Here is a 237500-nt window from a genome sequence, read left to right as displayed (position 1 = left end):
AATTACATGCATTTACTAAAACAATGGATTTTACTTCTTTTTTAATAATGCAGATTTGAAAACCTTCAGAATGAGAACAAAAGGCTTATGTTTGATTGTATATTGTTTAACGTTCCTCGAGAGAATATTTCATTCTGATGGAGACGTTCCAAAGGGCTTTATATTCATATGAATATAAAAGGCTTTATATTTATATAAATATGTAGAAAAGTTATATTGCATATATGGTATTCATTACTTTTAACTTTAAAAATTCAATGTGGCAGGTATGTGCAGATTTAAGGTATATATATATACATGCAATTAATCTAATAAGTTTGTAGGATTTATCTGCAATCTCCTTCAAAAGGGGAACCTGCAAATTCACATGATCCATACAAATCTGAAATATTTTTTCAGATCAATATCTAAACTATGATAGAATATGGCTAAGGAATTTTTAAAAAATATTATTCTCTCATTTTCCCATCCAACATGGATTCTGCATCTGGAAATTTTATAGCAAAGTTGTGCATCCTCTTTTGAGAAGTGGGATTTATTTGTAAGAAAGAATGGGATATTAAGTGTCTTGTCATTTGGAAGTTTGTCAAATATACAAAATCCTTTGTCCGCCAGGAATATATCACCAACTTGCAACTTCTCTAAAATGCCACAATGGTTCACAATTGCCAAATTAGATTTGTATCCAGCATATACAGATTGGAAATAAGCTGCATTAGGTGTAATACACATTAAGGTTTTTTCTTTGTGGCGACTCTTGTCATTACTGCAAGCGAAAAACTGGCTATTCATATCAATTTGGTCATATTAGGTCACTTCTGTTGCATCCATTGCAATCTTCAATTCTTCTGACTTTTATATTTCAGCTGAATGGACACTCCCAACAGTGTTCATGATCCCTTCAAACAAAATTTCATGAATATATGAAAAATATCCACAGAAAATGGTGTATACAGCAACATTTATACCCCCTAAAATTACTAGGTAATTGAATATTGTGAAATCTGCACTGACCTGTGAAATTGATAACTAGTCAGTGTATAGAAAGTGCATTGTTCATTTTTCCTTAACGAACCGCTAAAACATACCTTTCCAGGGTCTTTCAATTATGATGTTCCCAATTGTCAAGGATGGTTTCCTTTAATTAAGCAGGTATATTTCTCACTGCAAGTTTACAACATCATAGTCTTCAAGGGAAGCTGTAAGAACAAAAGCAATACCATTATAGTATTTCGTGTGCATATAAATTTAGATAACACTGAAATGAGAATGAAGAAAATATAGAAAAACCACCTGACACTAAACTTAACAACCGTTGTAACTTCCTGGTTTGATGTACTAGAATACTTGTATCGTACACTGTACCTTTTTAAATGTTGAGAGTTTGGTGCTGTATACTCGTGATCATGTAGATGCACTTCATTGTTGTCTGGTACAGATATATTGGTAGCAGTATCAACTTCGGTTCCTACATGTACGTTTGAAGCAGATGCTTCTGCTTCAGCAGGTTTCGTAACTTTGTGTCTATGAAAAAAAAGTAATATACCATAAGTTGCTGTTTTTATTGACTTAAAGTGGCTCACTACACAACGAAGTTGTAGTTTCTGAAATAAGCACAGAATATGAGTGTTACAATCATTCTTTTCAAGGCCATGTGTCACTTTTACATAATTATACAATAAAGATATATGCCAGTTCTCTTGAAACACAATACAAAATTTAATCATGCAGGAGCCTATATACAGGCAGGTAGTATCAAGGTGTCCTGTCAACCCTTTCCCCTTTTCCTAGCAAGGTTATTTTTTCTATATTGATACAATAAATAAGTGTTCCTTCCCCTTTTCAGACAGAAGGGAATTATGTAGTAAAAGATGTTAATAAATGTTGAAATCAATAACGAAGAAAAACTTACCCCCCCCCCCCCATTTATGAAATTGTAGTACATGTAATTTTTTGCTCTTATTATTTTATTTTTATCAGTTCGTCTGTCAAAATCTTTTGTAGGACTACCCCCTCTGAAATATCTAAACAACACGTCCAGTATATTCTGTCAGTTTATACACACGTGTGTTAATTTGACATGATTATTCGTTGAATTGTGATAATATTACGTACCTAAATCTTTGTATCCACCGCTTCCTTACTGTAGCATCGACTAATAGCTTACCAAATTTTTTATTTTATGCAGTGAATAAAATTCCTCTGAAAGATATATTTCTATTATGCGCAAAGTTTAATTTAATAAAGATTTTTGCAAAAACCTATGACATCACACGAGGATCAATTAACCTTAAATCGTTCATTACTGTTAGATAAATGTCATTTAATCGACTGAATCCTAACATGAACAGAACATGTATTTGTCCAGGCAAAGAAACATAACTCTCGCATTCGATAGAATTGCGCGGTTTTGACACTATCCCCCCAAATACCTATCGTGACACTTTCCCTTTTCTAACCCGCGTATATATAGTGCGCAAGCGCGAATTGCTAGTCCTTTTTTAGTTCCATGTCGACGAAAATATAAATTGTCTCGATCACGAAATCCAATTCAACACCATCGCCCGTCCTCGACTGACTTCCAACATATTTGGGTAAAGTAAACACATATATAAATTGCGGTACGTATTTATGTTCTATTATTTTTGCTTAATTTGGTAGCTCAATGCTTTTCTTCATGGGTACGGGTTTTTCAAGGCGACTTGCTTCATCTACACCGCCATTGTACACGAAGGGTCGGCATCATGATCGGTTCTTAACTAAAGGATAATTTGTTATTATTCAATTAACTCTAAGTCATTTAAGCCTTGCTATTCTATTTCCAAACATCCACTGTAATATCTAGCATTAATTTTGGTTTTTTCAAACTTGTCTGTAATATCGCAACTTTCATTTAGGTCTACTTAGCTAACCACAATACGTGCTGATTCTTATATTCCTCTTATAATATTGTTCAACTTCGTAGAAAATGTTGCGACGTACGAAACGCCCTTCCAAATCACCTTAAGCCAGACCGGCACAACACCCAACACTTCGTTCATTGCCCACACGGACTTCGACCCCTGCAATTCTTGCCCAGACTCAACCCCGTTCGACAACTCAACCCCAAGTGGAGAACCAGATAGAGGACACGCCTCTCGCTCAACCACTAAGGCAGCATCACAGCCTCATCACGGAAACAACTGTATCCACACAGCCACCAACAGCACCTGAGACACCCTACATAACAGGTGAAAATCCTCTTATAAGCATCACTGATGAGCTTGGGGTTCACGTCCCTCAAGCCATCAAAGATAAAATTTGGGCAAAGCAATATGTTGATTTGTCAACTTCTCGATTCAGAATCAGAAAACGGCCATGATGCGCACAAATGTTCAATCATAGAGGGTCAATTAGTTGCAGAACCCAAGGTCAAACATATTAAAATTGCCACGATCGATAACTGGATCGATGCATTTTTAATATTCGCAAGTATATATCTCGCTAGGCACCCTTCCGACATCCAGGCCATCTTGAAATATATCCATACCATTCGCATGGCACATGGCCGCCAACCAAATTGTAACTGGCTCGAGTACGATAGGCAGTTCAGGCTAAAAATCTCAAAAAATCCCACTATCTCCTTTGGTTCCATTGATGCTGAGTTATGGCTCATGTATATGCAATCACAGGTCTCCTACTCATCAAATCACTCAAAAACTGCATTCAAGTGTTTCAATTATAATTCTAAAGGTTCATGCCTTAAACCACACTGCACATTCCAACATGTTTGTATGCACTGCAACAAGTCTCATCCCCGCATACACTGCTGGTCATTCAACTCTCCTCAATCCAAGTCTACTAGCCCAACTCCCCCTCGTCCAAACACGGCTCAAAACTATCCCCCACAAAGTAACGATTTTCGAACTTACAAACCAAAACATTCTTTTCAACCACACCGGACGAGATTTAATCAACGTAGGTTCTACTCCAATTAAGCGCCCAGTACTTGCGAAATATTTAGCACTATATCCAAATACCGAAGATGCCCAATTTTTGCTTAACGGTTTCTCTTTCGGATTTTATTTGAACTACTCGGGTCCTAGAGTTTACCTACATCCGAAAAACATGAAATCAGCAAGCGAGCATGTAAATCATTTATTGACTATTATTGAAAAAGAAATCGCATTAGGACGTATAGCTGGACCTTTTTCCACCCCCCCCCCCTTTCCCCAATTTCCGTTGTAACCCTATAGGCGTTTTGCCTAAGAAAGACGGGGGTTGGAGGTTAATTTCAAATCTATCGGCACCTGTAGGTATTAGCGTTAATGAGCATATTGACCCCATTTTGTGTTCAGTTCACTATGCTTCATTCGACCAGGCAATTTCCTTAATACAAACCTCGGGTAAAGGGGCGTTACTTTGCAAGATGGACTTGTCTAGTGCATTCAGACTTTTGCCAATTCATCTATCAGATTTTGCTTTATTAGGCATGTGTATTTGAGACCAATATTACTTTGATATGTGTATGCCGTTTGGGTGTGCCATCGCTTGTTCAACATTCGAAATATTTTCATCATTCCTCCATTGGCTAGTAGGCCGAAAGGCACTCAAACAAAATCTAATCCATTACCTTGATGATTTCTTGTTCGTTGGTAAACAAAATACTTCACAATGTTTAGATATTGACAATAATTTTCAGGCAACTTGTGAGGAATTAGGCGTTCCAATAAACCATAAAAAAAACACAAGGCCCGACCACACGATTATGTTTTTTAGGTCTGGGAATCGATACGGTAGCACAGACCATTTTTATACCAGACAATAAGATTCAAGAACTTCAGTCCAAACTTCATGCGTTAGTCGCTTTAAAAAAAGGTTACCCTTAAAGAAATGCAATCATTATGCGGCTCCCTCAATTTCTTTGCTAAAGCCATTCCAGGCAGCAGGGCATTTAACCGCAGATTCTATAACTCCACCATTGGCATACGGAAATTTTACTTTCTAATCAAAGTTACATAAGCAATCAGAGACGACGCAAACGTTTGGCTCAATTTTCTCGAGCATTACAATGGGTATTCCCCCTTTCCAGAATTACATTGGTCTACTAACCAGGCCCTTAACCTCTTTACCGATAGTTGCGGATCCTACGGCGGAGGTGCAATTTTTCAGAATCATTGAGCAGTAATTTCCTGGCCATCTTCATGGGGTAACGAGGTACGACGGGATATTACTTTTTTAGAGCTAGTTCCCATCTTATTAGCTATTTGGGTCTGGGCTGATCATTTTAAAGCAAAGAAATTGCTTATAAACACCGACAACATAGCTTTGGTCCACATACTCAATTCTCAGTCTAGTAAGTCTCGGCGCGTCATGTCTCTCTTAAGGCCACTAATATTGTTATGTCTGAAATACAACATCCAGATTAAATCCACTCATATATCGGGCTATAAAAATTCCATTGCAGACTCTATTTCTCGATTTCAGTGGGAAAAATTCAGGGCCCTCGCTCCACATGCAGACAAGAATCCAGCCCTCATACCTCCGGCATTATTGACTCTTTTAGACCTCAAGTAGATTGTTTGCTTGACGCCGCCATAGCAAAAAACACAGCATCAACTTATCAAAAAGCCCTAAACTCTTTTCTGAACTTTCGTATCAAATATAAATTGCAGTTATGTTGGCCCCCACCAGTTGACCAGTTTATTAACTATATTGCTTTCTTGAGTGCCAACAAAGTATCGTTTTCAACCGCTAGGTGTTACCTAAGTGGCATTAGTTACAAAATTCAGTTAGAGGGCGGTATTGACAATACTAGGGCATTCATAGTAAGGAAAATGCTAGAGGGATTCCATAGGCTGAACCCAGCAAAGGATACCCGTTCCCCTATCACTCTTCGTATACTGAACCAGTTAATACCTATCCTGCCTGTAGTTTGTTCAAGCTCATACGAAGCCACTATGTTTTCCACCGCTTTTCAGTTGGCATTTTTTGCATTGTTACGGGTTGGCGAAATTACCTTCACTAGTCATGCCACTCCTACACTGTTGTACAATGACGTATCAATAGGCGATGAACAGATTTCGTTGTTTATAACTGGTTCAAAAACGGATCAATACAATAAGGGTTCTACTTTGCACATTCCACTGAACTCCCAAACAGATTCATTGTTCAAGCACTTGCACAACTTTTTGTCCATTAGACCCCAATCACGTGGCCCATTTTTCTGCCACCTTAACGCCAAACCGCTCACTAGATATCAATTTACATCATTATTGCACAGGTCTATTGAATTTATCGGTTTAGATACCTCTATTTTTAAGTCTCATTCATTCAGAATAGGTGGAACTACCCATTTGTTTTTACAAGGAATCCCCGAAGATGAAATTAAGGCTAGAGGCAGATGGAAATCTGACGCATTTAATTCCTATATCAGAGCCTAAAGTTTAAACTTTTTAGTATACCTGCAACATTTCGTGTTCTAATTGAATACCCAAGTTTGTAGGTTCCCGTACTACTGTCTGGATCATTGGCTCTTCCATTATTAATTATGCTGCCCGCCACGCAGAAAAGCATTTCGGAAACCAGCATATGGATCTACTACAGCACAATATCTCAATTTTTTGGTCCGGTAAGAGCGGTATGGTGTGGGAGGAGGTGGAGCCAATAGTTAAAAGTATTGTTCAAAAAAGGGGCAAACCTGACGTTATATTAATTCATGGCGGGGGTAACAGTATTGGTACAATGCCCATTGGCTAGATTGCAAAAGTTCATGAAATTAACTTTTGCAAATTTACAAACTTTTCTTCCACAAACTCGATTCATATGGTCCCAGAATCTCCCCAGGCGTTACTATAGACATATGTTCTCAAATATTGCAGCCGATAAAGCACGTAAGCGAATCAACAAATCTTTAGCGCCATTTGTAATAGCACGCAATGGCGCATACATAAAATACCCAGGACTTCAACAATGTTCTTCAACGTTTTATAGAGACGGTACGCATTTGTCGGATATTGCTCAGGTTATGTTTTTAAACACCATCCGGGATGGATTGCTTAGCATCATCCAAAGAAACGCTCGAATATTTCCTTAACCACACGGCAATTTGATAAGCAGTCTCCCTGTCATGGCTCGAGCAAAATTTTGCCCGCTCGTGGCGGATGTCTTCATGTACGTAAACATTTCTCATACATACATGAAGACATTTGGCCGAATTTTGCTAAGCCTGCCACAGATTTTGTTTCATTCCAGGTCCGTGGCTAATAATTAGGCTTATTGACATTGCATGATTGATATTGATTGATTGACAAATTGAAATGATTGATTGATATATTGATTGATTCACACATTGGTGGATTGAAATATTGATTGATTGATTGAAAATATTGATTGATTGACACATTGGTGGATTGAAATATTGATTGATTGAAAATATTGAGTGAATTACTGATTGATTGACCGAAACATGGATGGACTATTGATGCTACAACATAACTATCCAAACGTCGTTGTAAATTTAGATCATGGATTTATACATACTGATGTTTTGTATTAATATGAACATTGTCGTTGAATTGAAAATACGTTTTTATTAAGTAAAGCAATGACAAAGACTGCCAATACGTGTTATCGTTCTGTTCTATTGAAATAATCTCATTTGAATCGGTACATAAGATTTGTTATGATTTGACATTAGAATTTTTTTTCTAATTGATATTTCAGCAAACGAAAGTACTACCTATGCTGCTGCAAAATCATCAGAGATTATGTTTCAAATCTGTAACGCGTTCAAGAAATTCAGCCAAAAATTTTCTGAAAATATCCTGACCTCTGCTGGGTTAGATTTTCGTTTTGTAACTTTTTTACATACCATTCTTTGTTGTTAAATTAACTACTTTCACCTTGGATGTTGGCTTTCTTTCCGTGTTGTTAACTTAACTACCTTTAACTTGTATGGTGCCTTATATATATGGTAAAACTTGTACGGTACCAATTTTGACGCGCCAGATGCGCATTTCGACAAATAATGTCTCTTCAGTGATGCTCAAGCTGAAATTATGGAAATCCGAAATAACAATAAACTTGTAAGAACTAAAAGGAAAAAAAGAGTGCCAAAGACTGGAATTCGTCTAAGGATCAGAGCTATGCATGATATAATATATTTAGACCTATGCTAGGCGCTTATGGCCATTGAGCAGGGAGGGGTCTTTATCGTGCCACACCTGCTGCGACACGGGACCTCGGTTCTGCGGTCTCATCCGAAGGACCGCCCCATTTGGTCGGCTCTTACGACAAACAAGGGGGTACTGAGGACCTATTCAACCCGGATCTTTAAAACTCAAATTTTCGACGCAACCCGCGTCTTTATCAAGAGACATACATTACATAAACAAATATCACACACCACGAAAAAAACGACAAGTGTCAATAATTTACAATCAAACGCGTTGAAGTGGTAATTTTTTTCGTTTGTACGGAATGTTACGAGTGTAGTGTTATACACGAATTATTCTAGGAACGACTCCATTTTTGTGTAAGAGTTATGTTCCAGTTTCTACTCTTTGTTTTTTACAAAGTTATGCACTGAGCCCGTGCACACCGAACAGTTTCTACCTTGTAAAGCGTACACCTTTTCCAGTGATGTAGTCCCACAGTGCAAGTAATTTTTGTGTTTTCTTGTGTTTAAATTCTTTTTATGTACACAAGTTACATTTGCAGTCAATATTTATACAAAAGTTCATGCAAGTTATTTAGACCTTTGGCGGGAAAAATGTTCGTGCAATGTTTCACCCATGCATAAACTAATCTTTCAAACTTTCAAAGTAAGATTTATTAGGTAGTCACTTTCAGTTCTATATTTATGTCATACATTTTTATTATCTTGCGTAATTTCTCGTTGTAAATCATAGATAATTTAGGTGTATTTTTTGTCAACCGTGTTTTACTAAGCAAGTGATATTTAGTCATAATTCAGTCAGTCATATTTATTATATTGAATCATTCATTGTTACACCACTATGTCATGTGTAATGTCTACATTTTCTGAATTGTAGTAGAGTGTAATATTTTTGTTACAACTTTTTACTAATAGTGTACACAATAAAGAATTAACTGAACCACAACGGCTAGTGATCAGTACAACGAGCGTTCTATTGGACGTTTGGTGTTAAGCATTTTCACAGAACTATAGGTAAACAATATTCGGATACACCCCTTATATCACCAAAGACCACGTGAAATTTTATGAAGATTCAGGTCAATGAGGAAATAAGTACACATACATGTATCTCACTGGCGTAATGCCAGTAATTGTAGCAGCCCTGGTCAGTTTATCAATGAAGTTCAAAGACTGATGATGAAGGGTTGTCGTTTATTCATCAACGTAAGAACTGAAACATACAAATGATGCATAATATACACATTGTTATGCGACAAAATAAAGTGACAAAGCATGACACTTGACTAGTAAAGTTATATACACTTAGAATAATATTGACTAGAAAAATGACATTCACATTCAATTAATTGACATGACTTAGAGAAAACTACATATTTTCATACTAAATTCTTCAAGTACATTTAGGCTTCAAATCATGTATAAACTGGACAAAGGGAGATAACTCTAATTTGTAAACAATCAGAATTCTCTGCATAGGCTTGATGCTCAATACTGTAGTATTTGTGTATTGTAATATGTTCATTAATTAGTTCGATCATAGTAAAACGTTTGCAAAATAGATATACAAAGCTACAGAACTAAGTACAGCAAATATCATGGACGATTAAACATACACGTCACACAATGCACGCCATGTGTAAACTACACGATACTACAGAACATGTAGGCCTAATATCAAATCTGGGGCAGAAAATCATACATTAACAATAAACTCATATAATAAGACATCAAATTACCTTGTTCTCTCTCTGACCAAACTGCTAGAAAGTTATGACTAATGTAAACAAAAGAAAAAACCCAAAAGTGGATATCGCACGTTGTGCGTTACGTTATCTGTACATTATTTCAATGCACATGCTCGACAATGCGTAAATAAACACTAAACACGGAACCGATTAAAATGAACAGTTCCGGAATGCACAATTCTACTGCGTGCTAATACAAGTAGTAAATATAATTATTCGAACATTAAACAAAATGACAAAACAAAAACATTAAGCAAAAATTGTTGACATTTACACTCCCACCAAATCCCTTGGATTTCCAAAAGAAATGTCACATTTAAAGGTATATAGGTTGAAATTCATAAGCTCAATGATTGGCATGTACACGTTTCAAGTTAAACAACATTACTTAGTATTCAGACATTACTTTTCTATGAGTAACACCAACTTATGAATTGTTCTCTCTAATACTGATGACTGTGTCTTGACCTTGACTCTTCTCACCAGGCCGTCTTCATCTGGATTGGCTTCAATGACCCTGCCAAGAGGCCATTGGTTGCGCGGCAAATCTACGTCCTTCACTAGAACAATGTCATCTTCCTGTATGTTCCGACGAATTCCATGCCACTTCTGACGCAAGGTGGTCTGTGCTAGGTATTCTCGTTTCCACCTTGACCAAAACTGTTCCAGAAGGTACTGCACTCTTCTCCAGCGTTTGCGAAGATAGAGGTCTTCCTTCACAAACTCTCCAGGAGGGGGGGGGGTGGTGGTGGGGGGTGGGGGGTGGGATGGTGAAGTGATCTTCCCCGTTAAGATGTGGTTTGGAGTAAGTGGCTCTAAAGAATCTGGGTTGTCGATCTCACTGACTGATAGTGATCGGCAGTTTACTATCGACATAACCTCATAGAACAAGGTCCTTAGTGATGCGTCATCAAGTCTTCCTGGTGCGAGTGACAATACAGAGTCGAGTATATTCCGCACAGTTCTGATCTGTCTTTTCCAAACTCTACCAGTATGACTAGAGCTAGGGGCATTCAATACAAAGTCGCACTGTCGTTCAGCTAGAAAGGTTACAACTTTCCCTTTGTCAAGTTCTCTTTCAAATTCGTTCCTAGCACCAATGAAATTAGATCCCTGATCAGAGCAAATATGTCTAACTGCTCCCCGAATGGCTGTGAAGCAACGCAGTCCATTTATAAACGAATCTGTACTCATATCATCCAACATTTCTATGTGTATGGCTCTCGAACACAAGCAAGTAAAGAGTAGGCCATACCTCTTTGCTTCCCTGAGTCCATTTTTCAGCAGAAACGGCCCAAAACAGTCCATACCACAGTAAGTGAATGGCGGTGTTGGTTCCACACGGTCCTTAGGTAAATCTGCCATTTTCTGAATTTCTGTGGGTCTTCTTAATTTTCTGCATAAGACACACTGACGTATGAAATCTGTCACTGCTTTGCTTCCTCCAATAATCCAATATCCTAAAGAACGCAACTTATTATGAGTGATTCCTCTGCCTTGATGATGCACTAGTGTATATGCGTGTTGAAGTATGAGTCTTGTAAAATGATTGCATTTTGGCAAGATGATAGGATGCTTCTGTGCTGATGAGATATTTGCATTCCTCAATCTTCCTCCAACCCTGAGGACTCCATCTTGTAGAACTGGGTCTAAAGGGTGAATAGGGTTACTGCTTGGTAGTGATTCTGATGACCTCATTGCACTAACAGCATCAAGAAATGCACTGTTTTGAATCAGTTTCACCAATGTTAATTCTGTCCTTTGTCGTTCTTCCACTGTTGGTGGATGGGTTCCCTTGATGTCATTAGATAGCCTCTGCAGTCTGGCAGTAACAGAAACCATTCTGGTCCAAGAAGAGATCCTAGATTTCAAAAGCAGGTCCAGAATGCTAGGAGAAGAAGTCACTTTGGTGCACAAGGTTCTTGCAGATCTAACTTCAGGGTCCCCAAGTTGTAGCTCAGTATCTACACTTACAGTCTCAAGCTGATGTTGCCACAAAAAGGCAGGTCCAGTTAACCATGATGACTTCTGAATTTCGGTTGCACGCAGACCTCGAGATGCGTGGTCAGCTCGATTGTTGCTGGTGTCGACATAGTATCATTGGCATGGGTCCGTTACATCTCGTATCATCTGGACACGGTTTACTACAAATACATGGAAACGACGAGCCTCGTTGTTAATGTAGCCAAGGACAACTCGTGAATCAGTCCAGAAGCATTCCTTGTGAATTGGTAAGGTCAACTCCCTTCTGAGAAAAGTGCTCACTCTCACAGACAGGACTGCTGCTGTCAATTCCAGTCGTGAAATTGTGATAACCTTTGAAGGGACTACTCTGGCTTTACTGAACAGCAACGCACAATGAACGTTTTCTTCGTTTATGGTCCTTATATAGGAGCACTGTCCATGTCCATTAGTGCTGACATCTGAGAAGTGATGCAGCTCAATGCATTTGGGAATGCCAAAGTCAGGAGGCATGATGCATCTGGGAATAGCTATATTGCCTTGGTTCAAGAGGTCCTTCCTCCAAGCTTCCCATTGAGGTTCCTTGTCTGACGGTAGCATGTCATTCCATCCAACACCACTACGACACATTTCCTGAAGCAGCCGTTTGCCTGTTAAGGTAACAGGGAAAAGGAATCCTAGAGGATCAAATATGGATGCAATAATAGACAACATGTTGCGACGCGTAAGTGTGAAGTACTGGTGGTTTATTTTGAAACAAAGCATATCATTTTGTAAGTTCCATTTCACACCAAGTGCTTGTTCAATGGGAAGATGCTCACCAGAAAGCTTCAGGTCCTTAACATATGTTGCTCTCTCAGACGCAGGTACAGAGTCTATAACGTTTTTGTTATTGGATATGAACTTGTGTAGTCGAAGCCCTCCTTTGGCGCAGAGTTTTCTTGAATCATGTATCGGATGAATAGCTTCTTCTTCAGAATCTACACTCGTTAAGCCATCATCCACGTAAAAATTGTTTTCAACAAATTCTGAAGCTTGTGGAAACATTTCTTGCTGTGTTTTTGCTAGGTACTTAAGTCCATAGTTGGCGCATCCTGGGGATGATGCTGCTCCAAATAAATGGACCCGCATACGATACTCTAAAGGCTCCTGGCTCAGTTCTCCGTTCTCCCAGCAAAGAAAGCACAAAAAATCACGGTCTGCTTTCTTCACAATGAACTGGTGAAACATCTTCTCTACGTCACACATGATGGCAATAAGGGTGTTGTATAAATCTACACAAAACGCCAGATAAACCGTTAGTGAGATCTGGACCAGTTAACAAATGTTCATTAAGGGAATGATCCTTGAATCTGACTGAACAGTCAAATACAACACGAAGTTTGTCTGGTTTTCTAGGGTGATAGACTCCGTGATGAGGAATATACCACACGTTGGTTGTTTCGTTCGATGTTACCAGTTCAGCGTCCTCTCTGTCTATGACATCATTCATGAATTTCTTGTAGTGTTTATAATACTTCGAGTCCTTACTAAGGCAGCCTTTTAAGTGTTTGAAGCGTATCAATGCGAGTACTTTGTTGTTTGGTAATGTAGGTCGTTTCTTAAAGGGAAGAGGCATTTCCAAGTGCGTGTCCTCTCGTTCCTTGATTGCATTTTCTATAAAATTTAGAAACTGGATGTCCTCTTGTGAGAATTTTGCATCTTCTCCTTTATCATGTGCAAAGTCTGATTCTAAGACCTTAATCACATCCTTTGGTGAGCAAATGTGTATTTCCCTCACGGAAGTACGATGACTGTAGCCTATATGTAATCCATTGTCGGTTGCTTCTGTTGAATAGCCCACCACACAAGAACACGATTAAACAACATCAACAAAGTCAATTTATAGACACATAAATCTCGCATTAAAATCAACAATCCAAAAGGTGAGTGGGAGAGACGTTTAAGTAAAAGATACTGTATTATTTATCAAGCTAATATATTTTTCAAGGTCAAACAAATTAAAGCCGCAATCTAGAAATTTTGATATCGCAACATAAAGAGCTACGCGAATCCGAACATATTGTTATTTAGAATAATGTTTTATCATACATGTAGTTTAGAAGTCTAAAGATGATATGTTAATGATATACCAATCTTTAAGGTCAATACATTTTTTTTCTTATTATCACCCCCCCCCCTTTTTTTTAAAAAAAGAATTAAAGCCGCAATGTCGAAACCAAAATGTGTGAGAGAGAGAGAGAGAGAGAGAGAGAGAGAGAGAGAGAGAGAGCTATATAAATTCATAATTGTAATGATTTCTTATAATGTTCTAACATAATTAGGAAGTATTGAAGGTCAAACAATAGTCACAATTTTGAGAATCCTCATTATGACTAAATTAAGGAATTCAATGTCAGAGCCTTGCAATGAGGGAAACAAATTGCATTTCTATTATCATACAAAAGAAGATATCTTATCGGGTGAGTTTTGGCGATTGGGCTGTGGAAATTGATTTTAACTAAGGATTTATCCTGGATTCATGCGCATGAAATCATTCAAGTTATTCATTCCACCTGGACGGAATGATTTCAAACGATGCATCCAGGATTTTTCTGTGCTATATGAATTACATTGGTAGCGATATAATACGTGTGTACACAATATCAGACAACACTTGGAAATCAAGTATAGAGTTCGGTTAAATGTAGTTATTTTCTATTAAGTTTTAGATTAAACAATTTTATAAAGTAGTCCTCCTTTGTAACTCTGGAAATTTCGCAGTCATTATACATTTTATAAAATGGAAATATGTTGAAATTTCCATTACCACAATTGGCAAATGTTCGGAACATGGCGAATTTCTGATACTTGGGTCGCAAATTTGCTGCTTGTGGACGCGCACACGGGCGTTTAGTTTGCTGGTTTGTCCGATGTAGTTTTCATTACAGGTGGGGCAGGTCATGCAATATATCACGTTTTCAGATTTGCATGTTATGTTGGAATTTGGTGTTAATTTTTTGCCGCATTTAAGAATTTTATCTCTGCCTTCCTCCAGATGATTACATGTACCGCAACGTGAATCCCCACATTTTTGCAGGGATTTTCTGTAGTAAATCGGGCGCGCGTTAGAATTCTCTTCAGATTAGGAGCCTGTCTTCTGCTGTTTTTTTTATTTGAGATTCTTTTATCAGGTTTTTGAGATTTTGGGACTGTTCTAATATTGGAAAAAAGTCTTTTAGCTGTTCTACAAATATAATACATTTGAGCATTTTATTACAAAAATGTGGTAATCTTAAGCAAAATCTTGTATTTCATTATGTTTGGAGCAGTAGATCTCAGATACACCAGTGCAAAATTCCAATATATTTATCACTCTGATAAACTATCATACATAGTTCGTTATCTTCACCTTTCCTAGGCTATCTTAATTTATGCAGAAAATGAATTGTTGGAACTTCACTTTAATTTTCGTTTCACGTTTCACAGGGCCGACTTTGACACTTCATGGGCCTGCTCCTTTTGAACATTATCAAATATTGATTTTCATAGGTACATGTAGTCTCCCAGTTTCAAAACACACCGAGGCAGAATTTATGTTTCTTCGCACACCTAAAACAGATTTTATAAACTTAGTATCTTTTCTACATCTCGAACATTATGACTACCTCATACTTTACAATCATAATTCAAAATACTTGTTACATACAATATGTATAAAAGTGGCAATGATGTGTCTGTGTTTAAAAGTTACATAATATCTTTAACTTTTGATTTTGATTAGAACACCTTGCCATGCAAATTGTTTTGTTTTGCGTACAATTGTAGTTACCATCGAAGTTGAATAAAACACCAAGGTATACAAATTTGTCAAGAACTTCAGCTGGCTGACCATTCAGGTAAAATGTATCTGAACAATATAGTGATGATTTAGTATTTCAGACGTCGACACACATGATGGGGAAACACAAACTCTCACACACACACACACACACACACACACACACACACACACAGAGAGAGAGAGAGAGAGAGAGAGAGAGAGAGAGAAAGAGAGAGCACATACTGAATATAACGCGTATTCTCTGTAAAACAGATATCATGTATATGTATTGTAAATTTCAAAATACTGTCATACGTAAGCAATTTGCCGCTTCTCTAACTTTATAGCGGTGAATTATTAACTATGTAGGTGGAATACACTCAGACAGATGAATCTGCCACCAGTTTCATAATCAGATACAAACCTACAAAACCCCGTATGTCAGGTATTATTACTGTATAATCAATGTTTTGTACATAACAATAGTGATCAGACTCCTAAAAAGATCTCATAACTCCCATAAGGAATACAAAATAGATAGTTGGGCAAACACGGACCCCTGGACACACCAGAGGTGGGAACAGGTGCCAAGGAAGAGTAAGCATCCCCTGTCAACCGGGTACACCCGCCGTGAGTCCTACATCTTGATCAGTTAAACGGAGTAGATCGGTCTACCAATCGGTATGAAACACGTCAGACAGCACTTGACCCAATGATAGGTTATGATATTGGCATACATATAGTCTCTTAAGATTATTCATTTATCTTAGCATGTGGAACAGCATCCCATAAACAAGACAATCAACTTTAATACAAGACATCCGGTGTAACGACGAAAAGTGGGTCATTTTTTTACGTAGAAATTTTTACCCACCTGGTCAGTATTCTACGTAGAAAAATGACCCACGTTTTGTAGAAATTATGGCCTTGGGGTCATTTTTCTCCGTGTGGATTGTAGAAAAATGGCCCTGTATAATAATGACCCCGTGTAATTTTTTGATATATATAAAAAAAAAAGTTTTGGTAGCAATATTCTTGTTAGGTAAATACATAGGGGTAAACTCACGCAGCCTTATGATATGAAGTGTTCATTTCTAAAAGCTTTAAAGTTTGAATAAAAAAATTGAAAGGTTATACTATACCTTACATCAATAATACAAGATGTTTTATCCCCATTAAAGGAAAACAAATAACAAGGCTATAATGATGTTCTATGACTATCACAGCAAGAATCCGCGCACTCTTAGATTTGTTTTAGCACATTCTGTGAAATAAGTTTCCACAGTTGTCATTATTTAGAAATCAAGATCATTTTCTTAGCTGGTGTCAGAAAGAGAAACTTATATAAATAAAAAAAAATGTATAGTTTTCATAATTGTAATCGTCTTTGATTTTACTCTGGGTAAATGATGTGACAATATCTTCGTGGTCTTTGGTGATAAAGTTTTCCAACAGTCTGTTGGAATCTCCATGGCCACGAATTGTGCTCCTTTGTTAACTTACCTGTTTCTATATTCAAATGAAGCTGAATTTATTCAAAAACTTCTACACAAGAAGAAAAAATATCTTGCTGTGGCATTCAATTCGACATTTAGATATATGTACGACGTTTTGTCTATTAACAATACTAATTTTCATTCATATGTCGATTCGATATATCCCGGTGAGCTCGAAATAAAGGACACCACAGTCATCCACTTCTGCTTCATACTTAGATATTTTATTGAAAGTAGAGATTAAAGGACATATCTCATGTTTTCAAAGTATACAATATTACATGCATTTTGTCTTCTTTATGCTTATAGTAATTAATTCTAATAGTTCGTTTGCCGAAATTGTTGCGATAATTAACCACAATACAGACTTAAATCTAAGCCCCGATTTCAAAAAGTCAAGTTAATTAGGTAGGTAGTCACGTGGTACAGTGACGTCACATGCGCCCTTCGGATTGTGAAAGTACTGCGAGATATTATTAAAAACTCAACTTTTAGGGGCCTAATTAATTTACCATGGGCAACATTTAAATCGATGTTGATAAATTGTCCGAGTTTTATATGTGTTCGCCACCAGTGCACACATATAACGATGTAAATACCCAAATATAGCGAGTAAAGCGTGTATGAAATCGGCAAAATTGTGAGTAAATAATGTTTATATGGGTCGCTGTCTACAAACTGTTTGGGGATGTTATTCCTTTATACATCTGTAATTGGCGCTGTTTTTCTAAAATAAACAGTGCAATCATTATTTATTTTTGGATTAGACAAATTATGATACGTTAAATTGTTGACGACTAGGCCCTATGCCAAGCTATTGTCAAACGTGCATTTCGGAAAGAAAGAAAAAGACAACACACACACAAATCAATAAAAATATTCAAATTTAAAGTGGTAATCACATTATTTTATTTTGATAAAGCAATCTTATTACTATTTTTGAATTGTGATCTGTACGTCTTTAGGAAGGACGAAGTGGGAGCACGGCGTTATAGCCTACTGACGCACTCAAGATGCTACGAGTTCAATAAAGAAATAATTTTATAATTCAATTTAAAGTTAGGAAATACAATATTCTATTATTTGTATAATTAAAAGTTCAATTATTTTGTATCTTTATTTTTTGTTGTTGTAAATCTACCAGTTGGTAGAAGTTACATTGTATCGTCGATATATGTTGTTACAAGGTGAAAGTCAGTTGATCCGAGTGTGTATTGAATTTGAAGAGCAAAACAGAATGTATGCTATAGGCCTACCAGTGCTTATAGCTTCGATATATCCATTTTCTCGCAGTTTATCAGGGTCTCTGTCCAAGCGATGTTTGAAAAGATGACTGGGTGTGTTTTTTTAAAGGTAAAGTTCTTGCTCCAACAAAAAAATTATCCACGTCTTTTTTCTCGTACCTTCCTTCGAAAAATTGAAAAATACTCAGTCTAAATCCTTTCTACCGACAACTAGTACACCCGAGCACGGCACAAAACATCTTAATGCATTATTATTTACAAGCCGTTAACGTGACAATTGGTTTTTTGTCGATTAAATCTAATCTGTTTATGAAATGGCTAATAGATGTTTTCAAACCCGAGGGCGCATATGACATCACACAAAATGGCGCGTAAACTAGCGAAAGAAAATATGCATATCGCAAGATTTGAATTTCATCGCTTTCAAACTCGAAAACTACGCAAAATATTTCATTTAAAACACATTTAAAGTAGTTTTAGGCATAAAAAGAGTTAATTTTGCTGAAAAAATAAAAAAGTTTAGAAACATGCGTTGTGTCCTTTAACGGCAAGCTGACAACTCAACTGTATGACCAACGGGATGATTCCAGCTTCTCCATCGTCAACTTCCCATATTTATGTAGCAATATTCGATTATCACCTGCACATGGTGTTTATCTCTCTCAACTGATTCGATACACAAGAACTTGTTCTGCGTATAGTCAGTTTTTAAATCGAGGCAACCTACTGACAAACGAGTTGATGGTACAGGGGTTACAACAGTCTCGATTGAAGTCAGCATTTCGCAAATTCTATGGTCGTTATAACGATCTAGTTCGTCAATACAATCTATCATTGGGTTTGCGAAATGCTGACTTCAATCGAGACTGTTGAAATCCCTGTACCATCAACTTGTTTGTCAGTAGCTTACCTCCATTTAAAAACTGACTATACCCAGAACAAGCTCTTGCATATCGAATCAGTTGAGATATATAAACACCATATGCAGGTGATAATGGAATATTGCTGCATAAATGTGGGAAGTTGACGATGGAGAAGCTGAAATCATCCCGTTTGTCATACAGTTGAGTTGTCAGTTTGCCGTTAATGTCTACTTTCAATAAAATATCTAAGTATGAAGCAGAAGTGGACGACTCTTTGGTGTCCTTTATTTCGAGCTCACAGGGATATATCAAATCGACATATGAATGAAAGCTATCATTGTTAATAGACAAAACGTCATCGATATATCTAAAAGTCGAATTGAAGGTCATAGCGAAAGATTTTTTCTTCTCACGTAGAAGTTTTTGAATAAATTCTGCTTCATGTGAATATAAAAACAGGTCAGCTAACAAAGGAGCACAATTCGTGCCCATGGGAATTCCAACAGACTGTTGGATGTTGATATATACTTTTGTTTTTGTATGTCTGACATCTTTAAAAAGGTGGCGACATATCCATTTTCTTTGGTTATTGATTAAATTAAACTATATTGAGTGGAAATTAATACAGTTTTTCCACTTTTAACCATTAATATTGATAAATCACATAAAGATCGATCCACCTTAATGAAATGTTTTTTTTAAAAAGGATCCATTTTGTCTTAATTTAGGGGCCTCTGTGGTCGAGTGGTTATAGCATCGCGCTCAACATCACACGGCCTCTCACCTCTGGTCGGCGTGGGTTCGAACCCCGCTGTATCTCGGTTCTCTCTTCCACCAATAAAAAAAAAACTGGGCACCACCAGATAACTGAAAAATTGTTGAGTGTGGCGGAAAATATTAAACAATCAACCAATCAAGAGACACTACATGCAGACTGAGGGGACCGCGATTTGATCAAAACTTGGGCGAAACTACATGAACGGTTGTGTTTACATGGGCGGGGGGGGGGGGGGGGGGGGGCAAGTTCTTTTTGAAAAATCAAAACAACTACCATTATATTATGTACGAAATATTGATGATATTTTTGGCATCTGAATGGGGACAGAAGAAGAGCTTAAACAAATCCATAAAACCGCGAATGAAATACATCCAAACATTCAGCTTGACTTACTTCTATCAAACACCAAAACCGATTTTCTTCATGTAACAATCTCAATAACAGAGGGAATCCATATAAAGATATGTACCTTAATAAGCTTTAATTAACATTTTTGAAATGGCGTCTTGGAATACATGTACTTAACAATGAAAACAACAAAATGACTTTGCGATCCGTCAGGTAGATTTATTTTGCAGAATTGAATGGTTTAGACGCGAAATTAAAGGTGCAATGATTAAAAGCTGAGTTAGATATAAAGGAAGAGAACAAGCGGTGACTGGGTGTTCCCATATCACAAGTGGAATCACATTTCAACCTCGGTTCCTTTATGAAGTTTTGGGTGTAAAAGTCTTGATCTAGGAACCAAAGTTAAGATGTGGTCCACAGGAGTGGGTGGGTGGGTGGGGAATCATCATACTCTAACCCTACCTTCCTGTTCTTCTATCTCATACTGTCCATCATCACCCTCCGATCAAACAACGAAAAGGGATGACGTCACTTCAATAACACGTGATTTCACTTGTGATATTCCCGTATCACAAGCGGAATCACATTTCAAACTCAGTTCCTTTATGAAGTTATGGGTGTAAAAGTCTTGATCTAGGAATCCAATATCCAGTTCTAGTCTCAATATCATTGGTCCCCTTCCCAACACTTACTACACAAAAACTAACCTCCTTAAACCTGTATGTACTGAATATAGGCTGTACTATGAACAAACTCCATCTAGTTATTTCCAATTTATTTGAAAACTCAGTTCAACCCATTAGAGCACACATACAATTGTATAATAAAGCACAGTATAGCACTTTATATCACATAGTCATGTCCCTGTGTAATGTCATAAACACACCCCACCCCCACCCCCGATCCATCAAACCTCCTGTCGCTACAACTTATTCCCTGAAAATGCTGATTGAGACTATCGTACTGTACACATTCCTGAAACTTCTCCTGTATCATTCCTGCATCCTTCACACTTACTGCTAATCTCCCTGCTACAAAATCTGACTCTACTAAAGCTGGCAGCCTACTGTAATACTCAGCACTTCCTTCCCCAAACCATCCAATATGTCTCATTATCTGCCCTATATCATTCACTGAACATAGCCAAAGTCATTGCACAACCTGCCCGGAAACTGTGTGGAGTCTCCCCCTCATCCATACCCATATTTCTTAATTATACCCATAACCTATCATACACCACTGAATATGTTACAGGCTGATCCAAGACCCGAGCGTCCTCCCCAACAATCCTAAAGAGATAGCCATAAGAGAGATCAACACCCAGATCCCTACACCCCGACACAAACTGTTGTAACCCTAGTACAGGACAGATATCCTCCTCAGCACACCTCTGAACAACAAACATGTTACTCATTCTTATAGCTCCTCTAAGTGTCTTCCCAAATTCCCAAAAGTGTGATTAAACACAAAACCTGAATATTCTCTGAGCCACTTAACCTCGTGGGTAACCAAATTTGCAAGATATCTGCTCTATCCCAAGCAAAAAACTGTAACTTAAACCAAGCCTGGTCTCGTAACAAGATATATGTTTTCTTAACTGATATAAAACCCAAACTTAGTCGATTCCTACTATAACCCGCGATGGCCCTAACCTTAGTTATAAAAATAGGTCTAGTCTGCTTAGGTAACAAGTGAGCCTTTGCCTGTTCGTCTTGTACTAGTTTAAAGTATGCCTTCACCATAGGTGATGCGGCTGGATTCCCTGAGCAAAGAGCCCCATTCCAAGATCTTCCAAATCGCATATTATCAAATATATTCAACAATCTATTGATTATCAACGATACAGTGCCCGAGGCCAGACGGACTGGACAACTACACTCAAATACTCCTTTGTTTCCGAGAAAATGACATTCTATCCTATAAACCTGACTCTTACTACTCTGATCCTTCCATACCAAAAATCTTCTGATGTCATCAGGAGTACAACTTCCAATCCCCTAACCCGACACCCTTGCTATAAACTCAGTGATATCCCTTCGTAAACACTCTTTTCTTTCAGAATCCAGTAATGACGACCTCCTAGCATCTAACTCCTTCAGCCTGTCATCCAAGACTTGAACATCAACAGATATATCTTGTCCCTGAAAAAGATCAAACACGTTTCTTCCTTTAAAAATGTAAGTATGTAAGCAACCAATGTCCATTTCAACCCCCTGTTATCAAGGGCGTACTCTTTCTTTGTAGGAACCCGAATAATTCCTTTCTACCCCTGGCAACCCAACACAACACTAGCTATCTTGCACCTCTCAATCAGAGGCCACCATACGGGCACCGGCTGTATACGCGGAAGAACACGGGTAAAAACAGGAACTTGTTCCTTCAACAATGACAACACCGGAAATATCATACCGAATGGAGGAAACACATAAGAATTAGTCTCCTGTGCAAGATCCTAAGCAAACACATCAACACCTGCAATAAAAGGCATCGGACAAGGTGTAAAGTGCCACAACAACTCACCCTCCTGGCCCTTCATTACATTAGAATCAGATGTCATCAAATCAATTGTATGGGGACCAATTGCGTTTTCAACCAAGTCTCAATCCTACCTATCCAACATAGAGTCCGCATAATTAATACCTCTTGAAGGTGCATCAACCACATTCAACTTTGAGGGAACATACTGCAAACTCAACTCAAAATTTAGTTGTAAAGTCAAAGAAAAAATACTCTTTGTAATACAATTTAACGCACTATCTTTACCCCCTTGATTCTGCCAAACCCCAAGTACAACCATATTATCTGTTTACACATGCACTCTCAGCTATACTCTGGCCAAGAGCCAACAATACTTTATAAACAGCATCAGCCTCTTTCAAATGAATATATCTTTAATCATTCCCTTCCCAAAAATCACTAACCTCAAATCTATTCCCATTCTGTTCTACAACTGCTCCATAATTGTCTAAGGATGCATCAGAGGATAAGACAACCTGCCTATGACTCTCCCTCCTCCACCGACAACGTCCCTCCCAGGAATCCAGAAAACGCCAATACTCTAATTCCTTCCGCAGCTCATCAGTCAAACACACAAGATTACTACCCTTCACAGTCCTAGAGATGACCAAGTTAATCTCCCTACAAAACAATTTACAGCCCGGATCTGCCAAGCTCATAGATATACACTTGCTAGCAAATCGCTGAAGTGTCCTTACAGTGACTTCCCTTGAACTCACAATATTCTTTCTGGCAAAATATAAGCCTGCCTGCAAGAATCTACTGAAAAACCTAGAAACTTGGCACATGTTGATGGGACAAAAGAACACTTCTTTAGCGACAAAGTATAACATAACCTTGTCAACACCTCTAAAACATATGAAACCCTATAACCCTCTACCAATGGGTCGACTGCTCCCGAAACATTTGTAATTCCTAAGCAATCATCGATGTACTGAACTGTTACTAATGACAGGCTCCGAAGATAAGACGTCACTACCATGCCAATGGTCTGATAAATATAAGGTGATGCCTTAAACTCAAAAGGGATCACTGTATAAACCCTAACATAACCACCATATTGCAGCCCAAAATATTCCTGAGAATGATGCGATAATCGTATATGATCATATCCAGATTTCTCATCAGTTGTTACCAACAACGCTTTATCTCCAACCAGTCTATGAACATCCCTTAAAGTCTCAAGCTGAAAAGGGAGATCCCTCACCCAGAGATTTAGATATCTATCATCATGACACAGTCTCGGTTTGGTTGGTTCAATTGTTAAAGGCATAATAATATGGGGCATCTCACCTACCCAGAACTCTTATTGCACCCGATTCAACTTTCTCATACAAAACCTTAGATATAAAAAAATCATACATTTTACATATAGGAGAGTTGGGGAAGGCAGCACTCAGGGACATTTAGAATCATATGGCTTTCCACGAAAATTTCCTTTAAAGTGAGTGAAAAACTCTCTTACATCTACTCTCTCTGTAAGCCACTTCCTCACACTCAACAATTTGTGTTAATTCACTCCACTCCTCTCCAACACATACTCCCAGGCAGAAACATTTTCAACCAACTGTCCTGCAAAGAATGCATCTAGACTATACACTGGCAACTGGTCCAAATCAAAAGTAGACCCTGCGATCACAGATCACAGACTCTGCACTAACATGGTGGGTTACAAGAGAATGAGTCCCACCACTGATTGTCACCCATTTTCCGTCTTCACGAGGAATTATCCCCATAGGATTAAATCCTGTTGTTTTCCCAAGCTCAACTTTATCACCGCTAGTCAACAATTAAGCTCTGTTGTTTTCCTGTAAACCAAATGTACATTCCGTTTTAACCTTCTATAGAGTGACAATATATAACAACCCTCAACTATCATTACATCATTTAATGTAAAGAAAAGACATCCAACGTTTAGATCTTGTTACAGTAATAGTACCAGCACATACAAACCAAAACAATAGCAATTTATTAAGGCATTTCTATTGAACACCAGTACACATGTTCAATGTACTTCACATAGCCCCTATCATATGTATCCAAAACCAGATATTTCCTCCTATCAGCCTTCATCAGCTTTTACCAAATGTTGTGTCGAGTCACAAAAATGACAAGCTAACCTACCGGCATATCGCTTTCCCATACCTCCTGAAGCTTTGTATGCCCGTGGCTTTCCATAAACACCAAAATTATGAAATGGCTGAAATGAATATTGTTGAAACCCTGGTGCAATGAAAAAAGGTGTTGAATACATGAGATACAATCCTGCCAAAGGGGAATTTGAATACCTAGACTCTTGGTCTGGTTCTCCCTCACTCTTACCCTTCACACTCTCACCCTTGGACCCCAAATTACAGCCTTCCTTGATACACTTATTCACTGCCTTCGAATCAAGATCAGCTCCCTGCACCCCCCCCCCCACGAACAGTAAGACATAAATTTGCAATGTTCATTTTTCCCTGCAAGCGGCCACATTGCCTATACAACACCTCAAATATTTCGATATACTTATCCCCCAACTTTCTAGACAGGCGAGCTAATTCATCGAGAGTAATCAAAATTAACGACTCGCTTGGGTCTTGCTGGGCAGCTAAAGCTTTAACTCTCTCCTTCAAAACGTCTTCCTACTCAAGTTTGTCCAAAACCAACAGCCTTCTCTCCATATCATCCATCTTCTTCCTTTTAACTTGGATATAGTCACCCTGAAAGTGTGTGTATAATACTACACATATATAATATTTACAATTCTTATTTCCCCTTCAAAAAGCAAAGTTTATAACAAAAGGACTTTCATTCCATTTGAATCCACATAAACAGAGTAACGTATCAAATACATAATAGTGCTATACCCCAATAGTATCGCCTCCAATATCAGCAGTTGCTGATTTCACACGTACTAGAGCCTGTAACTGCCTGTGTGCCTTCATCCTGCAAGATCTGCTCTTTACACTGCCCCTTCTCATTTGCTGCCAGTATGCAGTAGTGCAACAGCAACTTTGCAGCATCCAGATCTTGAATATCTTTCCCTGTAACACAACCTCATACAATACACGTACAGTAACAATAGTGTAGTCGAGTTAGGTGTCCGTAAATGGATGGGTCGTGCGTTACAGTAGTGAATTATGACTTTGCGCACGAGCGGGTTTCCCAAACTGAGACACTCACTCGAAGTCAAACCATGTAACCATTCAGACGTGTTGTATTTGTTTAAGTTTTGTCCAACATGCCTGTGTTGAACATCTGCTATATATATGTATGTATGCTTTGTTTAATAATCAAATGTCATGCTACTATTTACTGAATAGTAGTTACATTTTATATACCCTCGCTTTTGTAATTGCTTGACATTAACACAGCAAGAATGTCAACGATACAAATAAACCATGATCAACCCATTTCCACCATTAAGTTCTCAGCTTTAGGCCATTAGTTGCTTTTCTCATTAACATCTTGCTCATATATCCTTTTCTCATTGTTAAAGCAGTTAATTGATATCAGCAAAGTTCCCTGTATTTCATCATAATTACGTTTTAATAGATATATGTATCTATTAGCAGTGATCAGCCAATAACATACTGTCGTGACCAAACGTGCTTGCATTTACATGTTTAACACATATGAAAAACAATTATCTAAGCAACAAAATGGACAATCACCATAAGATGCACATGGTATAGACAAAATACGTAATAATTACTGATAAAACCAACCTGCTAACTCCAATAGTTCATCCATAGGATCCCCTGTTAGATCCGCCACCGCTTTCGATATGTCTTTCAATTGTATCGTCTCCATGCGCCTTCCCACAGCAACACTTGCTAGCTCCTTCACATTTTCCAGAAGTCCGTCTTTTACTTTCCTTTATACCGGCAGCAAAGAAAGCCCCTTTAAGCTGTGTCTCTTTTTCAACGTGACTGGCTGAACCATCTAAAATGTAAACCAAACTGTGTGTATAATGACGTATACTCGACATGAATCTACTCTTTCGGACATTTAGGGAATTTCGCAAAATTATTATCTAGTTTAAAAACCAATACCAACAAACTTCAAATTACTCTTCACATATAGTAATTATCACTTGCAATTCCCATCAAAATTCTTCAAGAAATACGTTTACCGAAAATCACATTATCTACATGTAGTCATACATTCGTATAAATGCCGCTCCACGGCATCTCATGTCGGCATGATGTCGGCCCATGCCCACTTCCTCGACATAAAACCATCTATATCACTTTCTATTTTGTATTGCTTGTAAGCGTTATGAGATTGATCACTGTTCGTTATCTTCACTTTGCATTTAACCATCGAGTTTGTATCTCTGCTGGTGGACGGTCTGTCCCCGAGGATACTTGTCGCTCGATATATGTTCCTTCATGAATATACACAATAACGAAACAATACTGGCTGACACGTCGCCCAGTATAAAAAGGTGTCACTCTGTGGAGTCTGTAAGGGACACAGGCTCCTACAGATCGGTTGGTGTCCCTCGGATTATCCTTCGAGATATCAAATATTTGTCGTATGTACAATCGTCAGATTGTCAGCTTTGGTACAGAAACCAAAATTCTTATACCCAAATTAAAGACTGTTATGTTCCTTTAAGAGATATATTTGATAATTCCTTTTCAGACCTCATGTGGTCAACCTCAAAATGTTCTGCAAAAAATTGCAAAACTTGTGATATACTGATCACAAAAAATTCATTTAGTAGTAATTCAACTGGACGTAGTTTCTGTACCAAAACGTTTGATAATCTGACTTGTAAATCTTCTAACGTTGTCTACGCCATTGAGTGTAACCTGTTTGGCTTAATTTATGTGGGAGAAACCAAGGGTTCACTTAATAAAAGAATATCGGGGCACAGATTTCAAATTAATAATGGTGGTAACCAACTTCTTTACAAGCATTTTAATGCACCGGACCACTCCATCTTGTCCATGAGGGTAAGGATTTTAGTAAAAAAATTACCATCACACAAACAATCCTACATTAAGCACCCCCTTTCGTAGACAACGAGAAGATCACTGGATCAGGACCCTAGGCACTGCATTTCCATATGGATGCAATGATAATGTATATGATGTGGGAAATTTGACTAGTCCACAAGGAAATAACGTTAATGTAATGGGACTCTTTCCCAATACCCAAAGACGAAAACGCAGTCACGGACATCATTCATATAAAAGACCAAGTATAAATGATGTCACGTTTGATTCACTTTTGCCTCACGTCGACAGACAATTGGGTCCACATCATATTCGTACAAAACTTTACTCTATTCCATTGAGGGTTTTACATACGTTATTTGAAGAAGCTATGCTAGTCTATACTTGGATTTTTCAACACCTGAATATAGACTGAACTCTATGATTATGGATGTTGCCTACCACAGGCTCTATAAACCAGCACGGACCATGGATGATATTCCTTCCAAATCATGCCGTCAGTTCCTTAAGCTTAAATTTACAAACAAAGGAATAGATGCCGTCAACATAAGCAACATTCTTCGTCATAAAAGGGTTCAGTCGTGTATTCCTACTTATTTCAAGTTCAAGTCTACACCCTGTATTTCCTACAGCTATACTTCTACTATTGCATTCAAACTTTTTAATTATAAACAAACTTTGCAGTGCTTAGATATAGACCATCTTATACGTAATCCACCAACATGTTCTTGTTCTTCATCTTCTTTCAACTACACTCCAGATGGACATGTCATTACTTGTGATGTTGATATAGTTGAAAATGAGGACCTCAAATCACTTATTCTTAAAGGTCCTAAATACAGAGAACCTCGGTCTTTTAATTGGCGACAGAACTTCATCTCTATTATGAGTTCTGTCGAAGATTATGCCAGACGATGGGCTAAATATGAAAAACAAGAACTTGATACACTGTCAGAATTGGTTAAACGCATAAGAGGGATATTAAAATCCCGCATTAGACACATGAAAACCAAAGTACGTACCATCTATCCTTCTGTGTTTAGTAAACCAGAAGTGATAAAAGAATTAGATAGGTTACATGAGGAATATGTTTTGGTTCCAGCTGACAAAGCTAGTAACAACATTGTCTTTGTTTGTAAGGCTAATTATTACAACTGTATTTTAAACGAACTTGGCATTAATTCCACTTTTGGTAATCATACTTATACTCCAACTGCCCTTTCAAAAGACGAAATTCTTCAAAACCATGCTTCAGTTTTAGACACATTTAATATTCCAATCAATGGGTCGAATGAATATGAGTTACCGTACCTATACTGGATTCCTAAACTACATAAAAACCCTTACAAACAAAGATACATTGCTGGATCTAGTAAGTGCTCTACCAAGCCCCTATCTTTGCTCCTCACGAAAATGTTAACAGCTGTGAAGGAGATACTTCAAACTTACTGTGCGACTACATATGCCAGAAGTGGTGTTAATCAAATATGGATTCTAAAAAATTCTAAAGAACTTTTAGTAAACTTGAAATCACAGAATTTCCCCCAAATCAATAACATTAAAACCTATGACTTTTCAACACTATACACGACCATTCCTCACGATAAATTAAAGACTAGACTTTTTGACATCATAGACAGTTGCTTCTTCAACAAAAACGGAAAACGGAAATATTCATATCTAGTGATCAGTCATTCAAAAACTTACTTTGTTAAACACCACTTTGATTCCACGCACAAGTACTCTGATGTTGAAATAAAAAATATGCTAGAGTTCCTCATTGACAATATCTTCGTGGTCTTTGGTGATCAGGTCTTCCAACAGTCTGTTGGAATTCCCATGGGCATGAATTGTGCTCCTTTGTTAGCTGACCTGTTTTTATATTCATATGAAGCAGAATTTATTCAAAAACTTCTACGTGAGAAGAAAAAATCTCTCGCAGTGACCTTCAATTCGACTTTTAGATATATCGATGACGTTTTGTCTATTAACAATGATAGCTTTCATTCATATGTCGATTTGATATATCCCTGTGAGCTCGAAATAAAGGACACCACAGAGTCGTCCACTTCTGCTCATACTTAGATATTTTATTGAAAGTAGACATTAACGGCAAACTGACAACTCAACTGTATGACAAACGGGATGATTTCAGCTTCTCCATCGTCAACTTCCCACATTTATGTAGCAATATTCCATTATCACCTGCATATGGTGTTTATATATCTCAACTGATTCGATATGCAAGAGCTTGTTCTGGGTATAGTCAGTTTTTAAATGGAGGTAAGCTACTGACAAACAAGTTGATGGTACAGGGATTTCAACAGTCTCGATTGAAGTCAGCATTTCGCAAATTCTATGGTCGTTATAACGATCTAGTTCGTCAATACAACCTCGCATTGGGTCAAATGCTGTTTGACGTGTTTCATACCGATTGTTAAGCCGTTCTTGGCACACTGATTAGACTGCGGATAACTCCGTTTACCTGATCAGGATATGCACACGGCGGGTGTGACCGGTCAACAGGGGATGCTTACTCCTCCTAGGCACCTGATCCCACCTCTGGTGTGTCCAGGGTTCCGTGTTTGCCCAACTATCTGTTTTGTATTGCTTGTAAGAGTTATGAGATTGACCACTGTTCGTTATCTTCACTTTGCATCCAACAGTCACAATTACTAAAATAACCCTTCAAGATATCCAACAATCTTGAGAACCATAAATGTATTCAATACAAGCCTCCACCAGCTCAAAATATAAATTAAATTACCTTCCACTCGATATGACGTCTGCACAGATTTCGATCAAACAACGAAAAGGGATGACGTCACTTCGGTAACACGTGATTTCACTTGTGATACAAGCATGCTGCATTGTGTTGGAGGAGACGTTGAAGACTAGTTGTGTCGTGGGAACGGTGGAATGCGACTCGGCTCCATTTCACTATCAAGTAAAACGCTTAACACCTCTTCATCTAAATCGCCTTCGTTGTGGTCCATATCACGCAGTTCAATTTCATTAATATCTCCGAGATCAAAAGTCGCGGTTTTCTCCGTCATGTTATAGAACTCATAAAGCAGACGATACATTCTGTGAACTGGTGTATATCTGTATCATGAAAGGTGAAGATAACGAACAGTTATCACTCTCATACATGTAACTCCTATAAGCAATGCAAAATAGATAGTTGGGCAAACACGGACTCCTGGACACACCAGAGGTCTATCTATGTTGTTTCTTTGTATTAATGTTCTATTTCATTCATTTGTTTGGTTGTAATTATATTTGGTAGCAATGATAAAAAAATCAAATGAATTAATTTCGTTTTCAATGATTTTGTGGAAATTCACGTTCTATAAATAGAGTTAAAATTAGAACGGGAAGACACATTCCCGAGAAAAGTAATCCCACGTACTTAGTGTAGATGGAAACTCCCAGACGATTTTTTATTATTAGAAAATCAAACGAATTGTTCCTCCAATTAGCATTGTGTTTAAGTCATCACTTTAATCATATGATTATTGCCAAAATTAAGAATTATATTGGGGAGAAAAGACACACAGTTGTTATTTTTTAATTGCGATTGGGGCCTTTGAACTACCCCAAATATACACAACTGAAAAGCACCAATTAAACAAGAAGCCCACATGCCTTATAGGTCACCTGAGTATTTGTTAAAAGTATCACTAGTTGTAAAGGTTACACAATCTATAAAAAAGAATTCCTGTAGTGAATATATAAGTTAAATTCTAGTATTCATTAAGAGTATAAACACAAGATGTGTTCTTAAAAACTTAAATGTCCTCGATAGTGACTATACTGAAGAAAGGCTTTACATGATGTAATATATGTTACACCATACCTTGAAATGACTAATTTGGATCTATCCTAGAGTTAAAACCCCGGAGTTATGAAATTAACAATTTTGGTAAATCCTTTTTTTGCTTTCCCTAATAAAATACTAGTATTCGTTTCATTTTCATACTGTGTCAGCAAACTTAAGAGACTTCTTTCAAATGGTGAAGACAATAATCCGTATAATGAGTTTTGCTCCGCCTTGGAATCACGTATAATTTGTCTATAGAGAATCTGACCAAGTCGGTGTATTGCCTTTTGATCCATATTTTGGGTCAAATGATGTCTGACTGTTTCATACCGATTTTTAGGCCGTTCTTGGCACGCAATTTTTTTTACTAAGGTTAATTTCATTTACCTGATCAGGAAATAGGGCTCACTGTGGGTGTGACCGGTCGACAGGGGATGCTTACTCCTCCTAGGCACCTCATCCCACCTCTGGTGTGTCCAGGGGTCCGTGTTTGCCCAACTATCTATAATGTAGTGCTAATAGGAGTTATGAGATTTATCACTGTTCGTTATTTTCACCTTTCATCGAGATGTATATCGGTCCATTGTTCATTTCACACACTGCATATTTTTATTTGCATACATAGTTTGATTTCTTAGTCACCCCATTTTAAAGTAATAGTAAAAAACTGTTAATGTTCGAAGTCCTGAATTGAAGAATACATACGTGTAGTGAACCAGTCTTTGCTACGATTAAGGATTTTGAGATTTGGCCAAAAGTACCCCAAATCCATTTTTCTGGCTTTTCAAGAATTTTAATGCAAGTGTCAAGTGAACTCCGGATTGATTATTGTGCATGCAATACTTATTTATTCATATCTTTCTGAAATCATTTACATATTTTGAAATGTGCATACAATATACATCCAAACAGATGTACAGTGTTTATGTAAGAAAGGTGAAAATAGCTAACAACCATCAATCTCACAACTCCTATAAGTAATACAAAATAGAGCGTGGGTCTGCAAAAGGCCTAGTTGACTACGGATTACTCCGTTTACCTAATGAATATACAGGGCTCACGGCGGGTGTGACCGGTTGACTGGGAATACTTACTCCTCCTAGGCACCTAGTCCCACCTCTGGTATATCCATGGGTCCGTGTTTGCCCAACTCCCTGTATTGGATTGCTTATTGGAGTTATGAGATTGATCACTGTTCGTTATTTTCGCCTTAATTTTGTGGCAGTAGGCATAGATATGTTTGGTCCTCGCCAAGTGTCTCATACAATATCTGATCTGTAGATTCAAGTGTGCTCACCATACCTTCACAAACATTTGCATGAGTTTCACTGACATTCCCGATCGATCCTTTCCTTCTCTTTTTTTGACACTCCTTTTCTCCCATGCCTTGAAAAAATTATATCAAATTATATCAAATCCAACCATCCACAAGCTATTTGTACCTAGATTAAAGGTGAAGATAAGACAATGATCAATCTCATAACTCCTATAACTAATACAAAATAAAGAGTAGGCAAACACGGACCCTTGAACATACCAGAGATGGGAGCAGGTGCCTGGGAAGAGTAAGCATCCCCTATCGATAGGTCACACCCGCCGTGAGCCCTATATATATGTGCGTGTGTGTCTTGATCAGATAAACTGAACAATCCGTAGTCAAAATCGGTGTGCTAATCACGGCATAGAGATAATACGGAAAAGAACAAAACTAGACCAAGACGATGCTTTAGTCCGTGGTGAAAATGAGAATAAATCGTAAATACTGAGGAAAATCAAAACGCGTTTACACAGTTTTAATGTCCTATTCCAGTTCCGGTTCGAAACAGTGACATTAGGGAAATAAAATCAGTCTGAATCAATATTGCAGAAATACATTTTAGCATATTCTTGTAGAAAAAGGGGGGGGGATAAAATTATGTTAAAAAATGAAACATTTAGTGTAATATTTTTCAGTTGTATCTTCCTGACAACGATATTGTTAGAGGTGCGTTACATACTTCACGACAGTTGGTTATTTCTTGATAGAATATTTACTGGATCCTTCAATACGTCTCTGCTTGTAAGGATTGGTTTGTGTAGTGTCACAATATTACTGTAGGCTTCACATTCAGCCCATTGAAAGATCAAGGCTCTTATGAAGTTCAAACTTTTTAAAATAAATGACTTCAGGTCATCATTTTCAGCTATATTGACATCACCAGTAGTGGTTGTATAGCTGGATTTATAGTTGAAAGAAGAATAACTTGTAGTGTAAAGTGACAAACATTACTGGATTCATGACATTATGAACAGTATATCTGCATTGATTTATGTATCCTACATGCTAATGTGTTAAAATATCGTTTGTAGAATGCAAAATAATAGATGCATTAGGATTGTCCTTAGTACAAGTACATGTATTTTCATAATGAAGTCGATAGTTGATATGTTACGTAGTCAACAAATTCATACAGTCACCAATCATTTCCTTATTATGTTATTCCAAATAAAGTGTTGATCTTGTTTACATGTATATTCTAATACAAGCATCAAATTTTTCCTGGTTTGAGTGATGAAAATGTACACACCGATATAAAAGAGAGAAAATTAGCATATGAAAAAGCTGAATGGAAGGTACTTGTTACATAACAATGGATATGCTGATTGTCGTGTTAGTCTGTTTGGCTCTGACAGAAGGTTTGTACAGATTACATAGTGAAATCTGAAATATATTTTCCTAGAATAAAATTTTTGCACAGAATATTAACAAACTTTAAAATTCAAACGTTTAGGTGTTCGTTCGTTTGTGGGGTATAATGTTTCACAAAGCTCTGAATATACCCTCCAAAACGGAGCCCACAATGCTATAGACGACGACATGACATTTTGTGCAATAACGAAGAAAGGTGTAGGAGAATATTGGAAAATTCAGTTTAACCAATCCGTAACCGTAGCTGGTGTCAGTCTTAGGCTAAACGGAGGTTAGTAATAACTACAATTAATGTGTTTGTTTCAGTGACTAATCAACTGATTCAATTATTGATTTCAATTATCAAACATTTATTTATTTATTTTGTAGGCAATTATGCAATACAAGTACAGAATCACTCAAGTGAATATTCTTCTCAACACGTCTGTTCAGATGTACGACTACCTTTTACGTTTGTAATTTTCAACCAAACTATCAATTGTGATCGACCCTTGTATGGAGATGTCATCATTATCAATAGGACAACTTATGGAGCTTTGGAATTATGTGAATGCAAACTCAAAGGTATAGTTGTGGGAGATAATTAACTTTCTATTGAATTGAATTGTATATTAGTCATACATAGTTCGACAAATATATGTTAGCTTGTATGAAAGTACAAATCGGGAATTGGAATGCTTTCTGTCGTTATTCGAATTCCTTCAATGAGATTGTTATTTGGGGTCTTGAATACTTTCAGCGAATGTTTAGCTTGGGTATTTTAAAACCTTAAAACAGTTTAATGCAGTACATACAGTACTGGACAGAAAACGTACTGAGAACGTCATTCTTTGCTGATAATTACTGTTAATGTGCTGTTGGTTTTGATGATTACTGATGGGCTTGGTGCTGATAACATCTGTTGGTACTGGGAATATCTGGTATTCAATTTGTTTGTACTTCGATGTGTTTCAAAACAAATATTTTTAAAACAATTTTTCGTGATGTACATATTGTTTGTCATCTAATCGAGAGAAATACAACATCAAACACAAAAATGTACATGGAAGAATCCAGCTTTTTAATTTGTTTACTTGATTATACTTCTTGAATTTCTGTGTATAAGAATTATTACAACTTTCTTTTTATTTGAGGAAAACAATTGAGAGATTCGTGTTTAATTTTTGATTGTTATTAGTTTACCAAATACATACGTTAGATCATCCAGACTGGTGTCATTGAATATGTAACAAATATAAGGCACACTTATGAATGTTGTATCAAGATTTATATATGTAGATAGAGATTGACATCCTATAACAAAATAAACACCAATCTGCAGTTTGGCCATGTCTCATTCTTCTATAGTGTTTTTCATCAAAAATTGTTTTAACACCACTTTTATCATGTCAATTTTGGTCCCCGTCCGCGGCCCATCTTCACATGTTGCATGAGATCAACGGCCACAGACTGTATCGTCACTTTTTACTGCAGAATGTACCGACAGTAATTTCCTGAGCTCTAATCGGTGAATATCACAACTCACAGTACAAACTATGTTAAATATCAAAGTTTCTCAATATCCACAGAAATTATTAGTACCATCAACACAGTAACACATTATCAGCATTTATCAGTGAAAAATGCCTGTCCATCAGTTAGTGAGTGAATGATAGATTGTATATGAATATCTTAAATATGTGTATAATGCAATGTATTTCACTGTCTTTAATGTGTCTGTAATTCAGGTTATCTGAATGATTTTAGTTTGTGAATTAAACACTCTGGGGATTCCTTGTACAAAGTGTACTCCAGAGAGCACCTGTCAATCTTGTGACGGGTCACACTATGGTGTCTGGTGTGAACATGAATGCTCTCCTCGATGTGTACCTGGGTCATGTGATGAGTTGGACGGTACATGTGAATGCCAGGATGGATATAGAGGCAGTAAATGTCAAATTACAGGTCAGTTACACATACATTATAGATACAGTATATCACAGGTCAGTTATACATACATTATAGATACAGTATATCAATGATCAGTTACACATACATTATAAATACAGTATATCACATATATTATATATACAGTATAGCACAGGTCAGTTACACATACATTATAGATACAGTATATCACAGGTCAGTTACATATACGTTATAGATACAGTATATCACAGGTCAGTTACACATACATTATATATACAGTATATCACAGGTCAGTTACATATACATTATACATACAGTATATCATAGATCAGTTACATATATATTATTATAGATAGAGTATATCACAGGTCAATTACACATATGTTATAGATACAGTATATCACAGGTCAGTTACACACATTATAAATACAGTATATCACAGGTCAGTTATACATACATTATAGATACAGTATATCACAGGTCAATTACACATACATTATAGATACAGTATATCACAGGTCAGTAACACATACATTATAGATACAGTATACCACATGTCAGTTACACATACATTATAGATACAGTATATCACAGGTCAGTTACATATACGTTATAGATACAGTATATCACAGGTCAGTTACACATACATTATATATACAGTATATCACAGGTCAGTTATACATACATTATAGATACAGTATATCACAGGTCAGTTACACACATTATAAATACAGTATATCACAGGTCAGTTACACACATATTATAGATACAGTATATCACAGGTCAGTTACACATATATTATAGATACAGTATATCACAGGTCAGTTACACATACATTATATATACAGTATATCACAGGTCAGTTACATATACAATATAGATACAGTATATCACAGGTCAGTTACATATACATTATACATACAGCATATCATAGATCAGTTACATATATATTATTATAGATAGAGTATATCACAGGTCAATTACACATATGTTATAGATACAGTATATCACAGGTCAGTTACACACATTATAAATACAGTATATCACAGGTCAGTTACATATATATTATAGATACAGTATATCACAGGTCAGTTACACATACATTATATATACAGTATATCACAGGTCAGTTATACATACATTATAGATACAGTATATCACAGGTCAGTTACACATACATTATAGATACAGTATATCACAGGTCAGTTACACATACATTATAGATACAGTATACCACATGTCAGTTACACATACATTATAGATACAGTATATCACAGGTCAGTTACATATACGTTATAGATACAGTATATCACAGGTCAGTTACACATACATTATATATACAGTATATCACAGGTCAGTTATACATACATTATAGATACAGTATATCACAGGTCAGTTACACACATTATAAATACAGTATATCACAGGTCAGTTACATATATATTATAGATACAGTATATCACAGGTCAGTTACACATATATTATAGATACAGTATATCACAGGTCAGTTACACATACATTATATATACAGTATATCACAGGTCAGTTCTACATACATTATAGATACAGTATATCACAGGTCAGTTATACATACATTATAGATACAGTATATCATAGGTCAGTTACACATACATTATAGATACAGTATACCATAGGTCAGTTACACATACATTATAGATACATTATATCATAGGTCAGTTACAAATACATTATAGATACAGTATATCATAGGTCAGATATACATACATTATAGATACAGTATATCATAGGTCAGTTACACATACATTATAGATACAGTATATCATAGGTCAGTTACACATACATTATAGATACAGTATATCATAGGTCAGTTACACATACATTATAGATACAGTATATCATAGGTCAGTTACACATACATTATAGATACAGTATATCATAGGTCAGTTACACATACATTATAGATACAGTATATCATAAGTCAGTAATACATACGTTATAGATACAGAATATCACAGGTCAGTTACACATACATTATAGATACAGTATATCACAGGTCAGTTACACATACATTATAGATACAGTATATCACAGGTCAGTTACACATACATTATAGATACAGTATACCACATGTCAGTTACACATACATTATAGATACAGTATATCACAGGTCAGTTACATATACGTTATAGATACAGTATATCACAGGTCAGTTACACATACATTATAGATACAGTATATCACAGGTCAGTTATACATACATTATAGATACAGTATATCACAGGTCAGTTACACACATTATAAATACAGTATATCACAGGTCAGTTACATATATATTATAGATACAGTATATCACAGGTCAGTTACACATATATTATAGATACAGTATATCACAGGTCAGTTACACATACATTATATATACAGTATATCACAGGTCAGTTATACATACATTATAGATACAGTATATCACAGGTCAGTTACACATACATTATAGATACAGTATATCATAGGTCAGTTACACATACATTATAGATACAGTATATCATAGGTCAGTTACACATACATTATAGATACAGTATATCATAGGTCAGTTACACATACATTATAGATACAGTATATCATAGGTCAGTTACACATACATTATAGATACAGTATATCATAAGTCAGTTACACATACATTATAGATACAGTATATCATAAGTCAGTAATACATACGTTATAGATACAGAATATCACAGGTCAGTTACACATACATTATAGATACAGTATATCACAGGTCAGTTACACATACATTATAGATACAGTATATCATAGGTCAGTTACACATACATTATAGATACAGTATATCATAGGTCAGTTACACATACATTATAGATACAGTATATCATAGGTCAGTTACACATACATTATATATACAGTATATCATAGGTGAGTTACACATACATTATAGGTACAGTAAATCATAAGTCAGTTATACATACGTTATAGATACAGAATATCACAGGTCAGTTACACATACATTATACATACAGTATATCACAGGTCAGTTACACATATATTATAGATACAGTATATCACAGGTCAGTTACACATACATTATAGATACAGTATATCACAGGTCAGTTACACATACAATATGGATACAGTATATCACATGTCAGTTATACATATATTATAGATACAGTATATCACAGGTCAGTTATACATACATTATAGATACAGAATATCACAGGTCAGTTACACATACATTATAGATACAGTATATCACAGGTCAGTTACACATACATTATAGATACAGTATATCACAGGTCAGTTACACATACATTATAGATACAGAATATCACAGGTCAGTTACACATACATTATAGATACAGTATATCACAGGTCAGTTACACATACATTATAGATACAGTATATAACATGTCAGTTACACATATATTATAGACACAGTATATCACAGGTCAGTTACACATATATTATAGATACAGTATATCACAGGTCAGTTACACATACATTGTAGATACAGTATATCACAGGTCAGATACACATACATTATAGATACAGTATATCACAGGTCAGTTACACATACATTATAGATACAGAATATCACAGGTCAGATACACATACATTATAGATACAGTATATCACAGGTCAGTTACACATACATTATAGATACAGTATATCACAGGTCAGTTATACATACATTATAGATACAGTATATCACAGGTCAGTTATATAGACATTATAGATACAGTATATTAATGGTAAAGTTTGAACAAGAGTGTTATTGCAGCTGTATAACATGTGATTATTGGTTGTGGGTATTTACCACGGTACATCCATTATAGGGGACTGTTCATCTGTATGTAAAACCTGTTCGTCTTCGTGCACGGAGTGTGACGTTCTGAATCAGAAATGCACTGTGTGTCGAGAATGGAGATTTGGAGAAATGTGTCAACTTAATTGTCCTCGTCACTGTAACATGTGTGACATTAACAACGGTACATGTCTGCAATGTGAAACCGGTCATACAGGCGAAAACTGCACAGGTAAGTAAAAAGGATATATAATTATTTAATTTCCGCACATTCGAGGAATACGCTTTGAAGTGAGAGTTAAAAGGTGTTGAAAGCAAATAACAATTTCAAATCTTATTAAATTATTTCTTGCTATTTAATTTACCGTATCTACGTAGTGTACAATATGCTTTCGAATTTCCGGTAAAAATACAGGTATGCTGATGACGTTTGTTTTATGTATGAAGTATGACACGCCGTCAACTTTTTACAGCAAGATCAACCTTCACAGAATTTACTGATATAGAACAGTCACCCGGATTCTTTAAAGTTCTAAAAATATGTCTTTGAACAATTTTGCACTTATAAAAACATTTTCTTTTTGTTATTTTCCATGCATATTATGAACGATTTCAATGTCATGGTGTAGTATCAAATTTCCACCGCAAATATTAGAGATGAAAATGGTGTTATACACAACACCAAGAAAGCAATTTCAATCGATGTTTGACGAGCAAATTTACAACAGCTTTTAACTCCATATGTAGCGGTAATGAATAGCGCTGAACAGTTATGATGTATTTCTCGTGACACAACTAAAGACATGTATATGTTGACGTCACAAGCGTGAAGTACTCTGAAGTTCTTTTCCTGGAAAACTGTGAATCTTCCCGGGGAATGTGATATTTAAGGACGACAGACCTAATTTGTTTCTACAACACAGAATTTTGATACCAGGTAAAGTATGCATTAATGAGGAAAAACAAAGAAAGAAAAAACATATGGTCAGCCACTTTGACTTTCTGGGAGGAAGGGAAAGGTTGTAAAGATAGATAAGTGCTTTACTTGTGATTTTATGCTTTTCTGTTAGGCTAAATAATCATATGAATTTGGAAAAAAGTTTATCAATTATATATAAGTCTTGAATCATTGTATAATATTCCAGGGGTGGTGTCAATATTGAACTGCACCAAATTTAATCATCCCGATATAGACCTCATTGCACCATGAGATGACGGATGTCATATGCACATTTTGTCATATTTCTTAACCCTTCTAAAAAAAATCAATATCTGATTAAAAGCATGTATCCAAATGCATGTACTTATTGAACTGTTTGAAGATGCCATATAACATGTACTTTGTCATCCTTAATTTATAACATCTTTCAGATGAACCTCTTAAAAAGAAATGAAATTTGTAAGCGTTACAGTGGATTTACAATAACTGGACTAAAATAATACAGGGTTATTGAACTTATATTGGTGAATATTGGCATGAGTTGGCTGTTAAAGTGCACGAACTTGCGAATGCATTTTGACAGCCAACGAGTGCCAATATTCACCAATATAAGTTAAATAACCCTTTTATTATATAGCTAAAGTATTTAGTTGATAAACTATATCCCTTTTCACTCAAAATACTCCAAAATAGACGGGAATTCATCAATGTTGTCATATAAGGTGAGTGTGCAATATCAGCATGCATTTCTTAACTGTTCAATATTAAACCCGTCATTGATGCATGAAGCAGACTGATTTTGTGAATGGGGACAACATCATTTATGTACAGTAAAACATTTTGCTTAAAGCTGACATGAATTAATAAATACGTACACCTTTCTCATCTTATCCGCCATATTTCTCTCAGGTAGCCTAATTTACTCTACCCGTATATACCCCAAATGTGATTGTCACACCTGAGTGATTTTTCTAGGTGGACTCGACCAGTGCACATCTCCGATAGTAATATATAGGGAATGAGAAACAAATAAAATAACATTTTAAAATGTTATGCTTTGCTCAAAATTACAAAATATTGATTGTATACTAATGCAACATTCTGGAAGTTTAGATAAGTTAGACAAAAATACAACAACAAAATTTTTTTCTTGCATACTTGCAAGTGCATGCAAGTATTTGCATTTTCTAATAAAATAAATGCGGATAAATCATTTCTCAATTACATACTGATAGAATGGAATAAACAAAGAGCATAAAATATATTATTTATATCAATTCTTGCAAAATAAAGGTGCATGCCATATGCATAATATGCAATGCACAAGGTATAATCGCGAAACAAAGTATCAAATACGGGCGTCTATTCAACAGGTATCGGAGATGTGCACTTACCGAAAATATTAGATTCTCTTTACTCTGATAAATCCACGAAACAAAATGATAAACTCCATTTGTATCTCGTTAGAACTTTACAACACGTTGTCATTCCATTATACAGATTGCGACACACTTCACCCGTGCCAAACAGGGTGTCTTCAATCAGGGGAGATGTCAGAGTCGAAAAATTTTCCTGTATTGAATGTTTGTCTGGTCGAGGTTTTGCAGTTTATAGAAATGGGGAATCTAATATCTGGTTGGATATATTGCGTGCACAATTCAAAATTTCTCGATGATCATATACAAATAAGGGAATAATGATCGAAAATATACATCTGTGTGCAAATGCGTGTATTACATTTGCAATCCATAATAAACAGTTCATTACACAAAGACACATATGAAAGGAAATTTATAAACGAAAATATAGTTTTGTTGTCTCTTTTGGAACCACATAATTATTTACGGTCCCTGTATGTTCATATTCAGAGAGAGAGAGAGAGAGAGAGAGAGAGAGAGAGAGAGCGTCCTACTTCGATTTATAATATATCATTTCACAGAAGGAAAGAAAATTGATCACTTATATAAATGTAAGCTTACAAGCATTAAAAATTTCCAGCTATTTAAAAATTGTGATTGACAATATATTGGAAACTTACAGGAGTTGATGCTTATAATTGAATTCATTACACATTTTTAAAAAAAGAATATTAGTTTGAACTGTGCATGTAGAAAATACTGACTTTGTATGTTAGAATAACGGGAAAAAAGTAAATTGTCCAAAAAAGTGGGGAAAAGCAGACCAGCCTTCCTGCCCACCCCAACCCCCTGTTTTCGTGCCCGAAACAACATATCAATTCGTGTTGAAAGAAAGGTGCATATCTACATTTCATTAAATTCCAAAGGAGCTCGAATTTATGTGTTCCCCTATTAATTATTTTGTATGCAAGATTCGTTCCCGAATTTAGAATCATGCTTTCAGTCAGAGCAGACATGAATTCATTTTGAAGTACATCTAGTTTGAATACAAATGTTGGGTTCCTTCTTTTAATTTCATCAGACTCATTAGAAACCCCTCTCCCAAACTATGCAGCTTTGTTTTTATTGATATCTAAATCGGTATAAATGAATCCGGATATAAATTATATAATGTTTTTTCGTGATCATATAGATATTGATACTGATAATGAAAAAAGAAAATGTTTATACTCTTGCCTTTTGTATATCCTACTAATACATTACAGTATATTGACATTGTATCATATCAAATAAAACCTCAACACGAATTTTACTGATTTATGCATACTAACATCTTATCGAATACATTTGAATTTGAAATTTCTACGTACAGCGGTATGGCCATTGCGCCAGATCTACGAAATGAAAATATTTATGAATAAATTACACGCAAGCCTCAGAGTAATCATTATGGCATGTTACAGAAACGTTAAAACACACAAATGCTATAGTCCTGCAATGCATGCATGCGATTTTTTTAAATACATGTATTTATGTATTCATGAATGAAGTTCCTACGCTTGAAAATATCTTGGTCTTTATGCATTTTGTTTTGTGATTTTGGTTTACCATTCCTTACACTGTGTAAATGAAGGAAAACTTGGTAAAGGGTGCAATTCTACATGCACCATACAATTAGTATACATGCATGTGTTTCAAAGTAAAATGTACATGTAATAACCAGACATGTATCGTCATTTTTCATGGGGGAGGGGGTACAACAGGGAAAAAAATGGAAAATTAGATTCTTCAAAATCTCTTGCCATTCAAAATAATAATTAAAAAAGATGAACGAAAACAGCAATAAAATAAAACAAAACACCCAAACAAACCAAGATGTTTTGTCCGATGTTCAAAGTCCTAATGTGGGGTGAAGGGTTAAAGAGTCTTTTACTTTGACTATCTCAATAATTTCCCCCTACACTTCATTTTCTTCCATCGTTGGGGGTCGGATGGGGTGGTTAGAGTCCTCTACTATGAGTGCCTCATATCTTCATTTTCTTAATTGGTGGTGGTGTGTGTCTTCTACTATTTTATCAGAACTTTCTAGCTGGGGTAAGTGGGGGAGGGGTTGTCACTCAATGTATCTTTTATTTGCATTACAAACTAACAAAAAATGGATATTGTTATTAAAGGTGGATAACAGACACTCTTGTCCTCTCCCCTTGATGTTTATTAACGACGCATAATACGATAAACTCGATTATTACATTTTGCATTAGTACAATTTGCGTCGAGTTCGACGCAGAATGTAATAACGCAAAATGGCATAGATATATAATATCTATTGAGCGCCAAATTAACATAAAATAAAGTAATTGAAAATAACATTATTTAAAAATATGTTTACTTTTTAATTATTGCGTGCTTTAAATGAATCAAATAAATCTGTATTATCAATTAATGAGAGCAATATTGAGTTACTAGTACTGTTTCTCTTTTTATTGAATTACGATATCATTTGTCTTAATAAGAGCACGATTATTACAAGATCATCGGTTCTCTCTCTCTCTCTCTCTCTCTCTCTCTCTCTCTCTCTCTCTCATCCCATACATTCGTACAGTGTTGTATATGCAAATTTATGTACCTAAATGATTTCCTGATTTATAAATCTGCAATACTCTGACCAGTAAATCATATGGTATAAGGATTCATGTACAATACAGGGTAAATATTATACTCTGATACTTCCCCTGATTGAAGATAGCTGATCGGCACGGGCTAAGTGTGTCGCAGTCTGTACAATGGACAATGTTGTTTACTGTTGGAATGCAAATGGGGTTTATCGTTTTGTTTCATGGATTATGCAAATAAAGGGAGTTTTACTACTACCTAGAGTATTTTCGACAAGTGTACACGTACATCTGCGGTCCTTTACAGATATTACGAGTAGGCCCAGGTAAATAGTCGTCCACATTCGATGCGTTTTCATGGCGAGCATACATGCCATTTTTATAAGTACAATAGTATTTCTGTCTTTGCCTTTTACTTGAAGTAATTGTGAATGGTATAGATTGTAAACTCTTTGCTTATTCCATTTTATCAATAGATAAAAGATGAAATATTTCTCCGCATTTTTGTATAGTTTTGACATATTTACTGCAAATGTATGCACGTTCACGAAAAGAAAAGGCATTCTATATATATTTATCCAAATATATATAATATTTAGAATGATTTACTACTGTACGATATGTTTATTATAATTTTGAGCACTGCGTGGTGTTCCAAAACGTGATGTAATTTCTTCTTGATGTCCTCTAAATTAGTATCGGAGATGTACGTGTTACCTGTCGAAGCTATCCGCACAGGTAAATCGAAGACACTGATGTGAAGTGAAGCGTAGCAATAGTATTGTTTTCCTTTATTTTGTTGTACATGCACAGTATACATCAGTTTGATTCACGTCATATGTACGTCTTTGGGTCTGTCGTCCTTAAGCTACGGAGGTCTGCATCGCGTGTTTCATCACTTTGAAGCGGGAGATGTGCTAGAAATAGAAATAGCTGAGGTAAGATTCTTTTCTATTATTTGTAAAATTCCAAATAGATGGAGTAATAGAAATTTGAAAGCTAGTAACACTATACATATATATTGTAAGATTTTGTTGAAAGGTAATCATTCGCGACGAATGTACATGCAATAGTGTCGACATTGATTATATAGTTGAAAACAACATGATGTTTAACTCTCTGGGGATTTTAAAGATTTTTCTTGACCTTTTACAGTTTTATTAGGACGATTTCTACGTTTATATTTCCACCAATAAAAATACGATCCTGAAAATGAGTAAAACACATTTTTTCCTCAGGATGTTATAGTTATTTTCTCTAAAGTATTTATTCCTCGATCAAATTGCACAATGTATATTTATAATCTCTTTATTGCTTAACGAATACATCTTATCATATTCTAATGTTACATCTATAAATAAATGCATCGAAATAGCACTGTATGTCGGTGTACAAATTTAAACATACATATACTATATCTAAGTATTTCTATGGAGAATAGTTCATAAACAAGAATGTTTTCTGGAAAATTAAGTGCAAGACATATTTACCTGAATTACAAAGTTCGTGAACACTTAACGATTGCACAAATTTAAAAACACGTGCTTTTGGTCAATAATATAATTTAATATTTCTATGACGAAGTTCCTCGTAATGAGGACAAATTAATACAAAGTGGTATTCATCCTCCAAGTCATTTGTTTGTTGTTTTTTTTTTGTTGTTGTTGTTTTTTTTTTGTTTTTTGGTTTTTTTTTTACAGAATTTACATATTATATATTCTAGTATATCATTATGGCGGCTTGTTTGATTTTCAAGATTGTGAGAAAATGATGAATCTAATTTGACTAATATGCCTTTCGTACATATTAGGTATAGCTTTACAAAGGTAATATTGATATTGTAAAGAAAAGTGACCAATAACATGTTTGTAAAATCTACACTTTGTAAAACAATTTTCTGAATTAAACATTTAAAAAAATATAGTGGTCAACTTCTGTTTTATAAATAGCATCACATTTTAGTCCCCGGGGGTCTTCACAGCCCAGTACCTAAGTACTTCGTTACTAGCTTGAAAATACGGATGTATATTTAATTGCTGTGATGAAATTTAGAAATTCATTTCATAATTAAGGATTATCTCCTTCATTCATAGCTCTATCCTTGGACGAATTTGGCTCCAGTTTTTGGCACTCTAATTTTTCTTTTAGCTCTAACAAGTTTACTGTTATTTCGAATTTCCAGAATTTCGGCTTGAGCATCACTGAAGAGACATCGTTTGTCGAAATGCAAATTGTATCGTATAAGTTTTACATTTTTAAATGTAGCATGCCTAGTTTTCCTTCAATTTTTCATTCTATCACAATTGTAATTTAACACATGATAACATTTTCTAATATTACAATTTTCACTATGTAAAACTTTAAACCAAAATGTGAACATTCTAAAATATCGAATGATTTTCATAGGTAGTCTCCCAATTTTAAAATACACGGAGGCAGAATTTATATTTCTTCACACACCTAAAACATATTGTGTCGTTTCTACATCTCAAACACTATGACTACCCCATGTTTCATAATCATAATTCAAAATATTTGCTACATATGTATAATAAGTGTCAATATTGTTTCTGTTTAAGGCATATATTTTTAACTTTTTATTTTAATGAGAACACCTTGGCATGCTAATTGTTTTGCGTACAAATTCTAGTTACCATTGAAGTTGAATAAAACACCAAGGTAATAAATTTGTCAACAACATCAATTGGCTGACCATTCAGGTCAAATGTAATTAAACAGTATAGTGAGGATTTAGTATTTCAGACGCCGAAACACAAACCCAGACACACAAACAGAGGGAGCACCCGTCAGAAATTGACCATTTCTCTACTTTTTTAGCGGTGAATCATTAACAATGTAGGTGGAATACACTCAGACAGATGAATCTGCCACCAGTTCCATAATCAGATACAATCCTGCAAAACCCCGTATGACAGGTATTATATCTTTTATATATTTTTGTACATTCTATAGTCATTATAACGATCTAGTTTGCCAATACAACCTCTCATTGGGTCAAATGCTGTTTGATATGTTTTATACCGATTGTTAGACTGTTCTCGGCACAGTGATTTTTATTACGGATAACTCCACATACCTGATCAAGATATAGGGCTCACGCGGGTGTGACCAGATGCAACTGATCCCACTTCTGGTGTCCTGGGGTCCGTGTTTCTCCAACTGCATGTATCTATTTTGTATTTCTTATAGGAGTTATGAGATTGATCACTGTTCGTTATCTTCAGCTTCATCAAATATATATTACTGTAAAATGAATGTTTTTTGTACATATAGTCTCATAAGATTATTGTTTTTATTTTAACACGTGGAACAGCATGAACACGACAATCAACTTTAATACAATAAATCACGCAGCTGTTTGAATACCCTTGTCAGCTGATTTTATATATTCATATGTACTTTAACTTTTAAGCATTAAATATGTTCGAATATTTTATTTTCAAAACATATCAGTTTATAATAATGTAAACCAAGTCATATGAACGATCTATAACATTAATGTTTTGTGGATTTTATTCTTTCATCACTTCACTTTTTCAGCACTGCTGCCTGGAGTTGTTTTATGCAGCGTTGATGCAGATGGCGACAACAAGGTCCCAGTGATCCTCAGCAATCACGACCAAAGCAGTGTGAATCTACCTCCAGAGATAACACCAGGCGGACTCAGTAGAGAACGACATGAATATTTATACAGACATATCAGACCACATGTCCGGGAACGTTTCAGGGACATAACATGTCCAGATTCTCACGGAGAATAAGTGAAATTTACAGTTGTTTCAGAGAACGATTAACGTCATTTAAACGTCATTTTTGTAACGTCATTGAAATATTATCTTAACATTTGACAGCCTATATCTCAGTAAATATGCTGAATATTTGAACTAAACATCACACGTGTCTTTTTAATGTTGTTGGCTATCATATGTCATTAAAAAGTTAATTTTGATAATTTTTACCATAATGGCTCTTTGTGTATGGGACAGCTCATGTATTATATTTTGTTGCGTAAAAGGAACTCCTAAGATCTGCCTATGTCACAGTCGTATTGTGACGTACGTCAAAACATAGACATGACGTCACACTTCGTCTTACTCTGCCTTTTATGTACATTGCACGGTGCACTGTATATTGGAGCTAGGAGACTACAAGATTGGCATGATAATCCTTGTGAAATCCTTGTAACACATGTTGTATTTTTTCAAATCATTACGCTCTTTCAGTCGCGTGCTTTAAAGATAGATATGCACATGCGCTGAAAATGGATGGTCGAGATTTTTGAAAGGCTACAAGTTTTATATTTTGTTCTATTTGGAAAGTGTTTTGTGTAATTTTGGTGACTTGTGAACACGCATGGACATATCAGACATGTCGGACGACAATAAGAGACGTTTGTCCTCAGATGGATCTACTCCCAAGCTAAACAATAAGTCAGCAAAGTCGATGAACACTTGAAATGGTGATACCGCCGAACGAAACAAATTCAACAATGTACCACCGCTAACCCATTCGAACACGGCACAGCCTGCTTGGGTGGAGCAATTGATGATCCGTATAAATGATCTCAACGTGAAAATCTCTTAAATTGACAAAGTAAGTAAAGATTTGAGTTCTTTATGTGACAAGATCGAAACTGTTCAGAATAGGAGAAATTCACAGGAAATATGGGGAAGACGATGGGGGAAATTAGAAAAGCACAAGATCACCTAAAAGTTGATATGAAAGATACAATGAAAGAGGTTAATTGAGACTTGTTAACGAACAGTTACACATTAAAATTACAGATCTCCAGGCACGTAGCATGAGGGACAACTTGCTCTTGTTTGGACTCGCAGAGTATAGAGGTCATGGAAGAGAAACTGTGTCAACATTATTAATGACTATTGTGAAACAGAGTTGCAGGCCAATAGTCGTTAAATTCTCTTGTTTTCGAGTCAGGGAGAACATAAGAAGCAATGCATTCAAGGCCAAAAATAGTAATTTCAGTGTGTGTGAGCAGTTCCCAAAACAAATTGTTCAGAAGCGAAAATCACTCATCCCAGTCATGGAGAGAGCATTGAGGAATAATAGGAGGGCCGTGCTTAAAGTCGATAAGCTCTTCATTGACGGCAAGTTGTACGTGGTACCAAACGAGGTCGATTTGGACGAGGATCAGCAGACCGTGGAGACACAAATCGAGGTGACTGGAGGCGATGATGAGACCTAGGAGCGCGCGGAGAGTGATTTCGTTAAAATAATTAGCTGGAACATTAATGGAGGGTTTGTCTCTAAATTTAATGACTCTAAATTCAGATGTTAAATTCTTTCGTATGATATTACTTTACTTACAGAATGTTGGATCGAAAAAGATTTCTGTATTGATGTTGAAGGATTCCATAGTTATGTTTTTCCACGAAAATTAACAAAATCAGTACAAGGTGGGGTTGTGTTATTTTAATACGCAATGAATTAAAACAATATCTTTCTTTCCTAGAGAATATGCACGACACTGTCATATGGCTTAAACTTGACAAGTTTTTAATGCCAAGTCTTGGAGATGTCTATTTAGCTTGTGTTTATATACCCCCTAGTAGTTCCACTTTTTATCAAACCTATGACTGTGATGTATTTAGCGACTTAGAAAACCACATTGTTGAATATATGAGCCTGGGTAAAGTCATGCTAATCGGTGATACTAATGCTAGAACTTCCAACTCAAGTGATTTCATTCTACACGATGTACTACATAATGATGTATTACGTGATTTGAGAGAATTGTTATTCTATGGTTCAGATACACAACTCCAAGTTAGATCGAACCCAGACAAGGTTGTTAATGACTTGGGTAACAAGTTACTGTCTTTATGTAAAAGTAATGGGCTAAGAATTCAAAACGGTCAGCACCATTTAGGAATGGACAATGATTATACATTTGTTGGACCAAGGGGTATGAGCGTTGTAGATTATGTTATAACTTCCCCTAATGTATTTCCTTCTATTGATCAGTTTATTGTGTCAAATTTTACTATGTACTCCGACAACACACCGCTCCATATCAGAATCAAATCAGGAAAACATATTATCCAAAACATTAATTCTAATGTTGAGGTAAATCAAGAGTCATCATACTTCGTCTGGAACCAGGAATTTCATTCACAGGCAAGGTCGACACTATTAGAAAATTTTGAGGAACTTATGGAATGCATTGAAAAATACCCGTGTGAGTCCCGAACCAGTATCAATGAATCGGTCAATTCGTTCACTACACGCTTGACTGATTTAATGCGTTCTAGTTTTGAAGTCCATAGAAAGTCTAATAAAGGGGGCCAGCGCCCTGATAGAGTACATGATAAACCCTGGTTTAACGGAGAGCTTAAAAGTAAATATAACATATATCGCGCAACCTTAAAGCAGTTCAATCATTACAAAAACAAAGAAAATAACTTGAATTTAATTGAAGCAAAAAAGAATTATAAACATTTAGAAGCTAAACTCAAGCGTCAGTATTTACGAAAGGAGGGTGATTTACTTGAACATCTCCGTAAACAAAACCCAAAAGTATTCAAGAAACATTTTCGAAAAAGAAAGCCAAAAAATACTCTGATAGACTTAGAATCGTTCCACACTCATTTGAAAGATTTAGCTACATTTGTTCCCACAGAAGATTATTCGAATGTGGAAGACACAGGACCTACAGTGTTTAATGAACTAGATATGGAAATTACCGAGAAAGAAATATCCGAAGCTATTGATCAATTAAAACGGGGGAAATCTCATGGTTTAGACTATATTTTGAATGAGTATTTCATGGAATTTGGAGAATTTTTTGTACCATATTTGCATATTATTTTTAATCGTATCTTATAAGCAGGATTTTTTCCAACACAATGGTCTGACGCTGTTATTGTGCCTGTTTTCAAAAAAGGTGATCCTTCTGATCCAAATAATTACAGAGAAATAAGTCTTGTTAGTTGTTTCTGCAAATTGTTTACTTCCATACTAAACAGAAGACTCGTTTCATGGGCAGCCTCGTATATTATTTCAGATGCACAATTTGGTTTTCAACCCATGATAGGTACTACGTAGGCAATTTTTGTGCTTCATTGTCTTATAACACAATCACTCCAATCCAAAAAACGATTATATTGTGGCTTCGTGGATTATAAGAAGGCATTCGATTCAGTTAAGAGGGAAAAATTGTATAGAAAATTAAAACACTACGGTATACAAGGGAAGCTGCTTACTATTGTTCGCTCCATGTATGGTAGGATTAGAATCTGTGTAAAATCCTCTGGTCACATTTCACAATTTTTTGAAAATCACATTGGTCTATTACAAGGAGAAGTGTTGGGTCCCCTGTTTTTTTGTATTGTATGTGAATGACCTTGAAATTGAATTTATCAAAAAAAGTAATCATCCGACTGATTTACAGTTATTAAGTCTTTATATTTTGATGTATGCTGATGGTATGGTGTTGCTTGCAGAATCGGTTATTGAACTACAAAATATGTTAAATACACTGCAAAGTTATACAGATGAATGGGATTTACTTGTTAATGTAGCAAAAACTAAAATTGTTGTATTTAGAAATGATGGGAAGATTCCCAAAGATGAGAAATGGGTGTATAAAGATGAAAGTATAGAAGTATTAGATCAATTTGTTTACTTGGGTGTTTTATTTAATTTTAATGGTAAATTTTTGGTAACGCAGAAACAGTTAGCATCACAAGGTCGCAAAGCATTATTTGCCCTTAAATCAACCATAAAACAATTGTATTTAAATCATTGTGCCTTATTCTCCCTTTTCAATACCCATGTCTGTAGTATTTTGAATTACGGATGTGAAGTGTGGGGAGTACATAAAGGACCTGACATTGAAAAGGTTCACCTGGATTTTTTAAGATTTGCACTTGGTGTTCGTAAAAAAAACTAATACAACCATGGTATATTTTTAAACAGGGCGTTTACCATAGTATCATGTTCGTATTTTGATAATGTTCAAGTTGTGGTTTAAACTATTGCAGTCTGAAAATTGTATACTTAATGCTGCATATGAATATTTATACAATATCTGTGAAAATACAAAGCATACAAGTCGTAACTGGGCTACTTTTATCAAGGAACAACTTGATTGTTTGGGACTTAGTTATACGTGGCATGATCAAAATAACTTAAATAGCCATGTTCGTTTGCCAATAATACAACAAAGATTGAAGGGTCATTTTATTCAAAATTGACATAGCAACATGCAGTATGAATCAAAATGCACTATTTACAAACATTTGGTTGATAATTTTTGCTTGCAATATTACCTAGAAAAATCTATTCCTAAATTGTACAAAAAGGGTATCTCCAAAATAAGGTTATCATCACATAATTTATCCATAGAAACTGGCAGACATAAAAATGTACCACGTGAAAAAAGGTTTTATAAAACATGTATCACTGAAATTGAGGATGAATACCACTTTTTGTTAGTCAGTCCTGTATATTGTCAGATTAGAGTTAAGTTAGTGAAAAAGTATTACTGGAGTAAACCCTCCATGTTCAAATTTATACAACTATTAAGTGTGAACAATGTTAAAGAACTCTGTAACTTGGGACTATTTATTTGTAAAGCTCTTGAACTAAGAACAGTTTATAATATGTAATTTGTATCGTCATTCTCCTTTTTTTACTATCATTATACTATTGTATTTACATCTGCTAGATGTCTTTGTAAGAATTGGCCGTTTATTTTCAGCTTTTAGTTATTATCCATGCTCAATTTTGTTATAATGCTATAAGATGTATGTCTTTCGCAATAAAGAATTAATCAAAGTAGTTCAACATCCGTTCATAGTCAAAATGAACGAATTGTGTCGCGTACTGAAATATATTGGTTCATAGAAAAAATGCGATTTGTAATATAAATATAATACTGTAAATCAAGTTATATATATATATGATCTATAACATTACTGTGTTGCGGATTTTATTCTTTTAAATTATATATATATATATATATATATATATATATATATATATATATATATATATATATAAAGCACTGAAGAACCAACAACATTCAGTATCCAAAACTGTCGGATCTATATTGAATAGATACAATGGTCAGGGAAAATAATTATATAAAGCACTAGAATGACCAACGACATGAACAATTGGAATTGTCAAATTTTCGGGACAACCTGTCCCTTCGTCAGGACGTGAAAGGATTACATTATGGAGAAAACACAAATATAATTAACAATAAGCACTAAAGCTACACTACAAAACTAGCTAAACACTTTTCCAGCGGATTACATGTTGCAGGCTTTGTTATTAACTCAAAAAAGAATAACAATCAGGGTGTCCGGTCACCGTGGTACCAGTCGGTAAAGTGTGAAATTAATTAATGGAAGAACTAACTTGGCCGATCAAAAGGTGAAACAGTTAATTCGTACATCGTGGTATTCTCCCCTAGATCAAACTATTGAAAATCTAAATTTTAGATAATAGTAAATGAAATTAAATATATATATATCGAAGGGAATGCTCATAATATATATATGTAAATATATATATATATATATCTCGAAGTCCGAGGGACCTCGAAAAAACTTCGAGATATCCGGGGGTTCGAGATATCCAAAATCGATCTTGAATTTTTTTTTGAAGGAGGATATTTGATGCATAGTATGGGATTTGCATTATAAACAACAACCCCGTTGCCGTTTCTTATAGTTTAATGAAAGTTGATAAATTAATATTGTGGAATGTCAAAGACAAACATTTCGTTTTTGTAAATATATATAAACATCCAATTGAATTCACAATGTGTTTCAAAATGAAGATGATCGTGCCTGTATACTTTAAGTTTACTGATGTCCAGGCTCGACTGCGATGTAGCGATTGCGTTGTAGTGAATGAACCTATCACGTAAGAACAAAAAAGACGGATTAAAAAAAAAACAACTTTTGAATGTTTATTAAATAAATTTTCGTGTTTTCTCTGTTCTAGTTTTAATGATGAAGCATGTATTATTAAATGCATTAATTATCGTTATTGTGAGCATTCCTTTCAAGCGTACTTTGACAATTTTGTGCGTTTATCTAACCCTCGTGTTAATGATATAGCATGTATCATTCAAAACACCATCCCCGGAATCGGGCGTGTTAGTTCTGGGTCTACTCGGAAAAGGCGAGCGTGAATTAGTGGTCATTAATTATAATCGATGTAGCCGCGGGTGTTTTCAATTTTTCAATTCGGGTGTGAATGTGCGACTTAACGACGCCAGGTATGGTAAGCAGAGCGGAAAATTGACTGCACTTCGAGATAAACCAGGTGAATTTAGGGCATGGGACCTTGAAAGTACTTCGACATAAGCGGAGTATTCGAGATTACCGTGTTCGAAATATCAGAATTTTTTAAAATCATTTATATAGGGAAAACGGCCGGGACCGGCGGTCGACTTCGACTCAAGCGGGGTATTCGAGAGAAACCATATTCAAGATACAGATATTTTACTGTATATATACCGGGCATATATGAAATTGTGAAGCAGAAGATTATGTATCAAATACACATTTGATGTGGTAATTTTGAAACTATTTATACCCAGACAGAACTTGCTTTGTTTACTCATCAACACTCGTTATGAAGATGTACACCCAAGCAGTCTTAATGACCCTTTAAAACGTTATGTTTAAAATCTGTGAAAAGAGGGCATTTCCTGTAATTAATTACTTTTTTTCCGTTTTAGCGATTTTACTGATCTCTAATGCGATCGTATATACTTAACCGCCTTCGGCGGCACACAGTTTAGCGCCATATTTTGGGGACCGGTATACTAGAAGTGTTCCCAATCCAACTAGAACACTGCATTGGAATCTCCATTCAATATCATGGACAAAGTACATTAGCATCATGTAAAAAAGGATATGTGCTTCTCAGGGGATAAACAGATAAATGCATGAAGAAATTTGACAATAAATGCCAACTTTTTGAAAAAGTATATTAAGCTATCAATACAGTAACTCCTTAGGTAAAAAGATTTTTAAAAAATCAAAGTCAATAAAAATGAAATTTAAAAGACGGCACAAAACCAAACAAAAGATGTCGGTAACTGCAAATAAAGATGATTAACAGAGCAAAATGTTTATATATTTACGTATCCTTGCTTTTACACAACAATATTGCAAATCCTTTGTGAGGTCATTTAAGACCTGAATACAGCCTGCATAAAACCTTGGGTCTTGACGTGTGATCTGAAATATTTAATTCACAAAGTATGTATTCATAGGTAATATGTTACAGATCAAACATAGAAAATATCACACTCAAGGATAATTTCTTTTCCTCAAAGTAGTTTTGTAATTTTTCAGTCATTCAAATTATCTTATAATTAAATCAATTCTAATTTGGGTGAAAATTATAGTTGTGTTTTCATAGAGATCAAAGGCAAGCCTGTACGAAATTCAAGTCGTGAAACAACAATAAAAAACTGCAGAGTTCTCACACTAGTTTTTAGGACAAGGGCTAAAGGTGTTGAAAATGGGGAAATGAAGAACGATTTGCGGGATTTCGAAAAATTCATTCTGTTGGAATTCCCATGGGCACAAATTGTGCTCCTTTGTTAGCTGACCTGTTTTTATATTCATATGAAGCAGAATTTATTCAAAAACTTCTACGTGAGAAGAAAAAATCTCTCGCTGTGACCTTCAATTCGACTTTTAGATATATCGATGACGTTTTGTCTATTAACAATGATAGCTTTCATTCATATGTCGATTTGATATATCCCTGTGAACTGGAAATAAAGGACACCACAGAGTCGTCCACTTCTGCTTCATACTTAGATATTTTATTGAAAGTAGACATTAACGGCAAACTAACAACTCAACTGTATGACAAACGGGATGATTTCAGCTTCTCCATCGTCAACTTCCCACATTTATGTAGCAATATTCCATTATCACCTGCATATGGTGTTTACATATCTCAACTGATTCGATATGCAAGAGCTTGTTCTGGGTATAGTCAGTTTTTAAATTGAGGTAAGCTACTGACAAACAAGTTGATGGTACAGGGATTTCAACAGTCTCGATTGAAGTCAGCATTTCGCAAATTCTATGGTCGTTATAACGATCTAGTTCGTCAATACAATCTCGCATTGGGTCAAATGCTGTCTGACGTGTTTCATACCGATTGTTAAGCCGTTCTTGGCACACTGATTTTGACTGCGGATAACTCCGTTTACCTGATCAGGATATGGGGCTCACGGCGGGTGTGACCGGTCAACAGGAGATGCTTACTCCTCCTAGGCACCTGATCCCACCTCTGGTGTGTCCAGGGGTCCGTGTTTGCCCAACTATCTATTTTGTATTGCTTGTAGGAGTTATGAGATTGATCACTGTTCGTTATCTTCACCTTGCATCATACAGTTGAACATATCAAATTTTGGTTTCCGGTGTCTGTTCTCAACTAAATATTTGTTTTTTTGATAAAAGTATCATAAGTTGCAAGATTATTTGGTATTGGGGGGGTGAGGTGGTAATGACTACTGGAAAATTAAACATTAAACTTGGGAAAATAGACATTCTTTTTGGAATTTGGAATGGGTCCTTCAACTGCCCAATTATACACAACTGAGAGCCCTGAAAAGCAATGTCTTTATAAACTAGTTAAACAAGAGGCCCACAGGCCTTATAGCTCACCTGAGTATTAGTTAAAAGTGTCACTAGTTCCAAAGGCTACAAAATCTAGAAAAACTCCTATTCTGAAAACATGTATCTAAGTTAAATTCTAGTTTTCAGTAAGAGTATAAAACAAGACATGATCTTAAACCTTAAATGCCCTCGAAAGTGACAATACTGATAACAATCTTTACATAATATGATGTATGTAACATTACCACGAAATGACTAATTTGGATCTATCCTAACGTCAAAACCCTTGAGTTGTGAAATTCATAATTTTGGTAGATCCTTTTTTGCTTTTTCAGAATAGGTATTTCATTTTAATTGCTGGGTACTCAAAACAATGTCCAAAGTCTTCAGAACAAATAGTGTAAGGAACATTGGCCTACCTTTTTGCAGTTACTCCTCTTACGTCGGCAGCTGGGCGCTTACGATTGCGGTCCTACATGTAAGCTGCACATAAATAGTATTAACAAATAGTGTGTAGTAAAGCTTACGTTACCAAATTCTTTATGATGCCGAGTTTTAACAGGTTGTAATATGTCAATGACACAAATAAGGTTTAATTTCTTCGATTTTATGGAGTAAACTTTCTGAAATATGCACTTCGTCAAATTTTAGAGTTGGGGGAGGGGGAGGGGATGTTATAGGGGTATTAGATGTTATTTCTGTCCAAGTTATAATGCAATTAATACAGAGAATTTCAGTAGTAATCTGTTTTAAAAACAACAGACACCTAGAATCAAAGGATAATGAAAGCGTGTGATATTATAATCAGGGACGTTGCATCGTTTAACAGGAGACCCAAGGGCCACATCGCTCACCTGAGTCACCTTGGCTCATATTTAAAGATTTTCCCTATATATTTGTATGCAAAACTTTGATCCCCCCGCCCGCCTTGTGACCCCATCCTAACCCTGGGGACATCATTTTAAAAAAAATGAAATCTGAAATATGTTAGAAACTTTAATGTAAATCTCAGCTTTTCTGGCTCAGTGGTTCTTAAGAAGATTTTTAAAGATGTACCAATATGTTTGTATGTAAAACTTTGATCCCCTATTGTGGCCCCATTCAATCCCCGGGGGCCATGATTTGAACAAACTTGAACCTGCATTATATCAGCAAGCTTTCATGTAAATCTCAGCTTTTCTGGCTCAGTGGTTCTTGAGAAGAAGATTTTTAAAGATTTTTCCTATATATTAGTATGTAAAACTTTGATCCCCTATTGTGGCCCCATCCAACCCCTGGGGGCCATAATTTGAACAAAATTGAATCTGCATTATATCAGGAAGCTTTCAAGTAAATCTCAGCTTTTCTGGCTCAGTGGTTCTTGAGAAGAAGATTTTTAAAGATTTTTCCTATATATTAGTATGTAAAACTTTGATCCCCTATTGTGGCCCCATCCAACCCCTGGGGGCCATAATTTGAACAAAATTGAATCTGCATTATATCAGGAAGCTTTCAAGTAAATCTCAGCTTTTCTGGCTCAGTGGTTCTTGAGAAGAAGATTTTTAAAGATTTTTCCTATATATTTGTATGTAAAACTTTGATCCCCTATTGTGGCCCCATCCAACCCCTGGGGGCCATAATTTGAACAAACTTGAATCTGCATTATGTCAGGAAGCTTTCAAGTAAATCTCAGCTTTTCTGGCTCAGTGGTTCTTGAGAAGATTTTTAAAGATTTTTCCTATATATTTGTATGTAAAACTTTGATCCCCTATTGTGGCCCCATCCAACTCCAGGGGGCTATGATTTTAACAATTTAGAATCTGCACTACCTAATAAAGCTTATCTATAAATTTCATCTTTTCTGGTCCAGTGGTTCTTGAGAAGATTTTTTAATGACCCTACTCTATTTTTACCTTTTCTTGATTATCTCCCCTTGGAAGGTAGCCTGGCTCTTTTTTTGTTTTAACAATTTAGAATTCCCTTCACCTAAGGATGCTTTGTGCCAACTTTGGTTGAAATTGACCCAGTGGTTTTTGAGAAGAAGGCAATAATGTTAAAAGTTTACAGACGGACAGACGCCGGACTACGGGTGATCAGAAAAGCTCACTTGACCTTTCAGCTCAGGTGAGCTAAAAAAAAAAAAAGGAGGGTGACTTCATGATATTGCCCTACAATTCTTGACAAGTAATTTTTTTTAAAGAAAACCATGTTCTGTTTATTGCCACCTGGTGAACATCTAGCAACAAGTAGTTTTATTCAATGTGAAATGTAAATTGATAATGTTCATGTATGTGATCGTTGCACATGTGTTTTAGGCATATCTTATTGCATGTGTTTTGGTTGTCGAAAATATTGATAAAAATTAAAAATGAAGAATTGCTGATACACTGAAGTCGAGGACTAGTTAATATTTACATACTTTCTTACATCATTACCATACACTGCTTGCGAGAAAACCACACAGGAGACACATACTAGTAAAATATTAATGTAATCAGTAACTAAACTATTATTGTTCAGTTATACTATTTTTAAGTCATTACACTTTTAAAATACTTAGAAAAATTCCTTAACTGGCAATTGATTGCAATCAAAAATTGTAAAGTTTCCATTTATTCCTTACATGACACCGTCAACCGAGGACCGCAATATGCTGCGCGCCATCTGTAATCATGGGAAAATAGCTTGCTTAACATTGTGAAAAATGTAGGCCATTGCGCTTCTGTCAAAATACCGACGCAGTATCACATATTTCTTTAAAGTACTTAGAATAATCTTCTGCTGCAATAGCAAACAAATGTTTTGTGACACGTTTTGAAACGCGTAGCATAGGATATGAAATCCGCGGGGGTTGGAAAATGGCTGTTTGTAAACAATCATCGGATGTTCCTAAAACGTGGAATGGACAATGAAACGGAACGTAAAATGCCTAGTCGATATTATGGGGGTGATCTGCATTTTGTAAAATCAAAACGAGGGCAGCAGAAATGTCATTGAAAACGGGATGTCATCCTTATTTTCCATCGTCTCATATACTTTATAAGTTATACATATATACTGTACATGATGTATACATGTACGTATTTTAAAATCGTAATAACGTACTATTTAGCAAATACCCCTTTTCCCAGAGTTGCCATGCATTCTCTGACACCCGCTCTCGATTGTGGCAGTATGTTGTTTCACAAATATAAAGAAAATTAAAAATGCAAAAATAAGATACGGAAAAGAAATGGCCTTTCAAATCTTATTTCATCTCTGGTATTCACCTTTAGAAATGATTTTAGAAGCCTTTCCAATTAATAATAGGTTTTAATTCCCCTGAAAACAACATTTAAAAAAGATAAAGTTACAATGGCAACCTCTTTCTTTTTCTGTTCTTCAGCTGTTTTTTTTTTTTTGTTTTTTTTTTTTTGCTGTTTTTTTTTGTTTTTTTTGTGTGTGTGGGTTTTTTTGGTTTTTTTTTTTGGTTGTTGTTGTTGCTCTCTCTCTCTTTTCTTGTGAAAATGTGATCGCCATTTGATATCTTATTCTTTCCATTTTCTCTGCCCATAGATATTGCTGTCATAGTGCCACAATTGCAATATTCTTGTAAAACACTTTTTATTCTTGTAAAACACTTTTTAACTTTTATACAAACATTTACCTAATGCCTCGTTCACACGAAGAATATAATTTGCATTGAACGTAAGTTAATGGGAACTAAATCTGAACCGCGTTCACACGGAAATTTTAATGCACATCCGTGTGAACGCGGCATAAACTTAATCAATTTATGGTGCCGAATATTTTAAGAGAAAATGCTTTTACCGCTTGTAAAGAAATTCCTGAAATTTGATTTTGATGAAATAAATGTATTTGCCTGATTTAAAAAAACTTAACTGTATATATTATTTTAAATCCCCATCAATCTTGTGAAAAAAAATCATTGGTTGCCTTTTTAAGGATTTAATTAACGGTGTTAAAATAGTCCTGCAACCCAACGTTGACAGAGGTCTTAGCGAGTAGCTACATACATAATGAGTTTTTCACTCCACCCACCCTCCTCGTAAAACAAAAGAACAGAAGAAACGAAAAAAAATTGATCCGATCCATTAACGGACTAGTGACATTTAATACTAGTAGTTGGGTGCTGTGAGTAATTTGGAAATTTTGTTCAAATGAATACCGACTGGTCACTGCGTCATATATCGTTATATTTCTTTCAAAAATTAGAATGTTAGATATCAAATCGGGAAAACTTTCTTTAAAAATATATAATCATGTAGAACACAACGCAATGTTTCAAGTTTGTCTTTTAAAAAATCATATGACTTCGCTGCATTCGTCATTTTTATTCATCCATTTTGACTAGATTAATATCAGCTTTGTCTGATCTTGAAATTTTATGAAGACAGAAAAGATAAGCATTCTTTTGCCCTTGACGGCAGTGTCCTTTTAAAACGTGTCGGTTGTCCTTTGAAACGATGACAGATCAAGGTTTAGCTACCCAGACCTCCATTCTTCACTGAAGACAGATTGAAGCAAAATGTGGAGAATAGCTGTATCTTACATGCGTGCTAGATCTTCCTCATTAAAACGTAAAAGACTTACAGGTTAGTGTATTTTCACCGTATGTGTTTAATTTGTAATTTTATTATTGTACAGTGATATTTGATGCTCACAATGCGTTTTTTAAAGTTTCGAATTATATAGAATGCGCTAATTGCTGAATTATGCACTCTGAATTATTAGTATTGTGGCACAGGCAATTTTAATACATTGTGTAAAATACTTCAATAACATATCATATTTTCATTGATATAAATTCATGTGCATTGGTATTCATTAATACATATATAAAGACAAAATCTACCTGCTATCTTATATTTAAACTATATGATTTATATATTTTGAATATCCAGGTCCGTTTTTGTTCTGTTTCGTTTTCCGTTCCATGATTTGTTTTTGCTTTTTTTCCCCATCGGACCGAGTATCCTACCTGTGATTTGTGTGAAAAAAGCCACTGAAGACAGATTAACAATATCAACTGTTCACTGTGCATGAAATGAATCTACCTCTGTTGATATGCCACATTATCATACATCATACAGGTATTCATGGTATTGATAAGAAAATGAAAACAGTGATGAGACCTGTGGACGTTGTTGTGTATTACACTTTCGTTCAAAGTGTGTTCTGCAACTATAGCAATTTTACCGGTATTATACATGTACTATAATACTAAACAAACATATTTAGACCCTAACTTTTAATTTAGAGATAACTATATGTGATTTTCAATTTAATACAATAATCCCACAAAACCAATATTAAATTAATATATTTTTTCTTTGTTCTAGTAAATTGAGAAGAATAAAGTTTTATTTGAAAATTAAAGAAAATTACAATATTGTTTTGGAATCATTTGAAAAGCATTCAAAATTAAATAGATCTAAGCCTAATTTTCTTTCTTTTATTATCAATTACCCCATTTTAATCCTCGCCTAGAGTGCCAGGAGCCCCTGGATTGGACATATCTATAGCACAGTAATTACAAAATCATCTATATGTGACAATTATTACTTGTATTAAAGAAAATAATGTAATATAGTACATTATTGTGTATAATTAGTAACAGGGTAAAGTATTTACTGCGATAATATTGTTAAATTTGATTTCAATGTTTTATATAAGAAAAAATACAATAATTAAAAAAAAAACATAGCTCAAGGTATTTTAATTCTACACAGGAAAATTCATCGTTTACCCTGCGCTATACTACTAGAGGCAGGACACCTCAAAGAATGGGTTTCTAGATCATAGAAAGGAGTTATTTTTACATAATTATTATATTACATAACATATTTATATGAATATTCATAATGCACGGTGGATGCAAAAAGGGGCTTAATCCTTATCTAGGGCACCATGGATTGGATACATTTATATAATACAAGTTCTAGTCATGATTAAGAAATTGTTTGAGAAAAGGAAATTTACTTTCCATGTTTTAAGAAGTGTGATACTAACAAATCAAAAATTATATACAGTTTTAAAAACTGCAAGATACAATATGTAAAAATCTAAGTGGGGTTAATTTGATTAAACATTTCTTTAGAATGTGAGATATATTGAGATTATACACTTACATTTGATTTAGATAATGAGATATACTTTTGAGATTTCATCAGGCGAATGAAAATACCTTCGGAATCATTTGAGAACATTGGAATGCTATTAGGCAAATATGTAAGAATTTGTCAGATGATTTAGAATTCTTTTCGAATTATTTGAGAACATTCTTGAGATTGTCGAGAAATACAATCACATTTGATCGAGATGAAATGATGAAATATATTTCTAACATTTTATCAGAGGAATAAAAATTCTGTTGGGTTAATGGTTTTTAATGTTTCTCTGAGTGGTATTGTGTGGTAACATTGTGTTGAGGAAAAACCAAATACTCTTCTTCTTAGATGTCATTTAATAAAAAGGTGCATATATCACTGCAAAATGCGTTCATTTCATCAATTTAACAGTTCCATTATGTTATAAATCATTATTATAATAAGAATCGACCTCAATCGAACAAGAATATGGATTACTATAAAACATTTTCATTTTTCCATTTTATGAAAAAATATTTCATAAGAAAATCCCTATCTTAAATACTAGTATATTATGCATCTATAATTGTTTAGAAAAGTGTTCCAAACTTCCAATATATTATTCTTTCCTTATTTAGCAATTGCAACAAATTATTAAACATTTTGTTTTGATATGTTAATAGTACTATCATAACTTGTATATCCATACAACATCATTACAAGCCTGAAAGCCTAGCGATTTCAGTACTTTCAGTATTTTGATTAAAGCGCTTAGCTGCTTTATTGGTATCAGTTGGCGTTTGCTTTCGTTATCGTGTTTCCGGTTTATCGCCATCTATAGGGAAATTCATGCATCGCTGTGGTAAAGAAGTCGTGTTTAAATTAATCGTAATTTTGCAACAGATCTAGTACGGGGTTTACATTCATATCCGCAGGGGCAATTTGGAAATATAGTTCGTTAAACAATGGATAAATTATGTATAAAAATGAGACATTTTTGCCTTCATTCTTGGGATCAGTGGGACACAAGAAGCAGGTCATTCTTCAGTTAAAATTTCCGTTTGAATCTGCGTCTGAAATTAAGAAATTTATTCGTGCAAACCTTTTTTTAAAAATCAATAATAATCTGTACACGCAACCGTGTTGGGCTAGGGTGTCTTTGCATTGTAACTATCGCATTGCGGTTAGAGGTCAATCAAATCAATTCTTTTGCATAATGCAATCTATAATTAGAAGCCACGTCATTAAGCTATACACGAGGGGTTTTCCATTTGTGTTTTGACTGCAGTTCCGACACAGTAAAATTTTCGCCCGACACAGCAAAAATGTGTACAATACAGTAAAACAATTAACTACCTAGAATGATTCGCGTTGATTGGGGAACGAGAAAGAACTTGTTTACTATTATGTTCAGAGATCGGGGTCTCAGAGGGGCGATATTGCGTAACTGATTACACCTCCCCCGATACAACACACGATAAATACATGTAAGTAGGTCAGGAATATAGAATGCAACGGTGTTAGGCTAACCTTACCATTTCTAAACGACTGAGATATCGTCAACACAATCAAATTTGATTTCATTTTTAGTTTCAAAAATGAGAATGACATTAATGATCATACTGGAGGGAAAAAATATAGGTCTGCATTTACGGAAGACAATGCCGTGAATTCAAGTTTTCAAAACACCGCCTGTGATTGTACGAGGATTGTTTACTGAAATACATATGATTAGAACAAGTGTTAGACAAAGGTTGCCATTTCATGTCAAACATGAATGTAAAATGGTTTGCGGTCCACAGTATGTAACACACAATGAAAAGTAATCGTGTTTTCAATTTATTTCTACTTCAAATAAGCAATTAAGAATGACAGGTATATGCGATGGAAAGGGGTATGGTTTTACTGTCGGTGTTCATCGTCCCCATATTTTTTTGTGAGATAACAGTTGAACACTTTTAACCGAAAACTACCATTACAATTGCTTTCAAATTTTCAACTAAAACTTGACCAATTTCCAAAACTATTCTTCTCTACAACATCAAATTTGTAAGAAACAAGTATTGCATAGTCATGTAGAGCTTTGTAACTTTCATGATCCAGAGTGGGGCTAGAATGAGTATATAGTGTGTATGTGTAAAATAACATTGCCTTTAATGCTATTGATTGTATTGATTCATTGCATCTTGTTTAACGTCCCTCTCGAGATTTTTTCACTTATATGTAGACGTCATCAAGACCGGTGAAGGGCTTCAAATTTAGGCCTATGCACGGCACTTCCGGCCATTGAGCAGTGAGGGTTCTTTAGCGTGCCACATATACACCTACTGTGACACGGAACATCCGTTTTAACGTCATATTCGAGGAGCCGTGACATTCACACCTGATGCCGAGCGATTGGCGATGGAACAGTCCAAGGACAAAGTTTTAGTTACGAGTGTGACAAAAATTATCATAATGACCATTGTTTTTAACAACATCATACAAAATTTATATTTCAACATGGTGAAAATTTTCAGGTCATTGTTTCCCATCCATATTTGTTACTTCTTTACAGAAAATGTTTTATTTAGTTGTGCGAAAGTAAAGAATAATTCATGAACTTCTTCTCCTGTTGTTCCTGCTCATCAACATTCCAGACAGAATTCATGAAGTCAGCTCAGCGCTTTTCAGTACTTTCAGTACTTTGATTATTCTGTAGCAGCAAACTTAAAGACGTTTTTCAAATGATAAAGACAATAATTTGGTTCAAACTTGGAATCACGTAACTTGTCTATAGAAAATCTGACCAAGTCGGTCTACCGGCGTTTTGATTACTATCCATAGACCGACAATATGTCTATCGGTACACCGTTAATTTCGAACACTGTATACTTTTTACTTACAGAATTCGATTTGTTCCTCTCCCATTTTTAAAGCAATAGTGAAAGGATGTGGATGTTTGAGATGCTGAATTGAAGAATACGTGCAATGGACTAACCTTTCCCCTCCTACGATTTGAGATTTGGGCAAAAGTACCCCAAATCCATTCTTTCTTGGTTGTCAAGAATTTTAATACAAGTCCGAAATGAACTCCGGATTGTGCATATAAAACCCGTATTTTCACCCAGGTATGTATTTTCAATTACTATTCATGACTGTATCTACACAGTTTGAATTGTGCATACAATATACATCCAAACAGGTGTACAGTCTATATGCAAATGATATGCATTGTAATATATTGTATAAGTACAGTCATATCTCAAATTTAGAGCTTATATTTTCTAACTATGTATCTATCAAACAAAAGCAATTGTATTCCTACACAATAAATAGTTCTGTATTACACGTACACTACGTGTCTGTTATCACATGCAGCCATCAGTACAGTGCTTGGTGTCAGAAGTGATGTCAGGAAGTTTTAGAACCTTATTTGAAAATTTACTTCAAGAGACATTACATAACATACGTCACATAGGTCTGTCGGTAATATCAATCTGAAAAACATAGATGCTATTATTGCTAGCCTCAAACACATGAAATTACAAGATAGACTATTAGACTAAGGTAATGTTTTATCGTTAACAAAAGCTCTTAACATCGGTAGACAGTATGAAAACTCACAAAAACAATTAAAACTCATCCATAGCTCAGAATCACAAGTCATTTTCACGAATAATGATCTGTCACCGAAACCACTTTTGTACGAGAGCAGCAACAAATAGTGATCATAAAAGGGCCAAACCGAAAATATGAATAAATCAGTGTGCAGTAGATGTGGACTCGACCCGAAAGTAGGTCACAATTCAGGTAAATGTCCCGCCATAGGAAACGAGTGCAAATAATGTCATAACATAGATCACGGGATTGCAGCGTATAGGAAAAGGTTAAGATGAGAAGGTGAAGATAACGAAGAGTGGTCAATCTCATAACTCTTTTAAGAAATCCAAAAATATATGTGTTGGACAAGAATGGACCCTTGGATTACATGCTTAGAAGGAATAAGCATCTACTATCAACCGGTGGCATCCGCCTTGAGCCTTGAACCATATTTCTTGATCAGATAAATGGAATAATCCGTTATCAAGATCTGTGTGTAAAGAACGGTCTAACAATTGTAATGAAACATGTCAAACAGCGTTTATCCCAAAGACAGATTGTATTGCCAAATAGATCGTTATAACGATCATATAATTTGCGAAATGCTGACTTTAAATGAGACTATTGAAACTCCTGTAATTCAAATTGTTTGTCAGTGTAGCCTGCCTCAATTTAAAAATACTGATTATATGCAGAATAAGCTCTTGTGTATTGAATCAGTTGAGAGATATAAACACCATATGCAGATCATAATTGTATAGTGCTACATAAAAATGGGAAGATAACGATGGAGAAACTGAAATCATCCTGTTTATCGTAAGGATGAAGCAGAAGTGGACAACTCCGTGTTGTCTTTTATCTCGAGTTGACATGGATAGATCGAATCGACATATGAATGAAAATTATTATTGTTTATAGATAAAACGTCGTCGATAAATCTAAATGTCGAGTGGAAGGACACAGCAAAACATTTTTTCTTCTCACGTAGAAGTTTTTGAATAGATTTTGCTTCATAAGAATATAAAAACAAGTCAGCTAACAAAGGAGCACAACTCGTGCTAATGGGAATTGTAATCGACTGTTGGAAGACCTGATCAACAAAGACTACGAAGATATTGTCAAAAAGGAACTCCAACGCATTTTAAAGTTCATTCAGAGTACTTGCATGTGGAATCAGATTGGCGTTTAACAATGTAATTTTTGGATGACTGATCACTAGATATGAATGTTTCCGTTTTCCATTTTTATTGAAGAAGCAACTGCCTATGATGTCAAAAAGTCTAGTCTTTAATTTATCCTGAGGAATGGTCATTGAAAATGTTAAAAGTCATACGTTTCCATACTGTTGATTTCAGACTAGCTTAGAGAGTTCTTTAGATTGTTTTTAGAATCCATATTTGATTTACACCACTTCTGGCATATTTAGTGGCACAGTACGTTTGAAGTTTCTCTAGCTGTTAATATTTTCGTGAGAAGCAAATATAGAGGCTTGGTAGAGCACTTACTGGATCCAGCAATGTATCTTTGTTTGTAAGGGTATTTGTGAAGTTTTTGGAATTCAGTAGAGGTACGGTAACTCATATTCATCCGACCTTTTGACTGGGATATTAAATGTGTCTAAAATTGAAGAATAGTTTTGAAGAATTGCATTTTTTGAAAGGGCAGTTGGAGTAAAAGTACGATTACCAAAAGTGGAATTAATGCCAAGTTCGTTTCAAATACAGTTGTAATAATGAGCCTTACAAACAAAGATTATGTTATTACAAGCTTTGTCAGCCGGAACCAAAACATATTCCTCATATGTAACCTATCTAATTCTTTTTTCACTTCTGGTTTACTAAACACGGATGGATAAATGATACGTACTTTTGTTTTGATGTGCCTAATGCGGGATTTTAATATTCCTCTTATACTTTTAATCTATTCTGACAATATATCAAGTTCTTTTTCATATTTAGCCCATCGTCTAGCATAATCTTCAACAGAATTCATAATAGAGATAACGTTCTGTCGCCAATTGAAATATTGAGGTTCTCTGTATTTAGGACCTTTTAGAATAAGTTATTTGAGTTCCTCGTTTTCAACTATATAAATATCAACAGTAATGACATGTCCAGCTGGACTATATTGAAAGAAGATGAAGAACAAGTACACGTAGGTGGATTAAGCATAATATGGTCTATATCTAGGCACTGCAAAGTTTGTAGATAATTAAAGTTTGAATGCAATAGTAGAAGTTTTGTAGGAAATACAGGGTGTGCACTTTATCGTGAAATAAATTGGAATACAAGACTGGACCCTTTTAAGACGATGAATGTTGCTGATGTTGACAGCATCTATTGCTTTGTTTGCAAATTTAAGCTTAAGGAAATGAATACACAAATATTTTTCATATCAATATTTTGTTTATATTCTAAAAGGAAGTCAGTCATTATGACTATGTAGATTACCTCCTTAATGCTCATTACGTCATTATCTATCCATAGGACCTACACTTAAATTTCATGTAAAATATCAAGCTTCTTCAGAACATGTTGTTATTGTTTTTCACTTTTGTCGCCTCATATCATCGGTATCTTCACCGTCTAATTCTGTGCTAATAGCCGTTGATGTGTTTTGGTCTTTGTCAGGTGTTCCATATAATATCGGATTTGCCGATCCCAGTGCGCTCTTGAGTGACGAGTTGTCCCCTTCACTACATGTAACACTTGCATGCGTTTCACTTACATTTCCTGTTAATTCTTCCGTCTCTTTTTACAACGCCTTTTTCTCCCATGTTTTGAAAAAAAGTATTTCAAATTCAACCATCATCAAGATATCCGTACCTGGATATCCTACAGAACAAAATTAGACCAAGACAATTTAATATTTTAGTCCTTAAGAAATAAATGATTAAATCGTAAATACAGAGGAAAACGGAAACACGTCCGCAGAATGTCTTATTCCAGTTCCAGTTAGAAGTGAAGTCACTTTAATATAGAAAAGAACAAAACACAGCCCAATTACAATATATGAGCTTTATCTGCACTGTTGTGCCAGTACATTGACATGAAAGAATTAAAATATAATTAGTCTTAATCATTATTATTTCGGTATATCCTTGTAACAGCTTAAATGTACAGAGATAACATTACGTAAAGACAATAATGAATTGTTGAATGTAATAGTTTTCAGTTGCATCTTCCTGACAACGACACAATACATGAACATACTTGACGGCAGTTGATATTTTCGTGAGGATGGAAGATATAGGCTTCAGAGAACAAACCTGCAATCTGTCTCTGTAAAAGATTTACAGGATCCTGTCATGTATCTCTGGTTGTTTTGTAAAGTGTTAGAGTATTACTGAAAACTTCAAATTTAGCCCATCTGTCATAATCTTCAGCAGATTTTGTGATAGAAATGACGATATGACACTAAGTGAAAGATCAAGGCTCTCTGAATATCAAACCTTTCAAAATAAAGGTATTCAGGACATTATTTTCAGCAATTCAGATATCACTAGTAATGACTGCCCACCTAGACTATATAGTTGAAAGAGGAATAAATTGTGATGTGATGTGATCAATATTACTGGAATCATGAAATTCTCCAAAAGTGTACCTATATTCTTAATGTATAGTACATGCTAAAATGTTAGAATATCGATTGTAGAATGCAAAATAATGGATACATTAGGATTGTCATTAGTACAAGTATATTCATAATGTAGCTGATGGTTGATATGTTACGTAGTCAACACTTTAATATAGACAACAATCATTTCCTTATTCTGTTATTTCAAATAAAGTGTTGATCTTGTTTGCGTGTATATTCTAATACAAATACAAGCATCACTTCTTCCTGGTTTGAGTGATGAAATATAAACTCGGATATGATAGACAGAAATTCATCATGTGATATAGCTGAATGGGAGGTTGAATAACAAAGATGAAGCTGCTGATTGCCATCTTAGTGTTTTGTTCTCCAGAAGGTCTGTACATATTTATATACTGAAATTTAAAAACATATTTTCCGATCATATTTGTGTACAATGTATTAACGAATTTGATAATTCAAACGTTTAGGTGTTCTTTCGTTTGTGGGGTACAGTGTTTCACAAAGCTCTCATCCAGTACCCCTAAACGGACCCCACAGTGCTGTAGACGAAGATATCACATCTTGTGCTACGACAAATAAAGGTGTAGGAGAATACTGGAAAATTCAGTTTAACCAATCCCTAACCGTAGCTGGTGTCCAACTTAGGCTAAAAGGAGGTTAGTAATGCTACAATGTTTTTGTTTTAGTGGTTAATCAGCTGTTCAATTATTGATTTCAATTATCAAACATTCATTTATTTATTTTGTAGGCAATTATGAAATACAAGTACAGGATCACTCGAGTGAATATTCTTCTCAACACGTCTGTTCAGATGAAAGACAACCTTTTACATTTGTAATTTACGAACAAACTGTCAATTGTGATCGACCCTTGTATGGAGATGTCATCATTATCAATAGGACAAGTTTTGGAGCTTTGGGATTATGTGAATTCAAACTCAAAGGTATAGTTGTGGTAGATAATTAATTTTCTATTGAATTGAATTGTATATTAGTCATACATAGTTCGACAAATATATGTTAGCTTGTATGAAAGAAAAAAATCGGGAATTTGAATGCAAGGTGAAGATAACGAACAGTGATCAATCTCATAACTCCTACAAGCAATACAAAATAGATAGTTGGGCAAACACGGACCCCTGGACACACCAGAGGTGGGGTCAGGTGCCTAGGAGGAGTAAGCATCCCCTGTTGACCGGTCACACCCGCCGTGAGCCCCATATCCTGATCAGGTAAACGGAGTTATCCGCAGTCAAAATCAGTGCGCCAAGAACGGCTTAACAATCGGTATGAAACACGTCAGACAGCATTTGACCCAATGCGAGGTTGTATTGACGAACTAGATCGTTATAACGACCATAGAATTTGCGAAATGCTGACTTTAATCGAGACTGTTGAAATCCCTGTACCATCAACTTGTTTGTCAGTAGCTTACCTCGATTTAAAAACTGACTATACCCAGAACAAGCTCTTGCATATCGAATCAGTTGAGATATATAAACACCATATGCAGGTGATATTGTCGTTGTTCGAATGCCTTCAATGTGATTGTTATTTGGGATCTTGAATACTTTCAGTGATTGTTTAACTTGGGTATTTGAATACCTTAAAACAGTTTAATGCAGCAAACGTACTGAGAGTGTCATTCTTTGGTTATAATTACTGTTGGTCTTGATGATCATTAATGCGCTTGGTGCTGATAACATCTGTTGGTACTGGGAAATACTGGTATTCAATTTGTTTGTACTTTGGAGTGTTTCAAAACAAACAATTTTAAAACACTTTTTCGTGATGTACATATTGTTTGTCATCTAATCGAGAGAAATACAACACCAAACACAAAAATGTACATGGAAGAATCCATCCTTTTGATTTGTTTACTTGATGATACTTCTTGTTTAATTTATTTGTTATTAGTTTACCAAATACACACATTAGATCACCCAGACTGGTGTCATTGAATATGCAACAAATATAAGGCACACTTATGAATGTTGTATCAAGATTTATGTACTTAGAGATTGACATCCTATAACAAAAATAAACGTCAATCTGCAGTTTGGCCATGTCTCATTATTCTATGGTGTTTTTCATCAAAAATTGTTTTATAACACCCCTTTTATCATGTAAATTTTGGTCCCCGTCCACGGCCCATCTTCACATTTGCATGAGATCAACGGCCACAGACTGTATCGTCATTGTTTACTGCAGAATGTACCGACAGTAATTTCCTGAGCTCTAGTCGGTGAATATCACAACTCACAGTACAAACTACGTTAAATATCAAAGTTTATCAATATCCACAGAAATTATTGATACCATCAACACAGTAACACATTATTAGCATTTATCAGTGAAAAATGGTTGTCCATCAGCTAGTGAGAGAATGATAGGTTGTTATAAATGTTTTAGATATGTGTATAATACAATGTATTTCACTGTCTTTAATGTGTCTGTAATTCAGGGTATCTGAATGATTTAGTTTGTGAAGTAAACACTCTGGGGATTCCTTGTACAAAGTCTACTCCAGAGAGCACCTGTCAATCTTGTGACGGGTCACACTATGGTGTCTGGTGTGAACATGAATGCTCTCCTGGATGTGTACCTGGGTCATGTGATGAGTTGGACGGTACATGTGAATGTCAGGATGGGTATAGAGGCAGTAAATGTCAAATTACAGGTCAGTTACACATACATTATAGATACAGTATATCACAGGTCAGTCACACAGACATTATAGATACAGTATATCACAGGTCAGTTACACATACCTTATAGATACAGTATATCACAGGTCAGTTATATAGACATTATAGATACAGTATATCACAGGTCAGTTACACATACATTATAGATACAGTATATCACAGGTCAGTTGTACATACATTATATATACAGTATATCACAGGTCAGTTACACATACATTATAGATACAGTATATCACAGGTCAGTTACACATACATAATATATACAGTATATCACAGGTCAGTTACACATACATTATAGATACAGTATACCACAGGTCAGTTATACAGACATTATAGATACAGTAAATCACAGGTCAGTTACACATGCATTATAGATACAGTATACCACAGGTCAGTTACACATACATTATAGATACAGTATATCACAGGTCAGTTACACAGACATTATAGATACAGTATATCACAGGTCAGTTACACAGACATTATAGATACAGTATATCACAGGTCAGTTATACATACATTATAGATACAGTATACCACAGGTCAGTTATACATACATAATAGATACCGTATATCACAGGTCAGTTATATAGACATTATAGATACAGTATATCACAGGTCAGTTATATAGACATTATAGATACAGTATATCACAGGTCAGTTACACATACATTATAGATACAGTATAACACAGGTCAATTACACATACATTATATATACAGTAAATCACAGGTCAGTTACAAATACATTATAGATACAGTATACCACAGGTCAGTTACACATACATTATAGATACAGTATACCACAGGTCAGTTACACATACATTATAGATACAGTATATCACAGGTCAGTTATACATACATTATAGATACAGTATATCACAGGTCAGTTACACATACATTATAGATACAGTATATCACAGGTCAGTTATATAGACATTATAGATACAGTATATCACAGGTCAGTTACACAGACATTATAGATACAGTATATCACAGGTCAGTTATATAGACATTATAGATACAGTATATCACAGCTCAGTTATATAGACATTATAGATACAGTATATCACAGGTCAGTTATACATACATTATAGATACAGTATATCACAGGTCAATTAAACATACATTATAGATACAGTATATCACAGGTCAGTTATACATACATTATAGATACAGTATATCACATGTCAGTTACACATACATTATAGATACAGTATATCACAGGTCAGTTATATAGACATTATAGATACCGTATATCACAGGTCAGTTATATAGACATTATAGATACAGTATATCACAGGTCAGTTATATAGACATTATAGATATAGTATATCACAGGTCAGTTATATAGACATTATAGATACAGTATATGACAGGTCAGTTATACATACATTATAGATACAGTATATCACAGGTCAGTTACACAGACATTATAGATACAGTATACCACAGGTCAGTTATACATACATAATAGATACCATATATCATAAGTCAGTTACACAGACATTATAGATACAGTATATCACAGGTCAGTTATATAGACATTATAGATACAGTATATCACAGGTCTGTTACACAGACATTATAGGTACAGTATATCACAGGTCAGTTATATAGACATTATAGATACCGTATATCACAGGTCAGTTACACAGACATTATAGATACAGTATATCACAGGTCAATAAACATACATTATAGATACAGTATATCACAGGTCAATTAAACATACATTATAGATACAGTATATCACAGGTAAGTTACACAGACATTATAGATACAGTATATCACAGGTCAGTTACACATACATTATAGATACAGTATATCACAGGTCAATTAAACATACATTATAGATACAGTATATCACAGGTCAGTTACACAGACATTATAGATACAGTATATCACAGGTCAGTTACACATACATTATAGATACAGTATATCACAGGTCAGTTACACAGACATTATAGATACAGTATATCACAGGTCAGTTATATAGACATTATAGATACCGTATATCACAGGTCAGTTACACAGACATTATAGATACAGTATATCACAGGTCAATTAAACATACATTATAGATACAGTATATCACAGGTCAATTAAACATACATTATAGATACAGTATATCACAGGTAAGTTACACAGACATTATAGATACAGTATATCACAGGTCAGTTACACATACATTATAGATACAGTATATCACAGGTCAATTAAACATACATTATAGATACAGTATATCACAGGTAAGTTACACAGACATTATAGATACAGTATATCACAGGTCAGTTACACATACATTATAGATACAGTATATCACAGGTCAGTTACACATACATTATAGATACAGTATATCACACGTCAGTTACACAGACATTATACCTCGATAGTAAACGTGTAGATGAACGGTGCATTCGTTTTATTCTTCGAATACGTACTTACAGACATCAGATATTCAACAGAATAGGTATTTCAACACTTTGTAGCACCAGTTTAGTGTGTACATTTTCAAGTTAAGAAAATAAGTGCAACTTTTGCTACTTTAAGGCACTTCCGGTCAAACATTTTTGTTTACCTTTATATGATCATTCAAGTGTGACAAAAACGTGTCTTGGAAAAGGCGTCACGCTCGATGGTTTGACAAATACAGGGTGTTTCCATAGTTGATGTCAGCATGTGTTTCATCCTTTGTTCATAAATATGACTTCTTCCAAAGACTGTGAGAACGAATGTGATGAAGATAACATCTATTGTACACAAGATGTAGATGAGGTTGACAATGAAATCTTTGAAGAAATAAAAACACAATTCGGTCAATATGATAAGGAGGCTTTCATTCTTAACATAGTGGGGAAATATTGTGAAGAACCCGAACAACTAAATGATATAAGACAAAGTTTGTATGACTATGCGAAATCCAAAATAGAAGATTTTCCTCAAGGTTTTCTAACAGAAAGGCGCCAACGAGGCACTGGAAAATCAGTGACCGAAAAATACGCAAGTGATGTATACTATATATTTGCTTTTGTGGAGGGCATTGTGTCGACCTCTGAGTTCCTGAGGGAAGTCATCAGCAAGCACAAATTGAAACACGCCATGTCACAAGACTTGTCGCAGAGTATTGTTGGTAACACAAACGAAGAAGGTATGGATACATATAGTCTACCCCTACATATCATGGAAGACCTTATGCGCAAAGAACTCCTCCCTATCAGGGAATCTCTAACAGAACTGAAAGCGACCTTTGCTTGTGAACTACGGTCAAAAACTAACGACATTCGTCAATTACGTGCAGATAACAATCGTCTACAAACAGAAATTTCAACTTGTGCGGAAGAAAAAAACAGACTGGCAGATAGTACAGCACAACTAAAATCCGAAATCAAATTCCTACGGCAAAGGCTAAAGTCCTGCGAGGACGCCAATGAATCCAACGAAGAAATATTGAGGGAATTAAGGAAAATCCAAAGGGGTCATCAGAATACAAAGGGATCTCCCAAAATGCCTTCTGCTGATAAACAAACTCAAATTGTGCAGCAACAAAAGACTACACGACACAGTGAAAATGAGAACACTAACAGCACGAAAAGCGATGGAGAAGTGACGCGGATTCACAAACAAACTGATGAAAGAATATTAATGGATCGAGGTGTTCTAACTACTTTTCCGGAAGTAAATGCCTCTACGTTACGTGACAGAAAAGAATCAGAGAAAGTAGAAAACCACAATATGACAAAAACCTACGCAAATGCTCTAGCATCTTTGGAGGGGAATAGTGATAACCTTGCTGGAACCAAAACATCTTTTACAGGCTATACGTTTGTTAGAAACAAGCGCCGAACCAAACGCATTGTTTTAGCAAACATTAAGGCAAGGGGCACAACATACGAGGACGTCAAGGCAGACATTGAAGAATGGTGCGAAAATAAAGATGTCAACGTATCGAGCATATTTCTCCTCGCTCATCATTCAGCAAGAAGGTTCCCTACATTTGTAATTCGTGCAAACATCGCTGAAGATGACTACGAGAAAACCCAAGATCCAGATTTCTGGCCAGATACCATCTCTATTAGGGATTGGATTATCCGGAATGACAGAAACACTGAACCGGACCGCTCAGAAAAACTGTAATGTCAGTATCGCCTCTTTTCATAACCTTTATGATCCTCTCATGTTGGAACGTACATGGAGTGTTCAGCTGCCTTTCAGAGTTATCTGATGTGCTTGAATTTTCAGATGTCGTTTTCATATCTGAACACTGGCTTCCGAAAAACTGCTTATCAGTATTACGTACGTCATTCCCAGAAAATATAACATGTTTTGCTACTCCAGGAATATCGAAACATAACATCACAAGAGGAGGAATAGCATTCCTTGTTCGAAATTCTAGTGATTTTAATGTTCGAGAGGTACATATAAAGACAAATGAAAGAATCATGGCAATAGAAATCGAATATCATTCACAGAAAATGTTCATTATAGGATGTCTTCTTCCTTCAACAAACCTTAACTATGAAGAATACAAAGTCGTGATGCAAGATGTATTCGATTTGTTTGATGAATTAACTGAAATTGGTCCTGTAGTACTGTGTGGTGATTTTAACACAGACGTTCAAAATAAGTACGAAAGTCCGAAATCAAAACTTCTCATTCAAAATATACAGGATAGAAATATGTGTAGTCTATTTACATCTGGGAATCAATTTAGTTTCCAAACTAAAGATAAACAATTCAAGTCTCTACTTGACTACATCTTTGTCCCTGAATATATTTCACAAGAAGTTAAATATAAAGAAATATTTCAAGACTTTGAATATAAAGTCTCTGACCATTGTCCACTACTATGTGAAATCGATGTTCCTAATGTTTTCTCCAACCTCCCTCCAGACTTTTCAAGAAACGTTATCAAATGGAAATCTGCCGACAGTACCGACTTAACAGCATTCCAGAATACATGTACTAACGTTCTGAACTCAGTAGAAACAGAACTGTTATCGAAGGAAAACATTGATATGTTCCTTGTCAACATTACCGCATCACTTCTATCAGCTGCTGATGAACATATACCGTATGGAAAATTCAATCCACATCTTAAACCATACTGGAAAAAATCAGAACTGCAGAATGCCCATTACGAAATGCGGAACTCAAGAAGGATTTGGAAATCTGACGGATCACCAAGAGATAAACACAGGGGATCATACATAAACTACAAAAATACAAAACGTAAATTTAGAAAGCTGCATCGGCTCGCACAAACAGATTGGAATCGTACAATATTTGATGAAATTGAAAAAGCCGCCGAAATTGATATAGGAACTTTTTATAAAACTGCGTGGAAAAACAAAAAGCGTTCTAGTACAAGATTACCTACTAAATTGAAATATAAAGATTTCATCGCAGAAAACATCGCGGATATGTGCAATCTATGGCAGACATACTATTCTGATCTTGCCAACGAAGAGTATCATCCTAAAAAGTTTGATGAGGAATTCAAAACCCACATAGACAAAACCGTAGAGAACATCAATAGGAATTTGAACCACCACGATACTGTTTTCGAACAACGAGACGCCATAACCGTTCAGGAGATCAAACACCAAATTGAACTACTCTCTAAAGGAAAAGCTCCTGGTCCGGATTTCCTCACAAATGAACATCTTATACACAGTGGAAAAATACTTGCTGAAAAATTGTGTCTACTATTTAACGCTATAATTAAAGAAAAATACGTACCTGAAATCTTCAAAGTTGGAAAAATCATATCTATATACAAAGGTAAAAATAAGGATAAGTGTAACCCTACGAACTATAGAGGGATTACGTTGACATCTGTTGTGAGCAAATTGTTTGAAAAAATAATACTATCAAGAATTGAAGATGGTTTCATAAATAGTGGTATATCATTTCCTCATGAATTACAATTTGGATTTAGGAATGATCATGGTGCCGTTCCAGCATGTTATGTTTTAAGAGAAATCATTAGTTACTATGTAGACAAAGGTTCTCCAGTGTTTTGTGCATTTTTAGATAACGAAAAAGCCTTTGATAGAATTTGGCATAATGGTCTTTTATATAAATTGTATCACCTTAATATTGACACAAGACTATGGCAACTTATAAAAAACTGGTATGATGACAGTAAATGTTTTGTATCATTCGGTGGTATAAACTCCAAACTTTTCAAAATATCACAAGGTGTAGGACAAGGTAGAGTTCTCAGTGCATTTATGTTTCTTGTGTATATAAATGATTTGTTACACGAAATATGCAAAACTAACGATGGTCTTATATTAGGTGATATACATATCCCAGGTATTTTATTAGCAGATGACACTGCTTTATTAAGCAATTCACCAAGGTCCTTACAATGTTTACTAAACCAGGTAGAAAAGTATGCATTTACTTGGAGACTTCATTATAATCCATGTAAGAGTGTATCAATTGTATTTAACAAAACGTACAAATGTTCTGTATTTTATAGCATTACTCTTTTTGGTAATGAAATCCCTCGGTCTGATAGTACTGTTTATGTTGGTTGCCTTCTACAAGGAAATATGAAAAGTGATAAACTAGCGGAACGAGTGTGTAAAGCAGCAAGATCAAAAATTCACTCATTATATTCTATTGGTGTTAATAACTCTGACATCCATCCAGCTGTTTCATCAAAAATATGGAAACGTGTCGTGTTACCCTCTGTCCTCTACTCTTGTGAGATCTGGCCTTCATTAACACTTACGGACACACAACATCTTGAATATATACAAAGGCATTTTTCAAGAATCATTCAAGGATTTTCTAAATTTTCCCCATCACTTTCCAGCATCTCAAATATTGGACTGTGGACCATACAGGGTTATATAGACAAGTGTCGCCTATTGTTTCTAGGCAGACTTCACAGATCAGACAAAACGTCTGTACATTATAAAGTTTATAAATATCTAGTCGATGCTCAGATATCTGAAAAATATTTTTCAACCAAAATTATGTTACAAACAGCAGAAAAATATCAAGTTATTGACTTATTCAAAAACAACAGTGCCACAGTTTTTAACAAATGTGATTTTTCCAAACTTGTTATTAAAGCAATATGGGCAACAGAAGAAAGGCAATGGCTTGCTTCTCTTTCTGTGGACACTGATATGTACTTTTTCAGCAAAATACACACAAAGCTGAGGCCTAATAGATTATGGCAAATTGTTAAGGACGACCCGTCCAAAAGATTGTTGATTAACTTTTTAGTACAAGTGTCTTCAATGAAAATTGTTTGTAAATTGTGTCCATTATGTAATAGGAATACGCATAATCTTAATATGCATCTTATGCTAAGTTGTTTTAACCTCTTGGAAGACAGAGACACTATGCTTGAAAATATTCTACAAATACTCAGTGTAGAAGAGTATGCTTTGTTTGAATATCAAGATCATGAATGGCAATTTTTATCTTTAATCGGTTGTGTTCAAGGTACAAGCTTTGAAAATATTTCTTATGCAAAATGGAAGCAAATCATGCTAACTGTTGCAAATACATTGTATAAAAATAGAGGTTTTTTTGTCATAGACTGCCGTAATCTGTAGATTATAATCATTAGTTTCAAATATGTACATACTATAAATATGGTTTTTTTTCTGTTCTGTTCAAATAAGTTTATAATTTGATTATGATATACTCTCCATTAATTTGGAGGAAATAAAGAATATCTTATCTTATCTTATCTTATCTTACATTATAGATACAGTATATCACAGGTCAGTTACACATATATTATAGATACAGTATACCACAGGTCAGTTATACATACATAATAGACACCATATATCACAGGTCAGTTACACAGACATTATAGATACAGTATATCACAGGTCAATTAAACATACATTATAGATACAGTATTTCACAGGTCAATTACACATACATTATAGATACAGTATTTCACAGGTCAATTACACATACATTATAGATACAGTATATCACAGGTCAGTTATAGATACATTATAGATACAGTATATCACAGGTCAGATACACATACATTATAGATACAGTATATCACAGGTCAGATACACATACATTATAGATACAGTATATCACAGGTCAGTTATACATACATTATATATACAGTATATCACAGGTCAGTTATACATACATTATATATACAGTATATCACAGGTCAGTTACACAGACATTATAGATACAGTATATCACAGGTCAGTTGCACGTACATTATAGATACAGTATATCACAGGTCAGTTATACATACATAATATATACAGTATATCACAGGTCAGTTACATATACATTATAAATACAGTATATCACAGGTCAGTTACAGATACAGTATAAATACAGTATATCACAGGTCAGTTACACATACATTATAGATACAGTATATCACAGGTAAGATACACATACATTATAGATACAGTATATCACATGTCAGATACACATACATTAATAATACAGTATATGACAGGTCAGTTACACATACATTATAGATTCAGTATATCACAGGTCAGATACACATACATTATAGATACAGTATATCACAGGTCAGTTATATAGACATTATAGATACAGTATATCACAGGTCAGTTATATAGACATTATAGATACAGTATATCACAGGTCAGTTACACATACATTATAGATGCAGTATATCACAGGTCAGTTACACATACATTATAGATGCAGTATATCACAGGTCAGTTACACAGACATTATAGATACAGTATACCAGAGGTCAGTTATACATACATAATAGATACCGTATATCATAAGTCAGTTACACAGACATTATAGATACAGTATATCACAGGTCAGTTACATATACATTATAAATACAGTATATCACAGGTCAGTTACAGATACAGTATAAATACAGTATATCACAGGTCAGATACACATACATTATATATACATTTAATCAATGGTAAAGTTTGAACGAGATTGTTATTGTGGCTGTATATGTTATGATTATTGGTTGTGGGTATTTATCACGGTGCATTCATTATAGGGGACTGTTCATCATTATGTAAAACATGTTCGTCTTTGTGTACGGAGTGTGACGTTATAAATCAGAATTGCACTGTGTGTCGAGAATTCAGATTTGGAAAAGTCTGTCAGCGTGATTGTCCTAAGCACTGTGAGATGTGTGACATTAACAATGGTACATGTCTGCAGTGTGAAACCGGTCATACAGGCGAAAACTGCACAGGTAAGTAAAAAAGATATGATTATCTAACTTCCGCACATTCGAAGAATACGCTTTGAAGTGAGAGTCAAAGGGTGTTTAAAGTAAATAACAATTTCAAATCTTATGAAATTTTTTCCTGCTATTTATTTTACCGTATCTACGTAGTGTACAATGTGTTTTCGAATTTCCGGTAAAAATATGCTGATGACGTTTGTTTTATGTATGAAGTATGATACACCGTCAACTTTTTCCAGCAAGATACCAAATCGACCATCAGAGAATGCACTGATATAGAACAGTGACCCAAATTCTTTAAAGTTCTAAAAATATGTCTTTGAACAATTTTGCACTTATAAAAACATTTTCTTTTTGTTATTTTCCATGCTTATTGTGAACGATTTCAATGTTATGGTGTAGTATCAAATTTCCACCGCAAATATTAGAGATGAAAATGGTGTTATACACAACACCAAGAAAGGAATTTCAATCGATGTTTGACGAGCAAATTTACAACAGCTTTTAACTCCATATGTAGCGGTAATGAATACCGCTGAACAGTTATGATGTATTTCTCGTGACACAACTAAAGACATGTATATGTTGACGTCACAAGCGTGAAGTACTCTGAAGTTCTTTTCCTGCAAAACTGTGAATTTTACCAGGGAATGTGATATTTAAGGACGACAGACCTAATTTGTTTCTACAACACAGAATTTTGATATCAGGTAAAGTATACATTAATGAGGAAAATCAAAGAAAGAAAAAAGATATGGTCAGCCACTTTGACTTTCTGGGAGGAAGGGAAAGGTTGTAAAGATAGATAAGTGCTTTACTTGTGGTTTTATGCTTTTATATTATGCTAAATAATCATATGGATTTGGAAAAAAGTTTATCAATTATAGATAAGTCTTGAATCATTGTATAATATTCCAGGGGTGGTGTCCATATATTTGATATATGAACTGCACCAAATTTAATCATCCCGATATAGACCTCATTGCACCATGAGATGACGGATGTCATATGCACATTTTTTCATAATTCTTAAAATCAATATCTGATTAAAAGCATGTATCCAAATGCATATACTTATCGAACAGTTTCAAGATGCCATATAACATGTACTTTGTCATCCTTAATTTGTAACATCTTTCAGATGAACCTCTTAGAAAGAAATGGAATTTTTAAGAGTTACAGTAGATTTACAATAACTGGGCTAAAATAATATAGGGTTATTGAACTTATATTGGTGAATATTGGCATGAGTTGGCTGTGAAAATGCACGAACTTGCGAGTGCATTTTGACAGCCAACGAGTGCCAATATTCACCAATATAAGTTCAATAACCCTTTTATTATATAGCTAAAGTATTTCGTTGTTAAATTATATCCCTTTTCACTCAAACTACTCCAAAATAGACGAGAATTCATCAATATTGACAGTGTGCAATAACAGCATGCATTTCTTAACTGTTCGATATTTAACCCGTCATTGATGCATGAAGCAAACTGATTTTGTGAATGGGGACATCATAATTTATGTACAGTAAAACATTTTGCTTAAGTAAATATCAAATACCGATTCTGTCAGATTCGGAGGACCATCGTCTGCTATTTTGGCTTGTTTATGTCGTTACAGTTAGGTCAATATTGAACGCTCATACTCGGAATGTTTCGGGCGCACACAATTTACGCAATGCAAAGTTAGGGTTCAATACATTCTCAGGATATTGAACGCTAACATTCTCTATATTTTACGCAGATTTTATAATAGACTATTTATTAGCTATATAATAAATCAATGTTATTCGGTGGTTGTTCATTAATAATTTGATACGTGTTTTAAGGATATTCTCTTGTCGTTTTATCGAATGGTGTACAAGAACAATCTAAACTGTATTTTGAAGAAAAGTTTTAATAGCATAACAGTATTTTTTTCTTTTATTTTGTTATACATACATAGCATACATCAGTTTGATTCACGTCATATGTGCGTCTTTGGGTCTGCATCGCGTGTTTCATCACTTTGAAGCGGGAGATTAGCTAGAAATAGAAATAGCTGAGGTAAGATTCTTTTCAATTATTTGTAAAAGTCCAAATAGATGGAGTAATAGACATTTGAAAGCTAGTAACAATATACATATATATTGTAAGATTTTGTTGAAAGGTAATCATTCGTGACAAATGTACATGCAATAGTGTCGACATTGATTATATCGCTTAAAACAACTGGATGTTCAACTCTCTGGGGATTTTAAAGATCTTTGTTGACCTTTTACAGTTTTATTAGGACTATTTCTACGTTTATATTTCCACCAATAAAAATACGATCCTGAAAATGAAGTGAAATACATTTTTTTCCACAAGATGTTATAGTTATTTTCTCTAAAGTATTTATTACTCGATCAAATTGCACAATGTATATTTATAATCTCTTTATTGCTTAACGCATACATCTTATCATATTCTAATGTTACATCTATAAATAAATACATCGAAATAGCACTGTTTGTCGCCGTACAAATTTAAATATACATATACTATATCTAAGTATTTCTATGGAGAATAGTTCATAAACAAGAATGTTTTCTCGAAAATTAAGTGCAAGACATATTTACCTGAATTACAAAGTTCATGAACACTTAAAGATTGCACAAATTTAAAAACACATGATTTTTGCCAATAATGTTTTTGGATATATCTATGACGAAGTTCCTCATAATGAGGGCAAATTAATGCAAAGTGGTATTCATCCTGTAAGTCATTTTGTTTACAGAATGTACATACTATATATTCTAGTATATTATTATAGCGGCTTGTTTCATTTTCAAGATTGTGAGAAAATGATAAATCTAATTTGACTAATACGCCTTTTGTACATATTAGGTATAGCTTTACAAAGGTAATATTGATACTGTAAAGAAAAGTGATCAATAATTAACATGTTTGTAAAAACTACACCCTGAAAAACAATTTTCTCAATTAAACTTTTAACAAATATATTGGTCAACCTCTGTTTTATAATTAGCATCACTTTTTAGTCCCCGAAGGTCTCTACAGCCCAGTAGCTAAGTACTTCGTTACTAGCTTGAAAATACGGATGTATATTTAATTGCTGCGATAGAATTTAGAAATTCGTTTCAAAATTAAGGATGATCTCTCTCATGCATAGCTCTATCCTTGGACGAATTTGGCTCCAGTTTTTGGCATTCTAGTTTTCCGTTTAGCTCTTACAAGTTTATTGTTATTTCGAATTTCCAGAATTTCGGCTTGACCATCACTCAAGAGACATTATTTGTCGAAATGTGCGGCATCTGGTGCATCAAAATCGGTACCGTATAAGTTTTACATTTTTAAAAGTAGTGTTCTCTTCATCACACTAAATGTATCACATTTTCCTGCAAGTTTTCATTTTATCACAGTTGTAATTTAACGCATGATAACATTTTCTAATATTACAATTTTCACTATGTAAAACTTTAAACCAAAATGTGAACATTCTAAAATATTGAATGATTTTCATAGGTAGTCTCCCAATTTTAGAATACACCGAGGCAGAATGTATAAACTCAGTATATTCTCTACATCTCTGATATTATGACTACCCCATGCTTCACAATCATAATTCATATGTATAATAAGTGTCAATATTGCTTTTGTTTACGGCATATATTTTAAACCTTTTATTTTAATGAGAACACCTTGGCATGCTAATTGTTTTGCATACAATTGTAGTTACCATTAAAGTTGAATAAAACACCAAGGTATACGAATTTGGCTGACCATTCAGGTGAAATGTATTTAAACAATATAATGATGATTTAGTATTTCAGACGCCGAAACACAAACCCAGACATACAAACAGAGGGAGCACGTATTTAATATAACAAACGCATTCTCTATAAAACAGATATTTGTATGTATTGTATATTTCAAAATACTATCATAGGTAAGAAATTGGCCGTTTCTCTAATTCTATAGCGGTGAATCATTAACAATGTAGGTGTAATACACTCAGATAGATGAATCTGCCACCAGTTCCATAGTCAGATACAAACCTGTAAAACGTATGACAGGTATTACATCTTTTATTTATTTTCGCAAATTCTATGGTCATTATAACGATCTAGTTTGCCAATACAACCTCTCATTGGGTCAAATGCTGTTTGATATGTTTTATACCGATTGTTAGACTGTTCTTGGCACACTGATTTTGACTATGGGTAACTCCGTTTACTTGATCAAGATATAGGGCTCACGCGGGTGTGACCGGTCGACATGGGATGCTTACTCCTTTTAGGCAACTGATTCCACCTCTGATGTGTCCTGGGGTCCGTGTTTCTCCAACTGCATGTATATATTTTGTATTTCTTATAGGAGTAATGTGATTGATCACTCTTCGTTATCTTCAGTTTCATCAAATATATATTACTGTAAAATGAATGTTTTGTACATATAGTCTCATAAGATTATTATTTTTATTTTAGCACGTGGAACAGCATTTCATAAACACGACAATCAGCTTTAATACAATAAATCACGCAGATGTTTAAATACCCTTGTCAGCTGATTTTATATATTCATAAGTACTTTTAACTTTTAAGCATTAAATATGTTCGAATATTTCATTTTCAAAGCACACCATGTTATAATAACGTAAACCAAGTCATATGAACGATCTATAACGTTAATGTTTTATGGATTTTATTCTTTCATCACTTCACTTTTTCAGCACTGCTGCCTGGAGTTGTTTTATGCAGATGGTGACAACAAGGTCCCAGTGATCCTCAGCAATCACGACCAAATCAGTGTGAATCTACCTCCAGAGATAACACCAGGCGGACTCAGTAGAGAAAGACATGAATATTTAAACAGACATATCAGACCACATGTCCGGGAACGTTTCAGGGACACAACATGTCCAGATTCTCACGGAGAATAAGTGAAATTTTCAATTGTTTCAGAGAACGATTAACGTCATTTAAACGTCATTTTTAACTACCAGAAATTTTCGAGTTTTCCTTGAAAGCTGATACAAATATTTCAAATTGAAATTAAAGCATTTTCTAGTCATATTTTCGTAATATAACCCGTGCATATTCTGAAAGGAAAAATCTTGAAGATTTTAATTATGCACTAAAATATGGTGTAACGATTGCCATGACAACAAAAATACCCCATAAATCCCCAAAATGTATTTTTTCACCATTTTCGTCACTTAAAACGCACAAATTGAATGTTTATCAGCCTTCATTTAAATAAATTTTAGGAATAGTTGTATTCATATGAATGTATAACATGCATTCATAAAATTTAGTGTCATTTATTGTAGATATAATCATGCATGTACATTAACATTGAAGTACAATATGCGCATAAGTTACAGTAGACTTATAGTACCTGTAATTATTGTAAAGTGTTCCTTAAAACTTGATAAAGAAAATTTTTAATGAAAGTTAAAACTCTCTCTACGCATATTTTTAGAATATAAATTTCAAAATGAAATAAAAATAAGTTTCCAATTATGCAGTGTAACGAATTTTTACAGTTACCATGGCAACTAAATGAGTCCATGAATCACAAAAATATGTTGTTGAGTTTTTTTTCCGGTACATTTTCGTTGTTGATTTTCATCCCTTCCTTCACATGAAAATACAAATTGACCGGTAAACTGCTACACCAAGTTTTGAATTATGTAGTATGACCTGATGTTATGGTTGCCATGGCAACACAATAATCCATAAATCGCTAAAATGAGTTTTTGATCCTTTTCTTCCCTTGAAATAGAAAAATTGTTCAATAAACTATCACAGTATTTACATCATGTACGTAATGATATCATGAAAACTAGCAGTACAAGTTCAAATATGCATGCAAGGTTTATAAACCTACAATACATACAACCATGTGTCTATAGAAATTAAATACCTTTACTCTCCAAATTCTAATAAAATATTGTTCAGTAGATCATAAATGCGTCAATAGCTTGGTTCGTTTATAATACAATAAGCCAACTACATGTATATTGCATCCGCGCTAGTCACCCTTACTAAGTCCGGGAGTACCGTATGTATGTACATTAGGCGTGGTTTGCGACGGTGAATATATTGATAAAACAGTGTACCATATATTTTGAGCGTTATATGATCTAAATTGTTACTGAATTTTTTCTATTTATATTATAAAAATAATGCATACACTGTCTCGCCTCGATCACGCATAGAGAACTACACCATCGGCACCGACGCTTTTTTCGCTGGTGTGTCTCACATGCAAGCCGTTTTCTCATCGGACTGAAGAAGTTTCCGATCAGACACTGGGCAACGTCTAGTGAGAAATCAATTAAAGAGTAATGCCTGTAAGGTTTAACGGTACCTGGGGTGTTCAACCATAGAATATAAAACGTGTTTCCTGCAGGCACGTATAATAGGGGAGGGGGTGTTGCCATCCCCCAACTTTTCTCAACATCTTTTAATGTTAAAAGATATATTTGGTGACCGCCTCCCATATTTCATAATAGTATTGAAATATAAAAATGTAAAGTCGAAGTTATGAATTGAACTTGTTTACATGTATTGAAAGGTGCGAAACCCCCTCCCCCTATTTAAGAAGTCGAAGTTTGGGATTATTTATGAGTCGGCGCTAATACATGTAACACTCCTCAATTTAAAATTTTCGGAATTTTTTAAAGGTTGCACGTTACTCCCGCATCCCCACCTCGAGTTTGGAGAATTTAAGTGCTGATTGTCCTAAAGAAGAACTTTTTAAAAATGTTTTTTTTTTGGTTTATCTATTCATTTATCCATTTATTTATTTTTATTTGCACGTTAAGAAATTTAGACAATGGTGTAGGGATTTTTTTCCTGCTTCCCCTCCCCCTGTTGAAAAATTATGCTACATACATGTACGTACCTGTCCTGTATAAAATACCTGCATGTAATGCGGTTATCCTGCAGGTCCCTGTGTACTGAGTGTGTACCGTACATAATAGAATCCCTTTTTACAAAGTAGTTTCCATATGAGTGAAAAATTCTCGAGAGGGACATTAAATAATATTCAATCAATAGAGTAGTTTCTCGCATGATTTTACATGTAGTGATAATTGATTACTAATATTTTAAGCGTACTTTTAAAAGCATCACTATTTAGTATTATATGTAGATCAGAGAGTCTTCGTCGGCACTGTACACAATCGTACTCTTTATCTGACATAATTAAAAAAGTTCGCAATATTTTGTATTTACATATCTGTATACTTTATGCTGTGTGTGTGTGTGTGTGTGTGTGTGTGTGTGTGTTTTGTGGGTTTTTTTTTTAATAACGGAAATTTGATCAAAATTGTTGTCATTGTCATCAAATATTTAAAGAAATTTACCGATGCATTGTCATCTGACCAGTACATATCAGAGAAATACCTATACGTATTTATATATATGTCTCTGTACATTTGGATATTGGGTAATTGTTTAATTCCCATCAAAGATACGCATGTGGTTTGTTGAGGTCACGTCGTCCTGTACTCGATCTGCTTTCTGTTCCGTACATATCTGTATCCTTTGCTGTTTCCCCAAAACTGATAAGAGGTAATATCAGCAGAAAGTAACAGTATACATGATATAAGAGGATGAAAGGAAGGAGGTGGGAGGGGGAGAAAAGAGGTTTAGTGGGGAGGTTCTTATACTTCTTTTCTTAAAACCCTTTCGTTTTTCCTTTTTCACCACTGCATCAATGGATCATATACGTATTCGATGCCGTACCCATTGTGTTTTGACAGATAAAAGAAACAATTAACAAATACAGAATATAAAAACATTTGCAATATCGCGTTATCCTGTTATATTTATATATAAATATTATAACCGTTGCAGTGCATATGGGTGGTAAACTGGCATGTAATACGCTTTAGTTCCCAAATGAAATATGCAATTTATCACTATTCGGGGGAAGAGATGGGGAGACGGCTACCCCCTGTCCGCCCCCTTATATAAGGAGTGAAGTTCATGAGAAGGACCAGCATCTTCATGGAACTTTACAATATTTACGCTATGGAGTTGATGCGACTAGTATAGAAGTAGAAGTCCTCGCCGGTATGTCACTCAAATGACTGTCCAGTGTACACTGGTGACTTTGTTTCTATATATTCTGATTCATTGTCCTTAATATTGAAACTTCTTCATAACTGTAGTCATCTACACCAATATCTGACAGTGACCCAACGGACAACAAAACTGAGCCTTGTATCGCTTTCAGCGCTATACTCCATGATTAAATTATGCTCTGTTTATGTTACAGTCATGACAACGTAACAAGAAATGGAAATATTTAGTTAAAACAACTCATTTGACATACTTGTACTGAAGTTATTTTTAAAAAAAATTCTAACAGATTATTATTGCAAATAAAGGGAAAAATCCTAATCTAAACGCTAACACTTTTAAATGAGTATACATACTTGTAAACATCCAACACACACTGACAACGTGCTCGTAATGATAACTTATAAAAAATGTCCATTTTAGTCCTTTCCATAGCCTACATCATATTTATTGCCTATTCATCTAATGGAAATATAAATCTATACCTTTTTTAATCCATGCATGTGAGACACTCAAATGTGAACAAACCTTTATTCTTCTAGATTATATAATACATGTATGTGAAAAAGATAGAGAGAGAAAAAACACACAAATCCCGTGCGCTTTAGCCATTTTTCACACACATATACAAAAAATGTACTTATGCTGAATGCGGACATGTACGTGAAAAAGATAGAGAGAGAAAAAAAAAACCACAAATCCCGTGCGCATTATACCACCTTCAAAATCACGGATTTTTCTTACGAGTCCTTACGGATTTCCGACTCGTAGTCAATCACAAGCATTCGTAAATCACTCGTTAGTATCCATGTCTAAATCGTAACAATCCGTGTACTTTTATGGATTTGTGAAATATGTAAGGGTCCGTAAGAAAATCCGTGAATGTGAAGATACCATTAGCCATTGTTCACACACGTATACCTAGGCTAAAGGCGGACACGCTTACATAGGGAAAATAAATGTACATTGTATTTAGGTTGTAAAACAGTAGTTCTAATTCATAAAACAAAAACAAAAACCCAACCACAAATTTATTTACTTTTCCCACGTAAATATAGTTTTGTATCGTTATATAATTTATTTGCGCAATACACACGCACGCTAATGTCAAATGACGTCAAAGTGCACTTTTTTCACGTTTAACTTGTAAATTGCATTACTTTCATGAAGAAATAGGTCTATGACACTTGCCCGTACCTAAATATGATCATAAGAAAAAATGAAGCAAATATTTCAACCTTTTTGAATATGATATACGTTTTTAAATATTGTGTTTTTCAGAAAAGATTTTACTAACAGAATATAACACAATTTTTGTCATTTCGGCTTAATTTTCCTACTTTCCGGTAACGATGTGCGATTTTAAATGCGTGTTTTCAACTAGTTCCCAACATCGCACAGAAAAACTTTGAGTAGAAAAATTGTTTAGTTTTTACTCTACTTTTAGAAAATATGATTTGTTTCATTATATTCCAATTATTAACAAAACGCCCCCAATTTAATCCCGTCGTCACATAAAAGGCGTCAAAAGGCGTCACTGGGCGTTAAAGGGTTAAACGTGATTTTTGTATTGTCATTGAAATATATTCTTAACATTTGACAGCCTATATCTCAGTAAGTATGCTGAATATTTGAACCAAACATCACACGTGTCTTTTTAATATTGTTGGCCATCAGATTCCAATAAAATGTTAATTTTGATAATTTTTACCATAATGGCTCTTTGTGTATTGCACAGCTCATGTATTATATTTTGTTGCATAAAAGGAATACCTATGATCCGCCTATGTCACAGTCATATTGTAACGTACGTCAAAACATAGACATGGCGTCTTACTTCGTCTTACTCTGCCTTTTATGTACATTGCACGGTGCACTGTATTTGGGAGCTAGGAGACTACAAGATTGGGATGATAATCCTCGTAAGTTAACAATCTTAATCCGAGGTGTGACTTTGCGAAATCTTTATTACACATGTTGTATTTTCTTCAAATCATTACCCTCTTTCAGTCGTGTGATTTAAAGTAGTTCAAAATCCTTTCATAGTCAATATGAACGAATTGTGTCGCGTGCTGAAACAGGTTGGTTCATAGAACAAATGCGATTTGTAATATAAATATAATACCGTAAATCAAGTTATATCTATGATCTATCACATTATTGTGTTGAGGATTTTATTCTTTTAAATTATATATATATATATATATATATATATATATATATAGAGAGAGAGAGAGAGAGAGAGAGAGAGAGAGAGAGAGAGAGATAATTCAATAAAAAGCAGGAAAATATGCAGTTCCAAAATATATTCAAATTACTAGGGTTTTCTGGACTATTTTGACTGTGTGGTAAACATATTTTGGAACTGCATATTTCATATTTTCCTGCTTTTTTATTGAATTATTTTGACTGTAAGGTGAAGATAACTGTGTGATAAATATATTTTGGAACTGCATATTTTCCTGCTTTTTTATTGAATTATTTTGACTGTGTGATAAATATATTTTGGAACTGCATATTTTCCTGCCTTTTTATTGAATTATTTTGACTGTGTGATATCAACTCTTTCTATTTGGATTATATATATATATATATATATATATATATATATATATATATATATATATATTCATGACCCCTGGGTCGAGACCTCTGCTGGTGGACTGTTAGTCCCCGAGGGTCTCTACAACCCATTAGTTAAGTACTTCGTTACTTGCTTGAAAATACAAATGAATATTTAATTGCTGGGATAAAATTTAGAAATTCATTTCAAAATTAAGGATGATATCTCCCTCATGCATAGCTCTGATCCTTGGACGAATTTTGCTTCAGGTTTTTGACACTCTAGTTTTCCTTTTAGCTCTTACAAGATTGGTATTATTTCGGATTTCCAAAATTTCTGCTTGAGCATCACTGAAGAGACATTATTTGTCGAAATGCGCATCTGGTGCATCAAAATTGGTACCGTATAAGTTTTACATTATGACCCCTGGATTGAGGCCTCTGCTGGTGGACTGTTAGTCCCCGAGGGTCTCTACAGCCCAGTAGCTAAGTACTTCGTTACTAGCTTGAAAATACGGATGTATATTTAATTGCTGTTATAAAATTTAGAAATTCATTTCAAAATTAAGGATTATCTCCCTCATGCATAGCTCTTATCCTTGGACGAATTTGGCTCCACTTTTTTGGCACGCTGTTTTTGGCTATATTTAGCTCTAAAACTTCATAGTTATTTCGGATTTCAAACATTTCGGTTGAGCATCACCGAAGAGACATTATTTGTCGAAATGCGCATCTGGTGCATCAAAATTGGTACCGTATAAGTTTTACATTTAATTATCAACGTTTCGATTAACCTGCACACAAAAAAACGACTACTATGAATTTTTCAATTTTACAAAAACATACAGTAATACAGTTAACACAGATAACATCCTGTTTATTTGGGACGGAAAGTACAGCTAGCAAGGTTACTTCGGACTCGGGGCTTCACACATAGAATTTGCCTCAAATCAAAATCTGTTCATATTGACCATGAACAGCTCAAAAGTTGTATTCATTTCTTAAATAAACCATTAAACTTTAAATGTTATTCATGATACAGCTATTGTGACGTCACAATTAAGTCTCAAATAGTTTCTCTCTTACCTTTGTAAAGTATGTTTTCTTTTTAATAGAATATAGATTGAAAATTAAATGTAGCTTTAGAGTTTATTTACTGACTGTGCTAAAATTTTGATAAAATGTGTTACATTCAGAATTTACTTTTGATGCTTTAAACTAAAGTAAGTATTTCCCTTTTCTATCAAATTAAGTGTAAAATGTATTATGTCAGAAATGGTTTACTAATATACTATTTATGGTTTATTCAAAGCATTTGAATGTTATTTCTAATTATGTAATGAATATAACAAAAGACATACCCGTTTCCAAATCACACCCCGTATCTCTCCTCGACCTGGTGTCAAGGACTGATAAGGGGTGTGGTATGGAAAAGGTTATGTTTTATTCTCAGAAATAAGAATTATATTCATCATGGAAATGAGGGTGATGATGTTGATGACAATAATCTAGATGATGTTTGACTACTTGATGTCTCCATTAAAGCTGTGACCCATGGGCAGTATCAACTTAAATATGCTCATCCTGAAGTTTTCTTGTTATCAAAGCCAGTTCTTTTCAGGAACTCGTATACAGTATATGCATTGATGAAGATCATATGATTCATGAATGGTAAAACATTTAATACAATTCATTCGTATATAGCGTTAATTCATAAATACTACCGACTTTTACAATTCCTATACCTACAAACTAAACATTTTCTCAATGATTTCTTTAGAGATAAAAGAGCATCAAGCATAAATGTATAAAAAATAAATAAATATAGATGTTGATTTCATTGTCTTCATTTTTCCTGGTTTTGATTCAATACACTGATAAATTGAATGTCGAAAGGATTTTGCGAGGATCCAGGAAATACTGTGGTAGTTCCTAGTGTACAGCATCTCCATCCACTCCGGACAAACTGGTAGAGGACTAAGCTCTGCCCAACCCTCTTCAAATCACAAAATATCCAGACTGTCCTAACAATTAGTACATCCGCCATGAAAGGTTTCCAAGTGTTAGACAAGAAGATGACTAGGATAAAATGTTGGTGGAATTCCAGATAGACCCTCGAGCATAAGAGAAATATTCCTGTAACAATCATTCATAGCGATTTAGAAACCATAAGCTATGGCTACATATTCTTGGAATCCAGAATTGAAGAAGTTGACAATCGAAAAAACCGCTGCTGTGCAAAACTTCATACATTTGTAGGGGTTATGAGATTGATCACTGTTCGTTATCTTCACTTTGCATACAGAGCGAATTTGAAAACTAAATTATCTCAGACCTTGGTAAGCAGGAACCAGCAACAAGAGTCGTGCTTGCTACTATAGCTCTTGGGATTGGACTCCGTGTGCCATCATTTCAAGTCCCCAACTAACATCGAAAAATACGTTCAGGAAACAAGAAGAGCTAGATGGGACAGAAATCCGACAAGTGCGAATCTCTACTGGAACAAAACAGATGGAAGGAGCAACCGTACCGGCTTACAGAATGCCATGAAACAGTTTTGTACAAGCAAGGATATTTGTTTAAAAGCTCAGTTATTACCACATTTAGATTTTACACCTGGATTGGAAATTAGTAAATGCAAGTGTTGCAGTGCATATGAACACGTTTGCAAATGTTCAGAATGTGATAAATGTTTGGAGTGTATTATAGGAACGGTAAAGGTCCTGTTGGAATTTTTATGGGTATAAATTGTGCTCCTTTGTAAGGTGACCTGATTTCATATTATCATGAAGTAAATATCATTCCAAAACTTCTACATGAGAAGAAAAATATCTTAATGTGACCTTCAATGCAACATTTAGATATATGGACGACATTTTCCTATTAACAGTAATATTTGTCATTCCTATGTCGATTTGATATATCCCTGTGAACTCAAAATAAAAGACACCTTAGAGTTGTTCATTTTTTTCTTCATACTTAGATGTTTTTATTGAAAAGAGATATTAACGGCAAACTAACAACTCAACTTTATGACAAAAGGGATGATTCCAGATTCTCCATCGTCAACTTCCCATACTTATTAAGCAATATTCCATTATCACCTGCAAATGTTGTGTATATATCTCAACTCATTCGAAACACTAGAACTTGTTCGGTATATAATTAGTTTTAAATCGAGGCAGGCTTCTGATAAACAAGTTGAAGGTGCAGGGATTTCAACAGACTCGTTTAGAGTCGGCATTTCGCAAATTCTATGGTCGTTATAACGAATGATCTAGTTTCCCAATACAACTTATCAGTGGATCAAATACTGTCTGACTTGTTTCATACCGATTGTTAGGCCGTTCTCGGCACACTAATTGTGACTACGGCTAACTCCGTTTACCTGATCAGGATATAGGGCTCACGGCGAGTGTGACCGGTCGACAGGGGATGCTTACTCCCTCTAAGCACCTGATCCCACCTCTGATATATCCAGAGGTCCGCGTTTGCCCAACCCTCTATTTAGTATTGCTTTTAGGAGTCATGCGATTGATCACTGTTCCTTATTTTCACCTTTCATGTATCTTTTGATTGTGTTACTTGTTGATAGATAGACGTGCTTTACTAGAGGTGGTATCAGTTAACTCCAAAAGATCTGTTTATTTTGACTTTGGTATATGTACATTGATGGGAATGTTGTATCGGGCCTGTTAATTATATATGTACAGGTTGAAGATATTTTAGCTAGCACAAATTATGTGTAAATAATTTTTTACTTGTATTTTGATTACATTTTTTTGTTGGAGACAAGGGTTCATTCAAATAGTTCTTCTACATTGTCATTACTTGTATCTTTAGTGCCTACATCCTTATTAAATACCTTTGAAATGTCATAGGATATATAGGTATGTGATAGACCAGTCAGATTGATTCCCATAGCTTCACTGGGAATAGTTCAGACATTGTTCCATTTAATCTGAAATCCTAACGCTGCATAAGATTTGCAATATTTCAACTCTCAAAATCTGCATCATTCAAAAGATGTATATAATTCTGCTGATAATTGCATACATATTAAGCTATGAATAATGGTATATTAGGTAAGTTTGGCATCATGAATTTTATAATTTCATTGAGGCCACCTTAAAGACCCAATTTTAAGTTAACATCCCCAAATGGTAAGCCGCCTGTCATTCAAACATTTAGCAACATATCTCAGGTGGAGTGACATCTGCAGAGACTGTGGTCTGGAGGGCCCCAGAGAGGTGTTTTGATAGCAATAACAGTCAATTAGTGCAGGCTTTCTGTAGATCTTGAGGAAGCCCAGTATACCAGAGATTTGATAGCATGGACATGTCCACAACTCGCAATTATTAACAATGTAATTTTAACATAATTGTATTCTTTTCTCATCTATATACATGTACATGTATTATGAATTACACAATCAGAAATCAAACAATACCTTGCACATTAATTTCTAAAACTTGTAACTTACTGAAATAATACATATTATCAATTTATGACAGCTCTACATTTATAAAAGAAATTATTCATTCAGCCAATGAATGAGAGTAAGAGAAAGAGAGAGATAAAAGGGGTGGTGGGTGTAGACTGTGTGTCAGCAACTGTTAGAGATACAACCATTATACAAACACCATCACCACTGAAACTCTGCAGACGCCCCTGAGATATGTCCTGTGTATATCAAAACTATACATAACACCCTGATCTTTTGACCTGATCAATTCCAGGTAAATAACAATGACCATAGATGAGCTCCGCCCACATCCAGTGATCCGTAAAGAAATCGTACGGTATTATTTTTGGGTCTTTAAAGTATTTGTATTCTATATTTTGCTGGAATTCACCTGTGCATGTCCATTTCATTGTCTAGCAATAAAGCCAACAATTTCAACAAATCAAAGCAATGCAAGGTGAAGATAACGAACGGTGATCAATCTCATAACTCCTACATGCAATACAAAATAGATAGTTGGGCAAACACGGACCCTTGGACACACCAGAGGTGGGATCAGGTGCCTAGGAGGAGTAAGCATCCCCTGTTGACCGGTCACACCCGCCGTGAGCCCCATATCCTGATCAGGTAAACGGAGTTATATGCAGTCAAAATCAGTGTGCCAAGAACGGCTTAACAATCGGTATGAAACACGTCAGACAGCATTTGACCCAATGCGAGGTTGTATTGACGAACTAGATCGTTATAACGACCATAGAATTTGCGAAATGCTGACTTCAATCGAAACTGTTGAAATCCCTGTACCATCAACTTGTTTGTCAGTAGCTTACCTCGATTTAAAAACTGACCATATCCAGAACAAGCTCTTGCATATCGAATCAGTTGAGATATATAAACACCCTATGCAGGTGATAATGGAATATTGCTACATAAATGTGGGAAGTTGACGATGGAGAAGCTGAAATCATCCCGTTTGTCATACAGTTGAGTTGTTAGTTTGCCGTTAATGTCTACTTTCAATAAAATATCTAAGTATGAAGCAGAAATGGACGACTCTGTGGTGTCCTTTATTTCGAGCTCACAGGGATATAACAAATCGACATATGAATGAAAGCTATCATTGTTAATAGACAAAACGTCATCGATATATCTAAAAGTCGAATTGAAGGTCACAGCGAGATATTTTTTCTTCTCACGTAGAAGTTTTTGAATAAATTCTGCTTCATATGAATATAAAAACAGGTCAGCTAACAAAGGAGCACAATTCGTGCCCATGGGAATTCCAACAGACTGTTGGAAGACCTGATCACCAAAGACCACGAAGATATTGTCAATGAGGAACTCTAGCATATTTTTTATTTCAACTTCAGAGTACTTGTGCGTGGAATCAGAGCAATCTTATACTAGTAATTTTCGATACCCTGAATAAAACATATCTCAAAAATAAATTCACAGTACATGTATCATGTTTATTAAAATTCATTTGCAATATGCCAGAAAATCATCAACTTTAAATTCCGGTTCACACTAAACTTCTGATAAGTATGTGTCAATATTCCACTATCACCAGTATATGGTGTTTATATTTTAACTGATAGATACGCAAGAGCTTGTTCTGCGTATGATCAGTTTTTAAACGAGGCAGGCTACTGACAAACAAGTTGATAATACAGAGTTTTCAACATTTATGTAGCAATATTCTACTATCACCAGCATATGGTTTTTATATTTGAACTGAAATATACGAAAAAGAATGTTCTGTGTATCATCAGTTTTTAAACGAGGCAGGCTACTGAAAAACAAGTTGATGTTAGGGAGGTTTCAACATTCTCGTTTAAACTCAGCATGTTGCAAATTCTATGGTCGTTATAATGATCAAGTTTGCCCATTTAACCTATCATTGGGTCAAATTCTGTCTGGCATGTTTCATACCGATTGTTAGGCCGTTTGTGGCACACTGGTTTTGACTGCGGGTAACTCGGTTACCTGGTCTCACGGTGGGCGTGACCGGTCGACAGAAGATGTTTACGCCTCCTAGACACCTGATTCTACCTCTGGTATATCCAGGTGTCCATGTTTGCCCAACATTCTATTTTGTATTCCTAAAAGGAGTTATGAGGTTGATCATTGTTCGTTATCTTCAACTGTCATAGAAAAAATAGATATTATCATACAGTAACTTAATCCGAAGAGTCGAATCACGTAGAGTTTACAGGCGCGGATCATCAGATCACACGAAACACAAAGCTTCGAGTTTGATCTGATGATCGTCGCCTCTTAACTAGACGTGTTCTAACTCTTCGGATCAAGTTACTGTAGTAATGATACTATTGTAAATTTATTATATACCCACTTATTATTGTATTTTTAAATCCCCATTTATAAGATAATATTGATTGATTGTGTATTGTTTTACGTCCCGCTTTGAGAATTTTTCATTCATATGGAGACGTCACCATGGCCGGTGAAGGGCTGCAAAATTTAGACCTATGGTCGGTGCTTACGACATTTGAGCAAGGGGGATCTTTATCGAGCCACACCTTCTGTGACACGGGCGTCGGTTTTTGCTGGTTCATTCGAAGGACCACCCTTTTAAGTCGCCTCTTACGACAAGTAAGGGGTACTGAGGACCTATTCTAACCCATGCCAGATTCTCACGGGTATATAAAATAATAAATGCAATGCAAATTACCAAAACACAGACATACCGTGAAATTATATTTTGTGTAAGCAGTTTTGTTTGTGACGCGGTTGATATTTTCCACAAAAACGTTGCGTTGATGTATTGTTACGTCATTAGATTCAAATGATACTGATACGCAAACTCCCCGTCAAAGCCTTACGTCACCTACGAATAGACACTTCCTATGTGACGCAGTACAATAGACAGATTTGTATATTGTGAGTCCGCGATTATCACGCAGGCAAATAACACTAAAGAAGTAGTTCGTAATTAAAAGTTAGAAGATATTGACATTAAGAGCATTGATATAAAAGTATGGCATTTATTTTATACATAAAATGATCAAAAGGTATGGGAAAGCTTGTTTCGAATTTAAAATCATTGATACTTTCCAAACTATTTATTTGTTTTATCTACGGGGTTGTCTATGAAGTATACCGCAGTGACGGCGACATTTTTCCAGAAGCATTATGGGTAATATTCATCTTTTTTTCAGCTGATGAAGAGCAAATCATGTTACTCATATGTGTAATCATTGAAGCGAGATCGTCGCTTTGCGACACGAGCTTCACTCGCTATGAGACCATTATTTGAGAAGTTAGTTCTGAATAAATATATTCCTAAACTACATACAAACCCTTACAAACAAAGATACATTGCTGGATCCAGTAAGTGCTCTACCAAGTCCTCACGAAAATGTTAACAGCTGTGAAGGAGAAACTTCAAACTTACTGTACGACTACATATGCCAGAAGTGGTGTTAATCAAATGTGGATTCTAAAATATTCTTAAGAACTTTTAGTAAACTTGAAATCACAGAATTTTTCCCAAATCAATAGCATTAAAACCTATGACTTTTCAACACTATACACGACCATTCCTCACGATAAATTAAAGACTAGACTTTTTGACATCATAGACAGTTGCTTCTTCAACAAAAACGGAAAACGGAAACATCCATATCTAGTGATCAGTCATTCAAAAACTTACTTTGTTAAACACCACTCTCACTCCACACACAAGTACTCTGAAGTTGAAATAAAAAATATGCTAGAGTTCCTCATTGACAATATCTTCGTGGTCTTTGGTGATCAGGTCTTCCAACAGTCTGTTGGAATTCCCATGGGGATGAATTGTGCTCCTTTGTTAGCTGACCTGTTTTTATATTCATATGAAGCAAAGTTTGTTCAGAGACTGCTACGTGAAAGGAAAGGGTCTCTCGCTGTGACCTTCAATTCGACTTTTAGATATATCGATGACGTTTTGTCTATTAACAATGATAGCTTTCATTCATATGTCGATTTGATATATCCCTGTGAGCTCGAAATAAAGGACACCACAGAGTCGTCCATTTCTGCTTCATACTTAGATATTTTATTGAAAGTAGACATTAACGGCAAACTAACAACTCAACTGTATGACAAACGGGATGATTTCAGCTTCTCCATCGTCAACTTCCCACATTTATGTAGCAATATTCCATTATTACCTGCATAGGGTGTTTATATATCTCAACTGATTCGATATGCAAGAGCTTGTTCTGGGTATGGTCAGTTTTTAAATCGAGGTAAGCTACTGACAAACAAGTTGATGGTACAGGGATTTCAACAGTTTCGATTGAAGTCAGCATTTCGCAAATTCTATGGTCGTTATAACGATCTAGTTCGTCAATACAACCTCGCATTGGGTCAAATGCTGTCTGACGTGTTTTATACCGATTGTTAAGCCGTTCTTGGCACACTGATTTTGACTGCAGATAACTCCGTTTACCTGATCAGGATATGGGGCTCACGGCGGGTGTGACCGATCAACAGGGGATGCTTACTCCTCCTAGGCACCTGATCCCACCTCTGGTGTGTCCAGGGGTCCGTGTTTGCCCAACTATCTATTTTGTATTGCTTGTAGGAGTTATGAGATTGATCACTGTTCGTTATCTTCACCTTGCATTCATGACTAATATCACTTATCATAGTAATCAATATCGACATTTTGGCCCTTTCTTAATCTAGCTATTATTGCCAATAAATGAAACTCATAAGAAATTGTGGAGAAAGGATTTCTTCTAAAGAAAGAAAATTATACCCTTTTCGATTTTCTACTCATTCAAATGGTTTAACAGTACCAAGAATGTCAACAAGGTTGTTCATATCTTCTGACCTAGCTTTTGTGCAATGTAATCCTCCCCTGATATGACATGATATGGTTGTTAATGGTCTCTGCTATGACAAGAGCTGCACTTGATGCACGCCTCATTGCATTATTGGTTTTGTGTCTGTGAGACCGAGATTGGGTGGCTTTGTAAATCCACAATATTAAAGGCGGAAACAAACAAGCTACAGGAAAACAACAAATTGGGTCATATCTCAAAGATAGAGTTATAGCTCTTTGATTCATTAATTGATTATCACTCTTTGAATGTGTGTCTATGAAATAAATTCAGTTATATTTCTACACAATCAACAGTTCAGTATTAGCGACTATATATGCCGGAAGTGGTGTAAATCAAACGTAGATTTTAAAAAAAACTCTAAAGAACCTTTAGTGAACTTGAAATCGCAAAGCATTTGTCAAATCAACAATATCAAAACACCATACACGGCCATTCCGCTCGATAAGTTAAAGACTACACGTTTTAATATCGTAGACAGTTACTTCAATAAAAAATGGACAACGGAAATATTCATGTATAGTGATCGATCATGCAAAAAAACCACTGTGTTAAACACCACTCTGATTTCATGCACAAGTACTCTGAAGTTGAATTAAAAATATGCTGCAGTTCCTCCTTGACAATATGTCCGTATTCTTTGGTGATCAGGTCTTCCAACCGTATTTTGGAATCCCCATGGACACGAATTATGCTCCTTTGTTAGCTGACTTCCTTTTATATTCTTATGAAGCAGAATTTATTTAAAAACTTCTACGTGAGAAGAAAACAATCTTTTGCTGTGGCCTTTAATGTGATATTTAGATATATCGACGACGTATTATCTATTAACAATAATAATTTTCACTCATATGTCAATTCGATATATCCCTGTGAGCTCGAAATCAGCGACACCACAGAGTTGCCCACTTCAGCTTCATACTTAGATATTTATAGAAAATATCAACGGCGAACTAACAACTCAACTTTATGATAAACGGGATGATTTCAGCTTCTCACTCGTAAATGTCCCATATTTATGTAGCGATATTCCATTATAAATTGCAGATGGTGTTTATATCTCTCAACTGATTCGATACACAAGAACTGGTTATGCATATGATCCGTTTTTAAATCTTATGGTGCAGGGATTTCGTATTGTTCAAAGTCAGCATTTTGCAAATTCCATGGTCGTTATAACGATATAATAATAATAATAATTGGTTTTATATAGCGCCTTTTCCAGCGTATGCTGCTCAAAGCGCATTACAATAATCAATGTACATTATTACCCCGGCAGACCTTATATCAATCTACAACTTTTTCAGCCTCCTAGTAAGCATACAGTGCAAGCTGCCATTACAAGCGCTAGAGCACTAACACTCTAACAATATCTTTCACTGTCTATAGCCAGGTACCCCTTTTACACTTGGGTGGAGTTTGCCAATACAACCTATTATTTGGTCAAATGCTGCTGACTTGCTTTATTTCTATTGTTAATCCGTTCTTTGGCACACTGATTTCGACTGCGGATTGCTCCGTTTACCTGATCAAGTCATAGGGCTCAAGCCCGAGGTGACCGGTCGACGGTGAATATTTACTCCTCCTAAGCACCTGGTCCCACCTCTGGTATATCTAGAGTTCCGTGTTTGCCCAACTCTCTATTTTGTATCGCATATAGGAGGTATGAGATGTTCGTTATCTTCGACTTTCATGCCTTTGTGTACCTACTAGGAATAAGCCTACACAAATAGAAAATTACGCAAAAGAAAGATATACTAATACAATAAGAAAGCTAATTAAGAGGACATTTACGATCTACATCACTGAAGGGGGGGGGGGGGTGTTACATGTGAAATTTCATCTAAGTTTATTCAGAATCGTTCAACATATTTTAAAAAACAGGTTAAAGCTTAAAATAAATTTCAATTCAAAATTTCACCTCATGCCACCTCTATGTTCATGGATCCGTATTTGCCCACCTCTTTCTTTTGTATTCTTTGTGGGAGTTATGAGATTGATCACTGTTAATCATTTTCACATTTCATAACATTACTCTATCTCATGGAGAGAAATCGGTCATGCTAAATTTATTTCTAGTAATTGAGAACAAATCAGTGTTTGGTATGGTTGGGACTGTCTCATTAGGCTATTATAAACTATTTCTACATATTCGTAGTTTGTCTACATGTGTATATTGTGTTGACTCAAAGTTACACATTCTGCTAGAAGTCAACCATTTGTGTTCATGAATGGTGAAGATAACGAACAGTGATCAATCTCATAACTCCTATAAGCAATACAATATAGATAGTTGAGCAAAAACGGACCCCTGGACACACCACAGTGGGATCAGGTGGGATCAGGTGGCTAGGAGGAGTAAGCATCCCCTGTCGACCGGTCGCACCCGCCATGAACCCTATATCTTAATTAGGTAAACGGAATTATCCGTAGTTAAAATCAGTGTGCGAAGAACGGCCTAAGAATCGGTATGAAACACGCCAGACAGTATTTAATCCAATGATAGATTGTATTGACGAACTAGATCGTTATAACGACCATAGAATTTGCGAAATGTTTACTTCATTCGAGACTATCGAAACCCCTGTACCATCAACTTCTTTGTCAGTAACTGGCCTCGATTTGAAAACTGACCATACGCAGAACAAGTTCTTGCGTATCAAATCAGTTGAGAAATATTAACACCATATGCAGGTGATAATGGTATTTTGCTACATAAATAAGAGAAATTGACGATGGAGAAGTTGAAATCATCTCGTTTGTCATAAAATAGAGTTGTCAGTTTGCCGTTAATGTGTACTTTTAATAAAATATCAAAGTAGGAAGCAGATTTGGACGACTCTGTGGTGTCTTTTATTTCGAGCTCACAGGGATATATCGAATTGACATATAAATGAAAGTTATTATTGTTAATAGACAAAACGCCGTCGATAGATCTAAATGTCGAATTGAAGGCCACAGCAAGATATTTTTTTCTTCTCATGTAGAGGTTTTTGAATAAATTCTTCTTCATATGAGTATAGAAACAGATCAGCTAACAAAGGATTTTATTACCTGACCCTTATCAATTTCATTATTGTAAAATACGTTTGGAATTTGCATAGAATATACAAGGTATTTATTGGTCATTGAATTTTACAGACAGTTCCACTATACATTTTTGGATGAAAAAATGAGACATGACTAAACTTATTGTCTTAATTTCTGCATAACGCCGAACTCGTATGTAAAACTCTCATTGGAACAGAGTAAAGTTTTGTGCGAATATGATGTGGACCTAATTGTCTATTGACTTAAGGTAAAAGTGAATCAAACGTGATACCATTCATATTTGGTCTTTTATAGGAACGATATCCATGACTGCGTTTACGTCTTTGAGTATTGGGACATAGTCCCATCATATTAGCAATATTAAAATCCCGCATTATACATATTACAACAAAAGTACATACCGTCTATACTTCTGTGTTTAGTAAACCAGAAGTGATAAAAGAATTAGATATGTTACATGATGAATATCTTTTGGTTCCAGCTGACAAAGCTTGTAACAATATTGTCTTTGTTTGTAAGACTCATTAACACATCTGTATTTTAAACGAACTTTTGGTAATCGTCCTTATACTCCAACTGCCCTTTCAAAAGATGAAGTTCTTCAAAACCATGCTTCAGTTTTAGACACAGTTAATAACCCACTCAATGAGTCGATTGAATATAAGTTACCGTACCTATACTGCATTTCTAAACTACATAAAAACCCTTACAAAGATGCATTGCTGGATCCAGTAAGTCCTCTACCAAGCCTCTATTTTTGCTCCTCACGAAAATATAAACAGCTGTGAAGGAGAAACTTCAAACTTACTGTGTGACTACATATGCTAGAAGAAACAATTTTAAAGAACTTTTAGTAAACTTGAAATCCCAAAACTTTTCTCAAATCACCAACATAAAAACGTATGACTTTTCAACACTTTACCAACCATTACTCACAATAAATTAAAGACTATACTTTTTTTATATGTAGTTGCTTCTTAAATAAACGGAAATATTCATATCTAGTGATTAGTCATCCAAAACATTACTTTTTAAACACCACTCTGATTCCAGGCACAAGTACTCTGAAGTTGAAATAAAAAATATGCTAGAGTTCCTCATTGACAATATCTTCGCGGTCTTTCGTGTTCAGGTCTTCCAAAAGTTTGTTGGAATTCCCTTTGGCACGAATTGTGTTCCTTTGTTAGTTGACCTTTTTTTTATATTCATGTGAAGCAAAATTTATTCAAAAACTTCTACGTGAGAAGAAAAATATCTTGCTGTGGCCTTGAATTTAACGTTTCGATATATCGACGATGTTTTATTTATCAACAATAATAACATTCATTCATATGTCGATTCGATATATCCCTATGAACTCAAAATAAAAGACACCACAGAGTCGTTCACTTCTGCTTCATACTTAGATATTTTATTGAAAGTAGACATTAACAGCAAACTGACACCTCAATTGTATGATAAAAGGGATGATTTTAGCTCTCCGTTGTTAACTTCCGTGATTTATGTAGCAATATTCTGTTGTCACCTACAGATGGTGTTTATATCTCTAAAATGATTCAATACACAAGAGCTTGTTCTGTGTATGGTCAGTTTCTAAATCGCGACAAGCTACTGACGAACACATTGATGGGACAATTTATGAGATATCACGTTTTTCATAAACTCGAGTGTTAGATTGCGTGTGTTTCCGGTCGACAGGGGATGCTTACTCCTCCTAGGCACCTGATCCGATCTCTGAGTTTAGGGGTCCGTGTTTGCCCAAATCTCTATTTTGTATTGCTTATGGGACTTATGAGATTGATCACTGTTCCTTAGCTTCACCTTTCATCTATGTTCAATAGAATATCTAAGTAGGAAGCGGATGTGCTTCCCTGACTTGTTGTTTAATGCTCATTACGTCACTATCTATTCAGAAGACCTTCACACTAATTTCATGTTAAAAAAACAAAAGACATTAAGCTTCTTCAATACTTGTTCTTATTGTTTTTCACTATTTTGTCGCCCTATTCCATCGTTACCATCAACGTTTACTTTCGTATATATAGGCGTAGATATTTTTGGTCCTCGTCAGGTATCTTATACAATATCCGATCTGCCGATTCCGGTGTGCTCATGAGTGATGAGATTTTACTCTCGCTAACATTTGTATGAGTTTCACTCACATTTCCGATCGATCCTTTTCTTCTCATTTTTTGACATCCCTTTTCTCCCATGTCTTGAAAAAAATTCAAATTGAACCATCAACAAGATATTCGTACCTAAATGAAAGCTGAAGAGAAGGAACAGTGATCAATCTCTTAACTCATATAAGGAATACAAAATAAAGAGTACTGATACTGATTTTGTCTACAAATAACTCCGTTTACCTGATCAGGATATTGGGCTCACGGCGGGTGTGACCGGTCGACAGGAGATGTTTACTCCTTCTAGGCATCTGACCCCACCTCTGGTGTATCCATGGATCCGTGTTTGCCCAACTATCTATTGTTATGAGATTGGTCACTGTTCGTTATCTTCACCTTTCAGTTGTATATTCCTGACAACGATAGTGATCGAGGCACAATACATGTACATACTTCACGGCAGTTTATATTTTCTCAATAGAATATTTACTGGATCCTGCAATGCGCCTCTGCTTGTAAGGGCTGTTTTATGTAGAGTCACAATATCACTCTGGGCTTCATTTAAAGATCAAGGCTCTTTTGAATTTCGAACCTTTTAGAATAAATGACTTCAGGTCACCATTTTCAGCTATATTGACATCATCAGTAATGACTATCCAGATGGACTATGTAATTGAAAGAAGAAAAGCTTGCAGTATGAAGTGAAAAACATTACTGAAATCATGAAGTTCTAAACAGTATACCTGCATTTATGTATCGTACATGCTAGTATCTTAGAATATCGTTTGTAGAAAATGCAATACAATGAATACATTACGATTGTCATTAGTACAAGTATATTCATAATGTAGTCGATGGTTGATATGTTACGTAGTCAACAAATTGATACAGTCACCAATCATTTCCTTATTTTGTTATTCCAAATAAAGTGTTGATCTTGTTTACATACATGTATATTCTAATACAAACATCACTCTTTTCCTGGTTTAAGTGGTGAAAATGTACACACTTATATACAAGAGAGAAATTTATTATCTGATATAGCTGAATGGAATGTACTTGTTAAATAACAAAGATGGATATGCTGATTGTCGTGTTAGTCTGTTGTGCTCCAGAAGGTTTGTGCAGATTATATATTGAAATTTGAAATTAATTTTTTAGCATATGTTTTTGCACAAAATATTAACGAACTTCAAAATTCAAACGTTTAGGTGTTCGTTCGTTTGTGGGATATATTGCCTCACAAAGCTCCGGTTTTACCCCCCAAAACGAAGCCAACAAGGCTGTAGACAGCGACATGACATCTTGTGCTGTAACGGAGAAAGGTGAAGGAGAATATTGGAAAATTCAATTCAACCAATCCCTAACTGTAGTTGGTGTTAGCTTTAAGCTATATGGAGGTCAGTAATATGTCAGTAATGTGTTTGTTTCAGTGATTAATCAACTGATTCAATTAGTGGTTTCAATCATAAACATTTTTTTTTAGGCAATTATACAATACAAGTACAGAATAAGTCCAGTGTATATTCCTCTCAACACGTCTGTTCAGATGAACGACTACCTTTTACGTCTCTAATTTACGAACAAACTGACAATTGTAATCGACACTTGTATGGAGATGTGATCATTATCAATCAGACAAGTTATGGATCGTTGAAAGTATGCGATTTCAAACTCAAAGGTATAGTTGTAGGAGATAATTTATTTTCTATTGAATCAAATTGTATTTTAGCAATACATTTACATCATTCGACATTTATATGTTGGCTTGTATGAAAGTACAAATTGGGGATTTTAATTATTCTGTGGTTGTACGAATTCCTTCAATGGGATCGTTATTTGGGGTCTTTAATATTTTCAGTGAGTGTTTAGTTTGGGTATTTGAACACCTTAAAACAGTTTAATGCAGTGCATACACTACTCGATTGAAAACGTACTGAGACTGTCATTCTTTGTTGATATTTACTATTAATGTGCTGTTAGTCCTGATAGGTTCTGATGATCACTGATACTGTTGGTACTGACAACATCTGTTTTGGAAATGCTGGTATTTAATTTTGTCTGTAGTTTGGAGTTTTAAAACAAACAGTTTTTCAAACATTTTTTCTTTATGTGCATATTGTTTGTCATCCTATCGAGACAACTACAACAATATCAATCACAAAAATGTGCATGAGATAATCCAGCTTTGAATTTGGTTACTTGATTATGCTTCTTGAATTTCTTTATATAGAAATTCTTCAAATTTTATTTTTATTTTAGGAAAACAATTGAGAGACGTACTGGATTTATTTCTTGATTTTTGATTGTTATTTATTTTTACCGAATACTTACGTTAGATCATTCCGACTGGTGTAATTGAATATACAACAAATACAAGGCACACTTATGAATGTTGTAATAGGAACTCTAAATAATTACTAGACTCTCTCTCTCTCTCTCTCTCTCTCTCTCTCTCTCTCTCTCTCTTTTCTCTCTCTTTCTCTCTCTTTCCAGTAGTTGTGGTGTTTGAGGACTGCTTTCGTAAATAGAACGTTTCCCATGAAAATTGACAAAATGGAATTGATCGATAAGATATAGTAATATAAGTAAATACAATACAAACTATTAAACTGTTTTATAAATGTATTAACTATTAATTGAACACTTTCACATTATTAATATTAATTAAGTAATAATTAAGATTTATGTACTTAGAGATTGACATTATATAACAAAAATAAATGCCAATCTGCAATTTGGCCATGCCTCATTATCCTATAGTTTTTCATCAAAATTTATTTATTGGCATAACCTGGATACAATGTTCTAAATACATAATGTAAAACATGTATATTCCAAATCAATTCCGAGTGTCTTTTGTCACAATGGAAATAGATAGGGTCAGCTATTTAGGGTATTAAAAGTTAACAAAGCTGTGAAATTGGATCGGTGGTATATATATGCATGTAGATATAACACAAGGAGTATGAGAAAATAAATTTTCCTGAATAACAACAATATGATATGAATATAATTTTCAAAAATACTTCAAGCATATTTAGAAATTTCTCCCTGACATTGGACTATAATTAAACTTATCGATATTTCATTTTTGCATCTGATATCAGGTAATTTGTTCTTCACGTTTCTGTAAACTAAAGACGTCTCCATATGAGTGAAATATTCTCCAGAGGGATGTTAAACAATACTAAATCAACCAATCAATAATCTGTAAATTAAATGTAGTTACTATGAGTAGATCTGTGTCAATTCTTCATCTATCAGTAGGATCTGTAAAATATTGTAATGTTTTGGGGTTTTTTTTTTTTCTCTTTTACACACACATTTCCAGTTCTTTAATACATGCACAATTGCAACCATGTACACTTTGCGCATTATGTAGGTGATGAGAATAACGGTCCAATATCGTTCAATATGTATGCGTGATCAAAAATAAAGTATCATATAATATATTATTCAAACGTGTTATACCATAGATATCGATAGAAGATATCTATATTACAATATACATGTACATAAATATGCTTTTTATTTGCTTAATACTAATTCAATTTCAATGAATTAAGAACATGAATCTCTTAATATTTTAAAGAAGTGAATTCACGAATATTTTGATCAAGAAATTAAGGACGTATGATAAAATGAAAATATGTATTACAAAATCCGGGGCCCCATATGATCCTATTAGCGTTTGGTATTGTAATTTTCTCAAAAAGCTGTTAAACAATATGCATATCATGAAAAAAGTGTAACGACAGTAATTTCCTCAGCTCTTATCGGTGACTATCAGAACAAACAGTACAATCCACAGTAAGTATCAGCGTTTCTCATATCCACAGAAATTATAAGTACCATCAACACAACAACACAGTAAAAATGTCATTTACAGGGTTTGTTTGTCCATCAGTTGATGAATGTATGATAAATTATATATGAATACCTTCAATACTTGTACAATACAATACAATGTATTTCACTGTCTTTAAAGCTGACATGAATTAATAAATATAGTATAATTCTATATGTCCGCCATATTTCTCTGCTAATCCGCCATATTAGTTGGAATTTCTATTGTTATATGTATCGGGGTTCGCATGGTATATAAGGGGACGAGCTTTGCTACGCTTCACTTCACATCAGTGTCTTCGATTTACCTGTGCGGGTAGCTTCGACAGGTAACACGTACATCTCCGATACTAATTTATAGGACATCAAGAAATGAAATCACGTTTTGGAACACCACGCAGTGCTCAAAATTATAATAAACATATCATACAGTAGTAAATCATTCTAAATATATATATTTGGATAAATATATATAGAATGCCTTTACTTTACGTGAACGTGCGTGCATTTGCAGTAAATATGTCAAAACTATACAAAAATGCGGAGAAATATTTCATCTTTTATCTATTGATAAAATGGAATAAGCAAAGAGTATACAATCTATACCATTTACAATTACTTCAAGTAAAAGGCAAAGACATAAATACTACTGTACTTATAAAAATGGCATGTATGCTCGCCATGAAAACGCATCGAATGCGGACGACTATTTACCTGGGCCTACTCGTAATATCTGTAAAGGACCGCAGATGTACGTGTAAACTTGTCGAAAATACTCTAAGTAGTAGTAAAACTCCCTTTATTTGCATAATCCATGAAACAAAACGATAAACTCCATTTGCATTCCAACAGTAAACAACATTGTCCATTGTACAGACTGCGACACACATAGCCCGTGCTGATCAGCTATCTTCAATCAGGGGAAGTATCAGAGTATAATATTTACCCTGTATTGTGCATGAATCTCCTTATACCATATGATTTACTGGTCAGAGTATTGCAGACTTATAAATCAGGAGATCATTTAGGTACATAAATTTGCATATACAACACTGTACGAGTGTATGGGATGAGATATATATATATATATATATATATATATATATATATATATAACGACGAGAGAGAGAGAGAGAGAGAGAGAGAGAGAGAGAGAGAGAGAGAGAACCGATGATCTTGTAATAATCGTGCTCTTATTAAGACAAATGATATCGTTAATTCAATAAAAAGAGAACAGTACTAGTAACTCAATATTGCTCTCATTAATTGATAATACAGATTTATTTGATTCATTTAATTAAAGCACGCATTAATTAAAAATTAAACATATTTTTAAATAATGTTATTTTCAATTACTTCATTTTATGCTAATTTGGCGCTCAATAGATCTTATATATCTATCCCATTTTGCGTTATTACATTCTGCGTCGAACTCGACGCAAATCGTACTAATGCAAAATGTAATAATCGAGTTTATCACATTATGTGTCGTTATCAAACATCAAGGGGGGAGGACAAGAGTGTCTGTCACCCACCTTTAATAACAATATCCATTTTTTGTTAGTTTGTAATGCAAATAAAAGATACATTGAGTGACAACCCTTCCCCCACTTACCCCAGCTTGAAAGTTCTGATATAATAGTAGAAGACACACACCACCACCAATTAAGAAAATGAAGATATGAGGCACTCATAGTAGAGGACTCTAACCACCCCATCCGACCCCCAACGACTGAAGAAAATGAAGTGTAGGGGGGAAATTATTGAGATAGTCAAAGTAAAAAACTCTTTAACCCTTCACCCAACATTAGGACTTTAAACATCGGACAAAACATCTTGGTTTGTTTGGGTGAATTGTTTTATTTTATTGCTGTTTTCGTTCATTTTTTTTAAATTATTATTTTAAATGGCAAGAAATTTTGAAGAATCCAATTTTCCATTTTCCCCCCTGTTGTACCCCCCCCCCCCTCATGAAAAATGACGATACATGTCTGGTTATTACATGTACATTTTGTTTTGCAACACATGCATGTATACTAATTGTATGGTGCATGTAGAATTGCACCCTTTACCAAGTTTTCCTTCATTTACACAGTGTAAGGAATGGTAAACCAAAATCACAAAACAAAATGCATAAAGACCAAGATATTTTCAAGCGTAGGAACTTCATTCATAAATACATGTATTCAGAAAAATCGCATGCATGCATTGCAGGACTATAGCATTTGTGTGTTTTAACGTTTCTGTAACATGCCATAATGATTACTTTGAGGCTTGAGTGTAATTTATTCATAAATATTTTCATTTCGTAGATCTGGCGCAATGGCCATACCGCTGTACGTAGAAATTTAAAATTCAAATGTATTCGATAAGATGTTAGTATGCATAAATCAGTAGAATTCGTGTTGAGCTTTTATTTGATATGATACAATGTCAATATACTGTAATGCATTAGTAGGATATGCAGAAGGCAAGAGTATAAACATTTTCTTTTTTCACTATCAGTATCAATATCTATATGATCACGAAAAAACGTTATATAATTTATATCCGGATTCATTTATACCGATTTAGATATCAATAAAAACAAAGCTGCATAGTTTGGGAGAGGGGTTTCTAATGAGTCTGATGAAATTAAAAGAAGGAACCCAACATTTGCATTCAAACTAGATATACTTCAACATGAATTCATTTCTGCTCTGACTGAAAGCATGATTCTAAATTTGGAAACGAATCTTGCATACAAAATAATTAATAGGGGAACACATAAATTCGAGCTCCTTTGGAATTTAATGAAATGTAGATATGCGCCTTTCTTTCAACACGAATTGATATGTTGTTTCAGGCACAAAAACAGGGGGTTGGGGTGGGCAGGAAGGCTGGTCTGCTTTCCCCACTTTTTTTGACAATTTACTTTTCCCCCGTTATTCTAACATACAGTTCAAACTAATTTTTTTTTTAATTTGTAATGAATTCAATTATAAGCATCAACTCCTGTAAGTTTCCAATATATTGTCAATCACAAAGTTTTAAATAGGTGGAAATTTTTAATGCTTGAAAGCTTACATTTATATAAGTGATCAATTTTCTTTCCTTCTGTGAAATGATATATTATAAATCGAAGTAGGACGGTCTCTCTCTCTCTCTCTCTCTCTCTCTCTTTCTCTCTCTCTCTCTCTCTCTCTCTCTCTCTCTCTCAATGAATATGGACATACAGAGACCGTAAATAATTATGTGGTTCCAAAAGAGACAACAAAACTATATTTTCGTTTATAAATTTCCTTTCATATGTGTCTTTGTGTAATGAACTGTTTATTATGGATTGCAATGTAAATGTAATACACGCATTTGCACACAGATGTATATTTTCGATCATTATTCCCTTATTTGTATATCCAAGTTTGTATATGATCATCGAGAAATTTTGAATTGTGCACGCAATATATCCAACCAGATATTAGATTCCTGATTTCTATAAACTGCAAAACCTCGACCAGACAAGCATTCAATACAGGACAAATTTTCGACTCTGACATCTCCCCTGATTGAAGACGCACTGTTTGGCACGGGTGGAGTGTGTCGCAGTCTGTATAATGGAATGAGAACGTGTTATAAAGTTCTAACGAGATACAAATGGAGTTTATCATTTTGCTTCGTGGATTTATCAGAATAAAGAGAATCTAATATTTTCGGTAAGTGCACATCTCCGATACCTGTTGAATAGACGCCCGTATTTGATACTTTTTTTGGCGATTATACCTTGTGCATTGCATACTATGCATATGGCATGCACCTTTATTTTGCAAGAATTGATATAAATAACATATTTTATGCTCTTTGTCTATTCCATTCTGTCAGTATGTAATTGACAAATGATTTATCCGCATTTATTTTATTAGAAAATGCAAATACTTGCATGCACTTACAAGTATGGAAGAAAGGCTTTTTTCCCCTTTTTTTTTTTTTTTGCATTTTTGTCTAACTTATCTAAACTTCCAGAATGTTGCATTAGTATACAATCAATATTTCAATATTTTGTAATTTTGAGCAAAGCATAATGTTTTAAAATGTTATTTTATTTGTTTCTCATTCCCTATATATTACTATCGGAAATGTGCACTGGTCGAGTCCACCTAGAAAAATCACTCAGGTGTGACAATCACATTTGGGGTATATACGGGTAGAGTAAATTAGGCTACCTGAAAGAAATATGGCGGATAAGATGAGAAAGGTGTACGTATTTATTAATTCATGTCAGCTTTAATGTGTCCGTAATTCAGGTTATCTGAATGATTTTAGTTTGTGAAGTAAACACTCTGGGGATTCCTTGTACAAAGTGTACTCCAGAGAGCACCTGTCAATCTTGTGACGGGTCACACTATGGTGTCTGGTGTGAACATGAATGCTCTCCTGGATGTGTACCTGGGTCATGTGATGAGTTGGGTGGTACATGTCAATGTCAGGATGGGTATAGAGGCAGTAAATGTCAAATTACAGGTCAGTTACACATACATTATAGATACAGTATATCAATCGTAAAGTGTTAATTTAGCTGTATATGTTATGATTTTTGGTTCTAGGTATTTCTCATTGTACATCTATTACAGAGAAGTGTTCATCTCTATGTGAAATCTGTTCGTCTTCGTGCACGGAGTGTGACGTTATAAATCAGAATTGCACTGTGTGTCGAAAATCCAGATTTGGGGAAATATGTCAACTTCATTGTCCTCAGCACTGTGATATATGTGAAATCAACAACGGTATATGTCTGCAATGTGAAACCGGTCATACAGGCAAAAACTGCACAGGTAAATACAATGGATATATAATTATCTAATTTCCGCACATTCGAAGAATACGCTTTGAAGCGAGAATCAAAAGATGTTAAAAGCAAATTAGAATTTCAAAATCTTATGAAATTATTTCTTGCTATTTATTTGACCGTATCTACGTAGTGTACAATATGCTTTCGAATTTCGGGTAAAAATACAGGTATGCTGATGACGTTTGTTTTATGTATGAAGTATGACACGCAGTCAACTTTTTCCAGCAAGATCAACCTTCACAGAATCTACTGATATATAACAGTCACCCGGATTCTTTAAAGTTCTAAAAATATGTCTTTGAACAATTTTGCACTTATAAAAACATTTTCTTCTTGTTATTTTCCATGCATATTCTGAACGATTCCATTGTCATGGTGTAGTATCATATTACCGTCGCAAATATTGAAGATAAAAATGGAGTTATACACAACATCAAGAAAGCAATTTCAAGCGATGTTTGACGAGCAAATTTACAACAGCTTTTAACTCCATATGTAGCGGTGATGAATAGCAGTTATGATGTATTTCTCGTGACACAACTAAAGAGATGTTTATGTTGACGTCACAAGCGTGAAGTACTCTGAAGTTCTTTTTCTGCAAAACTGTGAATTTTCCCGGGGAATGTAATATTTAAGGGCGACGGACTTAATTTGTTTCTACAACAGAAAATTTTGATATCAGGTAAAGTATGCATTAATGAGTAAAACCAAAGAAAGAAAAAACATATGGTCATCAACTTTGAATTTCTGGGAGGAGGGAAGGGTTGTAAGTAGGCTATGAAAGATTCGTAATGCAAAGGAAATAATGGAGAAATTCCCCTGTACAATATATATAAGTTAGAGTTAAAAATAGAAAAACATTCTAAAATATATTTTTAATCAAAATTGAAGCATAAATTAAGAATTATAAGAAAATATAAATTGGTCATAATATATATAGGTCATCAGGCTAGAGTTTTCGTAGAGGGGGATGTTAAAGAACAATATGACCAATTTTCAAACAAAATCATTATTGAAAATACAGATAAGTGCTTTACTTGTGGTTTTATGCTTTTCTGTTACGCTAAATAATCATATGGATTTGGAAAAAGTTTATCAATTATATATAAGTATTAAATCATTGTATACTATCCCAGGGGTGGTGTCAATATATTTGATATATGAACTGCAACAAATTTAATAATCCCGATAAAGACCTCATTGCACCATGAGATGACGGATCTGTGAGATGTCATATGCACGTTTTATCGAACAGTTTCAAGATAGCATATAACATGTACTTTGTCATCCTTCATTTATAACATCTTTCAGATGAATCTCTTAGAAACAAAATGGAATTTGTAAGAGTTACGGTGGATTTACAATAACTGTGCTAAAATAAATCAATGTTATTCGAAGTTGTTCATTAATAATTTGATACGTGTTTTAGGGATATTCTCTTGTCGTTTTATTGAATGGTGTACAACAACAATATAAACTGTATTTTGAAGTAAAGTTTTGATAACATTTTTTTCTTTTATTTTCTTGTACATACATATCATAGATCAGTTTGATTCACGTCATATGTGCGTCTTTGGGTCTGTCGTCCTTAAGCTACGGAGGTCTGCATCGCATGTTTCATCACTTTGAAGCGGGAGATGTGCGAGAAATAGAAATAGCTGAGGTAAGATGGTTTTTTACTATTTGTAAAATTCCAAATAAATGGAGTACAGACATTTGAAAGCTAGTCAGAATAAGCGTATATATTTTAAGATTTTGTCGAAAGGTAATCATTCGCGGCAAATGTACATGCAGCAGTGTCGACATTGATTATATCGTTTAAAACAACAGGATGTCCAACTCTCTGGGGATTTTAAAGATCTTTGTTGACCTTTTACAGTTTTATTAGGCCGATTTCTACGTTTATATTTCCACCAATAAAAATACGATCCTGAAAATGGAGTAGAATACAATTTTTTCTTCAAGATGTTATAGCTATTTTCTCTAAAGTATCTATTCCTCGATCAAATTGCACAATGTGTATTTATAATCTCTTTATGGCTTAACGAATACATCTTATCACATTCTAATGTTACATCTATATATAATTACATCGAAATAGCACTGTATGTCGGTGTACAAAGAGCTAAAGCCACGAAGGGTCAAAATCGGCCTGTACTTTTATGAAAAATTATCTGAAACTTAACAAACAAATATTGCACTAAATATTGTCAATATACATCGTAGTAAATGTATTCATATCAAAATGTTAATTCTGTGACGTCATAACTGTGCCGTACATGTCATAACACGTGACGTTTGCACATTTTTCTCTAAAAATGACAAATTTAGGAACTTTAATTCAAAATTTCAGTTTGGCCACATTAAACGAACAAATTAAAAATTCTGACATGGGTAAAGAAATGAAAACTGCACAAAGAAATGTTGGATTTATTTGTTCGATGAAAGTGGCCATACGTAAATTTCTTGTTTTAGGTCTTTCACAAACATAATTTATGCATCGAATAATGATAGTTTCTCATATTAAAAATAGACGTGTTCTTATAAAACATTATAAAATGATAAATTCTTACATAGGATTTCAAAGCACATATCCCAATTATTTTGAAAAGTTTTATGTACATCTATGATCGAGGAATGAAATATAGATTTCGGATGATCATCGTCGAAAACATGTTATGATAATAATCAACAACATTGTATACCTTTGGTTTAAAGATACATGTAGGTCCAATTTATCTCAAATGTTGAATATGTAAATAAAATAATTGAAAGACTTGACACCAATTATCGTCTCATATCATTTTTATTTCGCCGATGAATTGATGTTTAACTGTCACATAAATTCCGTAAATATGGAGGCGCAATACAATCAAAGGGAGATAAGTCGATTAATATAACCGATAAAGGACTAGATATCACAAGCTACAAAAACTGGCCCCCATTTTTCTTGAAAATTACACATGTGTAAAAATTACAATTAATGGATCAAATCTTCTATTTTTATCCTATCTTGCTGTAACAAGATTTTTTTGGTCCATTTTTTCAAGCATTTGTATTGAGTTTTTTTTACTATGAGCGAGAATGTAAACCATGAGGATATCTGGACAATGAGTTGTCTAAATACATAATATTTTTCTGTATTAAAATTTTCGTGGTTTGTAATCTTCCTCAAGGCGAGTGTGACCGGTCGACAGGAGATGCTTACTCCTCCTATGCACCTAATCCCACCTATGTTGTGTACAGGGGACCGTGTTTGCCCAACTACCTATTTGTATTTCTAACTGTAGGAGTCATGAGATTGATCACTGTTCGCTATCTTCGTCTTTCATATAGAAAATTAAGTAATGTTGTTATGTAAACAATTTATGAAATCAAAATTGTATACGGGCCGGATTCAGTGGCACGAATTTTTCCAAACAACCCACGAGAAACGTTTTTCTTCCAGAATTTCAGTTATTAGGTAGATCTAAGTGATTACATTTTGTTTCCTAAAAACATGCATAATCATGTTATTCGATCTGCGGACTTTACGGTGGCATTTATTCCGTAAATGTGACTTTTAAAAACGGAATAAATAGCATGATTAGTTAACATGAGTAAAATATAAAAGTATGTGCAGATCTGCCACTGTTTTGACAGATCGCCGCGCCGATCCATGTAAACATATGGCCGGGACTGGGTGTCAACATGCCGTGTACAGTACATGGGCTAGTTTTATGACCATCGAATAATTTATATTTTGATGTCATGAGGAAAGTACAGTATCGTGTTTTTCCCATGTTGAATACCCATCCCCAAATATAGAACATAACGAGTTAGTGTACATAAAGATATGCTGCATATATAGTACTTCGCAGACGATTGAAGTTACAAGACGATCCTATTTATAACTCAGCCGTGCTGATAAATATACACGTAGATATGAAATTAATGTATGTTCGTATACAATGTCAAAATACTTGCTTACAGCTCTGTACAATGTAATGTCTATGATACAAAAATGTCTTGTTGAATGTTGCACACATATTATATATAATATATACCTAGCAGCTTCACGAGCAATGACATATAATTTATCCACAACAGACAACAAGTCACGGTGGTGCAGTGGAATAACATACTTTTTCTGTAAGCATAGGGTCCTATGTTGAAATCCTATAATGAGCGTATTTTTTTTTCAACATATAAGAGTAACTGTAAATGTATATCACTTGAATTGAAGTTATTTAAAAATAAGATATCATTTTTTAATGTTATTGGGATATGATATGAGGTTGGTCAAGTGATCAAATCTTACACTCGAAATGTATCTTTGAGTTACTGACTTTGAATATGAGAAAACAATTAAAACAAATCTTCAGACACCCTAATAATTATATTAGATTTTATTTTTCAAACTTTGTTTGATTTTCTTTGGTTTTATTTTACTCAGGCGTATGAAAAAATATCATTCTTGATTACCATGCCAAATAATCTTGCAGTATGTATATTACGAAAAATAAAATAATGTTTGTGTGTGTGTATAAAATTGGTTAGTTGGTTTTGATTGATGAATTCAAAAGCAATGGTAGATTTACAGGGGTTCCACCCCACCTCCATTTAGATAAACATTTTAAAGAAAAATTCACCCCCCCCTCCTTTTACCCGTGACATCTCCTTTGTACCCGCCCCTTGTTAATACACAGTATAAGTAAATTAAGCTGTACATTTCAATATGTATATCCAATATAGTGTTAAACGGTGAGCTTAATTATAAGTAATTACAAAGATGTGTAGAAATGCGTGCAATGTAAAGACAGCTGCTGAACGATATTATAAACCGCGTAAACCATAAACTATTGATAAATTAAGTTGAAAGAAGTGCTTTCTACAAAAACACTTTTTTGTCTTTGTCAAACATGAACATGACACGTTGTACAATGCATTTTCGATACAAATACTATGCTTCGGACAGAAAATCTACAAACTCTTAATCGGAAGAAGGAGCTGACGACAACTACTGTCCAACACTGAAACGTCGTAGATCGCACGATATATCATAATTCATTTAAATATTCCGTCATAATGATAAAAAAATTCATGGTATATAAATGAATATCTAAACAAAATTCCTCTATGAAAATATACTGTCAGAAATAAAATGAACAAAAGTTTTTTTTTTTTTTTTAATTTTTAATTTTTTTTTCTTCTTCAGCGATTGTAATTTCGTTTCGATTATATTAAATCGATTTTTTTTACACTGCGCCGCTTTATGGTTTCCTATATTGAAAAAACCCGAATTTTTCCTATTCAATGTCAATTAATATTAAAACTTTTTACATATTTTTATGTTTTAATGGCGTTATATCTTGTCTGCCGACACAAGGTTATACAAAGGCAACTTTCCAAGTAACCCTTGCCATCAAAGGAAGCAATATCATGCTATATTTTATTTTTTCATGAAGTACGTTGTCATAAGATTAAATTTTAACAATTTCATTAAATTCAAAGAATGGGCCGATTTTGACCCTTCGTGGCTTTAGCTCTTTAACATAATATTGTATATACTATATCTAAGTATTTCTATGGAGAATAGTTCATAACAAGAATGTTTTCTCGAAAATTAAGTGCAAGACATATTTACCTAAATAACAAAGTTCATGATCACTTAACAATTGTACACATTTGAAAACACATTCCTTTTGCCAATAATACTTTTTGATATATCTATGACGAAGTTCCTCGTAATGAGGACAAATTAATACAAAGTGGTATTCATCCTCTAAGTCATTTTGTTTACAGAATGTACATACTATATATTCTAGTATATTATCATGGCGGCTTGTTTCATTTTCAAGATTGTGAGAAAATGATAAATCTAATTTGACTAATATGCCTTTTGTAGATATTAGGTATAGTTTTGCAAAGGTAATATTGATATTGTAAAGAAAAGTGATCAATAAGGCAACCAGGTTAAGGGCTTCCATAGTAAAATGCACAATAATCATGGGGCGAAATTGCACCTCAGATTCACAGGTATCATTACACTTGTTACGGTTAAACACCGAAACGACACTACCGATATGTTGACTGTGACTGAGCTACCGTAAATTCACCTCATGGTAATTTCCCGTGACACAGTTGAATATCACATAACACTTTATATTTGGAAAACAGCAAGAGGTCCTACTTGTGAACAAAAGTTCAGGTTCATGCGGGTAACCAGCTGAACATTTATTGATATACTCAGAAAGAAATAAAAATCCTTAACATGAAAAGTGTTTGGAACAAATACATACCCAAACTAAACATGCTATAATTTAACAACATATCAACAGTCATCAGCGAATTACCAGAGTTGTCCACATTCCTATACATATCACACCGTCAATATACAAGGCAGAAATTTTTCCCTGCACTTTTCAAACGCATAAACATATCCAGATTAAATTTTAGAAAAATTCATATTTGTTTCTTTATAGTAGATGAACCTGAACTTTGTCACTGTTTCTGTGGTATAAGAATATTAATGTACATGAGGGAATTTTTAAACGCATCAGTCATTTAGATTAGGGGCGATTTCAAGGTCACAATATAATATGAATATCACCGTCGTGCATACTAAAAATGGAGAATTATTTGATATCATAAAGGAATGATATAATCATTTGACAAGAAATGTTTTTACGTATACAGCTTATCACTTAATGACGGTAGTAAATAACGACAAAATATTATGACACTTTTCCCGCGATACAACTATCAGAACATGTACGCTGTGACGTACTTTTTCATTGTGACGTCATATGGTGCGAAGTGCACATAGGTACATTTATAACAGCACTGTGATTTTTCTCGGATAGCCTTAAATATGTTCGCACCTGACATTTGGAGTAATGTCAATTTTTTTGGAAGTGTATTTTTGATTTCTACATTGAAGGAGAATTAGGAAATTAAAAAGAAAAACTGGGGTTGCAATGCTTGTTATTGAGCTTTAATGTTCTAAATATGACCATTTTGCACTTAGAATTTATTCAATTAACTTGATTTTTCTGTAAGTGTCAACACAACATATGCAACACAAATCAATCATTACATCGATGACGTTTTGTCTATTAACAATGATAGCTTTCATTCATATGTCGATTTGATATATCCCTGTGAGCTCGAAATAAAGGACACCACAGAGTCGTCCACTTCTGCTTCATACTTAGATATTTTATTGAAAGTAGACATTAACGGCATACTAACAACTCAACTGTATGACAAACGGGATGATTTCAGCTTCTCCATCGTCAACTTCCCACATTTATGTAGCAATATTCCATTATCACCTGCATTTGGTGTTTATATATCTCAACTGATTCGATATGCAAGAGCTTGTTCTGGGTATAGTCTGTTTTTAAATCGAGGTAAGCTACTGACAAACAAGTTGATGGTACAGGGATTTCAACAGTCTCGATTGAAGTCAGCTTTTCGCAAATTCTATGGTCGTTATAACGATCTAGTTCGTCAATACAACCTCGCATTGGGTCAAATGCTGTCTGACGTGTTTCATACCGATTGTTAAGCCGTTCTTGACACACTGATTTTGACTGCGGATAACTCCGTTTACCTGATCAGGATATGGGGCTCACGGCGGGTGTGACCGGTCAACAGGGGATGCTTACTCCTCCTAGGCACCTGATCCCGCCTCTGGTGTGTCCAGGGGTCCGTGTTTGCCCAATTATCTATTTTGTATTGCTTGTAGGAGTTATGAGATTGATCACTGTTCGTTATCTTCACCTTACATAAAATAGATACATAATCATGTCCTCTAACACTACAGATGAAAAAAGAAATTAATACTAGTAAAGAAAATAAATAATGACCTTTTTGCACTTGATATACGAAAAACTTCATGATATCAAAATTGAGAGTTTAAAAGGACATATTAGGAATAATGTAAATTTCTAAGATTTAACATAATTTTCAAGGTCTGGTTATCCAATTTAAAATGCAACTTTAAAAAGTGGGGGTTGGAGATCAAATTTTCGAATTATTGGCGAAAATACTGAATTTTTATACAAATTTTCGAGTAAATTAATTAAAACTCTTTGAAGAATCGGCATTCTGTTTGGAAAAATATATCAACCAAGTTAATGAATTACAACATTTGAACTAGGTCCAAGTCTCAACTACCTGTATCATGAATTATAAAACTGAAATACACGTATAGGAGTTTAAAAATAGACAAAACATTTGATGAAACAGAAACTGTAATATGCAGAATTAGAACTTTGTGATTAGTGAATCCTTCCGCCACAAAATATAGTCCCTATCAAACCCTTTCAAACTTTGAATTGACACACAAGTTTTCAATTGGATAGGGTTCAGCAATAAATATGTAATATGTTTGCACCAATAGGATCAGTATTGAACCAGTAAATACTTAGTTCTAGCATCCTGCGCATTTGTACACGAAATTTCAGGAGCTAATTTCCTTAACTGATGTGCGAACATGTTTGTAAAACTACACTCTGAAAAACAATTTTCTCAATTAAACGTTTAACAAATATGTTGGTCAACCTCTGTTTTATAATTAGCATCACGTTTTAGTCCCCGAGGGTCTCTACAGCCCAGTAGCTAAGTACTTCGTTACTAGCTTGAAAATCCGGATGTATATTTAATTGCTGCGATAGAATTTAGAAATTCATTTCAAAATTAAGGATTATCTCCCTCATGCATAGCTCTATCCTTGAACGAATTTGGCTCCAGTTTTTGGTACTCTAGTTTTCCTTTTAGCTCTTAGAAGTTTATTGTTATTTCGAATTTCCAGAATTTTGGCTTGACCATCACTCAAGAGACATTATTTGTCGAAATGCGCATCTGGTGCATCAAAATCGATCCCGTACAAGTTTTACATTTTTAAAAGTAGTATTCTCGTCATCACACTAAATGTATCACATTTTCCTGCAAGTTTTCATTTTATCACAGTTGTAATTTAACGCATGATAACATTTTCTAATATTACAATTTTCACTATGTAAAACCAAAATGTGAACATTCTAAAATATCGAATGATTTTCATAGGTAGTCTCCCAATTTTAAATTACACCGAGGCAGAATTTATCAACTCAGTATATATTTTACATCTCTGACATTATGACTGCCCCATGCTTCACAATCATAATTCAAAACATTTGCTACATATGTATAATAAGTGTCAATATTGCTTTTATTTATGGCATATATTTTTAACGTTTTATTTTAATGAGAATACCTTGGCATTCTAATTGTTTTGCGTACAATTGTAGTTACCATTGAAGTTGAATAAAACACCAAGGTATACAAATTTGGTTGACCATTCAGGTGAAATGTATGCAAGAACTTGTTCTGGGTATAGTCAGTTTTTAAATCGAGGTAAGCTACTGACAAACAAGTTGATGGTACAGGGATTTCAACAGTCTCGATTGAAGTCAGCTTTTCGCAAATTCTATTATCGTTATAACGATCTAGTTCGTCAATACAACCTCGCATTGGGTCAAATGCTGTCTGACGTGTTTCATACCGATTGTTAAGCCGTTCTTGGCACACTGGATTTGACTGCGGATAACTCCGTTTACCTGATCAGGATATGGGGCTCACGGCGGGTGTGACTGGTCAAAAGGGGATGCTTACTCCTCCTAGGCACCTGATCCCACCTCTGGTGTGTCCAGGGGTCCGTGTTTGCCCAACTATCTATTTTGTATTGCCTGTATGAGTTATGAGATTGATCACTGTTCGTTATCTTCACCTTGCATTTAAACAATATAGTGATGATTTAGTATTTCAGACGCCGAAACACAAACCCGGACATACAAACAGAGGGAGCACGTATTTAATTAAAAAACGTATTCTCTATAAAACAGATATTTGTATGAATTGTCAATTTCAAAATTCTATAGCGGTGAATCATTAACAATGTAGATGGAATACACTCAGATAGATGAATCTGCCACCAGTTCCATAGTCAGATACAAACCGGCAAAACGTATGACAGGTATTACATCTTTTATATATTTTCGCAAATTCTATGGTCCTTATAACGATCTAGTTTGCCAATACAACCTCTCATTGGGTCAAGTTTTATACCGATTGTTAGACTGTTCTTGACATACTGATTTTGACTACGGATAACTCCATTAACCTGATCAAGATATAGGGCTCACGGCGGGTGTGACCGGTCGACATGGGATGCTTACTCCTTCTAGGCAACTGATTCCACCTCTGGTGTGTCCTGGGGTCCGTGTTTCTCCAACTGCATGTATATAGTTTGTATTTCTTATAGGAGTAATGTGATTGATCACTGTTCGTTATCTTCAGCTTCATCAAATATGAAATACTGTAAAATGAATGTTTTGTACATATACTCTCATAAGATTATTCTTTTATTTTAGCACGTGGAGCAGCATTTCATAAACACGAGAATCAGCTTTAATACAATAGATCACCCAGATATTTGAATACCCTTGTCAGCTGATTTTATATATTCATATGTACTTTTAACTTTTAACCTTTAAATATGTTTGAATATTTCATTTTCAAAACACACCATGTTATAATACCATAAACTAAGTCATATGAACAATCTATAACATTATTGTTTTGTGGATTTTTTTCTTTCATCACTTGACTTTTTCAGCACTGCTGCCTGGAGTTGTTGTATGCAGTGTTGATGCAAATGGCGACAACAAGGTCCCAGTGATCCTCAGCAATCACGACCAAATCAGTGTGAATCTACCTCCATAGATAACACCAGGCGGACTCAGTAGAGAACGACATGAATATTTAAATAGACATATCAGACCTCATGTCCGCGAACGTTTGAGGGACACAGCATACTCTGATTTTCACGGAAAATAAGTGAAATTTTCAATTGTTTCAGATCATGATTAACGTCATTTAAACGTCATTTTTGTAAAGTCATTGAAATATTTTCTTAACATTTGACAGCGTATATCTCAGTAAATATGCTGATTATTTGAACCAAACATCACATGTGTCTTTTTGATGTTGTTGGCTATCAGATTCCATTAAAAAGTTAATTTTGATAATTTTTACCATAATGGCTCCTTTTGTATGGGACAGCTCATGTATTATATTTTGTTGCATCAAAGGAAATAAACGGTACTCCTAAGATCCACCTCTTTCACTGTCTTATTGTGACGTACGTCAAAACATAGACATGACGTCATTCTTCGTCTTCCTCTGCCTTTTATGTACATTACACGGTGCACTGTATTTTGGAGCTAGGATACTACAAGATTGGGATGATAATCCTCGTAAGCTAAAAATCCTAATCCGAGGTGTGACATAACGAAATCTTTGTAAACTATCTATTTTGTATTGCTTGTAGGAGTTATGAGATTGATCACTGTTCGTTATCTTCACCTTGCATGTTGTATTTTTTCAAATCATTACACTGTTTCAGTCGCGTACTTTAAAGTAGTTAACATCCGTTCATAGTCAATATGAACGAATTGTGTTACGTACTGAAATAGGTTGGTTCATAGAAAAAATGCGATTTGTAATATAAATATATTATAACATATACATATAATATACATACATACATACATACCACAGGCAATTGCATCGCTTGGGGTCGAATTTACTCTATAAAGTATATAGTAAATTCGACCCCAAGCGATGCAATTGCCTGTGATTCACACACACACACACACACACACACATATATATATATATATATATACAGTAAAATATCTCTATCTCGAAGTTCAAGGGACTTCGAAAAAAACTTCGAGATATCCGGGGGTTCGAGATATCCAAAATCGATCTTGAATTTTTTTTGAAGAGGGATATATGATGCATAGTATGGGATTTGCATTATAAACAACAACCCCGTTGCCGTTTCTTATAATGCAAGTTGATTGATAGAGGGCGAAGCCCTCTCACGGCCCGAAGGGCCGTGAGAGCGGAGCTCTCCCTATAGGTAACACATATATACATGTTTAAAAGGAAAATATAGGAAAACAATGAAAAATTAAACCATACCTATGGAACTTGAAAATTTTGGTACTAATGGCGTCGATTCGAATACTATCGCGTGGACATGTATTTCTCCATTTTGAATCTCGTCTACCCTAGTTCTCGTAGTTCTGAGATGTTACACATAAAATCCGTAAAAGCATGTAAATCTTATTTTCTTAATCATATATAATCACTCCACGATTAACGCCATGTTTTTTGTTGTGGTTCAAACGCTTTGTTTGTAAATTTGCTAAATAACGACGCTGAATATGACGTCACAACGTACTGTTTACATCAATTGCGTTATATTTCCCGCGTTCAATAGATAGGCGGATCAAATGTCGAAAATTAGGATGCTTTGGTACAGCTCCGTCCGCGTGCTAACTTCGGGTTGTTTTTGTCCTGTTTTGGATATAGATAATAATGCCAAAACTTTTTTGCTTCGCCCTCAAACACGGTCACGCCGTAAAACATATTATTGTGGGATTTCACAGGCAAATATTTCGGTGGGTTTTTTTTCTCCATATCTATAAACATCACATTCACAATGTGTTTCAAAATTAAGATGATCGTACAATTTGTATGCTTACTTTACTGATGTATAGGCCCGACTACGCGTGCTATTTTATTCAGCATTTTTTATCCATGTTGATAATGTGTTTGGAGGGATTTCGTATTTTTGAGCGATGGCCGCCTTACTGTCAATTCCTTTCTCTACATCTGCAATAGCTTGAATCTTAGTTTCTATGGTATGCGATTTTAACTTTCTTTTAATGCCAGGGTTTAGCAGCTTGTCTTTACTGTCTTGAGACATGTTGTCGAATGATGAAAATTTCACGGGTCTCTATTTATATGTTGTTGTGATCCAAAGTGTTTAATTTCTGTTCACTTTGAAGATTTTTGTGTTTTCTATGTTCTAGTTTTAATGATGAGGCGTGTATTATTAAATGCATTATCGTTATTATGAGCATTAACTTCAAGCTCACTTCGACAATTCTGTGCGTTTATCTAACCCACATGTTAATGATACAGCGTGTATCAATCAAAACACCATCCCTGGAATCGGGCGTGTCGGTTCATAATTGGCGGTGGACTTAATCCGTAATGTTGGAAGGCTTCACTGATCACCTGAGCTGTTGAAACAATTATGGCCACCCGTGACTACTCGGACAAGGCGAGCGTGGATTAGCGGTCATTAATTATAATTGATGTAGCCGCGGGCGGAGACGTGTGTTTTAATGACGCCAGGTATGGTAAGCAGACCGGAAAATTGACTGCACTTCGAGATAAGCCAGGTGAAATTAGGGCATGGGACCTTGAAAATACTTCGACATAAGCGGAGTATTCGAGATTACCGTGTTCGAGATATCAGAAGTTTTTTAAATCATTTATATAGGGAAAACGGCCGGGACCGGCGGTCGACTTCGACTCAAGCGGGGTATTCGAGACAAACCATATTCGAGATACAGATATTTTACTGTATATATATATATATATATATATATATATATATATATATATATATATATACATACCGGGCATATATGAAATTGTGAATCAGAAGATTGTGTATCAAATACACATTTGATGTGGTAATTTTGAAACTATTTATACCCAGACAGAACTTGCTTTGTTTACTCATCAAGACTCGTTAAAGAGGATGTACAGTCAAGCAGTGTTAATGACCCTTATAAAGGTTATTTTGGAACTTTCTAAGGAGAGGTTATTTCCTCTAATTACACACATCTAAAAACAACAATATACGAAAAATAGTTGGAGTGGTTGGTTATTGTTTGAATAGTACCAAGCAGGAAAAACAGACTCAAAATATCAAAGGGATTTTCTTATTTTGCTCACAATTTCAAAACAAATGTTTTACATTTGTGAAACGAGATATATACTTTGAAGTACCGGGCGTCAAATGAGACGTGATGGTTTCTTCGAAATCCATTCTGTGTGAAGAAATGTGGGTTTTGTTTAGCAAAAATGAGTTCAAATTAACAAAATTTATAACAAGTCGCAAATATAAATTTTGCTATACACAATTATCTTTCAGTGGACAAAAGTCAATTTTATCATAAGATTCATTCTTGTAGACAGAATTCATTTTTGAGGACAAATTCATTTTTGAAGACCAAATTCTTTGTTTATTAAAAATTCATTTTCTTAGACAAAATTCATTTTTGTAAACAAAATTCTTTATTGTAGACATTTTTTTCAACAGTTAATTTTGGATGCAAATTAGTTTGATTTATATTCTGTAAACTAATTTGCAAACAAAACTGAGAAATATTCTGACAAAAGTCAATTTTGTGAGACAACGTTCAATTCTGTCTCACAAAATTGAATTTACTGAGACAAAATTTAATTATGTCATAACGAAATCACCTTTGTCCTATAAAAATGCAAGGTGAAGATAATAATAATAATGATTGGTTTTATATAGCGCCTTATCCAGCGTATGCTGCTCAAAGCACTTTACAATAATCAATGTACATTATTACCCCGGCAGACCTTGTATCAATCTAGACCTTTCTTAGCCTCCTAGGAAGCATACAGTGCAAGCTGCCATTACAAGCGCTAGAGCACTAACACTCTAACAATATCTTTCACTGTCTATAGCCAGGTACCCCTTTTACACTTGGGTGGAGTTTGCCAATACAACCTATTATTTGGTCAAATGCTGCTGACTTGCTTTATTCCTATTGTTAATCCGCTCTTTGGCACACTGATTTCGACTGCGGATTGCTCCGTTTACCTGATCAAGTCATAGGGCTCAAGCCCGAGGTGACCGGTCGACGGTGAATATTTACTCCTCCTAAGCACCTGGTCCCACCTCTGGTATATCTAGAGTTCCGTGTTTGCCCAACTCTCTATTTTGTATCGCATATAGGAGGTATGAGATGTTCGTTATCTTCGACTTTCATGCCTTTGTGTACCTACTAGGAATAAGCCTACACAAATAGAAAATTACGCAAAAGAAAGATATACTAATACAATAAGAAAGCTAATTAAGCAGACATTTACGATCTACATCACTGAAGGGGGGGGGGGGTTACATGTGAAATTTCATCAAAGTTTATTCAGAATCGTTCAACATATTTTAAAAAACAGGTTAAAGCTTAAAATAAATTTCAATTCAAAATTTCACCTCATGCCACCTCTATGTTCATGGATCCGTATTTGCCCACCTCTTTCTTTTGTATTCTTTGTGGGAGTTATGAGATTGATCACTGTTAATCATTTTCACATTTCATAACATTACTCTATCTCATGGAGAGAAATCGGTCATGCTAAATTTATTTCTAGTAATTGAGAACAAATCAGTGTTTGGTATGGTTGGGACTGTCTCATTAGGCTATTATAAACTATTTCTACATATTCGTAGTTTGTCTACATCTGTATATTGTGTTGACTCAAAGTTACACATTCTGCTAGAAGTCAACCATTTGTGTTCATGAATGGTGAAGATAACGAACAGTGATCAATCTCATAACTCCTATAAGCAATACAATATAGATAGTTGAGCAAAAACGGACCCCTGAACACACCACAGTGGGATCAGGTGGCTAGGAGGAGTAAGCATCCCCTGTCGACCGTTCACACCAGCCATGAACCCTATATCTTAATTAGGTAAACGGAATTATCCGTAGTTAAAATCAGTGTGCGAAGAACGGCCTAACAATCGGTATGAAACACGCCAGACAGTATTTGATCCAATGATAGATTGTATTGACGAACTAGATCGTTATAACGACCATAGAATTTGCGAAAGGTTTACTTCAATCGAGACTATCGAAACCCCTGTACCATCAACTTGTTTGTCAGTAACTGGCCTCGATTTGAAAACTGACCATACGCAGAACAAGCTCTTGCGTATCAAATCAGTTGAGAAATATTAACACCATATGCAGGTGATAATGTTATTTTGCTACATAAATAAGAGAAATTGACGATGGAGAAGTTGAAATCATCTCGTTTGTCATAAAATAGAGTTGTTAGATTGCCGTTAATGTCTACTTTTAATAAAATATCAAAGTAGGAAGCAGATGTGGACGACTCTGTGGTGTCTTTTATTTCGAGCTCACAGGGATATATCGAATTGACATATAAATGAAAGTTATTATTGTTAATAGACAAAACGCCATCGATAGATCTAAATGTCGAATTGAAGGCCACAGCAAGAGATTTTTTTCTTCTCACGTAGAGGTTTTTGAATAAATTCTGCTTCATATGAGTATAGAAACAGCTAACAAAGGATTTTATTACCTGACCCTTATCAATTTCATTATTGTAAAATACATTTGGAATTTGCATAGAATACACAAGGTATTTATTGGTCATTGAATTTTACAGATAGTTCCACTATACATTTTTGGATGAAAAAATGAGACATGACTAAACTGATTGTCTTAATTTCTGCATAACGCCGAACTCGTATGTAAAACTCTCATTGGAACAGAGTAAAGTTTTGTGCGAATATGATGTGGACCTAATTGTCTATTGACTTAAGGTAAAAGTGAATCAAACATGATATCATTCATATTTGGTCTTTTATAGGAACGATATCCATGACTGCGTTTACGTCTTTGAGTATTGGGACATAGTCCCATCACATTAGCAATATTAAAATCCCGCATTATACATATTACAACAAAAGTACATACCGTCTATACTTCTGTGTTTAGTTAACCAGAAGTGATAAAAGAATTAGATATGTTACATGATGAATATCTTTTGGTTCCAGCTGACAAAGCTTGTAACAATATTGTCTTTGTTTGTAAGACTCATTAACACATCTGTATTTTAAACGAACTTTTGGTAATCGTCCTTATACTCCAACTGCCCTTTCAAAAGATTAAGTTCTTCAAAACCATGCTTCAGTTTTAGACACAGTTAATAACCCACTCAATGAGTCGATTGAATATAAGTTACCGTACCTATACTGCATTTCTAAACTACATAAAAACCCTTACAAACAAAGATGCATTGCTGGATCCAGTAAGTCCTCTACCAAGCCTCTATTTTTGCTCCTCACGAAAATATAAACAGCTGTGAAGGAGAAACTTCAAACTTACTGTGTGACTACATATGCTAGAAGAAACAATTTTAAAGAAATTTTAGTAAACTTGAAATCCCAAAACTTTTCTCAAATCACCAACATAAAAACGTATGACTTTTCAACACTTTACCAACCATTACTCACAATAAATTAAAGACTATACTTTTTATATGTAGTTGCTTCTTAAATAAACGGAAATATTACTATCTAGGGATTAGTCATCCAAAACATTACTTTTTAAACACCACTCTGATTCCAGGCACAAGTACTCTGAAGTTGAAATAAAAAATATGCTAGAGTTCCTCATTGACAATATCTTCGCGGTCTTTCGTGTTCAGGTCTTCCAAAAGTTTGTTGGAATTCCCTTTGGCACGAATTGTGTTCCTTTGTTAGCTGACCTTTTTTTATATTCATGTGAAGCAGAATTTATTCAAAAACTTCTACGTGAGAAGAAAAATATCTTGCTGTGGCCTTGAATTCAACGTTTCGATATATCGACGATGTTTTATTTATCAACAATAATAACATTCATTCATATGTCGATTCGATATATCCCTATGAGCTCAAGATAAAAGACACCACAGAGTTGTCCACTTCTGCTTCATACTTAGATATTTTATTGAAAGTAGACATTAACGGCAAACTGACAACTGAATTGTATGACAAAAGGGATGATTTTAGCTCTCCGTTGTTAACTTCCGTGATTTATGTAGCAATATTCTGTTGTCACCTACAGATGGTGTTTATATCTCTAAAATGATTCAATACACAAGAGCTTGTTCTGTGTATGGTCAGTTTCTAAATCGCGACAAGCTACTGACGAACACATTGATGGGACAATTTATGAGATATCACGTTTTTCATAAACTCGAGTGTTAGATTGCGTGTGTTTCCGGTCGACAGGGGATGCTCACTCCTCCTAGGCACCTGATCCGATCTCTGAAGTTTAGGGGTCCGTGTTTGCCCAAATATCTATTTTGTATTGCTTATGGGACTTATGAGATTGATCACTGTTCCTTAGCTTCACCTTTCATCTATGTTCAATAGAATATATAAGTAGGAAGCGGATGTGCTTCCCTGACTTGTTGTTTAATGCTCATTACGTCACTATCTATTCAGAAGACCTTCACACTAATTTCATGTTAAAAAAAAAAGACATTAAGCTTCTTCAATACTTGTTCTTATTGTTTTTCACTCTTTTGTCGCCCTATTCCATCGTTACCATCAACGTTTACTTTCGTATATATATAGGCGTAGATATTTTTGGTCCTCGTCAGGTATCTTATACAATATCCGATCTGCCGATTCCGGTGTGCTCATGAGTGATGAGATTTTACTCTCGCTAACATTTGTATGAGTTTCACTCACATTTCCGATCGATCCTTTTCTTCTCATTTTTTGACATCCCTTTTCTCCCATGTCTTGAAAAGAATTCAAATTGAACCATCAACAAGATATTCGTACCTAAATGAAAGCTGAAGAGAAGGAACAGTGATCAATCTCTTAACTCATATAAGGAATACAAAATAAAGAGTACTGATACTGATTTTGTCTACAAATAACTCCGTTTACCTGATCAGGATATTGGGCTCACGGTGGGTGTGACCGGTCGACAGGAGATGTTTACTCCTTCTAGGCATCTGACCCCACCTCTGGTGTGTCCATGGATCTGTGTTTGCCCAACTATCTATTGTTATGAGATTGGTCACTGTTCGTTATCTTCACCTTTCAGTTGTATATTCCTGACAACGATAGTGATCGAGGCACAATACATGAACATACTTCACGGCAGTTTATATTTTCTCAATAGAATATTTACTGGATCCTGCAATGCGCCTCTGCTTGTAAGGGCTGTTTTATGTAGAGTCACAATATCACTCTGGGCTTCATTTAAAGATCAAGGCTCTTTTGAATTTCGAACCTTTTAGAATAAATGACTTCAGGTCACCATTTTCAGCTATATTGACATCATCAGTAATGACTATCCAGATGGACTATGTAATTGAAAGAAGAAAAGCTTGCAGTATGAAGTGAAAAACATTACTGAAATCATGAAGTTCTAAACAGTATACCTGCATTTATGTATCGTACATGCTAGTATCTTAGAATATCGTTTGTAGAAAATGCAATACAATGAATACATTACGATTGTCATTAGTACAAGTATATTCATAATGTAGTCGATGGTTGATATGTTACGTAGTCAACAAATTGATACAGTCACCAATCATTTCCTTATTTTGTTATTCCAAATAAAGTGTTGATCTTGTTTACATACATGTATATTCTAATACAAACATCACTCTTTTCCTGGTTTAAGTGGTGAAAATGTACACACTTATATACAAGAGAGAAATTTATTATCTGATATAGCTGAATGGAATGTACTTGTTAAATAACAAAGATGGATATGCTGATTGTCGTGTTAGTCTGTTGTGCTCCAGAAGGTTTGTGCAGATTATATATTGAAATTTGAAATTAATTTTTTAGCATATGTTTTTGCACAAAATATTAACGAACTTCAAAATTCAAACGTTTAGGTGTTCGTTCGTTTGTGGGATATATTGCCTCACAAAGCTCCGGTTTTACCCCCCAAAACGAAGCCAACAATGCTGTAGACAGCGACATGACATCTTGTGCTGTAACGGAGAAAGGTGAAGGAGAATATTGGAAAATTCAATTCAACCAATCCCTAACTGTAGTTGGTGTTAGCTTTAGGCTATATGGAGGTCAGTAATATGTCAGTAATGTGTTTGTTTCAGTGATTAATTAACTGATTCAATTAGTGGTTTCAATCATAAACATTTTTTTTAGGCAATTATACAATACAAGTACAGAATAAGTCCAGTGTATATTCCTCTCAACACGTCTGTTCAGATGAACGACTACCTTTTACGTCTCTAATTTACGAACAAACTGCCAATTGTAATCGACACTTGTATGGAGATGTGATCATTATCAATCAGACAAGTTATGGATCGTTGGAAGTATGCGATTTCAAACTCAAAGGTATAGTTGTTGGAGATAATTTATTTTCTATTGAATCAAATTGTATTTTAGCAATACATTTACATCATTCGACATTTATATGTTGGCTTGTATGAAAGTACTGATTGGGGATTTGAATGTCTTCTGTGGTTGTACGAATTCCTTCAATGGGATCTTTATTTCGGGTCTTTAATACTTTCAGTGAGTGTTTAGTTTGGGTATTTGAACACCTTAAAACAGTTTAATGCAGTACTTACACTACTCAACAGAAAACGGACTGAGACTGTCATTCTTTGCTGATATACAAATTGGAATTAATTGATAAGATATCTAAGAAATGAGGTATCATTTTAAAATATTTATCGGGATATAGATATGGGTTGGTCACGTGATCAAATTCTATAAAGCCCGAAGAAGTCAATCTGCAATTTGGCCATGTCTCATTATTCTAGAAGTTTCATCAAAATTTGTTTATTGGCATTACTTGGATACAATGTTTTAAATACATAATGTAAAACTTGTATATTACAAATCAATTCGGAGTGTCTTTTGTCACAATGGAAATAGATAGGGTCAGTTATTTCGGGTATTCAAAGTTAACCAAGCTGTGAAATTGGATCGGATGTACCATCTCACAATCAATCCAACATTAAGCACCCCTTTTCGTAGACAACGAGAAGATCACTGGATCAGGACCCTTGGCACTGCGCAGTTACATATGGATGCAATGATAATGTATATGATGTGGGAAATTTGACTAGTCCACAAGGAAATAACGTGAATTTGATGGGACTCAATCCCAATAATCAAAGACGGAAACGCAGTCATGGACATCGTTCATATAAAAGACCAAGTATAAATGATACCATGTTTGATTTACTTTTGCCTTATGTCAACAACTTAGGTCCACATCATATTCGTACAAAATTTTACTCTGTTCCATTGAGAGTTTTATGCACGTTATTTGAAAAAGCTATGGCTAGTCTATACTTGGATTTTTCAACACCTGAATATAGACTGAACTCTATGATTATGGATGTTGCCCATCACAGGCTTTTAAACAAACATCGGTCATGAATGATATTCATTCCAAATCATGCCGCCAATTCCTTAAGCTCCAATTTACAAACAAAGGAATAGATAACATAAGCAACATTCTTCGTCATAAAAGGATTCAGTCGTGTATTCCAACTTATTTCAAGTTCAAGTCTACACCCTGTATTTCCTACAGCTAAATTTCTACTATTGCATCCAAACTTTTTAATTATAAACAAACTTTGCAGTGCCTAGATATAGACCATTTTATACGTAATCCACCAACGTGTTCTTGTTCTTCATCTTCTTTCAACTATAGTCCAGCTGGACATGTCATTACTGGTAATGTTGATAAAGATGAAAACGAGGACCTCAAATCACTTATTCTAAAAGGTCCTAAATACAGAGAACTCCTGTCTTTTAATTGGCGACAGAACTTCATCTCTATTATGAATTCTGTCGAAGATTATGCCAGACGATGGGCTAAATATGAAAAAGAAGAACTTGATATATTGTCAGAATGGGTTAAAAGCATAAGAGGAATATCAAAATCCCGCATTAGACATATGAAAACAAAAGTACGTACCATCTATCCTTCTGTGTTTAGTAAACCAAAAGTGATAAAAGAATTAAATAGGTTACATGAGGAATATGTTTTGGTTCCAGCTGACAAACCTAGTAACAACATTGTCTTTGTTTGTAAGCCTCATTATTACAACTGTATTTTCAACGAACTTGGCATTAATTCCAATTTTGGTCATCGTACTTCAACTGCCCTTTCAAAAGATGAAGTTCTTCAAAACGATGCTTCAGTTTTAGACACATTTAATATCCCAGTCAATGGGTCGAATGAATAGGAGTTACCGTACCTATACTGGATTCCTAAACTACATAAAAACCCTTACAAACAAAGATACATTGCTGGATCAGGTAAGTGCTCTACCAAACCCCTATCTTTGCTCAGCTGTGAAGGATAAACTTCAAACGTACTGTGCGATTACATATGCCAGAAGTGGTGTTATTAAAATATGGATTCTAAAAAATTCTAAACAACTTTTAGTAAACTTGAAATCGCAGAATTTTTCCCAAATCAATAACATTAAAACCTATGACTTTTCAACACTATACACGACAATTCATCACGATAAATTAAAGACTAGACTTTTTGACATCATAGACAGTTGCTTCTTCAACAAAAATGGAAAAACGGAAATATTCATATCTAGTGATTAGTCATTCGAAAACTTACTTTGTTAAACACCACTCTGATTCCACGCACAAGTACTCTGAAGTTGAAATAAAAAATATGCTAGAGTTCCTCATTGACAACATCGTCGTGGTCTTTGATGATTTCAGCTTCTCCATCGTCAACTTCCCATATTTATGTAGCAATATTCCATTATCACTTGCATATGGTGTTTATATATCTCAACTGATTAGATATGCAAGAGCTTGTTCTACGTATAGTCAGTTTTTAAATCGAGGTAAGCTACTGACAAACAAGTTGATGGTACAGGGGTTTCAACAGTCTCGATTGAAGTAAGCATTTCGCAAATTCTATGGTTGTTATAACGATCTACTTCGTCAATACAACCTATCATTGGGTCAAATGCTGTCTGACGTGTTTCATACCGATTGTTAAGCCATTCTTGGCACACTGATTTTGACTACGGATAACTCCGTTTACCTGAACAGGATATAGGGCTTACGTCGGGTGTGACCGGTCGACAGGGGATACTTACTCCTCCTAGGCACCTGATCCCACCTCTGGTGTGTCCAGGTGTCCGTTTTTGTCCAACTATCTATTTTGTATTGCTTGTAGGAGTTATGAGATTGATCACTGTTCGTTATTTTCAGCTCTCATGCATGTAGATGTAACAAAAGGAGTATGGGAAAATAAAATTTTCCTGAATAACAACAATATAATATGAATATAATTTTCAAAAATACTTCAAAGATATTTAGAAATTTCTAACTGACATTGGACTATGATTAAACTTACAGATATTTCATTTTTGCATCTGATATCAGGTAATTTGTTCTTCACCTTTCTGTAAACTAAAGACGTATCCATATGATTGAAATATTCTCGAGAGGGACGTTAAACAATATTAAATCAACCAATCAATAATATGTAAACTAAATGTAGTTACTATGAGTAATTCTGTGTCAATTCTTCATCTATCAGTAGGATCTGTAAAATATTGTAATGTTTTGGTTTTGTGTTCTCTTTTACACACACATTTTCAGTTCTTTAATACATGTACAATTGCAACCATGTACACTTTGCGCATTATGTAGGTGATGAGAATAACGGTTCAATATCGTTCAATATGTGTGCGTGATCACAAATAAAGTATCATATAATATATTATTCAAACGTGCTATACCATAGATATCGATAGAAGTAATTAAAGTTAAATTAATAATTCCTATTCGTTATCAGCAGTTACATTATTTCCAATCCCTATCTGAATTATTTAAATACTAGTATTGCAAACATGAGTGTACCTAAACATCGCAGTTGCCGGAGAGACATAAATCACATTGATAATTATTGAATATCTCTATTACAATATACATGTACATAAATGTGTTTTTTATTTGCTTAATACTAATTCAATTTCAATGAACTAAGCACAGGAATCTCTCAATATTTCACGAATATTTTGATCAAAACATTAAGGATGTATGGTAAAATGAAAATATGTATTTCAAAATCTGGGGCCCCATATGATTCTATAAGCGTTTGGTATTGTAATTTTCTAAAAAAAAAAAAACTGTTAAACAATATGCATATCATGAAAAAAGTGTAACGACAGTAATTTCCTCAGCTCTTATCAGTGACTATCAGAACAAACAGTACAAACCACAGTAAATATCAGCGTTTCTCATATCCACAGAAATTATAAGTACCATCAACACAAAAACACATGATCAGTATTTATCAGTAAAAATGTCATTTACAGGGTTTGTTTGTCCATCAGTTGATGAATGTAAGATAAATTGTATATGAATGCCTTCAATATGTGTATAATACAGTGTATTTTCACTGTCTTTAATATGTGTGACTAATTCAAGGTATTTGAATGATTTTAGTTTGTGAAGTAAACATTCTGGGGATTCCTTGTACAAAGTGTACTCCAGAGAGCACCTGTAAATCTTGTGACGGGTCACAGTATGGTGTCTGGTGTGAACATGAATGCTCTCCTGGATGTGTACTTGGGTCATGCGATGAGTTGGACGGTACATGTCAATGTCAGGATGGGTATAGAGACAGTAAATGTCAAATTACAGGTCAGTTATGCATACATTATATATACAGTATATCACGTGACAGTTACACATACATTATATATACAGTATATCACAGGTCAGTTACACATACATTATAGATACAGTATATCACAGGTCAGTTATACATACATTATAGATACAGTATATCACAGGTCAGTTATACATACATTATAGATACAGTATATCACAGGTCAGTTATACATACATTATAGATACAGTATATCACAGGTCAGTTATACATACATTATAAATACAGTATATCACAGGTCAGTTACACATACATTATAGATACAGTGTATCACAGGTCAGTTATACATACATTATAGATACAGTATATCACAGGTCAGTTACACATACATTATAGATACAGTATATCACAGGTCAGTTATACATACATTATAGATACAGAATATCACAGGTTAGTTACACATACATTATAGATACAGTATATCACAGGTCAGTTACACATACATTATAGATACAGTATACCACATGTCAGTTACACATACATTATAGATACAGTATATCACAGGACAGTTACACATACATTATAGATACAGAATATCACAGGTCAGTTACACATACATTATAGATACAGTATATCAATGGTAAAGTGTTAATTTAGTTGTATACCTTGTGATTTTTGGTTCTAGGTATTTCTCATTGTACATCCATTACAGGGAATTGTTCATCTCTATGTGAAAACTGTTCGTCTTTGTGTACGGAGTGTGACGTTATAAATCAGAATTGCACTGTGTGTCGAGAATCCAGATTTGGGGAAATATGTCAACGTCATTGTCCTCAGCACTGTGAGATGTGTGACATTAACAACGGTACATGTCTGCAATGTGAAACCGGTCATACAGATGAAAACTGCACAGGTATACAAAGATATGATTTTTAAATTATATTGATATATCATTTGATAAAGTTTTAATGATTTTTGTATCAGGTAATCTCATGGGTACACCTTTTGAGGGTTTTTTCAACAAATTCCAAAATTGTTTTTGTAGAGGCTAAATCTCGAAGATCAAAGGGAGCTGGAGACATAGTTTTCTGGGTGTTATTTCCGACAGGATTCATTCTTCTTCTGGCAACACCTTTCATTGTGAAAAGGTAATACAATAGTATTCTTTCACAGGTTGAACCATTCAATCAAGCAACAGTAGATCATGTATTGATCGCGAGATCCTCGCAACACGAAAATTAAGTTCTGATAACAAGGTACTTGTATACAGATACATAGATTTATCATAAAAACCGCTTTCATGCATACAAAGGTGTACAAAGGATCAGGTGCCTAGAAGGAGTAAGCATCCCCTATCGATCGGTCACACCCGCTGTGAGCCCTATATCTTGATCAGGTAAACGGAGTTACCCGTAGTCAAAATCAATGTGCCAAGAACTGCCTAACAATCCGCATGAAATATATCAGACGGCATTTGACCCAATGATAGGTTGCGTTGGCAAACTAGAGCGTTATAACGACCATAGAATTTGGTAAATGCTGTCTTTAAACGAGACTGTTGGAACCCCTGTACCATCAACTTGTTTGTCTGTAGCCTGCTTCGATTTAAAAACTGACTATATTAATAGAAATTATTGAAAAATGTTACAAGTTTAAGAAAATAATGTGTAAATTGATGTTCAATTTCTGATTGTGTAATTCATAAAACATGTATATTGAGGAAAATAAAATATACAAGGGTGTTGAAATTGCATTGTTCAAGGGATTGTTTTAAAAATTTGAATTACGAGAAAAGACAGTTTGAGGACAGGTCAATGCTATCTTTAAAAAACTCTGGTGCACTGGGTCCTTATAAAAGATCTAAAGAATGCCCGTGATTATTGACTATCGTTGTTATCAAAACACCTCTCTTGGGTAGCTTTTCTGCAAATGCCACTCCATATGAGGTCTATCAATACCTGGTAGAGCTTGGCCTATATCTGTTTTCTTAGAATTATTTCAGAGGAATTTTAACGCTTTTAGAAATCGAGTGAGCTACTAATATTGCATTTAGGCATAATTTGTTTTAGTATAGATAACGTTGAGTTGTAGACAACAGAGTACAAACTGAACAACTCACAGGTTTTTACATCTTTTCAAAGAATCACACTGGAGATAATTAGATTAGGTTTCACATTGTTACTAGTATTAAAAGACGCTAAAGTAGTCATAGCTTTTTCACAATAACAAAAAATACAGTACCATAATCTTGTAGATGATAAGTGATTGCCAATAGATCCTATCATTGTGTCAAATGCTGTCGAATGTGTTTCATGCCGATTGTTAGGCCGTTCTTGGCACACTGGTTGTAACTACGGATAACCCCGTTTACCTGGTCCAGATATAGGGCTCACGGCGGATGTGACAGGTCGATAGGGGATAATTACTCCTCCTAGGCACCTGATTCCATCTCTGGTATATCCAGGGGTCCGTGTATACCCAACTCTACTTTAAATTGCTTATAGGAGTTATGAGGTTAATCACTGTTCGTTATCTTTCACAATAGTGTGGTTTTTTTTTACTTATACAGGCTTCGAAAACGTTTACATTGTTTTAAAACGTCATTCTTCAATCCTACGCTGGTTCCATCAACAAATGTGGCAGAGGACGCCCTTCTGGTCAGACACCCCTTCAACAGTAGCAGGGTCATACTTGAGCCTGAAGGAAATAGCCACAATCTGGAAGGACCTTATAATGGAGTGGTCCAAGTGGTAGTCACCTTCAGTAACATCAAAACTAAGTGTATGTCCATAGAACAGTTCGTAAAAGACACCCACCAGAAAATGACGACAAACGAATTCCGGTCAGAGTTCAAGGTGATTCTAATGTATCTTTAATAGATTATATGAAATGGCCAGCAGTCTCACTCACCGTCTTACGCACATACAACAGAGTCTCTTATTTTAGATTTATGTATCAAATAATACGTATCAGGACTTTAGTTGTTATTTATCTTTTTGTAAGGATCTTCCAAATGGATTGATGGACCTCCACACAGAAGCACTAAAAAGGGAACACACCATCAAAAACAGATTCAAAAAGATTTATCCATGTACGTTTTGTATTTGGTATTTTGTCATAGAAGCATACTTAGAGTGACCTAGAAAACATTAACTATTTCGTTCTAAAGTAGTCAAGAACTATGTGATTAAAGCAGATCTGCTGAAACATGCAAAACTCTACGTTTAATGTCAAATTCGGAGTAATTCATGACATGTCTGTTTGGTCATCTAATCACTATGGGGTGAAAGTTGCTCACAATCTGAGCACAAGAATGTGAACATGCGTTTTACATGTATTTCAAGTCGAATCGGAAGAGACAACGAAGACGTACACTGTAATCTCATATTTTCCTTAGAATTTTACAAGCAAGCACGTGTTTGAAATGTCTAATCTGTGGTTTTACTGCAATTGCAAAGATATTATATATTATATAATGAATTAATGATTAATTAATTGAAGGCTAATTTAGTAATCTTTATTTCTCGTAGTGGTATTATTTTTAACAATATTAAATAATATACGTATTAGGCTTTTGAACTGTTTCAGAGGACACAATTGCATGGGTGTTTTGTAGCAAATTATGATTTTAACCTTCTCAGATGATTTCTTTTTCATATACAGATGATGCAAATCGAGTTATTCTGGAACCATTAGATAGCTTGCATTCTGGAAATTACATCAATGCAAGTTATGTTCATGTAAGTTTGAATATCCCATTCTAATTCACCAAAATTTAGATCTAGAAAAAAAAAAGATATTGTATTGCATTTCTTGAAAATACAACAGGATAATTGACATAATATTTCTTGTATATGCCCGTAACAAATGGTATCAAAGTTGACGATAAATGACGCGATGTTTTGTTTAAAATAATACTGAGCAATTTCAATTCATATTAGAATTTAGTTGAAGAGAATAAAGTAGTCAATCTGTTGTCCATGTTTTCTGTTGGGTCAATATTTTAAAGTCTCTATAATTAAATCCACACTTTTTAATTTGAACATAAACAACAGACGCGATTCCAAAACGACCAGGGCTCAATTGTACAAAAGATATATCTGTTTACCTTATCAAAACATAGGACTCGCGGTGTGTGTGGTCGGTCGGCGGAAGATACTTGCTCCTTCTGAGCACCTGGTCCTATATCTGGTATGTCAAGGGGCCCGTGTCAGCCCAATTCTTTATTTTGTATTGCTTATAGGAGTTATGAGATTGATCACTGTTCGTTATTTTCACTTTTCATACTTAAACTGATATTTAATGTGTAGTTAACAATATATTAATGTAAGAATGATAATTAAGGTTTGTGCAACTGACTCCAAAGAAGCTCGTGAAAACTTTTCCTGAAAGTGTACATATTGCACATACTGATTAGGGGTTATAAATGGTTGTATGTAAATTTAACTAGTAATCTAATTATCCACGTGTACTGTAACATTATTACAGGATCAGACTTACTTTAAACGCAACCATTAAAATAGTTTTCTCTAGTTTCGAGGACGTCCATTGAACACGCAACCTTTATAACACTGCAGGACTTTTATTGCGTCGAAGGCTATGCATACGCTCCCAAACCATCGCAACAATTTAAATGTTGACTTAGAATAACTCAGATTATCAATGAGAACATTGATAGAAAGGTCTGTATATTTCTAGAGACATGTATGTCATGAGATTCTCTTTTGTTTTACATTTTCTACAAAATGTGGAAGGTATATCAAGTGTGTTGCCTAAATGAGAGAGGAACAGAATATGTTTTGTATTCTTCATAAACTATACTGTCTCTTTGAGGAAGATTTGTGATGTTTTGCCTTATAGGGATATATTTGTGGGATATATTTCAGGGTGTTTACAAGGACAATGCATACATCGCTGCACAAGGTAGTGTGTTACAAACATCTTCAATGCGCACTCATTTACAACAAATTATGTTGAAAATTCATGGTTCGTGTCATATACTATGATGTATTTGTTTAAGTAAAAGGTTTCTTACTTTCAGGGCCTTTCACGCCGCAGACGATTGTAGATTTCTGGAGGATGGTTTGGCAAACTTGCAGCAAGCGAATAGTGATGCTTACGCGTCTGAAAGAAGGGAATGTGGTGAGACAGGAATTATCAAAGGATGGTTATTAAATACGAAATACGCGACATATTAATGGAATAATTTTTTAACTATATGGAACAATTTTAGATTAATAAGTGATTGTTCATATTCATTAACATTTGGTTTGTTTGATTGATATCCAAAGGACCAAGGACTTATAACTGCAAATAAAAACTTATAAATAGTATTTAAACATATCATGCAAAATTCACCCCCATTTTAAAGTACTGTAGTTTCATTTATCAGATATATTTGTATATTGGTGTCTTGGCTTAGTCGTGTATTACGTTTGGGATCTTTCGTTTGTCCTTCAGGATAAGTGCCTACAATATTGGCCAGATGAAGCTGGGGAGTTTGGACCCTTCTCTATCATCATCCAAAAGGAAGAAAAGCTTGATAAATTCACCACACGAAAGCTGATAGTGAGAATGGTAATTAATAAAGAACCTGGCAATAGTTAATGCCTATATTAAACAATACTGAAACAGCTCATGAGAATTCTGGTAAAATGCTTTGATTCTAGTTTAATGCCGCATTAGTATTTTAAGATTGTCTTATTGTCCTGATTCACTCATATTAGAAGATACATACTCTGTTACATGTAATTCCATTGGTTCTAAAACATGTCGGTCTTGGAAGCACATTACCTTTTTTCTTTAAATTTTAACATCTACTGTTGAAATGTGCCTGTGGAACTTCAACGAGTCTTGTTTGTCAAGAGTATTAGAATATGTAAAAACAAAAAATGTAGATCACATTGTGAACAAATTGTCCTGATGAATGTCATTTTATGATGCGCTCTCACTATTGTGTTTAAAATAGGGATATCGATAACGCATGCAGGTTTAAGCCAGTTTGGGGGGGGGGGTGTTTCAATTCAAATAAGAGTTTATCTGAATTATTTGGAAACGTTAACTTTAATCTTTAAATAGAAGAGTCATACTGAAATATCATGATTTAAAACGGTAAAGATTGATGTTGAATGGCTTAAGGGGGAATAATACACCATAGGAACCTGGCATGATAACTTCACACATTAAATCGATGTAGGGCAAAGACATAGATGCACTCAAAATTTATTAATAGTGCTGACGTAATATAAGGGGAAATAATCCTTTGTCAATGGTATCGCTTCGCAGTATCCGTGCGTATTTTATCGTTGATTTCAGTAACTGAAACCAGACTGTGTATTCTGTGGTGTATTATCCATGAATACATGAACTATTTATATACACAATAATCTTATGACATTAGCGTAGTAATATTGATACTGAAAATTCTACGTATTCTCCTGCCAATAATTTTCAAATTATTTCGTGTCTCCCCTTGCACCGAATATCAGTGGTTTCTCTCTGCAGTAAATACTATAGACCGTCATATTGTAACGTCTGAATACAAAATTAACCCAATGCATATTTTATTCAAATGAACATGCTCAAACCACGTACCATAATTAATTATCATTATTGCTGTATTTCGTTTTGCGTAAAACAGAATGCATATATTAAAGATTCACATAAAGATATCAAATCTTATCATATACCCATCGATGTATCGTTTGTTGATACTGTGGATTTCACAGCGTGTGATCCGGTTTTCCGGATCACCACACTGTGGTTTTCTGATTCCGTATCAGTATCCTCTGAAACTGATGCCGTCACAATGCATCAATGCAACGTTATTTGTGGAAAAAATTGACCGCGTCACAAACGAAACTGCGTACACAAAACATAATTTCATCGTATGTCTGTGTTTTTGATAGTTTGGATTACATTTATTATCTTAGAAATGTGGATTTAAAATGCATAAGGGGACATATAATAAATGTATCATTACTACAGTAACTTGATCCGAAGAGTTGGGTCACATCTCGTTGACAGGCTCGGATCATCAGATCAAACTCGACGCTTCGCGTCTCGTGTGATCTGATGATCCGCGCCTGTCAACTCGACGTGATCCGACTCTTCGGATCAAGTTGCTGTAGTAATAATATATATTTAATGCGTCCGATAAATATGACAATGGGAGAGGGCTAAAATAGGCTATGCCTGCTGCCAATCCCTTTGGTGAATAATATTGTTATAAATTAAATAAATATGACAAACTTCATCCTAGAATAACATAATAGTTGTGAGAACTAAAATGTAATTGAATTTTCCCAAAGGTCTATTCTAAACCCAATACAAAACTTCCCTGTTTTGGTTTTATTCGAAGTTTGTACTCAAAGTTAAGGAAACAATTCATCAAGCATAATTGAGATGACAAGTACCTAATGCCATGTATTTTAAACATATCAGGAAATCTGGGATCTTTTCACAAATGAAAAACAGGAAAGTGTAGGTCCCGTATCTATAATTATAGAGGTGTTATATCCTGGATGTGTTTAATACAAGCAGAGGATGGTACTGTTTTTAAAAGTTCAAACAATTCACATAGAACAAGTTTCCACTCAGAAAATAAGAGGAAAGAAACATTGCCCAATAAAACCGTATTAATGATAAATAAAATCATTTTACTAGATACTGAAAAGGACTGGTTTACATCTGTTGCTGGGATGTCTAATATGATAAAAGAATATTGGATATAACAACGTATGCATAATTTAAAGGCAAAATTCATCACGTTCTCAACGATATATCTAGGTGCTTGAAGTCAAATTTTACGACGTACTCAATGATATGTCTAGGGTGCTTAAAGTCAAATTTACCATGTACTCAATGATATGTCTAGGGTGCATAAAGTCAAAATTCACAACATAATCAATTATACGTCTAGGATGCATTAAGTCAAAATTCACCACATACTCAATGATCTGTCTAGGGTGTTCAAAGTCAAAATTTACCAAGTACTCAATGATATGTCTAGGGTGCTTAACGTCAAAATTTACCACGTACTCAATGATCTGTCTAGGGTGTTTAAAGTCAAAATTCACCACATACTCAATTATTTGTCTAGGGTGCATTAAGTCAAAATTCACCACATACTTAATGATATGTCTAGGGTGAAGAGACCAGACGAGTGACACAGTTCCATTTCACAGTGTGGCCAGATACAAAAGTCCCCCAGAATCTGGAGGCGTTCCTCTGTTTCAGAAACATCACCAAAAATTCCTTGCATCCTAACGAGGGACCTATGATTATCCATGGGAGGTATTGGAATTGCTTTGATTATTTTGATCCTAATGACTTTAAACTACTGCTTCCTGATCTACTTCACTTGTCCTGTTTTGTCTTCATCCAGTGCTGGCATTGGCCGGACGGGGACATTCATTGCCCTTGATTACCTGTTGGATAAGGGGTTTAAAGAGGGTAACGTGGACGTGAAGCACTGTGTCATCACATTACGACAACAAAGAGCCTTTTCCATCCAATCCGTGGTACGTTTCTGTGCCGGAGTTTGTGGCATTTCATATCAATGCCAAAACATGATACTTATATTGCTTTAACATGATCCATTAGTAACTTACAGATAAAACTTAATGTTACATGTCTTTGAGAGAAATTGCTTCACTATGCAATGAGTTGTGTTTCCTAACCTGTCTATTTCCATTACTTTAGGACCAGTACGTATTCCTTCATGATGCACTTGTGGAAGGCTTGACAAACCTTAGCTTGAATTGTGCGCTTCATGTGGTGGACGAAATGTAATAGAACTGTATAAACGGCTCTAGAGGGCTGTCTCATTAACAACTAAATACAGTTCATGTTTATAATTATTTTTCTTTGTAGAATGAAAACTGATTTATTACTGTTAACACTATGAAATCAACTGAGTAACGCAGGTGTAATATAGCAAACTGTACGTGACATCCATACATCATTTACATGTTATGTATATATATCATTTGTTCCTAATAAACATATATGTACTTAAATCATATACCCATGCATCATGTCATTATTTTTAAAACCGGGATCTTAAGTCAAATAAATATCTGACATGAATTATGAGACTGATCACTGTTCGTCATACAAAAGAGTGTATGACAGATAAAAAGGACAAAACAGGTATATTACATTTGGAAAGATCAGTGCAAGAACCCTTGTAGTTCTGGTGGCTCGGTGTCGGTTCCAGAACCACGCCTGACCTAGACTTTTTACTTGAGTTATGACTCTTCCTTCGCCAAGAGCTCAACAATAAAGGTGGAAGTCGCAGTTTTTTTGGTTATAACCTTAAGAAAAATAAATAACCCCCAGTGTTACGACCTTGAATGTCATGCATAGATTAAAATGTCGCTCTAGACCTAAATGGGGTATACCCGTTGCGTTATCTCAGTGGTAGAGAGTTCGCTTTGTAATCAAAAGGTCATGAGTTCGAGTTGCGCTCGTGTCATGGCTGCGTCGAACCTAAAATGTAAACATAGGTAGTGATTGCTTCCTCGCCAAACGCTCGGCTTTTATGAGTGAGAACCATGGGTCTTTCGTATATGACTTAAAAACGGAGATCTCATGTAGCGACAGGCGTTGGCATGTTAAAGAACCATCACTGCTACGGCCCTGAACCATAAGCATAAGTCTACATGCGTGGTACTTCACCTACAGCTGATGACTTCTCAATGAGTAAATATTTCTTGACGGAACGTACAAAAATAGACAACCAAAAGTTGGGGATATCTCTACATGAACGAACAATTCTCTAATGGAACGTAAAGCAAACAAACTAAAAAATTGAAAGAACAATATATGATGAAAAGCAACACTATTTCTATACTAAATTAATAAATACTACTCTCTACAAAAAACTAAATGATCGCTCTTTTGGATTGGAGATCAAACTTAGTAAAACACGCCTGATCAGTCTAACATACTAAGGTTGATGTTAGTACCAATTACCCCGACCTGATCAAGTATAGAATTAAAATTTTGTGTAAATAATGAAGGTCAATCAAAGGTCAGCCGTGCATAGTACAGGAAATTTTTATTCATCTGGTGTTTTATCACGAATGTTTAAATGAACTTGATGATACCTAGTAGGATTAGAAACAAAGAAATGAAAAAGCAGAGTATTTGAAGTGAAGCGGATGTAACATATAGGAAAAACTTCCTGAACAAGCAAAGAGGTTAAATACATGTATATCAAACAAAAGTTAAAGATAGACGGCATGAATCTTCCATCTGGGGGATCAATCCTGTCACCCCAGGAGCTTCTGGGGCCCGTTTTGCAAAAAGTCGTAAATCTTAAGTCCTAAGTCATAAATTTGAAGAACTTACGACAGATCGTAGGACCGTTTTACAAAACGTATCGTAATCGTATATCGTAAATTCTTTTGTCGCAAGTCGTATATGGAACTTTTCAGCGCATGAAGTTGTAGAATCGAACATAGATACCGTGCGAAACCCGACGCTTTGACGCGCAGACACTGGGGAGGAAAGAAAATTGGAGCAAATTAACTTTGAATTATATATTTGCATTGCTAATTAAGCGAAGTAAATTTATTCAGTTATATCTATTGATTTACCAAACATGTTGGCATACAATCTTAATTGATACATTAATTAATAAACTACTATTTCATACTAACAGTGAAACGACAACCTAAATTGGGATGGGATAGACAGGGAATCCACACATTTTGAAGAAAATATCGCCAAAATAAATCAAGGGGTGGGGGAGGGTAGTTAGGCACCTGACTGTAGCCAAAACCTGTTGATTGAATGTAAACCATTTGAAGCTGATCAATACATGTACATATAAACAATTCTTAATTACTGCATAGTATGTTATAAGCAAGCATTTTGTTTTTACATACATTGTATATACAAATGCATATGCATTTATATTCGAGTTACAAGACTAAGGTGTGTGTGTGGGGGGGGGGGGGGGATGTCATATTGCTAATTATAAGTTAGTTGTGCTAATACATGCATATTATATGAATAATTAGACTTATTATTTGATCTCAAATTATATATATTCCTAATTATCTTAATATTAATTACAGATTTCCAATATCAAGGAAATTAACTTGATTTTTTTAAAGTTAGATTTTAAATAAGAGTTATTCTTGTGTATTATAATATACATGCTATACTAGGCGATATAAAATCATAATTTTACAGGTACGTGGCTGTATCAAGTGGTCTAATATAGGACGGAAAGGTGAATCTTTGCAGTTCGTTAATGGCTATATAACAAGCAATATGATGGATGATGGTACTTGTTAGGGGGGCATTCAATCAAACATTTAAAAAAAAAATGCAACACCGTCTATTTTTCATAAATACTAATAACTGGTATAATGGGGGGATGTAGTTATTAATTCACTCACAGTTTCTTTTTCCATTTGAAATACATTACAAACATACTAATAGGCCTAACTGATAATTTAATGGATGGGGGCGGACGTGGAAAAGGGTTAGGGATTAATTCACTCACAATTTTTTCCCAATACAGTGTCTTTCTCATACATACTAATAATTGCTATAAATCTACCATGGTATTGGATAACACCGTGCATATAAATGATGTACTAGTACGTGCATCATGTATAATATAGGCGTACATAACTAGGCCTACGTGTGGATGGGTGTGTCGAAATAAGATCTGATATGACATGCATGTTCTTTTTAAAAATGCTTGAAATAGTCAACATCATCATGATCATTGGAAAAAGTATGGTCTATGCGGGAATATACTAACATTGTAAAAAAAAAACATTGCAATGGGTCCTATGGCACACACTTGCTACATTTGTTTGATCCGCGCACTGACGGAAATATACGAGTACGTAACCACATTTTGTGTGACGAAGTCATCAGAGGAAGTGACGCATTGTAATAAACAAAGGAGGCAGGACAGGTCTTTATGTGTGCAGACAATAATGAATCATGGTATGTACTTGAATAACAGCTGGTACAGCCTTGCTTAGGTTTGTAGGATGCTCTACGTCTCCCCGTACTAATTCTGTTAACTCGTAGAGATACCGCCAGGGCAAACGATACCTCTCGACTACCTCAACATCACTGAGGTAGTCCAACAGATTATTTCTATCGCGAAACACCCGCAACGCACGTTTTTTATGAATCTCATTCATAACATTAAACATTAGAAATGCAGCCATGTTGAATTATTTTAATAACCATAGTAACAAAGATTTTATGGAGCACTTACGACAAAACTTAGGACATAGGATCGCCCCCGGGCGGTCGTAGACTCAAGGTCGAATTTCATCGTAACTCGTAAATCCTAAATCTTTGTAAAACGGTCTCACATCGTAAGTTATGTCTTACGCCTAATTTTAAGACTTACGACTTTTTGTAAAACGGGCCCCTGGATCCCAGAAGCTAAACATCGAGAATATGTAGAGAGGTTGCAATGAAGACACGGTCATACGTAGATTACGACTAAAACATCAGGTTAAAAATTTCGCTAACTGGGGGGAATGACTTCAACTTTTGCTTCCCAAACTTCCCAAACTTCTCTTTGCCTTTTCTCTCTTCAACAGACCAAATGGGGTTAAGTTGAAAAACCGAAACTGTGTTAAAGGTTTTTAAAGCATCTAATCGGCAGAGAATTGTCTTAGCGAGTGCTCACTACAATATCCTTTAAGTTCCGGATGTGCTTAAAAGCAGTCATTAAAGATGTTCTTTAAAATATTCGGCCCTTTGTAAGATCTTGTGTAGATAATCTACTGCTTTCTCTTATGTTGTTTAAGATACTATTTGTCTTATCAGACCAGATCATCAATTGCTGAGAGTATATTTAGTGATTTACATCTTCTTACTCAAATGGTCTTCAGGAATTTCCTTTTGCTCTTGGTAAAATGTGGGAATTGGACAGATTCTATGGATTTGTTCTCTTGAACAGGTGTGGTGGATTCGTATGGCTGAATTTTCTGGCATATCTCTGAAGCAGTGAGGTAAAACATTTTTGTTACGTAACCTTCTGTGGTTTTTGTACATGATATAGCATGATAGGTTATGATATTCAAAAACAGTACATCAATTCACCTGTAATCGTACAATAAGTTCACACAACTGTCGATTATTAACTTAATGAACAGGTTTTTTTTTTCAACTTAATGTACTATTACAGTTAACTTAATGTTCAGGTTTTAAACGTTTGAAGCAAGAACAATACATGTACACGAAATACATTTTTTTTTTTAAATCCAAAAGTAATGATACAGCAAATTCTCCATTTAGTATACATTTACTCATAAATATCAAACATTTGTAAGTTCTCAACAATATATCATCCTTGAAAATGAGACAAATCCTGATGCATGATAATTTCACAACATGCACATGAAGAAGTTTCTTTAAACAATAAACATAACATTTCATCCTTTTCACACAGTTTCTACATGAATTCAGGCCATGATAGACCTATACCATGGATGTTTAACAATATATCCAACAACATATCCTCTTTTTGGATCAAAATTTAAATGTGAAAGACATATCTCCCGATGTTAATCTTCCTAGATGCACAACAAGCCGACTCACTTTTAGGAAAGGAACTACAACTTTTCGTCTTTTTCATACACTTGCCATCGTCTGAATCCTAATTGGCTAGCTTTCAAGATTCTCAGAAACATCGGAGAACAAATCCAGATTTAGATTAAATTTTGGCTGTGGTCTGCTACTTTCTTTTTCCATGTCTAGTATGTCACTCAAAATGCCATCTGTATTGACGCTTTCCTCGGGATCTGTATTTTCATTGAGTTAGAATGTACTTTCTCCATCCGATGAGGACATCTTCACTCAAAAACGTTTACATGGAAAGCGGTCTGAAATTAAGTGAGCTATCATTGCCATTTTGTTGTTGCGTTTTGAAATTCCACTCAGTCTCCAAACAATTAAGTGTGTTACATAACAATTGAAAACGCATAAGTATCACCCGGGACAGTTTATTACGTTAACAATAAAGAGTATGTTTTAAGTAAGATAAAGGCCTAAAACTGTTCATTCTATGAGAGAACAAACTATTTTCGGTCCTTCTGGTCTCGGACAGTTCTCTCACAGAATGAAAAGATTTCGGACTTTATCCTTTACTTTAAGGCAATAAGTAAATGTTAGAATCAGTTGGTTTAATATGATACTTCATGGACAATTAAATGAATTCCATGGGATTGTTCTGAAGATTTATCATAAACACGATCAATTAAATGATCATCAATGAAACTTAAATTAAAGAGAGAAAGAGATTTATTGTAGTGTGTAATGTCAGATTTATTTACAATATCCTTAACTATCTCATTTTGTCATTTTTCTTGTCAATCTTGTATAAATTGCTTTATTCTCCTTATTGTAGTTCGTTATCGATATCAAAATGCTGTATATATGTATATTGTTAAAAGAAAAGAAGCAAAGATCATTGGAAGGAATCAAGGATACGTATTCCTTTACATATAGATTTCCTTCCTTCCACTTCGCGTGTAAAACCTTTTGATCAAATTCTGCCTCGTGATGATATTAAAATGGTTCAGTTAATAAAAGAGTTAATATTTGTGTCCATGAAAATTTCAACACACTGTTTGAAGATCTGATCACCAAAGACTTCGAAGATACTGTCAATGAGGCACCCCCGCATCTTATTAATATCAACTTCAGAGTACTTGTACGTAGATTCAGTAGTGTTTAACAAACTAATGTTTTGAATGACTAATCAAAAGATATGAATATTTCCTTTTTTCCATTCTTGATGAAGAATCGCCTGTGTATAATGTCAAAGGACCTTGTCTTGATTTTATCGTGAGGAATGGGCGTGGAAAGTGTTGATTCGTCATTATATCAACCGTAATCGTATACAAAATACAAAACCAAGAGGAGGGAAAACACAAAGCTCTGGACAGGTGCCCATGAAGAGTAAACATTTCCTAGTAATATGTCATACCCACTGTAAGCCGTTCTTTTTTTATCAGGTACACGGAGTAATCCGTAGTCAAAATCAGGATAGAAAGAACTATTCAATAATTAGTATCAAACATCTAGTTAACATAATTATGCATCCTATAAACAATACAAAATACAGAGTTGGGCAAACACGGACCCCTGGATATACCAGAGGTGGGATCAGATCTCTAGGAGGAGTAAGCATCCCCTGTCGACCGGTCACACCCGCTTTGATCCCTCTATCTTGATCAGGTAAACGGAGTTACCCGTAGTCAAATTCAGTGCGCCAAGGACAGCCTAACAATAAATAAATGAATGATTGACAACATATCCTTCGGTTAAATCTAAATAACCTTTGCGTACCTGGGTCTTAATGTTTATTGTTTTTTATATAATTCAACACATCGCGTCGGTGTGGTCATAATGTGACTCCATTTATTAAAGGTTGGGGTCAATTGAGTTATTGTTATTGTATTGTAAAAGATATTATCTTTGAGGAGGGGTATCGGTAGATAAATAATAGTAACCTCATTAAAAAAGATTCAAATAAGATACAATATGTCGGCTTGTAAATCTAGAATCGTTGGCGAATTGATGGAAGATATAAGTGCAAGGTGAAGATAACGAAGAGTGATCAATCTCATAACTCCTACAAGCAATACAAAATAGATAGTTGGGCAAACACGGACCCCTGGACACACCAGAGGTGGGATCAGGTGCCTAGGAGGAGTAAGCACCCCCTGTTGACCGGTCACACCCGCCGTGAGCCCCATATCCTGATCAGGTAAACGGAGTTATCCGCAGTCAAAATCAGTGCGCCAAGAACGGCTTAACAATCGGTATGAAACACGTCAGACAGCATTTGACCCAATGCGATGTTGTATTGACGAACTAGATCGTTATAACGACCATAGAATTTGCGAAATGCTGACTTCAATCGAGACTGTTGAAATCCCTGTACCATCAACTTGTTTGTCAGTAGCTTTACTCGATTTAAAAACTGACTATACCCAGAACAAGTTCTTGCATATCGAATCAGTTGAGATATATAAACACCATATGCAGGTGATAATGGAATATTGCTACATAAATGTGGGAAGTTGACGATGGAGAAACTGAAATCATCCCCTTTGTCAAACAGTTGAGTTGTCAGTTTGCCGTTAATGTCTACTTTCAATAAAATATCTAAGTATGAAGCAGAAGTGGACGACTCTGTGGTGTCCTTTATTTCGAGCTCACAGGGATATATCAAATAGATATATGAATGAAAGCTATCATTGTTAATAGACAAAACGTCATCGATATATCTAAAGTCGAATTGAAGGTCACAGCGAGAGATTTTTTCTTCTCACGTAGAAGTGTTTGAATAAATTCTGCTTCATATGAATATAAAAACAGGTCAGCTAACAAAGGAGCACAATTCGTGCCCATGGGAATTCCAACAGACTGTTGGAAGACCTGATCACCAAAGACCACGAAGATATTGTCAATGAGGAACTCTAGCATATTTTTTATTTCAACTTCAGAGTACTTGTGCGTGGAATCAGAGTGGTGTTTAACAAAGTAAGTTTTTGAATGACTGATCACTAGATATGAATATTTCCGTTATCCGTTTTTGTTGAAGAAGTAACTGTCTATGATGTCAAAAAGTCTAGTCTTTAATTTATCGTGAGGAATGGTCGTGTATAGTGTTGAAAAGTCATAGGTTTTAATGCTATTGATTTGGGAAAAATTCTGTGATTTCAAGTTTACTAAAAGTTCTTTAGAATTTTTTAGAATCCACATTTGATTAACACCACTTCTGGCATATGTAGTCGCACAGTAAGTTTGAAGTTTCTCCTTCACAGCTGTTAACATTTTCGTGAGGAGCAAAGATAGGGGCTTGGTAGAGCACTTACTGGATCCAGCAATGTATCTTTGTTTGTAAGGGTTTTTATGTAGTTTAGGAATCCAGTATAGGTACGGTAACTCATATTCATTCGACCCATTGACTGGAATATTAAATGTGTCTAAAACTGAAGCATGATTTTGAAGAATTTCGTCTTTTGAAAGGGCAGTTGGAGTATAAGTATGATTACCAAACGTGGAATTAATGTCAAGTTCGTTTAAAATACAGTTGTAATAATGAGCGTGATCAAGCGGAGTTACTCTTGCATGTCTACAATACAACATATAAGAACTATGCTATCACATTTATGAATAGACAATCAATCGAACGTATATAAAATTATCAACATTTCTAAAAAAACTAAAAAAAAACAAAAAAATTCATTCGGTTTATGGGGTGATGCATAGAATACACAGTGAATATGCATGGTCGAATTCATTAAAAGTATTTTGAACCAAGCACGTTGTAGCCAGAGCAAAACTTGTCACATCTAGCACTCAGAACATTTATACTTTTTACTTCCTGTTTCAATTCATCAATTCACAGAAATGAATCTGGTCGTGTGTCACGTTTTATGTTTGGTTTGCATTGGACACTGTAAGTACTCTATTTACATACAATGATGGTCAGCAATAGCCGTAATTCTTCGATAAATGTGTCCATTCACTATTGTCAACAAATGTGTTTATATCTATCATTATAGCAAGTACGCATTAGTTTTATCAAAATATTTCCTTCTTCATTATATACAAAATTATATCCGATAGCAAATACCAGTCATCATTTTAGAATCTCTAACAATCACCCTGTGCTTTGATATTGTATGTAATCCACTTGTTCGACAGGTTTGAACGTCACTTTTATCACCGTCGAACAGAGTTCCACACTTACTAACACCACAGGAGCCTCTAAGGCAGTGGACAACAACCTTATCTCAGCAGCTCAAAGTAACAAAGGTTCTGAGGAGTTCTGGATGGGCAAATTCAACGACACATACAAAATCGCATGGATATTCATCGTCGTGGGCAAAGGTAAAGATACCTGTAGTTTTACTCAACTTCCCTTCTTTTGATAATTTCGTTATTTGTAGCTCAATTTTCATATTGTTATGGGTCAGAATGAACCCCAGACTAGACGCAAGCAACTACAAACAATTCAAAGATTCAACAAATTTATAGTAAGGTACAGTAATCAAACTTTGTAAACAAACTGCGTCCCTGCTGTTTGTTTATTGCTGAATTCAAACACGAAGAAATGATAAGGCTCTTTAAAATGATTGTGAAATCGGCCGTGAAGTCCATTCAGGTCCATATTAATTTATCCGATGTAATTCTTCAGAGTGGTAATTACCACAAAATGTGCGATATATTTATACTAGAACATTCTTCTAGAAAATCAACAGTGCAAGTCAACAGGTATTACATCATCTTTCTATTGAACTCTGACAAACGTCTAGAATATTCTTTATGTCACACGTATCAATCAACAATTAATGTATCACACAACCATATATAGATAAAGAAAGTTATCATTGGATCAAATTGTCAAATTACAATGCAACAAGTGTACGGTGACATCACATGACTTCCAATTGACAAGAAATAGATTTGCAATGATATCTAATTGACAAGGCACAAGTCTTTTTAAAATAACATAGAATTACATGTAGTAAGAAACATGATTGTGTCTAATGATATTAAATACTCAATTGAAAATCAAAACGCAAATGTGGCATGACAGTAAAATCCTCGAGACAAGTGCATAATGACATCAAATGGTCAAAAAGCAAGTGAGTAATGACATTATGATTGAGAAACAAATGAGTACCGACATGAAATGCTCCAGTAAAAATTAAGTATTGGTGAAATCAACAGGCAAGTGTATAATTACATTAAATGGTCAAGAGAAGTTTGTAATGACAGAAAAATAGTCGAAGAAAAGTGTGTAATGCCATCAAATGGTAGAGACGAGTGTGAACTTGCAAGAAATAGCCAAAATGAATCTTAATGATTTGAAAATATTCCATGCAAATTTCTATAGCTTGAAAAGTTTGAGTTTGAAAATATTTTTGTTCATTTTGGATTGTTAATGTTGTTTTTATCTAGGAAGTTACAGCATTTTCATTAACAATGGTGCACCTCCTAACACCAAGGACTTATGTAATACAATCACTACGCCAATTGGTTATGACATCGTCAACCAAAATGCTTCTTGCATGCGAGAAATGGAAGGCAACACTTTGACAGTACTAAGAAATGGCGATGGTTCCCTAATTCTGAATGAAATCGTCCCAATTGGTAAGAATAGAAATTCATAGAATCTAGATAAATATTTTTAAAAGAGCATGTATTGTAATCCTTGTATCTTGAAATAATCATTCAGTTGGTATATACATAATGTTTCCTGTAATGAACTAGTAATTAAGAGTATGTTATCTGTAGTATACTACAAAACATATAGGGCATTTTTTCTTAGTATGTCCAGAAAACAGTCATGGTTTGTCATGTATGCCATGTCATCACAACTGTAGAGATGGGTGTTCCAGACTAGATGGAACGTGCACTTCCTGCAGGGACAGACACTTCGGCAGAATGTGTCAAAGAAGTTGTCATCATGTCTGTTCCGATAACACCTGCGATAGAGATGAGGGAGAATGCAAGAGAGGTTTACAGAGACAATGCGTCTTTTACTCTTTTCTGTATTTTCGTATTTCGAAAACTGTTTATTGAACGTATCATTATTTTCAATCACGGATACATGTATGTCATGCCAAATTATTCAATTTGTAGAGAATACGGTGATCACGATTTCCTTTTTCCTGTGTCTATCTTTGATTGTTGCAATCACAATTGGCTGTGTGATTAAAAGGTGAGAAAAGGTCATGAAGACAAAATAATTACTCCTCTACAAAACGAAAAGTCAAAAAATCATTCATCAAATCTAAACTTGTTTAGTGCAGTTCAAAGTCGCATCAATTAACTTTTTCAGTACTCTTAGAAAGTAATTTTATCTGTATTGTATGTGCTATATATATCTTACCTTAATTAATTGCAATTCAAGTACAAGGGTTCGCAATACACTTAAAACGTGAAAATTTGACATTCCCCAACGGAGGTGACATTTTATTGATATACTGGAATCCACAAAATTTCCAGCAGTATATTGAGAACAATTCTCAATGAAGAAGAAAACGAATCTCCGCTTTAATTTGATTGATGTTTTTGTGAGATTGTAACTAGACACCGATCTCGATAGCCAAGTGGTTAGTGTGCTCGCTTTGCAAACGAGAGGTCGGGGTTCAACTCTCGATCCCAGTACCGCATTCATCTTGAGACGTTTAAGTTAGGTACTGACTGGTACTTTGTCAAGGACCTTTCATTAGAAGTGAACATTTTTGATAAAGGTAAGCATTGGCATGATAAAGAATCCTCCACTACAGCCTTGAGCGCCATGCATACTCAATGTCTGTGGACCTTCACCTAAAGCTGGTGACGGCTCTTCATGAGTAGAAAATTCTCGAATACGACGTAAAATTACATACAAACAACCCAATAAAAAACTAGGTAACCGTGATATAGGAAAATGCATGTACTAACAATTATGTATTTTGCGTTTACATGTCACGATTTCATTCTTATTACTCCTTCATTGTTTACGCTAAAAATAAAACGTTGTCAAGACAATGATGTACTCATGACTCAAAATGAACAAAACTATATTTATATTCCTTTTATTCTAAGACGGCGAAGATTATTTGTACTCTTCAAACAACCGTTGAGGCCTCCTTTAGAAGATATTCTTGTAACGTATTCCACAACCAGTCGTAATGTGGATGTTCCGAGCAATGCAGAGGCACAGAGTCCAGCATCTCCTCTAAGTGACTGTCCCGTGGAGTACATTCGCATGTTTGATGATCACAAAACGATCAAAATGTCACCCCCTGCTCTTGTCCAGTACTTGAAGGACCGGCGGAATGAGGAGACTCTCCTGAAAGAGCTAGGGGTACTAATGAGTAATCGTACTAAATGTCATTCTGTTATAAGTCATATTGTGAAAGACTTGAGGGTAGTATTAGTTTTATTGTCATATTGTCATGGTACAAAATGCATGTTTCTGTAATCTACCATAAAGGTTTCAACTATATCTTTCTGCATGAAGACGTGTATATCATCCAGATACTATGACAGTCACGTGATGCATTGAATATCATGTCTTTTAATAGAGTCTCCCAGGATCAGTAATGGGTAGATGTTTTGAGGCAGAGAGGGCTGAAAACAAAGCTAAAAATAGATCCTGTACTCTACTTCCATGTAAGAATATCAACCTATAAATAGGAACACATTTCAATATAGGGAAATATTTAAGTTTTCAACTCATGAACAACTGCAATTACACTTATTTAAACATAAAATGCTTTCTTAGTTGATTCATCTGGTGCTGAAGGCAGCTAGCATTGCAGAAAAATGAATAACACGCGTAATCGGGTGAAGCGAATTTTTTCTACAATGATTGTTACCTTCATCACCCAATGAAACAACAAAGAAAGATATTTTATTGTCTATATCTATATGTATTATTAAAATTATAAACTAGAATTAAGATCTAAAATATCATATGGTTGACCCATTTGATACGTTAAACGGAACAGCCAAAGCACCCTTTGACCTTGATGACACTGCATATTTGGTCATGATTTTACAGACAGGTAGTATTAGAAACTGGATCGAATTAGTTTGCAACAAACATGTATTTATTGCATGATGAAAGCAATGTCAATTTCAAAACAATTTAAGAGAAAAGATTCAGTGAATGCAAATATAATCACGTATGCTTTCATATACTACCGAGATTATTGGCTTTTTAGATGATAGAAACCGTGTAGTCCTGAATCCCATAGAGGAACTCGAGGGCTTGGGAGATTACATCAACGCAAGTTATCTGTCGGTATGTAAAGAAAACTTAACAACGTTTTCCATGAATTTGTGTTCCTAAGGATACTACCTATCTAAATGCATTATCCATTCCGTTCTCCTCTTTCTATTATAGGGTTATCGGAAAGAAAAGGCTTACATCCTAACATTAGGTAAGAGTCTTTTACAGAATTTTTTTTTTTAATATTCTATTTGTAAATAGTGTAGCACTTTATCTGAAGAGAATGTATATTTTCCGAGATTCTATTTGATTGATACCTATGCAATATGTTATCAAATACAAATATTTGGATACAAATGATCAATGAAGAATCATAGAATACCACAGAAATGACAAATTTTGGAATACAAAAGAGAAATAAGTAATTCATGTACCTTATAATTAAAACATGTCTTAGAACGATTAAAAAATATACAATACGAACGGAAAGTTGTACAACGTAAACGAAATATTCAATACAATTGAAAAGTTATACAGTATACATAACAATTTTACCATACAAATCAGCATATTTAAAATACAAATAGACAACTATATATCGTACATTGAAAATTATATATATTGCAAATGGTAAAGTTCGCATATTGCATCATTGGAAATATTATATGAACAACTTCATTTCTACATGTTATTGAAAGAAATGTGAAGATAACGAACAGTGGTCAATCTCATAACTCCTGTAAGCAATACAAAATAGAGAGTTGGGCAAACACGGACCCCTGGATATACCAGAGGTGAGATCAGGTGCCTAGGGGGAGTAAGCATCCCCTGTCAACCAGTCACACCCACCGTGAGCCCTATATCTTGATCAGGTAAATGGAGTTATGCTTATTCAAAATCAGTGTGCCAAAAACGGTCTAACAATCGGTATGAAACAAGTCAAACAGTATTTGACCCAATGAAATGTTGTATTGGCAAACAAGAAATAACGACCGTAGAATTTGCGAAATGCTGACTTTAAATGGAACTATTGAAACCTCAGCAACATCAACTTGTTTGTCAGTAGCCTGTCTCGATTTTAAAACTGACCAAACGCAGAACAAGCTCTTGCGTATTGAATCAGTTGAGATATATAAACACCGAATGCTGGTGTTAATGGAGTATTGCTACATAAATATGGGAAGTTGACGATGGAGAAGCTGAAATCATCTCGTTTGCCATCAAGTTGAGTTGTTAGTTAACACTCTATCTTTTTCTACAATTCTGGAATTATCGTTCACAGGACCTTTTACGCCAGACACAGCTTTGGATTTTTGGATAATGGTGTGGCAGACAAATTGCACGTGTGTGGTGATGCTAACAGCTCTGCGAGAGGGGGAGAAGGTGAAAAGTGTTACAAAAAATCCGCAAAAATAATTGATATAAAATAAAAATGAAGAGTATGAATACGTGAAGATAACAAATACTGATCGATGAAAGGTAAAGATAACGAGCAGTGGTCAATTTCATAAGTCCCATAAAGAATACAATATTAAGAGTATGACAAACACGGATCTCCAGACACACTAAAGTTGGTATCAGGAGTATAGGAGGAGTAAGCATCCTCTGTTGACCAGTCGCGTCCGCCGTGAGCCCTCTATCTTAATCAGGAAAACGGTATAGTCCGTCTTCAAAATCAGTATGCAAGGTGAAGATAACGAACAGTGATCAATCTCATAACTCCTATAAGCAATACAAAATAGATAGTTGGGCAAACACGGACCCCTGGACACACCAGAGGTGGGATCAGGTGCCTAGGAGGAGTAAGCATCCCCTGTTGACCGGTCACACCCGCCGTGAGCCCTATTTCCTGATCAGGTAAACGGAGTTATCCTCAATCAAAATTCGGCAGACAGCATTTGACCCAATGCGATATTGTATTGACGAACTAGATCGTTATAACAACAATAGAATTTGCGAAATGCTAACTTCAATCGAGAATCTTGAAACCCCTGTACCATCAACTTGTTTGTCAGTAGCTTACCTCGATTTAAAAACTGACTATACGCAGAACAAGTTCTTGCATATTGAATCAGTAGAGATATATAAACACCATATGCAGGTGATAATGGAATATTGCTTCATAAATATGGAAAGTTGACGATGGAGAAGCTGAAATCATCATGTTTGCCATACATTTGAGTTGTCAGTTTGCCGTTAATGTCTACTTTCAACAAAATATCTAAGTATGAAGCAGAAGTGGACGACTCTGTGGTGTCCTTTATTTAGAGCTCACAGGGATATATCAAATCGACATATGAATGAAAGTTATTATTGTTAATAGATAAAACGTCATCGATATATCAAAATGTCATATTGAAGGCCACAGCGAGAGATTTTTTCTTCTCACGTAGAAGTTTTTGAATACATTCTGCTTCATATGAATATAGAAAACAGGTCAGCTAACAAAGGAGCACAATTCGTGCCCATGGGAATTCCAACAGACTGTTGGAAGAGAGAGAGAGAGAGACGTTAAACAATATACAATCAAGCAATCCATAGACATTAGCGGCAAACTGACAATTCAACTGTATGACAAACGGGATGATTTCAGCTTCTCCATCGTCAACTTCCCATATTTATGTAGCAATATTCCAATATCACCTGCATATGGTGTTTATAGTATGTAAAGACTGCCCTTATAATTGGTATGAAACACGGCAGATAACATTCGACTTAACATGTATTTGCAAATAACAGAAATATAGGTACCATAGAATTTGCAAAATGCTGACTTAAAACGAGACTGTCGAATCCCCTGTAACATCAATGTATTTGTCAATAGTTTGCCTCGAGTGAAAAAGTAATCATACGCAGAATATATTCTCGCGTATCGAAACAGTTGAGAGACGTTAACACCATACGCAGGTGATGATGAACCATTACTACATAAATAAGGGTTGGGGTTAGGGTTAAGGCTAGGGTTAGTTGTTGAAGATGGAGAACCTGAAGTCATCCCGATTGTAATAAAGTTGATTTATTAGTTTGCTGGTAAGAAAAATCCAAATATGTTACATATATGGAAAATTCTGTGGCGTCTTTTATTTCAAGTTCATTAGGATATACACATGTAATTTCCTTCCAACCCGATAGGTGGTAGTACAAGTGATGGGTAGTAAAGATCACCTGTGGAAATGGAAGATGTCGTTAATACCCAAAATATTTTTACATCGTTTTCCACATACACTTTAGATTATGCTCAGATAATTCATGATATTTCTCCGAAATGATGACAACAAATGGGGACCTATCGTTGAAAAAACACTCTTGCGATCAATGCACATACATGTGGGGAAGGAAACGCATGATCATGTGCACATCCTTTTCTCCTCTAGAATTCTGTATAAATCATTATATTTCCTGATATTTTAGTATTTTGATTTCCATGATTATCTGTCCCGTAGTGATCCGGGTCAGAATAGATACCGAGTACCCCTTGCTTGTCGTAATAGGCAACTAAATGGGGCGGTCCTTCAGATGAGACCGTAAAAATCGAGGCCCCTTATCACAGAAGGTCTGACAAGATAAAGATCCCTCTCTGCTCAAATACCGTAAGCGATGAGCGTAGGCCTAAGTTTTGCAGCTCTTTACTGGTAATGGTGACGTCTCCATATGAGTAAAAAAATTCTCGAGAGAGACGTTAAATAATATACAATCAATCCATGATTACCTTATTATCCAGCTGAAGTGAAGGAGGGAACAATGTGTACCTTTCGTGACACTATTAGCTTGATATTCATCTTAGAAACATATATTTTGCATTTGATTCTTTGAATTATGATAATAAATTGTATATTCGAATTCTGAAACATCGGTAACGGATTTCTTTCAATTAGAAAGACAATGTATACATATAGTGTATACCATAAATATTACTTATGAAGCATTGAAACTTAAAACAAATAATGTAAAATCAACTGAAATCCCATATTCTATATATGATTATCTTCTCGTCATAGAAAAAATGTTTCCAGTACTGGCCTGACGAATCTGGAGATTACGGTCCATTCTATGTTCTCATACAGAACACGAGCATGTTTGATGACTACTCACTCAGGAAACTGTTGCTCAGAAAGGTAGGGACGTGTTGTTGTTATCTAACTGTAACAATTAATGAATATTGCTGGCTGTTCAAAGTGTATGTGTTCCTAAAACAATCGTGATTAGAAACATTATCTTTATCATCAGCCGTCTCTAATAATCTCCATGTCAGATAAAATCAATATCTCCTAATTATTTCCATGCAAGATAAAATCAGTCTTCTTAAATCATCTCCATGTCAAATAAAATCAGTCTCTCCTAATTATCTCCATGTCAGATAAAATCAGTCTTCTTAGATTATCTCCATGTCAGATAAAATCAATCTTCATAAATTATCTCCATCTCAGATAAAATCAATCTTCATAAATTATCTCCATGTCAGATAAAATCAGTCTTCATATATTATCTCCATGTCAGATAAAATCAGTCTTCCTAAATTATCGCCATGTCAGATAAAATCAGTCTTGTTAAATCATCTCCATGTCAGATAAAATCAGTCTTAGATTACCTTCATGTCAGATAAAATCAGTCTTATAAATTATCTCCATGTCAAATAAAATCAGTCTCTCCTAATTATCTTCCTGTCAGATAAAATAAGTCTTCTTAGATTATCTCCATGTCAGATAAAATCAGTCTTCATAAATTATCTCCATGTCAGATAAATTCAATCTTCATAAATTATCTCCATCTCAGATAAAATCAGTCTTCATAAATTATCGCCATGTCAGATAAAATCAGTCTTCTTAAATCATCTCTATGTCAGATAAAATCAGTCTTAGATTATCTCCATGTCAGATAAAATCATTTTTCATAAATTATCTCCATGTCAGATAAAATAGTCTTCTTAAATTATCTCCATGTCAGATAAAATCAATCTTCATAAATTATCTCCATGTCAGATAAAATCAATCTTCATAAATTATCGCCATGTCAGATAAAAACAGTCTTCTTAAATTATCTCCATATCAGATAAAATCAGTCTTATATTATATCCATGTCAGATAAAATCATTCTTCTTAAATCATTTCCATGTCAGATAAAATCAGTCTTAGATTATCTCCATGTCAGATAAAATCTATCTTCATAAATTATCTCCATGTCAGATAAAACAGTCTTCATAAATCATCTCCACGTCAGATAAAATAAGTCTTCATAAATTATCTCGATATCAAATAAAATCAGTCTCTCCTAATTATCTCCATGTCAAATGAAATCAATCTCCTTAAATTATCTCCATGTCAGATAAAATCTATCTCTCCTAATTATCTCCATGTCAAGTAAAATTAGTCTTCATGAATTTTATCCATGTCAGATAAAATCAGTCTTCATAAATTATCGCCATGTCAGATAAAAACAGTCTTCTTAAATTATCTCCATATCAGATAAAATCAGTCTTATATTATATCCATGTCAGATAAAATCATTCTTCTTAAATCATCTCCATGTCAGATAAAATCAGTCTTAGATTATCTCCATGTCAGATAAAATCTATCTTCATAAATTATCTCCATGTCAGATAAAACAGTCTTCATAAATCATCTCCACGTCAGATAAAATAAATCTTCATAAATTATCTTGATATCAGATAAAATCAGTCTCTCCTAATTATCTCCATGTCAAATGAAATCAATCTCCTTAAATTATCTCCATGTCAGATAAAATATATCTCTCCTAATTATCTCCATGTCAAGTAAAATCAGTCTTCATGAATTATATCTATGTCAGATAGAATCAGTCTCTCCTAATTATCTCCATGTCAGATAAAATCCAAACTTTTATCAGCGTAACAAGAGTAAACCCTCAGCTCATCACAAGCTTCGTATATCTACATGCGTCATTTATTTCTTAAAAGTCATGAAAATTGCAGTCGTTTTTTAATTACATCACAGATTGTTTTCTCTCTCCAGAAACCACATCATAAACTACACCATATATCACAAGGTCTATGGTATAAACAGCAAAAGCTTTTCAATTTGTATGATTCTCAAATGTGAAAATACATATACATCACAAGCGTAGAATATAGTTAGCATTGGAATGAATCTATTATACAGAATGGAGAAACAAGAAGACTGGTCCACTTTCAAATGACGTCATGGGGAGAAGCCAAACGTCATAAAAAGATTGACGCTCTACTTCGGCTCCGGACGCACGTGAATTCGTTCACATCTTCAGAAAATATCCCGATAATCATTCATTCCGGGTAAGCTGTGTCCATAACGTATATAAACAAAGATTTGACGTAAAAAATGTATTAAAAAATAAACAAAGATTTGAATAAGCTTTTGCATCTTTAAAATTCGTGCATTTAGTATCCCTTTTCATAGAGATCATTTGACACGTGAAGATTTTGTTCCAAATATCAAAAAATATTTTTAAAAGTTATTTCATAGAATTACAGGAATTGGACCTGCCCTCCCGTTTACTATATATATCACTTTAATGCTGTTTAACAAAAAATAAATCAGAACCTTCAATCATCTTTTAAGTCTGTTTCGTCATCCGGGTTTTTTTTCTTACAGACCAGGTGTAAGCAGAATAGGAACCTACATAGCCTTAGACTACCTCCTCAAACAGGGCCTCAAAGAGGACATTGTTGGTATTACTGACTACGTAGTCAAACTGAGGTCCCAAAGAGCCTTCGTTCTTAATACCAGAGTAAGGGGAAACATTGTCTCATAATAATTACTACATTAGGTTTGTATGCATGTTTTACCTTCCATTCGAGAATTTTGCGCTCCAGAAAAGAGGTTATTAGCTGTAACATACTACCTATACATACATTCAGGACATAATAATGAGGGTTCTTTACCGTGCCAACCTCCAGATTAAGGTAATATCCGAAAGATTCGTGACTTGTACTCCTAATACATGCGTTTGATAAAGGAGCAGTCACTGCTAATGTTAAAATTCTCTGACTTGAAGCAGTGCCGGGACCAAACCTCGGAACACCTGCATGGTTGTGAAGCGAGCACCCTTTTTGCTGGGCCTCAAGATCATAAACTCAGAACAGACGATTCTAACTAACTTCTGGAGTGATTTTCATGCATAAAATTTTGATCATATATTTGTATCGATTTTTTTCTATAACCCAGCAGTTTCTTTAAACAACGGTGCAATATAGATCAGGGCAGTTTTTGGCACTCTAATTTTCCTTTTAGCTCTTACAAGTTTATTGTTATTTCGAATTTCCAAAATTTTGGCTTGAGCATCACTGAAGAGATATTATGTGTTGAAATGCGCATCTGGTGCATCAAAATTGGTACCGTATAAGTTTGACATCTTAAGATGTTTTGACTGGAGTCTATTATTACTTTATGGTCTTGAGGCTTGGTTACCGCGATTGTTTCTTACGTGTAACATTTATATGATGAATTAGATGCTGGAATGCCTTATCTCATAATGGGACAAGAGTTTATACTATTATAATTTTTTACAGTACGGGGGTGTCTTTTTCTTTCTTTCCGTTTACTTTTCAGAGGGTGGAGATGATCGTGAGAATTTCAATAAAGTTTACAAACATTACACCACTAGATTCGCATGTTACCGACCTGTTCACTAAGTTCCGGTATTATAACACATCACACCATGTATTCCTTTAATATTGTTGTCCATGTAATAGGAAGGATAAGTTAACCCCTACCATCAGAGTGTCAAGATTCGATTGTACAATCAATTCGAAACTAATATTTGTGTTTGAAAGAGACACCCCTAGAAACATTCGTGGATGCTTTATGGACTACTTTGCTTTATCTCAATTTCACTGTGCATGCCCATTTTTAGCAACCTTTTAAAAAGAGAATGGTGAAAAACTGAAATTGATCGTTTATACTTCTAAAATATAGAATATTGTATGTTTTAATCAGAAGACCTAGCGGATTAGAAGTATTACAGAAGCATTTATAAAGTTTAGTTTGAAGCTGTGCCTGTAGCCTGTTTATACGTTGTAGTCTATAATTACAGAAAGAACATCAGTTTCTACTCAGTGCCTTAGTGTCAGGATTTAAGACGGAGCTTCTTGAACGCCTTGAAGATGATAGTGAGGATGAAAACCCCGAAGATGTGTACGTCAATGAACCGAAAGTAGAGGAGCTCTATGTTAACAGTTGTGCAGAGTGAAGTGAATTCTGATGCAGCTGAGAGGACGTTTTCAGTTCTAAGAACTTGTGTACAACTCCACTGTACATGTCATATTACAATAACATATGTAATGTAATCTGCATTGGATTGGCTAATGCGTTGAGGCACTTAAAAACGAGCACGAGACAAAAAGTTTTACTTTGTGACGCCATGTTTTGGAATGACCACTAATTTTCGAAAATAGAAAAGGTCAACATTGTGTGATTTATTTATTGAAATAAGAGATAAACATCAAACAAATACGTTTTATTGGAATGAGACTACGCTGACGCTTCACCGCTAGAACTCAGTTAAGCAGGCGTAATGTCCTCAATTCTGAAGACAAAGGCTAGTTATCCACTCAAAGCCCACGATCTCCTTTACGGGTTCAAGTTCCAGAGTATCAATGTCACAAGAAAGATTAAAAATCTGGTTATTTGTAGGGTTAACCTTTGGATGAACATATAAGTGATCAAATGAGATTTCAAAATTGCACATAATTATGTTAGTATGCGGTATCATATGCAAGCTTAAGCATCGATATATAACGAAGCTGTACATAATTCTCTTAAAATTCTATTTTTGTGACATTCGTTTTTGATGTGTATTTTATTACCTTATTTGAAATTTGTCTCGTTTCCATATTGTATTGCATATAGATAGATGTGAATAAATATTCAGGAAATATACAGATTATTTCCTCTTATGTATATATGGGGAATCAATTAAGTTTCAAAGGAATTTCAACATTAGTCATAACGATTTTTAGCTCATCTGGCCGAGGAACTGTATGTCTTCGTGGAGAGCAATTACCATCACTTGGTCACCATCTGTCGTTGTTATCGGTGTCTGTAAACAACCATCAATGTTTCAATCTTCTCTCGGAGGATTGCTTACTCGGGTACCATAATGCTTACATTGTTGTCTCAAAGAGGCGTCGTTTCATTTTGATTGACTGAGACTAAATTCACCTCTTTTGAGCCCTGCATCCAAGTGTACATGTAGGTTGATCATAGCACTGACTCCCGCAGTTTTACAGAGAGTCGACATGACTTTAGACCGTCTAGAACAAATTCACTTCTTCTCCAAAACCTCTGAATCTCCAGTCGTCATACTTGACGCAGATATTCCTTCAAATATTCCATGGAAAATACGGATGTATATTTAATTAATTGGGGTTAAAATTTAGAAATTCATTTCAAAATTAAGGATGATATCTCCCTCATGCATAGCTCTGATCCTTGGACGAATTTGGCTCCAGTTTTCTTTTGGCACTCTATTTTTCCTTTTAGCTCTTAGTTTTTTGTCATTTCGAATTTCCAAAATGTTGGCTTGAGCATCACTGAAGAAACATTATTTGTCGAATTGCGCATCTGGTGAATCAAAATTGGTACCGTATAAATATTCCATGGAAGTGAAGCTACATGTACAGTCTGGTGTTATTTGATTGTAAATATGGAAACAAAATCGATTTCATATTCAGAACGTCTGATCCTGAATCCCTAGTGCTTCTTAAGAATTATTGTTTCGAAATATATCTAAATTCAATACCGTTTACATGAAGGTTGATGACGGATTTTACTGGCTGACACTAAATAGATTTGTTCAGCACAACTGTATACCCAGTAACCCTACTTGGTACAAATATTATTTGCCTTACTCCTAATTTTGTATTTCTTATGGAAATTATGAGATTGACCACCGTTCGTTATCTGCATTTTTCATGGTTTCTAGGAACTGTTGTTGACAGGAATTCCAGTACTTTTCGCTCTATACTTGTCTTTCGTGTCTTTAAGGTTGAGAATTTTCATTCATGTTACTGACAAACAAGTTGATGTTACTAAGGTTTCAACAGTCTTGCTTAAAATCAGCATTTCGCAAATTCTTTGGTCGTTATGGTGATCTGGTTTGCCAATACAACCTATCATTGGATCAAATGCTGTCTGACATGTTTGATATTGATTGTAGGCCGTTCTTGGCACATTGATTTTGACTACTCTGTTTACCTGATCAAGCTATAGGGTTCACGGCGGGTGTGACCGGTCAACAAGGGATGTGTCCTGATCCTGGACAGCTTTAGTGTGTCCAGGGGTCCGTATTTGTCATACTTTGACAACAATGAGGGTTCTCTGTTTTTATAGTGTTAATGCCTAACGTAACACGGGTAACTCGAAATTTAGGTTTTCTCCTAGACACACTAATCATACTTTTAGATGTTTGGCGAAGGAGCAGCCATCATCCAATTTTATGCCCTGGAGATCGAGGATCGGAGACATTTTTTTCTGTCCTGTCTTATCATTTCGTCACTATTGTTCTGCCTAGAATTTAATCTTGCTCATCACTGCTGAATGGTGAGGGATAGGAATCTTATATTTGACATATACATTCCTTGTAAAAGCATCCTTTTTACCGTTTGACCTTGACTATGAAGTTTGGCCTACTTTAATGAAAAGTTAACCTAAGCAACATTTCCTGAACTATTTAAAGCAGGGCTTTCATATATTACATGTAAACATGGATTTCGAAATAACATGACGTATTTTTTGATATCATGATCTTTGAAATAGTGACCTTGAAGTTTAACACAAATCTAAAAACTGTAATCAAAATTTTAATTGTCTTCATATTTTTAATGGTGAGTGAATCAGTTTTTATACCATTTGTGCATTTTTTATGACAAGAATTTCTTTCGGTACCAAAGTTCTTTTTACTGGGTGACTTTGACCTTGGAGTTTGAAAAGGTAACTTACTAGGCAATATCTCCTGAAATATTTTGTATATAGATTCCTTATGGTAAGACCTTTTATTTGATATCATGTTTCCCGTGGCGATCCTGGTTAAACTAAGTCCTCAGTATTCCTTGCTTGTTGTAGAAGTCGACTAAATGGGTCGGTTCTTCCGATGAGACCGCAAATCGAGGTCCCGTGTCACAGTAGGTGTGGCACGATAAAGATCCCTCCCTGCTAAAAGGCCATTTAAGCGCCGAGTATAGGCCTAAATTTTGCAGCCTTTCACTGGCAGTGGTGACGTCTCCATATGAGTGAAATATTCTCGAGAGGGACTTTAACAACATTCAATCAATCAATTGATATCATGGTATATAACCTTGTAATCTTGACCTTGGCGTTTCACCTCAATTTCAAGAATGTAACCATACAAGTTTACATATCGCTGAATGGTGAGTGAAAGGGTTCTCATATTGCATTTGAGGGCATCCATGGCCGAGTGATTAGAGCATCGCGCTCAAAATTACACGGCCTCTCACCTCTGTCGGCGCGGGTTCGAATCCCGCTCGCGCCGGTAAGTGATAAAGTTTCCCAGTTTACTTGCGGAAGGTCGGTGATCTCTTCCCAGGTACATTGTATCTGGGTTCTCTCTTCCACCAATAAAAACTGGGCGCCACCAGTGCGATTGTCTACGGCCGGACATCTGTGACGTCACAATACCTAGTGTGATTACTGTTATGTAGTAGTATATTTGAAAGTATCTTACCTGCTGGAGCGGGTACAAATTATAGGACAAAGTCACCGTCGATTTTGATTTCTTTTTTAAAAAACCGTTGCCCTTTAAAAATAATGAACATTGGTGGATCCAGAAAAAATTCAAATGGAGTGCTATCCAAGTCTACATTAAAAAAAAAAAAAAGGAAGTTGAAGACCACAAGTGGCAAAAGTTGCCATTTTTGTTATAAATATTCAACCAAGAGGGTAGGGGTGGAGATTTAACCCTCGCAACACCTCCTCTAGATCCGTCACTGAATAATGTACATATATTGCATACAAATATGAAAGTTTTAATGTATGATGCATCGTCATAATGGCTGACTTCCTCTAAGCTTTTAAAACTTGAATGAAAATATAAATATCAGCAATACTTGTCTATTTCTTTTAGATTTACTTGAGTAACTCAGTAAGTTAGCGTGTCCACTGCTGAACTATAGATCGCGGATTCGAGTTCTGTTGGGATTTTAATTACATTGAATTTTTTTCAAAGGATACTTTCTACTAAAACTGTAATTTTTGACAAAATGGTGTAATTCCACTGTGACGTCAATCAAGATAGGTGCGCGAATACTCCCAAGAGCCCTTTGATAATTCTGACTGGACGCAATTTTGATATCAAGTATGTCATGTATTTACTTACAGAATTTCCACGTATTATTTTCCAAAAGCGGACTTCCTGTTTTCTAAATTTCAAAAGCCCACGTGCTTTGAAATTAAGTACTATGTTTTATGATTTCCGTGTTTTGTGTTCAACTTCGTAACACCGCGAACTCTCGTGATAAACATTGACAACTTCGTAATAATTTAGACTCTCGGGATATATTTTAGAAATAGATTTCATTTTTGAAAATACACACATGAATTAAAGTAATTCCACCTTCGTGTGACGTCATAGCTTTTTGCAAAATCCTTATTTCATTAAAACCTGTGCATGATAGAAATATATCTTTTTAAAAGAGGAATTTTATTCATTGGTATCATAAAAAAATCTGGTAAACAATTTGATATTGAAATGGTTTATATTTTCTGTAAATAATCAATTTTCTGTAAAAAAAAAAAAAAAAAAAAAAAATGTTTTCAAGGGCAATAACTCCTGTGCTGGTATTTCTCTATTGTATGTTTATTATACAATGGTTTCCTTGATATCCACAATTAATTCATTTATAGTTATACTGTATAAAGCAGCAGCTTTTTGAAACTGTTGGAATTAAAATGTCGTTTTAAGCAGTTTTAATGTATTTTATAGAACGGTAGAACAAAGGCGGATCCAGACAGGGGGGGGGGGGGGGGGGGGGCTCGTCCGGACCCCCCCCCCCCCCCCCATCTAATTAAAATTAGATCCTTTAATCCGCTCACGTATATCGCTACACAAGTGTAGCGATATACGTGAGCGGATCAAATTTAATTAGATCAAAGGATCTAATTTTAATTAAATTGGACCCCCCCCCCCATATTTTTCCGCGGACCAAAAAATTTATCAATTTTAACGAAACTTTGGGTCAAAATGAGATGAAAGGTGGATACTTACATGTAATTGCATATTGCATCATTAAAATTTATCAACACCAGTATATCATTTAATTCTAGGATAAATAAGACGAAACACTGATATTCATAAAAATTTACGATATTTTCGTTAGATACTAGTATGACTTAAGAAATTTTAGAAAGTATATGTAACATAAAAGTTTTGTTAAGAAGCAGACAATTTAAAAGTGAGAAAGAAGTGCCAGGAAATGCTCAGAATGCAGATTTTGCACCATTTACCGCAGACCCCCGGCCTATTGGGAGTAACCTTTAAATCAGCTTTTTAGCTCACCTGAGCTGAAAGCTCAAGTGAGTTTTTCTGATCACCCGTAGTCCGGTGTCCGTCCGTCTGTAAACTTTTGACATTTTGACTTCTTCTCAAAAGCCACTAGGCCAATTTCAACCAAAGTTGACACAAAGCATTCTTAGGTAAAGGGAATTCTAAATTGTTAACATAAAGGGCCAGGCCACCTTCCGAGGGGAGATAATTAAGAAAAGGTAAAAATAGAGTAGGGTCATTAAAAAATCTTCTCAAGAACCACTGGGCCAGAAAAGATGAAATTTATAGATAAGCTTTATTAAGTAGTGCAGATTCTAAATTGTTAAAATCATGGCCCCCGGGGGTTGGATGGGGCCACAATGGGGGGATCAAAGTTTCACATACAAATATATAGGAAAAATCTTCTTCTCAAGAACCACTGAGCCAACAAAGCTGAGATTTATATGAAAGCTTCCTGGTATAGTGCAGATTCAAGTTTGTTAAAATCATGGCCCCCGGGGTAGGATGGGGCCACAATAGGGGATCAAAGTTTTACCTACAAATATATAGAGAAAATCTTTAAAAATCTTCTTCTCAAGAACCACTGAGCCAGAAAAGCTGAGATTTACATGACAGCTTCCTGATATAGTGTAGATGCAGGTTTGTTAAAATCATGACCCCCATGGGGTCGGATGGGGCCACAATAGGGGATCAAAGTTTTACATACAAATATATAGGGATAATCTTTTAAAATCTTCTTCTCAAGAACCACTGAGCCAGAAAAGCTGATATTTACATGAAAGCTTCCTGATATAGTGCAGATTCAAGTTTATTAAAATCATGGTCCCCGAGGGTCGTATGGGGCCACAATAGGGGATCAAAGTTTCACATACAAATATATAGAGAAAATCTTTTAAAAAAATGTTCTTCTCAAGAACCACTGAGTCAGAAAAGTTGATATTTATATGAAAGCTTTCTGACATAGTGCAGATTCAAGTTTGTTCAAATCATGGCCCCTGGGGGGTAGGATGGGGCCACAAGGGGGGGGGTCAAAGTTTTACATACAAATATATAGGAAACATCTTTTAAAATCTTCTTCTCAAGAACCATTGGGCCAAAGAAGTTCACATTTACATGAAAACTTTCTGACATAGTGTAGATTCAAGTTTGCAAAAACCATGGTCTCCAGGGGTAGGTTGGGGCCATAATAGGGACTACGGTCTTACATACAAATATAAATGGAGACTCTTCTGATATGGACCAAGGTGACTCAGGTGAGCGATGTGGCCCATGGGCCTCTTGTTTGGTATCTAAAATCAGATTTGAGTATGGCGATAACAATGACTATAAACTGGGGGCAAGTAATAAATAATAAAAGCATTTTCATGTACAGAAAAATTGTCTTCAGATCTCCCCTAAAATGTTATGAACACAAACAAATGGGGTGGGATGGAGATTGTGAAAAATACCGAAAAGATCAAGTGCTAGACACCCCCCCCCCCCTCACAGATTCCTGGATCCGCATATGTAGAGGTTCCGAACGTTAAATGCAAAGGAAAAAGTAGCTATTGTCATTAATCTCATCAAAAAATTTACAAGCTTTTCTTCCTTTTCAACTTTTTAGGTCACCTAAGTAAACTCAAGTAACCTATTGCTTTTGGTTGTCGTCCGTCGTCGTGCGTAACAATTGATAACCACTATTCCAATTCTTTTCAAATTTGGTATGAAGCTTCTTTGGGATAAGTGGGGCTTTGATTGTAAATTTCAGGACCCCCTGCACCCCTGAAACTTTAGGGGAGGGGCAAAACCTGCCAAAAAATTACCAATTTTAAAAAAATCTCCACAGCCACACACGTGTAAAAAAAAAAAACAACTAAATGCATAGCGATGTCAAGCAGGATGGCTTCAACCAAAATTGTAAATTTCATGATCCCCGAGGTATGAGTTTGACCCCAGGGCGAGTCTAAACATAGTATATAGTGTGTATGTGTAAAACACTGAAATAGCATTTTCTTTAGTGCTATTGATACTAAATTAAAACGAATTTGATATCTAAAACAGCAGGAAGTCCTTTCCAAAACTGTAAATTTGATTATCCCAAGGGTAGGGGTTTTGGTATCATGGTGGGGCCAAAATGATCAGTTATCAAATGTGAGAACAATATAAATTTTTAACGTCTTCTTGATAACTTCTGTACCATATTAATTCCTTTCAAATTTGGTATGAAGAATGTCAGGACTCTTGTACCCCTTGGGCCATAGGGATGGGAGAAAAATTGCAAAAAAAATTCAATTTTCAAAACTCTTCTTCTCTACACCTGCATATCATTTAGAAATATTAACTTTTAAGAAAAATGAAATACATAGTGATTGATTGGTTGTATCTTGTTTAAAGAAACACCCCCAAATTGTTAGCCGTCTGTCAATCAAACCTTTATAACAATAGATCTCAAGGGGAGTGACATCTCAAGAAACTGTTGTCTATAGCAACCCCAGAGAGGTGTTTTGATAACAATAACAGCCAGTACCTACAGCAAGGCATTCTTTAGATCTTGAGGAAGTCCTGTATTCTAGAGTTTTGATAGCATTGCCCTGTTGTTTTGTTTTGTTTTGTTTTTTGCGTGCCACACCTACTGTGACAAGGGACATCCGTTTTTTAATGTCATTTCCGAGGACCCGTGATATTCACACCTGATGCCGAGCGTTTGGCTATACCTATTTTAACGACTTAGGTCTGTCGCGGCCGGGATTTCAACTCTGACCATCCGCATGCTGGGCGAACGCTCTACCTCTAGACCACCGCGGCGGTTAAATATATAGTGATATAGAGCAGGCAGGTCTCTACAAAAATTGTAACTTTCAGGATCTCCGGGGTAGAGCTTCTGACTCCAGGTTGGGGCCAGACTTGGTATATATAATGTACATGTATATGTGTAAAACATGTAAATAATATCTGTTTTAATAATGCTATTGATACTAAATATTGAGACTAAATGGATATTTAGAAGAAGTACATGTAAATTGTCCTTTACCAAAATTGCATGACCCTAGGGGTCAGGGTATGGTTTCAGGGTGGTGCCAAAATTATCATAATGATTTGAAGGACTTTTTTTAAAAAGTTTGCTGATACCGTATAAAATTTAAATGCATATTTAGGAATAGCAGAAAAGGTAAGGATGTACGAAAACTGGTGAATTTCGCAATCGCCCAGGTGTTGACTCTACAATGGGTCCAATTAGTCATCTCTCTCTCTCTCTCTCTCTCTCTCTCTCTCTCTCTCTCTCTCTCCTTCCCCATCCTGCTATTACTACAACAATTCCTACTACTAGATGGAAATAGCTCACAATTCATATTTAACAATGTATACATGTGTACACTGTACCTTCAGTGGCGGATTTAGATGGGTGTATACCCCCCCCCCCCTTCCTTTCATTTCATTCTATTCAGATGTAAAATATCACAAAATGTCATTATCATAAATTTAAAATTACAATTTGAAACCTGACATGTATGCAATCTATAACACTATGCAATTATAAATAATAATGAAAGAATAAGGGACCGATCTTTCTTGCTGACATAATATCATTGATAGGACTCCAACCCTTTTTATTTTCAACACTGAAAGGACAGCAATATTATTTTTTATTACAAATGTGTCAATGAAAAAATAAAAACTATTTTTAAAAAAGTATTTTGACATTTTAATTCAAATCCTGTAACATAATTATCTGTCTTACAAACAATGATTTTAAATACTGAGTGGTATACCTCATACATGCTTTATTTCATGTCCAAGTACGAGAGGCAATTTGCAAAATACAGAACCTTTGAAAATTATCAATATTAAAACATGTAATTAAAATCACAACATGAATATTCAGCTGTGAATAAAATTGCAAAAATCCTATAGATCTACAGATGTAGGTTTTGCATGGAGTATGGATTTCAATCATTGCATCCTATGCCGGATGTATTGTGCATGCTAATTTCAAATTATCCTCGCTAGGTTGCAAAGTATTTACATTCTTCGTTAATGCGTAGACAGTCAGGGTTTTTTTCAAAATGTATATAAATATACATACAGAATATAGTTCACATTTTTTTTTATATTTTCATATAGGCCCTATGCATGTATATGTATGGCCTAAACATGAACACCAGTCCGCAAATGGGTTAATTAATCGCAGCTTCAATGTATCATTGAGTTATTTTTTTATTATATTTTTTTTTTTTTTAGGGTTATTATTTCAATGTTTTAATAATTATTCAGATTTTATTCAGTAATATTTTTTAAAAAATTGCAGCTCACGAATCAGCCACGCCTTCGGTTTGACCGTACAAAGAAATAGAGTTATTTCCCATTTCATATGACGTGGCTCTTCCGTGGAATCCATATTGGAAGCTAACGACGGTCAACAGAGTTGACAACATCGTAAAATATCTGATCATTTGGAGACCATCCAAAGTTGATCAGCGTTTCAGCATGCTGCAAAGTGTTCCAAAATTCTTTGTCTTTCTTTTCATATGCATTTTAGCCGACGAACATGATCATGTGGTAAGCAATACCGGTCTAACTATGTCCTATTCGTAAAATTTTGATACGACGGTGTCATCTGTTTACACATTTGGCGTTTCAATTCGGAAAATGTATTGTTAATAGTAGATTTGCTTAGTATCAGAACAAGAAACTGTAATGATTGCACATCCGAGCAAATGATGAGAAAGCAGAATTATTTAGTTGACTTCAATGCACCCCACTGTTCACTTACTAAATGTTGTCACTGTCAGTGTGTTTTTGCAGTGTATTCCTGTAAATTTGACCTTTCGTACTTTCTATCGGAAGATTAGAATCTCGAGTCAGTACGATTGAATTCTGAGCTCTTCAGTTTCAATATAATTATTATCCAACCGACACAGCTGAAAATCTTGCCTGCAAAAAACTGATGCAGATTTGTGATTGAAGATGAAAATGAAGTACTTTCACTCCATTACGATATTAGGGCCTTCAGGAATTTATTTGCATTTAATGGTCACACCTTTCAACCTTAAAATGCAATATATATATATATATATCTGGGGATCTGGGTTAGAATATGTCCTTTGTGGCCCTTGCTTCGATGTCATAAGAGGTGACTAAATGGGGCAGCCCTTCGGATGAGAGTTGCTAAAACCAAGGCCCCATGTTGCAGCAGGTGGCACGATAAAAGATGAAAATAAAGTACTTTCACTCCATTACGATATTAGGGCCTACAGGATTTTATTTGCATTTAATGGTCACACCTTTCAACCTTAAAATGCAATATACATGTATATATATCTGATCTAGGTTAGAATAGGTCCTTGTGCCCCTTGCTTCAATGTCATCAGGGTTCCAACTTCGACTGAATACCTTAGGGGCCAAGTGAGTCCCTGAATAATAAATTCTGTTAGCCCACATGAAATTTTAGTAGCCATATCATGAAATTGAATAACATGGGGTTTTTTTTTTACAAGAAAAAAGAAACATCAGGTCACATTACAATTTATTTAAGAAATTAAAATATCAATATTTAAATTCTCTTTCCTTCTCCGTAATTCTTTCAAATACCTCTCTCATTTCGTCAACCTAGCAACTTTATGATCTTCACGGCGTCTGACTTTAACACACGTTTCTTCAGGCTTTTTATGTTATTTCAAAATTTCTCAGCTTTACGATGCTGTCAAGTTTTTAACTTGGGCAAGCTGTCATGATGACAGGACCTTTCGTGTCATGTTTTGTACACACAGCAGGTCATCCCCTTTTTGTCGTCATCGAGCCTTATTCTCCCCTTCTTTCCACTTTGGTTAAAAGCAGACGCTTTCTTTTCGTTTGAAGTAACCCTTGTGTTGTTCAACTTCTGGTTTAAATACATTTTGGAAGGTTTGATACCCCAGGAATCATGAATGTCTCACCAAATGGCAAAACCTCAACCGGAAATTGAACTTCAATTATAATAGGACTCGGATCGGTCGGAAAGAAAAATGTTGATCGGACAATTACGGTCACCAAGTGGGCGACGAGACAAGAACGAAAATTTTGGTTGCCCACAAGCAAAGTTTAGTCGCCAATGCGAGTGGGCGAGCGGTAATTTGGAACCCTGGTCATAACTTAAGAGGTGACTAAATGGGGCAGCCCTTCGGATGAGAGTTGCTAAAACCAAGGCCCCATGTGGCACAATAAAAGATCATCCCCCCCCCGCTCAAAGGCCGTAAGGCCACATTTAAAAATATGTTTTTTTCCCCTCTCCTGACCCTAAATTTCAGAGGAAGGTCGGTAGGTAGGTAAAAAGGTTTTTTTTTTTTAGCTAGCAGAATTTTATTTATTATGAAATTCCCATAACCATTAACAATGCCCGATACCAAACGTCGTGAAGCACATCATCCATGTTTCCTCATCAAACTCGTATAGTCAGTTCTCGCGTAAATTCTGCTTTGATTGCCACGTTTTGCAATTAGGAAAGGTGTCGATATTTCGGACAGTACTTCATGTATTTTGGAAATGCTCATTATCTAACCACTAAACTTAGGCATTGGACTACATGTATACATATTGGTTGATTTGACGAACATTGGGTTTCATCAGAATTTTCTCTGCTATTTATACCACATACTAACACTTAAATAAAGTTAGCGAGAATGTTGCAACTATGGACAATGGTGTTAGTTTTGGACACATGGTGTTATAAAATTGGTAAACTCGGTTGCTGTCTTTTATTTATGGTTCACTGACATTTTATGCTTTTGTTTTTTGCACATTATCTTAATTTCTATATGATAGTGCAGCGATTTTTTTCTACCCACTGGTACTGGTACCGGTACCCATTCAATTGGGAAAAATAGCGTCAAAATCGAACAAATTGGGAATTTTCTACCAAAGTCTCGGCATATGATTTCAACTAAAAGAAAAGAAAAAAGAGAACAAAACAAGAAGTAGTCATCTCTTTACAAACTTTTTTACGCTAATATTTGCTGTTGTGAGACATAAGGAATTGTCGTAGGCTCGTTTTAGAATTGTCGTAGCTCTACAAAACGCGCACTGTCATGATCTGTACTTTCGATTTAATACCTGAAGTTTTAGTTAACTTATACAACGTTTCAGACTAAGTAAATTACGATGCCAGCGGCCGGTCTATTTTTCGGCAAGTAAATTGGGAATTTTAGTCTCAAAATTGGGAAAAATCAATGGTTTTTTGGCATTGGGAATGGTACCGTTTATCAGTACCAGTTATATAAGGAAAAAAATCGCTGCAGTGATTTTCATTATATTTTTAAATGATATCGGTAGATCTAGTTTACCAGAAAACGTTTCAACGGGACTTGATTTTGCCGATCAAACAAAATGGATGCTGACATCAACCAATCAGAGCTGAGTTACACATGTGCATATAATTAGGTGTTTTCCAGTTTGTAAATATAGCATTAGTTCAGAAATAAGTTAAATTGAGAATGCTTCTGATTGACTGTCAAAAATATCGCATCCGTCCGAAATATCAACACTTTCCCCTACTGAAGAACACAACTTGCACACTGGATGCCCCGAATTCTCTTGTTTCCTCGCTCCTCGTGTAGACAACATTTCTCCATCTCGATCTTGCAGATCACTAGTCCGAATTGCGAGCCAAATTCAATGTTAAACTCACTTGTAACTAATCAATAAAACAATCATGATTCTTGTACTTATTAATATCGATTAAAAGAAAATATCAATCCAAAATTCGATATTAAACAGAAGCCAACAATTGTAGTCAACCGAATTTTCACTGGCATTTGAGCAAACGAGTCTCGTGACTCAAAACAAAGCTCGACAGTTTGATAAAATGTTTTCAAGAGACTGTTTATGTGATGAAAGAACCCATAAAATCGATATTAGTAAGTACAAGAAGAATCGTTTTATTGATTAGTTATGAGCTTAAAATTAAATTCGGCTTGTAAGCATTTGAAATCAGCCAGAGAATGCCGCCTCCAGCTGGAGGCGGCGAAATTTCTAGATTTCGGACCAGAACACCTCCTGTATTCGTATTATCATTATTTTTTAATTTTGGATTGAAACCAAAGAAGATATAGAAAATGTTTGTCATTATAAAATACTGATCTGCACCAGAAACGACCTTGAATTTTTCTTAAAATTAAAAAAAAAACTTCACCAGAATGGCGTAATAAAAACTTATGGGTCGGTGTGAATTTTCAGACTCGGTCGGGCGAGGGGAAACAAACAATATTTTTATTTTGGCCTAAGCACTGAACTAAGCATAGGCGTAAATTTTTTAGCCCTTTGCTGGCAGTAGTGACATCTCCATGTGAGAGAAAAATTCTGAAGAGGAATGTTAAACAATATACAACCAACCAAACTAATGTGTATGATATGAGAGTGGTTTGGACGTTTAAGACCGTGGCTATTGGCTTGGACAACTTGGTGGTAAGAGATCTACAGTAATTAGTAATGCATGGGCCCAAGTGCCATTCTGGTCCAGCTATGATTTTCCTCCTTTCCTGATGTACTGGTTTATTCCTTGAGAGATGTGGAACATGTTTTCATTAACTTGTTGGAGATAGTGATTAGGGCACATATACTGATTAACACTAATCATGTTGACACCTCCCATGATTCAGTTGAGACTCAATGACACATTACATTTGATTTTAAAGATGGTACAATTCATGGCAGTGATTGAATTGAGTTAAATATCCTTGTAATATCAAATTCACCAGGTCTTTGCTAGCCAAGGATGTTCTGATAAATGGGGAGTGGAGTGGACTGAAAACTCTTGACAAGTGAAGATGCAAATTGACAACCTGAAAACAAATGCATAAATGGCTGAGGGGTTACATGACATGAAGTAGCATAGACTGTTTAAATGACTGATTAGAAGAGTATACATGTGAAAAGTTGTTTTGTTAAAATTCATATTCAATCTTTTTTACCTGGAATTCAGCATCTCCAATTTAGGAGTTTTCTTTAAAGAAGGCTTCTCATTCAGTGTTCACTCCAGAGTGTGGGATTGCGGCAACCCCGCCCGACCACCCTCTAAAATTTACCTTCCTGCGGGCATAATCTTGCACTTTCACATTACATCGTATGGTTGTTTTGGGGGGAGGGGTGTTCGGTTCAAAATCTGATATATTTCAATTTTACTATGCAATAAACAAATCTCTTGAAAGCTTTACTAAAACAGCGAGTTATAGCACTATGTAAAGATACAAATTAACGGAGACTGATAGAAATGAGGAAAGTCATCATGGAGGAGATCCTTTTTTTTTAAACAGTGATGGATATTAATAAGACCCAACTTTATTATGCAAAATAAACCTTGAAAAGCATGTTTTCGGCATCATAGTCAGGGGAGGGGTGTCTGAACTGCAATTGTCTTTCAATATTTTTGAGAAACGGGTTGAAATTACCTTGCAATTTTTGAGTGTCCACTAATTTTCCTCGCAAGTTTTCAAATGTACCTACATTTTACAAGTAGTTTTTGCTAATTTCCAGTCCTGGGAAAGAGACATAATGATAATTGAAGTTATTAACTAAGTAAGCACTCAGCATGCTGTGAACTACTCTGCAGCTCATCTAATCAACAAAATGCTGTACACCTAATAAAATGTAAATCATAAGCTTACCACATTATCCATATTTTATGAAGTAATAAATTATTAATGATGCAGATGATGAGATCATCATAGATATAATATTTATATCACAACTTGAGCTTTATGGATGTTTTTTTTTTTATGGGCAGCTCCCTTGCAACACTAGGCACTGGGGGCTCCTGGTTCAACAAGGTATTCTTGCAGTGGAAGTTTTTGAGGAATGTCATCACTTGTATACACTATACAGTCAAGGCCGCAATTTTGTATTTCCAGCATTGAAATAAATTGGATATTGTGCATAGGAAAACAAAATTTTGTCTGCTTTTTCTGACTTCTAGCATGAAGTTAAAAGCCTGAATGATGAAAAGAGGTTGAAAATTGGGGAAGTATTGGCAAATTTTGGATTGGGAATTTGTCTTGTTACAGGTCCCATAAGCTAAAAGATATGAAAAGAGATGTATAAATTTTCTTCATGCTTTGTAGTATGAAGATGGAGAGGAGGTTGTTCTGTGGATGAACACTGTTGGTCCCTACCACAACAGACAGGAGACTTATTCCTACTTCTCCCTGCCATTCTGTGCAGGACCAAAGGAGAGCATCGGTCACTACCATGAGACACTCGGAGAGGCATTGCAAGGGACAGAACTGGAGTTCAGTGGACTTGACATTGACTTCAAAGGTATAGAGTTGTCATATGATCTTGTTTTCCAAGTCCATTGTTTTGTCATAAATGTATAAAACAATACATACCTTAAACTTTTTCATGTGCCATGTCAACCAAAGACTCTTATATCGTTAGCCATTCAACACATTGTTTTATTTGCTTATTGGCAATGGATTATACTGCATGTTTTGTAGAGATATCAATTTAATCTGTTTTACAGAAGAATGAAATACAATTTAAAAAGTATAGATTGAATATGGTCAGAAGAATCTGGTTTCAGTGATAGTGTGATTGGGTTTTTTTTAGAGGTGATATTGAGAAGATTTGTCTTTCACAGGTGAAGTTAAGAGGACAGAATATTGCACAGTGGAGCTGACAAAGGAGAAATATCAAGCCTTTGAGTATGCAGTTAAAAACCACTATTGGTACCAGATGTATATAGATGATTTGCCAATCTGGGGTAATGAACAGGTTTCTCATACGTTTATATGAATGTTATATCACTTGTATGAGGAATGATTGTTTCCACTAGTTGCCTAGCAAAATGCATGTCTAATTCAAATTTCAAGTCTACGAATATTCAATGATAGTGGGTTTGTTTATCAACTTATTCACTAGTATTAAGCAGTAGCACACAAAGCGATGCAATATCCAGAAATGGAGGATAATGAGCAGTTTTATATGACTTATAATGTACTTTTCAGGGATTGTTGGTGAAATTAGTGATAATAGAGAAGACTTTTACATCTGGACACATAAAAAGTTTGACATTGGTTTCAATGGCAAACAGATTGTGGATGTTAATCTAACTAGTGAGGCCAAGAAAAAGCTTACCGCTGGTTCCAAGATCTCTTTTAGTTATGAGGTAAGTAAAAATTGAATGCATCTGTTTGAGTTCAGTAAAAATTATTATGGTAGGAAAGACGAGTGCTAATTTTATTGGGCCGTGAAAAAGAGTCGGCTTTCAAGTGATTAAATCGTGATTATTTTTTTTTAAATCACAATCTGAAAATGTAACTTTTTAGAATTTGTTTTTTCCAAAGATGACTACAAATGTAATTTCCCAATCGGTTGTAATTTCAGGTGCATTTTACAACTTCCAGCATTAAGTATGATAAAAGATTTGACAAGTACTTGGATCCCAACTTCTTTCAACACAGGGTGAGTGCTAGTCATTGACATTAAAAACTGAAAATGGAAGCATAGGATGAAAAAAATGTACCATCTAATCCTGACACAATGTGATTGGCTATTATATCTTCTGATGCTTCCGTATGTAGGGAATGAGGAATATGTGTTTGAAGTACTTTTGAAATTCATGCAAAACGGTTTTTAGATTGCAGTATGATTTTTCCCATGTAAGTTGGGCTTCCCTTGTCCAAAAATGAAATAATGGTAGATATTGTTGACTTGTTATATATTTGTACAGATCCACTGGTTCAGCATCTTTAACTCGTTTATGATGGTCATTTTCTTGGTGGGCCTGGTCAGTATGATTCTAATGAGGACACTGAGGAAGGACTATGCCAGATACAGCAAAGAAGAAGATCTGGATGACATGGTATTCACATGAAATCATTATGAATTATGCATAAACTTGGCACTATCATCAGTTCATGCATGTTGTACATAAACTAATTTTAATTTGTCATGGTTATCATGTGATGAATTTTCCTCACTTGGCAGAATGATCTTTTGCCACTATTATGTTTTTTTAACATTCTGTATGAAGGGTTATTTTCACCCTGTGTTATTTCGTCATTCAACACTTGCAGACAGTTTTGCCCTGATATAAATTCGCTCAGAAATAGTTGTGTTAAAGGCATAGGGTCCAAGATATTGGTAAAATTTTGCATGTTCCAAAAAGGTGGCGAAATTAAAGATCATAACTAGAAAATCACAAAAAGTTCTTCAGAATGTTTACAAACACATTGGATACGATAGTAATTACAAAACAATTCCCTGTTCTCATTTGCCTAAACTCATACCCTGTTGACTTTGCATCTCATATGTTTGTGTAGCCACCAATCAGCGGGGTACCAGTTTAATATATTGTCCTCCAGACAAACATTTCATAGAGGGCTAAAGCGTCAAAATGGCTTCAATTTCAAAGTGCTTCAGCTATAGATAACTCTTAATTAATACTACAAATTTGTTTTTTGGAGTTCTTCTTGCGAAATATTGTGATGTCATTTTTGAGATAAAAGATAGACCCTATGCCTTGAATAGAGAGATATAAGAGAAAACAGCTTCGCCCAGTAATGAGGACAAAAGGGACAAAAATAAGCGGGGGCGAATATTTCACTGTATACAGTACTTCATTGTGCCAGTAAATATACTTATCTGTCATTTCTAAACAGCCCAAGTCTGTATCTCTCTAATGATGATTGTCATATATTGAACCCTGATTTCTGATCATAACTGATTGGAGTATCTATCTGATTGAGAGAGTCTATATTGCCTTATAGCCATAATGTTTATCCTCAATATTTTTAAGTCAGGAGGATCTTTCAAGTTTTATTTCTTCATTTTTTACCCTTAGGAGAAAGACTTGGGCGATGAGTATGGGTGGAAACAAGTTCATGGAGACGTGTTCCGGCCAGCCTCCAACTCGCTGCTCTTCTCTTCTCTGATTGGCACTGGCTATCACATCGCTGTCGTCACATTGTGTGTTATCGTTTTCTCCATACTAGGAGATCTATACACTGAGTAAGTGGGGAAATTTATGCTACCTATGGCCATTTTGGTAAAAATCATGTTAATTACCCAAGGTTAGACCAACCCCTGTATTGTTGGTAGGTTAAACTAAACTCTGTATTGTTGGTTAAAATCACCTTGGATTGTTGGTTAAAGTGGGTCGACCCCTCTTATGTTTTGACTCCCTGATACTTACATGTACCCCAGAGGGTCAAAATGACCCCCTATATTATAAAAACCAAAAAACACTGTGTTTGAAAATGAAAGCATTAAATTGAATGACGAGACACGCTCTTTTTTGAGACAATTAAGTACATTTTAGTTCATGCAAACTTAATGTTTGTCATTTGAATTAAGTGCATTTAAATATGGAGAAACTATCAGTTTCTAGAAAGTTGGTCGGGCAGGGTTCGAAATTAACTTTTTCAAGCACTAGTCCGTTCGGACTAGTCACTATTGATGTTCACTAGTCCGCAAAGCATTTCACTAGTCCGTCCAGTATATCAAAAAATGATCTTCATTTTAATCAAACTAAACACATCACAGTTGCAAACAGTTCAATTTCTGACACCTATAGAAGAAAAAGAGACCACCATATTGAGTTAATCCTTTGATAAATGTCCATAAGTGCGTTCGAGATCGACGTTCCTGTTGTTTTGGTATTCAGACCTTAGAGTCACAGGAGTTCGAAATTTTATCAATAAAGTCAATAAAATTCACTCGATTGACCAAGTCATGAGCTATAGTGTTATGAACTACTGTGTTCGAATGACGAGAACGTGCATACAAACGTGCATGTTCTCAGACCACACTACTTGCAATTCTTGCACCTAGAACACGTTCTCGTGATGTGTACTCGGCGTTCGGAATCGGCAGGAATTTGACAATGTGTGCTCGTTCGAAGAACGGCGGTCTCAAACGCACTCCATGTGTTTGGCAGATCAGACTGTCATAGTCATGCAAACACCTGACCATGCAGGTAATCAACCATAAGTTCAAACATCTAAGAGACTCAGACAAATCTTGCTAAAATCTTTACCAATTCAAAATTGATTTCCGGATTTTCACTAGTCCGTACGGACTAGTGCTATAGAGAGTTCACTAGTCCGACATGTTTTCTACTAGTCTTGGACTTACGGACATGAGTTAATTTCGAACCCTGTCGGGGCTAGTGGATGTAGGGTCAGGTCTAACAAAAATCATTTGAAGTAGCCCGACTGGTCCAGTGCTCAAAAAAGTAAATGTTAAACCCTGTAGTCTGTCAAAATGTATATACTCTTCTTGTGATGACAAATCATATTGAACCCTGATTTCTGATTTCACCTGATTGGAAATTACTTGCTGAAGAAGAGATATTTAAGAAACAAATGTCCTTTTTGTAAATACATAAAAGTATGAAATGTGGCCCTTCAAGACGACATACGTATGAAGCTCATTAGCATGAAATGAAAAGTGTGCCAACAAGAAGCGTACAGCTCATACCCTCGTGTATTATCCAAAATGAAAAAAGTTGTATCTAACCAGTGATTTTTTTACAAGGGTCCTGTGGCTTTCGAATTGGGAAAAATTGTCGACATTTCAGTCAAGTTGGGAAAAATCAATTTTATCGTAAATAAGTTTTAAAATCATATCAAACATATATCTTTATTTTACACATCTAAATTGTCTTTAACCTTCTAAAATTTTCAACTATTCTGTCCAAATCATCATTCCCATAACTCTTGTTAAGTCTTATGTATATAATTCACATCGAATGACAATTTTTAGGAGGGGAAAGGGTCGAAATTCGGACCCAAAATGGGCCTTAAAAAATCACTGCTAACACTAACATTCTATTGTAATTTTTAGTTGAATACTCAGTCAGTAAAAAAGATGTACTATATTAAGATTCATACAAAGGCTGAAGCATTGGAAATGTAAATATAGGATAGGTCTGCAGTTTTCTTGCATGTTTTCCTTTAGGGCTGTTCCAGAAATGATCAAATGGGGGGGGGGTCGGGCGGCAAATGATATTTTTTTGTGTAGGTGGTCGTATTTTTTCATTTTTTATTTGGTCCGTGGTTGGACTGTTAAAAAAATATTTATTGTGGGTAGTTTCTATTGTTTTATTTTGTGCCACGTGGGTGTTGAGTTTTCAGAATATTTTTATTGTCGCTCTTGTCGTGTTGGTTACAAAACGTCGGAGGGAAAATTGAAAACGTGCTTTCGAAATCGGAAATAACGTAGAACTATTCGAGTTGTCGCTCTTTGCAGCGCATAACTTTCCATTACGGCACTCTTCAAATTAGAGGCGCGTTTAGTAGGGTCCCTTTGGACGTGATGGCGGCGAACTCTGTTCTGTAGATTATTACAGTTTTACAGTGCATCGATTTTGGGAATATTTTGAAACCAATAGGTATTCCGTTTTCTAATAAAAATAGGCAAACCTTAGTTGATTTATACGAGGGTACCGATGCGTTATATTTATCAGTCAGTGTGATGGTGATATAGAGGCCTCCGGGCGCGGGCTCCATTAGAAGACGAACGATTCGTGGAAAAACATATCCATACCCATTTCTTGATAATAGCATCGTTTGGACTTCCAATCTTTCCAACATTCCCGCCATAGATGCCTTTGATTGTTGATGTGACATCGTTTCTTCAGAACTACTGTGATACAATGTCGCACAGGCATTACCGCGTCATTGACTAGAATGTTTGTCCCGAAAACCTCGCGAGATTTGTACCGTTTTCATTTTTAAAAATATTTTTGTGGTGGGTCTGCTAAGTTTTTTTTTTTTAATTAGATGGGTCATTGTAAAATGAGTTTATCAATTTGATGGGTCATGGGGTAATTTTTTATGGGTGCTTGGTATATACAAAAGGTGCCTCCCGACCCCACCCCCATGTATTTATTTCTGGAATAGCCCTTAGCTGTATTGTGACAATGAGTTTCTGGTTCTGTAGGAGAGGATCCCTCCTGAGTACAGCTATATTTGTGTACGCTGCCACATCCCCAGTTAATGGATATTTTGGAGGCAGCTTGTATGCAAGAATGGGAGGTTTGTGTGCAGCATGCTGCATCTACTGGCTATTTTCACAATTATCTCAACTTGCTGATGTTTTTCTTATGATTACATAAAATCTACAAAGTGAAAGTCATCTGTATATTGTAGTTTAGATATAATATCTCGGATCAACTCCAGTATACGGACAAATAGTCCACATGTAGTGTAGTATTAAGCAGTAATTCGCCCTGTGTTATTATGGTTGACAGTTCATATATTTGTCAATGGTTGACAGGTCCACAGTTCATATAATTGTCCGCAGTTGACATGTCGACATTTCATATAATTGTCTGCAATTGACAGTTGACACTTAAAAATTTTGTCAACGGTTATATATTCATCAACGGTTGACAGGTCGACACTTCAAATATTTGTGCACGGTTGACATGTCCACAGTAAAGCATCAACTTACCCTCCTCTAGCGACACCTGGAAAAGTGTCAACCGTCCACCTTATCCTCCTCTAGCGACACCTGGAAAAGTGTCAACTGTCGAGTGTCAACCTAAATCATAAAAAGTTTCCATTGCAGACAAAAGCAGCGATTACAATGATAATTGCGTATTAATTCATAACAAAAAAAAATTAGCACAAACTATTTGTCCGTATACTATTGTTGAACCAATATCTCTATGTAATCTACATGTAATTTTGTTCAACTATTAATGGATGGTTCTTTAAAAAAAATTTACATCTAATATTTCTGTGAAAATGTACTTTTTGCATAGGAAATTAGTCGGACTTTAGATTGAAGGTTCTGAACTGAGCTTTTGTTATATCCTGAACAGGGAAGGTATGGATCAAGCAGATGATGGTGGGAGCTTTCATGTTACCTGTGGCTGTGTGTGGAACTGCTTTCTTCATCAACTTCATTGCCATCTACTATCATGCTTCTAGGGCCATTCCTTTTGGGACTATGGTAAAATATATGTATATTGAACACACAATTTAAAATATTGATATATATTAAAAACATGAGATATGTTTAATTTTCTTGTTTGGTTATGTTTTGAAACAACAGTCATAAGGATAAATAGTTGTTAGTGATATCCTTAACAATTCATGCATTTGTAAAATATTTTATCTGTGTTGACAGGTAGCAGTGACCTATATTTACCTGTATTTTGTATTTTATCTGTGTTGACAGGTAGCAGTGACCTGTATTTGTATATTCGTTATCCTGCCCTTGACCTTGGTAGGAACTGTGTTGGGTAGAAATCTGGCAGGTCAGCCAAACTATCCTTGTCGTGTGAATGCAGTACCAAGACCAATTCCTGAAAAGAAATGGTAATTTAGAAGTAATGTACGCGGATCAATTAACATTGGAGAAAATCAAGTTGTAAAAAGATTTTGTAACAGTGAAATTACGCAGTTTCTTCTTGCAAGTTGTTTTTGTCAACCAATGCATCATTTAAACTTTTTTCATTTGATTTACAGGTTTATGGAACCAGCTGTGATAATTGTTCTGGGAGGAATTCTTCCATTTGGATCTATATTTATTGAAATGTAAGGTTTTTTTATACTTAAAAGGAGTCCGGATTTTTTTTTCCTATTATTATTTTGAGGAGATTGTGATGAAGATTTTTATTGTGATTTGGAATCGATTATTATGATGCTTTTGTTTATAATTGCAGGTACTTTATCTTCACTTCCTTCTGGGCCTACAAGATTTATTATGTGTATGGCTTCATGCTGTTAGTGTTCGTAATCTTAACTATAGTGACTGTGTGTGTTACCATTGTGTGTACATACTTTTTACTAAATGCGGAGGACTATCGGTGGTAAGTATTCCATTATATGAGGAGAGTACATGTCTTCACTCAGCAACATTTGTTTATTATATCTCCTCCCATTATTGCAGTAGTGAGATGGGCTTTTCCATGTGAAACAGCCTGGAGAGACTACCCTTATCTTGCAGTTACTACGTTGGCCATCTTGACATAATTTTTTACACTAGATTATCTTTCAATCTGTTGGATGGTTGTTTTTTTCTTTCAGAAATGCCTTGTTTATTAAATTAATTTTACATGTAATGGTAATTAATTTTTTCTGATGATGGTCCTTACTGCTGACGTGTATCATTTATTAATAAGTAGTATGTTTTTACTTAGATGTGAAATATTACCCGTTTTATTCTATACTATAGAACACATTTAAGTTGATCATATACTAGTGCAAACTAAATTGAAGAAACTTTATTTGTGTACATAGTGTAAATTTTTATATTTATACTTAACATTAGTGCCTGAGAAATTTTTGTGAGAGCTTGAGAATCTCACGGATATTTCTCACCATGAACTAGTCCTTCAATGTCACGCATTTTATAGATTATATAGGTTGCTATGATTAGTCTCTGCGAACCAGTTTCATCAGATAAATTATGAAATATAGACCCAAATTAAAGTTGGTTTACAGTAGGGCTTCATATTCTAATGGCATGTTGCTATGGTAGCTATTTTGAAATACTCCTTATGATCAGCATGAGGTTGATTAGAAAAATTTGTGCCATCTGCACGTAGATTATATTTATTTTTTGGATAGTGTGTGAAAATTATGTTAACATATTTTAGATATTGGTACAAGTTGCCTTGTAAGGTGAAATATACTGATGTGTAAGTAAATAAATATTGTGTCTCTTTGGCAGGCAATGGACGAGCTTTTCTGCTGCTGCATCAACAGCAGGATATGTGTACCTCTATTCATTTTATTACTTCTTTTTTAAAACAAAGTAAGTTGTAAATCATTTTACTACTTTGGAAATCATATTGTTACTGCTTTGGAAATCTTTATTACTTCTTTTTTTTTTTTTAAAAAACAAAGTAAGTCATGAATAATTCTTTGCAGTTTATTGTGAATTTTCACAAGAAATGTGTGATAGATCCATTCAATATCATGTCAAAATCACATGTGTATCTACAGGTGTAAACTTTATATGAGAAATATAGCAAACAAGTCTCTGAAATAGTTATGAATGGTTCATTGCACTGAAGCTTGTTTTATCTGTTGCAGAATGTATGGTTTTTTCCAAACAACATTTTACTTTGGTTATATGGCGTTGTTCAGCCTTGCTTTGGGGTTAATGTGCGGTAAGTCTTCACTTTGTTGTAAATCACTGCTAATATCTTTTAACTTGCTCTCTACTCCTTTTGTATATTTAACAATGTATTTTTGAATTTAAGATAAACTGTATTCATTGCAGAGAAATACTTTTGTCATTATAGATTAGCAATGTATATTGTCTGAAATAGTTAGACAAGGGTATAGCAAAGCTGCTAAAATAAGTTAGAAATTATTAGGTTTTTTTGGCTATGTGTATATGCTTTACTGTTGGTCTTTTCAGGGACGTTTGGATACATTGGCACAAGCTACTTTGTCAGAAAAATATATTCCACAGTGAAGATTGATTAGTGATGATTATGTGGTATGAACATCGTGAAGATCGACTTTGTGATGAGTGTGTGATGTCAACACAGTGAAGATAGACTTGTGATGATAGTGTGATATTGGTGTGGGAATGAGGTGGGGACCATAAAGAATGCCTAAGATGTTACTGAACTGTGTGAGAGGTCCAGTTAATGTGGGTGCCATGTTGGATGTAAATTGTAGTACACAAAATTTGGAAAATTTAAAAATGAACATCTGAATCTCTAGTTATCATTAAGGTGTCAAATTAAATGCGAAACATCTTGAATCTACAGTTCTGTGCATTTAAGTAAACTGGTGTGGTTATCATAAGTCAGAATATTCTGCTGGGTATTTCATTTGTGTTCTTATTCATCCTTTAGATAATGGTTCTGAATTGATTTTATCATTAATAGCACATTGTGGCATGTGTTAGCTTATCAAATCATTATTTGTGCAAATTTGCTGCCATTTAAACCCCATACTTTAGAATAGTGATCTTTTATTATTTCAATGTTATAATTGTGATACATTCATGTTCCACAAGCATTCCACGTATTCCAGCCAGTGTTTCATTGATGTCGGAGCATGCATACATTTCAGGTAGACAGCTTAAATTAGATACCAGGTACATTGTAACGGGTCTAGTGCGGGGCTGCTCGGCTTGAATTAGATACCTGGTACAAAACATGTCTGGTGCTGGTATGCTGTGATAGTGTATGTGAATATCGAAGTTGTTGACCCAAACAGTAGGCATATCATGTCTCGCAGACTTGTAAGGAAATTAAATGTGTTTGAGATGTGGCATGTCTGTGCTCTTACAGTTGAGAGTGTATTTTTGTGAAAGTCCATTTCATGTATGTTAAAACTGTCATGAATTACCATTTATCTGTAACCAATGCAAGCAGTGGCGAATGTTGATTTTGTGTTTGGTAAATATAGTTTACTAATTTATTTATTGTTGTTTCATGTTAGATTAGGGTTTATATTGCTTGCGTTCATCATAGAAAATCCTTTTGTACAGTTCATGTATATAAAATCTAAACGTTTTTAATTCCACTGCATTATATCCTACAAGTATTTTGTAAATATATTGTATATAGTTACTGGGACGTAATATATATGTGAGGTTTCATGAAATGAAACTGACCGTTCCATCAGAAATAAAAGATGGAAGTATGTGTACTTATTTTTTGTTTTTTTTATGTGAGAGTCATTTGAAATCTTTCCTGCCGTATGCATAGTTATGTGAATGAGGTGTGAAGTGTATTAACCTAATACATACTATTTATGACCACCGGAACAACAGTGAATAACTATATGGTTTTCTTTCAATTGTATAAACTTGTTGCATAGTATTAATGAACAAGTGAAGATATTGAACAGTAATCAATCTCATTAATTGTAAAGAGTAGGACAAATACGGACCGCTGGACACACAAGAGATGGGACCTGGTGCATAAGAGTGAGAATTCTTAACAAATAAGTGTCTATAGGCAGTATAGGGTGACAAACGCGTTATTTGTAATTTATTCATTCCCTTGTTTATAATGTGGTCGAACGCGTTGGTTTAGGGTCATTTCGCGTCAGTTGATGTGTTTTGGAATGATTGTTCATAGATTGGTGTTTGTTTCCATATATGGTCAAATTGGTTAGAGGAGTGTAATCTGCCCAGTCATTGTTCTTTACACTCTAATATGTCTCAAAATTAGTAGTGTTAGTCCATATGTAAATCCTCTTTTTCCCGGTTAATTAAAACTAAAAAATAGTTTTATAGGGCGAGCAACTTGTACCCATTACAATGCATACCTACGTAAATATAGTGTAATCAAACAAAATCCACGTTTCAACACAATTCAATGCATATTATGGCAGGAAAACTTGACATCTGCAGAATTATTCACATATTATTTTGCAACTAAAGTCGAATCATCAATTATTTAATTGAGCATTTTACCATTTCTTATACATTCTCTCACCAGAGGGTCTTGAGATTCACCGGTCCCTCGATGAGACCCCATACGGAGGTCCCGTGTCGCAGTAGGTGTGGCACGATAAAGATCCCTCTGCTCAAAGGCCATAAGCGCCGAACATAGGCCCAAATTTTGCAGCCCTTCGCCGGCAGTGGTGACGCGTCTTCGTATTTATAAGTGAAATATTCTCGAGAGGGACGTAAAACAACAACCAATCTAAGATTTACTTACACCTTTTTCAACGCTTTTGTTACACACATGTACAAGATTCTTGTAAAACATTTCACAATGACTTTTAACAGATTCCGGATTTTTCCACATAACAATAATCAACTAATAATAAAAACATCATCCTATACTGGGCCAATTTCAATTAAACGTGGTACACAACATCCTTGGGGAAAGGGGATTCATTTTGTTCAAATGAAGGACCATCCTTCTTTCAAAGGGGAGATAATCACAAAATAGGGTTGTGTCATTAAAAATCTTTTCAATGGCCACTGGGCAAGAAAAGTTGACATTTGTACATGGCAGCTTCCTGGAGTAGCGCAGATTAAAATTTGTTAAAAGCATGCCCCAGGGGGTGGGGTTACAATGGGGGATCAGAGTTTTACATAAAGCATCCTTAAAGCTGACATGAATTAATAAATACGTACACCTTTCTCATCTTATCCGCCATATTTCTTTCAGGTAGCCTAATTTACTCTACCCGTATATACCCCAAATATGATTGTCACACCTGAGTGATTTTTCTAGGTGGACTCGACCAGTGCACACCTCCGATAGAAATATATAGGGAATGAGAAACAAATAAAATAACATTTTAAAACATTATGCTTTGCTCAAAATTACAAAATATTGATTGTTTACTAATGCAACATTCTGGAAGTTTAGATACGTTAGACAAAAATGCAAAACAAAAAAGAAAAGAAAAAAGCTTTTCTTGCATACTTGCAAGTGCATGCAAGTATTTGCATTTTCTAATAAAATAAATGCGCATAAATCATTTGCCAATTACATACTGATAGAATGGAATAGGCAAAGAGCATAAAATATATTATTTATATCAATTCTTGCAAAATAAAGGTGCATGTCATATGCATAATATGCAATGCACAAGGTATGATCGCCAAAAAAGTATCAAATACGGGCGTCTATTCAACAGGTATCGGAGATGTGCACTTACCGAAAATATTAGATTCTCTTTATTCTGATAAATCCACGAAACAAAATGATAAACTCGATTTGTATCTCGTTAGAACTTTACAACACGTTGTCATTCCATTATACAGACTGCGACACACTTCGCCCGTGCCAAACAGGGTGTCTTCAATCAGGGGAGATGTCAGAGTCGAAATTTTTTCCTGTATTGAATGCTTGTCTGGTCGAGTTTTGCAGTTTATAGAAATCGGGAATCTAATATCTGGTTGGATATATTGCGTGCGCAATTCAAAATTTGTCGATGATCATATACAAACTTGGATATACAAATAAGGGAATAATGATCAAAAATATACATCTGTGTGCAAATGCGTGTATTACATTTGCAATCCATAATAAACAGTTCATTATACACAAAGACACATATGAAAGGAAATTTCTAAACGAAAATATAGTTTTGTTGTCTCTTTTGGAACCACATAATTATTTACGGTCTCTGTATGTCCATATTCATTGAGAGAGAGAGAGAGACCGTCCTACTTCGATTTATAATATATCATTTCACAGAAGGAAAGAAAATTGATCACTTACATAAATGTAAGCTTACAAGCATTAAAAATTTCCAGGTATTTAAAAATTTGTGACTGACAATATATTGGAAACTTACAGGAGTTGATGCTTATAATTGAATTCATTACAAATTTAAAAAAAAAATATTAGTTTGAACTGTCGAAAATACTGACTGTGTATGTTAGAATAACGGGGGGAAAGTAAATTGTCAAAAAAAGTGGGGAAAGCAGACCAGCCTTCCTGCCCACCCCAACCCCCTGTTTTCGTGCCTGAAACAACATATCAATTCGTGTTGAAAGAAAGGTGCATATCTACATTTCATTAAATTCCAAAGGAGCTCGAATTTATGTGTTCCCCTATTAATTATTTTGTATGCAAGATTCGTTCCCGAATTTAGAATCATGCTTTCAGTCAGAGCAGAAATGAATTCATGTTGAAGTACATCTAGTTTGAATGCAAATGTTGGGTTCCTTCTTTTAATTTCATCAGACTCATTAGAAACCCCTCTCCCAAACTATGCAGCTTTGTTTTTATTGATATCTAAATCGGTATAAATGAATCCGGATATAAATTATTTAATGTTTTTTCGTGATCATATAGATATTGATACTGATAATGAAAAAAGAAAATGTTTATACTCTTGCCTTCTGCATATCCTACTAATGCATTACAGTATATTGACATTCTATCATATCAAATAAAACCTCAACACGAATTTTACTGATTTATGCATACTAACATCTTATCGAATACATTTGAATTTGAAATTTCTACGTACAGCGGTATGGCCATTGCGCCAGATCTACGAAATGAAAATATCTATGAATAAATTACACTCAAGCCTCAAAGTAATCATTATGGCATGTTACAGAAACGTTAAAACACACAAATGCTATAGTCCTGCAATGCATGCATTCGATTTTTCTGAATACATGTATTTATGTATTCATGAATGAAGTTCCTACGCTTGAAAATATCTTGGTCTTTATGCATTTTGTTTTGTGATTTTGGTTTACCATTCCTTACACTGTGTAAATGAAGGAAAACTTGGTAAAGGGTGCAATTCTACATGTACCATACAATTAGTATACATGCATGTGTTGCAAAGCAAAATGTACATGTAATAACCATAGATGTCTCGTCATTTTTCATGGGGGGGGGGGGGGGGGGGGGGGCAACAGGGGAAAAAATGGAAAATTGGATTCTTCAAAATTTCTTGCCATTCAAAATAAGAATTAAAAAAGATGAGGAAAACAGCAATAAAATAAAACAAAACAGCCAAACAAATAAAGATGATTTGTCCGATGTTCAAAGTTCTAATGTGGGGGTGAAGGGTTAAAGAGTCTTTTACTTTGACTGCCTCAATAATTCCCCCCTACACTTCATTTTCTTAAATCGTTGAGGGTCGGATGGGATGGTTAGAGTTCTTTACTATGAGTGCCTCATTTTCTTAATTGGTGGTGGTGTGTGTCTTCTACTATTATATCAGAACTTTCAAGCTGGGGTAAGTGGGGGAGGGGTTGTCACTCAATGTATCTTTTATTTGCATTACAAACTAACAAAAAATGGATATTGTTATTAAAGATGGGTGACAGACACTCTTGTCCTCTCCCCTTGATGTTTGATAACGACGCATAATATGATATACTCGATTATTACATTTTGCATTAGTACAATTTGCGTCGAGTTCGACGCAGAATGTAATAACGCAAAATGGCATAGATATATAAGATCTATTGAGCGCCAAATTAGCATAAAATGAAGTAATTGAAAATAACATTATTTAAAAATATGTTTAATTTTTAATTATTGCGTGCTTTAAATGAATCAAATAAATCTGTATTATCAATTAATGAGAGCAATATTGAGTTACTAGTACTGTTCTCTTTTTTATTGAATTAACGATATCATTTGTCTTGATAAGAGCTGGATTATTACAAGATTCTCTCTCTCTCTCTCTTTCTCTCTCTCTCTCTCTCTCTCTCTCTCTCATCCCATACACTCATACAGTGTTGTATATGCAAATTTATGTACCTAAATGATTTCCTGATTTATAAATCTGCAATACTCTGACCAGTAAATCATATGGTAGAAGGATTCATGCACAATACAGAGTAAATATTATACTCTGATACTTCCCCTGATTGAAGATAGCTGATCGGCACGGGCTAAGTGTGTCACAGTCTGTACAATGGACAATGTTGTTTACTGTTGGAATGCAAATGGAGTTTATCGTTTTGTTTCATGGATTATGCAAATAAATGGAGTTTTACTACTACTTAGGGTATTTTCGACAAATGCACACGTACATCTCCGGTCCTTTACAGATATTACGAGTAGGCCCAGGTAAATAGTCGTCCGCATTCGATGCGTTTTCATGGCGAGCATACATGCCATTTTTATAAGTACAGTAGTATTTATGTCTTTGCCTTTTACTTGAGTAATTGTGAATGGTATAGATTGTATACTCTTTGCTTATTCCATTTTATCAATAGATAAAAGATGAAATATTTCTCCGCATTTTTGTATAGTTGTGACATATTTACTGCAAATGTACGCACGTTCACGTAAAGAAAAGACATTCTATATATATTTATCAAAATATATATATTTAGAATGATTTACTACTGTATGATATGTTTATTATAATTTTGAGCACTGCGTGGTGTTCCAAAACGTGATTTCATTTCTTCTTGAGGTCCTATAAATTAGTATCGGAGATGTACGTGTTATCTGTCGAAGCTACCTGCACAGGTAAATCGAAGACACTGATGTGAAGTGAAGCGTAGCAAAGCTCGTCCCCTTATATACCATGAGAACCCTGATACATATAACAATAGAAATTCCAACTAATATGGCGGATTAGCAGAGAAATATGGCGGACATATAGAATTATACTATATTTATTAATTCATGTCAGCTTTAACTGAAATTTGCTCAAATGAGGGGCCATATACCCCTCTTTTAGGTGAGATGATAATTATAAATAATGAATATTTAGTGGTGACTTTTGGGGGAAAATCTGAACTAAGGTGCTGATCGATATAATCATAGTTTTCCTCGTGGTTGTTTATTTTTGGGCCAACTACTGCTCAGGTGAGCAATATAACCCATGGACCTCTTGTTATCATTATGAACTGTAACATGAGGTATATGGAGTGCCAAATTAACATAAACTCAAATAATTGAAGATATCTTCAATTATTTGAAGATATCATCAATTCATTTGATGCGTGCAACAATTGAATTAAAGATCTCTTCAAATAATTAATGATATCTTCAATTCTGAATTATTGCGCGCATTAATTGAATTGATGAGAGCATTAATTCTTCAACTGATTTGATGCGCGCTTTAATTGAATTAATGATCTCTTCAAATAGATTAATGATATCAACAATTGAATTGATGCGCGCTACAATTCAATTGAAGAGAGCAATAATTGATATAATGCGCGCATTAAATCAATTGATGAGAGCAATAATTGAATTGATGCGCGCATTAATTCATTTGATGAGAGCAATAGTTGATTTAATGCGCGCATTAATTAAATTAAAGAGAGCAATAATTGAATTGATGAAATGCTCCATAGAGGTACCTTTTTTCATATTCATGAACTTTTTTTTTTAAGATTGCCAATTGAATATTTTCTTTTTACATTTATTTTAAATCACTTTTTATAAATTAAGAGGAAATATCTTGTTAAGCACTTGTTTATAAAATATTATTTATAAAGTAATTATTTTACCAAACATTAGTGAAAGAGAAAATTGAGTTATTCCCCCTTTTCAATGAATGCGGCGGTGCCTGAGAAACTAGAGATTGATTTTTCTTTGGCCTGGTAACAACATTTTGCTTGGATAAAAGAACATTAGACTTTTGATCTGCGCTGTGCTTTCGTTTAAATAATGTTTTAAATGAAAATTTGAAATAAAGATCTCTTCAAAAATTGCATTAATCATCAAAATTCCTGATTTCGCAAGCAAGAAAAACGCCATGTGTACATGTGTACGTGATTGTTTAAATCAATATTTGTAATGTCCACAAAAAAGGCAACATTCGAAATTGCGTAATAATTACCACTGGGTTACGTGAAATTGTCTTTGTTTATCATGTGTAAAATCCATCTATCTACACCGGCCGCTTATCATTCGTGTATAACATTGTATGCTCCCTTTGTAAAAAGTGTTCAACTGTTAACACACATTTTAGAATCTCTATGACCATTTTATACAGTACAATTATATGCGAATTAAAGAAGTCTTTCACTATGACCCCATTTTGGCCCCACTCTGGCACGAAATCCCTACCCATGGGATAATGCAAATCAATGTAACGATTTTGGTAAAGGGCTACATGCTCCTTCTAAAAGTCCATTAGTTTCAATTTAATATCAATAACATTAAAAGATGTTCATTTAATTGTTTTACAATAAACACTAAATGACAAGTTTTGTCCAACCCTGGTATAAGAACTTCATTAAATTTACAATTTTCATAGATACCTTCTTGATCAATGTATATGACCATCCATTTAAAGTCTTTCTTTCTTGAATATTGTTTAATTTTTGGCAGATTTTATCCTCCTAAAACCCTTGGGGGTGAATTTTACAATTGATACCTCCCTTGTCCCAAGATGCTTCATACCAAAGTTGAAATGAATTGAAGTGGTGATTATAAAAAAGTTAACAATGTCCAGTTGTTAACGCACGACGCACAATGACAGACACAGACCAATAGCAATAGGTCTCATGGGTAACTCAGGTGACCTAACAATTAATGAAGTTGGGTGACATTTTATGCAATCTTTATGTCACATTTTTAAAACTTTTAACATCACTGAAGTACAAGAAAAATCGGCCACCGGTTTTGACTATGGCGCACTCAGTTCATTTAACCATGATGCACATTTTTAACCCTGGCAGACCTCCTCGTGGAAACCCCGTGTTATGCTAAATGTATTAAATAAGCATAATTCAAGCACGTGAGCTGCACTCATTTGCAGGGTTTGACTGTGCGGCGATCAGACAGGTTCGACCACTGGTGGTCAGACAGTTCAGTTGGTAGAACACCTGACTACAGATTCAGAGGACTGGGTTCGAATCCTGGTTTGTTCCGTTGCATTTTATCCCATCCTGTTACATATGGTGCCGTGGACCAGTGCCTGAAACTGATGGGTCGAAATAAATACAAGGGGATAAAGATCCTGGGTTTATTGAATATTGTTTAACGTCCCTCTCGAGAATATTTCACTCAAATGGAGACGTCACCACTGCCGGTGAAGGGCTGCAAAATTTCGGCCTATGCTCGGCGCTTATGGCCTTTGAGCAGGGAGGGATCTTTTTCGTGCCACACCTGCTGTGACACGGGACCTCGGTTTTTGCGGTCTCATCCGAAGGACCGTCCCATTTAGTCGCCTTCTACGACAAGCAAGGGGCACTGAGGACCTATTCTAACCCGGATCCCCACGGGAACCATTTGTAATCCTGGTTGATGTCTTCAAGATGCGAAGACATTTAAAGAGGAAGAAATGTGGCGGTCAGAGGGGTTTGATAGGAGGTGACCAGACACTTGTAGTTCAATGGGATAGAGGGCCTGACTAGAGATTTAGAAAACTCGAGTGTGAGTCATAGTCTGATCTGTCGCATTTTTTCCCTTACTGTTACAAATGAAAACCTTTATTTTTCAGTTTACTGTGGTTTACAATTTGTGTCCAAATTGAATGCATGATAGTGGAAAGAGAACTATTTACACCAATCAGAAAACCAATGTATAGAAAACAATGTACACTGTTATGGCTATTTTCAGTACGTGATCATTCGAACAGTTAATGACAATGGGCACCTGCGAGTTTCCATATAATCATACTAATGACTGTCCACAAATCAAACTGACAATAGATTGAAAAGTGAAGTATCTCATACTTTGTAAACTCTATGCAAAGACTTTAATAGCACCTGCTCTAATAAATACTTCTTAAAATGTTGCTCTATAAAATGTTACACTTGAGGTCAGAGCAATGCCTAGATAATCAAATTCTCTGACATTCTTAATAACAAATCCATCAAGTTTGTAACAGAACCAGGTCTAGGAAAATAAGGATCTCTCGTTTAGTACAACAGTAGATCTAGGAAAATGAGGATCTTTGGTTTATTACAGATATAGGTCTAGCAAAATGAGGAGCCTTGTTTTAAAATAGTTGTACACGTGTTTACATGAAGTCAATCTTTGCTTGATAGAGTAATTACTATTAGTGTTAATTGTAGATTATCAAAGCTCTGATTCTGATAGTAACATTTTATTATCTACTGATTCTGCAAATAACACTGTATCATCATCTGATTTTGACAATAACACTGCATCATCTGATTCTGACAATAACACTATCATCATCTCATTCTGTCAATAACACTATCATCATTTGATTTTGACAATAACACTGTCTCATCTGATTATGACAATAACACTATCTTTATCTGATTGTGACAATAACGCTATCATCTGATTCTGACAATAACACTGTATTATCTGATTCTGACAATAACACTATCATCTGATTCTGAAATAACACTGTCTCATCTGATTCTAACAATAACACTATCATTATCTGATTTTGACAATAACACTGTATCATCTGATTCTGACAATAACACTGTATCATCTTATTCTGACAATAACACTGTATCATCTGATTTTGTCAATAACACTGTATCATCTGATTCTGACAATAACACTGTATCATCTGATTCTGAAATAACACTGTCTCATCTGATTCTAACAATAACACTATCATTATCTGATTTTGACAATAACACTGTATCATCTGATTCTGACAATAACACTATCATTTTCTGATTTTGACAATAACACTATTATTATCTGACTGTGACATAAACACTATCATCTGATTCTGACAATAACACTGTATCATCTGATTCTGAAATAACAGTGTCTCATCTGATTTTGACAATAACACTATCATTATCTGATTTTGACAATAACACTGTATCATCTGATTTTGATAATAACACTGTATCATCTGATTCTGACAATAACACTATCATCTGATTATGACAATAACACTGTATCATCTGATTATGACAATAACACTGTATCATCTGATTCTGACAATAACACAATCGTTATCTGATTCTGACAATAACATTATCATCATCTGATTCTAACAATAACTCCGCCTAGGACGGTCCCAAGCCCGGCTGAAAAAGGAGGAGGGTTGGGAATGGGGCTAGCAACCCCACCCCGTAAAAAAAGTAGTGCTACAGAAACTGCAACAACAACAACTACAACCCAACAACTGCCTGGACGAGAAGACGCCCCTTCAGCGGGGACCATGACGCGTGCTGGTGAAAGCCTTCGAGAAGCCAGCTCACCGACTAGTCTTCTTACAACCAAGGCCAAAACCAGGATAGGGACCTGGAACATCAGAACCCTAAACGAGAGCGGCAAATCAGCGCAGGTGGCCAGAGAGATGAAGAGATACAACATCAAGGTTCTTGGACTATGTGAGACCCGATGGAACGGAAACGGCCAGACCAGACTGTCTTCAGGAGACACTATCATCTATTCCGGACATGAAGACATGGATCACGATCACACCCAAGGAGTCGCACTTCTGTTGGCGCCAGAGGCTATAAGAGCGCTGGTGGCATGGGAACCCGTCTCACCTAGACTTATGGCAGCCAGGTTCAACTCCAAGGGAAGGAAGACCACCATCATACAGTGCTATGCACCAACTAACGTAACACAGGAAGAAGAAAAGGAGGACTTCTACAGTTATCTGCAGTCGTTTTTGGACCGGACTCCACGAAGAGACATGAAGATCGTCATGGGCGACTTGAACGCCAAGGTGGGGGACGACATCACAGGTAAAGAATTCATCATTGACAGACATGGCGTAGGTAAATGCAACGAGAACGGAGAGCTGTTCACAGACTTCTGTTCCTACAACGACCTAGTCATGGACTTTTGCGAGATGGGCTGACTTTTACAGTCAACGGCTGACTTTGACACGAGCATATAATATGGAAACCTTTTCGTGACATATATGTATGAACCGATGCAATGTACAGAAATGGTCAAGTTGTCCAAACATTATAGAGTTGTTCCAGTTCATTTCCATACTCATACACTTTCTAAAACAGTAAAGTCTATGTGACCTAATATCCCCATAAATATTTTTAGGTCACCTGACCCAATGCAATTGGTCAGCATCCGTCGTCGTGTGCCGTGCGTAAACGCTTGACCATTCTTAACTTCTTCCTGATAACTGCCATTTATTTTACTTTTTTCAAATTTGGTATGAAGCATCTACGGGACAAGGCGGTATAAAGTATAAATTTCAGGACTTCTGCACCCCCGGGACCTTAAGGATGGAGCAAACATTGACTAATGTTAAAAAAGTTTCCTTACATCTGTAAGAAAAACTGAAAACATAGATTTGTTCATGTAGAGCTGGAAGGCCTCTACCGGAATTGTAAATTTCATGATATCCGGGGTAGACGTTCTGACTCCAGGACGGGGCCAAACTGGGTACTAGTATATAGTGTTTATGTGTAAACCATTTAAATAGCATATATCTTCTTCAATGCTATGCTGTGGGCCTCTTGTTTGTTAAATATTTAGATGAAATAATTCCAGTTCCATCCCCGACAAGCTCTGTTTTATATGTCAGTAACGAAAAGATTAATCGGAGACTGGGACAAGACTTATGGCATTCATAACGTACTAGGATTACTTTTCGATATTTACGTACTTCATATTGGATAGAATGAATAGATATAAAAATTAACAGGGTTCGAATTCACTACTACTTAACATGGCTATTTCTACAAACAAATATGACTTCGGTTCACATGCGGCTTAAATAAATGTTTGGACAGAAATATATTGGGAAAATATGGTAGGATTTTTTTATTATTATGATGCAAGAATACAGCGACCTGCACCGTAAATCGAAGGTTCTTATAGGGGGTGGATTTGTAGCTCTCTGGTATGTCCAAATATTTTCCCCAGAGAGCTACAGATCTGCATTAGTGCAGATGCACACGTAATTCCCAATTGTAGGTACGTTCATCATCTTCGGTGTTGTACCTGTGTGTGTTTGATTGAATAAAGCTGTATAACAACTTCATACATTTTAATGATAAAATAAAACGCAAAACTCCTGCATGATAAACATTCGATTTATCATGATGCAATTATTTTTTTGTTTAAGTTTAAACAATGAATCAAGGTATCTGTGCAAGTTAAAATTTTATACCCAGGTTTGCATGCATAAATGAAATGAATCAATAGCCTTGTGTTTTTATATTTTGACAACTTCTTTAACAGGCCTACTGTAATAGTATTGTAACGTGCAGCGATCTGAATACGCACGCCGTTGCTTCGAGAGAGACTCTACCATATCACTAGAAAAGCTAACTTACTAGCGATGTAGTAAAAATTCTCTACATACTGTCTGCTACACATCCCCCGCTCAAGGAAGCGTCATCCCGAAGCTTAGCTTGGGTCTTTTCTGATTTTTGGCACCTCTTCAGCAAAATCATCTGCCGATCACGACGACAACCGCCGTCGTCCCAGGACGAAACCACTTGCGTGCATGGGCTCAATGTTCCAGAGTTCCAAACATACTCTACCTGAAGCAAGCCTCTGGACAGCCAAACACCAGAGTCACTACACTCACCATTTTGTAACGTGCAGCGGTTTGAACACGCTCGTCTTTGCTTAACTTGTGTGGTCAAGAGAAATCACCAACAAAGCTAGTTCAAGAGCGAGGCAGAAGTTCCCTATATACTGTCTAACAATTCGACATTACATATATTTAACGATATCGTGCTTCCATACAATACCCAGGTTTAAATGTCCAAGTCAGCCGTTGACTGTGAAAGTCAGTCGTTCTCGCAAAAGTCCCATAGGCGGCACCATCTACTCGCACAGAAAGATCCACAAGACCACTTGGACTTCACCAGATGGAAAGACTGATAACCAGATCGACCACTTCACCATCGACCGCAAGTGGAGACGAAGTGTGCGGGACGTCAGAGCAAGGCGCGGTGCTGACGCAGCCTCAGATCATCAGTTGCTGGTGGCGACACTAAAGACCAAGCTGAGATCCTTCTGTGACTCTGCAGGAAGACCACACCACAAGTTCAACACACAGTTTCTGAAAGACAGGAAGAAAATAGAAGAGTTCAACTGTGAAGTCAGGAACAGGTTTGAGGCGCCAGCAGATTTGACCGAAGAGACAGTAGAGAACCACTGGACAGGAGTACAGAAAACCTGGAAGGAAGCTTGCACCAAAGTCCTGGGGAGGAAAGAGAGAGAGCGAGCAGAAGGAGTGGTTAACAAAGGAAACCTGGGAGAAGATAGAGAGGAGGAGAGAGATGAAACAGGAAATCAACAGATATCACGATCAACAGATGAAGGCAGACCTCGGAGCACAGTATTGGGACCTGAACCGAGAAGTGAAGAAGAGTGCAAGGCATGACAAAAGGCAATTTGTGCACAACCTGACAGAAGAGGCAGAAACAGCAGCCAGACAGAACAACATGAAAAGAGTGTACGAGATCAGCAGGGCCCTGTCAGGAAAGAGATTCAACTCGAGTAAGCCAGTCAAGGACAAGAGTGGGAAAATCATCGCAAGCGACGAGGAGCAAAGAAGATGGGTGGAGCATTTTGAAGAAGTTCTCAACCGACCACTACCGCAAGTAGTTCCCGACATAACACCAGCAGAAGAGCCCCTCAGCATCAACACCAATGCACCAACCAAGGCAGAGATCATCAAAGCCATCAAATCCTTGAAGAACAGTAAGGCAGCAGGTCCTGATGGCATCCCCCCAGAAGCTCTAAAGGTCGAAGCGACAACAGCAGCAGAGCTGTTACATTCTCTTATAGTGAAGATATGGGAACAGGAGCAAGTGCCTGCCGACTGGAAGCTTGGGTACCTGGTGAAGCTCCCGAAGAAAGGCGACTTCTCCCAGTGCAGCAACTGGCGAGGAATCATGCTGCTGTCCATTCCCAGCAAGGCACTCACAAGAATCATCCTGGAGAGAATAAAAGAGGCATTAGACAAGGAGCTGAGAGAGAACAGGCAGGTTTCAGGCAGGAGCGATCATGCACGGACCATATCGCCACTCTGCGTATCATTATTGAGCAATGCGTAGAGTGGCAGTCTCCCTTCTACACGACCTTTGTCGACTTCGAAAAACCATTCGACAGCGTCGACAGGGAGACTATCTGGAAGCTGATGCAGCACTATGGAATTCCACAGATGCTCGTCAACATCACCAAGAAGTTGTACGAAGACTCAACCTGCCAGATCATCCACAACGGGAAGCTGACCAACCCCTTCGCAGTAAAGACAGGAGTGAGGCAAGGCTGTATACTGTCGCCGACAATTTTCCTGATCGTCATAGACTGGATCATGAGAAGAACCACTGAGGGCAGCAACACCAGCATCCAGTGGCCCCTCACCAAATATCTAGAGGACCTGAATTTTGCGGATGACATCAGCCTTCTGTCTCACAAGCAACAACACGCCCAGTCGAAGCTTACCCGACTAGCGGAGGAGGCAGAAAAGACCGTTTGAAAATCAACACCAAGAAAACAGAGGTGATGCGAATGAACAACCGACTGAACCAACCACTACAGCTGCACGGAAAGGACCTCGTAGAAACCGACCGCTTCGTCTATCTAGGAAGCGTGGTTAACATTGATGGCGGCGCAGACGAGGACGTTAAGAGCCGGATCAACAAAGCAAGGCTAGCGTTCAACACCCTACGACCCATCTGGAACTCCAGAGCCCTATCTTAGCACAGCAAGGTCCGCATCTTTAACACCAATGTCAAAGCAGTCCTCCTCTACGGATCCGAGACATGGCGAGTAACCAACACCATCACCAACAAGATACAGACATTCGTCAACAAGTGCTTGCGCCACATCCTCAACATCAGGTGGCCGGGGAAGATCTCGAACGTAGAACTATGGAAAAGAACCAGCCAAAATCCAATAGGTCAGGACATCAAGAAAAGAAAATGGGGCTGGATAGAACATACGCTCCGCAAACCAACTGACAACGTCACAAGACAAGCACTAGAGTGGAACCCACAGGAAAAAAGGAAAGTAGGACGGCCCAAACAGTCCTGAAGAAGATCCATCGAGAGCGAAATGAAGGAGGCCGGAATGACGTGGACTCAGCTGAAGAGAGCAGCCCATAACGGAGTCCGTTGGCGTGGTGTTGTTGCAGCCCTATGCTCCACCGGGAGTCAACAGGAATAAGTCAAGTAAGTCAAGTCAAGATTCTAACAATAACACAGTATCATCTGATTCTGACAATAACACTGTCATCTTATTCTGACAATAACGCTATCATCTGATTTTGACAATAACACTGTATCATCTGATTCTGACGATAACACTGTATCATCTCATTCTGACAATACCACTATCATCTGATTCTGACATTAACATTATGGTTATCTGATTCTGAATATAACATTATCATCATCTGATTCTGACAATAACACTATCATCATTTGATTCTGACAATAACACTATCATCAGATTCTGACAATAACACTATTATCAGATTCTGACAATAACACTATTATCAGATTCTGATAATAACACTATCATTATCTGATTGTGAAAATAACAATATCATTATCTGATTGTGACAATAACAATATCATCTGATTCTGACAATAACACTATTATCGAATTCTGACAATATCACTATTATCTGATTCTGACAATAACATGATCATCTGATTCTGACAATAACGCTATCTTCTGATTGTGACAAAAACAGTGTATCATTTGATTCTGAAATAACACTGTATTGTCTGATTCTGACAATAGCACTATCATCAGATTCTGACAATAACGCTACCATCTGATTCTGACAATAACACTCAATGATCTGATTCTGACAATAGCACTATCATTATCTGATTCTGCCAATAACACTATAATCATCTGATTCTGACAATAACACTGTATCATCTGATTCTGACAATAACACTGTATCATCTGATTCTGAAATAACACCATCATCTGATTCTGTGATTAACACTGTATAATCTGATTCTGATAATAACACTGTATCATCTCTTTCTGACAATAACACTATCATCTGATTCTGACAATAACACTATCATCTGATTCTGAATATAACACTGTATCATCTGATTACGACAATACCACTATCATCTGATTCTAACAATAACACTATCATCTGATTCTGACAATAACACTACAATGCTATCATCATATTATGACTCATTCATGGAATATTCTAACAATAAAACTACAATCATCTGATTATGACAATAACACTACAATCCTCTGATTCTGATAATAACACAAAAATCATCTGATTCTGACAATAACACTACAATCATCTGATTCTGACAATAACACTATCATCTTATTCTGACGATAAAACTATCATCATCTGATTCTGACAATAACACTATCATCTGATTCCGACAATAACACTACAATGCTATTATCATATTATGACTCATTCATGGAATATTCTAACAATAACACTACAATCATCTGATTATGACAATAATACTATAATCATCTGATTCTGATAATAACACAACAATCATCTGATTCTGACAATAACACTACAATCATCTGATTCTGACAATAACACTATCATCTTATTCTGACAATAAAACTGCCATCATCTGATTCTGACAATAACACTATCATCTGATTCTGACAATAACACTATCATCTGATTCTGACAATAACACTATCATCTTTCTCTGCCAATAACTATATCATCATCTGATTTTGACAATAACACTGTATCATCTGATTCTGAAATAACACTGTATCATCTGATTATAACAATAACACTGTATCATCTGATTCTCACAATAAAATTATCATCATCTGATTCTGACAATAACACTATCATCTGATTCTGAAAATAACGTTTTCTTCTTATTCTGACAATAACACTGTATCATCTGATTCTGACAATAACACAGTATCATCTTATTTTTACAAAAACACTATAATCATCTGATTCTGACAATAACGCTGTATCATCTGATTCTGAAATAACACTGCATCATCTAATTTTAACAATAACGCTATCATCTGATTCTGACAATAACACTATCATCAGCTGATTGTGACAATAACGCTATCATTATCTGATTCTGACAATAACACTGTATCATCTTATTCTGACAATAGAACTATCATCATATCATTCTGTCAATAGCACTAATATCATCTGATTTTGACAATAACAACGTAACATCTGATTATGACAATAACACTATCATCATCTGCTTCTGACAATAACACTATCATCTGATTCTGAAAATAACGCTATCATCTGATTCCGACATTAACACTGTATCATCTGATTCTGAAATTAACACTGTATCATCTGATTCCGACAAAAACATTGTATCATCTGATTCTGACAATAACACTATCATCTACTACATGTATCGTCATCTGATTTTGACAATAATACTATCATGCAAGGTGAAGATAACGAACAGCGATCAATCTCATAACTCCTACAAGCAATACAAAATAGATAGTTGGGCAAACACGGACCCCTGGACACATTAGGTGCCTAGGAGGAGTAAGCATCCCCTGTTGACCGGTCACACCCGCCGTGAGCCCCATATCCTGATCAGGTAAACGGAGTTATCCGCAGTCAAAATCAGTGCACCAAGAACGGCTTAACAATCGGTATGAAACACGTCAGACAGCATTTGACACAATGCGAGGTTGTATTGACGAACTAGATCGTTATAACGACCATAGAATTTGCGAAATGCCGACTTCAATCCAGACTGTTGAAATCCCTGTACCATCAACTTGTTTGTCAGTAGCTTACCTCGATTTAAAAACTGACTATACCCAGATTAAGCTCTTGCATATCGAATCAGTTGAGATATATAAACACCATATGCAGGTGATAATGGAATATTGCTACATAAATGTGGGAAGTTGACGATGGAGAAGCTGAAATCATCCCGTTTGTCATACAGTTGAGTTGTTAGTTTGTCGTTAATGTCTACTTTCAATAAAATATCTAAGTATGAAGCAGAAGTGGACGACTCTGTGGTGTCCTTTATTTCGAGCTCACAGGGATATATCAAATCGACATATGAATGAAATCTATCATTGTTAATAGACAAAACGTCATCGATATATCTAAAAGTCGAATTGAAGGTCACAGCGAGAGAGTTTGACAATCACACTGACATATCATCTGATTCTAAAATAACACTATATCATCTGATTTTAACATTAACACTATTATCTGATTCTGACAATAACATTATCATCATCTCATTCTGACAATAACATTATCATCTGATTCTGACAATAACACTATTATTATCTGATTGTGCCAATAACACTATCATCTGATTCTGACAATAACACTATCATCAGCTGAGTGTGACAATAACACTATCATCTAATTCTGACAATAAAACGGTATCATTTGATTCTGGCAATAACACTGTGTCATCTGTTTCTGACAATAGCACTATCATTTCATTCTGACAATAACACTATCATCATCTTATTGTGACAATAACACTGTCATCTTATTCTGTCATTAACACTGTATCATCTGATTCTGACAATAGCATTATCATCATCTGATTCTGACAATAACACTATCATCTTATTCTGACAATAACACTATCGTCTGATTCTGACAATAACACTGTATCATCTGATTCTGACAATAGCATTATCCTCATCTGATTCTGGCAAGAACACTGTATCATCTGATTCTGACAATAATATTGTCATCTGATTCTGACAATAACACTGTATCATCATCTGATTCTGACAATAGCACTATCATCTGATTCTGACAATAACACTGCATCATGTGATTCTGGCAAGAACACTGTATCATCTGATTCTTACAATAACACTATTATCATCTGAATCGGCCAATAACGCTATCATCATCTGATTCGGACAATAACACTATCATCATCTGATTTTGACAATAACACTGTATGATCTGATTCTGACAATACCACTGTATCATCTGATTCTGACAATAACACTGTATCATCTGAATCTAACAATAAAACTATCATTATCTGATTCTGACAATAACACTATTATCTGATTTTGACAATAACACTGTATTATCTGATTCTAACAATAACACTATCATCTGATTTTGACAATAATACTGTATCATCTGATTTTGACAATAACACTGTATCATCTGATTCTGACAATAACACTATCATCTACTGCATGTACCATCGTCTTATTCTGACAATAACACTGTCATCTTATTCTGACATCTGATTCTGACAACAACATTATCGTCATCTGATTTTGACAATAACACTGTCTCATCCGATTATGACAATAACACTATCATTACCTGATTGTGACAATAACACTATCATCTTATTCTGACAATAACACTATCGTCAAATTCTGACAATAACGCTATTATTTGATTCTGATAATATCACTGCATCATCTGATTCTGGCAAGAACACTGTATCATCTGATTCTTACAATAACACTGTATCATCTGATTCTGAAATAACACTATCATCTGATTCTAACAATAACTATGTCATCTGTTTCTGACAATAGCACTATCTTCTCATTCTGACAATAACACTATCATCATCTTATTCTGACAATAACACTATCATCTTATTATTACATTAATACTATCATCATTTTATTCTGACAATAGCAGTATCATCTGATTCTGACAATAATACTATCATCTGATTCTGACAATAGCACTGTATCATCTGATTCTGACAATAGTACTATCGTCATCTGATTTTGACAATAACACTATCATCTTATTTTGACAATGACACCGACACATCATCTGATTCTGACAATAAAGCTATCATCTGATTCTGACAATTACACTGTATCATCTGATTGTGACAATAACACTATCATCTGATTCTGAAATAACACTGTATCATTTGATTCTGACAATAACACTATCATCTGATTCTGACAATAACACTGTATCATCTGATTGTGACGATAACACTGTATAATCTGATTCTGACAATAACACTATCATCTACTACATCTATCGTCATCTGATTTTGACAATAACACTATCATCTGATTTTGACAATGACACTGACATATCATCTGATTCTGACAGTAACACTATCATCAGCTGATTTTGAAAATAAACACTATCATCATAAAAGGTGAAGATAACGAACAGTGATCAATCTCATAACTCCTATAAGCAATACAAAACAGAGAGTTGGGCAAACTAGGACCCTTGGATATACCAGAGTTGGGATTAGGTACCTAGAAGGAGTAAGCATCCCCTGTCGACCGATCACACCCGCCGTGAGCCCTATATCTTGATCAGATTAATGGAGTAATCCTTAGTCAAAATCAGTGTGCCAAGAACGGTTTAACAATTGGTGTGAACTAATCCGTAGCTACTGTGGTAGTTTTAAAGTAAAGTTGACATAAACAAGTGTGTGGAAAGGACATTTTGTGGCGTATGATTTTTTTTAAATGAAGACGCCATTAATTTGCATGATTTTTTCATTTCTGTTTCATGTAATTTACATTGTCAATATTTACACCTCTAGATATGCATTTCAATTTTGTAATTTATGATACATGTAGGAATAAGGACATTTTTATTTTCATAATAAATCCCCATGTAGTGATGGATATACCGCTGAATTCTTCAAGGTTTTGTTTTTAGAAAGACATCAAACTTTTTGTTGTCAAAACCATTAACTGTGTACTTTATAAAAAAAAGGGGAAAAAAAAGAACTACCTATCTCACAAAGCCTAGGAATTATCTCATGCTTGCCAAAAGGGATAAACCTAAACAATGTTTAAAACATGGGCGTACTATAACCTTATTGAATGTACTATATAAAATTATTTCTAGTTGTCTAAGCACCAGAATTAAGGATCATATTATTTCTGAGATACAGTTAGGTTTTTTATTTTAAAAAAAGGAAATATAAGGACTTGCAATTAATTCAAATGTTGTATATTCCTTAATTTTTTTGGATAATTTGTTTTTTTAAAAAAGAACGCTAATTTTTAACATCTACATATATGTAAAATAAGCATGGAAAATTGAATAAAAATTTACTTTCTTGATCAATGATTCAAAATTTTATTTACATCCCCCAGTTTATGTTTCATCTTCGATTTTGAGGTAATCTCGTCCTGTTATGACAGGTTTGACACGCCCAAGGAACAAGCATCATTGCTCTCTTCAATTGCATTGCATTGATATCAATTCATTTTGAGAGAGCAACGATTCAATTATAGCGCTCATCAATTCAGCAAAATGATCAATACCAGCAACAATTCAATTAAATTGCGCGCAATGATTCAGAATTTAAGATATAATCAATTATTTGAAGAGACATCTATTTGAATTGTTAAGGCCATCAAGTGAACTTGACGAAATCTTCAAATAACTAAACCGGTCGCGGTAGCGCAGTGGTAGAGCGTTCGCTTCGTAACCACGAGGTCGTGAGATCAAGCCCTGCTCACGTCAAACCTATGACGGTAAAATAGGTAGTGTTTGTTCTTTCACCAAACGCTGAGCATTTAGAAGTGCTTTTGGATATGACCTTAAAAACGGAGGTCCCGTGTCGCTGTGCTACGGCCCTGAGCGATAAGCATAGGTCTAAATTTGTGGTACTTCACCTACAGTAAAGTCTCAGTATGAGTGAAAAACAATCACTCAAATAAATATATGTTTAATTATATGAATTATGTTAATTTGGCATTCCATAGCTTTGAGCCCTACATGTACATATCTTCATCGGGTAAACGAAGTAATGTTCGAGATAAAGCAACTGGCTAAAGATAGATTGTGCCACGTAACTTTTGGCCTCGAAACTAATAGACTTCTTCCTCTACTCATTGGAAACATTTGTACAGAGATTTGTGATCCATAACCTTTTAAGTAGTTTTTATTAAACGGATAGATGCAATGCTCCAAACCACTATGGTAGGCGTTTAAAACTTAGCCAAATGGTTGTCTCATACATCCTCTATTCTATGAAGTTACGCAAACACGATATGTCCTTGGCTATACAAGCTCATCACGCCCACCTCTTGTGAATGAAAAAAAAACGGTCTTTCTAAAATTCATGAAAACTATTCGTGATCACCATTTCAGATATCATTTGGAAACTGTTTTTCGAATGTTAATTGTGGTCAATCTTACATCACGGTAAAAATTTCATTGCTAAACCTCAAACAATATTAAATGTATCAGAAACCATGATTTTGACTACGGATAACTAAGTTTACCTGATCAAGATATAGGGCTCACGGCGAGTGAGACCAATCGACAGGATATGTTTACTCCTCCTAGACACTTGATCCCACCTCTTGTGTGTCCAGGGGTCCGTGTTTGCCCAACTCTCTATTTTGTATTGCTTATAGGAGTTGTGAGATTGATCACTGTTCATTATCTTCACCTTTCACACCACGTGATAATTGCTTTGAACTTTTAATTCAAGACTCGTTGTGAATACTCGAGACATATCTGGAAATTGTGAGGGTCACCCTTTACTCATAAAAAAATTCCACGTGAAGTTTCATTGCTTTTGCTCAAATAGAATTTGAAATTTCATTTAATTTGTAATCAAGGCGTTGTTCAGATGCATGAGCAAAAGATGCGAGGATCAGTCAAATGATATACATACTGTTTCTATCCATCATCTGACAAAATAATGGTCAGTTTTTGTGACACCCTGTTCCTTCTCATCATCTGACAACCAAATGTTTGTGACAAACTGTTTCTATCCATCATCCGACCACAAAATAATGGTCTGTTTTTGTGACAAACTGTTTTTCATAATATTAAAAAGTTCAGGTCTCTCAATCTTGAGTTTCCAAAGGAAATCTCAAATACCATGGATTATCAAGTTATCTCCACACAATACAGCTCCTTTGATTGAAATATCATGATTTATTATTTTCTATATATATAATTTTTTTTTAGCAAAGTATAATTTCTCAAACCATAGAATTTATTTCACTTACTATAGCACAACTTACACCTGGCAGTATGTTGCATGCAACATTTTACATCAATTTTTAAAGACAAAGAAGTCCAAAACTGTTTTCTTTAATTCTGCATGTATGAATACTTCACATAAAGACAACAAAGTTATATTTAACTGTATATAAAAGTACTTAGCATCATCAAAAAAGACAATCAAACAAAATTTGAAGTTAACATGACTGTAAATATATACCAACTTTTTTTCCTACAACAAAAAAAAAGATCACTTTAATAATGAAATATGACTTATATTCTCGAGATATTTACAACCTACTGATTACAAGCTGATCTGCTTTCTCATAAGCTATATCTAGATTCTTCTATAGTGCTATGTGCATGTTGAAAATTCATGCACATATTTATATATCTTGCTACAGTTGAAATGTCTAAGGAATTGCTGACCTCCAACTTTTCACTGTGATCTCTACTTCTAACAGATGTTACAATATGATAAATATCTCCCTGATGGCTTCAAAAGATGTAATTTAACATAACGAAGTTATGGCCATTTGAAGGATTCTACCCAACTGAGACAACTCCACTCTGGTTACCACTGATAGTAACCAATGAAACTATTTGTCCGCCATGCATAAGATACAACAAGTTTTCAAAATTCTAAAACTCTGCAAGTCCCATGTCTTTTGATTTTCTTTTTTAAATAAATGATTACCCTATTTTCATATCAATAATCATAACTATACACTTTTAAGAGTTAATTAATGATTGTTCTTCTAATTGCTTTAATTAAAGTCCAAGGCAGTATTGAGACAGAATAGTGTAGTTTATACACAATTTGTACGCAAAAATACATCCCCCAAATGTTTGTAAAAGAATTTTGACAGAACAATCTGATTTCTTTCATACAATGACAAACTTGAAAGATGCCTAACATAAGCATTTCAAACCACCAGAAACATTGCTGTAAAATGAAAAATAATATTGTAATTAAATTTCTAATCGAGTGCACATCTCAATATTTTCATCTTTTACAAATTCAAAGATCTATGGGACAATATTTGATAAAAACTGAAAATTCTGCTTTGATATATCCACGACTGTGATTACATTATATCACATATACACTTGTAATGCAAGAGAGGGTATGGTTACATTGTACATGCCCATTTCTCTTGCACTGAACAAAATCTCTATCGTAAGTTGCAGGGGAAATCCTTTAAAGCACATCTTTCTATGAACACATAATTCCACTTAATAAAAGTGCTGCTTTACGCCGACCCTAATCGAATGACGACACATCCAGCACATCTACATGAGCATGCACCAATAACATCAGATGTCAGCTATAGCTTTTCACTACATTGTTTTAACTATCATCATTAACAGCATCATACATATCAATTCTAAACTTTCTTTCTCCTTTTCGACTTTTGTTGAATAAACAATTAATGCATGTTTTATGTTGAAAAAGCATACAGACAATACACATGATCATGAGGATTCACCCTTATAATGACAACGATGGAACAGAAAAGTGGTGTTTCAACAGGAAAAAAAAAATCATGCACACTAAAATGAATTCTAGAGAATGTCATGATATTCACACTGAAATAAGAGCACGCAGTAATGACGGAAAAGGTTTTCATTTCTACACACTGTTTAAGTGCATTGAATAAATGTTTTGCAGACCAATGTAACAATACACATTTGTACAATTCTATGGATCAGGGTGATTTAACATACAATTTACTGACAGGACAATAATCAGCATATCACTGGCATCAAACTCATCAAATGATCACGAATCATAACGTAATTACATCTTTTAAAAGAAAGATCGTTCATAATAATAGTATGACTGTTAGGACAATTCAGCAAACTGAAAATAGATCTGATTTTCACTTACAGTACATATTTTGCATGCGATTTTACTGAAAATGTTATCATCACTCAAATCTTCTGTGGTATGATGCAAGTAGACATGTTCAAAATGCAAGCAACCAAATATTTAATGAACAAAATTCTCTTCATCCATGTCTTGTGAATTCAATGACTTTAAAAAGTACTTCCTTTTTACAAATTTTATACCATGCCCTTCACATGAACTACACAAAGAAAAATGTAGACTTGTGACTTCCGAAAAAGATAAAGACCTTTTATCTTTCAAATGATATTTTAAATTCTTTTTACAGCAAATCAGAAATACACATGTGCACACTGCACTAGTCAATGTATACTTTGGCAACCAAAACAATCAAAAAAACCTTGTCTACTCTCAAGTTTAACAAACTACCAACAGAGTTTTCTATGTCGAGCCATTCGAGACACTCGGACTTGTCGAATGCTCTTTTTCGGTGTTGTGACTGTTACATCCTCCTCGCTGCTGTCCTGACTGTCGCTGGTTTTACTGACTGGCTGAATGTGACTAATTCCCTCTGTTTTCCTCACCTTTGAGGACTGGTAACTACTTGAACGATGCTTGCTTTTCTGAATGGACACAGTTCTCCTGCTTTTTCTGTGGTGGTCATCATCAGAATCAGATACAGAACTGTTTCGCTTACGTTTCCGAGAAATCTGTTTTTCTGAGACTGGTTCTAGTCTTGGGGCATCTGGGAAAACTCTGCAAAAGTCACGTAGTATTACACTAATATTCAGAACATCTAGACATACAGTGAAACTTCTCTAAACTGGCCAGCTCTCGGACCAAAAAAAAAAAACGGTCAGTTTAGAGGAGTGGCCAGTTTACCAAGAATTTAGCAATTAGAGACATTTTATCTCAATTTTCACAAAATATGTACTGTTTAGTTTCTTCTGGTGATCTATGATAAATTATCAGTGGAGATCAAATTAGTTAGCCTACAGGTAATTATTACAAGGAATATTCTCGCTGAAATCCTTTAATTTTAAACTGAAAATCTAGGATACATAAAGAAAACACCTGGGCCTGTTTTTGGAATTCCTCCTACATGTACCTATAAAAACTCTGTTTACGTTCATCGCTTACTTCATTATAAAAATTGTTTTCACCGTACATTTTTGAAAAGTACAGTAGTAAATATGAAATTGTAATTTTAATAGTTCTAAGGAATTTGAAGTCTATGGAAACCAAGAATATTAATTTATCTTTTGATAATTATCAATAACAGTCATGGGTTTGTTCTTTATCAACTACTGCTTATATCCGTACGATAGTATGGTGCAACAATATGCCGTTTGATACTGTTGATAATCTCTCACCTGGCCAGTTATTTTTTACAACTAACCGACCTTGATCACCCTCTGGCAAACATTTTCTTGTCTTCAAAAAGTGGCCAAATGTCTGGAGTCCAGTTTTCAGGGGTGGCCAGTTTTGTAAGAATTTCTTTGCAAGGAAATGTTAAGATTTCTGCCAGGACTTTGAAAATCAGTGGATATTCAGGGAGAACCGTTTTTCGCCTTTTCGAAGGGGCCAGTTTGGAGAAGTTTCACTGTTTACCAACATTACAAGTAAGCTTACATTTCTACTGTTTTTGCCTTGGTATCTCTACAAATTGTAAGGATAGCTATTTCCTCATGTGTTATTGCACATATGAATCTTCATAAATGTCTATTCTAAGGCCTAACAGTTACTAGGAATTGCGACAAATGAAAGTACAATGGAAATTTATACAAGGAATAAATTTCAATTTTGAAAATACATTTAGGTATCAACTGCAATGCTTCACATCGCCATACTTTTCACAAGCACCAACACACTTCATGAAGTAAGCCCAGGGTTGTGGATAACCACTCGCCTATGCAAGTAATATTTGCTACATGGGCGATTAGATCAGCTCGCCTACATGGAGACCAAATTTCCACCCAGAACATTTTCATTTTAAATAATGTACTCTCCTTTTCCATAAAATGTTATGTTTATCCAAGATTATTCGTGCCGTGTGCAAAGCAGATGCTAAGAGCACAGGTTACGTCAAGCATATGTGACCTAGACAAGCCGTGTATTTATAAAAACAATGTCGGGATTTATCAAAAGAGTTTTAAAACTCCAGAAAAGAAATTATAATAAAAGAGACCATTACTTCCATGAATATAAGAACAAATGATCAAGATCGGCCATGACTGTCAAGATACAGCAAGCGGAATACAATGTGTGCCCATGAATCAAATTGTGGGCCTGTAAACTTTAAAAGTTAATAGGGGTCCACATATGGTCCCAATGGTTTCAAATGTTAACCACAGCGCTCAGTGACGCCGGTGTAAAGCCTTGCAGTTCATACCCTCATGTATTTTCATAAATGAAATTTATTTCTTAAATATCTACAGAGTATCTGACACTCTAAAGTTGACTTCTCAAGGCAAATATTACCTTCGTAAAATAATGACTGCTCTTCTCTTCACCACATCTTGAGGACGTATACAGTGTGTAATATCATCTGCTGCATAACCGCTGGAAAATATAACGATACAATATTGAGCTCAAGTAACAAGAATACAATGCAACATACTTCGTAGAAAAATAGGTTTGTTGAATATATCGCTATCGCCTCAGTCACACAATTACCTGATCATTGTGACACATCCCCTGTCAATAGGTAAACACAGGACTGGTTGAGATACTCTGATTGGCCTAAAAGAAAACTTACAACCAAAACAAAGAGCACTATCACTGAAAAAAGACACTGATACAATGGGGCGGTCGAAAATATGGGGTGGATCTATGTGCGACACGATACACCCACCAGGCATGTAATCGTTTATGACAGCACTATTGACAAAACCCTTTGGTACGATTTTCGCGTCGTACAAAGGTTTGATAACAAGTTCGTGAATCCAGTCCGGAATATCATCCACTTCGCCCTTCGGGTAAAGCCGTTCCATTCCTGGACCCTTCTTCTGCAACTGGGATCCATAGGTGTATCCCTCCCCAAAGAAATACTTGTTCCGAAGAGGGGCCCTGTCGACTGTGTGTTGCTTGTATGTTCCTTTATCTGCAATTTTGACCGTGTCGTTTATTTTCTTCTCAATTTCTTCGCACTGATCATCGGTAAACAAGCGACGTTGCTTGATTCCAGCGTGAACCTTACTTAACTCTTCGGCATGGTGCCAGCTGTTGTCGTAGTCTTGGTAGTGTGACTTAGACTTGTATTCGCCATTCGAGGAATGTTTCCTAGACCTGTCTGACTTCTTGTCCTTGTTATGCTTTGATGATGTGTTATTTTGTGGAGACTGTAGCTTCAGACGTAAATCCTTGAAGTTTTCAGCCATCTTGGCACATTTTCCGTGTCTCCCAGAATGCACTTCGAAAAACACAATTTTCGCGGGAAAATATGAAGGCACCGTCAGCACATTTCTATGAAAGCTCATAAGTGAAAAAAAAAAATTAAACAAAAAAACTCATTACACCAAAATTTTATTTAATGGCTTGTTGAAACACCTCTTATGAAATATGATTTCACCATCGAAAGAGTGAAACAAACTAAATCATTTCATGGATACGAATTTCTAAATATTTCTTTTTCAGGAATGATAAAAAAAAAAAAGGTGTTTTGTTTGCAAAGAAAAGATATTTTGAGTCCAAATTTCACTGTGATTTGATGCATGCTATAAATTTTTGATAAAACATGCCTAAACGCCTCAAACAGACGTTCCATTTCTTTTTAAATCAAAAAGTACATGTATATCTATGAAAAACGTTAGATCAATGAAAAAAATATTTTAAACCAATGTAGTATATTTCAAATATCATAAAAACTGAAAATATCAATAAAGAAAATAAAATTGTTTGAAGACTTAGAAAGAAAAAATACGACCAAAAAAAATTGTTATGACGTTCGACAATTCAATTTTAGTTTTTGTCAAATGTATACAATATAGAATTAAAATTAAATATAAAAACTGTAAATTTCACGATCCCCGGGGTAGAGGTCCTGAGCCAGGAGTGGGACCAAACTAGGTATATAGTGTATATGCGTAAAACATTTAGATGACATCTTATTCAATAGTGCTTAATTTTGGAATTAAATCAAAACTAAATGGATATTTAGAAAGAGCCCTAGTCCTTTCCCAAAATTGTAATCGATGATCCCAGGGTTAGCTAGGGTTTTGTCATCAGAGTGGGACCAAAATGGTCAGTTATTAAATGTGTTAACATTTGAGAATTTTTAAGTCCTTGATGACTAACATTTCAATTCTTTTAAATTCAGTATGAAGCATTCTTAGAAAAAAAAGGGGGGGGGGGTTGCATAAATTGTAAATTTCAGGATTCCTGCACCCCTGGGGTTTTGGGGCGGACCAAAAACTGCCAAAAATTGGCCACTTTTCAAAGATCGCCCTCTCTACAACCGCACTGACATGCGCAAGAAAAACTAAATGCATGGTGATATAGAGCAGGAAGGCCTCTACCAAAATTGTAAATTTCATGATTCCCGTGATAGAGGTTCTGACTCCAGGAAGGGGCCAAACTTGGTATATGTAGTAAATATGTGTAAAACATTTATAGATAAAACCTTTTCTTTAAATGCTATTTATACTAAATTGAAACTAAATCGATATAATTCATAAGGAGTAGGTAGTCCTTTACCAAAATGTGATCCTAGGGGCTAAAGGTCTGGTTCCAGGGTGGAGCCATAATTACTATAGTGATTACATTTTCTTTATCATTTGAAATACTTCTTGAAGTTTGCTGTTCAATATGGTATTCTAGGACGGGTCCAAATAAGTCATATCGTGTTAATTTTACATATATCATATTATGTAAAGCCTTTCATCACTATTTCGGCTCTTACCTCAAGGCATTCAAAAGAGATGTCTTCTTAAAAATTATATTTGTACTTTTGTCGAATATTAGTATTCAAAATAGGATATTTTTTTCTAGATTCCATAGGCCTTGGGACTAGTGATACTATAACTAATACTCAAATGACCGATAAGGCTTGTGAATCTCTTGTTAATTTGATATCAATATGTGTATCATTACATATAATTGTTCAATGGATTCAGTCAAGCGTAAGGCTCGGTCAGTTCTCTGATATGAAGTGTCCGAGGCCCCTAACTATGGGTGTGTTTAGAGTAAAACCAACGATACATGCACCATCACCTATTTACCCATGGTAAAAATTTGAAGCGTTGGTACCATTGAATTCCTGTACTCTGTTCAAACGAGTTTGGTGAGAAATTCAACAATGGTGTCATTGATAAACCACTGGCTGATCAGTTAACACAAAGTGTCAAACCATCCTTTCTATGTGTATAATTTTGTAGCAAGAAAGAAAATGCGTTTGGAAATCTCCTGCAGATGATTTTTTCCAGCTTCGTAAAGGGTTTTTCAGTCCCATACATGGGGTGCGGAGTGGACCGAAAGCCCTGGGCTAGCGAAGATGTATTTTCTCTTGCAAAACATGAGTATAGATTATCGGACGAAATGGTCAGAGTGAATGATTAACTATACCATCTGATCAGACTTGATATAAATCATCCTAGAATAGAGCAGAGGAGGGCCACATTAGGGAATCAAAGTTTTACATGCTGATATATATAGTGTATAGGGAAATCTTCTCCAAAACAACTGGGCCATTTTCAATCATCCTTGATACAAATCATCCTTAGGTGAAGGGTATTCCAGTTTGCTCTAATGAAGGGCCACGCCCCTTTGAAAGGGGAGATAATCACAAAAATGCAAAAACAGGGTGGGGTCATTTAAAAATCTTGTTCTCAAGAACCACTGGGCCAGAAAAGCTGAAATACATGAAAGCTTCTTGACAAAGTAAAGATTCAAGTTTGTAAAAATCATGAAACCTGGGGTAGGGTGGGGCCACCATAAGGGATAAAAGTTTTACATGCGAATGTACGTATAGGGAACCAAACTTGGCACAAAGCATCCTTAGATGAGATTTGGTAACATACCCGTCTACGAGTGCATATGATAATTAATGAATTAGTTGTCAAGTTTGATAATTAAATTTGATAATTAATGAATTTATAGTCGTGACCTTTAAAAAGGTTTTTTTCTTAATCAAACAGCTTGTACAATGATAGTTTTGCTCAAACTTGTTTATTGCTAGGAACTGCTGTTCAGGTGAGCGATGTGTCCCATGGACCTCTAGTATTACAGGTAGTGTCCTGAACTCTAACATTTCGGTTTTATCTATGATGTTATCGCTTTACTCTTCAAGTATAACCTCCACCAGCGCCTCTTACTCTATCTATAAGATGGTTACTTTCCTCCAAAGTGTCTATGGAAAACAGGTATCAAAGTAGCAATCACAGATTGTCATCTAGACTCCAAACGTCAACTGATGTTTTCAGATCCTTCCTCCTATTCGCTATTACTATTACGGCGGGAAGACCCCAGCAAACTATTTGGAAAACGTCCATGAAATAGTAGTTTGTATATTGATTACCAAACTATGGATTTTTCCTCAGTCTCCTCTGAAATCTTGTCTTGTCTCATATGTGGTGAAAATTTGTCAATCATTTTTTAGCACATCTCAACCCCTTGTTTAGAAACGGTCGCTATCCGAGATGCTCAAGGTGGAATATTGTGATTGACCACGATATTCTGCTTAGTGCCGAACTTTGCGGTCTCTGTCCTTAGGACCTTTATCTTTTCCTACTAGGTGCAAGAACGATTAAAAACACTATCTCTCGTTATGACGGAACCGACTTGCATATATTCAGATTAACATTCGCTTCCTAAGAGATGTACATAGCAGCACGGTACGACCATATCGCGTCATATGAATGTTTAGATATATAAACTATACGTCTTCTTTCCCGATTTTAATTAGTACACCTAATTATCACCTGTACAACACTTGTTTTCATCTTCTGTAATTAATTTTAAAAAGATACATACATTGTCTCATTCCTTCTTTGCTCGTTTCTTATCATGATGTATATTTACACAATATTTGTTTAGATGATTTAAATTAACTTCGAGGGTGATCTTAATTAACGTGATTGGTTGTTCGGTATTGTGATGTCATACTGATGTAGTTTGTAGAACTTGTCTTGTAAGATTATTGGAAATTTGGAAGAAAATGTCAGTATGAATGTAGGCACTCCTTAGCAGCATGGCGGTTGGAAAAACCAGCGAATTAAGTTCTATATATAATATATCACTGTTACATTAAACGGAACGTGCGAAAAGACAGGTTCTAACTATCGCTAATCTTTTCCCACATGTGTAGAGTGGACACGTTTGCGGTAGATTGTGTGTGCACAGTATCACGTAATCCATGATCAATTAGTTTTGTGAGGGAAATGTGGCCTGTCCATCCTACATGTATTGTATTCATATAATTAACCAAAAGATGGCGCTTACCACAAAGCATCTAATGACTAGTTATAAAGATAATGAAATCTTTCCTGCCTTTCAAAATTCCAATCGGCAGATCATATACATGTAGAGAAAACTCAAGTCTCGATCTGTCCATTAAGGCAAGCGATTATTATTATTATTATTATTTTTTTTTTTTTTTAGCTCAGCAGACTTTCTGATCTGATCAAACTGTATCACCGTCGGTCTGTTGGCTGTAAACTTCACAATCGAGAACTATAGGACTTATTTCAACCAAACTCGGCACAAAGCATCCTCGATCACGAATGAAAGCGATTCTTTAGTAAAACGAACGACCACAGCTTCCTCCAATTAGGATGTAATATTTTCAGAATGTCTTCGATTTTAAAGAATCACCTCACCCAAAAGTTATGGTTTGCAGATAGCTTCCTAATGTAAGAACACAGTCTCGTAGCCGGGAGGCCACAATTAGGTATTTAAATCTAACGTGTGTATGTGTGTTGATATTAGGATCACATTTTGTTTTAAATACCAGATTGTTATTATTTTTAATGGTCAGTCCTCGCTTGTTTTAGATATAGATAGATACTTTAGTAGATGTTTAACCTTTTTGACCTAATAATTAGCACTTGTAAAGTATGATACATAATGTCATAAGATAAATTAGTAATTTAGGATTCTCAGATCACTTAAGAGTTTTCTTTATTCCGTGAATTTTGCCAATTTCTTGCTGTTTATTTGTTCTACTGTTTACAATATAAGTCAGTACATGTAAACTTAGCTTTTGATTAAACTGAAAATATAGTTAAGTATTATTAAAAAAGATCACTTCACATCATTTTACTGTAAGCAAAGGAGTTATTTGTGATACGAAAACACTCATGAATACGAAAGCCGATAAACATCAAGGGGAAATGCTTTCCCTCCTATACAAGGAATATCGATGCCTCGAAATCAAGGACATTTTGTTATTTCGTTAATTATTTTGATATATTAGAATATTTGCTTTCTTGTTTGTCTCAATATTTTTCTTACAATTGCACACATATATAAATCTATCATATTTTTCATTATTAGTTCTTAAGTAAAGTGAGGTAAGCCCATCTTCTTTCAAGTAAAGCATGTAATAGTTTTTAGAAGCCTATACCCGGTATCCTCAAATCATGAAATTTAACCTGTATACATATTTTATACGCCTTATTCATCTCTACAACGCAGGCCTGCAAATAAATCGTTTCTTCTTATTTCACTTCTTTAAATAACATATTTATTATTTTCAGATCCGGAAGATATTTTCGAGATATCGGTTTCATTCAGTGGACATAATTATATCACCTAATATTAACAGATGTTTAATCCTTTAATAGCTTATGGGTATGAAGCGCAAAAATTTAATTAAAGATATCTTTACCTTATTGAAGATATCAGTTCAATTAATGCGCGCAATAATTGAATTGATGACCGCATCAAATCAATTATTGCTCTCATCAATCCAATTATTGCACACAGTAATTGACTCGATGCGCTCATTAATTCGATTGAGAAGAGGAATACTAGATTTAATGCGCGCATCAGTTCAGTTCTTGCTCTCATCAATTCAATTGTTGTGTTCTTTAATGAAGTGGAATTATTAATTGCAAAATTTCATTTAGAGCTCAGTATAAATGATTTGATGATCTCTTTAATTCATGAGCGCACCATATCTGTAACAGACACGGTCAAGTCATCCTCAATGATAATATACATACCCTGGTACACTACTTCCAAAAAATCTTTCCTTCCTGATGCATAAAAACAATAATGTAACATTAAACTATCATGGTAACAATCTGTCGGTTTATCATTTTGATGAAATAGTTCCTCATATTGTAATTTCGAGATCTTTTCTCATAATCACGAGAAAAACGACATTTTCCTTTAATCCAGTCTAAGGAAAATGGTGTCTGCTGCTTTTTTTCTGTACTGATCGGCTAAAAAAACACGCATATTATTTTCCTGTTCAAGATGCTTAATAATCGTCTTAAAATCAAGTTTACACTAAAGTTTTTATTTTGTATATTTATTAAATAATAAAGTAGATAAAGCAATCAAACACCGCTCCAGACTAAAATGAACATCCCAGCAATGGCTGGAGCATACGCTGATGTTACCGTGGAATTAGCAGTGCATGTGAAGTAGAAAAAAAACAAAAAAAAACCTCTCATACATCTAAAGACCATAAGATCCAATCATAGTCATAAATACAATAAACAGAAAAGTACAAATTTGTTCAGAAATTGAGAAAGTTTGATAAACATGTACACCATTAAAAAACACTTACTTATAAAAAACAATTCTATTCAAATCTTAAATCAACATTGCTAAAGCTTATCAAATTAATAACCATATATTTAAAGGGGCATGGACACGATTTGAGCTAAAAAATTTCAATTCTATTTTTCAATTTTTATTGTTTACAGTGATTAACTAAAGTATTTCTAATGTTCGACCAAAATTTGAATATCAGTTTTTGAGTTATAAGTGAGATACAGCACTCGCAATTCTTTGCTATGTAAACAAGGCTCTGTCATTTTTTGTTTACATTAGACTGTTTAATAGAAAATAGCGTGTTTAAAACAAAATAAGATGTGCCAAACACTAGAAAGTATATAATTGTGTTAAGAATTCACTTATAAATTGAAAAAATCTGCTTTAAACAAAACTTTTACTGGTTTATTTAACCTATGTAAACAAAAACATGGCATGAGCCTTGTTCACATAACAAGGACTTAAATTGTGACCTCATTATCTCCCATGTACCGTGACTACTGACATTCAAATTTTTGCTGATCATTAGTAATACCTTTGTTAAGCAGCTCAAATCGTGTCCATGTCCCAAGGGCATAAATACAAACACGTTTTTTCTGACTAAAACATACCGGTACCTACCATGCAAAAGAAAGCTTCAATATAAATATATCTATAGTAAACCAGGATCCAAAGTTAACATTGCTGAAAAGCTTTATTGTAAAAATGTAGCTGCTAATGCTATCATAAATTTCAAAGCTGTCTATAGTTGTATAAGTAGTATTGTCCAGCAGTAGTGTTCAGTGTCCAACCAGAGCCAGCAAGAGTTTTTTGTAGTCCCCGCTGGTTTCCGAGGAAACAGCAGCATTCAAAGTCTTCCCATAGTCTTTCATATACTGATCTTTAACGTTCTGTAAATCAATCTGAAATAAGAAAAATGGAATTCCAAATTCTGTAAATGGGGAAATGATTGCGGTGGTTTTAATTTCGCTATGTTTGCGGTTGGGGATTTTCCCGTGAAATTAAAACAACCGCAATACAGAACTTTCGGGATGTGCCAGAACGACCGATTATATTTGATGTTTACACACCACGGTCATGTGATAATAATTAATTGTAGGGCAAAGCTGACAACGATACAAATGGTGTTTAGCTTACAGACGGTCCGTAAAGAGCTAAGCGCAGTCCCACGATGACGATCTTAGTCACTATTGGTGCTTAGTACCTGGGTGTAAATTAGATGGAGGGGAAAAGGTGCATTTAGACGCATATCACTGGATGCAAGGCGTGATGTTTTACCGATATCCTCAAGATATTCCCTAGATTTATTTCCCTCGCCAACTCCCATATCTTAATCAAATGCATTTTCCAATAAAATGGTTGTAGTAATTCCTTTCTTTCAAAGATAGCATTTAAATGCAGGAATTTGATAGCAATTGAAGAATTCCATGCTTGTTTACTTAGTTGTTATTGTAATCCGGAAGTGACATGCCCTACAAATGACGTTCAACGCGCGATAAAAGTCGAGTGGATCCGTATCTCGATAGTGCCGTATTGTTTTGCAAGTGTGACACAATATGTTTTCAACAGTTACCAGTAATCAAAATAAAATTTGAATTCCGCGAAAACAAAACCACGAACTTTTAGCACCACGAAATTAAAACCATTTGCAGTAATCAATCACCCACAAAACGCACAAAATTCCAAGAATACAGCACCTTCACCACATTCTGAATTCATTATGATATTCTGATACTAAATCCCTGTATTAGAATATAGATACTGCTACAAAACACAGGCAAATCATCGCTTGGGTTGGAATTTACTATTAAAGAGTATTTTTTAATAGAAAATTCGAATCCAAGTGATAAAATTGCCTGTGCTACAAAAGGCTAAAATTCTGTTCTGAATGTAACCACGTACATGCATTGTTCATGAAAAACATATTTGTGAAAAAAAATATGCATGAGCAATTTACACCCTCTGTATAAAGAAATTGCCAGGCTTCTGAGAGCAAATATTTATAAAAAAAATGGCTGCTCGCTAATCTTATGGCTATATCTTGTATCTCATAATTAAAACTTGGTTTACAGCACTGTACCTCTGATCGAGATACAATAATCCTAATAAGACTGGAGTCATTGGTTCCAATCCCTCGCATCGCCTTGTAGAGCTTGTCTGAGAAGAACTTGGGTCGATTTTTTGCACTTTGAACTGTAAAGAAATAAAATAATTCAAATTAAACATGATAATCCCGAATATTATTCATGCTGAATGCAAAAAAAACCCAAACAAAAACAGTAAAAGTTTTATAAGAGCATCCAAAATATAATTCTGATTGCATGGTATAAGTTACATCCTCATCACTTCATCTCTTGTCGATTTGTTGGGAAGTGCATCCATAGAATGAACCAAATACATGTATATAGCAGATTGAAGTCCGACACGAAAAAAATATTGAAAATACACAGCCTAAATACAGTACTACTGTCAAACAGATTTTAGTCTTAATTTTCCTAGCTTATAAAATGTTACATTTGCAAAACACCATGGTTCACAGTTTTACTGTGAGCATTGATATATGACTTTAACTGTGAATGGTCACAAAACATGACGTTTCAGTTCATCATGTAAGAAGTTTCAATATCTTGTAGAGTTTCAAAGTTTTGACCAAAGTTTAAGTTCATTGAGAAAGGCAGACAGACAGCAGGATAGAAAGAAACAGATGGACAGACAGACCAATAACAATACATCCCCTCTTCGATCTTGGGGTGGGGGTTAAAATGTCCTTACTTAATGCCTTGAATCCATCTTCTAGATCTCCCGACATTTCAGAACTTATTGAACTCAGAATATCCTTTCCGGAAAGCTGAAAAAAGAAATAATGATTCTTATCACATACAATCTAATCTTATTTATACAATATACTGTACATGTACTTTTTTTCACGAGGCTCAAATTTTAGTGGTTTTCGCAGAGAAGGAAGAGTGCTAATTCAAATTTATCCATAGAAGAAGCGCTAACTCATGATTACGCCAAAACATCAGCTCTACTTTGACTGCACTGAATTTTAAAAACGCTATAATAATATACATACAGTATTCACCAAAGTTGATTCGCTGAGCGACAATTAAAGCTTCATTTTTCTATATCATAACTTGCTACATAGAGCATTCTGACATTACTGTAAAATTCTTGACATTTTTGTTTAGAGAACAATCAGAATCACATTTTATCAGTGATGAATTACATTGTAAGGAAAAAATTTGATAGCAAAAAACGTAGCTGGATTATGACACAACACTTTATATACATTACACAACTCAAAAAACATATTCAACAACATATCTCATTTACAAAAATTGTATAGACTGCTTCTCAACCTACATGTATATACATATAGCATACTTTGCTATCAAATTCATTCCTTAAGATACATGTATAATTCAAAGTCAGGTTTTGTAAGAGTCTTTGTCAATGTATGTGCATGTAAAAATAGATAAAACTTTCTAAAAATTGCCCTGAAACAGTTTTGAGAACTTTATTTTGGGATAAAGAAACTTGATATTTTGTCATCATCTGATGATTTCTAGTAGAAAAGTACACAAGTGAACAAGTACTCACATTCTGTAGAAACATCTTCCAGTCTATTATATCAGAGAACGAGCAAATCTTACACACACATGTCCAACATGTGTGACATTATACCTTTTGATGCACACGTGTCAATTTACCCTTCCATATACATGTGTGATTACAACTTTTGATACTTGTGTATTATTACACCTGTTGATACACAGTTCACCTTTTGATACTCTTCAAACGTGGCCCTCATCTGGAACTCATGTCTGATGGACAACACCGCCAGGAAGGCAGACTCGTCAGTGCCTATCTTTTTGACACCTGCTTGGTACAGTTTCTGGGCATCCTGCTGGGCCAGAGCCCGGTCCACAACTGCCTCAGGTCCCTGCTGCATCAGCATCTGTCTCTGACTGTCTGTCAACTCCGTTCTGTTTGCCTGCAGTAAAACAAAATGGATGCTTATAGCAAGTATGTCAACTCTTAGACTACTTATTCTTAGTTTTCTTGACTATTACACTGAAAATATTCTGAAAATTGTGTGCAGGAATCACACTGAACATTATTGATGAATTTTTCACCCACCCCCCCTTCCCAATTGTGGCAAGTTATCTATGATGGAAATCAACACGACAACACTAGAGGGTTTCAAGAAACAAATGTGTTGCCTTCCATGGCATAATACCGCCACTAAGAAAAGTTTGTCTTCAGTCTTAATTGTGTATTCACGTGTAGCATTAATACCGTCACTAAGAAGAGTTTGTAGCATTAATACCGTCACTAAGAAGAGTTTGTCTTCAGTCTTAATTGTGTATACACGTGTAGCATTAATACCGTCACTAAGAAGAGTTTGTTTTCAGTCTTAATTGTTTATTCACCTGCGTGTGATTATTTGTGTTCATTATTAAATAAAATCTACAGCATGACTTTTGTTCAAAATACATGTTTGATGACTGGCAAGATTTAGATAAATTTATATTAAGTTCATGGAAACATTGCAGATATTGCAGACAGTAGTGATTAGTGGATTTAGTCTTCTTTCCTAGACAGCTAGTCTTTCTGCGATAGAATGGCTTACATCGATCGTGAAAATTAATCTGTCCTTGTTTGACGACTATTTCACATTGAACGAAGAGTTAGGGAACCATGATGAAAATAAGGTGTTTCTGAATGCTTCTTTTATTCATGGTATGTGTATTCATCAAATGATACTGATACAAGTGAAGTAAAATAATATCAACATTCTATCTCTTATAGTTACTAAGTTTTACAGTGAAATCGTAGACAAACAGATGGACTAATGAGAAACAAATCAGCTGTGTCTCACTGATGATGATCTAACAATGCACATGTTACCTGACAACAAGACACAAGCAGCCTCTTGAAATGTCCACTAGTTTCATGGGAACAATCTCTCTCCAGCTCTCGACCAAAGTCTGAAATTCAGAGTAATCCAAATGTTTAGTGGGGAAGCAATTGAACTCAACAACATTTCATGGATGTCAGCACCCCAGCAGTATAAAAGATGTTCATTTCTATAAATGCATCATTTTGGAAGTGATGAAGAACTTACCTGATGCTTATTTGTTACTTTGTTAGTTTACATAGACAAAGTTGGAGTTTGTGATGATTATGTGATTTTTTATGCCCACAGATGACATGATTTTTGGTTCAAATTTTACAACAAAAAAACAACAACCCTGAACTGACTGGGAGAATTGCCTTCTGAACCCTCCCCTATATTTCATGTGCAATCCTCCCCTATATTTCATGTGCAATCCTCCCTATATTTCATGTGCAATCCTTCCCTATATTTCATATGCAACTATAAAGCTACTCATTTTACATCATTTAAGTACATGTGCAAATATTCCGGTATACACCCAATCAGTCATGTACAATGTACATGTATTTAAAGGGACTGATTCACGATTTCCCCCAAAATTTTGTTTTCCCACTTTTAATGATTAAAATCTACTGTCTAATGTGTTTAAAAGATTTCACATAAAAATTAAGGCTATACATTATCACAGAAGCTCATTTTAGATAGTTTATTATTTGTTTTGTAAACAAATATTGCGGTATGTTATTGTTTACGAAATTTTCAAAAGAAATGGATATCGATCTAAATTCATTATACCTTTCACATTTCAAGCATTCTTTGGGTAAAATATGTCATCTAAAAGTTAAAATTTGTGACTATGTAAAATTAAGATGCTTTATATTACAAGATTAACACATCACTGGTTTGTTTGTTTACATGAAAAGACTCGAGTCTTTGTTTACATAACATAGATTTAAGGCTAAAATATTGCTTTTATTCTTGCATTCAGAAAGTCAAAAGTTTGGCTGTCAACAATAAGTCAGTTAAATTTGTAATGGTTAACATCAACAAGAGGCCCATGGGCCACATCGCTCACCTGAGTCACCTTGGTCCATATCAGAAGATTTTCCATATCTATTTGCATGTAAAACCGTAGTCCTTATTATGGCCCCAAACCTTCCCCTGGAGGCCATGGTTTTTGCAAACTTGGATCTACACTATGTCAGAAAGCTTTCATGTAAATGTGAACTTCTTTGGCCCAATGGTTCTTGAGAAGAAGATTTTTAAAGATTGTCCCTATATATTTGTATGTAAAACTTTGATCCCCTATTGTGGCCCCATCCGACCCCCGGGGGCCATGATCTTAACAATTTAGAATCTGCACTATATCAGGAAGCTTTCATATAAACCTCAGCTTTTCTGGCTCAGTGGTTCTTGAGAAGAAGATTTTAAAAGATTTTTCCTATAAATTTGTATGTAAAACCTTGAGGCCCCCCTTGAGGCCCCATCCAATCCCCGGGGTCCATGATTTTAACAAACTTGAATCTGCACTATATCAAAAAAAAAGAAAAACGAAAAAAAAAGAAAAACGAAAAAAAATTTTTTTTTTTACCTTTTGACCCCCTATTGTGGCCCCATCCGATCCCCGGGGGGCCATGATTTTAACAATTTAGAATCT

At 35.1% G+C, this 237500-nt stretch overlaps 5 protein-coding genes, 2 long non-coding RNA genes and 1 pseudogene across 10 annotated transcripts in view; 3 read left to right on the top strand and 5 right to left on the bottom strand.

Moving 5' to 3' along the window:
- Positions 1-25: 25 nt before the first annotated feature.
- Positions 26-2158, bottom strand: LOC125670765 (uncharacterized). Its single transcript, XR_008802614.1, has 4 exons — positions 2116-2158; positions 1366-1524; positions 1089-1199; positions 26-899 (listed from the first exon to the last, which is right to left on the bottom strand). It is a non-coding gene; the product is annotated as an uncharacterized LOC125670765 (long non-coding RNA).
- An 8150-nt stretch (positions 2159-10308) lies between these two features.
- LOC130053841 (uncharacterized) lies at positions 10309-11748 on the bottom strand. The gene has a single exon (XM_056161447.1). It carries the CDS (start codon positions 11746-11748, stop codon positions 10309-10311), a length of 1440 nt encoding a protein of 479 aa, XP_056017422.1.
- A 9494-nt stretch (positions 11749-21242) lies between these two features.
- On the bottom strand, positions 21243-26843 carry LOC125670757 (uncharacterized; annotated as a pseudogene).
- Positions 26844-34209: 7366 nt separating this feature from the next.
- On the top strand, positions 34210-149979 carry LOC125670753 (uncharacterized). 3 transcript variants are annotated; one of them, XM_048906106.2, is made up of 15 exons: positions 34210-34364; positions 34460-34648; positions 34747-34941; positions 36124-36321; positions 141667-141867; positions 142000-142102; positions 143524-143809; positions 143958-144045; positions 144618-144694; positions 145841-145877; positions 145996-146096; positions 146415-146531; positions 149101-149249; positions 149341-149476; positions 149658-149979. In XM_048906106.2, exons 1-15 carry the CDS (start codon positions 34295-34297, stop codon positions 149745-149747), a joined length of 2037 nt encoding a protein of 678 aa, XP_048762063.2. In that variant the 5' UTR covers positions 34210-34294; the 3' UTR covers positions 149748-149979. The 3 variants fall into 3 exon arrangements, with proteins under 3 accessions (XP_048762063.2, XP_056019632.1, XP_056019633.1); XM_056163657.1 differs by lacking the exons at positions 34210-34364; positions 34460-34648; positions 34747-34941; positions 36124-36321 and adding exons at positions 71051-71261; positions 71356-71544; positions 109423-109617; positions 116085-116282; XM_056163658.1 differs by lacking the exons at positions 34210-34364; positions 34460-34648; positions 34747-34941; positions 36124-36321 and adding exons at positions 71056-71261; positions 71356-71544; positions 109423-109617; positions 140789-140986.
- On the top strand, positions 40118-48970 carry LOC125670764 (uncharacterized). Of its 2 annotated transcripts, XR_008802613.1 has the most exons (4): positions 40118-41018; positions 45805-45929; positions 47747-47927; positions 48553-48970. It is a non-coding gene; the product is annotated as an uncharacterized LOC125670764 (long non-coding RNA). The 2 variants fall into 2 exon arrangements; XR_008802612.1 differs by lacking the exon at positions 40118-41018 and having other exon boundaries at positions 44955-45929.
- Positions 149980-158317: 8338 nt separating the features above from the next.
- Positions 158318-196777, top strand: LOC125670761 (uncharacterized). The gene is made up of 28 exons (XM_048906125.2): positions 158318-158421; positions 158670-158855; positions 159930-160121; positions 160285-160488; positions 160614-160692; positions 161565-161826; positions 162047-162134; positions 162689-162768; positions 162871-162907; positions 163979-164079; positions 166695-166811; positions 168831-168979; positions 169299-169434; positions 170740-170874; positions 186273-186468; positions 186791-186913; positions 187158-187318; positions 187537-187614; positions 187883-188014; positions 188996-189162; positions 192097-192191; positions 192983-193113; positions 193342-193481; positions 193632-193700; positions 193829-193975; positions 194839-194922; positions 195204-195280; positions 195535-196777. The coding sequence occupies exons 1-28, from the start codon at positions 158373-158375 to the stop codon at positions 195600-195602; spliced, it is 3483 nt and encodes a 1160-aa protein (XP_048762082.2). The 5' UTR covers positions 158318-158372; the 3' UTR covers positions 195603-196777.
- A 22668-nt stretch (positions 196778-219445) lies between these two features.
- On the bottom strand, positions 219446-224781 carry LOC125670758 (RNA demethylase ALKBH5-like). The gene is made up of 3 exons (XM_048906122.2): positions 223897-224781; positions 223702-223782; positions 219446-221976 (listed from the first exon to the last, which is right to left on the bottom strand). The coding sequence occupies exons 1-3, from the start codon at positions 224697-224699 to the stop codon at positions 221646-221648; spliced, it is 1215 nt and encodes a 404-aa protein (XP_048762079.2). The 5' UTR covers positions 224700-224781; the 3' UTR covers positions 219446-221645.
- A 5895-nt stretch (positions 224782-230676) lies between these two features.
- Positions 230677-237500, bottom strand: part of LOC125668419 (annexin A7-like) — a 21943-nt gene continuing 15119 nt past the window's right edge. Inside the window, exons 10-14 of the mRNA XM_048902572.2 lie at positions 235855-235934; positions 234725-234937; positions 233713-233788; positions 233021-233133; positions 230677-231842 (exon numbers count right to left, since the gene is read on the bottom strand). Of these exons, the coding sequence (XP_048758529.2) occupies positions 231720-231842; positions 233021-233133; positions 233713-233788; positions 234725-234937; positions 235855-235934 (605 nt within the window). The 3' untranslated portion in view covers positions 230677-231719. The remainder of the gene's footprint in view (positions 231843-233020; positions 233134-233712; positions 233789-234724; positions 234938-235854; positions 235935-237500) is intronic.

This window comes from Ostrea edulis, chromosome 4 (genome assembly GCF_947568905.1).
Source record: "Ostrea edulis chromosome 4, xbOstEdul1.1, whole genome shotgun sequence".
NCBI lineage: Eukaryota > Metazoa > Mollusca > Bivalvia > Ostreida > Ostreidae > Ostrea > Ostrea edulis.
This window is presented reverse-complemented; position numbering and strand designations above follow the sequence as displayed.

Excerpts from the sequence above, each read along its gene's own strand:
- LOC125670753 (XM_048906106.2), top strand. The coding sequence starts at position 34,295 with ATGGAAGGTACTTGTTACATAACAATGGATATGCTGATTGTCGTGTTA. Across the intron at positions 142,103-143,523 it reads ACACCTTTCATTGTGAAAAG|GCTTCGAAAACGTTTACATT; the intron begins GTAATACAATAG and ends TTACTTATACAG. Across the intron at positions 143,810-143,957 it reads AATTCCGGTCAGAGTTCAAG|GATCTTCCAAATGGATTGAT; the intron begins GTGATTCTAATG and ends TCTTTTTGTAAG.
- LOC125670758 (XM_048906122.2), bottom strand. The coding sequence starts at position 224,699 with ATGAGCTTTCATAGAAATGTGCTGACGGTGCCTTCATATTTTCCCGCG. Across the intron at positions 223,783-223,896 it reads GGATGTGTCACAATGATCAG|CGGTTATGCAGCAGATGATA; the intron begins GTAATTGTGTGA and ends TATATTTTCCAG. Across the intron at positions 221,977-223,701 it reads GCAGTCATTATTTTACGAAG|AGTTTTCCCAGATGCCCCAA; the intron begins GTAATATTTGCC and ends TGACTTTTGCAG.
- LOC130053841 (XM_056161447.1), bottom strand. The coding sequence starts at position 11,748 with ATGGTTTCTGTTACTGCCAGACTGCAGAGGCTATCTAATGACATCAAG.
- LOC125670761 (XM_048906125.2), top strand. The coding sequence starts at position 158,373 with ATGAATCTGGTCGTGTGTCACGTTTTATGTTTGGTTTGCATTGGACAC. Across the intron at positions 187,615-187,882 it reads CCAACTTCTTTCAACACAGG|ATCCACTGGTTCAGCATCTT; the intron begins GTGAGTGCTAGT and ends ATATTTGTACAG. Across the intron at positions 193,701-193,828 it reads GGATCTATATTTATTGAAAT|GTACTTTATCTTCACTTCCT; the intron begins GTAAGGTTTTTT and ends TTATAATTGCAG.